At 42.1% G+C, this 288,358-nt stretch overlaps 2 protein-coding genes, 2 long non-coding RNA genes and 1 pseudogene across 5 annotated transcripts; 1 reads left to right on the top strand and 4 right to left on the bottom strand.

Moving 5' to 3' along the window:
- Positions 1-18,141: 18,141 nt before the first annotated feature.
- Positions 18,142-85,303, bottom strand: LOC132401071 (uncharacterized). The gene is made up of 3 exons (XR_009514470.1): positions 85,105-85,303; positions 84,188-84,257; positions 18,142-26,516 (listed from the first exon to the last, which is right to left on the bottom strand). It is a non-coding gene; the product is annotated as an uncharacterized LOC132401071 (long non-coding RNA).
- Positions 77,395-77,569, bottom strand: LOC132401417 (U2 spliceosomal RNA; annotated as a pseudogene).
- A 23,587-nt stretch (positions 85,304-108,890) lies between the features above and the next one.
- LOC132401064 (uncharacterized) lies at positions 108,891-138,402 on the bottom strand. The gene is made up of 4 exons (XR_009514469.1): positions 138,266-138,402; positions 131,164-131,226; positions 110,344-110,486; positions 108,891-109,047 (listed from the first exon to the last, which is right to left on the bottom strand). It is a non-coding gene; the product is annotated as an uncharacterized LOC132401064 (long non-coding RNA).
- Positions 138,403-138,954: 552 nt separating this feature from the next.
- LOC132401063 (regulator of microtubule dynamics protein 2) lies at positions 138,955-238,722 on the top strand. 2 transcript variants are annotated; one of them, XM_059982846.1, is made up of 10 exons: positions 138,958-139,596; positions 188,182-188,401; positions 193,583-193,685; positions 196,905-196,965; positions 214,677-214,752; positions 222,055-222,132; positions 230,165-230,263; positions 236,580-236,633; positions 236,767-236,844; positions 238,031-238,722. In XM_059982846.1, exons 1-10 carry the CDS (start codon positions 139,163-139,165, stop codon positions 238,082-238,084), a joined length of 1,257 nt encoding a protein of 418 aa, XP_059838829.1. In that variant the 5' UTR covers positions 138,958-139,162; the 3' UTR covers positions 238,085-238,722. The 2 variants fall into 2 exon arrangements, with proteins under 2 accessions (XP_059838830.1, XP_059838829.1); XM_059982847.1 differs by lacking the exon at positions 222,055-222,132 and having other exon boundaries at positions 138,955-139,596.
- A 40,416-nt stretch (positions 238,723-279,138) lies between these two features.
- LOC132401065 (cytochrome P450 1B1) lies at positions 279,139-281,469 on the bottom strand. Its single transcript, XM_059982848.1, has one exon. The coding sequence runs from the start codon at positions 281,201-281,203 to the stop codon at positions 279,569-279,571; it is 1,635 nt and encodes a 544-aa protein (XP_059838831.1). The 5' UTR covers positions 281,204-281,469; the 3' UTR covers positions 279,139-279,568.
- Positions 281,470-288,358: the final 6,889 nt, after the last annotated feature.

The following is a 288,358-nucleotide window of genomic DNA, read 5'->3' on the forward strand; positions in this document are numbered from 1 at the left end:
CCTGGGACACATTGCCAAAGGAGGTGATGGAAACAGATATGAAGGCAACATTTTAAGAAACATTTAGACAGGCAATGAACAGGCAGGAGATGGAGTGATACAGACCACATGGAGGCAGATGTGATTAGTTTATATTGGCATCGTGTACGGCATGACTTTGGAGAGGGTTCAAAGGAGGTTTACGAAAATGATTCCAGGATTGGAAGGGTTGCTGCACGAGGAGTGCTTGATGGTTCTGAGCCCACGCTCACTGAAATTCAGAAAAATAAGGGGTGACCTCATTGAAACCTATTGAATGTTCAAAGGCTCAGAGGCCTTTAGCCAGGGAGTGGTAAATCTGTGGAATTCGACGTCACAGGCGGCTGGGGAGGAAAAGACATTAGATATATTTAAGGCAGAGGTTGATAAATTCTTGATTAGTCAGGGCATGAAGGGACTCAGGGAGAAGGCAGGAGACTGGGGCTGAGAGGGAAAATAGATCAGCTATGATGAAATGGTGGAGCTGTCTCGATGGACTAAATGGCCTAAATCTGCTCCTATATCTTGTGGTCTTATGACACAGAGGGCTGAGATGCCTGTTTCTGCGTTGCACTGTTCTGTAAGCTTTTATTTCGTCCGATAACTTCTGATGTTATACCTCATCCGGACTTCGAACCTAGTCCGTCCACCAGTTCCTCTTTATACATAAGTCACGCTACATCTTCAGACTCTTGCAGGTGCACAACCATTGCTTCAGTAATGATCCCCCTGAACCAGCTGGGTGCCTGGGCAGCAAAGGTGACAGCTGCCCCAGTGATCTTACTAAGGGAAAGCCTGGAAAATAAAATGGGAAAGATGAAGACCAAAAAAAAACATGTTTCCCTTTTCTTAAAGGGAATAGTAGTTCAAGATCATCTGCTCATTGTCTCTATGAGAAGATTACTGTCTCTTGTCCTGTCTTCTGCAACCTTGAATGTACATACCACTTTGACCACAACTATTCATCTGACAGTGAGTCTCAGCTTCATAAGCAAAGCATTTCCGTTCTGTACAGAAACTCCAGCATTTAATTTTGCAACCTAGGATCGCATTCTAATATCTGTAATCAAAGTGGTGCAGTGACGTTCATCGGTTCCAAGATTTATTTTATCGTCAAAGTATGCAAGTACAACCCTGATATTCGTCTTCTCCAGACAGCCATGAAACACAGGAAAACCACGGGTATTGTTGAAAGAAAAGACATCAAACCACTCCCACCCCGCACAAAAAAGAAAAAGAAACAAAATTTGCAAACCCCAGACCTCCTGCCCACTCCCTCGCACAAAAAAACTAACACATCACACACACAGTAAATGGCAGCTGGATCATCAAACCACGAATCCACAAGCCCTTCCCTCGCACAAAGAAGAACTCTCACCTGACCTCTTCTCATTTCCACTCCATGCTCACCCTGTCACTGACAGGAATGATAATGATGAACCTCACTCACCCACTTCCCCTGGCAGCTTATTCCTCTTACTGAACAACCAACTGGTAAAAATATTCCCCTTCAGGCTGCAATCAAATCCCTTCTTTCTTACTTTAAACCTTTGCCCTCTAGTTCTTGATTCCCCAGCCCTTGAAAAGGATGAAGCCATACTGCCAGGGATGTGGCATATGGAAAGTGAAAGGCTGCACAGACTGGTAGTCCAGACCAGGATAGGTAGAAAGGCTGGAAAGTGGGAGAGCTGGAAATTATCCAGCTGGAGTTTGGTGCATTAACTGGGACAGTCAGGGTCATAAAGAACCGCCAACAAGAGAATGGGAATATTTTAGTGAACCAAGAGCTACCGTAGCTCAGCGGGGATGGGGCAATGTGATTTAGCACAGTTTCTGAAGAGTGGGAGATAAATGAGGGTTTAAGGAGAAAATGGGCTAATTAGTAGCAGATGTGAGTTATGCTCCAGATGAGCAAATAGGCCATCTTTGTGATGAAGTGTACACGGGAAAAGAAACTTGTGTCAAATATGATATCAAGGTGGAAACTAATTACTACTGAAAAGTCGAAGGAAGAATAAACACTGCAAGGAGTACACTATCCAGAGCTATGGAAAATTCGGTCGCAGGACACACATCAAAAGGAGGCCATTTACTCAGGCAGATTTGTGCTCGGTCTTTGAAGGTACTATCCTTCAAAGTCCTGGTCCCATTCTCCTTCGCAGAGTACTTCAGTTCACTCCAGTTACTGTGTTCTCTGTTTACAGAAGTGCTTTGTCAGTGGAAACGGCTTCTTAATCTGCTGCAATCCTTCCTGATTTTGAACGACTTCATAATTTCCTTTTCTCTCTCCTGCAGTACAAACCCATCTCCTTCAATCCCTTAAGGCAGACCTCATTCTAATAAATCTCCCCTGCACCATCTCCGAAGCCTTATTAAACTTTCTAAAATATGATGCCCATGTGAAGACCTTGCTAGTGATTAATAAAGTCAGCATTCCATTGCTTTTGTACTCTCCGCCTCTATAGATTATTAGAATATTTTAGCAGCTTGCTTTAGTGACTCACTAGAGAGTTGTACACACACACACACACACTTGCCTCCCTGTTCGAGTAACCTTAGAAATTTGTACCTTTTTGATTGTTGCAGAGCCTGAACTGCTTCTGTCAGGCTAAGTGGATGCTTCCAAGGTAGAATGGATATGTTTCATTCCACTGACATGAACTGAAATAAATCAGTGAAGCGAGATTGATGGGGCCTCATTTGGAATATTATGTTCAGTTTTGGTCACCCCACTATAGGAAAAATATCATTAAGCGGGAAGAGTTCTGAGGAGATTTATAAGGTTGTTGTTGGGACTTGAAGGACTGATTTTTATAGAGAGTGGTTGAGCAGGTTGGGATTTATTTCATTGGAGCGTAGGAGGTGTGGAGAATCATAGGCAGAGTAAATCCACACAGATTTTTCCAGGGCTGGTGTGTTGGAGGGGTCGTGACTGTCACGTGACAGCACTGCCCACTACCTGGTCGGAAGACACTCCAGCTGCCAATCAAGGTTTGACCCCTCCTCACCCATCAATGCACACCTCACCATTGGCCCCTTTAATTAGCCTTGTACTTGGCCTCGGGCAGTTGGGCTTTGTAATCAGTTTAACTCTGCTGGCACCGAGCCATTGGTCTTCCTATGAATGACCTGGGTGGGATCCTCCAGCCCCACTGCACTATAAAGGGCGCCGTGTGTGCTGGACCCTTGCTCTTTTTTTTCTGCAATATCTGAGGGACTACCCTGCTTCATTCCAAGCCAAGAACTGTAGTGGCACTGGAGAAACTGTTGGTGAGTTGTGCATTGAATAGGGCTGGGAGCGTTGATAATTGTCCCTAGTGGCATAAGAGCCGTGCCTGCACAAAGTCAGGGGAGTGGGTATCGTATTGATGTATTGACACTCTGTGTGTGTGTGTGTGTGTGTGTGTGTGTGTATACACTTTGTTCCCACGTAATTTCCCCATGTTCGTTAGTAATTGTCCGTGTGTGTATTATTGCCGATCCGACCACTGTAAGTTGTGCGTGTGTGCGTGTTGCCTCTGTTGCCATTTTCCCATGTTTGCCTTCTGTAAATAAAATCCTTTACTACCAAGGGTGTGTGTCCAGAATCCTCGTCCTTGAGACCTATCGAATTTGTTTCCTCCCTTACAACAGCTGGGTGATCAAGAACCAGAGGGCACAGTTTTAAAGTAAGAGGGAAAAGATTTAATAGCAACCTGAAGGGGAACAATTTTACCTGTTGGTCATTCAGTAAATGGAATAAGCTGCCAGGGGAAGTGATTGAGTGAGGTTCGTCACACCATTTAGAAAGTACCTGGGCAGGCACATCAGAAGCATTAGAAGATTTAGAAGCATATGGGCCATCCATGGAGAAACAGACTGAGACTGGGCGTTGTGGTCAATAAGAACTATTTGAGCTGAAGGATCGATTTCCTTGCTCTATCACCTGATGACTCTAAGAAACTGATTGTAAAGTGCTGCATGTAGTTTCTTTTATTTAGAGATGCAACATGGGAACAGGTTCTTCCCACCCAATGAGCCCATACCAGCGACTTCCACCCATTTGACCAATTAAACTACTAACCCAAATATCTTCAGAGTGTGTGAGGAAACAGAGGAAAATCACGTGGTCACGGGGACAACGCACAAGCTGCTTACAGGCTGTGGCGGAATGGAACCCGGGATGCTGGTGATGCCTCAGCCTTGTGCCAACTGATGTCTACGGTGCAGAACATCGACACAACCACATCAACCCCCCCCCCCACCCACACGACAGAGACACAACCCCCACACTACAGTGGAGTCACCACCCCACCCTGCAAAGTCACCCCCCTACACTACAATGTCAATCCCCCACACTACAGTGTAACCCCCTCACTGACTCTACAGTCACCACCCCACCCTGCACAGTCACCCCCCTACACTACAGTAACCCCCTCCCCGACTCTACAGTCACCACCCCACCCTGCACAGTCACCCCCCTACACTACAGTGTCAAACCCCCAAACTACATTGTAACCCTTTGCTGACTCTACAGTCACCACCCCACCCTGCATAGTCACCCCCCTACACTACAGTGTCAATCCCCCACACTACAGTGTAACCCTTTCCTGACTCTACAGTCACCCCCCACGCTGTAGTGGCACCCTCTACACCACATTGTCACCCCCACAATACAGTGTCACCCAGCTACACTACAGCATAAATCCCCCACACTACAGTGTCACCCCCTACACAACTGCTTCAACCCCATACAATACAGTGTCACCCTCTTCACTGCAGTGTAGCTCCCTGCACTGCAGTGTAACCCTCTACACAACTGCCTCAACCCCCATAAACTACAGTGTCACCCCCTACACGTCCATCTCACCCCCTACTCTACAGTCACATCCCCTAAACTGCAGTATCAACCCACTTTTACAGTGTCACCCCACTACACTACAATGTCAACACCCCTACACTACTGACTAAACCCCCTCTGTAACAGTGTCACCCCCTACACAACAATATCACCCCCAAACTATAGTGTCATCCTCTTCACAATCATCGCACCCTCCGCACTACAATATCACCCTCCGCACTACAATATCACCCTCTGCACTACAATATCACCCTCCACACTACAATATCACCCTCCGCCCTACAATATCACCCTTCCCACTACAATATCACCCTCCGCACTACAATATCACCCTTCCCACTACAATATCACCCTCTACATTACACTACCACACACCCTACACTACAGTGTCACGAGCTCCATTACTGCCTCATGCCCATGCACCACAGTATCACACCCCATACTAGTATAACCCCCCTACAATCCCTTGTCACCCCCCACTACACTATAGTGTAATCCTCCAACACCACAGTGTCACCCTCCACCACTACAGTGGTGGTAAGCTACCTCTATGACTGTCATCCAATAGTACTTACATACATTGTGATGAAGTGTTTTGAGAGGTTGGTGCTGAAACATATCAACTCCTGTCTCAGGGGTGACTCAGATCTGCTCCAATTTGCCTCCTGTAACAACAGGTCAACATCAGCGGTCATTTCATTGCCTTTCCACTCAGCTTTGCAACATCTGAACAGTGAAGATGCATCTATCGGGATGCTCTTCATTGATGACAGCTCTGCATTCAACGCTATCGTCCTCTCAAAGTCTATCAGTAAGCTCCAGGACCTTGGCCTCGATACCTCCTTGTGCATCTGGACCCTTGATTTCCTCACTTGCAGACCCCAGGCAGTCTGGATCGGTAACGACATCTTCACAATCACAATCAGCAGAGGTGCTCCACAAAGCTGCGTACTTAGCCCCCTACTCTACTCACACTACGCTCATGAGGCTGAGTACAGATCCAATGCCAAAGTTAAGTTCGCTGACAACACCATCGGTGGGCTGATACCACCAAGTTCAGGAGTAGTCATTACCTCGTTACCCCTCAACCATCAGGCTATTGAACCAAAGGGAATAACTTCACTCACCCCAAATGTTGAACTGATTCCACAACCTACTTTTAAGGACTCTACAACTTGTGTTCTCAATATTTATTGCTTACTTACTTATTTTTCCTTTTGTATTTGCACAGTTTGCTTTCAATTGTACGTTGATTATTCGTCTATCGTTTGTGGTTTTTCATTGACTCTGTTGTGTTTCTTTCTATTTAGTATGAATGCCTGCAAGAAAATGAATCTCGGAGCAGAATATGGTGATGCATATATACTATGATAATAAACTTGGGACTTTGAACTCGAAGCCTGATTACTGTGACCTAGCAAAGGGGAACATTTACCCAATTACTGCCAGGGGTCCCAGCAGTCACATTTCCACCGTACACCATACTTGTATTCCTAAATGCACACGGAAGACTCCTTCCCTACCTGTTAGGCTGCAGATCAAGTACCAATGGTGAGGCCGAGGGGCAAGGAAGATCAGTGAAGCCGGGTGAGCTTGGTTCGAGCAGAGCCAGGGGAAGGGACCGGGACTTCCTATTACCAGAGAAGGACAGGAATTTAATTTGTTAGCGATGAAGCAGAGGCAACTTCCATCCGGGTGTTGACTGGGACAGAGAATCAGAGCTGGGAGACCGAGCCAAGAGTGGTCCGGAACACAGTTAGGTACATCAGCGGCAAAGCACAAGGACGGGTGTGAGGGATCTCTGAGCAAAATGCTGCCGAGGCCCTAACTGCAAGTAGATCCTTGGCTCAGAGTCTGCTGACAGCTGACCGGGTAAAGTTGGTCCCATTAACTGACACGAGGCAGTCCTTGACTCTTTAATTAAAGCCTGCTTTTGTGTGAGTGGCCACCGCTGCTCAGAGAGATCAAGTGTCTTGCTCAAGTGAAGTCAAGATGTGCATTGCACGTTCTTTGATGTCACTGAGCGTATCTGTGGCCCCTGTATCACACACACAGGACCACTGAAATCCTTTGAGAGTTCTGTGACGTATGCTGAGTTTCAGAGACCATCCCCTGCTGCTGAACTTAAAAGCATTGTGCTGAGTGGAAGAATTTCTCTACTTTTTTTTTACCAAAAATTGTAATTGTCTCTGTTAAATTGCATCTTTAGTGAATCAGCAGATATCATCAATCAGCCTATTCCTAGCTACCCTACTGCTTTCTAATTTTACAAATTATCTATTGTACGAAAAATGACTGCAAAAAAATTGCAGAGATTTGCAAACAGCTTAGTCTATCAGAAAACCAGCCTCCTCTCTTTTACCTCGGTCTACACTTCTCACTGCCTTAAAAAAGCACCAAGATAATCAAGGGTCACTCTCCACACACCCTCCCCCGTCCGTTCCCTCCTTTCCCCCCTTCTAATGTAAAGGAGATACAAAAACGTGAGAACATCCACTATCAAGTTCAAGTATAGCTACATTCCTCAAATATTATAAGACTTATTATAAGACTCTTGAACGGACCTCTTCTGCAATAAAGATAAGACCATATGACCATAAAACATAGGAGCAGAATTAAGCCATATGTTCTGGTCTGCCATTTGATCATGGCAGATTTACTTTTCCTCTCAATCCCATTCTCTTGCTTCCTCCTTTAACCTTTGATGCCCTTACTAATCAATAATCTTTCAACTCCTACTTTAAATATACCCAATGACTTGGCTTCCAGAGCAGTCCATGGCAATGAATTCCACAGATTTAGCACCCCCTAGCTAAAGAAATACCTCCTCTAATGGGATGCCTTTTTATTCTGAGGCTGTACCTTTTGATCCTAGACTCTCCCACAATTGGAAACATCCACTCCATGTTCATTCCAGTTAGGCCTTTTGGTATTAGGTAGGTACCAATGAGATCTCCCCTCATTCTTCTAAACAGCAGCGAGTACAGGCCTAGAGCCATCAAACATTCCTCATACATTAACCCTTTCATTCATGGGATCATTCTTGTACACGTTCTCTGGACCTTTTCTAATGCCAGTACATCCTTTCCTAGATATGGGGTCCAAAGCTGTTTGCAACACTCTAAATGTGGTTTGACTGATGCTCTATAAAGCCTCAGCTATATATCGTTGCTTTCTAGTTCTCTTGAAATGAATGCTAGCATTGCATGTGTCTTCATTACCACCGACTCAACCTGCAAATCCCTTTGCACCTCTGACTTGTGAATTTGCTTACCATTTACCAAATACTCTGTGCCTTTCTTCATTCTACCAAAGTGCATAAGCAAACACTTTCCTACACTGCATTCCATCTGCCACTTCTTTGCTCCTTCTTCTAATCCATCCAAGTACTTTTGCAGACTCCCCGCTTCCGCAGCAGCTTCTGCCCCTAAACTTTGAATCATCCACAAATTTGGCCACAAAGCTGTCAATTCTGTCAGCTAGATCATTAACATATAACGTGAAAAGTAGCAGACCCGACACTGACCCCTGAAGAGCACCACTAGTCACTGGCAGCCACCCAGAAAAGCCCCCCTTTATTCTCTCTATTTGCCTTCTGGCAGCCAGCCAATCTTCTTTTCATGCCAATATCTTTACTGTAATACCATGCGTTCCTATCTTGTTTTGCAGTCTCATGTGTGGACTCTTGTCAAAGGCCTTCGGAAAATGCAAGCAAATAACACCTTTTGTCTATCCTGGTTGTTGCTTCCTCACAGAATTCCGATGGATTTTCCAGGCAAGATTTCCCCTTAAGGAAATCATGTTGACTTCGGCCTACTTTATCATGCACCTCCATATACCCTTGAACCTCATCCTTAATAATGGACTCTAACTTCTTCCCAACTCCTTTCTTTTTCCCTCCCTGCCTTCTTAAAGAGTGGGGTGACATTTACAATTTGCCAGCCCCCTGCAATCATTCCGGAATCTAGTCTGGTCCAGGTAACTTATTTACCTTCAGACCTTCCAGCTTCCTAAGCATCTTCACCTTAGAAATAAAGATAAAGATTAGTTTTATTTGTCATATGCACGTCAAAACTTACAGTGAACTTCGTTGATTGTGTCAACGACCCAACACGGTCCGAGGATGTGCTGGGGGCCAGCGTAGCAGGCCCACAACTTACGTACCCTAGCCCGTACATCTCCGGACTGTGGGAGGAAACGGGATCACCCAAAGCAAACCCACGTGGTCACAGGGAGAACGTACAAGCTCCTTACAGACAGCGGTGGGAACTGAGCCCCGATCAGTGATCACCGGCACTTGCTGCTCTGCCACCTTAATCTTGCCTGAACTCTCGATGAACATGACCTCTCGATCTATCTCATCGCGGGCCTTGCATCTTATTTGTCTCCTTGCACTGTGCTTTCCCTGGAACTGTAACGGTATATTCTGCATTCTGTTTTGCTTTTTCCATACTACCTCAATGAACTTATGCTTGGAATATAAAAAAAACAAAGCTTTTCACTTCATCCTCATGTAACAATAATAAACCTATTACTAAATAATAGCTTGCCTAATTGATATCGAAAGGAACAATGCTCCCTGGGAGATAACATTGCATTCCTTACATTCTAAACTGAACATTCTGAACATTCACAGCTCTTCTTCACTGACTGCACCCAGGCCAAATCTACAGCAAATGCCTCACTGCTTTATTTCCTAATAATAGAGCTTGTTCTTCTCCATGTCACACCAAAGAAAATCTCTGCTTTAAGGATGTGTTCATCTTTTTCTTGTTTTGAATAATGAACTCTTGCACAGGTGTTCTTGCTCAAGGAGCTGCGCCAATAGCCGCTGCCACGTTACAAGATAACGGCTGACTGCACGCAAAGACTGGCTGACCCGGTTGCTGGCAATGTCTATGGTTTGTGGTCAGCAACCTCCTTTGCTGTGTGTGGAGGACTTCCAAAGGGTTTCCATGACAGATGTTTTGTTTAAAACAACTGTCTCAGTAGTGCAGTCAGACAAATGGCCCTTTTCATTGTGGCGAGCACTGTTTGGAGACCGCGGTACAGATTCTACTTTTCTCTCGCCAGCTGCCATTTTGGCTGATGAAATAGAAGATGGTTACAATTTCTGTTTGATAATTAAACTTGCCTGACTTATTTCAGGGCTACTAGAGTGACTAAGTTCTCGAAAGAGAAATTGGGGAAGGGTGGAGCAGGGAAGCGGGGTTGTGTTTCCGTTATAAGTTGTCCGATGTCCTCTGGCTGGGTTCCCTCCGGAAACTCCTAATAGGCTGGGGTTCATCACACAGTTCATATTTTCAACAACCAAGGAAATAATGGAGCATATGACAGCCCCCATCACCCCCCCACCCCCACCATGCCCTTCCCAAATTAAGCCTCCTAAATATCTCCCAAAAGGTACAATTCTTTGGTCTTTCAGGATGAGAAGGCTGTGTAAAGGTCAGGCACTGAAGGGCTGAATTGACTCATAGGAGACTCAAATTGACCAAATCTGATTACTTTGTAAATGCCTATTTTTCATTCAGTTTGAACAGTATTTTTCTTAGATAAGCAGTACTTAGTGCAACAGGAAAATGCCATTAAGCTGGAAAAAATATGAGGATATTGCTGGGACTGAGTTACCGAGTGGAGTGAGTAGGCTGGCCCAGGAGAACGAGGGATGACGTAGTGTGTACCAGACTCATGAGGGACACAGATGTAGAGATTGCACACAGTCTTTCCTCCAGGGCTGGGGAATCAAGAACCAGAAGGCATAATTTATTTATTTGTTTATTGCGATAAATCATGGAACAGACCCTTCCAGCCCTTCGAGTTATGCCACACAGCAACCTTTGATTTAATCCTGGTGCAATCACTGGACAATTTACAGTGACCACTTAACCTATCAACTGGTACATCTTTGGACTGTGGGAGGAAACCGGAGCACCCGCAGGAAACCCACGCAGTCACAGGGAGAACGTGCAAGCTCCTTACAGGCAGTGGAGAGAATTGAACCTGGGTCACTTGTACTGTAAAATGCTGTGTTGAGCACTACACTAGGTTTAAAGTGAGGGAGGGGAGACCTAAAGGAAATGTTTCACCGAGAGGATAGAGAGTACATGGAACAAGCTGCCAGAAGAAGTGGTTGAGGCAGGTGCGTTAGCAACATTTCAAAAGTACTTGGGCAGGATTAGAAAGGTTTAGAGAGATATGGGACTAGCTTAGATGGGTATTTGGTCAGTATGACATGGGCAATCATGGTTTTTCTGTGACAATGATTGTTCTTGACAAATTTTTCTAAGAAGTGGTTTGCCATTGCCTTCTTCTGGGCAGTGTCTTTACAAGAATCCAACGTTTATCAACTCTTCAGAGATTGCCTGCCTGGCGTCAGTGGTCACATAACCAGAACTTGTGATATGCACCAGCTGCTGATAAGACCATCCGCCACCTGCTCCCATGGCTTCACACGACCCTGATCGGGGGGGCTAAGCAGATGGTACATTTTGCCCAAGGGTGACCTGCAGGCTAATGGAAGGAAGGAGGACCTTACACCTCCTTTGGTAGAAACATATCCCCACCCCACCAGCCACACTTCACAGCACCACATATTAGGAAAATAATACATTGATCCTGCTTTCTACTAAAAACAAATGAAGTCTTTGCTTACTACCTCCCATCAACAGATGAATTAATAAGAAAATAATGTGTCATATTTCTGGAGAATATATCTCCACCCCGCCACACAAGAGCATGGAGCAGTTGGCCAAAAGGGCTGTTTCCATGTTGTGTGACTCTATTAAATTTATCACCCTAATGTCAAATGTCCTTGACTACAGAACAGAAGAGACCAAGGGTACTTTCCAAAGGCGGCAAAGTACTTTGAGATTTCCCAAGATATTGACAGATGTAACACACACACAATGCTGGAGGAACAGCATCTATGAAAATGAATAAACAGCTGCATTTTTGGGCTGAGACCCTTCTTCAGAACTGAGGACAGCAGAAATCACTGAGGAGGAGCAGAGAGAGAAGTTTTCACTGAACCCCTATTGAAGAGAAGATTTAAACTTCTTCAGGGCAGCCATCCCTCAAAGAGACTTCGCAGAGGAGCAGTAAATCATAAACACGAGAAAGCCTGCAGATGCTGGAAATCCAGAGCAACACACACGGAATGCTGGAGGAACTCAGCAGGTCAGGCAGCGTCTGTGGAGATGAATAAACGGTTGACGTTTAGGGCCGAGACCCTCCATCGGGTCTGATGTACTTCTTTTAGCGCTCTGTTATTTTCTTGGCAAGCATGTAGAAAGTAGGAGTTGGAATCAGGACAGTAAGCTAGAGCAGTCTGCACGGATGAGGCAAACAAAAAGTGGGGATATCAGAAAGGGCTTTCAAAGTAATGGAGGTTGTGCAAATGTCCTGCAGCCAGAGAGGTATCTCTTGGAGTGCAGGAACTAATGAAGGGAGATTTGCCACTCTCAGACATGAAATAGATGTTTGTTTCAGTAATGTTGAGGCCAGGCTGGTGGAGTTAGATCGCTTGTGCCCAACCATTGGATCACTTTGTGACAGCGATTTGCACAGTGCAGTTGCAGTCAGTATGTGGAGGCAATGTGGAGCCCTCTGCAGGTATATCTGTTGGCATCAGGATGTTGGGTTCAGGCTGTTGGCATCAGGATGTTGGGTTCAGGCTGTTGGCATCAGGATGTTGGGTTCAGGATGTTGGGTTCAGGCTGCTGGGAGTCACTTTGTTCGAGCCAGACCGTGGCAGACAACCTGTTTTAGTTAAGCTGTTAGAGTCAGGCTACTTGTACCACGTTTGCATTAAGCTGTTAGAGTCAGACAGCACGTGGAGGCCAGAAGGTTTGTGTTAGACTTTGCAAGTCAGGTTTTGATGTCAAGATGTTAGTGCCACACTGATGATTGCTTGCCCACCTATAACTCTTCATGGATTGTTGTTCCACCACCATGTGCTTTACTGAATGATATGTGCTCAATGGCCACCCCATGAGCTACCTCCTGTACTTACTGAAGTCGTCACTGAGCGTCAGTTCACGATCTTCTGCTGCTGTAGCCCATGCACTTCAAGGTTCGATGTGTCGTGCATTCAGAGATGCTCTTCTGCGCACCACTGTGGTAGTGTGTGCTTATTTGAGTTACTGTCCCCTTCCTGTCACTTTGAACCAGTCTGGCCATTTTCCTCTGACCTCTGTCATTAACCACAGAACTGCCACTCACTGGATGTTTTCGCTTTTCACCCAATTCTGCGTGTGTGTGTGTTGTGTGCAACACTGTTATATGTGAAAACCCCAGTTTCTGAGATACTCAAGTCCCACTGTCAGACACCAACAATCAAAGTCACTTCCTCATTCTGATCTTTGGTCTGAACAGCAACTGAAGCTCTTGACCTTGTGTCCACGCTTTTGATGCATGGTATTGCTGCAACATGATTCGTTGATTGGATATTTGCAGCTGGTTTCAAGTGTACCTAACAAAGTGGCCACTGAGTCTATTCGCGACAATGTTTTTTTGTTACTGTGATGAAATGTGAGTTTACTGTTTTCATGAAGGTCCCGCAGATCGCCCATTTGCAGTGATCTGAAAGTGAAACAACCATAGGATCCAAGGCAATTGGCAAGTTGGACCCAAAACACATGAAGTGTTCTGATGAAGTGTCTGCAACTCAAAACGTTAACTCTGCTTCTCTTTGCCCAAGTAAAAATAAATAGACAGACACACAGATAGATGATATAAAATTAAAAGGTGCTGCTCAACCTGCTCAGTGTTTCCAGCAATTTTCATGAGCAAAATGGTTCTGTGCACAAGTTGCTGTAATGTGGTGGGGTTCCGCAGGGTCCGTGCCAGCTTCCTTGACGCTTGTGGTATTTATCATGACTATAGATTCATACGGTATAGAAATTGGCCTGTTAGCAGTGTACACAGTAGCCATCAAGTACACATCTATCGTTTGTTTGTTGTGTGCCGTGTCGTATGATAAGGGTGATCATAGTCTTTCCATGAGCATGATTGTTTTTGACAAATTTTTCTACTGGAGTGGTTCGCCACTGGCTTCTTTTGAGCAGTGTCCTTACAAGACAGCTGACCCCAACCATGATCAACACTCTTCAGAGATTGTCTGCATGGTGTCATGGTTGCATAACCAGGACTTGTGATGTGCACCAGCCGCTCATACGACCATCCACCCCCTTCTCTCGTGGTTTCACGTGACCCTGATCAGGGGCTAAGCTGGTCCTACACATCTTGCCCACGGGTGACCTGCATCTAGTGGAGGGAAGGAGCACCAAAGTCTCCTTTGGTAGAGACTTATCTCCACCTTGCCACTGCTTTCTCCTATCTACCCCAGGGTTCCTCAACAGGGGTTCCATGAGAGATCATGATTGGAAAAAAAAACATTGTTTTTTTGAACTTCACATGATGCGCAATGATAGCACTGGTGATAGTGGGCAGTGACTGATCAGCCCCATTATCAATCTCATTAAGGGTCTCTCAGCCCTGTATGGCAGTGTTGAGTACAACTGTGTTTATTTGATTGAGTCCTTTCCCTCCCAAATTACCTTCCCCAAATTCCCTTTAAGCACTGCTGAATGACTTTTGGGTGTAAGCAAACTCTACTGGTGTAGTTGAAAATTGGAGGGAAATTTTCATTCTAAAGATGGTCCAGTGTCCTATTGTCCTGTTGTCCTATTCCATTTACATAGTGTTGGTGCGTGCCCTAGTGGGCAAGGCATCAGACTAGTAACCTGAAGGTCACTGGTTCGAGCCTCAGCTGAGGCAGCGTGTTTGTGTCCTTGAGCAAGGCACTTAACAACACCGGTGCCAAGCTGCATGGGTCCTCGTGCCCTTCCCTTGGACAACATCGGTGGCGTGGAGAGGGGAAGGCCTGCAGCTTGGGCAACTGCTGGTCTCCCATACAACTCTGCCCAGGCCTGCGCCCTGGAAACTCCAGGCACAGATCCATGGTCTCTCGAGACCGACAGATGCCACCACTTATTCCATTGTGCCCAGTCTGTGGCAGACAACCTACAAATACGCAATGGCTCCACCAAATTTGAAAAGACACTTAACTACAAATCATAGCTATATGACACGTAAAAGTGCTGATTATTTTAAATGGCTATTGGAATCAAGTCAAGTCAAGTGAAGCCACTTTTTATTATCATTTCGACCATAACTGCTGGTACAGTACACAATAAAAACAAGACAACGTTATTCAGGACCATGGTGCTACATGAAACAGTACAAAAACTACACTGAACTACATAAAAACAACACAGAGAAAAAACTACACTAGACTACAGATCTATCCAGGACTGCATAAAGTGCACAAAACAGTGCAGGCATTACAATAAATAATAAACAAGACACTAGGCACAGTAGAGGTCAGTAAGTTGGTGTCAGTCCAGGCTCTGGGTATTGAGAAGTCTGATGGCTTGGGGAAGAAACTGTTACACAGTCTGGTCGTGAGAGCCTGAATGCTTCGGAGCCTTTCCTAGGTGGCAGGAGGGAGAAGAGTTTGTATGAGGGGTGTGTGGAGTCCTTTATAATGCTGTTTGCTTTGAGGATGCAGCGTGTAGTGTAAATGTCTGTAATAGCAGGAAAAGAGGCCCCGATGATCTTCTCAGCTGACCTTCTCAGCTGCAGGGTCTTGCGATCCAAGACGGTGCAATTCCAGAACCAGGCAGTGATGCAGCTGCTCAGGATGCTCTCATTACAACCCCTGTAGAATGTGATGAGGATGGAATCTCAAAATAAAGAGTAAAGCTTTTGTTAATAAAGTAACAGTCATTAAAAAGATTCAGGAAGCAAGTTATTTCATAGCAGAACTTATTACCCAGCAAAGAAAAAGTCACACAGTTGGCAAGAACCTAATAGTGCCAGCATGTAAAATTGTAGTGGGAAAAATGCTAGGACAAGATGCAGTACGAGAAATTGAAAATGTTTCACTCTTGAACAGTATGATAAGTCCACGTATTGATGACAAGGCACATGATGCTGAAGAGGTTTTGTGTGATTAGCAGAAAAACAACAGCTATTCTATCCAGATTGATGAGTCAACAGATTTCACCAATGAATGTCATATTGCAGCATAATGGTGACATTTTAAAAAAACTTTTTTTCTGTTGTGAACAGCTACCAGAAGCAAGCAGAAGACCAAGATATATTTAATGTTTTGCCTTCATATCTGGAAACAAAAGGTCTGTCTTGGAGGATCTGTGTTGGCATCTGTACTGATGGTGCCCCATCGATGATTGGCTCCATGAGTGGTTTTGTTTCTCTTGTTAAAGAATATCCTAAGGTTGTCACATCACACTGCTTTCTTCGCAGAGAGCTACTAATACCAAAAACTCTTGGAGATGAAATTAAAAAAACTCTGGATGATGCTACAAAAATGGTTAACTTTATTAAACAAAGACCAGTTCACTCAAAAACATTTTAAAAACTGTGTGAAAACCTGGACAAAGAGCACACCAATCTCTTGTTACATATAGAAATCCAACGGCTTAGCAGAGGAAGAGTTTTTGAGCAGAAAGGTGAATTGCAAAAGTACTTACAAGAAAATAGTAGGCCAGATTTTGCTGTGTGCTTTGAAGACAAAGAATGGCTGTGGAAACTAGCTGACTTAGCAGACATTTTTCATTATCTGAACCAGTTGAACAAGTCTCTGCAAGGCTCTGGAGAAAAGGTTTTGACTTAAAGTGACAAGATTCTTGGATTTAAAAGGAAACTGAATCTTTGGAAAAATCATTTTGCAAGAGGAAATCTTGAAATGTTTCCACAGCTGCTTGGGCTTGAGAGTGAGGAAGGATATCAGAAAGTCTCGAGTCTTATTGAAAACCATCTGGAAGAACTGCACAACAAAACTGAACAGTATTTTTCCTCCCTTTAACAGGAGTGTATGACTGGATGAGGGACACCTTCTCTGAATCTTCCACTCAGCCTGAGAACTTGAATTTGAGAGATGAGGAAGAACTTCATGAGCTGCACTCTGATCGTGCATTCAAGTTGAGATTTATTGACCTGCACTGGACAAGTTCTGGATTTCCGTGAGAGAAGAGTATCCTGCCATTCATAGGAAAGCAATGAACACTTTTCTGCAAGTTTCAACTTGTACCTGTGTGATTAAATCTTGCTTTGTTTAACAAACATGAAGAGAAAGGATAGAAATTGTCTCATTTCAGTTGAAGGTGAAATCTGTTTGTGCTTATCTCAAGTTCTACCCAGAACTGGGTCTTTGTGCAGCAAAAAGCATGCATAGGTTTCACATGCTAGGCCTATATTTGAGCCTGATCATGTCACTTAGTAAGAAAATGTTTTTTCAAAGTCTCGTATAAAATTTTGTCTTAGGCTATATTTTTATTCATATTGCTTTGGCTTATGTTTTAGTAACTTTGCTATTCAACATTGACAATAAATTTTCATGTTGTAAACAGCATTAATTGAAATCAATTTACAACCTTTACTTAAATTAAATCTACCAAGCCTTCCTTTAGAAAATTAAATCCCATTTTGGCTTAAGCCAGTTATTTAACAGAAATTTATTATGTTTGCCTTATGAGTTTTTTTTATAATTTATGAAAGGGAAAGAAAGATTAATTTCAAGAAAGGTAAGCTAAGCTTAACCACCTGTTGTTTTTTCAAGAAAGGTTGGCTAAGAATTCATTCTCTACTCAAAAGAGCATTAACAATTATGTTTGAATTATTATATCTACAACTAGGAGCTGTAGATATAACAATTTTTATGCAGAGGTTTCCTGAGACCTGCAAATGACGTTAAGGGTTCATAAAGGGTAAAAAGGTTGAGAAGGGCTGATCTACCTTATTTGTGCCTCCTGTAATGGTGAATACCTCAATCAGGTCATCTCTCAGACTTCTCCACTTCAATGGAACCAAACCCAACCCATCAAGTTTGCCTCATAACTGAAATTCCGCAACCCAGGTAACATCCCCATGAATCTTCTTTAAAGCCCCACATGCAATCACGTCCTTCCTTATAATGACCAACATTGCATATGGTACACTACTTACGTATATTTGTACCACAGCCTCTCTGCTTTTTATGTTCTGTGTCCCAGCTAATGAAGTTGGGTCCCTGGACCTTCCTAACAACCTTGTCTAACTGTGCTGCTTCCTTCATGGATCTTCAGACATGTGCACCTACACCATCATGTTCCTCATTTCTTCCTGTGATTCTACTATTCATAGTCAAGTCAAAAATTTCAAACTGTCAAAGTTCAAAGTAAATTTATTATTTAAGTACATGGATGTCACCATATACAGCTCTGAGATTCATTTCTTCCAGGCATACTCAATGAATCTATAGAATAATAACCATAACAGAATCAGTGAAAGACCGCCCAACTAGGGTATTCATCCAGAATGCAGAAGACAACAAACTCTGCAAATACCAGAAGAAATGAATAATAATAATAATAATATACATAAGCAATAAGCATTGAGAATATGAGATGAAGAGTCCTTGAATGTGTGTCCATTGGTAGTGGGAACATTTCAATGATGGGCTAAGTGGAGTTATACGTTTTGGTTCAAGAGCTTGATGGTTGAGGTTTGACAAGCTTGTTGTCGTGTGCACAAATACAATGTGGTACAGATGCTATGAAAAAGTTACCTGTGGCAGCAGCAGAGACGAATGGGTATCAACAGCATATAGAGTATAAATAATATAAGACAGTGGGGGGGGGGGGGGAGAGAGAGGGGGAGAGGGAAAAAAGTCGGCATAAAAGATCTCACTGTGAAAAAAAAATAAAGCCTAGACAAGAGATACTGCAGATGCTGGAAATCTTAATCAAAATTGCTGAAGTAACTCAACAAATCAGGCAACCTATGTAGGAGAACTTTCCTCTATAGATGCTGCCTGACCTGTTGAGTTCCTCCAGCATTTTGTGTGTGTCAATTGGATAAATCTGTCTGTATCATTGTTAGTCCCACCAAAATGTAACATCTTATATTTTTCAACATTACATTCCATCTGCCATTTTTCTTACCAACTCACCAAGCTGAGCACTACACTGTGGACAACACCAGTGATTGTTATTTCACCTGTCAACTTATTAATCATGACTCTTGTTTTCATATCTGGATTGTCAGTGTATGGATCCTGGATCAATGAGGAATTGTTAGTTCAAAGTTTTGTTTGTTTATATACTATATTCAACCTTGAGATTCATCTCCTTGCAGGCAACTAGAAAGCAAAGAAACCCTGTAGCCTGCGTCATGTACCCAATAGTGTAGAATCATGTGTAAAGACTTTTAAGGTGAACCAAAGTAGGAGTGTGGATAATAGAGAGGAAGAAAGTTGCAGGTGGCAGAAAGTTAGTAACACATTGGTTATGTGAATACAAACTTTGAAGAAGGAGTTTGTTCCAGAGAAGAGTGAAGTAATGCATTTGGGAAGGCTTGCAAAGTGAAGGAAAGCCCAATACTGAGAAGTACAGATAGATAAAGGCGTCAAGACAGGTAGATAAAGAGATTAAGAAGGCATTTGGGGTACTTGCCTTGATTTACTGAGAGACAGAACATATGAGCTGGAAAATTATTGTGAACCAGTTTAAAATGGTATTTGTACCAGAGCCAGAACACAGATCTAATAACCACATTATTGGAAGTATATGTTGACATTCAAGACTCTGCACAGAAGATCTACAGGAACATCAGTTAGAATGCAAATAACTTGACCTGAGTGGATACAGATGAGATGGATTTGTTTCTTTTGGAATATAAGTTGCCAAAATGAGATTATTCCATCATCTGCAATTAGATGTTAAATTCCATAGCCGAAAGGCCAAGACCTGGGAACAGGGGTTCATGGTCATGGCAGAAGAACTGGAGAGAAGAGAAAGCAAATATGGAAGTCCTGAATCAGGGAGAATGGAGGCAGATTTTTTGTCACATTTTTTAAAAAAAACCTAGATGAACAATTAAAGTTCTGTAGCCTAAAAGACTATTAAGGAGCAGGAGCTGGGAGTGTGATTAATCTCTGTAGTTCCTCTTGAGTTGGCATGAGATGATGGGCCAAATGGTCTAATTGTTTATCATGTACTGTAGATGTTTGAGTGATTGATCTCGACTCTCTGGAATCAGGAACTGAGATGCAAGACTGACATACTGTGTAGCCAGCCCTTTGGGATGGCACCAGATCTCCATTTAAACATATTCATTTCTTCTGATTAAAGAGATAAGAATTTGAGGAGAAAGGAAGGGCTTGATCAAGTCTCGAGATCTGAAGCTACGTGTCCAAATGGAGTTTGCAGCTTCAGCGGCCCTATTTGTATTCCAGTCGCAGCTCCAAAGGTATGTTATGGCTGAAGAAAAATGAATATGATTATTGAACATACAAAATTGTGGGTGGGGTGCATTTCTTTGAAGGGAAAATTAAAGCATGGCAACTCAAGGAGGAGTGAGTTTTTTACTGACGCGGGTGGGCAGAACAAGCCTGAGCAAGCACTATTTTAGAAAAGCTGCTTTTATAACTAACCCACAGACTACTGGAAGGATTCCACTTGCACAGAGCAAAATAAGGTTTTGTTTCATTGAAATAAAGTTGTCCTTGCCAGACTACAGCCCCTCAGAGTCAGCACACGCCTGAGCTGTTGCAGAAAATCCAGAGGCTCAGGATCGACATGAAACTGGACGTCAGACAAATTGCAGAAGATGGAAAGATCTTCCCTCCTCTTAAAGGAGCAGCATCTTAAAGGCTGAAGTTCCAGCCCCCAGCTAGAGAGATGGAGGAGCTGTGAGGTGTAGTGCAGGTGACACAATGTAAATCCAGCTGTGAGCTTTGAGCACAACACCAAAGTTGTCAGCCCACCTCAATGCTGAGGCTCCATCTTCCCTCATAATATGGGAGAAGTTCTCCCCCTCCATCCTTGTGAAAAAACACCCCAGACAACATCAGTTTGTGGGAGGAGTTCTCCCCTTCCATTTTTGTGAAATTATATACCCCAAACAGCATCAGTTTATATATTAAAAACATTATCAGGCCAGTTTTTCTTGTCAGAGCTTGATCTGTGCAAATAGCAACCATGTTTCCTGCGTTTCAACAGTATTCGCATGGCAAAAATGCTTCATTGGCTGCAAAGTGATATCAGACCATTGAGGTTATGAAAAATGCTTTAGAAAAACAATGCATTACTCTCTTATTAATTCATCTGTTGACAGGAGGTAGAGAACAAAAACCTCATTTGTTTTAAGTAGTAGAAAGCAAGATTAATATATTGTTTTCCTAATGCGTGCTGTTGTGAAGTGTGGCTGGTGGGGTGGGGATATGTCTCTAGCAAACGAGGCTCTTTTCTTCCACTAGCCTGCAGGTCACCCTTGTGCAAGGCATAGCTTTTGCTTAGCCCCCCCAATCAAGGCCACATAAAGCTACGGTAGCATGTGGTGGATGACCTTATGAGCAGCTGGTGCACATCACAAGTCCTGATTGTGTGACCATGGATGCCTGGAAGAATATTGAAAATGGTTGGGTTCACCCATCTTGTGAAGACACTGCCCAGAAGAAGTCAATGGCAAACCATTTCTGTAGAAGAATTTGTCAAGAATAATCACAGTCAAAGGCCTTGATTGACCACATCATATGGCACCATATAACCATATAACAATTGCAGCACAGAAACAGGCCATCTTGGCCCTTCTAGACAGTGCCAACGCTTACACTCACCTAGTCCCACTGGCCCGCACTCAGCCTATAACCCTCCATTCCTTTCCTGACCATATACCTATCCAATTTTACTTTAAATGATAATACCAAACCTGCCTCTACCACTTCTACTGGAAGCTCATTCCACACAGCTACCACTCTCTGAGTAAAGAAATTCCCTCTCGTGTAACCCTTAAACTTTTGCCCTCTAACTCTCAAATCATATCCTCTTGTTTGAATCTCCCCTACTCTCAATGGAAAAAGCCTATCCATGTCAACTCGATCTATCCTCCTCATTATTTTAAATACCTCTATCAAGTCCCCCTCAACCTTCCACGCTCCAAAGAATAAAGACACGGCGCATACTGACAATGATGATGTGAAGATTCATCAATAATCGAGTAGCTGAAGATTTTAGTTAAGTGGCAGCATTTCCACAAGAAATTTCAAAGATTTGTGAATGCAGTTCAGTCCATCAAAAAACGTGGCCTCCCCTTCATTGACGCTGTCCATACTTCCCACTGCCTTGGTAAAGAGGCTAACACAATAAAGACCCTTCCTGCACAGGTCATTCTTGCTTCTCCCCTCCCCTGTTGGGTAGAAGATACAAAAGCGTGATAGTACATACTACTAGAGTCAAAGACAGCTTCTACCCTGCTGTTATCAAACACCTGAGCAGACCACTTGTGTGTTAAAGATGAACTCTTGCTCTTCCAATTTACCCCATTGTGGCTCTTGCATTTTTTTAAACTTTCTCTGTAGTGCAATACCATATTATGTATTCTGTTTTATTTTTACCAACCTAATGTACTTATGTATGGAACAGTTTGTTTGGAAGCCATGCAAATAAAGCTTGTCATTGTATCTCAGTATATGTTGTGATGGACAAGATGAGGGAGTGAAACAAGAATGGGGAATAGTGAAGGGGGGGGGGGTGCAATTACCAGAAGTTCAAGAAATTGGTGTTCATACCGTTAGGTTGGAGGCTACCTTGTTTGCCCCCACCTTCTCCTTCGCCATTCCCCATTCCTGTTTCCCTCTCTCTCTCTCTCTCCTTATCTCCTTACCTGCCCATCACCTCCTTCTGGTTCTCCTCCCCCTTCCCTTTCTTCCATGGTCTTCTGTCCTCTCTTATCAGATTCCCCCTTCTCCAGCCCTTCATCTCTTTCACCAATCAACTTCCCAACTCTTTACTTCACCCCCTCCCCCTCTCCCGGTTTCATCTATCACCTGCCACCTTGTTCTTCCACCCCTCCCCTGACCTTCTTAGTCTGCCTTCTTCCTCCTTCCTTTCCAGTCCTGATGAAGGGCATCAGCCTGAAACGTTGACTGTTTATTCATTTCCATAGATGCTGCCCGGCCTGCTGAGTTCCTCCAGCATTTTGCGTGTGTTGCTTTGAATTTCCAGCATCTGCAGATTTTCTTGTGCTTGTAATAGCCTTAGTTTAGCTTCTTGTCATAAGCAGAGCCAGGCTTCGGTTCTCAATGTGTAAAGGGCAAGCTGCAATCAGTTTAAAATTAAAAAGGCAGCTTTGTAAAAAGATGCACTGTCTATATAGTGGGGCCACATACTTTCTGGCCCCACAGCCCCTGGGCTTATTGCTCATGAGAAGCAGTGTAAAACAATGGGTTATTTAATTTGGCTTGTTTCAAACTAACCAATGCTGGTTACGTTACTTAGAACAAAGAAGCTTGCAGACCAGACTGATCTTATGACTTAGCATAAACATACGGTAGCTGTCTTGTTAATAGTCAGCTTCACAACATGTATTGTGGGGACCTGGGATCTCTGTCTTTTAGACCATTTGTTGTTCGAAGGTATCTGGAAAAAAATATCACATGTGAAGTCATCCATGTGGCAGAGAAACAGTATAAATCAAGACAGCATTTGGGCGTTTTAGGAATGACTAAGGAAGATCATGCAGAATGACAGAAAGGTAGAATGAAATTGAAACAATTTGTCTGCCATTGATTGCTGCAATGAACGACTGGTTCATCTGTGGCTCATTGGTGTGCCTTGTTAGCTTATAGGAATTGTACCTATGCTTTGGAAATCCTTTGTAATTTGGAAACCTTTTATAAGATAGAAATCCTCTGTGAGCTTTAACTTGTGATTTAAGAATGCTGTTAGAATTTAAATGTATATCAGTGAAAATAAATGAACGGTGTTTAAACTGCTTTGTTAGCTGGAAGTATCTCCTCTTTCCTCAAATAATGGGTATTGCCAGCTGAGCACGCCTGTGGAGGATAAACTTGGAAGTGAATTAGTCTTTGAAGATTAGATAGTTACAGTATAGCCTCCTTTTAGTGAGTGTACCCTTAGCTATCTATATCAGATAGGGTTTAAGGTCTTTGTTTGGGTTTAGAACTTTGCAGTCAGCTATCCCAATACTGTATATCACAGTTGGCACCTGACGTGGTCACATTATACCAAAAGTATTATTTCTGAAAGAGTTATTATTTAGCAGTAATCCCACTCAGAGCGCACTCGACAAATGCTATGCACTCCACCAAATAGCATAAAATGGCCGACATCCTGGTTTCCAGCAGTTATGCAGGTAAATATCACAGATGTGTTAATAGTATAGCAGAAATAAGGGATAGTACCCTCATTGTTCCTCAGATTGAGCATGATGAATATTTTATTCTTTGAGTTGGAGACCTAGAATAATAAAGAGACAGAACATGGAGCAGGATGCAGATTATACAGACCAAACTCCACTGTACAACCCTGCCATTTGGTACAGGTGCACACAGTTTATAATGCTAAAATCTGATATTATTCAAAGCAATAAACTGGAGGAGCCAACAGGGAAAATTAAAATTACATGGAATTACAAACATGGACATAAGGTACAGTGCCCAGTTTATAAAGTTCCCATATGGATATATTGGATGAAACAAACAATAGCAGTTTTAGTATAAGTTTTAACACCAGCTTGCCCCAGAGTGTCATAAACTAGCACTTCTAATAGGAACACCGGATGCTTACTGTTGGATTTGTACTATAATCAAACCAACAGCCAATACAACTGCACCGGATGAACAAGACATAAATATTCTGAAACAAGACTATCATCAGGATAAAACAATCAGAGCGAAACTGTAACATATTTTGTACAAATATTATGACTACTACCTACAAAAACATCTTAACCACTGTGGTATGGTTGATATTGAACCGACTGAATTAGTGTTGAATCCTGTTCCATGCCAGAAACAGCAGCATATTCCTAACTATAGAGGAAAGAAATCCTTACAGGAAACTGTAGATTTGCTTTAAAAACAAGGTGTTTTGATAAAAGAACCTTCTTAATTTAACTTACCAACATTCAGCACAGCAAAGCCTGATGGACAATGGCAATTGATGACTGACTGCATCATCCTGAATAAACTGTGATGCATTGGGATTGCTGATCATGAGGCTCTACACTTAAACAAAGACCTTAAGCACTATCTGATATAGATAGCCATGAATACCCTCACCCAAGGGAGACTACATTGTAACTACTCAATCTTCAAAAGCTAGCTCATTTCCCTGTTTTTCTCCCAATACCCACTATTCAAGGAGTGGGGCCCCTCACCCTACCATGGAGAAGATACTTCAGCTAACAACGTAGTTTAAATACAGTTCAGCTATTTTACTGTTACATATTGAAGTTCAAGCAACACTCTTAAAATACACTTAAAACCCAGAGGAGATCTATCTTAAACATTTCCAAATTACAAATCATCTCTAAAACATGAAACATTGCCAAAGCACAAAGCACAAAGCATCAAGGATAAAGGATTTTATAGATACAATTCTATAAACTAAAAACGCATATCAACAAATTGCAGACAAAATGTCATCTGTCACAGAAAGCAAAGGTGGAGGAGTGGATTCTAGTTTATCTGTGTTTCTTTAATGTTTCCTCTTGATGTTCCTAACATTCCTGATAAGCCTGAACAGCGGTCTAGATTTATACCTTTTTTCCCTCACTTGACTGACTTCTCAAGCATATGTATTTCCTCAGATCTCCTTCTAACACAAATAGTATAAAAGCATTTTTGGAGACATAATACTGAGTTATCCACTATTAATGTTTTAAATGCTGTGAAGCTAACTTCTCTGAATAGATAAAACCTTTCCAACTAAAAACACATCAATTATTGATACACTAAATTATATTATCCATCTGTTCTGCAAACTTCCTTGAATTAAGCAATGTAAGAGTCAGGTTTTCTGTGTTGAAACAACCCAAATACATTGCCTTATACTCTACTTTTGAGCAATAATTAAGTGGGAGTAGTGAGAGAGAGCATCAGCAAAATACAGAACTTGTTTGCAAAGCTTATAGACAATACTTGCTTTAACTTCGAACTGATTACTGCTTGCCACTTGCATTTTAAGAACTGAAGGCATTTATGACCAGAAATTAAACAAAGTACATACATTAGCCAGAAGTTTACTTACATCCGTTTGTGGTCTCTCAAGTGGCAGCTGCTTATGTTTAGAAAGCAAGCTTAGCAAACATTTTTAACTCAGATCCTTCCTACAGACATCAGCTTTGAGACCAGGACTCCTCCCAAGACACTTCTTTGGAACAGACCATTACTCCTCCAATCAATCCAGTAGCTTACCGATGCTAGAAAAGGCTCTCCTCACTCTGATGCTCAAAGCACTCATTGAATACTTCCCAATAAAGGGGTTTCTGTGTGATTTTATCTTTAGAATATTCACTTCGATAACCTGAGCAGCGCAGGTTTCCCAAATCTCAAAAGAATATCACCATTATAATTTTCCATAAACATGCAACAACAACACATCAGTGTCCACATTAATCCATCTTTCACATCTTCTTCCCCACAACCAGTTCTTGTCACTTCTTTGATGCAGGTTTAATCACCGCCTCTGTCACCATCAATCAGATCAGCAGGTCAGCTGAAGATGGCTCATCTCTTTCACAAGGGTATTCGCATTGCTTGTGATGAGGTGTGTGACTTTACCCAGGTTTCCTGAAAGCAAGTTTTGTAAATAAGTTACAGATTGTGTCTCCTTTTCCCTAAAACCTCACATTTTAGTTGTAGAAAATCATATTCATCAGTTACATGATTTCACAATAAAATAATGTACATAAAATATCTATGCATATATTAATATATATAACATACTCAGAGGGTGCAGCAAAGTTAAGATGGTGATAAATGGCGACTCCCGTGCTTCCATCTTTGGAAACAGCTCTATTTATATCTGTGATATCTCCTTTTTTCCTTTTCAAGGTTCTTTTGAAGACCCTGACCTGGAGTTGAACTCTGACTTTGGTTCTTCGTGGGGATTGGGCCCACTCTCAGGGACTCATGACCACCTGCCTGGAAGACTAGTGTGCCTTCAGGGTGCAAGATTTTCATGGCTCTGGAGATGGGCTGATTCAAGGCCGGCGCCCCTGACTGAGGCGTTACGGGAGAACACGGAACTTCAGGGGGCAGCAGGCTAGCTGCCGTGGACTGTGTGTCCGCAGACCTGAGCCCTGGGGCCGACTCTCTGGGCACAGAGCTTGGTAAAAGCAATGCAACAGACTTTTGATATCATAAATCAGCGAGTTACTTATTATGTCTCCCCTGTCACTGTGAAACGGGGTCACCTCTTTTTCCCTTATTAGGGAGAGAGCGAGCCTGAGGTATGTCAAGTTACCGGGTGAACGAGTAGTCTTTGGGATACTGCAGGTCTGTGTCTCTGTTGATGCTTTGCTGCAGGCTTGAGTACTTGGTGGAGGGTGCCGATGATTTTTTTTTCTGGTGGGGGGTGAGGGTTGTTGTTTTGCTGGGAGGGGGGAGCTGGGGGGAAGTTTGGGGTTCTAACGTTTAGCTGTCATTCGTTCTTTGGGGCACTCTGCTTTTGTGGAAGTTTGTGAAGAAAAAGAATTTCAGGATGTATATGGTATACATTTCTCTGACATTAAATGTACCTATTGAACCTAAAAAATGAAACACTTACAAGAATGTTGTGAAATTCTGTCTGTACCTTTAATTCTAGGCTCCCAGAGGGAAAAAAATGACAAAAAGTAGGGATTGGTCATGCCCCTCCCATGGCAGTGAACTCCCAGTGTGAGATGCTTTAACTTAGCTATTTATTTACTTGTTGATTTATTTAGGGATACAGTACCGAGTAAGCCCTTGCAACCCTTTGAGGTACGGCACCCCAGCATTTCCCTATTCAACCCTAGCCTAATGACAGGACAATTTACATTGACCAATCAACCTACCAACCGGTACATCTTTTGGACTGTGGGAGGAAGCCAGAGCACCCAGAGGAAACTCACACATTCCACAGGCAGATACGCAGACTCCTTACAGATGGTATCAGAAGTGAACTCTGACCTCCAAAGGCCCGAACTGTAATAGCGTCATGCTGTTACGTCACTGTGGCGGTATTTAATACCACTCATACCATCCGTGTGTTTTAAAATGCAAAGGTGCAAACCATGATAGGATAATGCCATCATTAGTAATGAACAACTCAGTTACAAAGTACATTATATAAAATCTTGAAGAAATGTGTGTGTGTGTGTTTGTGTGTGTGTGTGTGCGTGTGTGTGTGTGTGTGTTTGTGTGTGTGTGTGTTTGTGTGTGTGTGTGCGTGTGTTTGTGTGTGTGTGCGTGTGTGTGTATGTTTGTGTGTGTGTGCGTGTGTGTGTGTGTGTATGTTACCCATGTTAAGAAAATAATATGCAACATTCAAATTGGTAAGTAAGATTAATAAGCACAAGAAATTCTGTAGGTGCTGGAAATCCAAAGCAACACACACAAAATGGTGGAGGAACTCATCAGGTCAGGCAGCATCTATGGAAATGAATAAACAGTTGATATTTCAGGCTGAGATTCTTCTTCAGGACTGGAAAGGAAGAGAGAAGATGCCAGAAAAAAGGTGGGGGGTGGGAAGGGAAGGAGGATAGCTAGAAGGTGATAGGTGAAGCTAGGTGGGTGGGAAAGGAGAAGGGCTGGACAGACAGGAAGCTGATAGGAGCGGAGACTGGGTCGTTGTAGAGACGAAAGGAGGAAGAGCACTGGGGGTTAAAGGGCAGATGAGAAGTGGTATGAAGCCAGAATGGGAAATCCAGAAAGAGGGGAGAGGAAGAGCATTTTTTAACAGAAGGAGATATTGATATATATGCCATCAGGTTGGCCTCATCTTGGCACATTAGTCCCATCAGTAAAATTAATGTTTGTCAAACTCACCTTTCCGTGGGATTGTGTTATTAGACCAATTACTTGCAACAGGCCGACCGCCACCAAGATGAGAAACATGACATACCCTACACAATGTTAGTGATCAGGACTAGGAAAAGGAGAGGAGCAAGGATCACATGATCAAGGCAGCCCCTGCTCTTCACTCTTCCAGGGCTGAGGATGAACCAGAGGAACAGGTGAAGAGGTGAGTACAAGGCAGTGTATAGCAAAGCAGAGTCATCTGAGGGTTAACTCATAGAAGTGGAGGTCAGATACTGGAATTAACAGAGTCTTGGGAGCGGAACCTCTGTACAAAAAGCAGAAGTCACCATACTTCCATCCTTGCAGAATTCAACATTTCAATATAAAGCACTCTAAGAACAATAATTCTAAAGGCTGAAGGAATTGTCCATTGGAAAACTGCTTAAAAAAATTAAAGTTGTGCCAATCCACCCAGAAACCTTATTCGTTGCTGCAGAGAGGATATTTGCAACAACTGGAAAGGTCTTGGTTAGTGTTTCAGCTAGAGTGAGGATTCGCAACCTGTTTTATGCCATGGAAAAATGCCATTAAGCAAGGGGTCCATGGCCACCAGGGTGGGATCCCCTGAGATAGAGCTTTAATCGGTCAAGGGCCTAGAATGAATATGCCAAAGTGCCTTGTTTGTCTGTCCAAAAGAGGGAAGCACTGATTCAAGGTTTGGGTGCGCCCCCCTTAAAAAAAACCCATAATATGCAAATACATCCTGCTCACAAGCAGGAAGCACCGATTCCAAGAGGCCCACAAAGGAATCAGACACAATCATTGTGATGGACAAGCAACTCATGTGAAATTACCAATGTTAATTTTGTAGCCTTGCATGTTGAATGATTTGTTGCAAGCAGTAAAGAATATCTGGCCTATAATAAAAGAACAGTCCCAAGGTCACCTACTATAAGACGAACAAAACCAACTGCACCAATGGAGCTGTGGAAAATTGATTATATAGGCCTATCCTGATATAGGCCAAATATTCTTTACTGTTTGCAACAAATCACTTACAATCATTCAGCATGAAATTGAGCAGTGTGATTCTCTAAAGGATGCACTTGCAACTCTTGTGTTTCAAATGTAGTTCCTGGGGAAAAAAAAACTTTTATAAACAGGAACAGGGATTATAATTGAGCGAACCCATCTTACCGAATTCTTATTGCTGATCCGTCGTAATGTCATGTTTGAAAAAGTACTCTAAAGGATATTGCGCATCATTGGATGGTTCTGCATCCTCCATGTCATGTAAGGATTCTAAGGAATGTATTCCCATTTTAAGGAGTCATCTTGTCAAAGTGCTGGCCATTTGTCACATCTATTTATATATCTAGAGGTATCTAGATATATATCATTAGTTGGTGATTTGCTATCACTTTTCAATAGATCAATAATTCCATTTAATATCAGAGAACGTATACAATACTCAACCTGAAATTCTTGTTCTTCACAGACATCCATGAAAACAGAAGAGTGCCCCAAAGAATGAGTAACAGTAAAAACTTTAGAAACACAAAGCCTCCCCCACTCCCCCTCCCACACACAAGCAGCAGCAAAGCAATGACCATTCCCTCCCCCACTTACTTCATCAGCACCCTCCACCCACCAAGCATGCGAAGACCCCAGTAAAGACTATGATCTGCAGTACAACAGAATCTAATCATCCAGCTGACAATTCAACCTAGCACAGGCTCTCTCTGTCCCAAGTAAAGGCATAGAGAGATGTCACCCTTTCACAGTGAGAGGGTATAAGCAAAACAACTCGCTGACTTATGATGTTAGTCTATCGCGTCACTTATTTTCTTAGTTCTCCAACTAAGCAAAAAATCTCCCTCCCCAGCAAGAGAAAGAGAGAGAGCGTGTGGTTCACAGAGGACAGAGCCCTCAACAGTCGATCTGCTGTTCTCAATGCTTCGTTTTCTCCTGTGACACTTCCATCAGCAGCACTGGCTTGGAATCAGCCCTTCCCCGGGGCCGCAAAGCCTCAGAACCATGAGGGCTCACTCAACTTCCAGGCCGCATCCTTGGAATATCGAAAAGCGGACGGTCATGAGCCGCTGGGGCTCGAACCACCACCGCAAAGAACCAAAGTCTGAGTGTAACTCTAGGTCAGGGTCTCCAACAGAACCCCATCCACCTTGAAAAGGAAAGAGAAAGACATTAAAGGTAGAAATTAAGGCGTTTCTGCAGATGAGCTCAAAGGAGTCGCTGTCAAGTGCCATCGTAGATTTGCCCACATTCACAAATTTGGAAACTCTTTATATAATAATTGGCTCGTCCCCTTGCTGTGGTCTTATTGCAAAAGTCTATAGCATTACATAGTAATTCGTCGTTCTACGGTAGTAAATGTTCTGTTGTGGTGAAATTACACGAAGCATCGTGCCTGGGGGATTGTGTTTCTTCTCCCTCATTATAGCAGATGTCTACGGTAGTTTTTGGAGAAACATGAATTTGAAGAACAAGAGCTTTTGTTAGGTTTCTTGTCCAGAGGTCTATTGCTTGCTTAACTACATTCATCAAATTTTCTACTGCTTCATAATCTTCTGTGGTAAAAACTAAAGGTTTTTCATTTTTCAGTTCACATCTGTTGTATCATGGTTTTGACAACTGAGTACAGTTAGGTGTGAAAGCTCCAGCATAATTCAATAGACCAAGGGTTGGTTGTAAGGCTTTTAGGGTCTTTCAATATCTTACTAAAGCGACTTTCCATCTAAATTCAGGGATTAAACCACATCCCTGACTGTCATACTTGGGAAATCTACCTTTGTACAACAGAGCTGAGACTCCTTAATGCTAATTACATTGCCTCTGACTGTCAACTTTTTAGTGACAATCTCAATATGTGTTAATTCATCACCAGGACATCGGCTGTGCTCTGTACATCAACATACACTCAAATGTCTGGTATTCCTTGTACAGTCTGAATGACTACTGCACAAAATACTTGTGCACAATTCAAAGAACCTTGTGGGAGTCAGGTCCACTGATATTGTGAGCCATTGTGTCACTTTCAAGAAATGAGTGTGACCAGAAGCCATTGGCCAGATCCGCGCAAGATTTATACTTCTTACGAATCAATCCTTGCAGCATTTGTTGGAAGCACTGTAGCTGGGCTAGATTAGTTTCTGTGTGTTTTCTTAGTGAGTATTCAATGTCCTACGACAGAAGATCTCATGTTTGCTAAGCTTGCATCCTAAACACTAGCAGCTACCATTTCAATGATCACAAAGAGATAAAAATAAACCCTAGAATTATATCTGGAACAACTAAATACAATAGAAACAGTCAGGATGGACCTTACTACGATAAGGGAGGCCCGGGTTTTGGTAGTAACTAAGCAACAAATCAAAAATAACCAGGATAACGTTTTAGGAATTCTAGACCCAATTCCAAAGGATCTGCAACACAGTACAAATATGAAGCTGATGGCGAAGGTAAGGTTTGGGTATGCTGCCCTAAAATAAGGATAAGAAGCAAATACTTCCCACGCACAAACAGGAAACACTGTTTCAAGAAGCACACCAAGTAATCAGACACAGTCATGGTGATGGATAGGACACTCATGCGAAATTGCCTACATTATACTGGTGGTCTTACATTTGAGTGACTCGAAGCAGTTTGCTGTAAAACTGTAAAGGATGTCTGGCTTATAACAAAAGAGCAGTCACAAGACCACCTCCTATAAGAGAAGCAAAATCAACTGCCCAGTGCAGGTGTGGTAAGATGATTACATAAACCCATTTCGGCATCCCAAGACAACCCACCTTAGCAGAAACATAATGTGATATGGGATATTGATCTCTGTTTGGGATATATGAGGTTAGTCTCTACGACTTCTTGTAGTGAGGCCACAACTGGCACGGCGCTCCAAAACTCCATATTCCCACACACTGACTGAGGGTCTTCCTTCACTGGTAAAGACCTTCAAGCCATATGTGAGCAAACAGACATACAAGTGGAGGATAACACTCCATTCCACCCACAGCTGAGTGACTTGATGGGGCAAAAGAATTAAGAGATTAAAAAGGCCTGGAAAAAATGGTCTACTCCAGAGGCAACGTAGACTACACTTGTCCTCAAAGTGCAACTGCCCATAAACAAAGTGCCAGTTGTGAAAATAGGAGTTCACAAGATTGTTACACCTTATTTCTTAATGCATAATGTGAAACCTAAATACACCATTGATCACCAAACATCGCTGCACCAGTTACAACTTTCGTCAAGGAATTGAGAGAATTAATGGGAAATTAAGATAAAGCAAAAGAACATGACAAATAAATTTGAACTCCACAAAAAGGATGTTGTATCCAAGATATCAAAAAAAAACACTGACTCGAGTTTCCGCCCTAGATGGAAACCTCCTTGTCTCATTACCCAGGTTATCAATGATGGCACTGTGGTAATCGAGAGTGGGAGGGGAAACAAGACTTTAGGTAAAACTCTCTCCATAGATAACATCAAAGCTGACCCAGCAAGTTTTATTCCTTCAGAATAAGTGGAACCCTTATGTTAGACCAGTACATGGATGCACTATAGAAACGCCACACCCCAACGGAAGGAGGGGTGTGAGATGTATTGAAAAGATAAAACATTTGTTTAGATCTAAAAAGAAACATAAAAATTCCTGTTCACTTGAGGAAGATCTCATAGATACACTGCCCAAGGATAACACACCCAAAATGTGTTGTTGTTTTCAGAGTAAGGAAGGCACAAACTCCAGTATTGTTCTTGCAATATTTTATTTTAATATTTCTTCTTATAACTAATATTATTCAGTAATGTCTTATTTGTTTGCTTTTTAGCAGAAGTCATATTTACTATGGAAATGGTCTCATCGGTCTCAGACACCTTAAACTTAATGACTCAGAAAACACTAGATTAAGAATCTCTGTGAGCAATGATGATTCCAAAACTGATCTTCCTACAGAATTGCTACAAGGCAATCAATCGGGCCCTTGAAGGAGCCAATGGAAAAACCAGGAAACCTAACAACAAAGAGGAACATGTTGCTACCACCTGTCCTCCCTATATTTCCATGGTTTCTGAAAGGATTGTCAGGATCCTGAAGGAATACCGGATCAATACTATCCACAAACCCATAAGGAGGCTCAGATCACAGCTTATTCAGTTCAAAGATGCCCTGGGATTCAGGATGGCTGGAGTTTACAGGGTTCCCCGTGAATGCAGAGCAGCGCATATTGGCCAGATGATGATGGTAACCTGCATCATCGAGCACAGGAGGTGTATCTGTTTGGGTTACCCCAAGAAATCTCTAGTGGCAGAACATTGCATATGCAATGGCTACAGGGAAGACTTTGTCAGCATAAACCTACTGTGCCATGTTAATGGGTATTGGGACTGCCTGGTGAAGGTAGCCAGTAAAATGAGACTAGAGATTAAGAATTGTAACAAAGATGAAGATCTCATTGTAAGTAAGAACCGGAATATGATTGTAAACAACAGAAACCTGACTGGTTGAGGATTATTCAATCAGGAGGGATGGTTGACAGGAGTTCAGTATACATATATATATATATTTACACCTCCAGACTTGACGTGTTGTCACATCATCCCTGATGAAGATGGCAAAGTTTGTCATCAAGGCATTGGCTAACATTGACACTTGCACCCAGCTGGAAGCTCGAGAGACGTTAATGCATCATATATGTCGGGAAAGCACTAGATCCTTTATTAATGGTGATTCCATTTAAAAATAATGAATGACCCCTACCCCTATGTGGACCAATACACTTAAATCTTGCCTCAGGCAAAGTGATTGTTCTTGCCCACTTAAGCATTCACTCTGACTTCATTGCAGATGGAATGAGCATAGATACATGGGAAGGCAAAGAATCAATTGTAGAAATGATCAGTAGCACCCTAACAAAACTGAGATTACAACCCAGTCATAAGCACAAGAGATTCTGCAAATTCTGGCAATCCAGATCAACACATTCAGAATCCTGGACGAACTCAGCTGCTCAGGCAGCATCTATGGAAAGGAATAAACAGTTGATATCTTGGGCAGAGACCCTTCTTCAGGATTCCAGCCCAAATTCTGAAGGTAAATTAATAGAAGAATTCCTTGACATGAATCCGTCTATGCTTGAAGAGAAGTATAGACACTGTTAAGTCATTGAATGGCCCCACTCATGGAAACATGACATTAAAACTGTTAGTCTAGAACATTGTGGAAAAAAACATATTTAATGAAGACTTCTACATTAGGCAGATATCCCATTGTACTTTCCCTTTATGGCCAACAAATACTTACTACAAAGACTTTAGATGTTTCCATTTATCCAACTATGGCCACTATTCCACTCCATTGTTAAATGTCAAAGGTAACATGATAATTATCTGCATTGCTGGTTTATATTTTAAATGGTCCAGTGAAGCCCTTGATCTGGTCTTTCCATGAGAAGATAAGGTGGAAAGATGAACTGGAGCAGAAGCTAAGATAAAACTAAAATGTTTTCCTCCCTGGTCACCTGAAATTGATGCATGCAATAAGCTTTTTAGAGACTGTTATATCTACCCGGAATTTCTATTTGCCCTTTATCAAATAATCATGAATAGTTTGTGTCGCGGTGTATTACCTTACAAAAAAACTTAGTTCTGAATTATTAAGAATGTAATTATATTTACTTTGACTACAAGTTGAAAGTGGGGTAAATAAGCCTTTGACAAAGCTTACCATTGGAGACCAATTGATTTTGCTAAACTTGGCTTGCACTGATAACATCACTCACTAAGCAGACAAGCTTTCAATTATTGTTGTGTATTCAGTTGGATTGAATTGTCATCAATGGGGAAAAAAAACAATTCAGCCTTTTGCAATTTTTCATGATACTTTAGAAAATGTTAGACTAAAACTGCCTGTACAGCCATGTCTTGACAGTACTTGCTCACTCTCCTGATAGCACTGATGTGACCCTTTGGACCGCTTGGGAGGTAAATATTGCTGATGACAAAAGTTGTTCAGGCATACTGCCATTAGAAGATCACCCACGTTTAATATTTATAGACTCTTTGAGTAACCTGATCAGTCAATCTATGTTGTGTATCTCAAGACAGAAACACCAAGTCCAGTTTGAAGGAATGATAGAATGATAGATGCAACAAAGAATATTCTAGAAGGGCTTGATGTTCATCAACAATGTCTAGAGAAACTCAGTCAAATTGAAGGAATATTTCTCAACACACTACTAGAGTAACTCAACTGACACAATCAAATGTGCGAAGTATCTCCTTTCACGTTTCCTGTTTTGCAGACCCAAACTGAGCCCCTGACTGGTTAACAGTCAAGCTAAAACAATAGCTAAGACCCTTCTAGCTGTTGCTAACTTAGTTGCAGCAGTGAATATAGTCTCCAAATGGATTGGCACTACTCGGCACTCCAGATGGGTTATAGATTTTTTTTGCAGTTTTCCAATGGACACTGGCCATTGGAATTATTATTTTAGTGGTGTCATTTTGGTTAAAACATAAAAGCCTGCAAGTATAGAAGTTGGGTGACTTCTGTTTTTGTATAATGGCTCAATGTGCTGCCTTGCTGTCTGCAAGGAGAAAATTGGCAAGCTTCAGATTCAATAATGATGTAGTTGTTTAACATTGTTCTCAAAGTGTTATTTGGACTCTGGACAAACCTTCCCTCCAATCCATTTATAGCTGGGTGGTGCGGTGCAGATATCTTATTCCATTCATTTGCAGGAATGACTGAAACTGTTCCACAGCAGACTGTGCTTCATTGTCACTGACTAAATGTTCTGGAACTCCGGTCTTTGAAAAGAGGCTTTTCAACACATCAACAGTGTGCGTGGCTGTAGTGGAGGCTATTGGGAACACTTCTGGCCACTTTGTAGCTGCACCCACTACCAACAAGAAATTTATGCCAGGGCAATGCAGTCCATTCCTAGGGATGGAGAGGCACTGCTCCTGGCATCCACTGGATGTGTTGGTATTGCAAACAGTGCAAGGAAAATTGCTCAATCTGTTGGTCTATCCCAGGCCACCAGACAAAGCTTTGAGCCAATGCTTTAATGTTGATCATGCCTAGAAGACCAGCAAGTAGCTCCTCCAACATTTTAGAGATTGTATGACAATTCTCAATCCCCACATAAAGCAACCTCCATCAAGGGCAAGTTCATATCGGTGCTGGTAAAAAATGTGGAAGCTGGGATTGCTGCCGCAGAATCCAATCATTTTGGGTGGCCGAGTAGACCTGCGACAGCGTGGAGTCTTTTCCAGTTTCCCTTTGGATCATCTCTGCTGTAATAGGGAGACTTTCAATTTGCATTAGTGAGAGTACATCAAGAAGAGTATCTCTTTAGGTAAATTTTTCAGATACTTTCTTTTCCAAGAGTAAACAGCACCATCCATCAGCATTTCCATGATTAGATGTCCTCTTGAATTCATTCTTGTAATTATGTCCTCCAAGAAACAGACCCCCTCTCTGCATTCATTCTGCTACTGTTAATGGAACACCCTTCTGTGGATTGAAAATGGACACTAGTGGTTGGTGATCAGTAAGAGGGTAAACTCTCTCCCATACAAGTACTGGTTGAAACGTTTAACACCCCAAACCAGACTCAAGTCCTCTCTATCAATCTATGCATAATTGTTCTCTGCAGTGGTAAGGAAACATGCAGCAAAGGCTATGGGATATTCACTTCCATCACTCATAATGACACCATTACATGTAAACCATAAGGCAAGATGGTCACAGGCAAGCGTCAACAAGCTTCAATGGATGATATGGATCATAATGTGTGAGCACAGTGAACTATGTCACCAGTTTCTTTGCCTTTTGAAAAGCCACCTCATATTGCTTTATCCTTTGCCATTTCTTCCCAATCTGTAGCAATGGGTTCAAGGGCTGAAGCACATTCACCATGTTTGGCAGAAACCTGTTATTATAATTGACAAATTCTAAAAAAAGGACCACAGGTATGATATGACCTTTGGTCTTGGGGCATCAAGCACTGCTTGAATTTTCTCAGGAGACTTGTGTAATCCTTGTGCATCAGTAGTATGACCACAGTAGGTGATGCATAGTTTAAAGTATTCACACTGTCTCATTGTCCTCTGAGCCCATAATCTTCTAGTCTTTTTAACATTATCTTGAGGTTTTGGAGATGTTCCTTGTCAACCTCACTGATAAGAATGATTTCATCCAGGTAACACTGAATGCCTGGGCAGCCTTGTTGCCCCTGGTCGATAGCTCTCTGCCAGTGTGCAGGTGCAGATACTACTCCAAATGTAAACCTATATAAACCTGTGATAAAGCCATTTGTGAGTGCTTATGGTGAGAAACGCATTGGACTCTTCTTCCATCTCCATCTATAGGTAGGCCTTAGCTAAGTCCATTTTGCTGAAGTGTTTCACTCCAGAAAGGTTTGCAAAGGTATTCTGTATCCTAGGCAGAGGACATTAATCTAATTTTAGAAATGAGTTGATGGTGACTTTAAAATCATTACGGATGTTGACAGACCCACTCTTCTTGGGTATTGGGACCACTGGCATTGCCCGTGTACTACAATCAATCTTCAGCTGAATTCTTTCAGCGTCCATGCCATCTAGCTCACTGGCATGGAATGGCATAAGGAACCAGACAGGTTTTGCAAAACTTGGGTGTGGCATTTTCATTTAACATTATTTTATACTCGGTATGTTTGAGTTTTCCAATGACACCCAGTACCTTTCTTAATTCGCTCTCAGTTGACTCTGTTGCAAGTGATGTGGCATGCAAATGGTAAATGGATCTCCAATCAAATTGCAGTTGTCTCAGCCACTCTCAACCTCACAATGCTGGCCCTCTTGTTTTTAGCACATACAAGCCTAATGTGGCTTGTTGGTTGGTGTATTTCACTGCTACGAATGTCTTTCCTTCAGGAATTATCTTCTCTCCAGTATGAGCACTTAGTTGTATATCTTCAGTTCAGTATCTTTGATATGTCACTCAAACTCCTTTTGTGGAATGGCTGAAACAACCGATGCTTGTAGCATTACGGCTCGTCTCATGTTCGTTTTCATACTGTAAACCTTAAGACTGCTCAGTCCTTTGTCACTCCCATTATTATCAGAATTTTTATCAACATCATGCAGATTAGTGCCCTTTTAGGAACTGCAACTTGAATTTTTATCTTTTTTCTCTTCCCTGTGCAGTTCATTTATTGTTGCCTGCCTGACATATAACCATATAACAATTACAGCACAGAAACAGGCCACCTCGGCCCTTCTAGTCCGTGCCAAACACTTACTCTCACCTAGTCCCAACTACCTGCACTCAGCCCATAACCCTCCATTCCTTTCCTGTCCATATACCTATCCAATTTTTTTTTAAATGACAAAATCGAACCTGCCTCTACTGGAAGCTCGTTCCACACAGCTACCACTCTCTGAATAAAGGAATTCCCCCTCATGTTACCCCTAAATTTTTGCCCTTTAACTCTCAACTCATGTCCTCTTGTTTGATTCTCCCCTACTCTCAATGGAAAAAACCTATCCACATCAACTCTATCTATCCCCCTCATAATTTTAAATACCTCTGTCAAGTCCCCCCTCAACCTTCTATGCTCCAAAGAATAAAGACCTAACTTGTTCAACCTTTCTCTGTAACTTAGGTGCTGAAACCCAGGTAACATTCTAGTAAATCTCCTCTGTACTCTAGCAACGCACACAAAATGCTGGTGGAACGCAGCAGGTCAGGCAGCATCTATAGGAAGAAGCGCTGTTGACGTTTCAGGCCGAGACCCTTCCTCAGTACTCTCTCTATTTTGTTGACATCTTTCCTATAATTCGGTGACCAGAACTGTACACAATACTCCAAATTTGGCCTCACCAATGCCTTGTACAATTTTAACATTACATCCCAACTGCTATACTCAATGCTTCGATTCATAAAGACCACCATACCAAAAGCTTTCTTCACCACCCTATCCACATGAGATTCCACCTTCAGGAAACTATGCATCATTATTCCTAGATCACTCTGTTCTACTGCATTCCTCATTGCCCTACCATTTACCATGTATGTCCTATTTTGATTAGTCCTACCAAACAGTAGCACCTCACACTTATCAGCATTAAACTCCATCTGACATCTTTCAACCCACTCTTCTAAATGGCCTAAATCTCTCTGCAAGCTTTGAAAACCTACTTCATTATCCACAATGCCATCTATCTTAGTATCATCTGCATACTTACTAATCCAATTTACCACCCCATCATCCAGATCATTAATGTATATGACAAACAACATTGGACCCAGTACAGATCCCTGAGGCACACCACTAGTCACCGGCCTCCAACCTGACAAACAGTTATCCATCACTACTCTGTGGCATCTCCCATCTAGCAACTGTTGAATCCATTTTACTACTTCAATATTAATACCTAACATGCTCTTAGTATGTGTCCTACTTTGCTGCAAGTTTTGCCTTTAAGCCTGCTGGTCTGGTGTATGTGAGCCCCTGCCACAACAGTAATACAATTTGTTCTGCCAGGCAGGTGGCTGTATAGATGTTGCAAATTTGTTCCGGTTCACTTTCATTTCTGCCCGCAGCTCAATTGCATCTCTGTCTGCTGTTTCCATTGATACAACTATTTCAACTGCTGTTTCAAATGTGAGTTCAGGCAAAAACAATTTTTGAATGCTTTCTTGTAAGATTCCGCAACTAAACAATCTCTCAGTGCACCATTAAGCCCATAACTAAACTGACAATGCTCAAACAACTTCTTCATTTCAGCCACATAAGGTGAAATAAACTCCCATTCATTTTGATTCCATTATGAAACCTAAAGTATTCTGGAATCAACAATTGTTTCAGATCTAAATGCTCCTGCATGACTTTCACAATATCAGCAAGCTCATTTCGGGTGGTTTGGTTGGAGAAGTCAAACTTCTAATCAAACTGTATGCTCTTCCAGATATTACACTTAGCAAAACTATCACTTGTTTCTAATCAGCTATTCGATTTGCTTTAAAATACTGCTCAATTTGTTCAGTATACATTAGTTAGTTATCTTTTGTGCAGTCAAACACATCTATCTTTCTGATGTAACCAGCCATTTCTGTTTATTTTTTATTTATGATTATTATCAACCAATACTCACTGTTCATCAGCCCATGAATTCATCTGTTTTCTGTTTTTTTTTTAAACTTGTACATCTCACTGCACTTCAACAGGTAGATAGTTGTATTGGGTTTGTTTAAACCTCCCTCATTGCCACTGTTATGTTTTGTAACTCCAAAACATAAAACTAATTGAAAGGAAACATGGAGCCAGTAATGTATGCCTTAGTTTAATTTTGTTCTTTAGTGAGCTGTGCGTATGTGATGTGGGGGCATAGTAACGTATGCCATTCATGTACTTTTACATATAACCCGTAATGAATAATTTAATCAAACAAGAATTCTTAATCAAACAATATATTTACAATATTACTCAAATACTACTGAAGTATTAAATAAACAACAGGAAGATGTGTCAACTTCTCAGTTAGTTCCAATCCTTAACAAAGTAAGGGTGGGGGGGGAAGACCTGGACAACTAGACAGAATCCAGAATCACCTAACAGGGAAGAAACTTATGCAGATGTTAGGGCTGGCATCAATATGCTAAGCTACAGCACACCACTGGGTGTTCGCTCCCATGGGAGGGACATAACCAACCCCTATGTTCTGACATCTTTTTCCGGGAATGATTCGGAACCCTCAACAGGAGAACTGAACTATTCCTTACCTCATTACATACTATACAGAGGCAGCTTATCTTTATAAATGTTTCACTTTTTATGTATTGTGAAATCATATCAATGATGATAGAATTTTCAATAACTAAAATGTCAGCTTACTAAACTTTAGACAAAAGAAGATAGCAATGTGCAATCAGTAACTTGTTTATAAGACTCCCATTCAGAAAATCTGAGTTGAAAGAAATGCAACACCCCTATGAATGAAATCAACTATCTTCAGCTTAGTGAAAGACAGTCCCAGGTGACCTGATCAACTAATGGCAACAAAGACTGTGGTCCACACTTACATCAAGGAAACAGAAAGAACGCTTGTGAAAAGAAATGATTGAAGATGGACTAATAGGTCACGTGTTTATAAAAGTTATAATCGTAATAATCCTTTGGGGTTTCAGAAGTGTGTGCAGCTGAGATGAAGGAAGTGAATATTTTAAAGAGAAATTCACACAGAAACCCCTACATTGAGAAATACTGAAGGAGTTCCCTGAGCATCAGATCAAGAAGAGCTCTTCTAGCACTGGTAACTTACTGGAATGGTTGTTAGAGTAATAGTTTTCTCCCAGGAGGAGTATGATTTTGAAACTGATATCTGTAACAAGAAGATGGGTTAGAAACTTAGCAAGATGTGGTTATGATGGATATTCACTGTTCAGCAGGCCTTTTCTTTTTTTTTGGCCAAGCTCAACTTTCTAAACGTAACAGCTACAAGTCTAAATATCAAAGTGTTTTTGTTAAAGTTAACCATCCTACAAGTTTAGATTTGTGTTGTAAATGGGAGCCAGTCTTCGGGTCTTAATATAAATGAAAAGTGCTAATCAGTTTGTTGTTAAAAAGACAGTGCTTTGGCAAACAGGAGCACAGTCTACAGAGCCACAGACTTGCTGGCTCCACAGCACCTGGGCTTATTGCTTAAGAGGTGTAGTGCAAGGCAGTGGGTTATTTAATTTGGCTTGTTTCAAAACAGACAGCACTGTCTCCAGAAGCTTTTAGACAAGTTGTACTAAAAAATATCACGTGTGAAGTCACCAGTGTGGCAGAGAAACTGTATAAATCAAGAGAGCAGTTCAGGCTTTTTAGGAATGGCTAAGGAACATCAAGAAGAATGACCGAAAGCTGGGGTGAAATAGGACCCAATCGTCTGCCTTGGATTTCTGCAGCAGATGACTGGTTCATCTATGGCTTGTTTGCGTATAGGAGCTGCACCTGTGTTTTGGACATCCTCTGCATTTTAGAAACTGTTTGCAATTTTGGAAACTTTTATAAGACAGAAAACCTCTGAGTTTTAAATGTGATTTAAGAATGTTGCTTCAGTTGAACTCTGCCTTTTTCTGTGTATTCCCCCTAGCCATCATTCTGTGTTTTTTATTGCCATGTGTTCTTGTTTGTTTTCATGCCCCATGTGCTGCTGACCCCGCTCCTGCTCTGCTCCTGCCCCTGTATTACTGAGTACTCGGCCTCTCACCTGTTTCCCACTTTTACCTGTATTTCTGCCACCTGCGTCTCATTGTGCTCCACCTATCATCTGCCTCTCTGTTTATTGCTCAGTGTATTCCAGTCCTTTTCAGTCCTGTGTTTTCACCTGTTTGTTGCCAGATTGTGCTAGTGAATATTCCTAAGCCTTTCCAGCATTCATATCTAAACTCTGCCCTTCTGAGTATCGACCCTGCCAGTTTGCTGACCCTGATTTTGCCTGTTTATCTTAATTGTTCTGGTTTTTCACTCTGCCTGTTTCCTGATTCTGAATTTTGGATTTCTCTGGATTTTTTGATCTCTGCCTGAACTTTGATGCTGCCTTTGTTGCCTCTCTGGATGTGTAACTCAATAAATATCACAGTGTGCACAGTACTTGGTCTGCAATTGGGTTCCTTCTCCAGCACCCTGACAAAACTGTGCTTTTAAACTGCATTTTTAGCTGGATATATCCATCTTTGTTCAGATAGTGGGTAATGCAGTCGAACACACCATGGAGGATAAACAGGGAAGTGAACTTGTCTTTGAAGATTGAGTAGTTGCAGTATAACCTCCCTTTATTCAGGGTACCCGTAGCTGTCTCTATCAGACAGGGCTTAAGGTCTTCATTTGAATTTAGAACTTGGTGCTCAGCAAACCCAATAACTTACCCAATTATATTATTGATATATTATCATCACAATGTGACAATAATATATCAATAAGTACACCAGTACCATCTTATAATTTTCATTCATTACATTCTACTTCTCAGATGTTTTTGATTTCAAAATTGCTATAAAACATGGGCTATAACCAAAAAAAAGAATGGTTGGAGTTGCTTAGCACTATAGTGCAAGGGTGTTTATTAAGTACGTCAAAAATTAGCAAAAATAACAAAGAGAAAACTGCCAATATTTACAAAAAGATACCTGCCGGAAAACACCATTATAGCTACATACTACCTTGTCCACTGTGAACTTCTGACAGCTTCGATCTCTCTCTCTCTCTCTCTCTCTCTCTCTCTCTCTCTCTCTCTCCAAGAACGATCTGCCCAATTTTTTAGGGAGTGGGACATAACATTTTTAATTAGCCACAAAGTTAGTGAATCAGAATATGATGCACCGCCCAATATAGTTACATTCATATTACAAAATAAAAAGAAGAATCTACCTTAACTACAGTATACATATCAGTTACACATCCCCATTACTAAAGAAATGACAGGAAAGGCATCATAAAGCCAAACGCTTTAGAACCCATTGGAGGAATATACCGGGGGAAGACATTGTATTGCGCACACTCAGCACCCCAACAACAGAATGACATTGCAGTGTGTGTGTGTGTGTACGGATTGCAGTGACCGAGTGCTCTTCGTCACTAAAATTAATGTGTACTCCTTTGTTAAACTACCTTTCTTCCTCCTCATTCTAGCTGCATGTTCCAAAATTATACCCTCATGGAAAAAGTCTCCAAGCTTGTTGAATTTGGGTCACATCACCAGTGAGTACAGATGTCAAGAGCAAGGGGGAAGTGGAGGGGATACGAGATACCGCAAGGGAGTGAGCACTACAAAAGAGAAGCCTCTTTGTTGTCTTGTTGCTATGTGGTGTGGCTATTTGCATGGCAAGATAGGCTGTCTAGTGGCCACACCTATCGAGCCGATCTCTGCTCTGTCAGACTCGATCACAGGAACTACCATGGATATATGGAAACTGCTTTCCATGACCAGGAATTTGTTCTTAACCCTCTTCTTTCCACACCACTGACCAACAGCCTCAACCTCCATCCACTCCACAGAAAACTTGCAGCAGTATGAACCAGGAAACATTTATATTGGTGTAGGTAGCATGATTTTTAAAAGAATCACTTCTGAACAAGTACTATAAATATTAATAATTCTTTCTGCTAACCTCTCTTGGCTTAGAGAGAGAAAAATCAAAATAACAGTGTAAAGTAACAGAGTACTTTCCAAAATGGAATGATTCATGAACAGAGCACTCATAAACCAAACAAATGTGGTCTTTAAAAAACAATTTTAGCCTTCAGCAGAGTTCTGAGGGGATGATCTTCAACTGAATGACATTGTTGTACTCTACATGTAATACATTTCTCTATTAGTAACTTGGCTATTGCTAATCTAGTGTACTGGCATGTGAAAAATCACATTTAAGACAAATTCAGAGGGAAACATTTAGTTCTTTTAATGAGATCTTGAATACCAGACCCTGTCAATTCATGCAGGATAAGCTTGCCAGCTGTGACTTAATATATTCCTGGAAATTTGGTCACATGATGAATGATTACATAGCAACCGACCATGACACTTTCCTGCATTTTGAAAATGTTATTGCATTAATATATTTATCAATAACTGCTTGAAATCAAAGATTAATGATAATATTAACAAGATTAGAATAGTTAGTCAATTAAGTGCTAAAAATCTGGTGAACAGATGGGCAACTCTCTCAAATGCCACCAAATAAATTTTGTTTTGCAAGCAGACTAGTGGTTAGTAGTAACATGTCATCCTTGTCATGTCCCACAGTTCATCGTCCTTCATCATTTCCCCAGTTTTGCCATGTCCCACAGCTTATCGTCCTTCATCATTTCCCCAGTTTTGCCATGTCCCACAGCTTATCGCCCTTCACCATTTCCCCCAGTTTTGCCATGTCCCACAGCTTATCGTCCTTCACCATTTCCCCCAGTTTTGCCATGTCCCACAGCTTATCGTCCTTCACCATTTCCCCCAGCTTTGTTATGTCCCACAGCTTATCGTCCTTCATCATTTCCCCCAGCTTTGCCATGTCCCACAGCTCATCGTCCTTCATCATTTCCCCCAGCTTTGTCATGTCCCACAGCTTATCGTCCTTCACCATTTCCCCCAGCTTTGTTATGTCCCACAGCTCATCGTCCTTCATCATTTTTGCCAGCCACCACCTTACACCTTCCGCTCATCTGGTCCACTCATCTCTCCCTACCTAATACCCACACCTCCCTGACTTTACCCTTCCCTCACAGTAGAGTTTTTCTTCTTTAGTCCGGCCAGCTCATCTCTCCACTCCCAGATGTGTTACAGGATTTCAACTGAAAACTTCAACATTTTCTTTACTCCCACTCATGCTGCCTGACCCATTAGTTACTCCAGTAGATTGTTTGTTGCTCCAGATTTCAGCAGATGCTGTCTTTTGTGTCTCCACAACAGTGGCTTCTTTGATTCCATTCACCAACTGTGTTCATTGTCCAATGTACCCACACCTAGAGAATAGCAGAACTGATAGTGGTGTTTAAAAGGCATTCCGACAGACACGTGAATCTGGAGGGAATGAAGGGATGTGGCTTACATATAAGCAGATACATTTTAGTTTAATTTGGCATTATAGGTGGCACACTCGAAAACTTGTACTGATGTACCATGGTGAAGATTCTGACAGGCTGCATCACCATCTGTTATGGGGTGGGGGGCACTACTGCACAAGATGGAAAGAAGCCACAGAAAGTTGTAAATTTTGTCAGCTCCATCATGGTTAGTAGTCTCCGTAGTATCCAAGACATCTTCAAGGAGCGGTGGCATCCCTCATTAAGGACACCTATCATCTAGGGCATGCTGTCTTCTCGTTGTTACCATCAGGAAGGAGATACAGAAGCCTAAAGGTACACACTCAGCGATTCAGGAACAGCTTCTTCCCCTCTGCCATGAGATTTCTAAATGGACTTTGAACCTGAGAAAACTACCTCATGTTTTTTTTATTATTCCTGTTTTTGCAATACTATTTGTAATTTAACTATTTAATATACATATATACTTACTGTAATTCATTTATTTTCTTTTCCTATATTTCAAAAAATCATTGTTTCCACAATATGACCGCATATTTCTACAGCTAATAGATCCGAATCAGAATCAGTTTTAATATCATTGTCATATGTCATGAAATTTGTTGTCTTTTCAGCGGCAGTACAATGCAATACATAATAATTTTTAAAATATGAATTACAGTAAATTAATAAATAAATATAAATTTGTTAAATTAAATAAGCTGTGCAAAAATAGAAATAAAAATAGTGAGATAGTGTTCATGGGTTCAATGCCCATTTGGAAATCAGGTGGCAGAGGGGTTGAAGCTGTTCCTGAATCATTGAGGGAGTGTCTTCAGGCTTGCGTGCCTCCTCTCCGATGGTAGCAACAAGGTTGATGAGGGTCCTTGTTGATGGATGCCGCATTTTTGAGGCATTGCTCCTTGAAGATACGGACACCATGGAAGCTAGTGCTCCTGATGGAGTTGACCAAGTTTACAACTTCCTGCAGCTTATCTCAATCCTGTGTGGCAGACCCCTTCTCTCCAAACCAGACAGTGATGCAGGCAGTTAGAATAGTCTCCATGGTACATATGTAGAAGATTGCAAGTGTCTTTGCTGATATACCAAATTTCCTCAAACTCCTAATGAAATATAGTCACTGCAGTGGCTTCTTTGTAGCTGCATTGATCTGTTAGATCCAGGATAGATCCTTAGAGATATTGACACCCAGGAACATGAAATTGCTCACTCATTCCATTTCTGATCCCTCTATGAGGACAAGTGTGTGTTCCCTCATCTTACCCTTTCTGAAGTCCACAATCTTACTGACTCTGAGTGCAGGGTTATTGATGCAACACCACTCAACTAGCTGGTATATCTCGCTCCTGTACGCCCTCTCATCACCATCAGAGATTCCACCTACAATGGTTACATCATCAGCAAATTTATGGACAGCACTTGAGCTGTGCCCAGCCACACAGTCATGGGTATAGAGAGAGTAGAGCAGTGGAAGAGAGAGTAGAGCAGTGGACTAAGCACACACCCCTGAAGTGCGCCGATGTTAATTGTCAGCAAAGTAGAGATATTATTTCCAATCCACACAGATTGCAGTTTTCCAGTTAGGAAGTCGAGAATCCAGTTGCAGAGGGAGGTACAGAGGCCCACGTTCAGAACCGTGGAATGAGGGTGTTAAATGCTGAACTGTAGACAATACACAGCATCCTGACATAAATACTTGTATAGTCCAGGTGAACCAAGGCCACACGAAGAGCCAATGAGATCACGACCACCATTGTGGCAATAGGTAAATTGCAGTAGGTCCAGGTCCTTGCTGAGGCAGGAGCTGATTCTAGTCATAACCAACCTCTCAAAGCACTTCATCTCTGTAGATGTGAGTGCTACTGGACGATAGTCATTAAGGCAGCTCACACTACTCAACTTGGATGCTGGTATAATTGTTGTCCTTTCGAAGCAGGTGGGAACTTCCAAGTGTAGCAGTGAGGGACTGAAAATGTCTTTGAACACCCCCGCCAGTTGGCTGGCACAGGTTTTTAGAACCCACCAGGTACTCCATCAGGGTCTGTCACTTAGTGAGGGTTCACCCTCTTGATGGACAGCCTGATTTTGGCCTCTGAGACAGAGATCACAGGGTCCCTGGGTGCTGCAGGGATTCTCACAGTTGTAGTCTTATCCTCCCTTTCAAGGTGAGCATAAAAGGCATTGTGCTCATCTGGGAGTGAAGTATCACTGCCATTCATGATGTTGGATTTCGCGTTAAAGGACTTAATGGGCTGCAAACCCTGCCAGAGCTGACGTGCATCCGATGTCACCATCAACCTCGCTCGGAATTGTTTCTTTGCTCTTGAAAGTCATACCTGGTTTTCCTGTACAGACCTGGGTCACCAGACAAATGCCACAGATCTAGCCCTCAGCAGACGACGAACCTCCAGGTTCATCCACGGTTTTTGATTTGGGTATGTACAGTAGGTTCTTGTAGGCACACACTTCATCCACCCAGGCTTTAATGAAGTCGGTGACAGCTGTGGAGTACTCATTCACACTCGAAGATGAATCCCTGAATGCAGTCCTGTCCACTGACTCAAAGTAGTCCTATATGTGCTTCTGTGCCTCCCTTATCCATACCTTCTTGGTGGTGCAGTCTTCAGTCTCTGCCTATATCGGGGCACGGAAGTACAGCCAGGTGATCAGACTTTCCAAAGTATAAGCGTGGGTGAGCCCAGTAAATGTTCTTGATGGTGGTGTAACAATGGTCCAGTGCGTTGTTTCCTCTGGGACTACAAGAGATTTGTTGGTGATAATTATTTAGGTTTTTTTTTCAAGCTGGCCTGGTTAAAATCCCCAAAATTATGGGGAAGGTATCACGATATGCTCTTTCATGGCTGTTGATTACATCGCTCAGTTTGTCTGGAGCCTGTTTTTCACTAGCCATATGTGGAATGTATACCACCAACGAAACGATCAGTGAAATCTCTTGTGACGGGTGAAGTGGATGACACCTGATCACGAGGTGTTCCATGTAAGTGAACGGGACTGGGACAACACCACCATGTCAGTACACCACGAGGGGTTGATCATGAGGCACCCTCTGCCTCCTCTACCTTTGAAAGACTCGGCAGCCCTATCTTGGCGGAACAGAGTGAATGCGCCAAACTGAAATGCTGCGTCTGGAACGGAAGGGGTTAACCAAGATTCCCTGAGACAAAATATGCAAGTGGTCTTCATGCCCCTCTGGCGCAGCAACCTAGCTCTGAGATCTTCCATTTTATTTGCCAGACACTGTGCGTTTGCCAGCGAGATGGTCGGTATTAGGAGCCGAAAGCCACACTTCTTTGATCGAACTAATAGTCCAGCTTGGCATCCCCTCTTCCGCCATTTTGAAGGGGAAGCACGTCAGAGTCCATTGGAGTTCCATCGATTTTAAGTACAATAGATTTTTTTTAGTTGCATGAAAACAATGTTCTGAACAATGCAGACCTTAGATGTCGTTGTGGTTTCCAGCTGCAGCAGACTGAAATGGGAGTATTTGATGGTTTACGTTGGAGGTGTTCGCTTGAGTCGTCCTTCTTGGTAGCTCCATGGAAGTTAATGGAATTAGCAATACACAGTTATCAGCACACGCCCTCACTACCTGCTGAATGACGGGAGTGCGATTATCAATGAAACAGTGGCTGAAGATGCTTAGCTCTGAGAAATACCTGCAGCAAGATCCTGGGGCAGAGATGGTTGATAACCCAACAATCACAACAAGGCATCCCTCTACAAGTTAAGAGTTTTTGCTTCCATTGCCCATTGGCTTAATTTTCCCCAGTGTTCTTTAGTGCCACAACCAGTCAAATGCTGCCTTGTTGTCAAGGGCAGTCACTCCCACCTCATCCCTGAATTGTACCAAGGCCTTGATAAGTTCTGCAGTCTAACACAAGCAGACCACTTTATTATTATGGGTGATTTAGTGTGTAAGTGCTGTTCAGAGTAAGATATCCGTTTCTCAGGCCAGCAAGCAGCTATTAAGAGATGTGTCAGATCAAAATTTTGAATGGATTTTAGTGTTTCTGAGTCATTCGTCAGAATTTCTAACACCCGAAAGAAAGGGCGAGGATGGGGCAAATGGTTAGGCAATAGACTTCTCATTCCACGATGGCTGAGGAAACACTGACCAAGGGAACCTGGGCACCCCAGTTCTGTTCTCAGCCAGTGCTCGTGCATCCATCAGTCTTATGTCCAACACTTTCAGCTGCAATATTACTTAAGAAGCAGTCACTTTGTAACCGCCTTCCACCCAGGGAAATGACCAGCTGTTTCATACTGGGATCACAAGACTGCAAGTGCTGGGGTGTGCAACAAACAGTCTGCGGAGGCAGCATCTGTGCGAAGAAAGGAATTGCCAATATTTCACATCGATACCCTGTTCCAGGGTTCCCAACCCTTTTCTTTTTTTCTTTTTTTTCAATCTTTTTATTAGGTTTCATATATATAAAAAAAAACATAACATAATAATGAATAGGTTATGAATACAATAGACTTGAAATTACATTGGTAATAAGATAATAATATCCTATTAAAACATCAACAGAAACAAGTATATTAATCAACCCCTTTTCTATACTATGGATGCCAACCATCAATCTTCACTTATACCAATCCTGATGCAAGGATTGAACCCTGAAACATTGATAGTCACTTTACGCCTGCTAATTGATTCTTGTTTGGTATTGCGGAGTACTGGATGCAGCAAAGGCTATAGGACCAACTGTATCCTCGCATGGAAGAGCAGTCAAAACAGTAATAACATAGTAATCTACCTGACAACATGAAAATTTGCCCTTCTATGTCTTGTTAACACAAAGCAGGGCAAATCCAGCCCAATGTTGCCCAGTCATTATAATCTCAATCATCAATAAAGTAATAGAAGGTGTCAGTGGCAGAGCTGTCAAGTGACACATGCTTTCTGGTAACCTGCCCACTGACATCCTGTTTGGGTTTTACTTGGACCGCCTTATCGCAGCCTTGGGGCAAATGTAAACCAAAGAGCTGGATTACAGAGGAAGGGGAGAATAACAGCCCCTGACATCATTTGGCTGACCATGACAGCAAGGTGCCCTGGTTGACACTGAGCTCAGTGGGTGTTGGTGGAAAGTACTCCAATGGTTAGAGTCAGAGGTCATTCAAAGTTTGGTTGTTGGCGATCAGTCACCCCCAACCCACTGCAAGCGTTCATCAGTCCTAACCATCCTCAGTTGCATCCTCAATGACCAGCCTTCCATCTTTGGAGATGTTTACTGATCTGTGTACAATACCTAATTCCGTTTGCATCTCGTCAGCAGATGAAGCAAGCCCCAGACAACATTCAGGCACAGGCTAATAAGTGGTGAGTGACCAATTTGCTACTGATTATCTTCAACAAGAACCATTTACATTCAATGACATTCATTCGTTCATTATGTGCCGGGTCATAAGGCATGGGTGATCATGGTCTTTCCATGACCATGATTGTTCTGGCAAATTTTTCTACAGAAGTGGTTTGCCATTGCCTTCTTCTGGGCAGTGTCTTTACAAGACAGGTGACCCCAGCCGTTATCATTACTCTTCACAGACTGTCCACCTGGTGTCAGTGATCACATAACCAGGACTTGTGATATGCTCCAGCTGCTCATACAACCACTCACCACCTGCTCCAATTGCTTCACGTGGCCCAGATCAGGGGGCTAAGCAGGTGTTACGCCTTGCTCAAGGGTGATCTGCAGACTAGCGGAGGGAAGGAGCGCCTTACATCTCCTTTGGTAGAGTTATTCAGTGGCTCCAGCCTGCCGCCCAATAACATTACCTTACCTGTTTTCCCCACTACCACAACCCAGGAGGTCACCATTGTTTGGAAACTTACCCGGGCTAGCCATATATATGCTGCAGCCAGAAGAGTGGGTCAAAGGCTGGATATCCTGTAGCGACTGACTCACCTGCTGAGATCCAAATTACTTTCCAACATCTATAGGACAATCGTCAGGATCAAGATTAATGCTCTCCACTCGCCAGGGTGATGCAGCTTCAGTGATTCCTAGGAGGTTCAATACTATCCAGAACAAATTGGCCTGCTTGATTGGCACCCCATGAAATCCCACCTTAACCTAAGTTGATGCCCAATGGCGGTAGAGTGCACTATTTATTGAATGTACTGCAGTTACAGTACTTGCTCAGAGTACTCTGACAGGGCCTCCCAAGCCCATGAGCTCCACCACAAAAGGATAAATGCAGCACGTGCATGGGGACACCATCACTTGTAAGTTCCTTTCCAAGTTGCATATCACCCTGATTTGCAAATATGTTGGTAGGCCTTGATCGTTGATTGAATCCTGCACTAGATCCTCCCTAATCACAATGTAGGAGAAACTTCAGCAAAAGAACTGCAGTGGTTCAAGAAGGAGGCTCACCATCACCTTCTCAAAAACAACGTCCTGCCAAAAGTCCTTGGCCAGATTTTCCAATTCTCTACTTTTCCTGCTCATTGGCAGATGTTATCCTTTTTTTCTGTTTTATTAAAGATTCAAGTAAAGGCGAGAAGCTGTTGTCTCGAAAATTACATAAGAACATAAGAAATAGGAGCAGGAGTAGGCCATCAGACCCATCGAGCCTGTCCCACCATTCAATAAGAATCATGGCAGCTCCATCTACCTGCCTTTTCCCCATAACCCTTAATTCCCTTACTATGTAGAAATCTATCTAACTGTATCTTAAATATATTTAGTGAGGAAGCCTCAACTGTTTCCCTGGACAAAGAATTCTACAGATTCACTACTCTCTGGGAAAAACAGTTTCTCCTCATCTCCATCCTAAATCTTCTCCCCTGAATCTTGAGGCAATGTCCCCTAGTTCTAGTCTCACCTACCAATGGAAACAGCTTTCCTACTTCTATCTTTATCTATCCCTTTCAAAATGTTGTATGTTTCTATAAGATCCCCTCTCATTCTTCTGAACTCCAGACAGTATAGTCCCAGGCGACTCAATCTCTCCTCAAAGGTTAACCCCTTCATCCCTGGAATCAACCTGGTGAACTTCTTCTGCACTGCCTCCAAAGCCAGTATATCCTTCCTCAAGCATGGAGACCAGAACTGCACACAGCACTCCAGGTGCGACCTCACCAGTACCCTGTATAGTTGCAGCGTGATCTCACTGCTCTTGAACTCAATCCCTCTAGCAATGAAGGTCAACATTCCATTTGGCTTCTTAATAACCTGTTGTACCTGCAAGCCAACTTTTTGCAATTCATTAACAAGCACTCCCAAGTCCCTCTGCACAACAGCATGCTGCAATCTTTCACCATTTAAATAAGCATCTGCTCTTCTATGATTCCTTCCAAAGTGGATGATCTCACCTTTACCAACGTTGTATTCCATCTGCCGGAGCTTGGTCCACTCACTTAACCTATCTATATCCCTCTGCAGACTCTCCACATCCTCTGTACAATTTGCTTTTCCACTCAGCTTAGCGTCATCAGTAAATTTTGCTACGCTACACTCAGTCCCCTCTTCCAAATCATCAACGTAAATGGTAAAAAGCTGCGGGCCCAGCACTGACCCCTGCGGCATCCCACTCACCACTGACTGCCAACCAGAGAAACATCCATTTATACCAACTCTGTGCCTTACATTGGTTAACCAATCCATTATCCATGCCAATACACTTCCCCTGACTCCATGCATCGGTATCTTATTTATAAGTCTCTCGTGCGGCATCTTATCGAATGCCTTCTGGAAATCCAAGTGTGTGACATCCACCTGTTCCCCTCTATCCACTGCACTCATTATGTCCTCAAAGAACTCCAGTAAGTTTGTCAAACAGGACCTGCCCTTTCTGAATCTATTGTCTATTGTCTATTGAATCCATGCTGCATCTGTCTAATGGAATCACTCCTTTCTAAATGTTTCACTATTTCTTCCTTAATGACAGCTTCAAGCATTTTCCTGACTACAGATGTGAAGCTAACTGGCCTATAGTTGCCTGTCGTTTGCCTACATACTTTATAAACAAATGGCGTGACAATTGCTGTCTTCCAATCCACCGGGACCTGCCCAGAATCTAGAGAGTTTTGATAAGTGATTACCAACGCATCTGCTATATCCTCCGCCAATTCCTTTAGCACCCTGGCATGCATCCCATCAGGACCAGGGGACTTATCAACCTTCAGGTCCTCTAGTTTGCTCATCACTATCTCTTTAGTGACAGTGATTTTATCGAGGTCCTCACCTCCCATTTTGTCCATAACATTCTTCTTTGACATATTAGACTTGTCCTCCACCGTGAAGACCAACACAAAATAGTCATTCAATGCCTCAGCCATTTCCTTATCATGCAATATCAATGTCCCCTTCTCGTCTTCCAAGGGACCTATGTTGACTTTAGCCACCCTATTCCGCTTTATATATTAATAAAAACTTCTGCTATCTACTTTTATATCTTGTGCTAATTTACTTTCTATCTTACCTTTCCTTATTTCTTGTTTAGTTGTTCTCTGTTGCTTTTTAAAGTTTTCCCAACCCTCCAGTCTCCCACTACTCTTTGTGACTTTGTACACATGCGCTTTTAATTTGATACTATCTTTTATTTCCTTAGTTATCCAAGGCTAGTTCTCTCCACACTTACTGTCCTTACTTTTGACTGGAATACACATTTGTTGAGCGCTGTGAAAAATCTCTTTGAAAGTATTCCACTAGATCTAAGATTGCATTTTCCCTTGTAGGTTCACCAACATGCTGCTCAAGAAAGCCATCACGGATGCATTCTATGAACTTCTCCTCAAGATTTCCTTGATCAACCTGATTCACCCAATCTATGTGGAAGTTAAAATCCCCCATGACAACTGCCGTTCTGTTCTCATAAGCCTCAGTTATTTCTTGGTTATTCGCCTCTGCCACTGCAATATTTTTATTAGGTGGCCTATAGACAACTCCCACCAGTGATTTTTTCCCTTTACTATTCCTATCTCTACCCAGATGGACTCAGCATTCTGCTCCGTAGATCTTATATCATCTCTCCCAATCGTCCTGATCTCATCCCTAATCAAGAGCACCACCCCACCTCCTCTGCCTTCCTGCCTCTCTTTCCGTATTACCCGATGCCCTTGGATATTTAATCCCCAGTCATCTCCACCTTGCAACCAGGTTTCTGTAATGGCCACTAAATCATATGCCTTGGTACTGATCTGTGCCACAAGTTCACTAACCTTGTTTCTAATACGGGAATTTAGATAAAGTGCCCTTATACTCATTGTCCTTTTAGAATCTATGACCTAGGTGATTTTTGCTTTTTACTTTTATACACTCTACTCTTACCTTTTTCTTCACTTACTCTAGCTTTGGTCTCTGCATCACTTCCCTCTTCTTTTCTGTGTGGGTTCCCATTCCCCTGCCATGTTAGTTTAAAGTCTCCCCAACAGCACAAGCAAACAATCTCCCTAGGACATTGACCAACTGTTGAATTAGCTATTCAGACAACTATGTGGTTTGCTTAAAGCAAACAGCCTGCCCCATGTTCTGCAACTGATTAGTCTATCTGGTCGTGATCTGGAACTGTATAGAGAGTTCCAGGCAAGGACTTATGTTGGGAAACTCTATGGGCCTTTGTGTCACCGTGGCACAGGGAAGATCACCTTAGGCCTTTGTGAAGCACCCTAACCCATATCAGTAGCAACAGCTTGCAGACTGAGCAGGCTGACCTAATGAGTGATCTATTTCCACTCTGAAGACATGGTTCCACGAGAAAGTCAGTAACAGCTTATCCTTTCTGGTGTTGACAACACAAGCAAACAAGAATGCAATCATACTATTTTATCTGTTTCATTCTATTCTATCACTATTTTATGAAACCAATGAATTTTGCCTCTCGACTGTAACGTAAAGCAGCACTGTTGAGCTAAAGACAAACTATGTAGAAGGGCTGTGATGAAATGTCAAATAGTGGTGAATTATGGAACTGCAGCAAAGCAGACTTCACAAGAATAACCCAGTGTTGTGCTGAAGCCAATTCTGAAGTAGGAAAATATAAAATTTTCTGTGATAGAAGGAAGCTTCCAGGATTAGGAGCACCAGCGATTCAGGAACAGCTTCTTCCCCTCTGCCATCCGATTCCTAAATGGACTTTGAATCTTTGGACACTACCTCACTTTTTTTTAATATACAGTATTTCTGTTTTTGCATGTTTTTAATATATTCAATATGCAGTAATTGATTTATTTATTATTTTTAAATTTTATTTGTCATTATTATTATTTTCTCTCCTGCTAGATTATGTATTGCATTGAACTGCTGCTGCTAAGTTAATAAATTTCACATCACGTGCCGGTGATAATAAACCTGATTCTGATTCTGATGTGCAATATTCTCAGTGACAACAATACCAACTGTTTAGCCTGAAATCACAAGGACAAACTGTACTGGAGCAGTCCTGGTCCAAACCTACACAAAAATGTCAAAGATCCCGAAGACCAACACATGATCACAGCAGACTTATGCTCTCGTCCTTAAACAAAGACGATAATAAGCTCACCAGATTTAGTCAGTCATAAAACCATTTGTGGGCAGCAGCGTTGAATCTGTGCCAGTTCCTACTGCAGCAACCGCCTTTGTCCCATCTTCTTCCTTTTTCCCAAAGCCAAGCAAATCAGTTCCTCCTGAAAACCTCTACTATTCCCTTCTGAATGCTCAGTTTCCCACCCCAATGGATGTGAGAGATTCCATTGCATACTGTTTTCCAGTACATAACTTCTCCCCTGGTTTCTGGCCAATATCTACCTCTTTATCAACATCATGAAAACAATCAAAGTTCTTGAGCCATTAGAGCATTTTCTGGGAACTTGCAGAGTGAAAATTGGCTGATATATTACCTATGTTACAACAATGCTGCCTTTTCAAAGGTACTTCATTTGCTGTGAATTGGATCGAAGGCAGTGGGTATGTGATGTAAACATAGGTAGTTCTTACCTCCTTCACTTATAGGGAAAGGTTGAATAGATTTGGACTTTATTCTCTGGAGTACAGGAGAATGAGGAAAGATCTTATAGAGGTATACAAAATTATGAGGGGTATGATGGGTCTCTTGTGTCTTGTACCCATGAACTAACCAGACCTGGCCCTGCCTTGCTTCTGCATTCATCAAATAGATCCCATCCAGCACCGACAGGCTCATCAGCAGAAAGGTAGTGGAGGAAAAACCTATAGAGGGACTTAAAACAGTACTTGCCAGGAAACAGAATTTTGGTTTAATTCAATTTAGTAATAAGATCAAGGCATAAAAGTTTGGGAGGAGTGTATAGTTTGAATAGACTGATGTGATACTTATGAAAACTTTTCAAGTGAAGTTACTATATTTACAAATGCTATAACACTATAAGAGGATGAGGTGGTTATAAAATAAAAGAGACTTATCATAGTGTATTATTAAGTTCACTTCTTATAACCCTAACTCTCATGAAATACATACTCATTAGCAAATTCAGCTAATCAGTCGATTACACTTTTCAATCATCAGCAGAGATGCTCTAATATTCCATTAGCACTTCATAGAATGAATAAGATTCAAATATTAGACATCTTATAAATAGCCTCTCCCAATGGGTGGTGAAGCATGTAGGCCTATGATTATTTACATTTCCTCAGATGTGATTACCATGAAGTTTATTCTGTAAGTGATCTCAGCAGTGCATACACTGAATGTGGGCATAGAAACATAGAAAACCTACAGCACAATACAGGCCCTTCAGCCCACAATGCCATGCTGAAAATGTACTTACTTTAGAAATTACCTAGGGTTACCCATACCCTCTATTTTTCTAAGCTCCATGTACCTGTCCAGGAGTCTCTTAAAAGACGCTGTCGTTTCAGCCTCCACCACCACCGCCGGTAGCCCATTCCACGCATTCACCACTCTCTGTGTAAAAAAACTTACCCCTGACATCTCCTCTGTACCTATTTCCAAGCACCTTAAAATTGTGCCGTCTCGTGCTAACCATTTCAGCCCTGGGAAAAAGCCTCTGAATATCCACATGACCAATGCCTCTCATCATCTTGTACACCTCTATCAGATCAGCTCTCATCCCCTGTCGCTCCAAGGAGAAAAGGCCGAGTTCACTCAACGTAGTATGTATTAAACATAGATCGACATACTAATTTACCTCATTTGTTCATATTTGTCTGTTAACCTAGTTCTGTTGTCCTCTCCTGAGGCATGGCCTGTTTGTCGGGCACAGGGGACCCATCAGATGCATTGTCAAGATAATACACATTCCTGGTGAGGAAGCTTTGACAGGAATTCCCTGCAGACTACTTTAAGGCAGGAGGGGAGAGTAAATCTCCAGTTGATTTAGTACATAGTGGTCACAGGGAGGAGCCTAATGCCTAATCTAATTCTGTCTCTTTAATTCAGATGCACATAATGTCACAGCCCTCTGGATCATCACTTCTATATGTCTCACCTCGTGGTCAAAAGAAGGATCTGCAGTAAAGAAAAGTACAACTTAAAATAAGAAATAATAAACACAAGAAAGCCTGCCAATGCTGGAAATCCAAAGCAACACACACAAAGTGCTGAAGGAACTCAGCAGGTCAGTCAGCATCCATGGAAATGAACAGTCGACGTTTTAGGCTGAGGCTCTTCTTCAGAATTGAGAAGGAAGGGGGAAGATACCAGAATAAAAAGGCGGGGTGGGGGAAGGGGAAAGAGACTAGCTGGAAGGTGATAGGTGAAGCCAGGTGGGTGGGAAAGGTCCAGGGCTGGAGAAGAAGGAATCTGATAGGAGCGGAGAGTGGACCATAGGAGAAAGGGAAGGAGGAGAGGACCCGGGGGAAGTAATAGGCAGGTGAAAAGGTGAAAGGTCAGAGTGGGGAATATAGGAGGGGGTGGGATTTTTTTACTGGAAGGAGAAATAGATATTCATGCCATCAGATTGGAGGCATTTGCAATCTACATAAAATGGCTTTACAATGTTCAAAAAGAAGAGAAGCAAGATCTTCCTTGAATTAAAAAGAGCTGCTTCTCTCAGAGTTTTAAAGGAAACACCAACATTTCATATTTTATCGTACCTATTGCATTTAATGAATTGATCAAATGGCAGTTACCTTAAGAACTCAAAATTACTCTAAGAATGAATTCATCATAACCTATATAATTCCATAGATTGTGTCATTAGCTGTTTGCCTTTATAGCTACTGTTCCTAGATCTTAAATTCATAAAGTTGTTCAGCACTGAAACTGGTTCTACAGTCAGCATTAATAAATAAAAGTTGAAATCTATGCTAGCTTTTATTTATTTATGCATTAAGAGATACGACACAGTATCCAACTGAACAAACCTGCACTGCCTAATTCTAGCCATGTAACCAATTAACGGACTAACCCATTAACATACAGTACTTTGAAATATGCACTTTTTCTTCATCATCTAAATATGGGAACACCCTACCCAAGGACGTACCTTCACTAGAAGAATTGTTCACTAAAAGATCACTTAAATAAGATAGCCCGCTGCTGTGTATTCAATATTTAAGTAATATTTGAGTAATCTTGTGTGTGTATATATATATATAGTTTGATTAAGCATTCTTGTTCATTTCAATAATTCATTCTGGATTATATGTATAAATTAGCGAATTGTATATGTCATCACACTACCAGGTTATAGTGCATGCCTCATTTAAAGTAAAGATGAAGTTAGACCCACATTCCCAGATTCCCATGTCTTCCTTTGAATTAGTTTAATGTTTTGAAGTTACAAAGTATAACACCAACCACCCATTTAGGGATGTGCACTAAACACTGACTTTGCCAGCAACACACAGATAGTTAAAAAGCGAATTCCTTTGCACATTCCTTGTGTGCCAAAATAGAAATCACTGTAAGACAGCTAGATCTTGTGGACATACCATTTCAAAGTTGTGGTGCTTTGCAATAGGACATAATGTATTTTATAGAGCATCATTAACGGCTGCTCAGAAATGTTTGCTCCTTTGATCCAATGGATCCGTTTGTGATGGGGTAATGCCAATGACAGTACAATTAGACTTTTCTCAGGCAGTGAAATACCGAGCTGGTATTACAAGTGAAAGGCCTGTCTTTGAGATTACTGTGTGTTTGATTGCCTGCTTCAGAAATAACAATGAACTTAGAATGAAAAAGACATGAGTATTTTTGAGGAACCTTATAATTAGGTGTATCCATCACACTTCCTGGGCAGACCATTCAAATTCTGCAAGTAGCATTGATGCAGCACACTAAATTCTATGCAAGTTAAATTTGCTGAGTAAATGTGAATCCCCTAGCAAATGGTCTAATGTTAGCAATATCTTACATTAGCTAGGCTAACAATCAGCATTGTCAAGTACTGAATCTCTGGACAAATCATCTCAGTGGTAGCTCGATCAGCTCTTGAGTCAGAGCAACAATCTCTACTGCCCGTTATGCCGTCGGCATTTAAGGCAACAATGAAGGTCTTCCATCGCTGGTGGTGCTCAGGGGTTCCTTTATCATGTCAGTAGATGCCTCTCGGTTCTCACTACTGTTAGTCATGCAAGTCCCGGGTGGAGACTCCGGAATACCGTCACACTCAGATGAAGAAGGATTCTTCATTGCTGTTTCCATAACTATTTTATTTTACCTGTCAGGAGTGTTAGCCCTGAGCTGAATCCTCAAACCTGGAGGACCAGTGGACCACTTTTAGTCTACCCGCTACCCTTTGACCTGTTTAGCATGGGTGACCCTACCAAGAGCTAAAGCATAAAGCCCTGACTCCAGCCAACATATCTCTGCAAGAAAATGGTGACACAACATATATATTTTTTTTGATAATAAATTTACTTTGAATTTTGAACTTTGAGAATCTAGGAGGCATGATTAGTAGGTCTGCAGAATTGCAGCAAAATTGGTCGTGCGGTGGAGAGCGAAGATGGTTGTCTAATGTTGCAACAGGATCCAAGTGTGTTGTGCAACAGGGAGACCTAGGAGCACGAGTACATAGCTCCTTGAAAGCGGCAACGTAGGTCAAGAAGGTGGTCAAGAAGGCATATGGTATGCTTACCTTCATCGAACTAGACACTGAGTGCTAGATTTGCAACATCACATTACAACTGTATATGAACGTAAGATATTGGAGAGAATTAGGCAATTTGGCCCATCACTGATAGTGAGACCACACCTGGAATATTATATGGTCAACATCCTTAGGAAGGGTGTGATTAGCTACAGAGGTTTAAAAAAAAATATTCGCAAAGTCATTGTCAGGACTGGAGGGCTTGAGTTATAAGGAGCGATTGTAGAGGCTGGAACTGTCTCCTCTGTTGTGAAGGAGGCTGGTCAATGGAGTGAGGCTTATAAAATCATGATAGCTATAAGTAAAATAAAGGAATCTAAAACTAGAGATCATGGGTTTAAGGTGAGATGGTGAATATTTAATAGGGACCTGTGGTGATTATCCAGTGTATCTGATGATGACAGTCCACAAAAGGACCCGTGTGGAGAGTTTTTAAAGTGGAAGCTCATTGCACTGGGGCAGTTTCACTCTCTTGACCTAAGAGGTCCAGTTCCAGTGGTTCAAGTAGGCATCACAACTGGGGTCTTCCTTGGTTGCAATGGAAGAACATGTTCTGTGTCTAATGCCCTTCAGTCTCCACAAAGCATTACAGACCCACCTTCCTGGCTCTTGGATTTGCTGTTGATCTCATCCACACAGTCCACTGGAGTTGCCTTCACATGATAGGGGAGGTATTCCCCTATCCCACTGGGGTATGAGGCCTGCTGGCTACCCCCATCTGGTTTGGCCCGCCTGTCAAAGTGATGTACTGGGGCTGTGGCCGCTGTCATGTGCAAACAATTACTTAGAGTCACAGGTGAGAGCTGAGCATCAGGGGTGGACCAAAAATGAGTGAGCTGCCCAGAAGGACATGACAAGCCCCATCAGCGGAGGAGCTACCGCTCCCTGGTCACCTGGGTTTTCACACAGAGTGTAACGTATGTATGAAAGAAAGTGGTAGAAAAAAGAACAATGACAATGCTTTAACGAAGAAATCTGCAGATGCTGGAAAGTCAAGCAACACACACAAAATGCTGGTGGAACACAGCAGGCCAGGCAGCATCTATAGGAAGAAGCTCTGTCGATGTTTCGGGCCGAGACCCTTCTTCAGGACTAACTAAAATAAAAGATAGTAAGAGATTTTAAAGTAGGAGGGGGAGGGGGAAGTGAGAAATGATAGGAGAAGACCGGAGTGGGTGGGGTGAAGCTGAGAGCTGGAATGGTGATTGGCAAAAGGGATACAGAGCTGGAGAAGGGAAAGGATCATGGGACGGGAGGCCTCAGGAGAAAGAAAGGGGGAGGGGAGCACCAGAGTGAGATGGAGAACAGGCAGAGTGATGGGCAGAGAGAGAGAGAAAAAGGGGGGTGGAAATAAATAAATCAGGGATAGGGTAAGAAGGGGAGGAGGGGCATTAATGGAAGTTAGAGAAGTCAATTTTCATGTCATCAGGTTGGAGGCTACCCAAACGATATATAAGGTGTTGTTCCTTCAACCTGAGTGTGGCTACATTTTGACAATAAAGGAGGCCATGGATAGACATATCAGAATGGGAATGGGACGTGGAATTAAAATGTGTGGCCTCTGGGAGATCCTGCTTTCTCTGGTGGACAGAGCGTAGGTGTTCAGCAAAACAGTCTCCCAGTTTGCGTCGGGTCTCACCAATATATAAACGGCTGCACCAGGAGCACTGGACACAGTATACCACACCAGCCAACTCACAGGTGTCTGGGGCCCTGAATGGTGGTGAGGGAGGAAGTGTAAGGGTAGGTGTAGCACTTGTTCCACTTACAAGGATAAGTGCCAGGAGGGAGATCGGTGGGAAGGGATGGGGGGGGGGGGGGATCGAATGGACAAGAGAGACACGTAGGGAGCTAGTAACAATGCTTTAAAGACTTTTGGACAGGTTTAGAGAGATATGGATCAAATGCTGGCCAATGGGATTACCTCAGGAAGACACCTTTATCAGCATGGCTAAGTTGGGATGAAGGGCCTGTCTCTTATAATTCTATGGCTTTATGTTAAAGAATAAATATAAAATGATATGCTTTGTCTTTCTTGGGTCTAAGTACAGGCGTTCCTGTCTCATCAATATCTTACCACATGAACTACAGCAATCACAGGCAGAAATAAATGCCAGTGACATTGACATCTCATGAACAAGCTAAAGTATGTAGTCTGCAGACAACAAGCAAAAACAACACAGAAGACAATGTTAAATTCTTCACTGAAGCAAACTATACTTGCCTTTGGGTTATTAACAAACCTTTGAAGCTGTGTGATTTGCATTGTGGAAAATGGATATCCGTGGTATAATGAACAATACATATGATGGGTAACGGAGGTAAGCAAGAAAAGAGCAGTTTCTGAATGCTTGGTTTTAGAATTTGCCCAAGCAGTTATTGGGCACCTAAAAAATTCCAAGGAAGGAAAATGCTGGGAGTAATATACTGCATGCCACTTAGTACTGAAATTGAATTAAATGCAATGTTCGCATTTGTTTTAAACGGACTTGCATATAAAAGCAAGGATGTAATACTGAGGCTTTATAAGGCATTGGTCAGACCACATTTGGAGTATTGTGAGGAGTTTTGGGTCCCTTATCTAAGAAAAGATCTGCTGGCATTGGAGAGGGTCCAGAGGAGGTTCACGAGAATTAATCCAGGAATGAAAGGGTTAACATATTAGGAGCGTTTGATAGATAGATAGATACTTTATTCATCCCCAAGGGGAAATTCAACTTTTTTCCAGTGTCCCATACACTTATTGTAGCAAAACTAATTACATACAGTATTTAACTCAGTATAAATATGATATGCATCTAAAATCACCCTCCCAAAAAGCATTAATAAATAGCTTTTAAAAAGTTCTTAAATAGTTTACTAAAGTGCATTGAGTGGTAACAGTGATAGCTCTGAAATTTAGAAAAATGAGGGGGGAGATTTTGTTAAAACCTCTCGAACATTGAGAGGCTTAGATTGAGTGGATGTGGAGAGGATGTTTCCTATAGTGTGGGTGTTTAGGACCAGAGGGCACAGTCTCAGAATAGAAGAATGTGTCTTGACAACAGAGATGAGGTGAAATTACTTTAGCCAGAGGAAAATTGGCCTGTTGAATTCAATGCCACAGATGGCTGTGAAGGCCAAGTCATTGGATACATTTAAAGCGGAGACTGATAGCTCCTTGATTAGTAAGGGTCAAATGTTAAGGGAAGAAGACAGGAGAATGGGTTTGAGAGGGATAATAAATCAGCCATGGTGGAATGGTGGGGCAGACTTGATGGGCCAAATGGCCTGATTCTGCTCCTATGTCTTATGGGTTTGTAGTCTATCAAAATAAAACCTGTTAACTTCTCAGGTGGGTCTAGAAACACAAATCCTAATCCCTGAGGTCTGTGCACCAAATTAATAAACAAGTGCCATGTTCCAGGGCTATGGTGATACAAACTGCTATGCTAGTGCTGAGAACCACGAAAAGCAAATTCCCTGTTCAGGAAGAGCAGTCCATATTTCCATGGGCCCATGCCACAGCTAGAACAAGGGCCTGCTGTCTCCTCATGCCAACACCTGCACTGTGTGAACTTCTTTCACTGGGCTTCATGTGTGGTTGAAGCAGTCAGATTATTTTTGCTTGTGCACTAGAGTGAGACAGAGCCCAACTTTGATGCATTCAGTACATTTCATTGAAGGCCTCCAGTAAGGAACAGACGAAGAAGGAATTTATATTTATTTGCATTCAACCTTTTTATGTTTCTCGAAAGATCCCAAAGTGTTTTGCATACAGTTGTTTACTTTGAAGTTTGCTCATTGCTGTTCTGTGAACAAACTCATTAGCTCTGCCTGGCTCAGCAAACAGCTCTGAAATGTAAGATCAGTTTATCTGTTCTTGGTTGAGGGAGAAGCCTTTATTTGACTTTCAGGGCCATTTTACGGCCAGCAAAATACTGTATGGAGTAAAGTACTGTGGAAATTTAGGAAACGTGACAGCCAATGTGAAAATGGCAAGCTCTCACAAAAAGCATTGTAATAATGGCCAGATCACATCGAAAGAACTTTCTGCTGCTCTTCACGTCACGGAGTCCACTCAGTAGACAGATATCACGCACAAAACGTTGCAGGAACTCATCTATGGAAAAGGGTATTGTCAACGTTTCGGGACGAAACCCTCCTTCCAAAACACCGACAATACTCTTTTCCATAGATGCTGCCTGGCCTGAGTCCATCCAGCACCTGCAGATTTCCTCTTGGTTGCAATATACAGATATTTTATTAATGCTCAGTCTCTGTTTGAAAAAATACTGTACGTACAATTGATGAGCAGAGGTTGTTGAAAGGAAGGTATTGGTATGTGGTGCCTTCTACACCATTTGAATAGCACAAATGTTTATACAGATAGTGCAGGAGACAAACACTTAAAATGGCTGTGATATTACAAGCTATTTTTGTTTAGTAATGTTAGTAGTGGAATATTTATTAACTAAGGTCAAGAATTAACACCCTTTCTCCTCTTTGACACAATCCAATGGATGATGAGAGACCATACAGGTCCTAAGATTAGAAGGTCACTCAAAATGCAGGGCTGCAGACAGAGCTGTATTCCCTCACTGCTGCATTGCAGCACCAGACCAGAAGTCTTCTTGTGCTCTCGTAACAGAAGTGGAGTGAACTCACAACAATCTGACTTGGAAGCAGGAGTGCAGGTAGCAGAGAATCCATCCAAAACTAGAAAAGGTGTAACTACTGAGAAACTTTACAAATACTAAAAGGACATCTTTTCATGAAAAAACAGACATCATTCAGGAGCTGACACAAGTGCATCCTGAATCAAAAATATGCTGAAAGTCCAGGTGAGACAACAGACACTGGAGCTGCTGGGATATGATGCAGCAAACAATCTGCTGGAGCAACTCAGGGGGGGTCGAGAATCATCTGAGGGGCAACAGAATTGTCGATGTTTCAGGTTAAAACCCTGCATTAGTACCCAAGATGCTGATAGCTCCTTTCCTCTCACAGATGCTTCTTGACCTGCTGAGTTCCTGCAGTAAATAGTTTGTTTACAAGAGGTTAATTCCTAGGATCTGCTCCAAACCCTTTATTCCTACTCTTTTCCTCCTGCCAGTCAGCTAATCTAATCAAGCTAGTATCTTTCCAGTAATACCATGGGCTCTTATCTTGTTTATCAGCCTCATGTGCAGCACCTTGTCAAAGACCTTCTGAAGATCCAAGTACACATCATCCCCTGACTCCCCTTCGTCGGTCTCATCTGTCATTTCCACAAATAATTCCAACAGAATTGTCAGGCAAGATTTCCCATGATGACCTCAGCCTACCTTATCACGTGCCTCTAAGTACCCCAAAATTTCATCTTTAATAATGAATTCTAACACCTTGCCAATCACTGAAGTCAGGGTAACTGCCCTATAATGTCCTATCTCTTGTCTCCCTCCCTTCTTAGAGAGTGGTGTGACACCTTGTGTGTTGCTCCAGTATTCTATTATCTGCATTCTCTTGTGTCTCCACAACTAAACTAAGTTCCTTCACACTTTTGCACAGCAAATGTTCCACCACGCATCTTCTGAGGAATGGCAAGCTGGGGCAGGGAGCAACAACCAACATTCTACACTAGCTGTCAGTAGTGTGTACAGGCAGTCTCCAGATGATGACAGGCTTGTGTCCCCGAGAACTATTGGTAAGAAGGAAATGAACAGTGTGTGCTGTTCTGGTCACCTAACTATAGGAAAGATATCAGTAAGATTGAAAGAGTGCAGAGAAGATTTACTAGGATGTTGCCGGGTCTTCAGGAGTTGAGCTACAGGGAAAGATTGAACAGGTTAGGACTTTATTCCTTGGAGCGTAGAAGAATGAGGGGGGGATTTGATAGAGGTTTGCAAAATTATGAGGGGTATAGGCGGAGTAAATACAAGTAGGCTCTTTCCACTTAGATTAGGAACAGTAAATACACGAGGACATGGCTTTACAGTGGAAGGGGAAAGGTTTACAGGGAACATTAGGGGTAACTTCTTCACTGGGAGTGTGGAACAAGCTGCCACCTGGCGTGGTAAATGCGGACTAACTCTTAAGTTTTAATAACAAATTGGATAGATACATGGATGGGAGAGGTCTGGAGGGTTATGGACTGGGTGCAGGTCAATAGGACTAGCGGAATAAAGTTTTGGCACAGACTAGAAGGGCCGAATGTCCTGTTTTTTGTGCTGTAGTGTTCTATGGTTCTAACAGAAACAAGTGTGATGGGAGGATGAGCAGGTGCCAGCAAACCTCTCTGTTTGAGTGAGTAAGCGAATTAATTGGCACAAGGCTCATAGCTCTGCTCAATTTCACCTGCCCCCACCTGCCAGATTGTTCTGACTCTGTGGGGGGGGGGGGGGGAAGATATGCAGAAATATCCATTCCCATTCAGCAGAAAATGTCTGCTGCTCTTCAGCTTCTGGCAAATCCACTCTCAAATGCTCAGTCATATGTATATTAGGTCCATAAGTCAGGTGTTCGTAACGTGGGGAGGACTGGTATAGCATACAGATATCTGGAAAGAATGGAGTGCATCACCTCAGTCATTCATTATGTGCCTTATCCTATGATGTGGGTGATCATGGTCTTGACCGTGACTGTACATAGCAAATTTTATGACAGAAGCACTATGCCTTTGGTTTCTTCTGGGCAGTGTCTTTACAAGATGGGTGACCCCACCCATTATCAATACTCTTCAGAGATTGTCTGCCTGGCGCCAGTGGTCACATAACCAGCATTGTGATATGCACCAGCTGCTCGTACGACCATCTATCACCTGCTCCCAAGGTTTCACGTGACCCTGATCGGGGGTTCCTAGCACATGCTACACCTTCCCCCAGGGTGACCTGCAGGTTAGCAGAGGGAAGGAGCACCTTACACCTCCGCTGGTGCAGGTGTATCTCCCTCCAACACCCAATCATATTAAACTTTATTCGTGATAAAAATCTATATAAAAAAGAATAAACTCTTTACTATTTTTATTGTCATTGGATCAGTGACAAATGGCACCAGGTTGTATTATCCCAAATATTTACCTAGTGCAACTGACACTTATATGCACTGGGATGTCTAAAGGGCCTCCCCACTCAAGTCAGCCTCACAATGTCCAGGAGCTCAAGAACTGTGGCCCTTTCCCAATGAGCCCTTGCACTGCCTCACTGTAACACCAGCCGCAGCTGTTGAGATTCGCTAGGATGCTCTGTAGCTAGCTCTGTTTGCTAGTTTAGGCAGCCAAGAGCCTACCATTAAGCCACTGAAAAAAACTGAAGCAATAAACAGCTTTCATGGGGTATGAGCAGAAAGAATGTTCGATTGAAGTAAAGCATAATAATAACTAACCAGCTGCTGGTAGATTTAACCGGCCAATCTGGAAGTTGTGTACAGTGAGAAAAATCTAGGCATTTCTCTTAAGCACCATTAATAAATCAGACTCTGGGTCAAAAGAGTCAAAAAGAACGCATAGGTATAAAGTGAAGAGCGAGAAACTTTAAAGGGGACCTGGGGATTAAGTTCTATACAGAGATATCTGTAATTTACTGTGAGAGGAGTTGCTGGAACTAGGTACAATTATTGTTTAAGAGACAGTTAGAATTATAGAGTGGGACAGCCTGGAAAAAGGCTTTTCAGCCCAACTGATCAATGTCGACATGGTGCATTCCTGAGCTCATCCCCTTTGCCCACATTTGGCCTATTTCCTCCTAAATATTCCTATCCATTGACCAGGCCAAATGTCTTTTAATGTTATGATTGTCCCCACTGCTTCTGGCAGCTCATTCCATTTACCCAACACTTTTCAGGATGGCGCTGGAGAAACACCATGGCATTTTGCAGGCAGCAGACAAAACGACTAATTATTCTATTCAATATACTTATTCCAGACAATGATCACTGCAATCCACAGCCTGGAATTTCCCTTTTGGAGTTGAGCTATTGAACTGTCTGTATAAACTGCCTGGTGTTTTTAAAGTATGCTGAAGGATTCGGTGAACTCGACTCTCGAAAATGCAAATGCAGCCATTGCTGGAGTGGTCTGCAGGCCAGATAGAAACTTCAGGCTGGGTTGATGCAGTGGGGCCTGGTCCCATGAGCAGAAAATAAACCAACATTTAGCTAATTTAAGTACTGAACCAGATTGAACAAATTAAAGCGTCAAGGTCGAGGGTGAAGGACGAACCAGTGATCACCTCACTACTCCATGAGGTTTTATTTGACACCGTGCTGAAATAATTCTACAGCTGTGGCTTGTGGCCATCAGCACTCACAGCACTAAAATGGCTCCATGGCTGTGGACTCACTTTCAGAGACTTTGAGGTTCATGTTCCGTAGGTTATTTTTTTCACTTTTTTATTGCTCGCATGTTTTTTTCACGCAGTGGATGTTTGACAGCCTTTGCAGGGTGGATTTAATTCATGGATTTGATTGTGTTTCTTTGTTTTGTGGCTCCCTGCAAGAAGATTAACCTCGAGGTTGTATATGGCATACATACTTCGATAATAAATGTATTTCTGTATGAAAAACTTGCCCCTCGGGCTCTTTTTTAATCCGTTCCCCTCTCCGATTAAACCCATGCCCTCTAGCTTTAGGCTGAGAAAAAGACTCTGATCATCAACCTTATCTATGCACCTTACCATGATTTTATGAACATTTATCAGGTCACCACGCAGTTTCCTTCACTCCAGGGAAAATGGCCTCACCCTATCCAGTCTCTCCTAATAACACAAGTTCCCCTGCCCCACAATCTCTTCATCCTCCCAGCTTATCACATCCCTCCTAAGTAAGGTGACCAGAACTGCACACAACATTCCAGATACTGTCTCACCAGTACCGCTGTGTAACATGACGTCCCCACTTCTGTACTCAGCCGCCCATCCACTTAGGACAAGTGTGCCACATGCCTTTTTCACTGTCTGATTTACCCCTGTCGGCATTCTCAGGCAACTACAGAGCTGTACCACTCAGTTCCACCAAACTCCGCAGGCCCTGTCGTTGACAGTGTATGCCCTCCCATTGTCTGAGTTAAGTTTCATCTACATTCCTTAGCCCAATCTTCCCAGTTTATATATTTAATTTAACAATACAGCATGGAGTCAGCCCTTTGAGCAGAGCTGCCCCAGCAGCCCCTGACTATCCTGACTTAACCCTTACCTAATCACGGGACAATTACAAAGTACAACTAACCTACCCAGTAGGTATTTGGACTGTGGGAGGAAACTGGAGCACCCGGGGAAAACGCACGCATTCCATGGGGAGGACATACAGACTCCCTAAAGAGCAAACAGGGATTGAACTCTGAACTCTGACCCCCTGAGCTGTAACCACCAGGCCACCGTGGCACCCTCGATCCTATTGTAGCTTTCAACAACCTTCTTCGCTGGCCACAACTCCACCGATTTTGGTGCCACCTGCATACTTACCAGTCACGTCAGCTGCATTCTCATCCAGCTCAGTAATACACAGCGTTTTGATAGGCACAAAGGTTACAGACCTAATGTGGGCAAATGGGATTTGAGCAGGCTGTGGGAGTAAAAGGGCCTGAGTGAATTTCCGACTATATGGATATGGCTATGAAAATTTGACTTGTGCTTTTCTCACAAATGGATGTTCATATGGGCTAAGCCCACTTTGTTTCTTCAGGAGGCAGCACATTTTATATAGAATAGCTGTATTAAATGTTCTGCCTACTCCATTAATGTTTTCCCTTCTCTTTCTGGGACTCCCCACTTCTAGACATTTAAGTCCCATTTAAGCACACAAAATACATTTCTGTGGGTCTCTCTCATCACCAACCACCTTCTCTACATTCAAACCCACCTCTCTGTTATGTAAAGCCCCTTTTAATTCAATAATGATCTTCTGGGAAGGGTATCTTGCTCTTACGCAGTGTGGCCTGGGTATGGCTGTTAATTGGCTACAATAAATGGCAGCATTTCTAATGATAGAGTCATAGTGTCATAGAAAGTACAACACAGAAGCAGGCCATTTGGCCCATCTAGTATGTACCAAACTATTTAAACAGTCTTACTACTATCCAGCTACACCTGAACCATAGCCCTCCATAGCCCTGCCATCCATGTACATATCCAAACTTCTCTTGAACATTGAAATGGAGCTCACATGCAACATTTGTACTGGCTAATTCCACAGTCGCTCAACCCTCTGAGTGAAGAAGTTTCCCCTCATGTTCCCCTTAAACCTTTCACCTTTCACCCTTAACATTTTCACCTTTCATCCTTAACCCATGACCTCTAGTTGTAGTCCCACCCAATGTCAGAGGGAAAAGACTGCCTACATTTACCCTATTGATGCACCATCAATAACTCTCTGAGACGTGAGGCGAGATATCGGCTTTTATTGATTGGAAGAAATAACAAACAGTAGTTGACCACCATACTACATCCTGGAGACTGAGGGCAGGGCTCAGGCCTCAATATACCGGGGTCTGTGGGAGGAGCCACAGTCAGTGGGAGGGGCCACAGGAGCAGTTAGCAGGGGAGCGTGTCCAGACAGGTATATGTAGTTCACCACCTTCATCCCCCCCCCCTTTGTTTTAAAAGAGAGTCCCCATGGGGCGAAGTTTCTTACAAGTATATTTACAGGTTAAGTCTATCAGGTGGTCAAATCTGTCACTGTGATCTACGTAGCACCGGCTGTGATTTCACAGGTGCCGGTGGTGATTGCACCGGAGACAGGGGTCGTGCTGGTTCCGGCCTGTCTGGAGGTGTCAGCCCACTAGGCGTCAGTGATCCCTCATGCGTGTGCGAGACGCCCAGTATAGGAGTGTGGTGAGGAGTCCGTCTAGGGCTCGGTGTGCGCGGTGTCACCTCAGGTACAGGGTTCATAGTTACCATGGAGTGTTCGGGGTAGTGGTCTGCTGCTCCTGCGGGCGCCAGGTCGCAGATGGAGACCGTGTCCTCCCGCCCATCAGGTAAGACCACGTAAGCATACTGGGGGTTCGCATGTAGAAGGTGAACCCTCTTGACCGTCAGGGAGTATTTATTGCTCCTCACATGTTTCCGGAGCAGCACTGGCCCTGGGGACATCAGCCAAGCTGGTAGGGTGGTCCCAGTGACAGACTTCCTGGGAAAAGAGAATAGGCGCTCGTGAGGGGTGGCATTGGTGGACGTACATAACAGGGAGCGGATAGAGTGGAGTGCCTCGGGGAGGACCTCCTGCCATTGAGAGACCGGCAACCCTTTTGACTTAAGGGCTAAAAGTGTGGCCTTCCACATGGTAGCATTCTCCATCTCCACCTGTCCATTTCCCCAGGGATTATAATTCGTGGTCCAACTAGTAGCAATGCCCCTAGCTAGCAGGTACTGGCTCAGCTTGTCACTCATAAAGGAGGACCCTCTATCACTGTGGATATAGCAGGGATATCTGAACAGAGTGAAGAGCTGGCGCAGGGCTTTTATGATGGACGTGGTAGTGGTGTCGGTGCAGGGGATGGCAAAGGGGAACCGCGAGTACTCGTCGATAATATTGAGAAAATAGACATTGCGGTCGGTGGAGGGAAGGGGGCCCTTAAATTCAACACTCAGTTGCTCAAAGGGGCGGGTGGCCTTGATAAGTTGTGCTTTTTCAGGACGGTAGAAGTGCGGTTTGCACTCAGCGCAGACTTGGCAGTCCCTGGTCATCATCCTGATGTCCTCAAGGGAGTACGGCAGATTCCGGGCTTTCACGAAATGGTAAAATCAGGTGACCCCCGGGTGGCAAAGATGTGCATGGAGGGCGTATAACTGGTCGAGCTGTGCGCTGACACACGCTCCCCGGAAGAGGGCATCAGGGGGCTCATTGAGCCTTCCAGGCCAGTACAGGATATCATAGTTGTAGGTGGAGAGTTTTATTCTCCACCGCAAAATTTTATCATTTTTGATTTTGCTCCGCTGTTGGTTGCTGAACAGGAACGCAACCGAGCGCTGGTCGGTCAGCAAGGTGAACCTTTTGCCGGCGAGATAGTGCCTCCAGTGCCTAATAGCTTCCACTATGGCCTGGGCTTCTTTCTCCACTGCAGAGTGCCGAATTTCAGAGCCTTGAAGGGTACGAGAAAAGAATGCTACTGGCCTGCCTTCCTGATTGAGGGTAGCAGCCAGCGTGAAGTCGGAGGCGTCACTCTCTACTTGGAAAGGAATGGTCTCGTCCACCGCATGCATCGTTGCTTTGGCAATGTCCCCTTTAATGCAGCTGAAGGCCGCGCAGGCCTCAGCAGAGAGGGGAAAAGTGGTAGACTTGACTAGGGGGCGAGCCTTGTCTGCGTAATGGGGGACCCATTGGGTGTAATAGGAAAAAAACCCCAGGCACCGTCTGAGGGCTTTGAGGGTGGTGGGAAGAGGGAGTTCTAACAGGGGGCGCATACGGTCGGGATCAGGGCCAGTGATCCCGTTTTCCATGACATACCCAAGGATAGCGAGTCGGGTGGTTCCGAACACACACTTGTCCCTATTATAAGTAAGGTTCAGGGCTTTGGCCACTTGGAAAAATCGTTGGAGGTTGGTGTTGTGATCTGACTAGTCATGTCCACAGATGGTGATGTTATCCAGATAGGGAAATGTGGCCTTCAGTTGGTACTGGTCCACCATCCGGTCCATCTCCCTCAGGAAGATAGAGACACCATTTGTGACACCGAAGGGGACGTGCAGAAAGTGATAGAGCCTGCCGCCCACCTCGAAGGCGGTGTAGGGGCGGTCCTCTGGGCAGATGGGGAGCTGGTGATAAGCGGATTTCAGATCAATTATCGAGTACACCTTGTACTGAGCTATCTGGTTGACCATATCTGCGATGCAGGGTAGGGGGTACACGTCAAGCTGCGTGAACCTATTGATGGTCTGACTATAGTCCACGACCATCCTATTTTTCTGCCCAGTCCGAACAACAACCACCTGGGCCCTCCAAGGGCTTGTGCTTGGCTCAATGATCCCCTCCCTGAGCAGCCGCTGCACCTCCGACTGAATGAAGGCCCTGTCCCCCGCGCTGTACCTCCTGCTTTTAGTTGCCACAGGTTTACAGTCGGGGGTCAGGTTAGTGAACAGCGGTGGGGGAGGGATCTTGAGGGTGGAGAGGCTGCAAGTGGTTTCAGTAGTGCAGCTATCGGCATGGTGCTGGGTGGGACGTGTGGGTAGGTGTGTGTGTGTGGTCAGTAGCGGGGTATATGGCGAAGTCCCACAAAACTGAGGATTCCTGACAGTGAGTGGTGGGAGGGGCCCGTCATATGCCATAGTCACACTTTCGAGGTGGCTCTGGAAGTCCAGCCCCAATAGCACAGGTGCTCACAGTTGAGGCATGACCAGTAGCGCAAAGTTCCGATATTCTGTGCCCTGCACCACCAATGTCACTACACGACCCACCCAGATGTCTGTGGAATACGACCCAGAAGCCAAGGTGACCCTCTGGCTTACCAGCCATGTCACGAGTCCGCAGCGTTGCACTGTGTCCTTGCAAGCTGGTGTGGGGCACTTTGGTCGAGGGTTACGGAGGCCAGAGTTGAACTGCCATTTTGGTGCCCGGTAAGCACCGGTGGGTAGGGGGCGGGGCATGTTGGCGCTGACAAAGATGGCCGCCCCCATCCAGGCATGCAAGATGGCGGCCCCCCATACGTCGCACGAGGCAGGCAGGCAAGATGGCGGCAACCAAGATGGCGGTCGCCATGCCTCATATGCAGCGCTGCCCAACCCCGCTCGTGGTTCAGACTTACAGACCTTGGCGAAAAGACCCTTCTTCCCACAGCTGGAACAGGTCGCTTCTCGGGCCTGGCAGCATTTTCGGGGGTGCTTTTCGAGTCTGCAGAAGTAACACTGCACGGGCTTGCGACTGGCAGCAGCTGTGGTCGGGTTCAGGGAGTTTGCGGAATCGTGACTGGCAGCGGCGTTGGCGAATTTGCTAGCGGGAACCGGCGGCGGCGGGGTCTGAGGTGTCCACGGAACCAGTGGGGGATCATGCGGCTGGACAGCGTCAGCGTTGTGCAGAGCAGCCTCCAGCGTGTCGGCCCTCTCGATCACCGAGTGTAAGGTAAGATCGACATTTTCCAGCAGCCACTGGCGCACGTACACTGACCTGATCCCTGTAACAAAGGCGTCTCGTACAAGGAGCTCCGCATGCTGTTCTGCCATGAGAGTTTTGCAGTCGCAAGCTCACACGAGTGTCTGTAGGGCTTGGAGAAACTCGGTGCTCGACTCTGCAGGCTGCTGTCGTCGCGTAGCTAAGCGATGCCTTGCGTAGACGGTGTTCACTGGCCGCAGGTACTGTCTTTTGAGGGCATCCAGTGCCCCTTGGTAGGTCGGCAGGACCCTGATAAGTGAGTAAACTTTCCGGGTGACCCACGAGAGGAGAATTCTGTGCATAACAGCAGGTTCAGTCGCATTAACCTCCTCCAAGTATGATTGGAAGCATGCAAGCCAGAGTTCAAAGGCAAGAGCTGCTTCAGGGGCTTGGGGGTCCAAATCCAATTTTTCCGGACGTAAAATACTCTCCATGTTTTAAAACTTCCAGTCAATAAAATTGATGCACCATCAATAATTCTCTGAGATGTGAGGCGAGATATCGGTTTTTATTGACTGGAAGAAAGAACAAGCAGTAGTTGACCACCATACTACATCCTGGAGACTGAGGGCAGGGCTCAGGCCTCAATCACCTTTATATCGGGGTCTGTGGGAGGAGCCACAGGAGCAGTCAGCAGGGGGCGTGTCCAGACAGGTATATGTAGTTCACCATACCTGTCTATACCCCTCATAATTTTGTATGCCACTATCAATCTCCCCTCAATATGTAATGACCACAGGATTGACTTTGATGGCACAAAACTACTGTGCCGTGCCAATGGCTTTTGAGACTGCAAGGTGCAGGAAGCCATTGAAATAAGACTGGAGAATAAGAATGTCGACAAGGATGAAGGTCTCACTCTAAGTAAGAACTGGAATACGATACTAACCAAGGTGGGAGAGCAGAGACAAGATAGGCTGAGGATTTCTCATCTACACCTTGGTTAAAATCGACAGCTGGATCTGGCTGGAAGCCCGAGAAGAGTTTATGTGTCATCTACGCCAGGAGAACACTGGATCCTTTTTCACTCCCCTCAATGTTCTACATTCCAAAGAATAAATTCCCAACTTATTCAATATTTCCTTATAACTCAGGTCCTTCAATCCCAGCAACATGCTCTTAAATTTTCTCTGTACCCTTTCAACCTTATTTACACCTATCCTGCAGGTAGGTGACCAAACCTGCACACAATACTCCAAATTAGGCTTCACCAACATCTTATACAACTTTCTACATAACATCCCATCTCCTGTACTCAGTACTTTGATTTATGAAAGCCGAAGTGCCAAAAGCTCTGTTTACGACCAATCAACCTGGGATACCACTTTCAATGAATTATGGACCTATGTTTCCAGTTGCCTTTGTTCTACCACACTCCTCAGTGCCCTATCATTCACTGTGTAGAACCTACCCTGGTTGGTCCTACTGCAGGCGTAACACCTTGCACCTGGCTGCATTAAATTCCATCTGCCATTTTGTGGCCTATTTCTCCAGCTGGTCCAGATCCCTCTGCAAGCTCCGATGGACACTGCACTCCCAGTCTTGGTGTCATCCAGAAATTTGCTGATCCAATTAACCACATTATCATCCAGATCATTGATATAGATGACAAGCAAGAATAAACTCAGCCCTGATCCCTATGGCACACCACTAGTCACAGGCCTGCAGTCAGAGAGGCAACCATCTACTACCACTCTCTGGCTTATCCCAAAAAGCCAATGTCTAATCCAATTTCAAACAACAGAAAATCTGCAGATGTTGGAAATGTGAGCAACATACACAAAATTCTGGAGGAACTTGGCAGGCCAGGCAGCATCTATGGAAAAGACCACTGTCACCGTTTCAGGCTAAGACCCTTTATCAGGACTGGAAAAAGTCTAATCCAATTTACTACCTCATCTTGAACGTCAAACCTTTGAACCTTCTTGGCAAATCTCCCATGCAGGATCTGTCAACCGCCTTGGTAAAATCCATGTCAACAATATCCACTGCCTTGTCTTCATTAACATTCCTGGTAACTTGCTTGAAAAACTCTATAAAATTGGTTAGACATGATCTACAACATGCAAAGCTATGCTGGCTGTACCTAATCAGTCCATGTTTATCAAAATACTCATTTAACTAGTCCCATATTAAACTGATAAGAGGAGATACTACACTTGATCTTAGCCAAAAGGCTGAGAAGCAATATCCCTTAGAATATCTTCCAATAATTTTCCCATTACTGTTGTCAGGCTCACTGGCCTATAATTCTCTGGAGACTTTCCTAAACAATGGAACAACATTAGCTACCTATAATCCTCTGGTACTTCACCTGTAGCTAACGATAATTTAAATATCTCTGCCACAGCCCTGCACTTTCTGTGCTTACCTCCTACAAGTCTGAGGAAACACCTCAGGCCATGGGGAGTTAACTACACTAATTTGCCTCAAGAGAGCAAACACCTCCTCCTCTGTCATCTGTTATAGGGTCTATTACCTTGCTGTTACTTTGCCTCTCTTCTATAGACTCTGTGTAATCTCCTGAGTAATTACAGATGCAAAAAAAATCCATTTGTGATCTCCCCCATCTCTTTTGGCTCCACTCATAGATTACCATTCTGATCTTCCAGAGGACCAATTTTGTCCCAAGCAATCCTTTTGCTCTTAACACATCGGTAGAATCCCCTTCACCTTGTCTGCCAGGGCAACCTCTTGCCTTCTTTTAGCCCTCCTGATTTCTTTCTTAAGTGTTCTCTTGCATTTCTTATACTCCGTAAGTACCTCATTTGTTCCTACTTGCCTCTACCTGCTATGCACCTCCTTTTTCTCTTAACCAGGGTCTCAATATCTCTTGAAAACCAGGGCTCCCTAAACCTGTTATCTTTACCTTTTATTCTGACAGGCACATACAAGCTTTGCATCCTCAAAATTTCAAAATTTTGCTTTTGAAGGCCTCCCACTTACCAAGTACACCATTGCCAGAAAACAGCTTATCCCAATCCACACTTGCCATTTCCTTCCTTTTAGCATCAAAACTGGCCTTTCTCCAATTTAGAATCTCAACCAGACCTATCCGTTTCCGTATTTAACAAAACTAATGGCATTATAATCACTAGATGCAAAGTGTTCCCCTACACAAATTACCGTCATCTGCTCTGTCTCAGTCCCTGAGAGTAGACCATGTATCACACACTCTCGTTGGGACTTCTACGCACTGAATAAGGAAACTTTCCTGAACATATTTGGAAAACTCTATCCCATATAATGTGGAAAGTTAAAATCACCTACTATGGCAAGCTTATGTTTCTTGCAACAGTCTGTGATTTTGCTATGAATTTGTTCCTCTAAATCCCGTGGACTGGTACTGGTCAATAATATAGCCCCATTAATGTGGTCATACCTGTTTTGTTCCTCAGTTTCACCCTTAAAGCCTGACCAGGTGAGCTGTCTAGTCTGTCCTGACTGAGCACCACCGTGACATTTTCCTTGACTCATAACGCCACCCCTCACCCCTATAGTCCCTCCTGCATGTCATGTCTAAAACACCAGATCCCCAGAATACTGAGCTGCCAGTCCTGCCCTCCTGCAACCAAGTCTCACTAACAGCTACAATGTAATTCCATGTGTTGATCCATGCCCTGAGCTCATCTGCCTTTCCTACAATCATTCTCCATCATATCCTACGAATAAATTTAAGATAAAAAAAAATCTACACTCTTCCTCTTAATCAGACAATCTGCTTCCAATAATTCAGACTCAACTGTTGAAGCAAACCTCAAGACAGATGGAGGACCCACATTGACTCACCAAATTGTTTCGACTGATCCGGTGCACGCTTTAAAAAAAGATTGAGCAATCTACATGCTTCTTCTTAATCAAGTAATCTGCTACAAGAAATTCAGACTCTACCACTGATACAACCACATGACAGATGGAGAACTTACTTTGGTTCATCAGATTATTGGATTCCAACAGCTGTATCTGGAACTTGTAGGGGTATATGGAAAGTAAAATGTTTTAGAGTTTAATAATAGGCACCCAAAGCAGATGGCTGCCTAAAAGAATTTATTGGCTTGCGCTACAGAAAAACAATCTCCCTCTCCACTGGTAAAGCAAGAATTTGATGAGCATTGCAAGCTTCAGAGATAGCAAGACAGCTGAGATGTGCAGGCTTTGCCCACAAGCACATACTACTAATGCCCCTGGAGAAGCCTGTCATTAAACTGGCTAGCTGACATTCCAGTGACAATATCAGAAACTAGAAGGGTGGTCAGCATATGATAGTTAGGGCTCATTGATGTCACCTCCACCACATTCCCTGATCTCAGAGTTGTCAACCATTTCTTCTCATGTGACAGGAAGGCAGAGATGCAATTTTCTATTTAGCACTTCACATAGTAATCAAGTATATTAATAAAGGGTTAAATTCTCTGTAGGGCAAATTTCCTGTCTGGAAATATTTACACAATGACGGGCTGACTAGAGGAAACACCGCTTTGGATCTAATATGAAGCAATGAAGCTGGTCAGATGACAGATCTTTGGGTGGGTGAGCATTTCAGAGACAGTGACCGCAACTCCCTGACCTTTACCATGGCCTTGGAGAGGGAGAGGAGCAGACAGTGTGGAAAAGCATTTAATTGGAGAAGGGCGAATTATGATGCTATTAGGCAGGAACTTGGGAGCGGGTATTGGGAATATATGTACTCAGGGAAATGCACAACAGAAGTGTGGAGTTTGTTTAGAGAGCACTTGCATGGGGTTCTGGATGGGTTTCTCCCATTGAGGAAGGAAAAGGATGGTTGACTGAAGGAATCATGATTGACAAGAAGCGTGGAACATCTAGTCAGGAGGAAAAAAGATTACTTAAGGTTTAAGAAGCAAGGATTAGACCAGACCCTCGAGAGTTATAAGGTTTCCAGAAAAGAGCTTAAGAAGGGACTTATGGGAGCTAAAAGGGAACATTAGAAGGCCTTGATGAGCAGGGTTAAAGAAAATATGCTACATTTTTGTGAAAAACAGGAGGATGACTAGAATGTGGGAAAGACTAATCAGCGATAAAAAAGAGAGTAGGTATGAGAGGTCCTTAATGAATATATTGTTTCAGTTTTCATCAATGAGAGGAGCTTTGACAAATGTGAGGTCAGCATAAAACTGGATAATATTCTGGAGCCTGTCAACATGAAGAAGGGGAATGTGATGGAACTTTGTAAAATATTAGAATAGATAAGTTCCAGGTTACTACAGGAAGTTCAGAATGAGATTGCTGCAACTTTGGCGATGACCTTTGTGTCCTCACTGGGCACAGGATAAATGCCAGAAGGTTGGAAGATGCCAAGTGTTATCCCCTTGTTCTAGAAAAGTAAAGGAATAATCCTGGGCATTATGGTCCAGTGAATCTTGCATCACTGGTGGGCAAATTATTGAAGAGGATTTTTTGAGACAGGATTTACAAGCATTAGAGAAACATAGTAAGATTAGGGAATGTCTGTATGACTTTGTGAGGGGCAGATCATGCGTCACAAGCCTGACTAACTTCATTGAGGAAGGGACAAAAAAATAGATGAAGTTTGAACAGTGAATGTGATGTACAGCATTCAACAAGGATCCCCATGGTAGAATCATTCAGAAAGATAGGAGGCATGGGATCCAGGGAAACTTGGTTGCATCAATTCAGAATCATCTTGGCTGCAGAAAGCAGAGAATGGTTCTGCCTGGGGATCAGCGACCAGTGGTGTTCTGATGGATCTTCTGGGAGCCCTGGTCTTTGTAAAGTTTATAAATGACTTGGACAAGGTAGTGGAAGAATGGGGTAGCAAGCCTGCAGATGACTTGACGGTTGGTGATGTTGTGCACAGTGTAAAAGTTTGACATTGGTTACAATAGGATTTTGATAGGGTGCAGAGCTAGACTGAGAAGTAGCAGATAGGGTTCAATCCAAAAAAGTATGAAGTAATACATTTTAAAAGACCAAATTTGAAGGCAAAGTGCAGGGTTAATGGCAGGATTCTTAACAGTACGGGAAAATAGAGGGACCTTGGGGTCTATGTCCATAAATCCCTCGAAGTTGTCACGCTAATTGATTGGGTGATGGAAAAGGTGCAAGGTGTGTTGGCTTTTATTAGTTGGGGGACTGCCTTCAATATTACTACAAGGTAATGCTGCAGCTCTATAAAAGTCAGGTTAGACTACACTTGGAGTATTGTGTTCAGTTCTAGTCACTTCAATTTGGAAGGATGTGGAAGCTTTAAAGAGGATGCAGAGGAGAGGAAAGTTTAAATGAATTAAGGAAAATGAGGGGTGGCTTGATAGAGGTGTACAAAATGATAAGAGGCATTGATAATGTGGATAGCACTTGTCTTTTCCCCTGGGTGGAAATGGCTAATATGAGAGCACATAATTTTAAGATGATTGGAGGATTATTAAGGACCTCCAGCACCCAGGGCATACCCTTCTGTCACTGTTACCATCAGGTAGGAGATACAGAAGCCTGAAGGCACACACTCAGCGATTCAGGAACAGCTTCTTCCCCTCGGCCATCCAATTCCTAAATGGACATTGAAGCTTTGGACACTACCTCAATCTTTTTAAATACACAGTATTTCTGTTTTTGCACATTTTTAATAATCTATTCAATATACATAATTGATTTACTTGTTTATTTATTATTATGTTTTATTTTATTTATTATTATTTTCTCTCTTTGCTGGATTATGTATTGCATTGAACTGCTGCTGCTAAGTTAACAAATTTCATGTCACATGCCAGTGATAATAAACCTGATTCTGAATGTATGGGCGGATGTCAGAGGTAGGTTTCTTTAACACAGAATGTGATAAAGTGCATAGAATGCACAGCCAGGGTTAGTCGTGGAAGTAGATACATTAGGGGCATTTAAGATACTTATAGATAGGCACATAGATAAAAAGCAAATGTGGGAGGGAAGTGTTAGGTTGATCATGGAATGGGTTAAAAGGTTGACACAACACTGTGGGATGAAGGGCTGTCCTGGATTCTAATGTGCATGGTTTCACACTGTAGATGACTAAGAAAACCAGTTTATTCTTCTGAAGATTTGGAAGTCCCTTAGGTTTACAGGATTCTTTACTGCATGCATATAACTTTTTGTGCTCCAAAGGGAGATTTCTAGTTTTGCCCGAACTGCAAAGGCTGTTTTCTACATGTGCGGCTCATTTGCGATGACAGGTGCAATGGAGAGTGAATTCACATGTCAAAAGCTGTAATTATGTTGCTATGTTTTCAGCATCCCCTTGCTTCAGTTACAGAGCCAAGAGTCAAAGGAATGGGGTCGCTCTTTCTCCCATGACATGCTGGATTTCAGCCTAGGAATGTTGGAGGAGGTCGTCACATCTTTGCAAAGATACTGCTATGAGGAGAGGCTGAAGAATGGAGTAAGATGTTAAAGTGCCCTGGGTAACTCCAGCACTGGCTTCTAATGCCTGGTAAAGTGCATTGGCAGTTACGCGCTTTGACATTCACAATCAGGAAACCAAGAGTCACTGGATATCTCCAAGGCTACCAGACTACTGACATTAACACTACTGATGCTATAGGCCTGGTGCGGTAGTTGTGGTGTTAGACACCAGAGAGAACAACTCATTTTTGTGTACCCCAGCGGGAGAACTAGCATTATCAGCAAAGACCTCTCGCCAAACCCTCCCTGCTTGTAACTAGATAGAAGTTTGTTTTTTATTACACCAGTCACTACTTCATAATATTGCACAATGCTTATCAACATCTGAAGCAATTTTGATTAGTGTTCAATGTATGACAGAGGACTCATCCCCTACCTCAATCGTTCTATGTTCCTGTGCATACATCTAATGGCCTGCTGGCACCCCTTTCACCAAAGCAAGACTGCCGAGATCATTGTCCTTCCACTCAGCATCACTCAACCTCCTTCCACCTCCACGTCCATCATTCAGCTGTGCTGCCACACTTATCCTATGCCTGCTGCTCATTGACACGAGCCGTAATCCTTGAGTGGGTGTCTCTGAGGAGAGTCTGATACCTGCGGCCAGGTAAGTGAATGGTCTTCAGTGTTCCCAGAGGTAGAAGGAGACAGCTGGTGTTACTCTGGGGCTTTGGGATGCTTGTATAACATTGCTGGAATTGGTTTACTAATGTCACGTGTATCAAGATACAGTGAAAAAACTTGTCTTGCATACTGCTCACACAGATCAAATCATTACACGGTGCATTGAGGCAGAACAAGGTAATACAATAACAGAACACAAGAGTAAAGTGTTCCAGCTGCAGAAAAAGTGCAGTACAGGTAAACAATAAGTTTCTTGTACAATCACCTGTCATAAATTTATTAGGAGTGTGTCAGCTGCTAAAAAGATAGAATCCGTTTAAAAGTGCTTTGTCAAATAGACTGCTCAAGTTAAAAACCAGCTTCTTAAATGTTGATGGAAAATACATTTATTTATATAATTCCAACATTAATATTTAGAAAAGGTATCCTCTTCGTTACCACAGGGACATCTTTGTTACCGCAGAGATAAAGGTTTCCATTTCTCCTTAGATAAACAGCAGTCCTCCTCCGCCCCTTTGCACATGCAGCATGGATTTGTGCACTTAACCGATTCTCAGATGCACAACAGCCTCCATTAATTGCATCTTATGATTAACTGAACTTTGGTAACCTGGCATTACGATTAGCAAGGAAGAAGTCACAGAATATCTCTGAGGTTCATCCCTCTTAACCAGTTCACAGCTAAATCATACAAACGTAAATTTCCTGACAAACTCTTTTATGCCAGGAAATAAATTGCACACTCTTTTTGCACTAACGTTACTTACCACTTCAGAGGGGGTGTCGCACTCTGGCGTGCACTGTGAAAGGAGCTCCACCTGCAGATGGCAAGTATTTCTGTGTAAAAAGTGCAGGAGAGTCAGCAAAGCAGAGAAGTGGCCAGAGTTTCAAAGCATAAAAAACAACTCAAAAGCTCAAATGCCCTTGGAACTTAACTGGCCAAAGGAATCGTTAAGCTAACTTGTAGAGACTAATTTCTTCTAAAGGCAGAGAGTATTTTCTATACGGGGAGCAAATTCAGTTCCCCTCCCCCCCCCCCCCCCCCCACACCCTTTCAGTCCCAATTTCTTGTACTCGGCCCTTACCAATCCACACAGAGGGATCAAAAGTGGAGAGACTGAGCAATTTCAAGTTCCTGGGTGTCAAGATCTCTGAGGACCTAACCTGGTCCCAACATATCAATGCAGCTATAAAGGAGACAAGACAGCGACTATACTTCAATAAGAGTTTAAAGAGATTTGGTATGTCAACAAGTACACTCAAAAACTTCTATGCGGGGGAGCATTCTGACAGGCTGCATCATTGTCTGGTATGGGGGGGAGGCTACTGCATAGCACCAAAAGAAACTCCAGAGAGTTGTAAATTCAGTCAACTCTATCTTCGGTACTAGCCTACAAAGTACCCAGGACATCTTTAGGAAGCGGTGTCTCAGAAAGGCAGCGTGCATTATTAAAGGATCCCCAGCACCCAGGGCATGCCCTTTTCTCACTGTTACCATCAGGTAGGAGGTACAGAAGCCTGAAGGCACACACTCAGCGATTCAGGAACAGCTTCTTCCCCTCTGCCATCCTATTCCTAAATGGACATTGAACCCATGAACACTATTTCAATATTTTAATATTTAATATTTTTACTTCTGTTTTTGCACGATTTTTAATCTGTATACTGTAATTGATTTACTTACTTATTTTTTTTCCCTCTTCTTCTACATTAGGTATTGCATTGAATTGCTGCTGCTAAGTTAACAAATTTCACGAGATATGCCGGTGATAATAAACCTGATTCTGATTGCCTCCACACCCTGCTGCTTCATGTAGCTGAACAAACACATCTTGGATGATACTATTGCGTCAACCACTTCCTCTGGCAGCTCATTCCGTATACACGCCGCCCTCTGTTTGTAACAGTTTCCCCTCAGGTCCGCTTTCAATCTTTCCCTTCTCACCCTAAACCTCTGCCCCCGAGTTTTGGATTCCCCCACCACGGAGAAAAGATTATTACACATGCACTCACCTATGCCTCGGATAATTACGTAACCTCTACAACACCATCACTCATTCTTCTACACTCCACGGAATGAAAACCTAGCCTGGCCAATGTAACTCAAGCTCTCTCGACCTGGCACCACCCTCATTAATCTTTTCTGAACTCTTACAAACAAGAGAAAATATGCAAGTGCTGGAAATCCAAGCAATGCACACAAAATGCTGGAGAAACTCTGCAGGTCAGGCAGCGTCTAGGAAAAGAGTACAGTCGATATTTCAAGCTGAAATCCTTTGGCAGGACTGAAGAGAAAAGCTGAGGTTTAAAAGGTGGGGGGAGGAGGTGAGTGAGAAACACAAGGTGACAGGTGAAATCTGGAGGGAGAAGGACTATACCTACAGCTACTTGTAAAAACATCATCCTCTTCTCACAGTTCCTCCATTTCTGCCGCATCAATTCTCGGGATGAGGCTTTTTATTCCTGAATGAAGGAGATGTCCTCCCTTTTCAAAGAAAGGGGCTTCCCTTCCTCCACCGTCAACATTGCACTCAACCACATCTCTTCCATTTCACGCACGTCTGCTCTTACCCCATCCTCCTGCCATCCTACCAAGGATAGGGTTCCTCTTGTCCTCACCTACCACCCCACCAGTCTCCACGTCCAGAACATAATTCTCCAAAACTTCCGCCACCTCCAACAGGATCTCACCACTAAGCACATCTCCCCCCCCCCAACTTTCTGTTTTCCACGGGAATTGCTCCCTACCCGACTCACTTGCCCATTCATCCCTCCCCACACTTATCCTTGCAAGCAGAACAAATGCTACACCTGCCCCTACAACTCCTCCCTCACCACCATTCAGGGCCCCAAAAAGTCTTTCCAGGTGAGGCGACACTTCACCTGCGGGTCTGTTGGGGTGATATACTGTGTCCAGTATTCCCGGTATGGCCTCCTGTGTATTGGTAGGACCCAACATAGATTGGGAGATCGCTTCGCCGAGCATCTACGATCCATCTGTCAGAACAAGCGGGATCTCCCAGTGGCCACCCATTTTAATTCCACTTCTCATTCGAATTCCGATATATCTAATCATGGCCTCCTCCTCTGTGATGAAGACAATCAGGAGGCCACACTTAGGTCAGAGGAACAACATCTTAAATTCCATTTGGTTAGCCTCCAACCTGATGGCATGAACATTGATTTCTCCAACTTCCAGCAATGCCCCCACACCCTCCCTCCACTACTCCCCATCCCCCTTTCCCTTTCTCACCTTATCTCCTTGCCTGCCCATTGTCTCCCTCAGGTGCTCCTCCCCACCTTTTCTTTCTTCCATGGCCTTCTGTCTCTTTCACCAACCAACTTCCCAGCTTTTTACTTCGTCCCTCACCCTCCAGATTTCACCTATCACCTTTTGTTTCTCTCTCCCCTCCCCTCACCTCTTAAATCTCCTCCTCAGCTTTTTTCTCCGGTCCTGTGAAAGGGTTTTGGCCCAAAATGTCGACTGTGCTTTTTTCCTTGATGCTGCCTGGCCTGCTGAGTTCGTCCAGCATTTTGTGTGTGTCTCTCTGAACTCTTTTCAGTTTAGCCTCAGTGACCAAAACCGTGCACAGTACTCCAAGCGTGGCCTCGCAAATAACTTGTACAACTTCAACTTCCTGTCCCAGCTCCTACTCTCGATGCCTTGACTAATGAAGGCCAATGTGCTAAATGCCTTTTTCACCACCCTGTTCACCTGTGATGCCACTTTCAATGAACCATGCAAATATACTTCTAGCTCCTATGTCGAATGGCGCTCCCTAGTGCCCTACCATTCATAGTATAATTCCTACACTGGTTTGTTTTCCAATATACATCACCTCACACTTATCTGCATAGAAATCTATTTGCTACCCTTCGATCCGCTTTCCTAACTAACCAAGATCCCCTATCACCTATGACAACCTTCTTCACTATCGACAATACCTACTGTGTTAACTGCAAACTTACTGATGCAGCCTTGTGCATTTGCAACCAAACCATTTATATAAATAACAAATAACAAGGGACCCAACATTGACTCTGCTGCACACCAATCAACCTCCATTCCAAGAAATAACCTCCAAACTTTACCCTCTGCTTTCAACCGCTGGGCCAATTTTGAATCACCTAACTATCTCCCCCTGGATTCCATGGGACCTACCCTTTCAGACCTGATTACCCTATGGGACCTCAACAAAGGTTTTGCTAAAGTCCAAATACGCAACATCTACTGCCCTTTCTTTGTCTACCTTACTGGTTACCTCTTCCAAATAACTGTAAAAGCTTTATTATGCACAAAAGACATACTGACACTTTCTAATCAGACTCGGTCAATCTAAATGCTAATAGATCCTGTCACTCCATTAATTTCCATACTACTGATATCAGCCTAACTACCCTGTAGATCTCTGTTCACACAGGGGTGGCGGTGTGGAGATACGTTTGTAGGTCACCCTTGGGCAAGGTGGAGCACCTGCTTAGCCCACTGATCAGGGTCACATGAAGCATGGGAGCAGGTGGTGGATGGTAGTTTGAGCAGCTGGCACATATCACAAATACTAATTATGTGACCACTGGCGCCAGCCATACAATCACTTAAGTGTGTTGATAGTGGCTGGGGTCACCCATCTTGTAAAGACATTTTCAAGTCAAGTCACTTTTTATTGTCATTTCAACCATAAACTGCTGGTACAGTACACAGTAAAAACAAAACAACATTCGCCAGGACCATGGTGCTGCATGAAATAACACAAAACTACACTAGACTATGTGAGACAACTCAAGGCTACACTAGACTACATAAAACAACACAAAAACTACACTAGACTACAGATCTATACAGGACTACACAAAGTGCACAAAACAGTGCAGGGCAGTACAATAATTAATTAACAAATAAACAAGACAATAGGCACAGTAGAGGACAAATTTCAATATAATAATAAATGATGTAGATGTCACTCTAGACTCTGGGTATTGAGGAGTCTGATAGCGTGGGGGAAGAAACTGTTACACAGTCTGGTTGTGAGAGCACAAGTGCTTCGGTGCCTTTTCCCAGATGGCAGGAGGGAGAAGAGATTGTATGAGGGGTGCGTGGGGTCCTTCATAATGCTGTTTCCTTTGCGGATGCAGCATGTAGTGTAAATGCCTATGATGGCAGGAAGAGAGACCCCGATGATCTTCTCAGCTGACCTCACTATCCGCTGCAGGGTCTTGCAATCCGAGATGGTGCAATTCCCGAACCAGGCAGTGATGCAGCTGCTCAGGATGCTCTCGATACATCCTCTGTAGAATGTGGTGAGGATGAGGGGGGTGGGAGATGGACTTTTCTGCACCTCCCCTCTGTAAGCTGACTCGTCGTTCTTGCTGATGAGACCCACCACAGTCGTGTCATCGGCGAACTTGACGATGTGATTCAAGCTGTGTGTTGCAGCACAGTCGTGGGTCAGCAGAGTGAACACCAGTGGACTGAGCACGCAACCCTGGGGAGCCCCCGTGCTCAGTGTGATGGTGTTGGAGATGCTGCTCCCGATCCGGACTGACTGAGCTCTCCCAGTCAGGGAGAAGGCAATGGAAAACCACTTCTCAAGAAAAATTTGCTAAGGACAACCATGGTCATGGAAAGACCATGACTGCCCATGTCATGCGACACAGGACAGAATGAACGAATCAGACATACAGTGCTGCTTCCACTCATACGGTATCCATTGCATTAATACTTTCCATTGTTGATTTGACACACCAAGTTCCTAATGTACGGTAGATTATTTTGCATTCATTGTAAAATGTTGATTCTCCACCTCACTATAAATGGATGTTGATGTTAACCATGCCTATGAAATCAGCATTCTAGTCTAGTTGAGACGATAGCAAACACAAACTGTTCTGCAGTTGACCTTCTGTCACTCCAAAATGCAAATGCATGTCATGTTTCATGTAACAGAATAATTTGGATGAAATGATGTCAGTTAAATGCTGCTGTTGTGGTAGTCACAAACACAGATTTAGACAACAAAAATTGTTTTTCTCAGCCCTTTTCCCAATTCTCTATTATTTGATTTAAACAAAATGGTTTAAAGGAGGAATGTGAAAACCCTGTGTAGATGCAGAAGCAGTTTCTGACAGTTTTTGCGGTCTCTAACAATTTTTAGTGCTGAACAAAACATAATCACCCCTCTGGATAAGAGGGGTACTGTAGTCATCTGGCATACTGACCTCTACCTTGCTGAGGCCCAGCGACAACTCCTCTTAGTCACCCGTCGAACAGGACCCTACCAAGGAGTACCAGACCATTGTCTCCCACACCATCACCGACCTTATTAGCTCTGGGGATCTCCCATCCACTACCACCAACCTCATGGTTCCCACACCCCGCACTTCCTGTTTCTACCTCCTACCCAAGATTCACAAAACCACTTGTCCAGGTAGACCCATTGTTTCAGATTGTTCCTGCCCCACTGAACTCGATTCTGTTTTATTCCCTGCCTAGTTCAGTCCCTTCCTACCTACATCCATGACACTTCACATGTTCTGGATCTTTTCTAGGATTTCAGGTTCCCTGGCCACCATCATCTTATTTTCACTATGGATGTCCAGTCCCTATACACCTCCATCCCCCACCAGGAAGGACTCAAAGTTCTCTGTTTCCTTCTGGACACCAGACCCATTCAGTTCCCCTCTACCGCCACTCTCCTCCATCTAGAGGAACTTGTCCTCATTCTTAATAATTTCTCCTTTGGCCCCTCCCACTTCCTTCAAACAAAAGATGTAGTCTTTGGCACTCACAGGGGGTCACAGCTATGCCTGCCTTTTTGTCGGCTACGTGGAACGGTCTATGTTCCAAGCCAACACTGATGGCCATCCCCATTTTTCCTGCGCTACATCGACGACTGCATTGGAACAGCTTCCTGCACCCATGCAGAGCCTGTCAACTTCATCAACTTTGCCTCCAACTTCCACCCTGCCCTAAAATTTAGCTGGTCCATTTCCGACACATCCCTCCACTTTCTCAATCTCACTGTCTCTATCTCTGGAGACAGCTTATCTACTGATAACTATTATAAACCCACAGACTCTCACAGCTACCTGGACTATACCTCCTCCCACCCTGTTACTTGTAAAAACACCATCCCCTTCTCTTAATTCCTCCGACTCCACCACATCTGCTTCCAGGATGGGGCTTTTAATTCTAGAATGAAGATGTCCTCCTTCTTCAAAGAAAGGGGTTTCTCTACCTCTACCATCAATACTGCCCTCAAATGCATCACTTCCATTTCACACACGTCTGCTCTCACCCCCATTCTCCTGTCACTTACCAGGGATAGAGTTCCTCTTGTCCTCACCTACCACTCCACCAGCCTCTGCGTCCAGTACATAATTCTCCACCATCTCCAACGGGATCTCACCACCAAGCACACCTTTCCCTCCACCCCACCCCCCCCCCCCCCACTTTCTATGCGACTCCTTTGTCCATTCGTCCCTCCCCACTGATCTCCCTCCTGGCAAATGCTACTCCTGCCCCTACACCTCCTCCCTCACTGCCATTCAGGGCCCCAAACAGTACTTCCTGGTGAGGTGACACTTCACCTGTTGGGGTCATACTCTGTGTCTGGTGCCCCTGGTGTGGCCTTCTGTATATCAGTGAGACCCGACTTAGATTGGGAGACCACTTTGCCGAGCACCTACACTCCATCTGCCAGAAAATGTGGGGTCTCCTAGTGCCACCCGTTTTAATTCCACGTCCCATTCCCATTCGATTATGTCTATCCACAGCCTCCTCTACTGTTGCGATGAGGCCACACCCTGGTTGGAAGAACAACACCTTATATTCCATTTGGGTAGCCTCCAACATGATGGCATGAACATCGATTTCTTGAACTTCTAGTAATATCCCCCCTCCCCCTTCACCATTCCCCATCTCCTATTCTCTCTCACCTTATCTCCTTGCCTGCCATTGCCTCCCTCTGGTGCTCCTTCCCCATTTTCTTTCTTCCATGGCCTTCTGTCCTCTCTTATTATGCTTCCCCTACTCCAGCCCTGTATCTCTTTCACCAATCAACTTCCCAGGTTCCCAAGTTCTTTACATCATCCCTTTCCCTCCAAGTTTCACCTATCACCTTGTGCTTCTCCCTCCTCTCCCCCCACCTATGAACTCGACTCCTCATCTTCTTTTCTCCAGTCTTGCTGAAGGGTCTCGGCCCAAAACGTCAACTGCGCTCTCTTCCGCAGATGCTGACTGGCCTGCTGTGTTCCACCAGCATTTTGTATGTGTTGTTTGAATTTCCAGCATCTGCAGATTTTCTCTTGTCTGTCACTTAATTTAAGTCAGTATATCAGAAGTGGCATTCATATTTTATATTGCCTCATTATTATGACTAGGTGACAAAACCTAGAGATCTTTACCACAGCCATAGTTAACTCTCCCATGGAGACTGGTGCTCTGGTGCAGATTCTGCCTATCATTATTAATGTTTTCCTTGCTTCCTTCAGAGTATAATTGCTGTTGATAATTAAACCAAAACACTGCCTCGTGTTGATGACATGGAGCAAGATTTGCCATAATGTTAGCCTGTGTAACCACCACTTTCACCTATGTCAAGAAAACTGAATGGTTATCTTAGCTTTGTTTATCACATAAATTCAAAATTGTCTGCACGTGGAGCCAGGTGAAAGGAGGGCTGAAACACAGACCGAAGTTTTGCCTCAACTCATAGGATGACAGTGCAGGTGTTCAGCTGCCAGCCCCCTCTACAAACTCTTGCTAGTGCCATACAGCCAGGCTACCTCAGCCTATTCTGACCTGTTGCTAAAGTTCCAAACATACAGACTCCCACCATGAAATGTCAACCTTCATTCTCCCAGGAAAGAACTGAGGAGTGAATGGGCATGCTAACTTGGAAGACAGACATTAACAGATTGCAGGAGGGAAAGTTGAAGAGGTTGTTAGATAAATTGATTTTACCTTGGTGTGGCTTCAGTGTGTGTGTTTACAACTGGAATGAACAGTAGTTTGAACAGTCACAATCACATCTCTGAGTTGGAAGAATGTGAGATGAATTCCATGCTGAAGAACAAAGTCCCAGACATGAGATGGTGTTGCACTGTTTGAGGTAACATAATAAATAGAGGTAGGTCATTCATTAACTCATGACCCACTCGTCATTCAGTAAGATCATGACTGACTTTCTATATTGTGGTATTTTCCCATACTACTCCCATATCCTTCGATGCACTTACCATCCAAAAATCTACTGACCTTACTTGAACTTACCCAGTGACTTCGCCTCTAGAACCCCTTGGATAGAAATTTCTCAAGATTCACTGATGTTAGTTTGAAGAAATTTCTTCCTTAATGCTGATGACAGTCCTTATTTTAAGACTGATTTCAATCTTGCATTAATAATAGCTGTAAACATTTGTGTGTTTTAATGAGATTACCTCTCATTCCTCTAAATTCACGAGATGATAAGCCCAGACTTCTTAAACTCGCCTGACTGGACAACCATCCACTCTATCCCAGGACAGAGTCCAGTGAACATTTGTTGCACTCCCAGTGTTGCAAATATATCCTTCTATAGGTGAGGAGACCAGACCTATATAATTACCCAGATGCAGACACGGAACCCAATATCATTTCAGCACTATGCTTTTATTAATAGACAATAGACAATGGGTGCAGGAGTAGATCATTCAGCCCTTCTAGCCAGCACCGCCATTCAATGTGATCATGGCTGATCATCCACAAAAAGTACCCCGATCCTGCCCTCTCCCCATATCCCTTGACCCCACTATCTATAAGAGCTCTATCTAACTCTCTCTTGAATGCATCCAGAGACTTGGCCTCCACTGCCTTCTGGGGCAGAGCATTCCACATATCCACCACTCTCTGGGTGAAAAAGTTTTCCCGCATCTCTGTTCTAAATGGCCTACCCCTTATTCTTAGACTGTGGCCTCTAGTTCTGGACTCACCCATCAGCGGGAACATGCTTCCTGCCTCCAGTGTGTCCAATCCTTTAATAATCTTATGTGTTTCAATCTTGTGCTCAAATCATTCTGCAATAAATACAACATACAATTTGACTTTTTAATTGTTTGTTGTATCTATAAGTTAACTTCCTGTGACTTCTGTTCACCCAAGTCTCTCTGAACACCAACACTTTTCAGTTTGTCAGTGCTTAACCAGCTCAGCGCATCTCAGAAACAAGCTGCCCCCCGCCTCCCCCCCCCATGTCTATACTTCTCACTGCCTTAGCCAAGGAGCCACCATAATCACCAGGCAGAAGATACAGCCTGAAAGCATCTACCACCAGGGTCAAAGACAGCTTCTATCCTGCTGTAGCAACACACTGAATGGTCTCCTGGTACGATAAAGTGGATGCTCCACCGCACAATCTACCTCCCTACTGTCTTGCATCTTATTATCTAACTGCATTGCACTTTCTCCATAACTGTAACACTTTATTCAGCATTCGGTTATTTGTTTTCCCTCGTACCAGTTCAATGCACTGACTGATGAATGGCCTGCGTTGGTGGCTTGCAAAGCAAAGTTTTGACAATAATAAACAAAAGCTGTGATAATAAGAAACCAATTTACCAAATTAGAAAATACTCTGCCTCTCTAAGTTTTATAGATGATCACATTTTTCACGTAATATTAATTTATAAATAAATTGGGGAATATTCCAGTCCTGAAGAAGGGTCTCAGCCCATAAAGCCAACTATTTATTCACTTCTGTGGATGCTGCCTGACTTGCCAAGTTCCTCCAGCATTTTACGTCTGTTCCTCTGGATTTCCAGCATCTGCAGAATTTCTCGTGTTTATGATATTCCATCTATTATATCCTTGCTATTCATTTCCCTGAGGTTCCTCTGTTCATCTTACTCATCACTCCCAGATTTCTATCATCAACAATTACTATTAAATTATACTTCATCCATTCCAGATCACTGATAACAACCGAACAGCTGGAGCAACAATCCATACAGATCTGACTAATTACAACCTCCCAACCCAAAGGTCTATTTATTCCTATTCTGCGATCTGGAAATTATCCAACTATCAATCCACACAGCATATTAACCTCTACGCTATCTATTCTAGTTTTATTTCGATTGTTGACAGACTTTAGTTCCCCATGTTCTTTCTCCTTCCATTCTTAAGCAATGCATTCTCCAGAGTGACTTGTTTCAAGCCCATGTGAGGTACATCTTTAGGCCGTGATGATTTATTGGCTTTCATTCCAATACATTTCACTGATATTATTCTTTAAATTAATGCTAATCTCCTGCAGTGCCACATTCTTTCTGGATCTTTTTCTCTTTTGTCTTTTGTCATGAGGTTTTATTTTTCTGCCATTTCCTCATTTTCCAATATAATATCTCCTATCTCAGTCTGCTAGGACCACCTCTAAACTATCTTTTCCTTGTTCAATCTCTATTTTAAAAAAATCATTTACAGCCTGTTTTTATCAAGTTATTCTACTTACACGTTTCATATCCAGTTTTGGACGCCCTTTGGTGAATTCTGAATTCTTCCAAACTACTGTTCATTTTTGCAACTTCTTTTTGATAAGCAGCCATCTGCTTGCTCAGGAAAAAAAATGTAAAGGGCTTTGAACTACTTTGAAGATTAGGGCAGCTGCTTCTGGTGTCTTGGTATTCACAGAATACCTGCTCATTAGCATGTTGTTTTCATGAGAGCTTCTTCTCTGTACAACGGCTGCTTCACTTCCAATGTAACAAAATAGGAAGATGACAAGAACACTTGGCCTCTCAAACGACTTCACTATTCTACTGTACATGATCGTGGATAATCACATATCTTCTTCGGTGCCATTTCCATATCATCATCAGTGTTATGTACTGGTCATATGATGTGAGTGATCACAGTCTTTGACCATATTTACTCTTGGCATTGTCCTACAGAAGTGGTTTGTCATTGCCTTCTTCTGGGCAGTGTCTTTACACTGATGGGTGACCCCAGCCATTATCGATGCTTTTCAGAGATTGTCTGCCTGACGTTAGTGGTCGCATAACCAGGACTTGTGGTGTGCACCGGCTGCTCGTGCGACCATCCATCGCTTGCTCCCATGGCTTCATATGCCCCTGACTGGGGTGGCTAAGCAGGTGCTACACCTTGCCCAAGGGTGAGCTGCAGGCTGGCTGAGGGAAGGGGTGCTTTACACCTCCTTTGGTGGAGACATATCTTCACCCCGCCACCCTTGAGCTGGCCAAAAGCCCCGTTTCCATGTTGTGTGTCTCTATTATAATTATCACTCTAGTAGTGATTGCTTGCACAAAGATGCCAAATATCCTGGAGTACAGTACAAAAGAGGTCGCACTTCCCAAGCCTGTAAAGTATCTCAAGATATTGACAGATGTGACACACACACACACAATGATGGAGGAACATAGCAGGTCGAGCAGTATGTATGAAAATGAGTAAAGTGCACTTGGGGAAGAGCAAGGATTGGAAGGTTCAGAGGGATGTGGGCCAAACACGGACAAGTGGAAGGAGTTCGGATTGGCAACTTGGTTGACGCAGACCAGATCGACCAAGAGACCTGTTTCTATGCAGTATGACTCTGAATCCAATACTGTGGACTGGTGGAGAAGGTTGCTTGTTTCCACTCCAGTTTCTGTGTGCTCTGAGATGGCAGATGAAGCCAGTTTGGCTACAACACACCCTGCCACAGTGAGAGCGGATAGAGGTTGGAGATACGCCTGGTACTAATGTTGGGTTTCTACGTGCTGCCGAAATGCTCAAGGGCCTTATGCATTCAGAATGTTCCTTCAGTATTTGGAACAAATGTGGATCAAGGATTCAGAAAGTCAGTGAAAACATTACACTTTATTTTGTCAAGGAAGCTTTGAAAATGTTGTTTAACTATTTCCTCAGTCTCCCTGTAAGTTTTTGTCACATCCGACCTCAGAACACTCTTCTGTGAGTCATTCAGTCTACTAGGCCTTGAAACAGGCGGTCAATGCTGCATGTCCTCTCTATCTCACCGCTTGCTGGGGCCAAATTAATAACCATTTCTGAAGAGGCCAGTGCCACATACAGCCACAAATCTCAGCATTCACTCACGATGCTGCTCTGCTGTCCTTTTAGACAGTAAAGTCCAGATCTCTCTTCCCTCTGGATGATAGTTCCCTCACCTCCTCTCTAATACTTCTAACAATTTTACCTTAATTCTAAGCCCCTTGGTTTCTGACTCCTTAAGAGGTATTTAGATTTTATTTAGAGATACAATGGCCTTCCAGCCCAGTAAGCCACACTGCCCAGAGCCCACCTATTTAACCCTAGCCTAATCACAGGACCAATTACAATGACCAATCAGCCTACTAATCAGTACATCTTTAGCATATGGGAGGAAACCTGAAGGAAATCCATGTGCTCATGGGAAGGATGTATGAACTCCTTGCGGACTGCATTGGATTTGAACTCTGAACTCCAAAGGCCTGAGCCGCATTAACCACCATGTTACCATGGCACTCCTCCCTTCTAGTTGCTCCATCTAGGCCCCTCATAATTTTACACACCTCAGTCACATCTCCAAAGAAAACAACCCGAGCTAATGCATAACCTCTTTGAGTATGAAGCTGGACACATGCACACTCTATAATTCCTTCAAATAATGCAAAGGCCTATGTTCTAAGAAGGCGCCTATCAAATGTGCTTTTGCACTTGAATTCAAAAATATACTAATCTTCTTCTAGTTAGAAAACTGCTGCTGAAGATCACAACAGAATAGATTTCTGTTTCACAAGAACATTATAAATTGGAACAGGAACTGCATTTCATTCAATAAGATCACAGTCATTCATGTACTTCAGGCTCCCTTGCTCTGCACAGAGACCTCAGCTGTTGCAAATCGGCATTGTGATGGTTGTCAAAGGAGCTCTGCAAACCTCCGTGCTTGGCCGATCTTGCTGTCAGACAGGTACTTTACAATCCCATTACAGAAGGGTGAGTCAGAATTAAGTTGGTGGTCTGATTCCTATTTTACAGAATGAGGTTCTTTGGCAAACGGCGACACCTAAACTTCCAACTGCAGTGGCTTCTACGGGGTCGACCAAAGGAATTACTGTCCTTTTTAAATGCATTTTTTTTTATGATCACAAGAGCCGGCTGAATATTAAGAAATTAAAGCATCACAGGTCTGCCCCATCAGTGGATTGCTCGTTGGCGGTGAGAGTGAAGGAGCAGGACTTAGCGCGGATCGCGCTGCTGCGTACGGCAGAGGAGCATCGGAGGTGTTGGTGTACAAAAGCGGCGTGCACTCTGATAGTGAGTGATCACCTCAGTCGCTCTTCTTGTCACCACAAGACCCTGTCGGACACTGTTCATGTGGAAGGCTGCAAGTCCGACTCACTGAGCTATTGGCGGACAGCGGGGGAGCTGTGTGGCCTCGGTCGTAGTGAGGATTAGGGTTCAAGCCGTGGTGTTGCCTGTTTACTGCTGCCCGGGAGAGAGGCATCAGAGTCATTTCACTCCACCAACAGTGATGTGGCACAGTCAGAACTGGGGTTGGTGCTGACCCCTAGTGCTCGCTCAGCAGAAGACAAGCTGTGATTGTGTTTGATTACAGACTTCTAAAACATTCATGACTCAGGGTTTTGGGCTATATATTTTTGTAGGACTGTATTTTACTGATATCTTGTATAGGCTTGCTACCTTATATGTGCCTTTTACTGTATGTGACTGCTGGTACTGTGTTTTGCATCTTGGCCCCGGAGTAACGCTGTTTCGTTTAGCTGTATTTATGGGTATTCATGACAATTAAACTTGAACTTTGAGATTAAATAGTAGTCTTTTTGGCTCTTTCCATCTCAAGTTCTACCCACTGCGGAGTCATTCTGTCCTGGGATGAATTTATTCATTTAACACTGTCACATGAAGTTATAATTACAAATGCTGTATTCCTCTGCCTTGCCTCATTACCAGTCCTGAAGAGGCTTAAAATGCATTCCAGGTCCCATCTTTCTAATTAAAGCAAGTCATTAAAGTTCCATTTCCAACGGTTTTATCTCCTGATTTATTATGTACTCCTTGTAACTGCTTCCCTGTTGCAAAACGTAGAAACTCAAATGAATTAAGCAAATCTTAAACTGGGTCAATGCTGAAGAATCACCATCTCCTTAGAAATATAAGTGACAGATGAAGGTCATTTAGAAGCTGAGCTTGTTATGTCCGTCAATTATAATGTGACTGGCAATAATTAGCTATAACTGAATGCTCTCTGCTTCTGCCTTACCTGAGCTGACTTTTGGACTCTCTGAACAGGCGCTTCCTTCAACTTTGTATTAAACAGAGTAAAACCAATTTTTACGTCTCCTCGACAAACCGTTCCTTTGCAAACAAGTGCACCCTTTCCATGACAACACCTAAACCTGATTCACAAACCCCTGGGTCATATATGCCCCAATGGAAACTATATCAAAGTTATCACCAATAAAATTGATCACTAAGGTAAGAAAATCACAAACAAGAGAAAGTCTGTAGATGCTGGAAATCTGAGCAACACACACAAAATGCTGGAGGAATTCAGCAGGCCAGGCAGCATCCGTGGAACAGAGTACAGTTGACATTTCAGGACTGGAGAAAAAAAGCTGAGGAGTAGATTTGAAAGGTGGAAGAGGAAAGAGAAACGCCAGGCGATAAGTGAAATTTGGAGGGGGAGGGATGAAGTAAAGAACTAGGAAGTTGATCAGTGAATGAGACAGAAGGCCATGGAGGAAAGGAAAAGGGGGCTGGAGTACCAGAGGGAGGTGATGGGTGGGCAAGAAGAAAACATGAGAGAGGGACAAAGGCTGGGAAATGGTGAAGGGGGGATGGAAGCATTACTGGAAGTTTGAGAAATCAATGTTCATGTCATCAGGTTGGAGACGGAATATAAGGTGTTATTCCTCTAAGCTAAGTGTGGCCTTATGCCGACTAAGGTAAGAATCTGTCCTGATAAAGGGTCTCAACTGGGACATTAACTGTCCATTTCCCTCCACAGATGCAGTCAGTTTTCTCTCTCTCTCTCCCTCACCCTCTCCATTCCCCCCACCCCCATAATCCCCTCTGGACCGGAGCCACATATTCCTCCACTGGGCAGACACCATAGCGATACTCTGGTAACGCTATTGGCTGCAGGAATTTTATTGCCCACTGGGAGCTGACCCAGCCAGGTGATAATGTGTATGAACTGGCTTACGTAGTGAATCTCCTATACAGACCCCCACTCAGCCTGTTCAATTCTCCACAGGAACAAGGTTCCTCCACAACCCAGTCATTGAGTTCAATAACAAATTGACAAAATTTAATTTTCCAGTATGGGGTCAGGACGCTGCCAATCAACTCGTACACCTGCACAAGGTAGAGGGACAATGAGGGATGATGCAGTAAAATTCCACATGCTTGCGGTCACTCAACGAGAGGTCACTCATCACTGCCTTCCAGTGGGGACTGAGCAGAGTGGTCCTGCGTGAGGTCACAGTGTGTGATAAGCAGGACAGCCTGGCCACTTGAGCTGACAACCGGCCAACTAAGCGACACAGAGAAAGAAAGGCCCAAGCTACCTACTCCTTAGAATACCGTTTGCCTGCACCCTCTCTCACATCAACCAGTACACAGTCCACTGAGGAGCCTATGTAGGTAGGGCGCATGAACCCGTCACAGTAGGAATGAGACCAGTGCAGGATAATAGGTTCCTGCCTCTAATTGAGGCAATCCAGAACACTTCTGGGCTTCATGTCCCAAGTGCCCAGTCAAAGAGGGTACCTGTCTGCAGGAAGGGGCATTCTGATGGGTCAACTCTCCCATCAAGCATCTTTCCCTACTTGTGTAATGCTCCCAGCTTCCTTGTAGTGGGGATATTGGACCCATGAGCTTCAAGCATCTTTTTTTATACTTCAGGGCAGCCAGGAACCTCATGGACATCTCTCTGGCTCAAAATGGAAAGTTCAGACTCAACAATTGAGAGAAAGTATCAGCATCAAAGGCCTGGATGGCTGGCCACTGGACACTAGCAAAATCCACCTTTCCACAGAACCCTCCAACCTGTGCTCGAAAGCAAACATAGGGAACAGTAACACACACAAAATGCTGGTGGAACACAGCAGGCCAGGCAGCATCTATAGGTAGAAGCGCTGTCGACGTTTCGAGCCGAGACCCTTCGTCAGGAACAGTTCTCCCTCGATCTGTTTGACTTGCCTGAACTGCCGTTGGTGCTCAGACTTCGCTGTTTGTCTCAACACAACCCGTGGATTGATTGGTCCCTAATGGAGTTCCAAGTGTGGGGAATGTCATACCCATCTGCATTTCTGGGTCCAGCTAAAGCTCTGTCTGTGAATCCCTTTAGTATCAACTGCTAGCTTGGGCCTGTCTGGTATTCCAGCTGAATATGCCGAGGTTGTGCAGTTAAAAGAAGGCCTCCTCCCTGCCTCCCACACTGCACCATTGACCTCTTACCCAATACCAGTCCTCCCCAGGCTGCTTCTCTTCCCTCCCTCATCCGGAAATGGTGGTAAAGGAAGAATAGGTCAAGGAGGCATTGGCCTTAGGGTTTATCCGTCCATCAACCCCACCGCTAGCTTCATCCTTGCATTGATTATCGGCCCCTCAACAACATCACATTGAAGGACTGCTACCCTCTTCCCCTGCCTACCCCTACTTTCGAACATCTCCAGGGAGCAATCATATTTTCCTAGACCTGTGCAACGTGTAAAACCGGTGTCATATCCAGGAAGGGGATGAGTGGAAGACAGCCTTCAAGACCTGCATTGGCCACTATGAGAACTTTGTGATTCCCTTTGGTTTGGCCAACCCCACCGCTGTTTTTCAGGTCCTGGTCAAAGATGCACTCGAGAACATGTTGAATCAGTTTGTTTTTGTGTGTTTGAATGACATTCTGATCTATTCCTGCTCTCACCAGGAGCCATATTGGGTTCTCGTATGGCTCCTCGAGAATAACCTTCATGTCAAGCCAGGGAAGTGTGAGTCCCACAAGGAATGCGGCGTCTCTGAGCTATTTCATCACACTTCCTACTGTTCAAATGGACAAATGTTCAAGCAATCTCAGAGTGGTCCAGTCAAACAGGAGCAGCACTTCATGAGTTTTGCAAATGTTTATCGCCGTTTCCTCAAGAAACTTCAGTTCAAGTCAAGACAACTTTTATTGTCATTTCGACCATAAAAGGGTGAAGAGTTTGGATGTTCACCGCGGCCCCCATAAATGCACTCACCAAGAAGATCTCTGCCAGATTGTTTTGGACAAGTGAAACAGATCAAGCTTTCTCAGAACTAAAGTGACACTTCACCACTGCCCCGCTGTCACAACACGCAGACCCATTCCACCCATTCATCATCAAGATGGATGCATCAGATTTTGGACCTGTACTCTCCCGGTGCTCTCTTGCAGATAACCAGCTGCACCCCTGTGCCTTTTCTTCCCACTGCTTGACTCCTTCCAAATGTAACTACGATGTTGGGAACTGAGAACTTCCAGCTCTCAAGGAAATCATAGAAGCATGGTGGCACAAGAACCTCTCCTGAATTCACTACTTATTCACTATTTATTCACGTGTGCACAAGGAGAACAAGCATTGCCCCTGTCAGCACATGCTGTGGAGACTGAACAAAGAAGTGCCATTTTTGCACAGAATCGACTGGTTGGATACAGATACTGACCAACTGGTAACTTTATGGATGCCAAAATTGATTATGACTCTACTAAATACAAGTATTATTAAAACCAGTCGCTTTGGGCAGATGCGGCTTGACAGCTCATCCGATCTCAGACCTCCGCTGCCTTGAGGCTATATCCACTCGTGGGGAAGGCTTCGGGAGTAAACCCCGAAGGAAAATTCTGGAGCAGGAGTCCTTAAGTTAGCCCTATGTTGAGTTCAATTAACACCGGCAACTCCCACGACGCTGCTGGTACCAAACCGATCGGTCTCTGCTGTTCCTCTGGGTTCATCAGATGCGCGGAGAGGGGGAGCTTGCTACGTGCTCTCCACATCGATCTGCTCTGGCTCGCATAGCTGGGCAGTTAAGCCACCTCATCCATGGTTGACCCTGACAAACAGGGGCCTCGAGTACAGGTATTAATAGCCAATGGGGTCTCTACATTACAGGCCAATAATACTTCAGAATTAGTAAAGTAACTGAACAATCTTATGTGTCATCTTTTGTTTGCATCCTTGTTTTGCCTTGGTGTGCCAAGTGGCTCCAGTCCCTGCTGGGTATGTCCCTCCAAGTCCTCACCTGCCTGGGCTGTCTGTGCATGATCAATAACCTATCCTTGCCTGGACATTATCTTAACCCTTTCATTGATACAACTTCCTCTCTGTCAGCCTCCACTTTATGGCGTACCTGTACAGAAACTGCAGTGTGCCCCAAGGAGTGGCCGAAAAGGCATTAAGGTGGTGGGGAATGCAAGCGTATGGGTTATTGTCAGGCCTTGGTTGCAGGTTAGAGAGAATCGGTTGAAAAGGTGCTGTCCATCTTCCTCCCTAAAAGCTAGCACAGGAGGTCAGTCAGAGGCCCAATTAAACATGGCCAGGCTGCGGGACTGGGAGCTTAATAGCATTCTAGCATTGTCTTCTTGTAAAATTCCAATAATCCAGCGAGCTTGAGACTTTGATATCTGTACAGGTAGATTTTCCAGACAACTGGATGTTATTCACATTTATACTTGAACACACTTTAATCCCTTTTTTAATATAAATGCACAGTATTACAATAACATTTTCAGTCAACTCATTAAATTCAGAACAGAAAGTGTGCCCTGGGTAGTTTAAAGGGAATGCAGGAACCAAGGCCAGTGAGTTTCAAAAGAGGGTGAGGATCGAGGCTTTGAGTTTCAGGAGATTGCAGGAACTGCAGTCCTTGGAGACTTTCAAGGGAAGTTGGGAATTAGGGCCCTTGTGGGTATTAGAGCAGCATGGGGACTGGGTCCCTGGTTAATTTTAGGAGAGTGGAGGAATAGTCAACTGTGATTCTGAGATTTTTGAATAGTTGAGTAGTGAATTATCATGGTTATACTGTATTAGCAGGAGGAGGGAGACACCTCTTGTACATACAGGGGAGAGGAATAACCCAGAGATAAGGCAGTTTGAGTTTGGAGAGAAACTGTTCCCTATAGTCAGAAGGGAAGGAAGTTAGGAGAGAGCTATAGTGGTTGGAAGTTCGGAATTAGGGAGGGTGATCTATTGCAGCATCTGAAAGGCAGCGAGTGGTAGGCCTGAAGTTAGGAGGTGGAAGGGAGATTGTTCCTCTTAGAATCCCAAAAGTGTGGAATTTCTTTCCTCCTCCACCCTCTTTCTTTTCATTCTTCCGTCACTTTCAGTCTCTTGGTTTTCAGGTGTTTCAGTTTTTAACATTTATTGCCAAAAAAGCGCAGGTATTGTTGGCGCAATGTAAAGGGATGTCTATCAGCAGTTTCCCACAAAGGTGGCTCCTGATGTCAGCTGGGTTAACGACAAAGGTTCTTACATTCATTCTAATAACATGGGTATCAAGTGCTTGTTCCTGGTTGGCCCAGAGCTAAGTATCATTACAAAGGGCAGTTAAGGGTCTTATTGCAGTGGGGTTTAATCAGACTGGATGTTGGTTAGATATCTGGGTCTGGGGTTTGATCAAAGTGGATGTTGGCTAGACATTTAGGAACGGTAGATTGACTTTCCCTGTGTGGTATTGTTTAAAGATATGTGGTCACCTATTTAAGCCAAAGATAAGACAAAATTGTTCCTCCTTGGGAGGCATAAATATTAGGAACTTTCTTCTTCAAATGATGATGGGAGAAATCCTTGAAGACTGAGAGAGATAAACTTTGATATTTTTGAGATGAATGGTTACAGGGAGTAAGCAAGAATGAAGAGCTGGAGTTAAAATCAGATCATCTTATTAAATGGTGGTGCAGGCTTGAGGGACTGTTCCTGTTTCTAACTCCTAATTTCAATTAGAAAGCCGTTCTTATTTTTCTGACGATCCGTGTTTCACTGTTACAAGTAATTTTAATCTATGTTTCTTTATTTAATTATCTGGATTTAAATTCCTTGGCTTCTTTGAAATTAGAACTTGTGTCTTCTGATCATTGTGGGAAGCTGCTGGATTGCTAATCCATAACATAAACCACTCTGACTGTAAATGAAGGCACAGGGGAGGCAAATTTAATCCCCCAGCAGAAAGCAAGGGCCGGTGAGGATGAACTGAATTTGGTGGCTCTCAAGCACCCCCTAGTGACTTTTGGGAGAAAGACACTTGAGAAGGCCTGGGTCAGAACTGATTACAAGGTCTGCCTGCCCTGTGAATTGGAAATTGCTATTGGTTAAGAGGAGGGGAAAAGAACATAGTTCAATGCCATAAAGAAGAAATTGCAATGGGAAATATAAGATTATACTTAAAACTAATGAGCTTTCCCATTAATGCCCTTTAGTCGGTTGAGCCAAAGTTGACAATGCCAGAATTTTCCTGATGACATAGTTGACATATATAAACAGATAAAAGGATTATATAACCTCTCAATAAATATAGGTTGTTTAATATATTACAGACCTCAACGTTTTTTCTAGCACCGCATTTGAACTTTGAAGAACTGCCTTTGCATGTGGCGATTTTTGTACCCTCAAAGCCCATTTTTAGTAAAAAAAAATTTTAAAGTGCAAGCAAGATTGCAGAAAGATACCTAGAAGCTGTGCTGGAAAATGAAGTATTAAGGATTTTAACTTCCTGCAAACATGATCACATTTTGAGAATATGGCATGTCTCATTATTGCTTATTCCTGACTCTTAGCTAGAAGTTGGTAAAACTTTCCTGATATGCCTGTGTATCAGTATAGGGCATCTTTCAGGATCAACAGGTATAAAAGCAGGGGATGGAATTGAGAGGACAAGCAAATTTATTAGAAATAATCTTGAGTTCCTTGGAATAATTGAAATATTGAAACTGCAGCTGGCATACTTGGAAAATCTACAAGTCATAGGACAATGTGATAGGTGAAGGTGTGGAGTCAAAAGCCAGCAAGGAAGTGGCTGAATTATCAAGTCCACGCAGACATAAATACTTTTGCTTTAGAAGTCTTCATGTGTTCTCCATGTGATAATGGAGACCTGTAGAGAGTTTGAAGTTTGTGGTGTATTTAGTATATCAGTAATATTTGAATAATATTACACATGTATAGTTTGATTAAGCATTCTTTGTTTGTTTACATAATTCATTACAGGTTATATGTAAAAGTAAGTTAACGGCATAAGTCATTTTGCCACCACATTATTTGTGTGAGCCTTGCTAAAGGTGAAAATGAAATACACACGTTTATCCCTGGGCTCCCTGTACTTTTCTTTCAACTCGTTTTTGGAGTAACAAGGCATAACAAAGATGACAGAGGAAAGATACATCACAGCTCGGTGATGACAACAACACACACTTGGGTGCCTTTCACCTAACAAAAAAAAATCATTATTTGCCTCGTAAGAGATGATCATTCAAATTTAGCACTGAGCTGACCATGAAGTGACCAATGGCTATTTGAAAATACAAGTTAATAAAAACAAGAATTCAAGAAGAGAGTAATAAAAATTCAAAAAGCCATAGAAACTAAGAATCTGAAATGAAATCAGCAATGCTGGAAACACTCAGCAAATCAGGAATGATCTGTGGAAAGAGAAACTGAGTTAATATTTCAGACTTGACCTCTCTTCCATCTGAGGTGCTAACTCTATTTTTCTCTTTATACTTGCAATGCTGTTTCCAACATTTTCTCTTTCAGTTCAATGTAGAAGCTATGCATCTGTTTCTATCTGCATTGTATTCTGTGTTAAGCATTTATAATGATTATTATGGTAACTAGACGTGTGGGTGGGGGCGTGGCAAAAGTGAAGGGTTAAATTACATATTTATGCTTTGTTCTGGCAGTTTATCAGGTCATCGGGCGTTATATGTTTTGTTGACCACTTAACTTTGCTTAATTACATTTGAAATCACTTAACTGCGCTTAACTTTGCTTAAGTCCACTTAGGTACATTTAACATCGCCCGTTTTAGGTCCTTAAGTTTCATCACTTCAAGATTGTATGGTTTACTAGTTGCTAATAAAGGACCAAATACATTTCTTCGACTTCTGGAACATTATTATTAGATTGAGCAGAGGGCACGTCACACGAGATAACCGTGTGGTCGCCAGCAGTGCCATTGATTTGCTTGTGTTGCCGCTACAGGTCAATAAGTGAGCAGATTGGGTCTGTACTCACAGGAGCTCAGAAAAATGACAGGAAGATGTAGTGAAAGGAAAGTGCAGTGAGGTGACCACGCTAGATACTGCCCGTATCTAGAAAGAGTAAAGGAGAGGAGCCACCCAAGAAAGGCCACAAGAAATACATCAGCTGGTTTGTAATGCGCATAAATGTGTCATTATTGTCAGTGAGCTGCAAGTGTAGCTAGTCGTGTGGGACTATGATAAAGTTATAGTTTGAATCATGAATCAAGAACGGACTGAATAAAGCACTTGGCAGGGACGGGAAAGAAAGGTAGATCTCAGTAGTAATGAAGGAAGATCTTAGAATGCTTCAGAAAGAGTATGTGAGAAATCATGCATCAAATTGATTTGGTTGGAGCTGAGAAGCCAGACAGCAGAGCATATGGAAAAACAAACAGAGATAACATTTCAGGTTAAAGAGACGTCAAGGTCAATGAAGGGTCTGCAAGCTGAAATGTTAGTTCTGTTTCTCCCTCCTCAGATTCTGTCAAGTGTTCCCAGCATTTTCTGTTTTTAATCTCAGGTTTTCAGCACCTGCACTTTTGTACTCCTGTGTCATTTTCATGTCCTCAAACGGATGGTTAGTAAAATTTAGGCCAATGGAATTAAAATGTAACTTTAGCACGAATAGTGAATTTAGCTTAAAAGCAGTCAGCAGATTGACTATTATTTTTCAGATTGGGGGATTGGAGGGGCTGTTGCTCCCTCAGGTTAGTGTTGGTACCAATGCTTTCCATACTAGTTTTATGGTAAAGATGAATATCACACAGAAAGTGGCTACAAGAGAAGATCAAAGACTAGGGTTCCTGTGGTGGGTAATTCACCTCCTAACCTCCTCAGTGTCTGTGCACCCTCTACAATGCTCAAGTCAAGATTGTGATAGAAGATTCTCTACTTGCTTGGGCCATATGCAGGTCCAACAATAGTCAAGAAGCTCAACAGGACCTAGCTGCCTCTTGATTGACACTGCATCCACAACCAATCACTCAATCCATCGCTGACCACAGTGGCAGCAGGCTGGACCATCGACTCGATGCACTGCAGCAACTCACCAAGCCTCCTCAGCCAACACCTTCCAAACCCATGTGGACGCAAAAATTCTTTCTAAGATAATGTCTAACCATTTGGAAAATATTTTAACTAAAATCATCTCTATGGATCAAGCAGGCTTTATTAAAGGCCGTTACTCTTTCTCCAATGTTCGGAGATTGATGAACATTATATATTCATCACTATCTAAGATACCCCAATGTGTTATTTCTCTTGACGCAGAAAAGACATTTGATAGAGTTGAATGAACATACCTGTTTAAGGTACTAGAAAAATTTGGCTTTGGTAATAATTTCAATAGGTAGATTCAAATGATCTAGAAGGGCGCCCTTTCAAAGCAGAGATGCAGAGAAATTTCTTTAGCGAAAGGGTGGTGAATTTGTGGAATTTGTTGCCATATGCAGCTGTGGAGGCCAGGTCATTGTGTGTATTTAAGGCAGAGATTGATAAGTTCTTGATTGGACATGGCATCAAAGGCCAGAAACTGGGGTTGAGGAGGAGAAGAAAAAAGGATCAGCCATGATTGAATGGTGGAGCAGACTTGATGGGCCAGATGGCCTCATTCTGCTCTTATGCCTTATTGTCTTATGGTCAACTACAGAGACTGAAAAGCTCTGGGGGAATTTACCTCCAAAGTTTCCATTTAATCCCAAACAGTTTTCAACTGATAGAATTGTAAAATGTAGACATTCAACAGGACTCCGCCTTCCGGTTACAGACATGTAAGACACAGTCACTTCTTGTCTGCCTTTAATCTCTCCCTTTTCCGAATTAAACTTTGAAATTTCAACTTTATTCAGTTGGATCTGTAGAATAACAGTTATAATTATGGCTACTCTCAGAAGCACCAAAAGAAATCCGGACCCTGGCAATGGAAAGCCCAAAAAAGCTGATGAATTCTCGGAGGAACCCCCCTTGGGTAAAGAGACTGGAATCTCAAATCAGCAATATCAGCATTGAGATAACTCAACTAGAAGAGAAATTCGAAGGAAAAGTTGACTCTTTGAGCCTTGATCTTAACCTTGAAGTTAATCAAAATGCTGCTGACCTTTCTTCTCGTTTGGAAAAAGCCCAACAACGGATTGTTGATCTCGAAGCTCAATCACATCAGGATAATATTTGAATTGTAGGATTAAAAGAGAAATCAGAATCAGCCGACACACTGGATTATTTCGCAAAAATGTTTCAGTCTTTATTTCCGGAGGTTTGTTTACAGCCTTCAGATATCAAAATGGCTCACAGAATTGGCACTTTAAAATTTTTAGATCAAGGTAAAAACAGACGTATTGCTGTGCGTTTTCTCCATTTCAGAGACAATGACCATATTATTAAGCCTGCGAGAAAAAAAAGAATTTTTCAGCATCAGAATTCAGATTTTCGCTTTTTTGAAGATTTTCCACACGAAATTGTTAAGAAGCGTGCTGGATTTGCATCGGTTATGCAATCAGCGTATGAAAAAAAGCTCTTCCCACTGTTATGAGTGATGAACAGACTTGATGGACAATGGGGTGGAGAGTTAACCATCCCCCTCTGAGAAACACGAACTATTACTGTTGCTACGCTGACCATGAGAGAGAGACAAAGCCCAGGCAAGAACATTTGCTACAGATAAGAGGGGGAGAGAGACTGTTGAGGTTACTGTATTACGACTTCTGCAAGGGTTATTTATCTTATACTATTTTGCCCATAAACATTCCTCAGTGTACTGAAGGAGTGGCCTTATTTGATGGACACGGTCATTCAGGAGTGATGGATAGCTGAGTCCCCGTGAGTAGGGATAAAAGACAGGTCTGGAGAGACACCCTCCAGACACGCCGTGGACACTGATTGAGTGTTGGAACCCACAAGAAAGGTGGGGGCTTAGGAGACCGAATCAGGAGATCGGTCAGTAAAGCTCACAGTGTTAAAGCAGGGCCAGTGGGGACTTGTGTGCGTGTCCACTCATACCAGAGTGACGAGTCCACCACAGAAGATCGGTCTAGCAGAAGGACGGAGAGGTCATAACTGAATGACCACACTGATACGACGGATTAAGAAAGCAAAGGAAGGTTTGCCTGATTGTAGCTGTTACATCTCGCTCATTCTCATTCTCTCTCTCTCTCTCTCTCTCTCTCATGATTACAAAACAACAACCATAACTATATCAGCACTTATGAACTGAACTGAACTTTATACTTTTCTATGACAGTTTATTTACCCCTAGACATCAATAGAGCTTGTTTATTATTAATTATTATTATTCCTACACTTTTAGGTTTATTACTGCTAACTTGTTTTATATGTATATTTGCATTATTGATATGGCTTTTGCTTATTTTTATTAATAAACACCTTTAGTTTGGTACCACCAGACTCCAACGAATTCTTCTTTCTCTGCTGGTTAGACACCCAGTTACAGGGAACATAACACCACTACTTCAGTATCCAGTGAAATTAAGGCTTTTTGTCAAAAAGTCTGGCTTTCATATTTTTGATGATCCTGTCAAAGCATTGAGTTGTATTAATTAGTTATCCGACACATCCGATGGTGAGTCTGAAGCCTGAAGCTTGAATGATTTATAATGGCTTGATTGTCTCGCGGTGCAAGGAGTGATGAGATTGGATGATCTGATGGTTACAGAAGTCCTTACCTTAAAATACATTTTTATCTCTGAAAAAAACTGGTTTGGATGGCTTCCATTTCAGAAGACATGGAGGGAGAACTGTTGATAGACTGTGATGCACCATCGATATAACTCTCGGAGACGTGAGGCGAGATATAGGCTTTTATTGGCTGGAAGAAAGAACAAGCAGCAAGTGACCACCACACAGTATCCTGGAGACTGAGGAAGGGGCTGTGCCTCCAATCGCCTTTATACCGGGGTCTGTGGGAGGAGCCACAGGAGCAGTCAGCAGGGTGGGGGAGTGTCCAGACAGGTATATGTAGTTCACCATAGACTGTAATAAGTTTGAACCATTTAGAATTTTTTTTCTGCAGCATTTAAATGAATTAATTGTTTTTTTTGTTTCGTATGCTTTTGTAAAGAATTTTTAAAGTAATTATTTGGATTTCGTTATGTTTTAAAGATAGACCGGACAATTTAAAGATGGCGATTGTTTTTCTTCTGTGCAAATATTTCAAGAATTATTCTGGATGTGTTTTTCTTCCTTACCTAATGTTATGAAGGTTACTTTCAATTGAAGGTCATTTTGTTTTACAAAAAAAACACTTTCCTTCCAAGTTAATTATATTGAGATACATGTCGACTGTAATGAGTTTTATGTTCGGTGGAGGGAGACAGATTTTTTTTCTTTCTCTTTTTTTTACTTAAATAGGCAGAGTTTGCATTTGCATCTATGGTTTTCTTGGGGCTTGTGTCGATTGATATCAACCTGTTTCTGGGCTTTGTAGTTTGGGTGGGATTTTTTTTTTCTTTTTTTCCCCCATTATGGAATCACGGAGCATAAGCCAATTATTTTTATTGTTGTTCATCTCCGCCATTTTCGACTACCCTATCCTGACATGCGTCTAACTATTCTTTTTAGATGCAAAGTTCCATGATGATATCTAAACAGTTAAATGTTTTAACTAGGAATGTTCACAGTTGGAATCATCCTATTAAGCGTAAAAAAAAACATTTAAAGTTATTAACCGATTTCAACCTGATATAATCTTTGCTCAAGAGACGCATATCAGGTTATGTGATAAAAATCAATTTTTTAAATTTTGGAAGGATCCTCAGTTTCATGCAAACTCCCAGAGTAAAACTAGAGGTGTCTCTATTTTTATTGATTCCAATATCCCCTTTAATCAGGAAGATATTATAGCTGATATTAATGGTAGATTTTTGATTGTTAAAGGAATAATTTGTAATAGAAAAATGGTTTTGGTTCATATTTATGGACCAAATGTTAATGATCCCTCATTTTTAAAACTGTTTTTACTCTATTACCTGATTTAAATGAATATATGTTATTAATGGGTAGTGTTTTTAATCCTTGTCTAAATCCTTTAATGGATAAGTCATTATCCAAATATCAACTCCCTAATCGTTCTGCATCACTTATTAATTCCTTTTTAATTGATTATGGTTTAATTGAGATCTGGAGGCATATGCCCCCTAGTGATAGAGAATACTCTTTTTTCTCACATGTTCATAATAAATATTCAAGAATCGACAATTTTCTAGTTGACACTTGACTTTTATTCAATGTTCAGAAATGTGAGTATGATGCGATCGCTATCTCTGATCATGCTCCTTTAAACTTAATAATTGAACTGAAAGATGTAGTTTTTAACCAGACCACTTTGGCGTTTTCCAGAACGTTTATTACAAAGTTCAGAATTTGTTGAGTTTATTGAAGCTCAGATAAAAGAGTTTTTTTCTCTTTAATAATATAGGAAACGTCTCTAAGTTAGTAACTTGGGATACATTAAAAGCTTATTTACGCAGTCAAATTATTTCATTTATAGCTAAACTGAAGAAACAAACAAGAATGGAATTAGATAAAATTTCTAAAATAATTAAAGAATTAGATAACATCAATGCAACCTCTCCAAATGTTGTTTCATTTAAAAGAAAAGTAGAGTTACAATCACAAACAAATTATTAATAACATATCCTATTGAAGGATATTTGCTTAAATTGAAAAGTCAATTTTATATTTTGGGGAATGAAAATAATAAGTTCTTAGCTTCTCATTTAAGAGCAGATAGAGCTAAAAGACAAATCTTAAAAGATTCATAAAAATAATGGAGATATAGCAAGTAATCATGAGGACATTAATAATACTTGTCAAGATTTTTACTCTGATCTTTATAGATCTCAATTTCCTGCAGATTCCTCCAAAATGAAGGCTTTTTTACATAAGATTAAATTTCCACAAATTTCTGTTGAAGATCAACAGATGCTTGATGCTCCAATTACCAAGCATGAAATTCAGAAAGCTATTTTATCAATGCCATCTGGTAAAGCTCCTGGACTTGATGGTTATTCAGTGGGATTTTACAAAAAATTTGAAAGATTACTTTCTCCGTATCTTTCGGAAATATTTCATGAATCCTTTGAGAAGGGTAATTTACCTTCTTTTTATGAAGCATCTATTTCCTTAATTCTTAAAAAAGATAAAGATCCTGTTGAATGTTCATCATATAGACCTATTTTGCTCTTAAATGTGGATGCAAAAATTCTCTCTAAAATAATGGTTAATTGCTTGGAAAATATTTTTACTAAAATCATTTCTATGGATCAAACGGGTTTTATTAAAGGCCGTTATTCTTTCTCTAATGTTCAGAGATTGATTATATATTCATCATTGTCTAAGCAACCTCAATGTGTTATCTCTCTCGAATGCAGAAAAGGCATTTGATAGAGTTGAGTGGCTATATTTGTTTAAACTATTAGAAAAATGTGGTTTTGGTAATAATTTCAATAGATGGATTCAAATGATTTATAAGAATCCTATTGCCATGATCATTACTAATAACTGCAGGTCTTCTTTTTTCTCACTTTCTTGTGGTACTAGACAAGGATGTCCATTAAGTCCTTTATTATTTAATCTTGTACTGGAGCCATTAGCTATAACACTACGTGAAGCTAAAAATATTCATGGTATCTCTATGAATGGAACCATACATAAGATTTCTCTTTATGCAGATGATCTTTTGGTTTTTATTTCAAATCTTGAGGAATCAATTCCTAATCTTTTGGAAACACTTAAAGATTTTGGTAAATATTCAGGATATAAACTTAATTTCAATAAAAGTGAATTGTTTCCATTAAATGTCCCTGTTAGTATATATAATGATATTCCTTTTAGAATTGTTAATACATTTAGATATTTAGGTATTAGAATTACTAAAAAATATAACGATCTCTATAAAGTGAATATAGTTCCTTTAATGGACTCCATGAAACAACTATTTTCTAGATGGAATCCACTTACTCTTTCTTTAATAGGTCATATTCATGCTGTGAAAATGATGACTTTACCTAGATTTTTATATATTTTCCAAAATATATCTATCTTTTTAACTAAAATAATTTTCGACCAAATTGACTCTCTTATTTCTTCCCTTATTTGGAACAATAAGAGACCAAGAATTAATGAGTATCATTTACAAAAATCTAAAAAAGATGGTGAACTTATATTCCCTAATTTATGACTATTATTGGGCTGTGAATATTAGACAATTATCTTTTGGTTATATTGGCTTGATAAGAACCAAAAACCATTATGGGTTGATTTGGAATTAAAATCTGTTAAACAATTTCATTTAACTTCAATTTTAGGAGCTCCTTTACCTTTACAGCTTTCTAAAATTCCGAATTTAAATCTCTATCTGGTTATTAAACAATCCCTACAGATTTGGGTTCAGTTTCATAATTTTTTTTTAATTTTAAACAATTTAAGTTGTCTAGTTTTTTTATATCGAAACTTTTCATTTAAACCTTCAACAACTGACCCCATTTTTCTTCTATGGAAAAATAAAGGAATCCATTCTTTTACAGATTTATTTTGTGAAGGTCAATTGATGACTTTTGAAGAATTAATTAATAAATTTTCTCTTGCTCATACACATTTTTGCAATACTTTCAGGCTAGACATTTTTTATAACAATATTTACCCAAGTTTCCATATTTACAAGAAACTGATTTGTTGGTTTCCATTTTGAAATTGAATCCATTAGTGAAAGGTTCCATTAGCAGAATTTATAACTTATTTTTGTTACAGAAAGAGAACCTATCACTAAAGATTAAACAAGATTGGGAGAGAGAACTTAATATAACCTTTATTAATGAAGATTGGCTTCGAGTTTTGAAAAACGTAAATTCTTCTCCTGTATGTGCCAACCATTGTTTAATTCAATTTAAAATTGTTCACTGTTATTATTTAACAAAGGAGAGACTATCTAAAATATTTCCTAGTATAGACAACTACTGCAATAGATGTAAAACTGAAGTAGCTACTTTGTCACGTATGTTCTGGTCATGTTCTTCATTAAAATCATTTTGGAAATCTTTATTTTCAACAATTTCTAAAGCTCTGAAAATTAATTTACAAACGAATAGATTGAATGTTCTATTTGGAATTGTTCCGCATCATATTCAGGGTATCTCATCTTCAGATCAATATGTAATTGCATTTGTTACACTACTGGCAAGAAGGGCTATTTAATTAAAATTGAAAGATATTTCTTCCCCTACATTAATTGAATGGTTTTCTCAAGTAATGTTGTTATGTGGCGGCTCATTTCCTAGCGTATGCAAACCGACTCACAATTAGACAGCCTACGGGGGTTTGCGAGCACAGAGCTTTGGAGCCTCTTCGCCATGGGGGGCCGGTTGACAGAGGCTTAAAAGTGAGGCTGAAGTTTTCGAATAAAGTTTTTCCTTCGACTGCAGTTACCGACTCCGTGTCGTAATTTTAGCACTGCTTGTAGCACACCGCTACAATGTCTTAGTTTGGGAAAAAATTAGTAGAACTTTTGATCCTCGATTCGATTTTGAGAGAAGATGGGATTCTTTTGCCAAATATTATTATTTAATTTGAATTAAGCTATATGGTTTCCTTCCAATTTTATTTTTTTAATAAATATGAAATGGCAGTTGATGACCTTTTTTTATATTTAGATGATGGTCAAACGTATTGCTCCGGGGGGGGGGGGGTGTTGATTCCTAATGGTCTTTTTTTCTTTTCCTTTCCCTTTTTTTGTAATTAGTGGGGGGGGGGGTTTCTAGTTAGATGGGAGTTTTTTTTCCTTCTTTTTCCTATATATTAAATTTTTTTCCCATTTTTATATTTTACGATCAGCATTTTTTCTTCAGCTTTATTAATTGTATACATATTAATCTGTTGAAGTTTTGTATCATTTTATAGCTGTAGAAGATTATGTACCAATAAAAAGATTCTAAAAATGAAAAATGAAAATGACATTCAACATGCCTCGCAGCATACAGAAAAATTCTCTACTTCAAAACCTTTCAGCATCTGTGGACATTTTTTCTGTCACATTTAAATAAATAATGGAGCTTAAACCTACATGAATCTGAGGCAAAAGCACTTTAACCTGAGCTGAAATGGCATTCGGAAAAATAAAACATCAATACTGGATCGCAGCTTCGCTGAGCAATTGCCCCTTAGCAGCTATGCGGCAAATCAGCTGGTCAATAGGCAACAGAAGTGCAAATTTGCTGTGCGATAGTGATGAGGGGCAAACAGAAGCAGGCCTGCACAATGTGTACAGCTACTATAGGGCATAGGTAATTATTATATAGGATTAGAAAAGACATTTGCAAACTCTGCTTTGATGTGTAAAATATCATTATCATCATGTGCCATGTCATATGATGTGGACAATCATGGTCTTCCATCTGTTTTTAACCTGAAAAATTCTAATAAGCTCATCAAAACTTTTGCTTGTCCATCCCTTGATGTAAGACATGAATGTCACGCACTGTCAACAACAACTTTTTCTTCCGAAAAAATTATACTGTGTAATAAAGATGGCTTAAAATGGTGCTGGTTAATCTCAGCGATTTCTGCCTGATGGGCAATGACACAGAGAAAACAATTAAATATTCTGTTAATCACTCTTTTTCTGGTAAGCAATCATCGCAAACAATAGCCTGTAACGTCCCTATGGATTTAGAGGCAATTCAGCATTTGTAGAACAGAGGCGAGGTGAGGCAGCTAGCCCATCACCAAGAGTGAAAGAGACCCAAGGTTTGATTAATTTAAGCACTGAGCCGAATCAAAAAGATTAGCAAATCATGGAGCATGGTCCATGCTCCAGAGTGTATCGACGGGACTGAATCCAATGTTTGGGTGATTTCAGCACCAGGCCAGATTGAAAAGGTCAGGGTGTCAGGACCCAAAGGGGAGGGAGGGGCCTGTTCTGTTTGCTGCTCTGCTCTGTGCTGAACTAAGGGTCTACGGACGGGTCTGTCTTTGTGAACTTCAGTTCAGAACACTACTAGCTTACATTTATTGTCTGCATGATTGGCGAAAGTGATACAGAGCTGGAGAAGGGAAAGGATCATGGGACAGGAGGGCTCAGGATTTGTTTGCCTGTTCTCCATCTCCCTCTGGTGCTTCCTCCACCCCCCTCCTTTCTTTCTCCTAAGGCCTCCTGTCCCATGATCCTTCCCCTTCTCCAGCTTTGTATCACTTTCGCCAATCACCTTTCCAGCTCTTAGATCTCACAACCTAAGGACTCACTTTCAAGGACACTTCTTCTCACATTCTCAATATCTACTGCTTATTTATTTATCATTATTATTTCTTATTTTATTTGCACACTTTGTCATCTTTTGCACACTAGTTAAATGCCCAAGTTGGTGGGGGCTTTCATTGATTCTAATATGGTTATTATTTTATTATCTATTTATTGAGTATGCCTGCAAGAAAATGAATCTCAGGTTTGTACATGATGACATACATGTACTTTTATAATAGATTTACTGTACTTTGAACTTTTAAACAGTGACTCCTAGTTCTACATTCTCCCACAAGTAGTATCTTCTCTAAAGACACTTTCTTAAAGTCCTTTGTGATCTTGTGTTTCAAAATTTCTTCTCAGTTTTTCCAAACTCCAATGGATACAAATGTGTCCAAGCTTTCCTCTTAAGACAATAATTACTATTAACAACACACACAAAATGCTGGTGGAACACAGCAGACCAGGAAGCATCTATAGGAAGATACTTCTTCCTACCGATTCTGCCTGGCCTGCTGCGCTCCATCAGCATTTTGTGTGTGTTGCTTGAATTTCCAGCATCTGCAGATTTCTTCATTTGCTTTTTTAAATCTATAAGAGTTTTTTTTTAGCCAAAGATTGGTTGGTTGGTCGCCCTCTTTCCCGTTCCAACAATCAACTTGCTTGAAGCCTATGGCCATGCCCAGACCTTCCGCACCCCTCCCAGAAAACCTCTGAAGGATCTACAACTGCCTGATGCTGGACAAATTGCCTTCTCCTGATGGTCTGAATCATAGAACCAAACAGCTTAGAACTGGCTTTTCCACCAATTACATCCATTCCAGTCTATTTATGCTAGGGAATGCCAGCACCTAGTCTATGCTCTCTTCTCACTGCTGCCATCAGGAAGAAGGTACAGGAGCTTCAGGACATACTTTATCACATTCAGGAACAGTTTCTAGCCCTCAACCATCAGGCTCTTGAACCAAAGGGGATCACTTCATTCAACCTCACTTTCCCGTCACTCAACTGTTCCGACAACCCATGGACTCACTTTCAAGGGCTCTTCATCTCATGTTCTTGATACTTATTGCTTTGGCATTTGCACAGTTTGTTGTCTTTTGCACTTTGGTTGTTTGTCCACCCTTTTGGGTGGAGTCTTTTATTAATTCTATTGTGGTTCTTGGATTTACTGTGTATGCTTGCAAGAAAATGAATCTTATGGTTGTATATGGAGACATACTGTATGTCCTTTGATAATAAATTTACTTTGAACTTTGATGAAGTGCTTACAAAGCTCTGTTTTTAATTTTGAGGCGTTGTTCTGGAGACACACACACAAGGTAGTTTATCTGCTCCATCAGACCAACGATGAGCAAATTTTTCATTTTAAATCTTTGCAGAAAGCTTTTATATCTGCAAAGATTTTGTCAATACTAATAGGTGCTATATTAGTAATTGTCACAAGGTGGGGATGAGGGTGCTGGGAAAGGACCCACACGCAGGACACAAACACGTCTTTCTTAGGTACAATAAAATAGTGTTTATTACTCCCTACACAGAAGATCAGGAAATTGAGGACAAAGAGAAACACAAACCTTGGACTAGGGACTTGGATCGCCATGGACCTGGGACTTGGAAACAAGCAACTGGGACAGCCGCGGACCTTGGACTCGGTCCCTGGGTAGAAAGGGGGGAAGCCCCACCGGGCAGCAGCAGTCCGGCCGGACCTCCCCAATGAGGCAACGGGTAGGAACATCGAGTCAGGACTCCATCTTCCACTCAGGCACCGAGCTGGGACTTCTTCAAAGGGTAGACACAGACAAGGGGCATAACCGTCAAGTGAGGACTCTGCCTTTCACTCACCCCTGGTAGATTGGCCTTGCCCGGACCCACTCTGGCGATGGAAGGCAAATTGCTGGTACTCCGATGTGGGTCGAATCACTCTGGCTTGTCGTAGTGGCGGTGACTTGTGAAGGCTTCTTGACACTTTTGCCCTGAATGGCTAAAGCCAGGGGCTCAGGTCGAGGGTAGATTACCTTGATTGCCAAGCTCAAGAGACGTGTGAAACGGAATTAGAAGGGAACAAGGCGTCAATGGTCCGGATCACAACCTAACTAAATTTAAAGGGGAACCGATCCAGGTATGATTTTCCAGGTATGGATAAATGCATTTTCTGCAACTTCAGTAGCAGGTGAAGTTTTTGCACTGAAAACAATGTTCACACATTGAACCATGACATTAGGAGATGAAATTCCTTACAGATCTTGGATGGCATAGGTGCATATGAACAGCACACTTTACACCAGTAATACAGGTGGAATCACATGCCTTTTTGGGACATTTACAAAGACAGGTGTGTAAAAAGGGCCCAAAGGATCATTGAGACTTGAGTCACCCCAACCACAATCTGTTCTAGCTGCTACCATCCAGGAAATGGTACCACAGCATAAAAGCCAGGACCAACAGGCTCCAGGACAGCTTCAGACAGATTAATTCATGCTGATACATTTGTTTTTCTGTGTTATATTGACTGTTCTTCTGTACGTACTATTTATTATAAGTTACTTTAAATTGCACATTGAGATGGAGACGTAACATAAAGATTTTTACTCATTTATATGAGGGATGTAAGCAATGAAGTCAATTCAATTCAAAATTCTAAATTTAGAGCAGAAATGCTGAGAAATTACTTTAGGCAAAGGGGTGATAAATCTGTGGAATTTTTTACCAAGAATGGCTGTGGTGGCCAAGTCATTGGGTGCAATTAAACAGAGTTAGATAGGCTCTTGATTAGCCAGGGCATCAAAGGGTATGGGAGAAGGCAGGGAGTGAGGATGTCTGGAATTATTGGATCAGCCCATAATTGAATGGCAGAGCAGACTCGATGGGTCAAATGGCCTACTTCTGCTCCTATATCAAAGGTCTAATTTAATGCCTGAGAAATGTATACAATATACAGTACATCCTGAAATGCTTTCTCTTCGCAACCATCCATGAAAACAGAGGAGTGCCCCAAAGAATGAACGACAGTTAAATGTTAGAACGCCAAAGTTCCCCGCAACCCCTTCCCTCCCACACGTAAGCGGCAGCAAGCGACAATCCTCCCTCCCCACACCAGCAAAAAAATGCATCAGCACCCACCACCAAGTATTCAAGTATGAGCAAAGCAACAGCAAAGACACAGACTTGCAGTTACCCCAAAGACTTCACATTTCACCCAGTATACAACATGCCACAGGCTCTCTCTCTCTCTCTCTCTCTCTCAATAAAGGAGAAGGAGGTATCTCTGTTTTCCCAGCAAGCGGGGAGATCTAACAAACAACTCACTGGTTTATGATGTTAAGAGTCCATTACATCGCTTTTTTCGAGCTCTGTGCCTGAAGATCTCAAATATCTCGTGTCTCGGGGCACAAAGCCGTAGATATTTTGACTCCCCCACAACACACGGGTCTTTTGCTGTGACATTGACTCTCGATCCACCCGACTCCAGATCCCTGAGATCTTAGGCTTCTAAATCTGAGCCAGACTCTTAGGCCAAGCCCTTGGCGTGCCAAACAGCAGCCAGTTATGAAACCCCGAAAGCGAGTCCCATTCCCACAAAGAACTGAATTCAGCATGTGACTCCAGATCAGGGTCTTCAAAGGAGCCCTGAATGGGAAAAATAAAGATATTAAAGATGGAAATAGAGCTGTTTCCAAAGATGCAAGCAAAGGAGCCATCATTACTCCACTCGGCCTCTTGGTGGTCTAATTCAATTCAATGCTGTCATTTAAGTGCTGCTAGTGCAATTAACATCCTACACTAATTTTATTTCAAATGCAAATCATTTTCAGGTGTTTTCTCTCATCTGGTTAGTGACAGAGTTGGAAAAGGCAAAATGATCCCACTTCTAGGAAGTGAGTAATTCTACAATAGCTGTGCAGGAACAGAATTTTGATAGTAAATCATGATGCAACAGACTTTCAAATTAAGTTCTGCTATTAAAGTATGAACTTAAAAAATATCATCAATAATTAATTGGATAGGAAACAAATGAGTATAGAAATTACTTTTAATTCATATTTGAAAGGAGTCAAAAATTACGTTTAATATTTCTTACAGTCAATTGTCTGAAAAGAATTCCCTCCAGACATTTCGGGATAGTGAGAAAGTATTTTGGGATCAATGTGTATTTTATCATTATAGCACAATTTTGAAGCCTTATATGATGATGTGAGAATGCAGAGCAAAATTTTAAGGTGAACAAACTGGAGGATAGACATGTAGCTTTTGCTCTGCCTGCAATATAACCCCATGTACTAACATGTTTGTGCGGTGGAAGTGCCACATTAATGCTGGGGAAGATCAAGCAGATCTTGTTTCACATCTATCTTAATGCTTCAAGTCTAATGTTAAAGCTCTGGAACTAGGAACCACCAACACTTGCCTTTTTATAGTGATTGACAGGCATATTAGACCACCATCCTTCACCTGCACAATTAAACAAGTCAAAACTTACTAAATGATGCTATCGCTCAGAGTTCATCCATATCACTGTTATGTGCTTAGAAGCAAAGTACTTCAAGGAGGCTCACCCAGATGTTGTGTAAGATAAAGTGTTCACAAAGCATCATATGACATTGACCTACTGTGTGTTTGTTCATGGGTGAATGCCATCCTATTATCTCCTGTTATCCAATGCCAAACAACATCAAGGTTGCTGAGGTTCATAAATATATGTCCCATTTAAACTTAATGAATAGTGGATGGGGGTATTAAAAATAACCCTTTTTATACAAAGGCTCCAACAACGAAGTGTGAAGATTACGGTGATGTGCAAAATTGCACGTGCAGATGTTATGTATCCCTTCATTCAGCATAACCTTTTACAATTATCTGCTGCTGGTAGTAGCTAATTTAGTTTGCAGGGATGGTTTGAAGTAACTTTGCCAAGAGGGAACATATCATATTCATATCATATCCATATCATACTCATTATAGAAGAATGACAGGGGATCTCGTAGAAACATTTCGAACATTGAAAGGGCTGGACAGAGTAGATGTGGAAAGGCTGTTTCCCTTGGTGGGTGAGTCCAGGACAAGAGGTCACAGTCTCAGAATTAGAGGGTACCCATTTAAAACAGAGATGAGGAGAATTTTTTTTAGCCAGAGGGTCGTGGATTTATGGAATTCGTTGCCACATACAGCTGTGGAGGCCCAGTCATTGAGGGTTTTTAAGGAGGAGATTGACAGGTAACTGATTAGTCAGGGTATCAAGGGATATGGGGAAAAAGCCGGAAATTGGAACTAGACGGGAGAGTAGTTCAGGTCATGGTGGAGTGGCGGAGCAGACTCAATGAGCCGAATGGCCTACTTCTGCTCCTTTGTCTTGTGATCGTGTGATCCTAACATTATAATAATCTCAGCATTATTATGAAATAGCTTCCTCTAAAATGGTTACATCCAACTAACATTTTGAATTACTTGAATATGTAAGTGTCTTTAGCAGCCTTACTATTAGGCAATTTTATACTGTGATTTGTACATTCTTGTATTCAATTATAGTATCAGTTATATTGAAACATTTTGCCTTTGCCACTAAATTTATGGTCTAAATATTTGTAATAAAACATAAAACCTCCAAATTGTGCAATAAATTGATTAGTAGCTGTACTTAGATAGCTGAAGGTAGCTCATTGCAGAAAGTTAATCTAAACCATGTCAAGCACTCTTTTAATAATTTACTGTTAATTAATGATGGAATGGACCTTAACCCTATCGATCAGGTGAAAGGTTAATGACCAGGAGAAACAGTAACACTTGGAGGAAGACAAACTGGAGTAAACTGTCTGGGTTACAAACTTTGTCCTGCCCAATCTGGACATGGAAACTGATGCAAGTGTGATGCCTCAAACCCTCAGTCAAGTCCCCATCTGATCACACATATTCCATCTGGTATAGGCCATCATATCAACCCCTTGGCCACAATGCAAAAATAATAGGCAATCACCATTCCTTATCATTATGAGCTGTGTTGTATGACGTGGGCAATCTCAGTCTTTCCATGACCATGATTGTTCTTGGCAAATTTTATTACAGAAGTGGCTTGCCATTGCCTTCTTCTGGGCAGTGTCCTGACAAGACAGGTGACTCCAGCCATTATCAACGCTCTTCAGAGACTGTCTGCCTGGCATCAGTGGTCACATGACCAGAATTTGTGACATGCACCAGCAGCTCTTGACCATCCACCCCTGCTCCCATGGCTTCACGTGACCCCAATCTGGGGGTGGGGTGGGGGGGGTACTAAGCTGGTGCTACACTTTCCCAAAGGGTGACCTGCAAGCTAGCAGAGGGAAGGAACACCTTATTTTTTCCTTTGGTAGAGCCATTTGGTCATTTTTTCCTTTGGTCCACCCCACAGTGTGAAAGACCATTCACCCCATCATTTCCATGCAAGCTTGGTGTCAGAACAAATCACTTGTTTCGCCACTGCCCTCTTACAAATATCTCCTCATTGTAAATTTATTAAATTCCCTTTTAAAGCTACAGTGCAACCTGCCTCCACCACTTCGTGCATGCAGTGCATGCCAGATTTCAATCACATACTACAAAAGTGTTTTTCTTCATTCCAGTATTAATTATCTCCTTTATACAATTACCTCTAATCTTTGACTCTTCCATCAAACACTTTGGCTAATTTGGTATGGGCCACCAAATCCTAAGGACTTTCTACAGGGGCACAATTGAGAGCATCCTGACTGGCTGCATCACTGTCTGGTATGGGAGCTGTACTTCCCTCAATCACAGGACTCTGCAGAGAGTGGTGCAGACAGCCCAGTGCATCTGTAGTTGTGAACTTCCCATGATTCAGGACATTTACAAAGAAAGGTGTGTAAAAAGGACCCAGAGGATCATTAGAGACCTGAGTCACCCCAACCACAAACTGTTCCAGCTGCTACCATCCAGGAAACAGTACCGCAGCAAAAAAGCCAGGACCAACAGGCTATCAGACTGATTAATACATGCCGACACAATTGTATTTCTACATTATATTGACTGTCCTGTTGTACAGACTATTTATTATAAATTACTATAAATTGCACATTGCACAGTTAGACAGAGATATAATGTAAAGAGTTTTACTCCTCATGTATATGAAGGATGTAAGAAATAAATTCAATTCAATTCAAAATTTTATGTCTAATGGATCTTCCCTCAGCCTTCTCTTTAAAATGAAACAATCCCAGCCTCTCTATTAATAACTCACCCCAGGAGCCACTCTGATCATTTTTTTCAGAATGTTCTCTAATGCACGGTCTCCCTACACTGAACTATAACACTATATTCTCCACGTCGTTATTACTTACTTCAGTGTACCGATGTGGTGAAATGATCAGATGAAATGTGATTCAAAATAAAGCTTCTCACTGTACTTTGGCACAAGTGACAATAAACCTATTAAACCAACAACTTTGATAGTCCTGGAATAATATGTCATTGGTTCTTGGTGTAGATTTGGCCAGAAACCTTCTATAAGCTTATCATCCATTCATGCATCATGATAACCCCCCCCCCCCACCCCACCTAATCAGCACCTCCCTGGTCTCGCTGCTAACCTCATGATCACCTGCATCCATGTCTGTGATCTGTCATCCTCTGTCCCTCAGTTGCCCGGCACATTGAAACTTCTGGCCTCAGTCCATCCTTTTATAAATTGTTGGTCCCAATCCAGTACCTCAGCTGCCATTCCATATCCCTACACCAAATGTCCAGTTATAGCCTTTCTCCAATATGCACCCTCCTCCACTCCCCAATGTCTAACTTGCCGAGTTCAGATGTTTCATGACCCTCTCCAACCGGCTATATTTATATTTGTCACATGAAAATCGAAAAATCAAAGCATGCATTGAAATATGTTGTTTGCATCAGAGCAAATCAGTGAAGGTTGTGCAGGGGCCAGCCCGCAAGTGTCGCCATGCTTAGCATGCCCACAGCTTAGTAACCTTGACCCTAATTGTATGTCTTTGGAATGTGGCACACCCAGAGGAAACCCATGTGGTCATGGAGAGAAATGAACCTCTTACAGACAACTGCAAGGATTGAACCCCGATAGGTAATCGCTGGCGCTGTTGAGTGATTGTATGACGACTAATAAAAGAGTAAGTGAACAATAGGGCAAACAAGTGAGCTTTCTTACCCTTTCCCTTTCTTACTCTTACAAGAGTTCAACTTTACAATTTGCAGCACGGGCAATTAGGACCACTTGTTAATTTATCAATAATGTGTGTTATGCCTCCTGCAAATATTATCACACTTTTACCACTATTATACACCCCAACCTGCTTTTACTTAAAATTATTCAACTTGTGAGATCCAGAACTTCGATAAACATTGCTGTGCATGAGAGTTAATAAGATAGTCACCCTGTGGCCAAACGTAGTCTCTGAAGTCAACAGTCCCAACTGCTGCTCACCTGCTACTGATTACAACCGTACTGCCCACCGCAGCAGAATTGTCCTCAGTGTCCATGGCTGTTGATAGCTGGCCATTTTACTATTGGTATCCTCTTTGTTTGATTCCTGCACAGGCCGAGGCTGTTATCCTTGTGCAAAGGTCTGTATAGTGTAAATTTATGGGGTTGTGGCGACCCATTTCCTAGCGTATCCGAACCGACTCACAATTAGATAGTCTACGGGGGTTTGCGAGCACAGAGCTTTGGAGCCTCTGCGCCATGGGGGGCCGGTTGACAGAGGCTTAAAAGTGAGGCTGAAGTTTTCGAATAAAGTTTTTTCCTTCGACTGCAGTTACCGACTCCGTGTCGTAATTTTAGCGCTGCGTGTAGCACACCGCTACAATTGGTGACCCCGACGGTCCAAACGATTTTTGGACCAGAAATGACCGACGCCGCCTCTGTTCATGCGGTTTCGTTGAAACTGCCAGGTTTCTGGACACAGCGCCCGGACCTATGGTTCCAGCAAGCCGAAGCCCAATTCCACGTTCGCCAGATCACCTCAGAAGACACCCGCTACTACTACGTGGTGAGCTCCCTCGACCAGGACACAGCGGCCCAGGTCGCGGAGTTCGTACAGTCGCCCCCGGCAGACGGCAAGTACACGGAATTCAAAGCCCTGCTCCTCAGGACTTTCGGACTCTCACGGCGCGAGCGGGGTGCCCGTTTACTGCACCTGGATGGCTTGGGCGACAGACCTCCATCGGCTTTAATGAATGAGATATTGTCTCTGGCCGACGGACACACACATGCCTCATGTTTGAGCAGGCATTCCTGGAGCAGCTGCCCGAGGACATCCGCCTGCTGCTGTCCGACGCGGATTTCAGTGACCCCCGGAAGGTGGCAGCCCGGGCGGACTTGCTGTGGAACGCCAAAAAGGTGAGCGGGGCGTCCATCGCACAGATCACCCAGCCCCGCTCCCGGCAGCAAACCAGTCCAGGCCCAGCCGCAGAGCCCACTAACCCCCGGCCCAATGAACACTGGTGCTTCTACCACCAGCGGTGGGGCGCAGAAGCCTGCCGTTGTTGCCCGCCCTGCAAGTTCCCGGGAAACGCCAGGGCCAGCTGCCGCTGATGGCTACGGCGGCTGGCCATCGGGATAGCCTCCTGTATGTGTGGGATAGAAGGTCGGGACGCCGGTTTTTGGTCGATACTGGGGCTGAGATCAGCGTTTTACCTCCGACGAGTTACGACACCCGCAGCAGGGCACCGGGTCCCCCCCGAGGGGCCGTTTATGGTGCTCCGGAACAACGGGTCCACGTTCGTGCTGGACGTTGGGGGGAAGGAGGAGGTTTTCACGGTGGACCGCCTCAAACCTGCCCATGTGGACCTGGCGCAACCGGCCGAGTTTCCGGCGCCTCGGCGCAGAGGCCGACCTCCCAAGCAGGTTCTGGCCCAGACTGTGGACATTGGGGGGTGTATCGCCGGTTCTGGGGGGGAGTTATGTGGCGACCCATTTCCTAGCGTATCCGAACCGACTCACAATTAGATAGCCTACAGGGGTTTGCGAGCACAGAGCTTTGGAGCCTCTGCGCCATGGGGGGCCGGTTGACAGAGGCTTAAAAGTGAGGCTGAAGTTTTCGAATAAAGTTTTTTCCTTCGACTGCAGTTACCAACTCCGTGTCGTAATTTTAGCGCTGCGTGTAGCACACCGCTACAGTGTGTTGTTTATCAGTTTACTGTTCTCTTGTGTGTCATAAACTGTCCTTCACCAGTCCTAGGTTATAACACTGGGAAAAAATTCCAAGGTTCTCTGCCTATTAATTATCCTTCTTGCTGATAATTTTCATTTCTCCATTTGACTATTTGTACAGGAGGATAAATTACGGGTTTGTAAGTGGGAAGGGAAAAAAGTAAATGTGACAGAAGGTAAGGGATAAGCAACCTTCAAGGCAGATGGGGTAGAGAATAGGATTTTCACAGTGCGTACCAAACTCAACCTTCAGCATTTGTTTGCTTTTGTCACCAAAGCACTAATCCTCAATACTTTATCACCTGCTTAATGTGAGAGAATGGAGGAAAAAGAGAAAATCAAACCATAGTTAATGCCTTGAAGTTGAATAGCAAGTGAAAGAAAAAATCAGCTTGACAAAGACAGTAAGGACTTTAACTAAAGTGTCTCCTTTGTATGTGTGCAATGGCATAACACACTGACTACTATTAATGCCAACATGATTTTTTTGTATTTATTCATTCACAGAATGTGGACACTGCTGACCACTTCAACACTTTCTGTCTACCCCTCGTTTCTCCTGAAGGGAGGAGATGAAAAGTCAACTGGCTTGGTGCATTTGACACCACACGTAGACTACACTGTTCAAAGAACAATAAACTTCAATCCACGAATGACATTTGTTAACTAGATGGAATATTACAACTCTCCAGCAATTCTAAGTTTACGATTACTGAACCTACATTTTTCTCAATTCTAGATATACAGTATTTAATTACTTGACTTTCATTATTCCTACAATGATGAGTCAGAGTACAGAAAGGTGGCAGGTAACTTAGTGATGTGGTGTCCTGATAACAACCTACCCTCAATATCAACAAAAGAGCTGATCATTGACTTCAGAAGGTGGGTACAGGTGAAGCACACATTTTCTTGTGTATATCAATGGGTTTGAGGTTGAAACAGTTGAGAGATTCAAGTTCCCAGGTGTGAATGTCACCAATATCCTGTCCTGGTCCAACCACATTGATGTCATGGCCAGGAAAACTCACCAATGCCTCTACTTCTTCAGGAGCCTAAAGAAATTTGGCATGCTCCAGTCAATACTTAACAATTTTTATCAATGCACCATCTTATCCCAATGCATCATAACTTCATATGGCAATTGCTCTGCACATGACAGCAAGAGACTGCAGAGAGTTCTGGACACAGCTCAGAACTTCACAGGAACCAGCCTCCCCCCATGGACTCCATCTATACTTTTTGCTGCCTCGGAGAAGCAGCCAGCATAATGAAAAACCCTACCCACCAGAGACGTTCTCTCTTCTACTCTCTCCTATCAGGCAGAAGATACAAAAGCCTGAAAGCATGTATCACCAGGCTTAAGGACAGCTTCTATCCCACTGTTATCAGACACTTGAACAGACTTCTTGTATGATAAAATAGACTCTTGACCTCACATTTTATCTCATTATGATCTTGCACTTTTTCGGTAGGTTTTAAACTTTTTTCTGCATTGATGTTGCTTTACCTTGTTCTGCCTCAATGCAATGTGTAATGATCTGATCTGTATAAACAGTATGCAAGGCAAGCTTGCCGCTGTATCTTGGTACATGTGACAATAGCCAACCATCTGCCATGTGGGGATTCAAATTCCTGTTTTGGATTAGTGAATCATTGGTAGGTATTCTGGTGCTTGCTTGTGCATGAGAAAGCAAATTTAAAGGATTTCTTGATATTTTATGCCTTTCTTTGAAGTTCTATGCATTCTTGGCATTTTCTATTTTACAATATTAAGTGCTTCAGTTCTTTTTTCTCCCTAGACATTCCAATGGAAATTATCAAGTACTTCTTAGTCACAGTGTCTGTGAGCTGAAAGATGAAGGAATAGAAATCCATCCTCGATCTGTGCTTTTAACTTTTAGTTTCAATGGAACCGAATTTCAGAAATGGAGAACAGGGTACATTAAACAATGAATTAAGCAAGAACACATGTAAATGACATTGGCAACCCTAAAATTTACAATAAGATACCATTAGACCAATCATGACTGCATATCTATAGTACAGTGCAAAAGTCTTAGGCCCATACATATAAATATGAGTCACCAGAAAAGGTCATTTGATTACATATAATTGACCTATTGATCACTACAGAACGTCTACTTGGTGTTTCCCATTCCCTCCCCTCTCCCTGCCCCATTCCTGCTCTCAGTCCACAGTAGAGACCCATATCAGAATAAGGTTTATCATCACTCACATATGCCTTGATATTTGTTTTTTTTCCACAGTGGCAGTACAGTACAATACATAAAATTACTGCAGTACCATACAAACGAATTAGGTGCTCTGACCAAATACGTGTGCCTAAGACTTTTGTACAGTACCGTGTTTGGATGGAACTCCAACTTAAATATTTAGCTATGAGAAGAACAATCCTAAAATAAACATTTTACTTCTAATTTTCCCCAAGACAAATACTGTACCACTTCAGTCTTTTGATCACCAATTAATCTAAGACTTTATTTATCAATCTGATTTAGGGTCACTTCATGTACCACATTGTTTAGGTTAGCAACACCATCTCACTTCATGAAGGAGGTTATAATCTTAATCATTATTTCTTTAAAATTTTTTCTGTTGGCAAGATAATATCATCAGTCTTGTGAAATGCACTGCTATCTTCTTACTATTTATTTAATATCCATAAACCTTCTGAAATATAATCCATTAAAATTCAAAGCTAACAATTTTGTGAAGTTTTTTGTGCATTTGTGTAAATGTTTATAGGAAGGAAAAGGCCAGCTTCTCAGAAGGCCAAGTCATTCATCTGCATGAGAAAAAAAGATAATAATAATATTGATGATTTTAGCATTTAGCGATCTCTTCATTACTTTATTTTATAAGCTTGCCAAGTTCTCTACCTTTCTGTCCACCGTTAAATGTTTCTGTGACAGCCTACCAAGACTCTTGTCCTTGCCTGCCACCCCATGAGCCTCCACATCCAACACATCATTCTTTGCAACTTTCGCCGTCTCCAAAGGGATCCTACCACCAAACACATCCTTATCTTATCCAACCCTCCCCCCAACCCGCTTTCCTCAGGGATCACTCCCTCTGCGATTCCCTTGTCCATTCATCCTTCCTCTCTAATCTCCCTCCCGGCATTATCCCTGCAAGCAGCTGAAGTGCTACACCTGCCCATACACCTCCTCCCTCACCTCCATCCAGGGCTCCAAACATTCCTTGCAGGTGAGGCAACACTTCGCCTGCAAATCTGCATAACTTGTATGTACAGGGGAAGAGTTTATTGTGTCCAGTGCTCCCAATGCAGCCTCCTCTACCTTGGTGAGACCCATCGTAAATTGGGAGACCGCTCCTTCAGGCACTTCCACTCCATCCACCAAAAGCAAAACTTCCCGGAGACCGAATATTTTAATTCTGCTTCCCATTCCCGTTCCGACACGTCAGTCCATGGCTTCCTCTTGTGCAATGATGAGGCCACTCTCAGGGTGGAGAAGCAACATCTTATATTCCGTCTGGGCAGCCTCCAACCTGACGGCATGAAAATCGATTTCTCCTTCTGGTAAAAAAAAATCTCTCTGCTTCCCATCTTCTCTTATTCCCCACTTTGGCCTCTTACATCTTCTCACCTCCCCCTCAGTTTCCTTCCTCTTGTGGCCCACTCTCCTCTCCTATCAGATTCCTTCCTCTCCAGCCCTTTACCTTTCCCACCCACCGGGCTTCATCTATCACCTTCTAGCTATCCTTCTTTCCCTCCCTCCACCTTTTTATACTGTCATCTTTCCCCCTTCCTTTCCAGTCCTGAAGAAGTGTCTCGGCACGAGATATCAACTGTTCATTCATTTCCAGAGACGCTGCCTGACCTGCTGAGTTCCTCCAGCATTTTGTGTGTGCATGCTATGAATTGCCTTTTGACGATTTTCTCCCCTTTTCTCCAGCCTGACCATTAAATCACAAGATTGTTTATTTAACTGTGCAAAATAAAAGAACGGTGTGAAAAGCTAACCTGTATAATCCATGGATAAAACTTGAATAATTATTTTAATACTGAGTGCACAGTTTTGCTGTAATTTAAAACACTTTTACCTTTTTGAGTTTCTGTGCAGAGTTTGTCTCACTTCGAAACTTCTTATCGCAGATATGCATTACCTAGTCAGAATCAGAATCAAGTTCATTGTCACTGACAAATGCCATGAAATTTGTCATTTTGTGACAGCAGTACAGAGCAAGACGGAAGTAATTGCTAAAAGTTACAACAGAAGAGTTACTATAAGTTACAAATACTGTTACATGATAATGACAATGATAATGATGGATAAGGAGGAATCGATTTATAGATGGAGATTTAATTCAACTCTATTAAAACATCAAGATTTTTGTGATTTTATGAAAAAACAAATTCAATTTTTTTTGGATGCAAATCTACAGTTGAGGATAAAATTGTATTATGGGAAGCGATGAAAGCATATTGAAGGGGTCAAATTATAAGTTATACTTCTAAAATTAAAAAGGAATATGCAGCTGAAATAGATCAATTGGAAAAAGATATCATAAAGTTAGAAAAAGAATCTCAAAGATATATGACAGAAGAAAAACGAAGACAACTTGTTAATAAAAAACTACAATATAATACACTCCAGACATATCGTACAGAAAAAGTAATTATGAGAACTAAACAGAAATATTACGAATTAGGTGAAAGATCGCATAAAATTCTTGCTTGGCAGTTGAAAACAGAACAGGTTTCTAAAACAATAAATGCAATTAGAACAAGTGTAAATAAGGTTACTTATAAGCCTTTAGAAATTAATGAAAGTTTCAAAAATTTTTATACTGAACTATATAAATCAGAATCGCAAAATAAGACTGCTGAGATAGATAAATTTTTATCACAAATAACCCTTCCAAAATTAAATTTGGAAGAACGGAAAGGATTAGATATGACCTTTACATTAAAAGAGGTTGAAGAAGCTTTAGGATCACTTCAGAGTAATAAATCCCCAGGAGATGGTTTTCCTCCTGAGTTTTATAAAAAATTTAAAGATTTATTAATTCCTCCTTTTATGGAATTAATATACCAAGTGGAAAGAATGCATAAACTTCCGCAATCTTTTTTAACAGCGATCATAACTGTATTACCAAAAAAAGATAGAGACCCTTTAAAACCAACATCATACAGGCCTATTTCTTTGTTGAATACAGATTATAAAAGACTAGCAAAAATTTTGTCTAATAGAATATCTAAATATTTACCAAAATTAATACATATGGATCAAACAGGTTTTATTAAAAATAGACAATCAATGAATAATGTAACTCGGTTACTTAGTATTATTCATCTGGCACAAAAAAGAGAGGAAATAAGTGTGGCAGTTGCTTTAGACGCAGAGAAAGCATTTGATAGATTGGAATGGGATTTTTTATTTAAGGTATTGGAAAAATATGAGTTAGGAAAATCTTTTATACAATGGATTAAAACTTTAAATACTAATCCTCAAGCTAAAGTAGTTACAAATGGTCAGATTTCAACACCATTTTGCTGAACGAGGTCAACTAGACACGGCTGCCCATTATCACCTGCTTTATTTGTATTGACAATAGAACCATTAGCAGAATTAATTAGAACAGATTCAGATATTGGGGGCTTTAAAGTTAATCAAGAAGCATATAAGATTAATTTATTTGCTGATGATATTTTGATTTATTTAACAAACCCATTGCAATCATTGCAAAGATTATCTTTTAGATTGGAAGAATATGGGAAAGTGTCAGGCTATAAAGTAAATTGGGATAAAAGTGAAATTTTACCCCCCACCAAAGGAAATTACAATCAATGTCAATTAGCAACTCAATTTAGATGGTCAATGAATGGGATAAAATATTTAGGTATTAGAGTTGATAATGATGTAAAAAATTTATATAAACAAAATTATTTGCCATTATTAAAAAAAATAAGAGGATCTTGATAAATGGATGATGTTACCAATAACATTAATAGGTAGAGTTAATGCTGTAAAAATGAATATATTTCCTAGATTGCAATACTTATTTCAAAATTTACCAATACAATTACCTCAGAAGTTTTTTCAAGAACTGAATAAATATGTAAGGAAATTTCTTTGGAAAGGTAAGATGTCAAGAATATCATTGGAACAATTGACATGTAAATTTGATCTAGGAGGGTTACAACTTCCAAATTTTAAGAATTATTATAAAGCAAATCAACTTAGATTTATTGCGTCTTTTTTTGATGAAGAAAAATCGGCATGGATTAAAATAGAATTGGATAAGATAGGAGAAAATATACCAGAAGATTTTATATATAAATGGGAATCCAAATGGATACGGGAAAAAAAAAGAATCTCCTATATTAAGACACTTGGATTGATTTATGGACTAAGGTAAATATAGATGATGAGATAAAGAAATCTTTATTAGCAAAAAGAACTTTAATCCAAAATAGGCTTATTCCTTTTACAATGGACAATAAACTTTTACATAATTGGTTCCAAAAGGGGATTAAATATATAGGTGATTGTTTCGAAGGAGGTATATTGATGTCATTTGATCAATTAAAAAATAAATATAAAATATCAAATAACACTCTTTTCTGTTATTTTCAATTAAGAGCCTATTTACGAGAAAAGCCGGGACAAACAATGTTGATGCCAAAACCTAGTGAAATAGAAATATTGATTCAGAAAGGAACAATTAAAAAATTTACATCTTGTATGTATAATTTGATTCAAAAGCAAATAATTAAATTAGGAATTCATAAATCAAGACAAAAATGGGAATCTGATTTGAATGTTAAAATTGCTGGGAAAAATTGGTCAAGATTATGTTTTGATAGTATGAGAAATACAATAAATGCTCGACTTAGATTAATACAATATAATTTTTTACATCAATTATATATAACACCACAGAAAATAAATAGATTAAATTCAAATATGTCTGACCAATGTTTTCGATGTAATCAAGAAATTGGTACCTTTTTACCTTCTACTTGGTCTTGTTTTAAAATTCAACCATTTTGGATAAATTTAAGACTTTTATTGGAACAAATTACTGGAGTACAACTTCCACATAGTCCACTATTATTTTTATTAGGAGACATTGAAGGGACAATACCAAAACTTAAATTGAACAAGTATCAGAAAAAAATTATAAAAATTGCATTGGCAGTAGCCAAAAAAGTTATCGCAGTTAGTTGGAAATCTGATTTATATTTAACTATGGATCATTGGAATAATGAAATACATAGTTGTATTCCATTTGAAAAAATACATATAATTTAAGAAATGAAAATATTTTTGAAAATTTGGCTCCCATATTTACAAAAGATAGGATTAAATACATAGGTCCTTTGAAGATAAAATTATAGTAATTGGGGAAAGTAAAAAAAAATATCAAAATTATTTTGAACTCCATGGAGCATGTGGGGACCCTCAGATATCCAGGCAATCTTTCTTTCTTTCTTTTTTCTTTCTTTAGATAAGGGTTAAGGGGGGAGGGTTGAGAGGGGGAGGGTTAATATTATCTTTCTTACTATTTTACTATTACATTTATTCTTTATAATTTCTAAAATTTAATAAATAAATATATTTCTTTTTAAATACTATGTTACAATGAAGTAAAAAGTGTGATAGAAATCTGATGGCAGAGGGGGAGAAGATGTTCCTGAAATGTTGTGTGTACCAGTTCCCTGATGCTAGTAGTGAGAAGAGGGCATGTTCTGGATAGTGAGGGATACTGCCTTCCAGAGGCACCAACTTTTGAAGAAGTCTTGGATTATGGAGAGGCTTGTGCCTGTGATGGAGCTGGCCTAATCTGCAACTCTCTGCAGGCTTTTTTAGATCTTGGGCACTGGAGCTTCCATTCCAGATGGTGATGCAAGCAGTCAAAATGCCCTCTCTCCTCGAACACCTTTAGGTTGTTCACCAAGAACAATAAATGGGGCCTTTAAGAAGGGTGAAGTCTTTATTCTCCAGGGTTCATAGGATACCAGAAGAAGAAAGATAAAAATGGAACCATATCCTTCTTTTACAGTGTGTGGGGGAGGACCACAGAATCAGTGGTGATGGGAGATTGAGGAAAAGCTGCCATCAATGAGTGATTGAGTGTGTCTGCTGGGCACTGCCAGCTCTGCCTGACCCCTCGCACACTCCACTGCTGTGTCTTGGCTGGTGTGGAATGCGGGGTGGTGGAGTGGTGGAATAGTGGAGAAAAGGCATGTGGAAATGCCCTGCTTCCAGCTGGCAGAAGATGTCTGCAGCCTAGAGCCAACACCAAATCCTTCGCCATCCACCTCACTGGTCTCCCAAAGCTCATTTGTATCTAGAAGGTATCCATATATCAGGTATTTGTAACCTGGGGAGGTATTGTACACAGTACTTCAGGTGTAATCACACTAAAGTCTTGTGCAGACTTCCTTAAATTTCCACTCCAAACCCCTTGAAGTAAAAACTTATACACCTTCTTAATTCTTTGATCTATTCCATACTAATTTTCATCTTCAGTCAAACTCTCATCTTGTGACTGGTTTTTGAAGAGACACATGTATCCTGACATTCATTTGTTGCTTTTAAATTAAAAAATTAGTTTGTCAAATGTTACTAGTTTGACTTTATGACCTAAGCATACTATGTGGTATGACTTTTGATTCATCATTATGTTATGTTTTTGTTAACGGCGAGTTGACTCTTCGATTTTTTTGATAGCACTTCCTCCATTGTTGGCCTTTGCAACTGCACAAGAGAGCTTACAGACATCACAGAGAAAGTGAGTTTGTGTATTTGCCACTCAGAGGTGTAGCAGGGCAATAGTGTAGTGTGAAATTAATGGAGAATGGCTTTGAGAGGCACTGATGGTGGATAGTGGATCTGTTGGACCATGTTGGCTTAGCTTAGGACTTTACTCAGCTAGTGGCCTTGCAGTGAGTGGATGATTTGATTGAGGTTTGGGGGACAATGTATAATGGAGCCATATAAGAAAATAGATTTATTGCTGGGCTAGACTTTGGCCTTTTTAACCATGAGAGTGAGGTTTCTTACAAGGACAATGTAAAAACCTTGGAGACGTTTCAGTCCAGCAGCTTTTTAGACAGTTGCAGTTTTGGCATGTGAAACCAGTAGAGGCATTAGGCAAAACAGATCAACAGTTAACTCTTTCTGCACAGATGCTTTCCAGCATGAAGAGTGTTTCCAGAGTTCTTAGGTCTTATTATGACAAATTTATGGTCAGTGTAGGAGCCAAGCATCTGTTTTCTATCTGCATTGTATTCTGTACCACGTGTTTATTATGGTAACCAGTCACCTGGGTGTGTTAAAAGCAAAGGGAATAAGTCACATATTCGTGCTTTGTTAATCACAATTTGTAGTAGCTTGGGGGTGATGGATGTCATATCTTTTGCTGACCACCCAATTACACTTAGCTTACACTTGGGTATGCTTAAGTTTCATTGCTTCATGATTGTATGTTTGCTAATTGCACATAAAGGATCGAATACATATTCTCAACTTTTGGAGCAATAATTACAGGAGTGAGGGCACATCATGCAAGTATAACAAATCAGTAGGGTGGCAGGAAGCGGCAATTATTTTGGTTTGGTTTGGCCGCTGCAGTCAGGTTAAAGGCATTGGCAAGCAGTATATTTTCGAGATACCTTATATGAGGCACTGTGCTGAAATTTAATACAGTATCTCAGCTGGCAATGATGGGATTAAGACAAAAGTTTTTGAGGTAATGACCTGACACTTAATAGAGTTGGCAGAATATCAATTAACGTGGAGATGACATCATTCAAGGCACTACTCAAAGGCAGAGCAGTGAGTACAGTAATTCAGATATAGGAATGACTGTGTCTTCTTTCTCATGGCCAGATCATGTGGGCACAGTTCAACGGGAGAACAACTGGAAGGCTGTAAGTCGCAACTGTGAAAAACACAGGAGGCTTGGCATTGGATGTTATGGGGACCGCCTGAATACCCTAAACCAAAGATTCTTTAACTGTTAGCAAAGGTGGGTTTCCTATTTGCTGAGGTTGCAAAGGAGCACAGGTGTGAAACACACCAGGTGAGGTGCAATAGACATAGTGGAATCAGTTCATGGAATAGAAATGGGAATTTTGAATAGCATTTACTACTCTCCAAAAGTGGATGACATGAACTGTTGAGGGATCTTTACTGCTTGAGAGAGAAAAATAAGCACGTGCATTGACACTACTGTCAATTTGTTGCAGGCCAGGATATGTATTTGAAATAACAACTTCTTTATTTTAAGGTACAGCAAAATTATGTTCAAAGTACAACATTCAAAGTAACTTTATTATCAAAATACATATATGTCACCATATACAACCTTGAGATTCATTTTAATGCAGGCATTCACAGTAAATACAAGAAACACAATCAGATCAATGAAAGACCAACCCCCAAGAAGATGGGCAACCAACCAATGTGCAAAAAAAAGACAAACTGTACAAATACAAAATAAATATTTAATAATTAAGTAATAAATATTGAAAAGTGAGCTGAAGAGTCTTTGAAAGTGAGCCCATAAGTTGTGGGAACCATTCAGTGATGGGGTGAGTGATAATGAGTGAAGTTATCCCTTCTCCTCTGGTTCAAGACCCTGATCTTGAGGGTAAACAGTTGGGCACAAATGCAGAAAGGTCACCCCAAATCATAAAGGAACAAAAAGAACTGTTGGGTTGCTATTTGTGGACAGATGGGTCTGGCTGTTCATTGAAGTCTGTAGCTAGCATACATCATCAATCATGGGCATACCTTGGATTGAGTCACTCAGAATGGCATTGCAACCATGGGAAGAGCAGAGATGCAACAGAAACACATGTTTAGCACTGCACTGATCCTCCATAAATAATCAATGGAGGGACCACTGTCAGATGAGAGTCACCATCATCAAAATTATGAGCAATCATGACCACCATCTAGTTGGTGTAAACGCAGCATTCATACAGAGCAGGCCGCAGGGGTGCAGCAACACATGAGGCATAATCAAAGTTTGTGCATTAATCAAAATGATCAAAATTACACACAGCTTAACTCTTTTTATCCAGATAGTGAGGAAATACAATATCGTGGCAGTAAACTTCCACAGTAGAGAATATTTTATAACAGAGAGAACTAGGAGTAGAAGTACAGTTTTCTTAAAGTGGAATCACCTGGAGACAAGGTGGTGAAGAAGGCACTTGAGACACTGCCTTCGTCAGTCAGAGCACGTGAGTATCTCTTCTCTTCCATTGTCCATCAGAATCCGATGACGACATCCACTCCTTTAACGGTGAGATCTTTGGTGACTATACAGTCCTACCCTGGACCCACAAGTTCTATTGTGGACATGAGTATAGGAGTTATGACATCATGCTGTGTATATGGTGAAATGACACTTGGAGCATTGTCTGCAGTTCTGGTCACACAGCTATGGGAAGGATACAATTAAGCTAGAAAGAGTGCAGAAAAGATTCATGAGGATTTGAAGAGGAGAGCTTGACTGGATAGACTGGAACCTTTTTTGGAGCATATAAGGCTGTGTGGTGATCTTATAGGGCTTATAAAATTATAAAGGGTATTGACAGGTGGTTGGTCATGGTCTTTTTTTTCCCTGGGTACAGTCATCTGAAACTAAAGGACACAGGTTTAAATGTGATGGTTTTTCCACATAAGGGTGGTGGGTATGTGGAGCCAGGAGGTGGGTACAATTACAATGGTTAAAGGGCAGTTGGACAGTTAGATGAACAGGAAGGATTTAAATACAGAAATATTGACTAACACAGGCCAGTTCGGGAAGGCATTACGATCAGCATGGATGGGTTGGGCCGAATGGTCTGCCGCCGTGCGGTTAAACAAATGATCTTCGATGGAGGTCCTGGATCAGAAGAGAGTGTGTTATCCGCACCCGGGGCTAATCTGAGGAGGGAGGATCCCGATCTGAGAGCGGAGTAAGAAGTAAGCGATCAGGTTGCGACGAGTGACGGAGCTGAGAGGCGGCCGCTACGGCCGTCCATTAGCTTTGAATTCGCGGCAGCCGTTCGCACTCGAGCGCCGACCCGCTCGACGTAATGGCGCCGACGGCCGAGGGTAAGGCCGTGGTCCTGGGCCTGTTAGCCGGGATCGGGGCGGCCGGTCTGACGCTGGCCGCGGTGGCGTGGTACCACCGAAGGAGGGAGAGGGAAGGCGGCAGAGGCTGGGCCGAGGCGGTCGGCTACTCGAGGGGGCTGCGGCAGGCGGACATCGTGGACAAGTTGGACGGGCTGATCCGCGGCCTGGAGGAGCTGAAGAGAGAGGTGAAGAGCCTGAAGGAGACGGTGCCGCGCCTGGAGAAGCGAGTCTGCAGAGAGCTCGGTCAGGCCGGTCCCCAAAAGAGAAACAGCCCCGCACACACAGCGTCCAGGAAGAGGAAGAAGACCGCACGGAGCTCGGACGAAGGCGGCGCGGATGTTGAAGCGGCTGGACAAGGTTCCCTGAGCTCCGAGGAAGTGGAGAGTGAAAAGGGGTGAGACATCTGCCTGCTGTTTATTTTACACACACACTGGAGTTTTCTTTATCGGGATGTATTAGCTGGCGAATTTCCAGTGGCTGCTGTACTTTCAAACTAGGTTTGTCTTGCAATGTAATTATACTGGGACAAACCTTGCAGCCACTTAAGTGTTAAGTGTTCCCTCTAGTATTAAAGGTTGCTTAAAATGTTGAAACAATTGATGCAGATTTATTTAAGGGAAAGGTAGATGAACCCATTTAGAAATGGATATGTTTTATAGGGTCCGTTAGGGAGTGGGACGGCGGAAGACAGACAGTGTTGGTGATGCGCTAATTAGAATTTCTCGAGCTAATGTCATGGTTCTCTGCTTTCTTGTATTTCATTCATATGATACTCAAGTTTAAAGATTGTTTAATGTTATTTCCTGTACACACGTGTAAAGGAGAATGAAATAAGTTATTCTGGATCCGCACAAAAAAGCAATAAGATAAAAAACACAATATTAATAATACAATAGTTATAACCACAAGAAGTAGCTTATGTACATTGTATGCCCATAAAGTGATGCTAGGCATTTGTCTGGGAAAATGAAAGAATAAAGGACGCACAGATGGGAGAATGAATAGAGTATAGAGGGATATATTTTCCATTATTAACCTAGGTGGCATAGAGGATAGGGCATAACAGTTTGTTGTCCCCTGCACTCTGGTTGATCTTTCATTAATCCTGTTATAGTTACTATTCTATAGACTTGCTGAGTGTGCCCATGAGAAAATGAATCTCAGCTTTCTTTATGGTGACATATATGTACTTTGATAATAAAATTTACTTTGAACTTAGATATTGCAGAAATCATGCATTATCACCATACTGCACAACTGCACCTAGGCTGGAATGCAGTTTTGGTTGCAGATGTGTAATTTTGACTCTCCCTTTCCACTGATGCTGCCTGACCTGAGTTTTTCCAGTGCTTTCTGGGTTTAATTACCCGATCTGGTAACATCTGCAAAGTGAGGAATCTATTATGTTTGAGTTGTCGATCTTTTGTCAGATCTAGTCATTATTCAGGAAGTGGTGGTTGGTTTGGTCTCCTTAAGGAGAACTATATTTCTACTTGAAATAGGTCAAGGAATATTCACTGGTTGATTACAGCTTAGGTGTTACCATATAAGGATTAACAGGCTGGGCCAGTACTGTTCGGAATTTAGAAGAATAATATCTGTTAATATTCCGACAAATGGCTATAAAAATTGAGAGGATGTTTCCCTTCAGAATAAGGGGATGCCCTTTGAAGTCAACTGCTCTTATCTTGTACATCTCCTATTCCTGTCATTCTTTGTCCATTTTAGGGACAGAACTGGAGAATATCACAAATATGAGCTATAATTTTGAAATATACAGTGTAAACATTAATATTTTTGGCTCAACTGGTCTACAATGTAACTTATGCATTAACATTGTCATGTTCTACTTTGATCCTTATAAACATATTTTTCCTTTTCCCTTGCAGATTATCTAGCAGTCCCTTGAGTATATTTATGTTGTAGACTTAAACCAGTCTTGATGGTAGTAAGCCACTATCTAAATCAATAAGTTTTTATTAGTGACTTGTTATGGTTCATGTTTTTAGATAACAAGTTTCAACATTCTTTCTATATCTACCTATTAACAATAATTTGCACAAATAAGAGAGTAAAGCACCCTGAGGATCTTCATTGCAGTATTTCCACATTAAACACATGACGTCAACTTTGTAGCAGATTGTAATCTTGAACAGTTGGATTTTGAGGAGAACTTTGGAGATGTGAACAGTTAGACCAGTTTAGGATCAGAACTGCCCAAAAGTTAGGTTAAAGCTGCTGAATACATGTTGGGTGATGTCAGGAAACTAGGCTATTCGAGAATAGGAGAAGCCTATTTCTAGGTTAGTCATAATGGCAGTTTTAAGCATGAGGCAGTTTTATGGCAGTTTTAAGCCGAGTGCCATTTGTACAATTTGGTCTTTGGACCATAAATTATTTTAAAATGAACAATTGCTTAAGAAAATAAAAAATATAGAATGTACTTTATAGGAAATGAGCAAATTCTCTGATTAACCACCTGCATTTGGGGCAGTTTAAAGCAGCCAGTTGACTTACCAATCAGCATGTGCTCACAATGCTGGCGCATCTAGGGAAATACATGTGTCACAGGGAGAAGGTGTAAACTTTATACAGACCATACTGGAGGTCAAGATTGAACCTCACTCACTAGACCTTTGTGACAGGTGTACTACTTGCAGTGCCAATTTGCTACCCTCAATACATTAGGAAACCGAAGTATTAAACATTTATCATGATGTCTACTGCATTGCATTAAAGTACTTGTATGAAAGGTAGACACAACTAGAAATGTCCAGGGGCCATTCTGCAATGTAGACAACCTGAACGACGATTAAGGAGAAATAGGATGGATTAGAACATTGTCATGTGAAATATCAATCTTATCATGTACTGTACATATATTTTATTCAATTATGAGTGAGCAGGTAGAAATGATATAACCATATAACAATTACAGCACGGAAACAGGCCATCTCGGCCCTTCTAGTCCGTGCTGAACGCTGACTCTCACCTAGTCCCACTGACCCGCACTCGGCCCATATCCCTCCATTCCTTTCCTGTCCATATACCTATCCAATTTTACTTTAAATGACAATAACGAACCTGCCTCTACCACTTCTACTGGAAGCTTGTTCCACACATCTACCACTCTCTGAGTAAAGAAATTCCCCCTCGTGTTACCCTTAAATTTTTGCGCCCTAACTCTCAACTCATGTCCTCTCTTTTGAATCTCTCCTACTCTCAATGGAAAAAGCCTATCCACGTCAACTCTATCTATCCCCCTCATAATCTTAAATACCTCTATCAAGTCCCCCCTCAAACTTCTATGTTCCAAAGAATAAAGACCTAACTTGTTCAATCTTTCCCTGTAACTTAGGTGCTGAAACCCAGGTAACATTCTAGTAAATCTTCTCTGTACTCTCTTTATTTTGTTGACATCTTTCCTTTAATACGGTGACCAGAACTGTACACAATACTCCAAATTCGGCCTTACCAATGCCTTGTACAATTTTAACATTACATCCCAACTCTTATACTCAATGCTCTGATTTATAAAGGCCAACATACCAAAAGCTTTCTTCACCACCCTATCCACATGAGATTCCACCTTCAGGAAACTATGCACCATTATTCCTAGATCACTCTGTTCTACTGCATTCTTCAATGCCCTACCATTTACCATGTATGTCCTATTTGGATTATTCCTATCAAAATGTAGCACCTCACACTTCAGCATTAAACTCCATCTGCCATCATTCAGCCCACTCTTCTAACTGGCCTAAATCTCTCTGCAAACTTTGAAAACCTACTTCACTATCCACAACACCACCTAACTTAGTATCATCTGCATACTTACTAATCCAATTTACCACCCCATCATCCAGATCATTAATGTATATGACAAACAACACTGGACCCAGTACAGATCCCTGAGGCACACCACTAGTCACCAGCCTCCAACCTGACAAACAGTTATCCATCACTACTCTGTGGCATCTCCCATCTAGCCACTGTTGAATCCATTTACTACTTCAATATTAATACCTAACGATTGAACCTTCCTAACTAACTTTCCGTGCGGAATCTTGTCAAAGGCCTTACTGAAGTCCATATAGACAACATCCACTGCTTTACCCTCGTCGACTTTCTTCGTAACCTCTTCAAAAAATTCAATAAGATTTGTCAAACATGACCTTCCACACACAAATCCAAACTGACCGTTCCTAATCAGACCCCGTCTATCCAGATAATTATACCATCTCTAAGAATACTTTCCATTAATTTACCCACCACTGACGTCCAACTGACAGGCCTATAATTGGAAGGTTTACTCTTAAAACCCTTTTTAAACAATGGAACCACATGAGCAATATGCTAATCCTCCGCTACCATCCCCGTTTCTAATGACATTTGAAATATTTCAGAGCCCCTGCTATTTCTACACTAATTCCCTCAAGGTCCTAGGGAATATCCTGTCAGGATCCGGAGATTTATCCACTTTTATATTACTTAAAAGCGCCAGTACTTGCTCCTCTTTAATCGTCATAGTTTCCATAACTTCACTACTTGTTTCCCTTACCTTACACAATTCAATATCCTTCTCCTTAGTGAATACCAAAGAAAAGAAATTGTTCAAAATCTCTCCCATCTCCTTCAGCTCCACACATAGCTGTCCACTGTGATTCTCTAAGGGACCAATTTTATCCCTCACTATCCTTTTGCTATTAATATAATTGTAGAAACCCTTCAGATTTATTTTCACCTTACTTGCCAAAGCAACCTCATATCTTCTTTCAGCTTTTCTAATTTCTTTCTTAAGATTCTTCTTACATTCTTTATATTCCTCGAGCACCTCATTTACTCCATGCTGCCTATATTTATTGTAGATATCTCTCTTTTTCCTAACCAAGTTCCCAATTTCCCTTGAAAACCATGGTTCTCTCAAACTTTTAACCTTTCCTTTCAACCTAACAGGAACATAAAGATTCTGTACCCTCAAAATTTCACCTTTAGATAACCGCCATTTCTCTATTTCATCCTTTCTATAAAACAAATTGTTCCAATCCACTCCTTCTAAATCCTTTCGCATCTCCTCAGTTAGCCTTTCTCCAATCAAAAATCTCAACCCTGGATCCAGTCCTATCCTTCTCTATAATTATATCGAAACTAATGGCATTGTGATCACTGGACCCAAAGTGCTCCCCAACACATACCTCCATCACCTGACCTATTTCATTCCCTAACAGAAGATCCAACACTGCTCTTTCTCTAGTTGGTACTTCTATGTATTGCTGCAAAAAACTATCCTGCACACATTTTACAAACTCCAAACCATCCATCCCTTTTACAGTATGGGCTTCCCAGTCTATGTGTGGAAAATTAAAATCATAAAATCATAGCCCTGTGCTTACTACAAGTATCTGCTATCTCCTTGCAAATTTGCTCCTCCAATTCTTGTTCCCCATTAGGTGGTCTATAATACACCCCTATAAGTGTTACTACACCTTTCCCATTCCTCAATTCCACCCAAATAGTCTCCCTAGACGAGCCCTTTAATCTATCCTGCCAGAGCATCGCTGTAATATTTTCTCTGACAAGCAATGCAACACCTCCCCCTCTTGTCCGTCTGATTCTATCAAACCTGAAGCAACGAAATCCAGGAATACTTAGTTGCCAATCACACCCCTCCTGCAACCATGTTTCACTAATAGCTATAAAATCATATTTCCAGGTATCAATCCATGCTGTAAGCTCATCCACCTTTCTTACAGTGCTCCTAGCATTAAAATAAATGCATTTAAGAAATTCTCCACCTCTTCCTGTTTATCTCTAACAGTATAAAGAATTTTACTGTCTTCTTTTTCTTCCTTCTCCCATACATCTGTTCCTACACTCTGGTTTCCCTCCCCCCCCCCCCCCCCGTATCTAGTTTAAATCCACTGGAGCCTCTCTAGCAAACCTACCCGCAAGAATATTCGTCCCCCTCCAGTTCAGATGTAAACCGTCCCACTGGAACAGGTCCCACCGTCCCTGGAAAACTGCCCAATTATCTATAAATCTGAAGCCCTCCCTCCTGCACCATGTCTTCAGCCACGTGTTGATCTGCACTATCTTACTATTTCTAAACCCACCTGCACGTGGCACTGGTAGCAATCCTGAGATTGCTATCCTGGAGGTCCTGTCCTTTAACTTGGCGCCTAGCTCCGTAAATTCACCTTTCAGGACCTCCTCACTCTTTCTACCCACGTCATTGGTCCCTACATGGACCACGACCTCCGGCTGCTCACCCTCCCTCTTGAGAATATTGAGAACTGAATCCAAGTGATCGCGGACCCTGGCACCGGGGAGGCAACAGACCATCCAGGATTCTCGATCTCTTCCACAGAACCTCCTATCTGTCCCCCTAACTATCGAATCCCCTATCACTACTGCTCTCCTCTTTTTCCTCCTTCCCTTCTGAGCTGAGGGTCCAGTCTCAGTGCCAGAGATGCAACCACTGCAGCTTGTCCCTGGTAGGTTGTCCCCACCAACAGTATCCAAACCAGTATACTTATTATTGATGGGAACGGCTCCAGCTCTCATTCCCTAACACGGTTTGTCAGGAGCTGCAGCTGGATGCATCTTTCGCAGGTGTAGTCATCAAGGACAGCTGTGCTCACCCTGACTTCCCACATACTGCAAACGGAGCACTCAACTGCCCTAACTGCTGCCTCCATTACCTACTTCTAAGCTAATTAGGTTAATTAAAGGAGCTTACCCGGCTTTACCTCACCTGGAGTGAAACGCATACTCAGCCTCTGCTCGCTTTTTAAATTCACCCGCTGATCTCAGAGGCCGACTTTCACGCGCTTGCGCAGTCGTGCCCCGTTCAACCCCCACCTCCGCCTGTTCTCGCCAAAGCCTGATTGAGCCAAAGCCGTCCCACTCTGCCTCAGTCCACTCCGACGATGGCCGCTGTATATGGCGGACTTTCTTTTTAAACCTTTGGCGCGCTACGTCACGCGCCTGCACAGTCTAGCCTCTTTGCCGCGATCAGTTAAAAAAAAACTTCTCTCTGAGCTTCTTTTACCTCTTCCCTCTCCACCTCTTGCTGAGATTTAAATAACCGTTGAAATGATGTGTCTGTCTGATTAAAGACTTAACAAGTATGGGTACACAAATATTTATAAAAATATTTTTTATATCAAATTATTTTTTTCAAAATGAGAGTACTCCTGTAAGAGAATATAATTAATTGGAGAAATTGCACTTCTTTATGACAGGCTTCTCTTGCATAATTACTAAAAGTTTAATTAGTGTGAAATTTAGAAATGAAGATATAAGTGATAACTTTTGGCAAAATGCTGAAGTGCCAAATTCATATTGATGTAATTTAACTTCTACAAGAATGTCAAAGTCCTTTGTACTTAGGAACGATGTTTTAAAGGATGTCTGTATATTTATAGTGACAAATTAAAAATACCTTTCATTCATTCGTTTGTTATGTGCCGTGGGCGATTATAGTCTTTCCATGACCGTGATTGTTCTTGGCAAATTCTTGTATAGAAGTGGTTTGCCATTGCCTCCTTCTGGGCAATTTGTAAAGGTGTTTGGTGACAGACAGAATCTCCTCACACTTCAAATGAAGTAGAGTCACTGGTGTGTTCTTCTTGTATTGGGCTCAGTATTGGCTCTCTGATATGTTGATGTCCAGGGACTTGAAGCTGCTCACTCTTTCCAATGCTGACCACTTTCCCCCCACCCCACCCCATGAGGACTGGTGTGTTCTTTCCTGACTTCCCCATCCTAAAGTCCACAAACAATTTCTTGGTCCTGCTGATATCTATTGATGACGTTTGTGATTGTAAATTTAATTTGGCTAGATAACAACTGGTTTTTAAACCACAAATTTTAGATTGCATTAACAGGAGACGGTTTAAGAATTAGAATCAGGTCTATTATCAGTGACTTGCGTTGTGAAAATTTGTTGTTTTTGTGACAGCATTACAGTGCTAGACGTAAAAATGCTGTAAATTGCAAAAATTGAATAGTGCAAAGAAGAATTAGTGAGGAAGTGTTCATGGGTTTATGAATTGTTCAAATCTAGTGGTGGAGGGGAAAAAGCTGTTCCTAAGACACTGAACATGAGTCTTCAGGCTTCTGTACCCCCTCCCTGATGGAAGTAATAAAAAGAGGGCATGTCCTGGATGGTTAGGGTGCTTCATGATGGATGGGTGCCACCTTTTTCAAAATAAATCTGAAGCTGTCCTTGATGGTGGGAAAGGTTGTGCCTATGAAGGAGCTGGTTGAGTTCCCTGTACATTGGAACCTCCGTTTCAGGATGTGAAGCAGCCAGTCAGAATAACTCTCCATCGTAAACCTGTCGAAATTTGTAGACTCTTTAGTGACGTACCATATCTCTTCAAACTACCAATAAAGTATAGCTGCCAGTATCCCTTCTTCATGATAGCATCTGTGGGTTGCACCCAGGATAGATCCATTGAGGTTGATGTCCAGCAGCTCGAAGCTGCTCACTCTTTCCACTGCTGGCCCCTCAATGAGGATTAGTGTGTGTTCTCCCAATTTTTTTTCCCTTCCCTTAAATCTACAATCAATTGTTTGGGTTTGCTGATGTTAGGTGCAAGGTTGTTGTTTGAGCAGCCTGTGCTTTTAATTGCAATTTACTGCTTGCAATTTACGAAAAAAAACTGAAAGGCTATTTGCAAGCTTCTCAAACTTATTTGCATTTACAATAAGAAATGTAAATACGCCTGGTTCCTGTTTGAATTAATATCTGCTATATTTACATGACTCCAAAACACTCCCTAACATTCTCCTCTTGGCCCCAGACAGAAATTTGTCCCAAGAAGGCCAAACTTTAAGGAGGATCTGATTAAGTAGGGCAGCAAAAACACCCTTCACTTCAGATCCCTTCCTCAATTACTAACCTGCGTGTACCTGCATGTACATTTATTGGATATAATTTTATAATAAAGTATATTTTGTTTAATAAAAAAATACAACAACTTCTTGGCCCTTTGGCTAAGATCAAGTGTAGTACCCTTGGGACACGCAACGATCGGAAGGCGGAGAAGGTTTTGTGCTGACGCAGGGGTGGATCCTAATGCTGATTAGCTCCCAATCTATACCCCTTTCCAGCGAGACAACAGAGGTGAACAGGATGGCTGAAGATAACAGCGCATCGGCCCGAGGCCCGGGCATCAGGAACGCTGTCCGGCTGACAGTGCGACGCCAGAGCAAGGGCAACGGCTTCACGAGAGTGACCTTCATCCAGAAGGTCCTGATGGACTGCTGTGGATTTATAATCGACAACATCTACTGCGTCCAGGACTTTGCTGGGTTCTTCGACGTCACCTTCCGACGACCCGCAGGGTGGCAGAAGTTGCTCCAACAATTCCAGGAGAAGGGGAGAGAGACGCCGCTGTTGCAGCTACAAGCACAGCCCCTCTTTGCTGCCGCCCAGCAGGAATGGACTGCCACCGTGCACATGTTCAACCCATACGTGCCGGTGGCCGACGTCCTTACATTCCTCGCTCGATACATGGAGAGCTTAGGAGCTTGACTGGACGTGAAGGACAGCCTGGGGTGCTGGACGAGCAAACGGCAGGTCAAGGTGAAGCTGAAGGTCGACTCCAACGGCTGCGTCGTCCACCTGCCTTCGGTCTTCGCCATCGGAGGGAACCGAGGCTAAGTGATTTACACCAGGCAACCCAGAGGGTGCCGCAATTCTGGCAAGGCGGGGCACGTCGCAGCCCAGTGCAGGGCGGTCATCTGCAGGAACTGTAAGATGGAGGGCCGCCTCACCAAAGACTGCATGCAGCCCAAGTCCTGCAATCTGTGCGGACAGGGCGGCCACCTGTACGGGGCCTGTCCGAAACATGCCGGCACCTATGCACAGGCGACCGGGGAGGTGCTGGCACTGGAAGGGCCCCGGCAGGATCGGATGTACCCGCCATCCCTGCAGAGGCAGCGCCCGAAGCGAGGGAAGACGCCAGCAGAGGAGAAGGCGCAGCCATCCCAGGGCCCCCACCCCCTCGCAGACCCTCCAGGACCCGCCACAGGAAAAGGAGGAGGAGTCCATGGAGGAGGGGAGAGCCAAGGGGGAGGAAGGCAAGAACAATGTGGGCAAACAAAAGAAGGCCCAAAAAGCTCTGGCCAAATGACAGAGAGCAGAACGGAAGGAGCGCGTGAAGAGAAGGGCAGGGGACCACGTAACCTGTACACTTCAGACGAGGAAGGAGTTGGGGGAGGCCAGCAGCAGTCCCGGCAGAGGAAGCAGTGGACAAAGCCAGCGGAGAGGAGGAGAGACAGCGGGGAAAGTCTGCTGGCCACCCCCCAAGCACAAGCACAGGAGGCGGAGACCACCAGAGACCCCCAGCTCCGGGAACCCGGGAGCAGAGCCACGTATGGCGCCTCGCAGCCTGAAGAGGCAGCAGTCCTGGGAGACACCAAGCCCCCAGGCACAGAACAGGACCTGCCACACCCAGGGGTGAATAACCTGCAGTTCCTGAGCCCACAGAAAGTGAAGGACTTCACAAAGGCCGTGGGCATGAAGGCTCAGGACTGCGAAGGTACGGACAGTGTCCTGCTGAAATAAAGAACTTTAACGGCGGACATTTCACTGGCATCTCTTAATGTGTGCAGTTTGAAGAGTACCGGGTGATGCGTCAGCACGCTCCAGTACTTGGACTCGGTAAAGGCCGACGTGACCTTCCTCTGGGAGTGTGGACTGCCACACCTCGGCAACTACCGGAGGTGGTCCCGTTGGTGGACCCGGGGTTTGTCGGTGAGGTCGGGGGGCAACGACTGTCGTGCTTCCGGCCTGGGGATTCTGCTACGGGGAGGCAACTTCTCAATCACCCAAGTCAAAGAGGTGGTTGCGGGGCGCCCCTTGGTAACAGACGTCAAATACTGGGGCACTCCGCTCCAGCTGATCAACGTGTACGCCTCCCCTGTGCGGAGGAGCGGCTCCCACCGCTGCTGGCAACATCCCGGCCGGTCGTTCTGGCTGGAGACTTCAACTGCACCATTGATGCGGCTGGACGATCTGGCAGCGCCGACGGCAGGCTGGACAGTACCTCCAGACTCCTGATGGATACGGTAAAGACAGCCAAGCTGTGCGACGCCTTTGGCACCCCCAGGGGTGGAGCTCAGCCGTCAAGCCACCTGGACATGATGGGACGGCTCAGCCTGTTCCCGGATTGACTTCTTCGTCCTGTCAGAGCCCCTCATGGTCAGAACCACCGACATCACGCCGGTGTTCTTCACTGACCACTGCCTCCTGCGAGACACCTGTCACCTGCGGGAGGACCGGAAGGCAGGGAGGGGGACATGGAAGCTGAACGTCAAGCTGCTGACCCCAGAGAACATCGGGGAACTAGAGAAGGAGTACACAGGTTGGAGAACCTTGAAAGCCCTCTTTGATTCCCCGGTTCACTGGTGGGAAGCCACCAAGGAGAACATCAAAGAGGTTCTTCATCCACAAGGGTATCTAGAAAGCAAGGCAGGGGCAGAGGGAACTGCGTAAACTCCAGAGTTGCAGCAACTCCTCCTTCTGCAGTCGAGGGAGTGGATGTCAGGGAGGAACTGCGGGAGGTGAAGGGCCAGCAGGCCCAACACTTTGCCACCGAATCCTCCAAGATCATCTTCCGATCAAGGGTCTGAACCATGGAGCAGGACGAGAGGTGCTCACAATTCTTCTTCCAAAAGGTGCACAGGGGGAACTCTGTGATCCACAGCCTTAAGGAAGAGGGTGGCTCAGTTGCGTCCTCGCAGACAGACATACTGAGGATCTGCAGGTCCTTCTATGCCAGTCTGTACAGAGAAAAGGCCACAGTCTCAACGGCCTCCCGCAACTTCCTGTCGTCTATCACGCAGGCCTTAGACGACGGCAAGCGGGAGAGTCTGGAGCAGTCACTGACCCTGGACGAGCTGACGGGCTCCACCCGTTCCTTTGAGTCGGGTAGGACTCCCGGAAGCGACGGGAGAGTCTGGAGCAGCCGCTGACCCTGGACGAGCCGACTGGCTCCACCCATTCCTTTGAGTCGGGTAGGACTCCCAGAAGCGACGGGAGATTCTGGAGCAGTCACTGACCCTGGACGAGCTGACTGGCTCCGTCCGTTCCTTTGAGTCGGGTAGGACTCCCGGAAGCGACGGGAGAGTCTGGAGCAGTCACTGACCCTGGACGAGCTGACTGGCTCCGTCCGTTCCTTTGAGTCGGGTAGGACTCCCGGAAGCGACGGGAGAGTCTGGAGCAGTCACTGACCCTGGACGAGCTGACTGGCTCCACCCGTTCCTTTGAGTTGGGTAGGACTCCCGGAAGCGACGGGAGAGTCTGGAGCAGTCACTGACCCTGGACGAGCTGACTGGCTCCGTCCGTTCCTTTGAGTCGGGTAGGACTCCCGGAAGCAACGGGAGAGTCTGGAGCAGTCACTGACCCTGGACGAGCTGACGGGCTCCACCCGTTCCTTTGAGTCGGGTAGGACTCCCGGAAGCGACGGGAGAGTCTGGAGCAGTCACTGACCCTGGCCGAGCTGACTGGCTCCGTCCGTTCCTTTGAGTCGGGTAGGACTCCCGGAAGCAACGGGAGAGTCTAGAGCAGTCACTGACCCTGGACGAGCTGACTGGCTCCGTCCGTTCCTTTGAGTCGGGTAGGACTCCCGGAAGCGACAGGAGAGTCTGGAGCAGTCACTGACCCTGGACGAGCTGACTGGCTCCACCCGTTCCTTTGAGTCGGGTAGGACTCCCGGAAGCGACGGGAGAGTCTGGAGCAGTCACTGACCCTGGACGAGCCGACTGGCTCCACCCGTTCCTTTGAGTCGGGTAGGACTCCCGGAAGCGACGGGAGAGTCTGGAGCAGTCACTGACCCTGGACGAGCTGACTGGCTCCGTCCGTTCCTTTGAGTCGGGTAGGACTCCCGGAAGCGACAGGAGAGTCTGGAGCAGTCACTGACCCTGGACAAGCCGACTGACTCCACCCGTTCCTTTGAGTTGGGTAGGACTCCCGGAAGCGACGGGAGAGTCTGGAGCAGCCGCTGACCCTGGACGAGCTGACTGGCTCCGTCCGTTCTTTTGAGTCGGGTAGGACTCCCGGAAGCGACGGGAGAGTCTGGAGCAGTCACTGACCCTGGACGAGCTGACTGGCTCCGTCCGTTCTTTTGAGTCGGGTAGGACTCCCGGAAGCGACGGGAGAGTCTGGAGCAGTCACTGACCCTGGACGAGCTGACTGGCTCCGTCCGTTCCTTTGAGTCGGGTAGGACTCCCGGAAACGATGACTTACTGGTCGAGTTGTATTCAGCTCTGTGGAACCAGGTGGGCCTCGACCTGCTGGAAGTTTACAATGCTATGCTCCTGGCAGGCAGCATGTAAGAATCCATAAGGAAGGGCATCATCACCCTCATCTACAAGCAGAAGGGGGAGAGGAAAGACGTTAGAAATTGGAGGCCCATCTCACTCCTGAATGTGGACTACAAGATCCTGTCCAGGGCTATCGCCAACAGGGTCAAGTCTGCACTGGAGCAGGTGATCCATCCGGACCAATCCTGTGCTGTACCGAGCAGGAAGATCTCAGACAGCCTCGCTTTGCTGAGGGACACCATTGCCTACGTGCAGAACAGGGGGGTGGATGCCTGCCTGGTCAGCTTGGACCAGGAGAAAGCCTTCGACAGGATATCGCACAATTACATGGCGGATGTACTCTCCAAAATGGGATTTGGGAAGGGAATCTGGAATTGGATCAAACTGCTCTACACGGACATCTGTAGCGCAGTCCAGGTCAACGGATGGGAAACAGACAGCTTCCCCATCGGGTCTGGAGTCAGGCAGGGCTGCCCTCTCTCTCCTGTCTTGTTTGTGTGCTGCATAGAACCCTTTGCTGAAGCCATCAGGAGGGATGAGGGCATAAGAGGGGTGATGCTGCCAGGCAGTGGAGGGACCCAAGTCAAAACCTCCCTGTACATGGACGACGTCACAGTCTTCTGCTCTGATCCGAGATCAGTTCGCAGGCTGATCATCTGCGAACAGTTCGAGCAGGCGTTGGGGGCCAGGGTCAACCGCATGAAGAGCGAAGCCATGCTCTTCAGCAACTAGCCCGACCGATCCAGCATCCCCTTCACCATCAGGTCTGATCACATGAAGGTGTTGGGGATCTGGTTCGGAGGGGCTGAGGCGTGCAACAGGAACTGGCAGGAGTGGACTGCCAAGGTCAAAAAGAAACTGGGACAGTGGGGAGGGCGCTCCCTATCGATAGCGGGCAAGAACCTGGTCATCAGGTGTGAGGTGCTCTCAGGGCTGCTGTACTTGGCGCAGGCGTGGCCAGTCCCCCGTTCCTTCAGCTCGGAAATCACCCGAGCCATCTTCAGATTCGTCTGGAGATCCAAGATAGAGCGGGTCAGACAGACCACCATGCACAAGTCCCTGGACAACGAGGGCAAAAACGTCCCCAATGTCGCCCTCACCCTGATGACCAGCTTCGTGTGTGGCTGCATCAGGTTGTGTGTGGATCCCAGGTACGTGGGCACCAAGTACCACTATGTGCCCAGGTTCTACCTGTCGCCCTGGCTATGAAGGATGGGTCTAGCCCAGGGGTCAGCAACCTTTACCACTGAAAGAGCCACTTGGACCCGTTTCCCACAGAAAAGAAAACACTGGGAGCCGCAAAACCCGTTTGACATTTAAAATGAAATAACACTGCATACAACGTTTTTTTTGCCTTTATGCTATGTATAAACAAACTATAATGTGTTGCATTTATGAAATTGATGAACTCCTGCAGAGAAAACGAAATTACATTTCTGCATGCAACAAAAACATTTTGAACTCCGAAAAAAAGACGTTGGGTTGAAAGTTACTTTTAAGTAAAATACTCAATGTCTATTTGAGTCCTTCTTGTATTTATGAAAAACGCCGAACTTAAATTTTCCGCCAGCAGCAAACCAAAAATAACATCAGCCAGCTGTCAGCCTGAAAAATAAAAGGACTATTTCACTGAACAATGAAAAAATATGAATATACATAAAATAATAGGCAATTAAAATATTTATCATACTTGGTTAATGGGATTTCTGCTCCTGGACCTCAGCGCACAGCGTCTGCACATCAGGGCTGTATGACGTCACCTTCATCTTTACACAGGATCGCAAGCTGTCATCTGTGAAGCATGCGCGATGTTTGTTTTTAATAAAGTTCATGTTGGAGAACACCTGCTCACATACATATGTGGATCCAAAGATCGACAGGACTCCAAGCGCATACTTTTTCATGTTTACATAAATGTCGGGCACAGCATTCCATGTTTCAAACACAAGTTGGTCCGGATTTGGAAGGTTTTCAATATCACTCCATTTGTGATTCTGAGCAAGAACGGCGTTCTGACGGGCAACATCTTCAAGGTCTGCTGTCAAGCGTCTAAACTTGGACACCCATATGTCTTTGTCGGCTATGTCGGCCAGTTCCATCTCAAGATCAGGTTGACTCACACCTGCCAATGCAGTCGTATTCAGTAGGGAAGGATCGATGCTTAAGGGAGTGACCGGGAAGGATAATGTTTTTTTCCTCTCTGAACTCACAGAAGCGTTTCCCAAACGATGTTTGCATTGCGATGATTGCAGAATGTAAATACTCCGAAATTATCATGTCGTGACCTTGTTTGAACTCTCTCAAATTGGGGAAGTGAGACGAAGTGCCTTTCTGTAAATCTCTGGCAAGCACTGTCAACTTGCGCTCGAATGCCAAGACATCCTCCAACATGTGCAGGGCTGTGCGTCCTTTCCCCTGAAGAGCTGTGTTCAGCGTGTTCAGGTGCGCTGTCATGTCTACCATGAAGTGTAGCTTTTCCAGCCACTCTGGCTGTTCCAGCTCAGGAAAGTTGAGCCCTTTGCTGCCCAGGAAAGTTTTCACTTCTTCCAGACACGCGACAAAGCTTTTCAGCACCTCCCCTTTGGACAGCCACCGGACTTTGTTGTGCAGCAGGAGATCAGAATATGCGCTTTCCATCTCGTCCAGTAACAAACGGAATTGACGGTGATTTAAACTTTTTGCCATTATTTTATTGACAATCTGAATGACAACATCCATTACTTCTGTGCATTCCGGAGGAAATGTTTGAGCGCACAGTGCCTCTTGGTGCAAGATGCAGTGAAAAGTCAGCAGCTTTCTGTCCAGCGACTTCTGCAGTAAAGCCACAAATCCCTTGTGCGTTCCCGTCATATTCGGAGCCCCATCAGTAGCTACTGACACCAGATGGGTGGTCTTTATTCCTTTGGCTCTTAAACAATTCAAGACAGCCTCACAGATGTCCTCCCCCCGTGTTTGGTCTTTTAGAGGTATCAACTCAATCAGTTCTTCCTGTGGCCCGGCAGAGTTTACATACCGGCAGAACAACGCTATTTGTTCAATATCGCCTTTGTCTTTAGACTCGTCACAGGCAATCGAGTAGGCCACAGCTGAATTGATGTCTTTAATTTGCTGTCTTGTGATGTCTTCTGCCATTTTTATGGTTCTGTCTTTGACAGTCTTTGCAGAGAGGGGCATATCCCTGATTTTCTGCACAATTTCACTCTTGTTTTTAAAGTCCGTGAATAGATGTTCTGAAATCTTAATGAAAGATTCTTTTATATATTCACCATCTGTAAACTGCATCCCGTGCCTGACTATTTCCTGAGCGGCAATATAACTGGCGTATGTCGTTGATTTTCCTGACTTCATCCATTTCTGGAAATGATTTTTGCTCAGATCAACCTTCCGCATCAGTTCCGAAACGGCTTTTTTTCTCTCATCTCCATCCGGATATTTTTGAGCAAAGGCTGCGTGTTTACTCTGGAAATGCCTTGCGACATTTGACTTTTTGTTGTTTGCTAGTTTCTCATTGCATATTAAGCATACCGGTAAACCAGTCTCGTCAACAGTGAAAGCAAATGAATCTGTCCACGTATCATTAAACGTTCTGTTTTCTTTAGTCACTTTTCTTTTTTTAGAATTCTCCATAGTTGGCTTACCTTGGATCGAAAAATTAAAGAAATCGCGCACTGGCGGGTGTCAGGTATTGGCAGTGGTGACGTATATTAATAGCGATAAAAACACGTTGCAGCGGTGTGCTCACGCAGTCAGTAAACTGCAGTCGAATAACTTTATTCGAACTAAACAGCCTTGCTTCTAAGCCTCCCTCAACCCAGCCCCCATGGACGCAGATGCTGCAAAAGACACGTACTCACAAACCCCCGTAGGCAATCTCCCTTAGCCGGAATGCTGGCTAATTGAGAGCCGTTTCGGATGTGTCAGAAAATGTGTCGCCACACTTACATTGTACAAGATCACCATAATCTTCAAATTTAGAATTACATTTCAAAAGCTAACAAACTAACATAAAATACATTTTAATTAAATACTGACCAATTATTTCCCAAAGCCACAGGGAGCCGCAGCACAGAGGTGAAAGAGCCACAAATGGCTCGGGAGCCGCAGGTTGCCGACCCCCGGTCTAGCCCTTTTACCACGCCACACCCCTGTCAGCTGGTCGTTGCTGCCATACCTGTCCTTTGTAGAGAAGTTCTTTCAGGTCAACGCCTTTGACCACAGGGCCATCAGGCAGTGGTCAGCACGTAAGGTCCTGCGGGCACTGCAGGAGAAGGACGTGATGGACACAGTGGGGTGGTTCCTGAGCAGACCGTCCAGTTCATCTGGCAAAATGCCTCATCGCCAGACCTCACCAGAGGGGCCCTCCCAGTCCAATCCCTCCTGTACACCCGGAATGTCGTCTCCACACCCCTCTGTCCATGGGAGGACTGCAGTGAGAAGGAGTCGGTCACCCACCTCTTTGCACACTGTGGGTTTGCAGAGAAGGTTTGGAAGAGGATGGAAGGGGCAGTGTCAAGGTTCATCCCCAGCAGCCCATCAGACTCTCTGATTTACAGGCTGTTCCTGGGGATGCACGCAGACACCAACATCCAGGGCTGTTGGCAGATCATCAACTCAGTTGAAGATGCTCTTTGGTGGGCCCGAAACTTGATGGTCTACCAGCTCACGGAGATGTCCGTGGGGGTATGCTGCCGACTGGCACATTCTCGGCTACAGGAGTACGTGCTGAGGGACGCACTCAAACTTGGTGCAGCCACTGCAAGGGCCCGGTGGGGAAGGACCACAGTCTAGGGTTCTTCTCCCGTGGGAGTTGAGGGGTGAGGGGTATACGCCTGAACAAGTGTATGCAAATGTGGAATTACAGAGTGCCACGTGGGTGGCAAAAGTGTGGGAATGTAAAGACAGCAATGGAAACAGTTGTAAAGGGTTGAAAGTCATTGAATGGTTTATTGTATATAATTTTATTCTTGAATAAAGTATATCTTGTTTAATAAAAAAATACGACAACTGTTACCCGACTGCTTCACCAGTGACAGCTTTATGGAAGAGTGAAAAAGAGAAAGCCACCATTGGGGAAAAAAAACTCACATGAAATCTCAGCTAGAGGAGACTCTGAAGTCAGCTGGAAGAAGGTTCTGTGGTCTGATGAAACCAAATTTGAGCTTTTTGGCCATCAGACTAAACACTATGTCATAAACCATACACCACACATCACCAAAAATTCACCATCCCTACCGTGAAGCAAGGTGGTGGCTGCATCACGCTGTGGGGATGCTTCACTGCAGCAGGCCCTGGAAGGCTTGTGAAGCTAGAAGGTGAAATACAGGGAAATCTTGGAGGAAAACCTGATGCAGTCTGTAAGAGAACAAATGCAACTTGGGAGAAGATTGTCCAGCAAGACAATAACCCAAGCATAAAGCCAAAGCTACACAGGAATGGTTTAAAAACAACAAAATTTATGTCCTGGAATGGCCAAATCGGAGTCCAGACCTCAATCCAATGGAGAATTTGTGGCTGGAAAAGGGCTATTCACTCACAATCCCCATGCAATCTGACAGCGCTTGAGCATTTTGTAAAGAATGGGGGAAATTGCAGTGTCCAGATGTGCAAAGGTGAATAATTATTTTGGGTTTAATAATTGTAATAAATCTAGACCAATTTGTATTTTCACTTGACACAGAAAGGTCTTTTCTATTGATCAATGTCAAAAAGCCAAATTAAATCCACTGTGAGTCAATGTTGTAAAACTACAAAATATGAAAACTTCCAAGGGGGAATACTTTTTATACGCACTATATCTGGGTGTAAACTCTCCCTCAAATATCTCCACACTATTTCCTATACTATGCAAAATATAATGGGTGGATAGAAATGAAGCAGAACTTACTCAAAACCCAGTGAGTGTACTCTGCATCCTTTCACCACTGACGGCCCTGTTTCACCAAGCCGAGCAAACTGTCTGATAGCTGGTCCCATACATAACACACATGCCACACCACATTTTTGTATCTGCCATGGTCCTTGATACTTCGTGATTCTTCGTCATTGACCTAAGTGTGGGTGCTTTTGTTAAAGACTCAGTTGATCATGAACATCTCCCTGATGAGCTCTCAAATGTTGTGACTGTGATCAAATTCACTGGAGAGACACTGAAGCTGGTGATATACAAGTCTTTATCTGGCACAAAGAGGAGGGTTCCAAAGGCACGTCACGTTTTTATACCCTTAAGATCAAAAGTAACAGTAGGGGATGTCAATAGTTACGACATTGTTTACTTCTATGGGTTGATGAATGGTTCCTTTGATATACATAGTGAAAGTACATTGTAACAGATAAGATGCCTCTGAAGGTCCAAACGCCTTTGAGCGAAACTAATTAACACAAACACTTAAGCACTTTAGACAACAGAGAGCTAGAGACCCAAACTTAATGTTGTTTCTGAATACAGAAATTTGGGAAGTACACAGAAACTACTGATTGCCAATACTTGTGATCATATTTGATATGCTAAGTGACAACATCTGTCTGGATGCCAGTCACAATGGTGCAAATAATTTAGCCATGTTGCCTGGTTTGATGCAATCCAATTAATACAACTCCCATTGTTTTAAAGTTTGGCTCATGCATATGCAACCTCTTGATCTGTGGAGCAGCCTTTTAATTTAAATTTACCACTTGCAATTTACAAAAAAACTGAAGACTAATTGAAAGTTTATAATCCAGTTGACTCCTTGGATATTCATCCTTGATTTACCCCCATAACAAACCATGCATAATGTTAGCGATAAATGGCAATTGAAGTCCTAGGTGACTGGACATCTGCCTGACTGAGTGGAGTTGAATGGTGGTTGTGGGAAAGATGTAAGATTGATAGAAGATATAGCTAGACTAGGGAGAAGGAGAAAAAAGGCAGTTGGAATGAGGATAGATGGAGAGGGTAAGAGACAAAGTGTGTGTGCAAGTGAAAGAGAGAGAGAGACGTCTTGTATGTTTTATTTGGTGTCTAGATGGAAAGGTAAATTTGTTACAATATTGTATATAATTTTTATCCTGTTTTAAGATTTGATTGAACTATTGTATACAGTTATATAATGTACATATTTTTGACTAAGATTCTTGAGCTCTAGAATACAAACTGAATTTTTAAATTGAAACTTATAGGAAATGCTGTATCATAAATTTGAGTTAATTAATTGCTTACAGAATGCAAGGGCTTTGTATGGTATCTAGAATAAATATGTTGTTGCACTTTCAACTTGTGCCCCTATTATCACATGTTCAGACTAAATAGTTTTAACCATCTTTCTTTCCTTAATTCCCAGTTGGCTCCATTACCTGTGTTGTATAATTCAACATATTTAATCATTCATGATTTAATTTAGAAAACTGCTGTGAACGATATATCACCTGGAGGTGAATTCTGATTAGTACTACATGTAACTATAAGCTTTCTCAGTTGCGAATGATTTGTCTTATGAAAATATTACTTTTCTCAAATTCTCCCATGCATTTTCAATTGTTCAATAATACCATTTATGATCAGAGAATGTATGAGAGAATTTTTGAAGCATTTTCGAGCTGGTAATAATTGTAAAATTTTCATGGTATTCATTAATGACTACATGGAGTATATGTTCAGTTAGTTTAATGATGGTTAATGCTTGGGTGAGTGACTATGCAATGAATTATCATAAATGTATCACAAGTTGAGTGAAATGATATGGGTTACTTTAGAAAATAAATGCTTCTGACTTAGGGAGAAATTGGTTTTTAGTCAGTTATCTGGAATGGGACTTTTGAGTAACTCGAGGACTGCCTGTATATGCTCTCTACCATTTGGCTTGCTGTTTACCAGTAATATTTGGTAAAGCTCCATACTGGATTTGGGGATGATGTCATCATTCATTAAATGTGTACAATATTCATTAAAGTTGCTTAAGTGGTTCATATTTCGGTTTCAGGGTGCAGTTCAGAGAATTCATGATCCAGTTGAGGATCTGATCATGCCTATCAATGTAGTGGATAAAATTTAATATATTAATTTTAGTAAAACATGAAAGAGCTTTTGTAAAAATGTGAAAATTTAATACTTCTGTTATCCCAAGTGTTAATACATATTGATTTGGGGTTATCAATTCAAATGAAACATTTGTTCCAATGAAAGGCATTGCAGCCTCTACTAGAGCGATTGAGGTTCTTGCAAGACATTGAGTTCTGAATATTTTTCTTTGTGGTTTTTTTTTACTAATAACCCCAGTGAATACCCTTTGGATTATGACAGGGGTGGCAAAAAAAAACCCTGATTACATTCATGGATAGATTTTTATTTTAGCTGAATAGGCAGTGTACAGGGAGGCATGGTGGTGCAGCATTAATTATTGCTACCTTACTGCTCCAGTGGCTTAGTTCCATCCTGGCTTCATGCTTTCTGTGGTATTTGCAAACTCTTCCTGTGACCACGTGGGTTTCCCATTGGTGTTCCGGTTTCCACAGAATGTACTGGCAGATCAGTTGGCTGTTGTAAATAACCCCTAGTGTAAGCAAAAGAATCAAAGTGAAACTGAGAGTACGTCACTGAGAGACTGTTTTGTGGGGCTACGGTGAAATACGTAGTGGAAGAATCCGACTGATAAGATTGTTCAACTGGGAACCGATATATATTAGCAACTATATCCAATTGGTGTGAACCATAAACATTTAAGAATTTTATCATTTAATTTTTCTACGTGATTTTTTGTTCACTTTCTTTACTGTTTATTTGCAGTGGATCAAATGACCAGTTTCTGTGCTATAAATTAATATGATTCTATATGTTTTGATCAATGACCGTGCATGTTTCCTCCCACAATCCAAAGACACGTCGGTTGGTGGGTTAATTGGTCATTGTAAGTTGTCCCCTCTTCAGGTGGTGTGCCTGGGCGGTGTGGCTCTAAGGGCCAGAAGGGCCAATTCCGCGCTGTATCTCAATAAATCATTATATAAATCAGATTGGTGTGAGTACTATCGCACAACAAGATGTATATAAAACAAATGCTAGTTAGTCATGCTTTAAGCAGAAGGGAGCAGTTCAAAGTAAAATCAGAAATGGAAAAAAGATTTAGCAGAGGTTTTTATGGAAAGGGAAAAGGGCCAATAGATCTTTTAACTTAGTGATAGGGTAAAAAATGAATGGTATTGGAAACAAAGTTGTGTTGAATGAACTTGAATTTCTTCAAGGAGGGCATCCTGGGAAGTTCCTTTCATTTGTAACTTTTTGGGGTTATAGACAACACTGCCAAGGCCAGTGTTTTATGCAAACTGCCTGCCATTTTCTTCTAATGAAGGTACTTGCAGAAAGTTGCTGAATAGTGAATTCCAGGATTTAGGAACAGTGATCTTTTTCCAAGCTGAGTTATATTCCCATTTCCCTGCTGTCCTACAGGACTGCATTTGGGCTGAGCTATGTAGCAGCCAAAGTAAGTAATTGCAGTGTATTATATAGATATTATATAGGGTCTCCACTAAGTGGGTGATCTGGTCTTTGATTATATAGTATTCAGTTATCTGACTATGTTGGGAGAAGACTCTGCTAACATGATCATGATTTGCCCCTCTGCATGAGAATATTATGGTAATTATTAGTCAGATAACAATATTCCACTGTTTGCTTTGTAGTGAAATAAATTGTAAAAGAATTTTTTTTTTAATGAAAAGGTTAGGGGTAATAATAAAATAAAAACAATGATGTTTCAGCAATAAAATACAACAAAGGGAAACATCAATTCTACTAATTCAACAAAATTATCAGAACTATAAACAAGGGCTACATTAAGTTTTGAAACTCTAGCCCAATGCTGTAAACCTAAAAATATAGTGCCATGCCTTGCATATAAACTCAAGTCAATTAAGTTCATAGAGAAAGCTTTAGGAAGGTGCCTTAGGAAGACAGCATCCATCATTAAGGACCCCCACCAACCAGGATATGTCCTCTCCTCACTGTTACCATTAGGTAGGAGTTACAGAAGCCTGAAGGCACGCACAGCGATTCAGGAACAGCTTCTTCCCCTCTGCCATTCAATTTCTAAATGGTCTTTGAATCCATGAACACTACCTCATTATTTTTTTTTAATTTCTGTTTTTTTTGCAGCTTATTTAACAACTATTCAATATACATAATGTAATTCAGTTTTTTTCCTCCATTCTAATTTATCATGCATTTCATTGCACTGCTGCCGTAGCATATACAAATTTCATGACATGCCATTGATATTAAACCTGGTTCTGATCCTGATTCATGTACTTTTTCTTCTGGGTTTTCAAAAACAGAGACTCTTTGTCCAGTTTTGCAGTTTGGAGTACGACAGAGGGTTAACAATTCCAGATTGGTTAACGTAAACATGCAAAGGAGAATATTTCAGATCTTGCAACTTGTCAGAAGGGTTGAAAGATGTACAGTATTAAAAAAAAGAATTATTTTTACCTTCTCATTACATTATCTTTCTGAATTATCCATGCATTTGTGGGAAATCATTTTAGATGAATATTAACAACATTGTAAGTACACTAGTAATGACTTCAAAGATAAAAGCAAAGTTAATTATTTACACAAGTGATTCTGCAGATGCTGGAAATTCAGAGCAACACACACAAAATGCTAGAGGAACTCAGCAGGTCAGGCAGCATCTATGGAGATGATTAAATAGATGATGTTTCGGGCCGAGACCCTTCTTCAAGACTAGAAAGGAAGAGCGATGATGCCAGAATAAGAAGGTGAAGGGAGGGGAGGGAGGAAAGCTAGAAGGTAATAGGTGAAACCAGGTGGATGGGGTAGGGGAATTAAGTAAGAAGCTGGGAGGTGATAAATGTAAAGGGCTAAGGGCTGGGGAAGAAAGAATCTTCCAGGGGAGGAGAGTGGATCATGGGAGAAAGGGAAAGAGGATGGCCATCAAGGGAGGCGAGAAGCAGGTGAGGAGAAAAGGTAAGAGGCCAAAGTGGGGAAATAGAGAAAAGGAAAGAGGGAGGAGAAAAAATTGCTGGATGTTGGAGTAATGGATGTTCATACCATCAGGTTGGGGGCTATCCAGATGAAATATGAGGTGTTGTTCCTCCGCCCTTGGAGTGGCCGTATCATGGCAGATGAGGATTGCACAGACCGACATGTCAGAATGTGAATGGGGACAGGGATTGAAATGGTTGGCCACCAGGTAGTACTGCTTTTTGCAGATGGAGCCGAGGTGCAGTGTAGAGGAGGATGAGTGCGACACAGTTGACGACCCCAACAGGTTCATAGGTGAAGTGCTGCCCTACCTGGAAGCAGTTTGGGTCCCTGAATGGAGGTGAATGGACAGGTAGCTTGGCGCTTGCCGGGATAGGTGCCAGGAAGGAGATTAGTGTGTTAATAAACTTCTTTCGATCTACCCGATGCAAAGACACCACGTACTTCGGTGAAAGTAACTTTAACTCTTTATTAGCAAGTTACTCGAGAGAACCCTCCTTAAGCATTCTCTCTGGGAGGCTGCTTCGAGGGTCTCTGCCTCCTGAAGCAAATACAGTTCTTTTTATATCATGCAGTCACGTACACAGATACATGTGGGTTCACCTTTAGTTTCTCTACAGATGAGTATTGTTAATGTTATCAGTCATAAATTGTTGTGTAACAGTTTTAATTGCTACTATGTCTGGATACAGACATGTACAAGCCCACCACCCAAAGTCTGCTGCCCTTGTAAATAGTAACTCCCTCTACTTGCTTATCTTGCACGTGCCATAAGAAACCAAGGCACAATATATTTCTCTCACCAAGGCTATTGTCACCTGCTCAGCTTATCTTATAGGAAAGCATTTGTACATTTATACTTTTTTCGCAAGCTCAGCTTGTCTCATGAGAAAGCATTTGTGCATTTATACTCTTTTTCTCAAGCTATGACCTTTAAAAAATAGCCAGGGTCACAAACAGCCTGGGAGATGCTAACTTCTTAATATTACAAGCGGACAAATGGACGAGGGGATCATGGAGGGACAAATCCCTGTGGAAAGCGAAGATGGGGGGAAGTAAAGATATATTTGGTTGTAGGGTCCCATTGAAGATGGTGGAAGTTGCAGAGAATGATGTGTTGGACGCAGAGGCTCATGGGAGCTAAGTGAGGTCAAGAGGAACTCTATCCCTGTTAAGGTGGTGGGAATATGGTGTGAGTGCAGAAGTCATAGAAATGGAGCAGATGCATGTGAGAGCAGCATCAGTGGGAGGAAGTGGAATCCTGTTCTTCAAAGAAGAAGGAGATCCTTTCACTGGAAAGGAAAGCCTCATCCTGGTACTCGATGCGGTACAGAAAAAGGTACTGGGAAAAGGGAGAGACAGGATGGGAAGAGGTGTAGTCAAGATATCGGTGAGAATCAGTGGGTTTATAAAAGATATCGGCAGACAGTTTGCTCCACTGATGGAAACTGAGAGATCAAAAAAAAAGGGAAAGAGGTGTCAGAAGTGGATCAAGATAATTTATTGATGGTTGTCTGGAAATGTACTGTTAGTGTAGATATTTGTTACTTGAACATTGTTTTGTTTGGCACTAAATTTAATGACACATTTTGTACTTACTGTAATAATTTATATTCTATATTTATCTCACTCCACCCACATTCCTTGTAGGTGTTATGTCCTCTTCAAATACACTCCCCATATTGATGTGTTAGTTGAGCTTGACCATTGCAAGTCCATCTCACTTAATAGCTCAACAACATCACTGAATTTAACACACAAAGTACAAATCAAGAGGCCAGAGGTAGTGCCCAAACTGTTGTCCAATGTGGATTAATGCATGTAGACTGAGCAGTATCTCTTCATAGTGTCAATGGCACTATCAGCAACTTACCACAAAAAAGATGAAAGTAATCTACTACATTACGGCTGTTTTACGTGCAGTTAAATTTCAATATGTAAAAGTTACTTTGACCTGTTAATGGTGTCTAGAAGAAATTTTGCTTTGTCTAGAAGTAGGTTTGGACTTAAGAAAAGATAATGGTATGTTATAGTTGATGTATTACAATAGCATTAAGAATATTAAACTAGAAAAATTATTCTCTGGATAGAATGCGAAAAGGCAGAATTAGTCACCAATTAATTTTGATACTGTTAGGATTAAGACAAAAAACTGCAAATGGATGTAATTATATTTGTGCAATTAGTATTATGCAAGCTCGTTCAAGGCCTTTTCCTGTTTTGTACACAGAAGTTTTAAAGAGACCATTGATTGCATTTAGTTTGACAGAATGACTTGGAAAACTGCCTGACAGTAAACTTATCAAAGCAAGCTATTGCCATTTCTAGCCAAGTTAGATTGAAATCCCTTGCGGGTACATACCAGCAACTCCCTCTGAACATTCACAAAACAGACCAATCCTTTGAAGGCTTGGGGATGAAACACACCTGCTCCTTGATTTTAAGCATACAGGGAAAAAAAGATTAAGGGCATCACAAACCCAAGTGTGTCGTGAACTAATAAGTATGTTCCGAGGTTGTCAGTGAGAGGAAGGGCTTGGATTACAGTAAATATTAATAAATAACAACAGTGCCTCACAATTTCTGAGTAGTACTATTAGAGCACAGCAAGTTAAGATGTGCAGTAAGTGTTAGATTGGCCAGTAAAGGTAGATCACATGGGATCCAGGGTGAGCCTGCCAACTCAATACAAATTTGGATTGGCAGAAAGACTCAGAGAGAGTAGTTGTGGAGGATCATTATTCAGATTGGAGGCCTATGATCAGTGGGGTGCATGGGGATTACTTCTAGATCCACTGTTGTATGTCAGCTATATTAATGATTTATTTATTGAGATACACCATTGAATGCTGCCCAGCAATCTGCTGATTTAATCCTCACCTATTGGACAATTTACAATGAATCAATTAACCTACCTACTGGTAAACCATTGGACTGTGAGAGGAAACCAGAGCTCCTGGAGAAATGTGCAGACTCCTTATAGGCAGTGATGGGGATTGAACCCGGCTTGTCTGTACTGCAAAGCATTGTGCAAACCATTATGCAACCATGCTACCAATGACACTGCATAGTTGGTCTGCAGATGACACCAAAATTGGTTGTGTAGTGGACAGTGAGAGTTATCTAAGATTACAACACGATCTAGACAAACTGGGAAGTCAGCCAAGAAATGACAGGTAGAATTTAACTCAGGCAAGTGCAAGCAGTTGTATTTTGGTAAGTTAAATCAAGGTAGGGCTTACACAGTAAGTGATAGAACCCTGAAGAATATTGTAGAACAACAAGACCTCGGGATATAGGAGTTATAAGGAGAGATTGGTGAAGCTAGGAGTTTTTTCCCCTGAGAGCGACCTTGTAGAATCATGAGGGGTGTAGTTGAGACAGGTGGACACTGTTGTTTTAGGAGAGTCTAAAACTAAAGGAGCTACTGTAGATTTAAGGTAAGAGACAAGAGATTTAATGGGGTCCTGTTGCAGAATTTTCACTTGGATCATCGATATAAACGTATGTGTCAGAAACACACTGAGTCTCAGCAATTTGCAGAACGGTAAACTTTATTTTTCGAGTCTGCAGAGTCGGACCCAACCAGCTCCTGCTAGATTGAGTGCCGAATTACACTTTGCACAGTTTTTTATACCCTACTTGTTTACAATTTTGTGAGTTGCACCCATGTGAGGTGCAGACATTCTTCCTTAATCTCATTACAAAATTACAAATGTGACTACCCTTTGGCCCACTTATCAGCCTCAGCGCATTAACACCGTTATTGTTCAATCGTTAAGCATGTCTTCCCGTTACCTGTATCGCTTCTTTAATCAGCAAGCTATTGTTTCATCCTGATTTTGCAAATTGGTTTATACGTTGCCCTGCAAGTTGCTTTGCACGTTCTTTCTGTGTCAGCACATTCTAAATGGACTCCTTAAGAATCATTTCTCTCAATCCACCCTTTTTCTTTTTAGAATGTGCTATCAGTTGGGCTTTTGCCACGGGTTTACATAGGCTTCTTCCTCTAGCTCTATTTCCCTTTGTAGGAGTACCTGAACAGGATCAGCTGGGGCCCCTGGTTGCATGACTTGTCTTGCCACCCTAGCTACTAGCTCCCGCAAGCAGGGGATCAGACATGGTAGCAGAAGGAGGACCATCAATCCCCCTCCTATAACCCCTAAAGCGGTTCGCCACCAGCCTCCTTTCAACCATCCGTCCAGCCAGTCCCAATACCCCAGCGGCTTCCAGGTCTGTACCGGCACGTGGGCCAGTTTCCTTATTTTATCTGATATTTTTTTGAACCACCTTTCCGTTGTCATCTATCTTTAAGCAGCAGTTGGTTAGATTAAACTTTCCACATACTCCTTTTTGTTGTAGTCATAACATTTCTCGTTTACATGCGAGTGTGATACAAAGGACCCTGGAAAAACCGTCATGCCCACCCTTACCGTCGTCCTGCACTTATCACATCCCCCTTCAGCGCTTCTCAACAATAGCAGTATATACATTACAGTCCCAAAGTTCATTCTGTCCGTCTTTTGAGCTTTAGCACCATCGGGTCTTCTCCCTGGATGCAAGTCCATTCTGCACCTTCTTCGGGCTTTACGGGTCCCTTGATTCTCGCTGCGTGGGTCCACCCTTTTTCTTTTGTCCTTACTGCGGCTTCGGTGGTCAGTAGCACCTGGAATGGGCCTTCCCACTGCGGCTGTAACTTCTCTGGCTTCCAAGTCTTAATCAGGACCCAGTCACCGGGCTGAGTTCGGTGGAGTGCGAAGTCCAGAGGTGGGGTTTGTGCGAGTAACCCCTTCCTGCGCAATTCTGCAAAAGAACGAGACAGTGCCTGTAAATAGTCCCTTACAAAGACATCTCCCCCTTGCAGGGAAGGATAGCCCTCCACCTTGTTCCAATATGGAAGGCCAAACAACATTTCATAAGGGGATACTCCTATATCTTTTCGAGGAGCCGTGCGGATTCTTAGTAGGGCCAGGGGTAGACACTTGGTCCAGGGTAGCTTGGTTTCCATCATTAGTTTTGTCAATTAGGGGAACTTCTTGTAGATCTTCCCTACTTTTTGTCTGAAGGTCTGTTAGCTCCACGCAGTTATGCTCGGTTTCCTCCCCTGTTGATTCCCCGTATAAGAACTGTGCCGGGTTACAACTATTGTTACTTTTCAAAGCTTAAATCATCCCCGACCATCAGAATGGTTTCGTATTTCAGTATGCGAGAGTCCGTCAACCACCGCTGAGCTTTTTGGGCTAAGAGGGTGCTAACAGAGTGCGGGGTATACACCGTCATTCTTCCCCCAAAGGTTAATTTCCGTGCTTCTTCTACTAGTACGGCTGCTGCCGCTACGGCTTGTATGCACGTCGGCCATCCCCGGGATACCGGGTCTAACATTTTTGATAAAAAGGCCACAGGTTGCCGCTTTCCTCCTTTTTCTTGGGTTAGTACTCCTAACGCAGTTCCTTCATTGTTTGTTGCATACAGCTGAAAGGGCTTTTCCAGTGCTGGCAGTGTTAATACCGGGGCCCGAATTAGTTGCCCTTTTATTTTCCTGAACTTCTGTTCTTCTTCTTCGGTCCAGCTGATTATTCCCCGGTCTTCCTTTGCCAATTTGTCGTACATAAACTTCACCAGGGAGGTATAATTCTCTATCCAAATCCGGCAATAGCCCACTAAGCCCAGAAATTGTCTTATTTCCTTCTTTGTCCTGGGAAGCGGTATTTTAGTTATTCCCGCTATTCTTTCTGGGGTTATTTGGCGGTGCCCTTTACTGACTCTGTGTCCGAGATATGTTATTTCCTTCTCGACAAATTGCAGTTTCTTCTTGGACACCCGCAATCCTTTTTCTCCTAGGTAATTCAGGAGTCTTATAGTATCGTCTCGCACTACCTCCTCTGCTGGTCCCGATAGTAGTAGGTCATCGACATACTGTAATAGTTGGTTCTTTTCGGTACAATGGAATCCAGCCAATACTTGCTCCAGTACCTGTTCGAATAGGTTTGGGGACTCCGTGAACCCTTGGGGCAAGACGGTCCACCGGAGTTGCTTCTTCCGCCCAGTGAATGGATTTTCCCATTCAAATGCGAACATATCTCGGCTACCTTCCTGCAACGGGCAACTCCAAAAGGCATCTTTTAGATCTATCACACTGAACCATTCATGTTCAGGAGGTATTTTGCTCATTAATGTATAGGGGTTAGGCACTACCGGGTATCGTGTTTGGACTACCGCATTTAAGCCTCTCAGATCTTGAACCATTCGATACGTGCCGTCGGGCTTTCGGACCGGTAGGATGGGGGTATTAAAGGGTGACATACATTCTTCCAGGAGTCCATCTGATACTAATGTCTCAATTACAGGTTGTAATCCCCTCCTCCCTTCCATGGCAATGGGATATTGCCGTCTTCTCACCGGGCGGCTGTTTGGCAACAGGGTGATTTTCAGTGGGGTGATGTCCAGGCCGCCCCGATTACCTTCTTGATACCAGACACTGGCCTTTATTTCCTGATCATCCTTTTCAGTCATTACGAACAGTTTCACCTGAATTTCACCTTGATATGGCACCGTCCCGATCCCTAGCAGTGCCTGCAAATCTCTTCCCAATAAGTTGAATCCGGCTGACGGAAGTAATAACACATCCTGGATACCTTCCCGGTCGTCGCATTTTATCTGTACATCTTCTATTATTGGGACCTGCATAGTTTTTCCTCCTATTCCGGAAACCCCAATGGTTTTGGTCCCAATCTTGGTTCCCGGAGGGGCTTGGATTATACTAGTTCTTTCAGCTCCTGAGTCGACCATAAAGGTTACTTCTGACCCTTGAGGACCTAATTTTAAATTTACCAGGGGTTCCTGCTTGTATCTCGTCCCCAAGGGTTGGGACCCCTGACACCCCTATTCTTCTTCCATGAGGGCATAAGCTCGGACTTCTTTTCGATATCTTGGGCACTCCCTCTTAAAGTGGCCTTCCTCATTGCAGTAAAAACATCGTGCCGCCCTCCTCATCCTCCTTCCCTCAGTACAGCCGCTTCTCTCTGGCATTGCTTCCCTTTTCTCTTTGTTCTCTGAGTTTACTTGGCGGATGGTTTGAACCATTACTTTCGCTGCCTTTTTCTGATTTTCCTCATCTCTCTGGACATAGACCTTTTGGGCCTGTCTCAGTAATTCACTCAGTGGTTTTTCGTTCCAATCTTCCTGTTTCTCAAGCTTCTTCCGGATGTCTTGCCATGCTTTTGATACAAATTCAATTCGTATGAATTGTTCCCCTACTGCCGAATTAGGGTCCACCCCCGCATACTGTTGCACATTTTTCCGCACCCTATCGAGGAAGTCGGTTGGGCTCTCATCTTTCCCTTGGTAGTTTCCAAACGCCTTGGCAAAGTTGTGACCTTTTGGCACAGCCTCCCTTATTCCCTTAATGAGGTACTCTCGCCACTGTCGCATATTGCGTCTTCCCTCTTCTGCTTGTTTATCCCACTGTGGGTCGTTTGTTGGAAATTTCCGGTCCCCCGGTAACTCATTCGGCTGTTCCCTTCCCCAAATTGATATTGCAGCTTGTCGTATCATTTGCCTCTCTTGTGCAGAAAATAGCGTTCCCATAATCGCATGCATTTCTTCCCAAGTGTAAACATTAGGTCCTAAGAATTGATCCAACTGTTCTGCCAGTCCCATTGGATCTTCTAATAAAGTTTTCATATCTTTCTTAAATCCTCGTACTTCGGTACTTGTCAAAGGGACGTTTACAAATCCTGTTCCTCCCCGTTCTCCTCCCATTGGAACCTCTCGAAGGGGACACAGCTGTACCTCTTCCTTTTTTAATTCGTCTTTCTTTTTCTTATCTGCTCCTGTCACACTCCTTGTTTCGATCCTTGCTTTTGCTTTTTCCCTAACATCCCTCTCTTCCCTCTCCGGGTCTATTTCTTCTGTTTTTTCACTTTCTTCACGTTCTCCCTCTGCTCCCGCAAGGGGCGCAGAAGGCTGGACATAGGGAGGGGGTAAATGATCGAGTGGGTCCCACTTCCGCTCCCCTTTAATGCCCAATTTAAAACTCTTTGTTGTTACTCCTGGCCAGGGAGCCCAACAAAAAGCATAAGCAATTTCTTCCGGTTTTACATTTGGTTTTGAATTAACGTAAATGTTTAAGGCTTGTCGTACCCAATCCTCCTCAGACCCAAGCCGCGGCCACCAGACCGCAGGTTTTTCTATCGGCTGTTTCGACCAAATTAAACAGTACTGTATCATTTTTTTCTTTTGTTTCCCTTTTAGTCTTCCACATCCCCAATTCTCAAACATTCTACCGAGGGGGCTATCAGGAGGAACCCCCGGGTATGGTCCCGGTCTCTCCGTTTCCTCTTTCTTTTTAGAGCCACCCCTCCCATCTTATTCCGCTCTTACTTAATCAGGAGGACCCCCGGGTAGCGATCCCGGTCTTCTCCGTCCTTACTTATTCCCGCACCTTTCTACTATAATAGTAGGCACTTACCCGGTGCGTCCTGGGGACTTCCAGTACCAGGTACTGTCCCCTTCTCCCCGTTTACCGCTCTGCGCTGTCCGGATATCACTCGCTCAAGCCGCGTTGGAGCGACGAGCAAGGAGTCAGGGACCGCCAAACTCGGCGGGGTGCACCGTCTCCGATGTCCTTCCTCGTGTCCACCGCGGCCGGAGTGTGGATCCCGGACGAGCCCCCACGTTGTCAGAAACACACTGAGTCTCAGCAATTTGCAGAACGGTAAACTTTATTTTTCGAGTCTGCAGAGTCGGACCCAACCAGCTCCTGCTAGATTGAGTGCCGAATTACACTTTGCACAGTTTTTTATACCCTACTTGTTTACAATTTTGTGAGTTGCACCCATGTGAGGTGCAGACATTCTTCCTTAATCTCATTACAAAATTACAAATGTGACTACCCTTTGGCCCACTTATCAGCCTCAGCGCATTAACACCGTTATTGTTCAATCGTTAAGCATGTCTTCCCGTTACCTGTATCGCTTCTTTAATCAGCAAGCTATTGTTTCATCCTGATTTTGCAAATTGGTTTATACGTTGCCCTGCAAGTTGCTTTGCACGTTCTTTCTGTGTCAGCACATTCTAAATGGACTCCTTAAGAATCATTTCTCTCAGTATGGTTAAGATGGCGCTACCAAACGAGTGTGACAGCTTCTGGTAGTCAAAAAGATAAGACACCTGACTAAAAACATCTTTAAAAATACCTTCTCTGTGGTAAATTGTGTTAAATTATCGCTGCAAACAGTGAAGGGGAGCACTGCGAGGCGAGTTCAGGGGATGAGCCGAGATGATGTGTTGCATAGTTGTTTCAATTAGAGTTCCAATGCTCGTTCAACTGGCCGGAGTGCGAGGTTGGATCACTCTGGGGACCAAGCTGATATGAAGAGCTTGAGAGCAGCATCGCGCTGGGTGGTGAAATCTGGGCCTGGAGCAAGTTGCTGAGCAGTGTGGTCTAGGCCTGGAGCCTTTTGCAGCAGTGATGCCTGGTGTGAGGTAGGATATGCCATTTAGACGATTTAAATGCCAGCCCAGACCAGAAGCAAGAGTCGATTTTGCTCTCTTTCTGCAATCTTCACTTCTCTCTCCAGGGCGCCAGAGCCTTTCACTGTGCCATTGTTGGGTCAATGTAAACGCCAGCCAAGGTAGACTGAAAAGACAGGGTGTCGGTCTGGACAAGAGCTGATTTTGCTTGTTCCCTGTGATGGTCATCTCCATAGCAATGAGTCTATGAAGATTGCCCCAGCTGCTGTGCTCCCTGCCTGCCAATATGATGAACTGATATGCAAGTCTTTGGGCCTACTCCGGGCTGCTTCATGGTTCAGATCTGGGGACTCAATTTTTTTTCTTTAATTGAGTTCTTTTGGGTTTCCTGCTTTGTGGCAATCTGTGAGCAAGCAGATCTCCAGGTTGTATAATTTACACATTCTTTGATAATAAATGAATTTTGACAGTTCCTTTCCTCCAATAAATCTGCTGAATTCCTTCAACGGATTATTTGTTGCTACAGATTCTAGTTGCAGAATCTACATTCCAGCGTCTGTAGTCTCCAAGATTTAAAAGGGACCTCCAAGGCAAGTTTTTCCACACAAATAGTGTTTGTTATATAGTATGAGCTGTAGAAGCAGGTAGAACTACAATGCTTAACATTTAGACAGGATGATTGATAGGAAAAGCTTGGAGAGATAGGGCCAAACTCAGGCAAATGGGACTAACTCAGATAAACCTCTTGGATGACATGATGAGTTGGGCAGAAGGGCCTCATTCCTGCTGTATGCTGTATAACCTCCAATATGCACTGCAATTTAATTCAATGCTGAAGTGCTGTGGATACTTTAACTGTTTTCAGCATTTTCTAATGTTAAATTGGAGGAAGAAATAGAGTAAACCTTTTATGTTAAATAAACTTCTATTGGGAAAAGTCATTTAACAGTATTCAACTTTTCATTTTTTTTATGCTTGAAGATTTAGCCCCACAGCATGCTTTGCAACCATGACTCATAGTTTGCATAAACCAACAATTTTTCAATCATCAAGTCCCATCATTCAAGCATGATGCTTGATACTTGCTGATACATTTTCCTGTTTCAGATAACAAGATTACAAGAGAAGAACAAGAGTGCTTGCTTATTTAACTGTGCATGGAGAAAGTTGAGATATCTGTTGTGGGAAAGAGCGTAATTGATATTGAGATCTTTGGCAAAAGTTCTACAGACCTAATCTGTCACAGAACTAACCTGGAACATTGGCCCCGTAGAGAATGAAGCTGGGGATTGTACCTATGAGGAACGAGGAAATGGTAGAGGAGTTGAACAGAATATGACCCTCAATCAAGATTTCCTCAAGATCAAGATCAAAATCAAGATGTCCTCAAGATAAAGCTATGACTGCCGTTGAGGTTGCAGTTTGGCATTAGTTTTTTTTTAGTGTTTTCTTTAGTTTGTGGGGATGGATTTGGGGACAGAGAGGGTCAAATGAGGGTTTAGGGACAGTGGTGTGGGAGAGTTAGAGTACAGGTCAGAGTCTTGCTTCACTTTCGAAGGCGACCCACACAGACGTAGGACTTCCACAGAATGATCTGCAATGTCAGGCCAGAAGACCAACATCAATTAAGTTTGATGCCTCCCCCCCACAATGTCCAAGCCAGAAATCTGTGCGAGCAGGAGGACCCCTAATTTCGAGAATGGGTGAGACTGGAGTTCAAAGGCCGGTGTTCAAGGTCCCGTCACTGGAGATTCCAGAGTTCGAGGCTTTGTGTCTGCTGATCGGCGCGTCCTGGGATCAATGTAGAGGTCCACCGAGGGTCAATTTGAAAGTCCAGAAGTCAAGGCCTATTGATTTGCCCCGGGTCTACGAACCTCTGCGTGTCTGCCAAGATGGTCAATGGCCCAATATCTGCACGTCTGAGTCCAGGTCTGCGTCCGCTGGAGGTTGGAGGCTGAAGAAGACTGCCTGTGTTGGGGACTATGTGCATGGGCAGGAAGGAGAAGTGGACTTGTTTTGTTGCTTGTTGTATTCTGTGTTGTTCTGCCAGGCGCTGTGGGCAGACTATGTTGGTGCCGGGATGTGTGGCAGCATTTGTGGTCTGCTCCCAGTATGTCAGTGGTTAATGCATATGAAACATTTCATGCTATTTTTCAATGTACATGTGATAAATAATCTTGAATATTGAGATTTATCATAATTTTTCACAGAAAATGCTAGGTTTATCCCATTAATAATGAATAATGCTAGGGTGCAGTTAAATACCATCGCCATCATTGAAGAATTTGGATTTGACTAAAGGGTGATAAATGCCCTCGCCCGAATGGCTTGTGCCCCAGGATGCTTACAAAGTGAATCCACAGTTTGTGGAGCTATTGCTTGCGTTATAAAGGGGATGTCATGTCTGATAAACTTATTAGTGTTTCCTGAGGACATCTCAGAGTGGATAGAAGGGAACTGGCAGATGTATCTAAACTTCCAGAAAGTATTCACCAAGGTGCCTCACAATAGATTATGTCACAGGGTAAAAACCCACTGTATTGGATGTAACATTTGTCAAGAATAGAGAATTGGCTAATAGGAAAGAGTGATTAGGAATAATGAGCTCATTTCAGGTTGATATATCACTGTTGGGATTGCAATATATATTGATGAGGGAGAATAAAGAAAAGGTCAGACATGTATTTTCTAGATTAAAAGGCTCAGCCCAAAATGTTGACTATCCGTTTCCCTCCGTAGATGCTACCTGACCCACTGAATTCCTCCAGCATTTGTGTGTTGGTAGAGAAATGCATTATGGGAAAAGGGAAAGAAAGCACATACAGGCATGTTGGATTAGCCACATCTCTCATGGGACAGGAGAGCACATTTGAGTTGCAAATAGTCAATTCCTGTTCCTTCTTCATACAGACTTTGTCCCATTTTTCATTTAGCTACCAAGAACTGAGGGAAGAGGATGAAAACCTGAGATGCATTGTACTCAATATTATACTTGCAGTATTTGGTTGTCACATAGGGACATGCCCCTTTCTAGTCTTATCTTCATCCTTATCTTCTTCTCTGGTGAATATTGATGGAAAGATAACTGTATCAGACGGAAATGAGGGATCGCTGCATTCACTGAGTCATGGCTCACCTCTCACTTTTCATGTCAGCGGGCAGCGGCATCAGGAAAAGGCAAAGGTGGCAGCATCTGATTCATGATAAGTTCATTGTAGTGCTCGGAAGTAGTGGTCTCAACTCCCAGCCTGTAACACCTGATGATTAAGTGTCAACTATTCTATTCACCAAGAGAGTTTTCCACTCTGATCCTGACAAAGACCGATGTCAAGCTAGCACGAGATATATTGAGTGACATGATTAACAAACAAGAAACTACCTGGCTTTCACATCCATGCTGGTATCTTCAAGCAGGCTAGCTTGAAGAAATATCTACCCAACTACCACTAGCACGTCACCTGCAGGACCAGAGGACCCAATGCACTATCACACTACCATCAAAATGCCTACTGTTCCATCCCTCAACTGCATTTTGGGAAATCTGACCATCCTCCTACATGCATATGGCAGAGATTAAAGAGAGAGGCGCCAGAAGAAAGAATAACAAAGGGGTGGTCACAGGAAGCAGAGGAACAACTATGGAACTGCTTCCAGTTGGTGGACTGGGCCATCTTTAAGAACTCATCGTGTTGTTACGTACTTTATAAAAACAGAATCTTCCCCAACAAGAAGTCCGGAAAGAATCTAGGGATTGGCAATCTGCTGTGGGTTAGATTGGTGGTGTGTAGGACTGGTGATCTGGGAAACATATAACCTCTGGAAGGCCATTCACATGCAAAGTGTCAATTCTGGACCAAACTTGAAGCACAAGCATATGCTTGACAATGATAGAAGAGCTTGAATGCCATCGCTTCCTACAAAGTAAAAATAAAAGGCAACGAGGCTTTGCTTCCAGTTGAGCTCAATAGCTTTTATGATCGCTGTGACTGAGAGAACATGGAGGCACCTTCACGAACCCCCACAGTCCCCAGTGACCCTGTGATCTCCGTCTCTGAGGCCAACATAAGAGCATCTTATGAGGGTGAATGCACAGAGAGTATGTGACCCAAACAGCGTACCTGATAAGTAGTAAAGACCTGTGCTGATCAACTGACTGGACTGTTTACAGACATCTTCAATGTCTCATTTTGGCACTCTGAGATGCCCAACTGCTTCAAGCAGACAACAGTCATACTGGTGCTCAAGAAGAACGTGGTAACCTGTCTCAATGACTAGAGTTTAATAGAACATGCATCTACCATGATGATGTGTGTCAAGAGATTATCATGAATCATATCAATTCTTGCCTGATGTGTGACTTAGATCCATTCCAAGTTGCCTTTGTTACAACAGGTCAACAGCAGGTGCTATTTCATTGGCTCTTCACTCAGCTCTGGGACACCTGGACAATGAAGTTGCTTCAAGATGCTCTTCATTGACTACAGCACAGTGTTCAGCACTATTATCCACTCAAAATTCATCATTAAGCTCCAAGACTTAGGCCTTGATACCTCCCTGTTCACTTGCAGATCCCAGTCTGCTTGGACTGGCAATAACATCTCCAAATCTCCATCAACACAAGTGCATCACAAGGCTGTGTGCTTAGCCCCCTGCTCAATTCGCTTTGTAGTTGTGATTGTGTCACTCAGTAGAATTCCAATGGCATATTTAAGTTTGCTGATGTCACCAGTGTTGGCCAAATTAAAAGAGTCAGTGGATTGGCATATAAGAGGGAGAGTGAAATTCTGGTTGCGTGGTGCCGCAATAACAACCTCTTATTCAACATCAGCAAAACCGAAGAGTTGATTATCAATGACAGGAAGAAGAAACAGGAGGTCCATGCGGGGGAGGAGAAGGGGGTCAGTAGCTTTAAGTTCCTTGTCGTTATCATATCAGAGGATCTGTCCTGACACCAGCACACAGGTGTCATCACAAAGAAATAATGACAACAGTTGTACTTTCTTAGAAGTCTGCATAGATTTGCCATGTTACCAAAAACTTTAACTAACTTCTACAGATGCACACTGGAGAGTATCCTAACTGGTTGCACCATGGCCTGGTATGGAAACACCAATGCCCAGGAATGGAAAAGACTGCAGAAAGTGGTGGATACAGCCCAGACTATCACAGTCAAAGCCCTCCCCACCATTGAATATATTTATTTGGAGTACTGTCCCAAGAAAGTAGCGTCCATCATCAAAACCCCCACCGTCCGAGCTATCCCTCTTCTCAATACCACTATCAGGCATCGGGTACAGGTTCAGGAACAGTTATTACCTGCCTACCATCATGACCTAGAGCTAGCATGAATAACCCAGCTCTGAACTGATTCTACAACTTTCTTCTTCTTTTCCTTAAGCCTGTCACCCCAACTTGCCAGAGTCCTCTGTCCTGGGCCGGTCTTTCTATTTGTTCTCAGGTGTTGCCCATCTTCAAAAACTCTTCCCAGGGAAGTTTTTGGAACTTCTGTTGGCATTTCTGAAACACTGGGTTTTTACAGGATGGGGTTGATAGCCCAATGGCCAACCCTCTCCTTTTGCAGCCAGGCTTGAGACCGTCAATGGTGGAGTTGATTCCACAACCTACACACCCACTTTCAAGAACTCTGTACAACTCATGACCTCAGTATTATTTTTGTTTGCATGATCTGTCTTTTGCACATTGGTTGTTCGTCAGATTTTATTTTGTGTATAGTTTTAATTTCTGACATTCTATTGTATTTCATTTTGTTTTTTTTGTAAGAGCCTGTAAGAAAATAAATCTCAAGGTAGTATATGGTAACATATAGTATACGTACTTTGATAATAAATTTACTTTGAAAGTACATATTAATGTCTTCCTACTTCCTCTGGATCCATGCATTAGTTCCTTTCTTTGTCCTTGAGTGGATCTACCCTTCCCCTTGCTATCCTCTTATTCCTATTGTGTGTTTAGATTGCATTGGGATTTTCCTTAATGCTACTTGCAAAGGTCATTTCATGACCCCTTTTAGCCATCTTAAATCTTTGTTTAAGTTCTTTCCTGCTTCCTTTATATTCCTCAAGGGTTTGTCTGATGTCAACTTTCTAAACCTTGCATCCACATCCTTTTTTTCTTTTTGTTTGAATTTTTCATCTTAGAATCTAGTTTCATTTAAGTTTCCCAAACCTTGTCACCCTTCCTCCTATCAGAAACATGCTGGTCCTGAACTAATTAGCTGGCCTTTAAAAGACTCTCACATGTCAGATGTAGATTTGTCCCTAAACATTCCTTCCCAATTCACTTTCCTTAGTTCCTACCTGATACTGTAATGATTAGCCTTAGCCATGTTTAGCACTTTCACTTATCCATAACTATATTTAAACTGTTTCCAAAGTTCTCCCTGCTGAAATTTGGATCACCCATTCCCCAGTATAAGACGTAGATGCTCTTTGTGGGTATAAATCACAAAAAGTTAGCATGCAAGTGCAACAAATGGCTAGGAAGGCAAAGGACCTTTATTGCAAGGCTTGTTGTTATGAAACAAGGAATTGTTATTACAATTGCATGGGGTACTTCTGAGACTATACCCGGAGTACCATGGGCAGTTTTTGCTTTAATTAAGAAAGGATATATTGAGATTGGAGGCAGTCACAAAGCAGTTCAATCGACTAACTTGGGAAGGTTGTTCCATCATGATCAGCTATTTTTGTGAATTGAGAAGAATGAGGGGGTAATCTTACTGAAACACCCAAGATCCTTAATTGGCATGATAGGGTAGATGTCAGGATTTTCCACCAATGGCAGAATATTGAGCAAGAGGATATAACTGCAAGATTAGATGATGTTCATATAAAGCTGAGGTTTACAGAAACATCTCATAGAGTGTGATAAGTCTCGGGAATTTCTATATCATGGGGGGTTGTAGAGACTGGATTATTGTAGGAGCTTTGCGATCAAAGCTACGCAAAGTATTCCAGGTGCATCCTCACCAATGTTTTATAAAGCTGTACCCTACTTTCCGTGCTCTTTTATTCTACACTAAGTGCATAAATAAAGAACTGGAAAGTTGATTGGTGAAAGAGATGCAGGGCTCTTTTTCACCAATCAACTTCCCAGCTCTTTACTACCCCCTCCCAGTTTCACCTATCACCTTTAACTTCATCTCCCCTCTCCCCACCTTCTTACTCTGACTCTTCATCTTCTTTTCTCCAGACCTTATGAAGGGTCTCGGCCCGTTATGTTGACTATACTGTTTTTAATTCATTGTGATTCCTTTAACAAGTATGCATGGGGTAAGGGAAATGTGTTGCCTGTGGCAGAGCAAAAGTGGTCCTTTATACTTTGCAGTTAATCATCAGCTGTGTGTGGTTTGTATTGGCATGGAAATAGAATTCAAGATTGGCAACATTGTTATCTGATTGGCATTGCACACACGTTTTTGATAGATGGTTTCTGCTCTTCAAGCTGCCTGTGGACATACGGGGTGTGCACAGATTCTGCATAACTAAGATGGTGTATTCTGCATGTCATTTTAATAGTTCCTTATTAGTCTGTGAACTGTTGCTGAGCACAGGTATGGTGCACAGCCCAACCTAGCATGTTTGCAAATCTTCAGCTGTGATTCATTTCATTTACTCTACTTTTCTGACTGCTTATTGGTGAGAAAAATCTCTACAATAATTGATACATGCATATACAGTTTTAATCCCATTATAACTACAGCATTGGACTTAACTATAATGAAAGTTCAAAGTAAATTTAAAGTACCTATACACTCAATGGCCACTTTATTAGGTATCCTGTACCATAATAAACTATGCCATGGAATGTATGTTCATTGTCTGCTGCAGCTCATCCACTTCAAGGTTCGATGTGTTGTGCGTTTCGAAGTGATCCTCTGCACACTATTGTTTTAATGTGTGGTTAATTGAGTCAACTTGAACCAGTCTAAACATTCTCCTCTGACCTCGCTCATTAACAAGGCGTTTTTGCCCACAAAACTGCCATTTACTGGGTGTTTTTTGTTCCATTCTCTGTAAAGTATTCTTTCAGGGTAGCTTCCAACCTGATGGCATGAACATTGATTCCTCAATCTTCCGGTAATGCCCCCCGCCCTTCACCATTTCCCATCCCCCTTTCCCCCTCACCTTATCTCCTTGCCTGCCCAACACCTTCCTCTGGCACTCCTCTTCCCTCCCCCCCCCCCCGTTTTTTCTTTCTTCCATGTCCTTCTGTTCACTCCTATCAGACTCTCCCTTCTCCAGCCCTGTATCTCTTTCACCAATCAACTTTGCAGCTCTTTACTTCACCCCTCTCCCCTTCTGGTTTCACCTATTATCACCTTGTGTTTCTCTCTCTCCTCCCCCACTTTTAAATCTACTCTCCTTTTTTTTTCCCCAGTTCTGCAGAAAGGTCTTGGCCTGAAACATCAACTGTACTCTTTTCCATAGATGCAGCCTGGCCTGCTGAGTTCCTCCAGCATTTTATGTGAGTTGCTTGGATTTCCAGCATCAGCAGATTTTCTCTTGTTTGTGAACCTCATGTCTGCATGTTTTTATGCATTGAGTTGTTGCCACATGATTGGCTATTTAGTGAGATACCTAATAAACTGGCCTCTGAATGTATGTTACCATATGATACCCTGAGATTCATTTTCTTGTGGGTATTCACAGTAGAACAAAAAAATACAATAGAATCAATGAAAAAAATACCTACATACACTGACAAACAATGTCCAAAAGAAGGCAAAACTGGGCAAATACAAAATAAAACTAATAGTAATATATAAATAAATAATACTGAGAACATGAGTTGTAGAGTCCATGAAAGATAGTCTATAAGTTGTGGAATCAGTTTAGTGTTGAAGTGAGTGAAGTTGTGTGCACTGGTTCAGGATCCTGATGGTTGAGGGGTAATAATTGTTCCTGAACCTGGCAGTGTGGGACCCAAGGCTCTTGTACCAGTGAGAAGAGAGCATGACCTGGCGTAGGAGGGTTTAACTAAAGCTTCTCACAAACTTTTATGACATTTGAATTGTAGCTAGATTGGGTCAGGAAAAGAACAACAATGAACTTCTTTTTGGAGCTGATCCTGAGAACTTATGCTTCTGCCAAATATACTGAACCAAATTCATTTATGCTTTTTTTTGCACCGTTGTCTCTTAACACAATCTCTTTCTGTAAAATGTTTTTATCGCTGCAAATACAAATCTCCGAAACAGTTTGTTATACATTTGGCTGATCCTTCATACACGAGTTGCATGGAGCTGCAATTCTTTCATGCTCTTACTCAAATGTTTTAGGTGGTTGGTGTTGTATTCCACAGTAAGAGTAGTTTCTGGTTAGATCAGAATCAGGTATTGTATCTGATACAGCACTTGCCTTTTGTCCACTGTGGTCTTTGCCAACTGACCTACTGCTTTTTAAAGGATCTCCTACAATTTCTTATGGTCCTCAATATTGCCTCTTTTCACATCTCCCAGTGGACTTAGTATATCAGCCATTAATTTAAAAGTGCTTTTGGTTCCAAAGGCTAAATTGTGAACAGCAGCAGTCTGTGTACTGATTCTTTTAGAACATCCCTGTCCACCTCTGTCTCTATGAATAGGTACCCTTTATTCTGCCTTGAAGCTGACTAGAAATCTATTCCCGTACTTACCCTGACTCTGCCTTCTTTGACATGCTTTAGTCTAGGAAGAGATACCTGTTTCGAAATTCTTGATGATATATGAAAAACTGATACAACACACAGAAGAAAATACTGTCTTAAACAATTTAATAATGTTAGTCAAGCAAGATTTCTCTTCGAACTTTTTTCTGCTGATATTTTATTACTGTGTGTTTCCCATGCTTTTAGCTTCCTGCCAGGAATTCCTTATATTTTTTCCCCACACCCCCGGTTAAACTAACTATTTTATCATTTCCTGAATGTTCTAGCTCCCCTTTTTAAATAAAGATAGGTTAGCTATCCACCAGGACTCTGGCACAAAAAATGTGTGTATCAATGCCTCTTCTGTCTCTTGCATAGATTCCTTTAAAATGTATTGCTGCTGTCTATCCTTCCTGTGGATTTGTCCTTCTTGATTTTGAGGTAATTCATAACATAATTTTAAATGCACTCATTTACTCATTGTAGCTTCCATGCTATGCCTACTGTTTTTTAAACTGGTAAATGCCAAAACAAAATTGGTTTATTATTTCTGCCATATCTCATTGGTATTCTACTTTTGATATTGTTTTGCCTTTCCCTTAATAGCCTTATACCTTTTTAATTGATGGTTCTGTCAAATATTTAATTTTGTTTATTGAAAAATTACCTTCATAGTTCTCTTTGTGCCTTTATATGTATTTTTCCATTTTCTATTCTCCTAATATTCTCTTTAATTATTTACTAATAACTTTTCTATATTTCTTTTTCGTTACACTTAATTGTTACTTATGCATCCTTATTTATCCATGGAGTATTATGTGTGTTTGGTGATTCTTTCCATGTAGTTGAACATGCCTGTCCGCATTTTGAATATAGTTTCAGACATTCCTATTCTTGTTTATATTATTGTCTCCCAATATTTTTACCAATTTTATCTCTCAAAATGTTATCTTCAATCTCTTAAAAGTTAACTTTTCACCATTTTAGTAATCAAATTTATGTTACACTTGCTTTGTTGAGTGTTGTCTTAAAGTATATTATTTTATGACCACGATTCTTCAATTTTCCCCTCTGTCTCTTCTCTGCTTTGATTCATTCCCCATTAATACATCAGATGAGTCTTGCTGAGGTTTTTACATAAGTTAGATTGGAGTCCTGCATTTATTTTAGGAACCTTATTCCCATGATTTTTGTCCAAATAATATCCAGCTAGTAGAAAACCCTCATGCTGTTTGTTTGTTGACTCATTTCCACCTCCTTCCACCATTAGATGGTCTATAGACTGTGTCTTTTAGTGTGAATAATCCTTCATCACCTTTTATGCCAAACTACATGAATTCTGTATTTGCCTTCCTTTTAACCGTATGTTTTCTTCTTTTGCTGTTGTTCTACTCCGCGCCTTGTGGCGCGTTGGGCGGCAACCGTGCCGTTTCTTTAGCAATTCTCTGCTATTGACGAGGCTGAGTTGTTAACTCCACACTCAATCCAGCACAGATAGAAAACGTGCAAGGAGCTGGCTGGATTCGAACCTGGCACCGCTCGCCTTGAAGTCCAATGTGGATGCCACTACACCACCGGCCAGCTTTCTTTTCTTTTTACTGAAAATATATTATTGTTAACAAATATTGCTGTTAACTTCTTCCTTTTTCTCTAATTTATTTAAATATGTTATTCTTGCAATATTACTTTCTAAGATGTATCAGTGGCCACTTTATTAAGTACATCTGTACACTTCAATATTGCTGATATCTTATCAGCCAATCATGTGGCAGCAACCCAATGCATAAAGGCATCCAGGCATGGTCAAGAGGTTCAGTTGTTGTTCAGATCAAACATCAGAACAGGGAAGAAATATAATCCAAATGACTTTGACCATAGAATGATTGTTGGTGTTAGACACAGTAGTTTAAGTATCCAAGAAATTGCTGATCACCTGGGATTTTCATGCACAACAGTCTCTAGAGTTTACAGAGAATGGTGCGAAAAACAAAAAAATTTCTAGTGAGCAGCGGTTCTGTGGGCAAAAATGCCTTGTTAATGAGAGAAGTCAGAGGAGAATGGCCAGACTGGTTCAAGCTGACAGGAAAGCGACAGTAACTCAAGCAACTGCACGTTACAGCAGTGGTGTGCAGAAGAGCATCCCTGAGTGCGCAATGCGTCGAGCCCTGAAGTGGATGGGTTACAGGAGCTGAGCACCACGAATGTACCCTTAGTAACCACTTTATTAGGTACAGGCAGTGCCTAATAAAGGGAGCACTGAGTGTATAATCTAGACAAAAAAGTTTCTGTGTTCTAATATGCTCTTAAAAATGCTTCCGGCACAGCCTGCGAATTTTCCTTTATGTGTTCCAACACTATGTGGGTGCATGCCCACTGTACCTACAGCAATTTTGCAACAATCTGTGAAGGGCAGGAAATGAAAAACTATGCCTTGGAATTGGATTAGAAAAGTAATGGCAGGTTTTGAAAAGACTTAGGACGTTTTAGTAAAACTGGAGTATCCCAGTAAATGTAGGCTTTTGCTTTGCAATGCAAAGAAATGCACTAGTTTTAGTAGCTTTTAGATTTTCACCAGTTATCAAGTGACCCCCTCAATATCATCTTCAAAATGGATAAGCTACAAAAACTGTCAGTGAATGTAATGCCTTATTTCTCCTCTTCTGGACCTTCTTCTTTCTGATCATGACTAAAATTAAAATCAGCTTTATATACATTTATCATCTTAAATGATTTGATAGATCCTTCCAAACCACAAATTTTCTTACTTCCATAATTATTGTTTTTTAATGAGCTTTTCCTGAAATCAATTTGCCCTCTTAGCTGGTGCCTGACTATTTGGGTGATTATAGAAATAAGCCATCAAAACTGACATGCTCCTCAGGTTTGGAATCCCTAAAGCATTTGTGATGCAGCGGTGTGCTGGGCCTGTTGCCGCTTGGCACTGCATTCCCTTGATGAAGACAGCAAAACAACGTGAACACAGTGTTGGATTTGCAACCCTGAACTTTATATTTCAGTTATACAGTTTTGAGCCAATGGTTGACAAATTAGCCCAATTTAAAATGGGTATAAATTCTAAAGGTTCTGCAGTCGCTGATCCAAATGAGATACTTCTGCCTAATGAACTCCAGGAATTGTAATATGTGAGTTACTGTATCAGCTTCTGTAAAGAGGCAGTCTCTACTGTTAATTGAAGATGCAACTTTTTTGTTATTGGTTTAATGGGTTAATGTGGGATGAAACATGGGAACAGTGTGCGGACCTACTTACTACTTCATGCTCCTCTGCCAAAATTCTCCTCTCAACGCATCACCATTCATATCTGCAAAGGAGCAGTTGCACATGGATACCGTCACATTGTAATGTCACAACTGTGGTTTCTGTCGTCCTTTTTAACATGTGGATATTAGCATTTATTGATTGCTACCTACGTAAACTAATTAGATTGCTATGATCGCACTTCTTCCGAACTGGCAATAACCTTGCAGCAATTCATGAAGTTTCTTTACTGGACTGTTCTCTCGGTCGTTATGGAAGGTGTGCATTGGAGGTGGTGGCTGTCCATCGTGTCCAACGATGACAGGAAACCTGCGCAGGAGAGTTTTTAAAGTGGAAAAGCCATTGCATTGGGGCAGCCCCTCTCCTTCGACCTCAGGAGTAGCCAGTGGTACGAATGAGCATCTCAAACTGGGGTCTTTCTTGGTTGCAATGGATGACCGTGACATCCTCTGTGCCTTGTCATGCCCTTTGCTCTCCATGAGGCATTGCAGTACCGCCTTCCTAGCTGTTGGATCTCACATGTCCAAACCGCTGGAGCTGACTTTGCATGTCAGGGCAGGGATGTCCCTACTTCACCGGGGCATGAGGGCGCTGGCTTCCCTCACCTGGTTTAGCCAGCCTGTCAAAGCAGGGTACTAGGGTGTGACTGCTGTCACGTGCAAACTGCTATTTGGAGCTAGGGGTGAAAGCTGAGTGTCCAGTGGGGGCCAAAGGTGAGTGATCTGCCCCGGAATGGACATGACAAGCCTCTTCACCAGAGATGCTACCCCTCCCTGGACACCCCATACACCCGGCATTGGAGGACAGCTAATAATTTGTATATTATCTGCTGTCCAATTATGGTTTTTTTTCATCAAAAGCCTCCAGAATCCAGCATCTATGTCCGGCTAAGCAAACTTAAAGAAGAACAGGTTCTTAGATGTTGACTCTTCATAACTGCTTCTTCCACCACTCTCCACTCAAGCTAACTTATAACCTGTGTGTTAACAGCTGAACACATTTAGTCATAATGAAGCCCAGAGGTTTTTGTATCTGCCTGATATTTGGTTGCCATATATCTATTTTGAGAAAGTATTAAGCCCTCAGAGAAATCATTGGCCCAAAGAGCCTTGTGGTCTGTGTGATGATATCAGATGATCAAGAGCTAATGAAGTGTCCAGAAAGGTTGCTATTTAGCAACATTAGTATGATTATAATTTCCTTTGATTCTGAGTTTAAGAAAGCGTAAGTCAAGCTAGTTTCAGTTATTTAATTCTTGTCACCATCCAGTTGTGGAGTTGTTTTCTATTTTTGATAGTCAAGGCTACAGATGTACTGATAATCTCCTCAGCTGCCTCATTTGTAGATGTTAGATGAACTACCTGTAGTGGGCTTTGAGGAAAGATATGTCATGGATGTGGGAAGCTGCATTACAGAAAATAAGTGATTCTACAATGCCTTTGCCTGATAAATTATTAAAGCACTGCTCCTGCAGTTGGTCAGTATATGCAGTGCTATTTGGGTTTTCGTTAATCCAAAAGCTATTGCTAAAAAGCATAAAATAAACAAATGCTGGAAATCTGAAGTGAAAAAAAAAGACGAAGTGCTGGAATAGTAAGCAGGCCTGCAGTGTTCCGCCACACACAATTGCAGCATGTCCTTTTGCTTTTCTCCCTCTCCAGTTGTCCTCATGACTACATGGCTCCAAAAACATTATGCCACCAGGAGAACTTTGGTCTCCGTGTTATCATAGACACGCCTTTTAGTTCCACATTTATTGTTTGACCTCAGTCTTTCCAACATTTCATTGTGATGTCTTTGACCTGTTCTCTCCTTCTCTGCAGCTTTAAACGAACTCATTTCCTCACTTCTGTGGTTCTGACAAAGGACTATTAACCTGAAATACTATCTGTGGTTTTCTGTGTACAAAGTGCTGCCTAACCAGCTTATTTTTCTAGCACTTTAATTATCCCAGCTACAGCTGTTGTGTAATACATAATAGAGTTTTGTTTTGCTTTTAAAGAATAACTTGCTGATGGTTGCCATAGAATTTAGCAGTGACTTTATAGTGTATGCAAAATAAAGTAAAGCATTAAAAAAATTTAAAGACTTGTGTCTATTTATCGAGCAAAGTCACTTAGACATCTCACCCTTGACTCATATTGGGCACAGCAGTGGTTTAAACGGTCAGGGTCATGCCAGTTAATTTCATCATGTTTTTTCAATGATGCTTGCTCTGGTGTCAATAGCACACTCGGTAGAATAAAACTATAAACTTTTAATTTGCAGTTACATAACTGCGCACACAGATACAGAAGACGAATCTGAAGAGGACAGATTGAAACATTGCACTGAGAATTCCATACTTGGAGCTTCACTGAAAGATGCACGTGAGGACAATGACACCAGTGAATTTGATGCGCTGATGCAGAAAGCAGATCAACTGCATGCCAGTCTCATGGTAAAGAAAAAAGAAGGATTCCAGTTACTGCTTGAGAAAAAGGACCAGGTAGGCGCAAACGACTGGGTACTCAGTTATATTTTGTGTTAAATGGTAAAACCCGACTAGCATTTGGTCAAGGAAAATGTGCTAATTATCCTAAAATACAAAATTATCAAATACAAACACTCTGCTTAGAGCAGAGTAATCAATGTTGTTCAATTGTGCACTGAAAGCCGGAATCCAGATTCATAAAGTAGTTGCAACATGAAGGCCAATCATCCCCTCAAGCCCAATATCACACCCTGCAAAAGCAATCTAGTCTGTTCACTTTTCCAAATCTGTCCGTGAAGGCTTTCTGAACATTTGGAGTATTTTACCATACATAACAATTAAAGAACTCATTTAAAGTGACGTGCAAAAGTTTGGTCAAAATTTCTGTTACTGTGAATGGTTAAGGGAGTAGAAGATGAACCAATCTCCAAAAGTCATAAAGTTAAAGCTGAAACATTCTTTTCAACATTTTAAGCAAGGTTAGTGTATTATTTTTGTTTTGTACAATTTTAGAGTGGAAAAAAAAGGAAAGGAGCAGCATGCAAAAATTTGGGCACCCCAAGAGATTTGAGCTCTCAGATAACTTTTACCAAGGTCTCAGACCTTAATTAGTTTTCTAGGGCTGTGGCTTGTTCACAATCATCATTAGGAAAGGCCAGGTGATGCAAATTTCAAAGCTTTATAAATACCCTGACTCCTCAAACCTTATCCCAACAATCAGCAGCCATGGACTCCTCTAAGCAGCTGCCTAGTAATCTGAAAATTAAAATAAATGATGCCCACAAAGCAGGGGAAGGCTATAAGAAGATAACAAAGCATTTTCAGGTAGCCATTTCCTCAGTTCGTAATGTAATTAAGAAATGGCAGTTAACAGGAACAGTGGAGGTCAAGTTGAGGTCTGGAAGACCAAGAAAACTTTCCATGAGAACTGCTCATAGGATTGCTAGAAAGGCAAATCAAAACCCCCGTTTGACTGCAAAAGGCCTTCAGGAAGATTTAGCAGACTCTGGAGTGGTGGTGCACTGTTCTACTGTGCAGCAACACCTGCACAAATATGACCTTCATGGAAGAGTCATCAGAAGAAAACCTTCCCTGCGTCCTCACCACAAAACTCAGCATTAGACGTTTGCAATGGAACATCCAAACAAGCCTGATGCATTTTGGACACAAGTCCTGTGGACTGATGAAGTTAAAGTAGAACTTTTTGGCTGCAATGAGCAAAGGTATGTTTGGAGAAAAAAGGGTGCAGAATTTCATGAAAAGAACACCTCTCCAACTGTAAAGCACGGGGGTGGATCGATCATGCTTTGTGCTTGTGTTGCAGCCAGTGGCACAGGGAAAATTTCACTGGTAGAGGGAAGAATGAATTCAGTTACATACCAGCAAATTCTGGAAGCAAACATCACACCGTCTGTAAAAAAAGCTGAAGATGAAAAGAGGATGGCTTCTACAACAGGATAATGATCCTAAACACACCTCAAAATCCATAAGGGTCTACCTCAAGAGGCGCAAACTGAAGTTTTTGTCATGGCCCTCACAGTCCCTCGACCTAAACATCATCAAAAATCTTGGACAGACCACAAAAGAGCAGTGCATGCAAAATGGCCCAAGAATCTCACAGAACTAGAAGCCTTTTGCAAGGGAGAATGGGCAAAAATCCCCAAACAAGAATTGGAAGACTCTTAGCTTGCTACAGAATGCGTTTACAAGCTGTGATACTTGCCAAAGGGGGTGTTACTAAGTACTGACCATGCAGGGTGCCCAAACTTTTGCTTCGGGCCCTTTTCCTTTTTTGTTATTTTGAAACTGTAAACGATGGAAATAAAAAGTAATCTTGCTTAAAATATTAAAGAAATGTATCATCTTTAACTTTATGCCTTTTGGAAATCAGGTCATCTTTTACTCGCTTTGCTATTCACAGTAACAGCAATGTTGACCAGGGTGCCCAAACTTTTGCATGCCTCTGTATTTCCTGTGAAAATTAGAAACATTTCAACATTTAAAGAAAATGAAGCAAATGACTAAAACCAGTAAGATGTTTAATGTCTCAAGGTAAACATCAGGAACATTAAAATTCCAAATTGTCTGCTTACATAGTTGCACATTGGCATGTGATCTATGTGGCCTTCTATGATTAATGTAAATTGAGTACTTTTAAATTATATATAAGAACATAAGAAATAGGAGCAGTTGTAATGCATCTAGCTTATCAAGCTTGCTCTGCCTTCAATGATCTGGTTGTGGTCTCAGCCCCACTAACCTGCCTTTTCCCCATAACCCTTAACTCCTGCTCTGCAAAACTCTAACTGTGTCTTAAATATATTTAATGAGTTAACCTCTTTCCTGGGCAGAGAATTTTCCCCCTCTCTCTCTGGGAATAGCAGTTTTTCCTTATCTCCATTGTAAATTTATTTTCCCAAATGTTGAGGGTATGGCTCTAGTTATAGTCTCATTTACCAGTGGAAACAACTTGCCTGCTACTATCTTATCTAACTTATACCTTTCATAATTGTATATGTTTCTATAAAATCCCTTTGTGTTTTTCTGAAATCCACTAAGTGTTCGCAATGTGGCCTCCCCTACATTGAAGAAACTAGACACAGATTAGGTGATCCTAAATTGCATACCTCGCTAATTCTCAATCCTGTTCCCTTTCCAACCTATCAGTCTGCAGTCTCCTCCTTTGCCTAATGTTAACTAGGAAGCAGCATCTTACTTTATGAACTTCTGAAATGAACAACTTCAAGTACACTACTCTGTAGTGGTCCCCATTATGTCCCTTTCTCATCATATTTCTTGTTAATGGTCAGTTTTAAATTCATAGTTATATAGCATGGGAATACCTCTGTGGACCTACTTACACATGTGGACCAAGATGTTTATCTACGATAATTACATCTGTCTTATGCATGTACCTATCCGAATTTTTGATTAAACTTTGTAATTATACCTGCCTGTACCACATCCTCTAGCAGCTCATTACATATCACTGCCAACTTCTATGTAAAGGCTTGTCCCTCAGATCCTGTTTAAACCTTTAGCCTCTCATCTTAAATACATACCTTCTGATTTTAGACACTCTTACCTGGGATAAAGACTTATTATCTACCCTCTTCCCTTTCATAATTTTATAAACCTCAATAAAGTCACAAATCCACAAAAACACAGTCTCATCTGATCCAATCTCTCTGTAGAGGAAGCCCTCCAGTACAGTCAACATCCTTATGAAAATTAACTGGCTTAATCTCATCCTCTAGCTCCTTATCACTTGATCTGTCTTAATCTGTCTCCATATAATCAATATCTAATTGTGTTATCACATTTTTGGGTACAATTGCCTTGGGCCCCAAGATTACTATGTATATCAACACTCCTAATGTTCCTGCCATTTATAGTATAGTATAGTATAGTTTCCTTAGGCACTTCCAAAACTTCACCAGCTCACACATGTCCAGACTAAACTCCACCTACCAATTTTCTGCCCAAATTTACAGTACTCTGCAAAAGTCTCAGGTATGTGTGTGTGTGTGTAAATAAAACTTACAGTATCTAAGACTTTTGCACAGTACTGTATTAATTTTATGTACTGTGCTGTACTGCTGCAAAAAAAAACTAATCTCATGACATATATAAGTGATGATAAGTCTGATTCTGAAATGAGTTTCTATTGTGGACTGAAAGTGGGAAGGGGGGCAGGGAGAGGGGAATCATAGTTGGGAAGAGGGGAAGGGAGAGGAGAGTGAGCAGGAAGCACCACAGAGACATTCAGTAATGATCAATAAGCCATTTCTTTGGAATCAAATGACCTTGCCTGGTATCTCGGGGCTGGGTATGGCTGCACTCATGCCAGCCCCTGCCCCAGCACTCCTCTGCCACCTGTCCCACAGCTTTCCCACGGTGCTCTACCTTCGCCATTTTTGGCATCCTTTGCGCCCGGCAGATTTGCAACTCTTTCTCCACTCGACGTTGACCGATACAGTGCAGTGGTGTGTAAAAGTCTTAGACACCAATTGCTATCAAATAATATATTCCACCATTTTGTGTCATCTGCAAATTGCAGACCACTTGCATGTTCATCCAGATCATTAATATATATGTTATAAATAATAGTGGTTCCACAATTAATCCTTGAGGAACACCACTAGTCACTGTTTTCCATCAGAAAAAGTCAAGTCAAGTCACTTTTATTGTCATTTTGACCATAACTGCTGGTACAGTACATAGTAAAAATGAGACAGCATTTTTCAGGACCATGGTGTTACATGACACAGTACAAAAACTAGACTGAACTACACAAAAAAAAACAACACAGAGAAAGCTACACTAGACTACAGACCTACACTGGACTTCATAAAGTGCACAAAAACAGTGCCGGCATTACAATAAATAATAAACAGGACAGTAGGGCAGTAAGGTGTCAGTCCAGGCTCTGGGTATTGAGGAGTCTGATAGCTTGGGGGAAGAAACTGTTACATAGTCTGGTTGTGAGAGTCCGAATGCTCTCTTGTATCCTTAACTTTAATGTGACCAGCCTATCATGAGGAACATTGACAAATGGTTTACTGAAGTCCCTATCTACTGCTCTATCTTCATTAATAATCTTTGTCAATTCCTCAATAAACATCAATCAAATTTATGAGACAGGACCTCTCCCACACAAAGATATACTGACTATCACTAATAAGTCCATGCTTTTCCAAATTAGAGTAAATCCTGCCCTAAGAACTTTCTGAAGTAATTTCCCTTTCATTGATGTAAGGCTAACTGGCCTGTAATTTCCCGGTTTGCCCCTGTTATTGCCTCCCTTCATATCCTGAGAAAGATCCCATCAAGTCCTGAAGGCCTATCCACCAAAAATGTTTTTCAAGACGGCCAATGTCACCTTCTCCTTGATATTGACATGCCCTAGAATATAAACATACCTTTCCTAATCGCACCATCAACCACATCCTTCTCCTTGATGATGCAAAGTGCTCTCTCAACCTGTTCTTCTCTACCCCTTAACATACAACCTTCCTTAGTTCTGTTTGTCCCTTCTTCCTTCTCTGCAGCTTTAAGATGAATTTACACTCTAACTTTTCCCATTTCTGAAGACAGGTCATCAATCAGGATCATTTAAGTATTTTTCCCCAGAAATGCTGCTGAACATTTCCTGCATTTTTAGATTTTATTTATGATAAATATTTGTTTTTCAAGTTCTGGGACAAAGTGGAATTTCTGTGGCGACTAGCAAGGGCATACAGCGATATGCATGACATTGCATCGGATGTAGAAGAGAAAAAAAACTATGCTATGATTGGTAAGGCATGTAACTAAAGTTTTTCTTTGTGTTCTTTAATTTGAACAATTAGAGCTTGTTGAATTTTGTTATTTTTTGAGAGTTTTTTAGATGATCAAATGTGTCTTTGAGCTTGAAGAATGTCCATAGCTTTTAAGACGCAGTTATAAAGTAGAATGCTCAGAACAGAGTCTTACATTTTCAATTTAATCTTGCTAGCATTTATGCATATCAAATATCCCAAGCAAGGCTGACAGTTGTTTTGCCTGTATCCCTTGACGATGCATCAAGAAATAATTTGCTTGTGATAACAGATGGGTGGAAGGCTAACATGCAAAAACAGTTACAAACCCCCAAATACTTTCCCAATAGAAATAGTTACCGGTAATAAATTTCACGACCTATGCCAGTGATACTAAACCTGATTCTAAAATAAAGTCCAAATTTTTTCCCCATCTTTTATGTATTTGGGAGAAATACTTCTAATTTATCAGTCACCTCTCATCTCAAAGCTTGTATTGCTGTCTTTTCAGGAAGATCTATGCTCCTTTTTATTAATTTCCTTTTAACAGGGTTATAAAGTCATTGAATGACATACTTTAGTCTGTTTTTCACCTTGCAGTACAATATTGATACAGCAAGGCAAAGCACACAAAATGCTGGAGGAACTCAGCAGGTCAGGCAGCATTTGTGGAAATGAATAAACAGCTGATGTTTCAGGCTGCATCCTTCATCAGAACCCTTCCTGAGTTCTGAAGATGGGTGTCGGCCCAAAATGTTGACTGTTTATTCATCTCCATAGATGCTGCCTGATCTGCTGAGTTCCTCCGGTATTTTGTGTGCTTTGCCTTGGATTTCCAGCATTCTGCAGATTTTCTTGTGTTTGTGATACAGCAAGGAGTTTATTTGCAGATAAAAAAAATTCTCCTTTGGAGACAACGGAGGTTCTCTGAGCTGATTTCACTCAGGCAAGAGATGGATTTAATTGCAATATTGAATGAGTACAGTGCTTCTGGTTTGTAGGTATTCCTGCATCAACATCTGAATCTATAAAGATTTAATTAGATGTAGGAATAGACCACTTATCCCATGAGTCTGTTTTGTCATTTGGTATCAAGTGTGTCCAACTGCACCCTTAACTCCATATTCATTTCTATGTCTGGTAACCTTTTACTCCTTTGCCTATGAAGAATAAGTCTACCACTGCCTTGGGAATACTGATTGTCTCTGCTTCCACTGTTCTTTGGTAAAGTGAGTTTCCAAACAAACTTAACAATTGAAAGAGGGGGGGGGGGGAAATCTGCTTTGTCTCAATCTTAAATGGGACAACCCTTATTTCTGAACAATTGCCTTAACATTCTGGGCTCTACCGCTAGCAATACCCTCTCCACATTCAGCTGTCAGTTTCCCTTGGGATCTTCTATCATTTAATCATCTCCTCTCACTCTTGACTGCAGTGAATATAAGACTAGCCTGCTTAGACTTCCCTTTTAAGAAAATCTGCCATTTCAGGTATTAATCTATTAAACCAACTCTTACCTACTTCCTATCCTGAAATGGCAGTAGTCTGTCTTAAACAGCAGCCCGAGCTGCCTTTTCATAGCTGCAGCAACCTAGGTTCAATACTGACCTCTGGTGTGGAGTTTTCACATTCTCTCTGCGTCTCTGGGTGCTCTAGTTTCCTCCTACGTACATCCCAAAAATGTGCAGATTGGCAGGTTCGTTAGACAATGCTGTGTGGCTGCGTAATGGAACCTGGGGTGGAGAGGCTGATTGGGAGGTGGGGAAAGTGGGATTAGTGTAAAAAGGAGTGTTTGATGGTCAAGGTGGACTGCAGGGCTTGGTTCAGTACTGTGTTGCTCTGTCACTCTTTGACTTTGAAAGGGGAAAGCAGTACCATACATACTACTTGAAATGTGGCTTCACCAAAGCCTCATGTACACTTCAATTTGCAGAGTGACATTCTGCCAGCTTTCTACTTACTTGTTGAATCTGCAGTGAATTATAGTTAACCAGTTATAAATCATACACTGGATAACCAGATCCTCTGTATCAGAGCTCTACAACTTACACCATTCAGATAAATTATCCATTAGTAAATTAAAAACATTCTCATTTTGTCTCATGGTGTATTTGCCTGATCTTTGCCCCCCCCCCCCCCCGCCATCTTATCTACTATATTATCATTTTTGTGGCTGGTATATGCAATTGCAGTCAATCCTTTCATTACTCTTTCATACATACAGGTACAAAAATCTTGATTTATAATTTTCCTTTCTCTACCCTTTGTGATTTTTATCCTTGTTATACTCTGTTTACTCAAGAAGCTTTTATCCCCTAATTGCTATCTAATTTTAGGTGCATTCATTATAAAGTTCAAAGGAAATTTATTATCAAAGTACATACATGAGATTATATCTACAAAATGAGATTTATTTTCTTGTGGGCATACTCAATAAATCCATATTAGAATAATAACCATAATAGAATCAATTAAATACCGCACCAACTTGGGTGTTCAACCAGTGTGCAAAAGACAAACTGCAAATACTAAAAGAATAATAAAAATTAAATAAGCAATAAGTATTGAGAACTTGAGAAGAAGAGTCCTTGAACGAGAGTCAAGGGAGCATTTTAATGATGGGGCAAATGAAGCCCTTTGGTTCAAGAGCCTGATGGTTGAGAGGTAGTAACTGTCCCTGAGCCTGGTGGTGTGAATCCTGAGGCCCCTGTATCATCTTCCTGATGGCAGCAACAAGAAGAGAGAGAGCATGTCCTAAGTGGTGGGGGTTCCTGATGATGGATGCTGCTTTCCGTCGTCAGTATTTCATGTCAATCAGCTCAGTGGTGAGGAGGGCATTACTTGGGATGGACTGGGCTAGATCGATTACCTTTTGTAGAATTTCCCATTCAACAGTATTGGTGTTTCCATACCAGGCCGGGATGCAGCCTATCAATATACTCTCTACTACACATCTATAAGAAGAATTTCAAAGTTTTAGTTGCCATGCCGATTACCTTAAATTAAATTAGATTAAATTGAGCAAAACGTGACATTTGTGCCCAACTGAAAGTCTTCCTGTATCTCAATTTGAAATATGTTGTGTTCAAATAACTAAAAAACATGTCTATTGTTTTTTTCTGGTTTTGTTTCATTTCTGTTAACATAAATCCTCAAAGTTACATCTGTAGTAAATTCTGTACATGGTGTAATTTATGTTTTCATAATATTCTCTTCAGGTAAAGAGTTTGCTTTGAATGCTGTTAATCTTGGACCAGAGTGTGCTGATAGCCACATGTGGTAAGTGTGACTCACTCCATAGTCATTATTGGATAAGAATGACATAAATACCAAAATTAATGTAAAACTGTAAAGTTGTGGACAGTTTTTGTGCATGGGAAATTCTAAGTTGTGTTATAACACTGTGCACTTCACACAAGCAAGGCATCCTAGTACAGGTACGTGACGGTAAACTCATCCGAATCTGATCTGAATTGAAGAAACTACTTGTACCTAATTTTCATTTTAACTCGTACCTTATACTTCTTGCCACCTTTCTAGCAAGGTCAATGTTATTGGGAGCATTGCTAGAGAATTCTGTCAGTAATTGTTTGTACAAATATCAGGTTCTGATGAAGGTTCTCTAAACTGAAATGTTGACTATTTCACTTCTCATGTTTGTGGCCTGGTGAATATTTCAAGCACTTATCATATAAGTGTTTTTATTTTAAATTGAAAACTCGAGAATGCTTTTAAGACTTTGAAATAAGCTTATCTAAGGAACTGATATACGAGCATTGGAGTGCTGCTACATTTTAGTACATTGAACAGCTATTTATATGGATGGGAGTGCCACAGCATTGGGTTATATACTGTAATGAATATGTATTTCAGCAGATATTAACAGAGAGAAGCGAGTAACAGATGGAAGTTATAGAATGAGTTGAACTAAGGGTTTTTGATGCTTGTGGAGCATGAATACCAGACTAAGAGCTCTGGGGTTCTGTGGTCATTTCTATTCATCAGTCAGAGGATAGTGAATCTTTGAAAGTCATTGCCCTTAAGTTTGGAATTCACTGTCCTTAGGGTGGTGGAGGACAGATCACTAGATGGATAAATATTTTAAAGACTGAGAAACTAAAGACACAAAAATAGAGCCAAGGCTATTGTCGTGTTGAATGGGGGGGATAAACTTAAGGGGCTCGTGGCCTGTGTCTACACCTATTTTCTTGCATCTTGTGAATGAACTGTTTCTGTCCAGTAACTGTTATGTAATTTCCTAAAAATCATTTCTAAAACCTATATTTTCTAATTTTTAATTTAATTAAAACTAAATTTCATTTTAATTAAAATATTTGGTGGTTAACATATTTGCTTAATTAGATTTAGGGAGATCTTTGGTTCCTTTAAAGAAAAATACTAGTATTTTAGAAGTAATACTGATAGAATTTTAAATGTTCATTAGGTATTAATCCTGATTACTTTCATTAACCTGGTTTATTTTATATTAGTGTGTGCTCCTGAATGCTTTTGAACACTTAATTATTGCTGAAATGTATATTAGTAGGAGCATTTTCAAAATATTGCATTTTAGAATTTTATAGACGATAGACAATAGGTGCAGAAGTAGACCATTCGGCCCTTCGAGCCTGCACCGCCATTTTGAGATCATGGCTGATCAACTACTATCAATTTTACATGTTAGCATGTGTATTTATGCTGTAGAATCACAAATAATTCAATAATTAATGGAATTTCGAACACTAAAACAAATGAATGACATGTGGGTCTGTCTATCTCATTATTATATTCTGCATGTGAATTTTCTCACTACACCACCGGAACTCCAAATATTAATATAATCATGTACCCATAATGAAATAGGGAGTTCAGGGAGTTGGGTGCGAAGCTGAAGAGCAGGACCTCCAGGGTAACAATCTCAGGATTGCTACCTGTGCCTCATGCGAGTGAGGCAAGGAACAGTAAGATTATAAAGATTAATACATGGCTGAGAGGATGGTGCAGGAGGGAGGCAGGTTTGTAGATAATTGGGCTTTGTTCCAGGGAAGGTGGGATCTGTTCCGAAGGGACGGTTTACACCTGAACTGGAGTGGTACTAACATTCTTGCAGGGAAGTTTGCTAGTGCTTCTTGGGGGGGGGGGGTTTAAACTAAATTTGCAGGGGGTGGGGATCCAGAATGTGAGAGAGGATAGCGAGAGGAAGAATAAAGGACAGGTGGGGACTACACGGTTCCGGAATATTAAGTGTGTAGTAGAGAAAGGTGAGGCGGAACAAGTGATGAGGAGGACACATGTACAGAGGGATGGTCTGAAGGAACATGGAGTTAAATGTGTTGAAAGAATAAGTAAATTTAGGAAGGACAACAAATTTCTAGGGCCGTATAGCCCAATGGGAGTTCAGGGAGCTGGGTTAAGCACAATAGGCAGCGATTCAAACAGAGAGAGGAGAAATGGGCTAAAAATTCTATATCTGAATGCACGAAGTGTCAGAAATAAGGCGGATGAGCTTGAAGCTCAGGTGCGAATGGGTAACTGTGATGTTGTTGGTATAACGGAGACATGGCTGCAGTGAGATCAGACCTGGGAAATGAATGTACAAGGGTATACGTGCTATCGTAGGGACAGAAATGTGGGCAGAGGGGGTGGGGTGGCAGAGGGGGAGATTCTGTCCTTTGTAAGGGAGGACATAGGATCAGGAGAAGTAGAGTCTGTGTGGATAGAACTGAGGAACAGTAAGGGCAAAAGGACCCTAATGGGTGTTGTATACAGGCCCCCAAACAGTAGCATAGATATTGGGTGCAAGTTGAATAGGGAGTTAACATTGGCATGTGGCAAAGGTAATGTCGCAGTAGTTATGGGGGATTTCAACATGCAGGTGAACTGGGAGAATCAGGTTGGTGCTGGACCACAGGCTAGGGAGTTTGTAGAGTGCCTACGGGATGCATTCTTGGAACAGCTTGTACGAGAGTCGACCAGAGACAAGACTATTCTGGATTTAGTCTTGTGTAATGAACAGGATTTGATAAGCGATCTTGAAGTAAAGGAGCCATTAGGAGGTAGTGTCCATAATATGATAAGTTGTTATCTGCAATTTGAGAAGGATAAGAGCAGATCGGAGCTGTCAGTGTTGCAGTTGAACAAAGGAGATTATGGAGCCATGAGGGAGGAGCTGGCCAAAGTTAACTGGACGGATATCCTAGCAGAAAAAGACAGTGGAACAGCAATGGCAGGTATTCTTGGGAATAATGCACAAGGTGTAAAATCAGTTCATCCCCCAGAGAAGGAAGGATTCAAAGGGGAGAAAGGGGCCATAGTGGTTGACAAAGGAAGTCAGAGATGGCATAGCATTTTAAAAAAAAGTAAGTATGACAAAGCTAAGGTGAGTGGGAGGACAGATGATTGGGAAATTTTTAAGGAACAACAGAACTTAACTAAAAAGGCAATACAGGGAGAAAAAATGAGGTATGAACGCAAGCTAGCCAGGAATATAAAGGAGGATAGCAAAAGTTTTTTTTTAGGTATGTGAAGAGAAAGAAGATAGTTAAGAACAATGCTGGGCCCTTGAAGAATGAATTGGGTGAAATTGTTATGGGAAACAGTGAAATGGCAGAAGAATTTAATGAGTACTTTAGATCTGTTTTCACTAAGGAAGACACAAGCAATCTCCCAGATGTATGGATGGGCCAAGGACATAGGGTAACAGAGGAAATGAAACAGATTGACATTAGGAAGGAAACGGTGATGAGTAGACTGATGGGACTGAAGGCTGACAAATCCCCAGGTCCAGATGGTCTGCACCCTAGGGTACTAAAGGAGGTGGCCCTGGAAATTACAGATGCATTGGTAATCATCTTCCAATGTTCCTTAGATTCAGGATCAGTTCCTGAGGATTGGAGAATGGCTAATGTTATCCCACTTTTTAAGAAAGGAGGGAGGGAGAAAACCGAAAACTATCGACCTGTCAGCCTGACATCGGTGGTGGGGAAGATGCTAGAGTCCATTATTAAGGATGAAACAGTGGCATATCTAGATAGCAGTGATAGGATTGGGCTGAGCCAGCATGGATTTACCAAGGGTAAATCATGCTTGACTAATCTGTTGGAGTTTTTCGAGGATGTAACCAGGAAGTTAGACGGGGGAGATCCAGTGGATGTAGTGTACCTCGATTTTCAGAAAGCATTTGATAAGGTCCCACATAGGAGATTGGTGGGTAAAATTAAAGCTCAGAGCATCGGGGGGAAGACATTGACATGGATAGAAAACTGGTTGGCAGATAGAAAGCAAAGGGTAGCGGTGAATAGGTGTTTCTCGGAATGGCAGGTGGTGACTAGTGGGGTGCCACAGGGCTCGGTATAGGGACCACAGCTATTTACAATTTATGTCAACGATTTAGATGAAAGTATTGAGAATAACATCTGCAAATTTGCTGATGATACTAAGCTGGGTGGCAGTGTGACATGTGATGAGGATGTTAGGAGAATTCAGGGTGACTTGGATAGGCTGGGTGAGTGGGCAGATACTTGGCAGATGACGTTTAATGTGAATAAGTGTGAGGTTATCCACTTTGGGAGTAAGAACAGGAAGGCAGATTATTATCTGAACTGTGTAGAGTTAGGTAAGGGAGAAATACAAAGAGATCTAGGAGTCCTTGTTCATCAGTCACTGAAGGTGAATGAGCAAGTGCAGCAGGCAGTGAAGAAGGCTAATGGAATGTTGGCCTTTATTACAAAGGGAATTGAGTACAAGAGCAAGGAAATCCTCTTGCTTTTGTACAGAGCCCTGGTGAGACCTAGAGTATTGTGTACAGTTTTGGTCTCCAGGGTTAAGGAAGGACATCCTGGCTGTAGAGGAAGTGCAGCGTAGATTCACAAGGTTAATTCCTGGGATGTCTGGACTGTCTTACGCAGAGAGGTTAGAGAGACTGGGCTTGTACACGCTGGAATTAAGGAGATTGAGAAGGGATCTGATTGAAACATATAAGATTATTAAGGGATTGGACAAGATAGAAGCAGGAAATATGTTCCAGATGCTGGGAGAGTCCAGTACCAGAGGGCATGGTTTGAGAATAAGGGGTAGGTCATTTAGGACAGAGTTAAGGAAAAACTTCTTCTCCCAGAGAGTTGTGGGTGTCTGGAATGCACTGCCTCGGAAGGTAGTGGAGGCCAATTCTCTGGATGCTTTCAAGAAGGAGCTAGATAGGTATCTTATGGATAGGGGAATCAAGGGATATGGGGACAAGGCAGGACAGGGTATTGATAGTAGATGATCAGCCATGATCTCAGAATGGCAGTGCAGGCTTGAAGGGCCAAATGGTCTACTTCTGCACCTATTGTCTATTGAATTGATCCACTTGACCCAAAACAGGAGTGTGTGGGCCATGGCATCCAAGTTCAAACTAGGCACAGCACCTGATGATGATGACGACCCGTAATAAATATCTGTAATGATATGCTTCAGAAAGAGTCAGACAAATAATCCCTTCACACTCTCTCACATGTCCGTGTTGCCATTGTATCTATTTACACTGATCCCATTTACAGGCTTTGTACAAATTATTGTAATTTAGACATCAACATTGCTTTGAAAACCATGATGAAAATGTAATTCTAAATTCCTTTAAGCACTTTGGCGCGTGGCCAAGTGGTTAAGGCGTTTGTCTAGTTATCTAAAGGTCGCTAGTTCGAACCTTGACTGAGGTTGAACCTTGGCTTGTGTGTGTGTCCTTGAGCAAGGCACTTAACCACGCATTGCTCTGCGACGACACCGGTGCCAAGCTGTATGGGTCCTAATGCCCTTCCCTTGGACATTGGTGGTGTGGAGAGATGAGACTTGCAGCTTGGGCAACTGCTGGTCTTCCATTAAAAAAAAACCTTGCCCAGGCTTGCGCCCTGGAAACTTACCAAGGTGCAAATCCATGGTCTATCGAGACTAACGGAGGCCTACTACCACAAGCACTTTGATTAATTTCTCTGTAAAAACAAAGAAATATTATGTCATATCTGGATATGACATATTTCAGATGCTTCACTTTCTCTGTGTGCGTCAGAAATGACCGTTTCTACTCTAGGTCACGATATGTGATGTTGTCTGCATTATTCTGTCCCCTTAGCACAACTTGACTTGCTGGATAGAACTCTGCAATTTGCAAATTTTACACTTTGTATTCTGGTGCTGATAATTGCTGATTATTGGTATGACATAAGATCTAAGAAGACATGAATAGGTCAGAAAAGATTGCAGAGGATGGAGCTGGCTTCTGTAAGAAGGAGAAGTCTGAAGATTATCCTGATACTGCTCTCTAAAATAGTGAATATTTTTTACATTGGACTTGAAGAAGCACTTCCACATGAGAATTTGTGAAACTAGTTGAAGAAAGGAACTGGAAAATAAAATACAAGGGGTGGCTGATAAGTTCGTGGCCTAAGGTAGACGGAGATGAGTTATACAGCTCTCGTTACATGCACATGCAGTTCAGCTCTTTGAATGAGTATGCAGAAAGTTTGAAGTTAATAACTCGTCCAGGGTGATTGTTAAGTTTGTGGCCTAGAGTAGAAGGAGATGAGTTATTAACTTCAAACTTTCTGCATACTCACTCAAAGAGTTGACCTGCATGTGCATGTAACAAGAGTTGTATAACTCATCCCCTTCTACCTTAGGCCACGAACTTATCTATCACCCATCTGTGGACACTTTCTGGAGGTCCAAGATCCGTATGCTCCACGACCGCTGGACTAAGTGTGTAAATGTAGGAGGCGACTATGTTGAAAGGTAAATGTGCTAGGTTTTGGAAAATTGACTCCTTCTACCTTGGGCCCTGAACTTATTAATCACCCCTCATACAAGAGTTCAGAAGAAACTCTTCATACAAACAGTTGTAAGAACATATAAATTTCTTGTTATTTTTCAGGATGTGGTGTCGCTTCCAAGGTCCATGTTTATTTCTTATCCCAAATTGCCTCGAAGATGGTGGTCAGCTGCCATTTGAACTAGTGTGGTCATTCTGGGGAAAGTACTTGCACAATGATGCTGGGAAGAGAGTTCTAGGATTTTCAGCTAGCAAAGTTGAAGGAACTGTAATATAATTCCAACTCAGTATTGAGGGCAACCTGAGGAAAACTTTGGTCAAAATCATGGGTTTTCCAGGAGGCAAATAGAATAATGAGCTATGCAGAGGCTAAGTTATCAAATGAGGGAAGAATGAATAGAAAACTATGGTTCAGAATCAGGTTTATTATCACCAGCATGTGACGTGAAATTTGTTAACTTAGCAGCAGCAAATCAATGCAATACATAATATAGAAGAGTAAAAAAAATTAAAATAATGCAGTAATAATAATTAAACAAGTAAATCAATTACATATATTGAATGGATTTTTAAAAAGTGCAAAAACAGAAATACTGTATATTTTTTTAAAAAGTGAGGTAGTGAGGTTATGGTTGCAGTGTTGGAATTGAAACCCTTTAAAGGATCTGTACAACACTGACCTCTGCTGCATTAGCTGAAAAATGACAGTGCGTGAAGCAAAGGGGAAGAGCTGCCCACGTCATTGCTGGAGACTGGTATTTCCATGAAGGAAATCCACAAAAGGAGAGTGCCTTTATGTAGGTATCCTGTAGCATGGAACAGTGCATATTGACTTATCATAATCTCTCCAGACTTGCAAAGGTGGGCATTCTTCACTCTACACATGCTATTTTTGTGTCAATGCTATAATCGTTCAGAGGCACTGACTGCCTATGGTTAGTTATTAAATCTTTAGAAGCAGGTTGAAGCTTGACGATGTATCATACAGCTCATTTGCAGAGCCCCCTTGCATTGTACATGATGTTTTACTGACATCACATCAGTGAATCATCCAACACATAGGTTTCACTCCCAAAGACATATCCTTGAGATCTTCTCAGAAAATGTTTAGACACTTAAATGTCCCTCCACGTATAATGTATGTAATGATAGAATACCTTTTAAATACCATGGTTACTAGGTTCTACTTTCATTTCCTTTGCTGATTTGTAGAATGATTCTTCTGTAATTTTAGCAGGGAGAATTGACAGAGGGGAATTGACAGAGAGGAAGTCTAAACATATTTAGACTTGCAAAAGGTATCTGAGAAGATGCCACATAATAGGATGGTGCATAAATTAAAGACCCAGACTATTTGAGAAAGTGTGTCGGCATGGATTTAAAACTAATGCCACAGAAAAAAAAGTTGGACCAAATGGATTTTTCAGGCTGGAAGGATGAAATGCCAGGGATTGGTATTTGTTCCCTCAATTATTTACTAACATTAATGACCTGGAGGCATTACCTCTATCATCAATGTCATCCTTCCATAGCTACCATCAGGCAGGAGGTACAGATTCAAGAACATCACCACATCACCAGGCTCAAGAATGGCTTCTTCTCTTCAATCACTCATTGCAATTGTCCATGTGACAATAAACACAACTTTGACTTTTCCACGTTGAAGGAATGAACAGTATGCAAGGTTTGTAAATTTGCTGATGAGATGAAAATAGACATGCTGTGATGAGGGCATGGTGTTTCAGCAACAGGATAGAGTGACTGGGCAAAAGGTGCTTAAAAGTCAAGCACTTCAATGAGAGGAATATACAAACTGATTATTATCTAAATAGCGATAGATTACAAATGAGTGCAGTTCAGAGGGATCTAGATGGTTCAGTTCATGAATCACAAAATATTAGTTTGTTAAGAAGGCAATTAGCATGTTGCCTTTTTTCATGGAGAGTTTGGAGTTGAAGAATGGGAGGTTTTGTTATAGTTGTACAGGGTATCGGTAAGGTCATATCTGGAATAAGTGCATAGTTTTGGTTTCCTTACCTATAAAAGGACACAGCAGAACTGAAGGCAGTCCAAAGAAAATTCACCAGGCTAATTCCTATGATGAGAGAATGTTCTGTCAAGATAGACCAGACAGCATGAGTCTCTATTCCTTGGAGTTTAGAAGGAAGAGGAGTGATCTTATTAAAACATAAGGATCCTAAGGGGATGTGGCAGGATAGATGTTGAGATGTTTCCACCAGAGGGAGAACCACAAACAAGCAGACATGGCTATGAAATGAAAGCCAGCATTTAACACTAAGGTGCATAAAAATGTCTTTTCTCAGAAGACAAGTGAATCTCTGGAATTCCCTGCCTCCAGATGTGCTGGAGATCAGATCATTAGATAGATTTAAGGTGGAGAAGAGACCAGAATAGATCAGCCATCATTATAATGAATGGCGGACAAGCTTGAAAGATCTGGTAGCCTATTCTTGCTTCTTGTGATTGTGATATATTTCCAAGTCAGAACAGTGTGAGAGTCAGAGGGAAGCCTTTCAGGGTGTGTTCGCAATTATCTACTGCCCTTTTCCATCTCAGTGTTGCAGTTCAGAGACATCAAAGGTGCTACTGGAGTAACCTGGTTGTGTAACCACAGTGCACAGTGCATGCTACACCCACCACGTTTGGAGTTGGAGGGAATGTTTAGGATGGAAATGAAAAAAAAAATGGTGTGATTGTTTAGGAACCAATCAAGTAATCTGATTTGTCCTGTTTGGTGTTGATCTTCTTGAAGATTGCTGGCACCGTACTCATCTATACGAGTAAGGAGTCTTCCATTGGGCTGTTTTAGATGTGGAAAGCCTCGTAGAGTGGTCTCAGGAAATGACAAATTTGTGGCAGGATACCCAGCCCCCGAACTACTTCTGTAGTCATAATATTTATGTGACTAATTCAGCTGCTTCTTTGGTCCGGGATGTTACAACTGAGATATGTGGAGAGATTAGAGGATAGTTTAGAGTATTGTGAGGTGACCTCATTGGGACATACAGAATAGGTTTTGACAGCGAGGATATTTCCCTTAATTTTGAAGAGTCGAAGGGATGTGGTCAAGAAAAGAGGTCAGGCATTTAGGAGTAAAATGAGGAAAATGTTGTTGTTTGGGGGGGGGGTGATGAACCTTTAGAATTCTCTACTCGAGAGCTATGGAGTCTCAGACACTCACTAATTGCTGGAGGAACTCAGCAGGTCAGGCAACATCTATGGAGGGGAATAAACAGTCAACGTTTCAGGTTGAGACCCTTCACTGGGCCTGGAAAGTGAGTGGGCACAAGCCAGAATGAGAAGATGGGGTGAGGGGGAGGAGCACAAGGTGAGGGGTAAGGTGGTTGGGTGGCAGAGGGCTTTCGCGCTGCCACAGAAAGCAAGATTTCCTGGTAGCCATCCATTTCATTTAGAGTTACCATTTCCATACCATCAGGTCTGTCCATGGCCTCGTCTGCCACATGAGGCCACATTCAGGTTGGAAGAGCAATACCTCATATTCTGTCTGTGTAGTCCCCATCCTGTTGTTAAGAACATCAGTTTCTTTAACTACCAGTAATTACATCTCCCCTCCCTCCCAGCCTTCTCTCTTTTTCTACTCCTCATTCTAGTTACCCTCTCACCCCCTCTCATCCCTTATCACCTCTCTCTGGTTCCCCTCCTCCTTCCCTTTATTCCATGGTCCACTGTCCTCTCCTATTAAATTCCAACTCAGTTCCGTTATCTCTTCCACCTGTCACCTCCCAGCTTATTGCATCATTCCCCCTTCCCCACCCACCCACCTTCTCCTTCACCTGGTCTCGCCTATCACCTCCTCCTCCTGAAAGCTGGTCTTTAAAGAGCATGGTAATAGTTAAACCTCCCTGTAGCAAGGGTACCTGCAGAAACCAGATAGGCCTTAAAATCTCCTGAGTTAAAGGCTTTGTAGATTGTGAACCAAAAAGCAAGTGACGGGTGAGACATAACAGAAGCCTTTGTTGATCATAAATTATAATTTGAGTAGCGCATGACTTAAAATCTTCTAAGCTGTTTGGCCAGATTTTTCTGCTGTTGGCTTTAGGTACGGCCTCATCTTGTTCATATATGCAATATGTATTCAAAGTCTACTACAGTGATGAGTTAAATATATTTAATATATTAAATATAAAGTTAAATATATTTAATAATGTTCAGTGCTACAAACTAAATTTATTACTAATGTATTTGTAAGAACATACTGAGCATTAATGGTGGAAATATTTAATTTACGATCCAACTAAAACACTGTACTTTTATGTCTTAGGTTTCTTGGACATTAACTTGGCTGCATTGTAAATATATTGGCCAAGAAATTGAATTTTGCTGCTTTCCCACCCCTCCCCAGAGCCAAACAGCTGAAAATTTATTCATTCCCACATCTATGTTAAACTGTACCAGTCCAGATAATTAATTGAGAAATTTCAATTGTTGCTCATTCCAGTGCAGATAGTGTGATTTCCAGTTCTTTTGCTCTCAGGTTGATAATCATTGGAAAGTTGTCAGGGAAGTTATTACATCATTTCCCAAGAAGTAACCATCTTTAGCACACATGGAACACGTTTCAATAATGGTTCTTCTGACTGGGTTTTTCACTCATGACAGAATTCTTAATATTACAAAATATGTAGAAAACCAGTAAGAATTTTATACTTTTAAAAATGTAGCAGTGATGGGAGTAGGCTGTTTGTTTTAAATGGTTTGGCATGGTCTAGATGGGCCAAAGGGCCTGTTTCTGTGTTGTTCTTTTCTCTGACTCTATGATATTCTAGTTGTATTTTTAAATCAAGCAGGATAAACCTGCTTTAGTATCACAAATTCCTTATTTTATTGTAACTAAATCTTGAAGGCCCCCAGTAGAAATTTTTTTAACTAATTTTTCATTAAATCATCAAAGCAAACTATTGCAAGAGAAACATGATTAGCAAATGTAAACAAAAGATGGATTGAATCACAACAGGAATTGTCTCTTCCAGATTTTTAACAAGAAATTGGCACAGGCATCAGATCAAACTTCTGCTGACTGAGGATTCCATTCAAGATCTGCAAACTCTAGCACAGCTGGGATGCTGTTCTTCATGTAGATAGAGCAAGCAAAATATTTAATTTTTCCTCCATGGCATGTTTGTGGCTTCCATTGCTGAATGTTGAAGAGACTTGAGATGCTTGTACTTTATGGATGGTCCTTTATTTTGACCAGTCGCAAACCAGGATTTCCCATGAATTGGTGAGGATTCTATTCAGGGAATACCTTGGAGCATTTTCTGTGAATTCCTTGAATCTCATGCTCCATCATGCTGGTTGAATGTTGTGGGGGTGTTGATGCCAGGGACATTGAGCTTGGAGAGAATCCTGACTTGATCAGTGTTTAGGATGTTGTTCTTTCGATGATCACCTTTCAAGTGGGAGCTTTACTAGAGTCCTGATATATCTTTGCAGCAAGGAGGGAAGGAATGGTGTGATGGCACAGCCATGCTTGACCCAACTCCAGCATGGAATTGGAATTGTTCATTATACCACAGTTTACATTCTTTCATTTTGAAGATTAAGACTGGTAATGGATAGAAAGCCAGACATGTATACTCTCTCACTGCCCATCAACACATCCCCTTCCCTGATTCTCCTGCCCCCAAAAAAACCCTTGTCCACACTGAAGATATTTTATGTTAACCAATTAGCCTCTTAAGCACCACATTTTTGGGATGGGAGATCTGAAAACTGAATGCAAGCATGGTGACTTTCACAGAAGTAAGGCAACATGATGCCAATCTGAAATTCAGGCAATAACCAACTCTGAGAAAGTGAATCCCAGGGTTGTATATGGTGACATTAATTTACTTTGATAATAAAGTTACCTTGAACATGATTCTTTGTCAATGGCCATACATCAACTGGATGTTGAGTGACTAGAATAATTCAGTTCATGAACAGGACTGACTTAACGTGTAGCACCTGCAGAATGATATTGTAGGCACTCACTGACACGCTGACAGATACATTCAGTACTAGTGAAGCTGAATGCTTTATTTGTCTGCTATTCTCAGAAAATCAAAATTAACATCTTTTATGCAGTAGTACATATATTTACAGGAAGCAGGTAGGTAGATTTTCTATTTTTAACCAAAATCAAAGCCTAGCAGAAAATCACAGCAGAATTAATAGTGATTAATATTGATAATTCCAGATGGTGAGCTTCAAAATTCAAGGGAAGTTTATTATCAGAGTATATATGTGTCACCAAATACAACCATGAGATTTATTTTCTTGTAAGCATACTGAATAAATCTATAAAATAATAACCATAACAGAATCAATGAAAGACCACCCAATCTGGGTGTTCATCCACTGTGCAGAAGACAGCAGACTGTGCATATACAAAATGAAAGAAATAATAATAAATAAATAAGCAATAAATATTGAGAATATGAGATGAAGAGTCCTTAAACGTGAGTCCATTGGTTGCGGGAACATTTCAATGATTGGACAAGGTATCCCCGCTGGTTCAAGAGCCTGTTGTTTGAGGGGTAGTAACTGTTCTGGAACCTGGTGGTATAAATCCTGAGGCTCCTGTAGCTCTTTCCTGATAGAAGGGTGGGGGTCTCCGATGATGGATGCTGCTTTCATGTAAATGTGCTCAGTGGCTGGCTCTACCTGTGATATGCACTACTTTTTGTAGGGTTTTCCGTTCAAGGACGTTGGTGTTTCCCTAGCAGGCTCCGATGCAGTCTGTCAATATACTCTCCACTACACATTTAAAGAAGTTTGTCAAAAGTTTTAGATTTCATTCCAATTCTCTGCTAACTCATAGGGAAGTAGAGGGGCTGCTGTGCTTTCTTTATAATGCGCTTGCATGCTGGGTTCCAGACAGATCCTCTGAAATAATAACACCAAGGAATTTAAAGTTGCTGATCCTTTCCACCCCTGAACCCCAGATGAGGACTGGCTCATGGATGTCCAGTTTCCTCTTCCTGAAGTCAATAATCAGCTCCTTGGTCTTGCTGACACTGAGAAAGAGATTGTTGTTATGGCACCACTCAGCCAGATTTCCAACCTCCTTCTGACATGATGATTCAATACCACCTTTGATTTGGCCTATGACAGTGGTATTGTCAGCAAACTTGACTATGGCATTGGAGATGACCACACAGTTGTAAGTGTAAAGCAGGTGCTATGCACCTGTCTGATGGAGATCATGGAGGAGATGTTGCCAATCGAAACTGACTGACATCTGCAAGTGAGGAAATGAAATAAGAATCAGAATCCGGTTTAATCTCACCGACATATGTTGTGAAATTCGCTAGCTTAGTGGCAGCAGTACAATGTAATACGTGATAATACAGAAAAATAAATAATTAAATCAATTACATTAAGTATATATATGTATATTAAATGGTTACATTGAAACAGTAGGAATACAGAAGTATTGGAAATTGGATGGCGGAAGGGAAGAAGCCGTTCCTGAATCACTGAGTTTGTGCCTTCAGGCTTCTGTAACTCCTACCTGATGGTAACAGTGAGAAGAGGGCATGCCCTGGGTGATTGTGGGTGGGGATTCTTAATAATGGACACTCTGAGGCAAGGATCCAATTGCACAAGGCGTTTTTGAGGCCAAGGTCTTGGAGTTTATTGATTAGTTTTGAGAGGTTAATGGTATTGAATGCTGAGCTGTAGTCAATAAAGAACATCCTGATGATCTTTGATGTCCAGTTGTTCCAGGGTTGAGTGAAGATCCAGTGAGATGGCATCTGCTAGGACTGACTGCTCTTGTAGGCAAATTGGAGTGGATCTAAGTCACTTCGCAGGCAGGAGATGATAAACACCAACCTCTGTGGATGTAAGTGCTACTGAGCGTTAGTCATTGAGGCAGGTCACCAGGCTCTTACTGGGCACCAGTATAATTGAAGCCTGCGTGAAGCATGTGGGTACCGCACACTGTTGAAGCGAGAGGTTAGAGAACTCATTGAACACCCCAGCCTGTTGATCAGCATGGGTCTTTAGTCCTTGGCTGGATGTTTTTCGTGGGTTCACCCTCCTGAAGGCCGCTTGCACATCGGCCTCAGACAAATAGCTAACGATTATTTCATCTAATCGTTTGTTGTTTAGATCCAGAAAAAGAGTGCTCTTCCCATTAAAGTAGTCATGTGCAGGGTGTAAGAGGACATGAATATCTAGTATTATTGAAGAAGGGATGTGTGGTACAATTGAACTTTTTTTCTCTTAGTTCTTATGCAGATAATGGAGAGTAGACCTTATATAGGCAGAAATGTCTCATTTAGTTGCGTGTTTCATCACTAGTTTAGTTAGTTGAGAACAATATTGTGGGCCATGGGGTCTTTTCCTGTGCTGCACTGTTCCATGTCTGTATGTGATTCTGTCCTTTAATTGAAAAGTAATCTGCCCACCTTTGACCATAGTGGAAAGGAGTACGCAGATGAACTCCTAACACTATGACCCAATAAAAGATAAGAATTTTGGGTGACTTCACTCCCTTAATGTTTAATTTTTCATATATAACACCATTCCAAAGGGTCCAGCTTATAACTGAAGAGCTTCCACTTGCACAACGTAATGCATGAATCATTGGAGTAGATGTTGACTTTGGAAAATGTGCTTTGGAAAAGCTGCTCTTTTAAGAGAAAGAAAATTAATTTTAAGGAGCTTCAGTACAGGGATTGTCGAGAAATAATTTATGTTCCATGCAGGATCCATTTTCATTTTTGACGTACGCCCACAATTCAGTGAAGTGCTGTACTTCCTCACTAAGATATGATGTTAATGAATGTCTCCTTCCTTATGCTATTTTAAGGCATTTTTCTGTACTTGCAGGTTACTTTCAGGTTTACAATTTGAGGTTACTGTGGGCATCTAAGAGGATATTTTTCACACTCAGTCTAACAAAGTCTAATTAGATTGTATGTAAGTTTTTGCGGCTCTTTCACTGTTGCTGCTGTTTTTTTGAGTGGGGAATTAACTACCAGAAAAGGAGGAGAGCATTTCCACAGAGCTGCATCATGTAGTCCTTCTGCTTATTGAGAAGCAATGCTGTTACTTTACCAAGGATACTAGCAAAAGCTTATGCTCACTGTTCTAGCCAGAAATCAAGACTGGAGTAATATTAACACAGGCAGTTCTGCGGATGTTGGAAATCTGAAGCAAGTCACATAAAATGCTGGAAGAACTCCGCAGGTCAGGTAGTATCCATGGAAATGAACAAAGAGCCTACATTTCAGGGTGAGACTCTTTTTCAGGACTGGAAAGAAAGGAGGAATTCATCGGGATAAAAAGGTGGGGGAAGGAGGATAGCCAGAAGGTGATGGGTGAAGCCAGGCAGGTGAGAAAGTTAAAGGACTGAAGAGGAAGGAATCTGTTTGGAGAGGAGAGTGGAGTATAAGAGAAAGGGAAGGAGGAGGGGCACCAGGGGGAGGTGATAGGCAGCTGAGAAGAAGTAAGAGGCCAGCGTGGGAAGGGGGAGAAAATTACAGGAAGGAGAAATTGATTTCATGTCATCAGGTTGGATGCTATCCAGACAGACTATATACAAGATGTTGCTCCTCCACCCTGAGGGTGGCCTCAAGAGACAAGAAGAGGCCATGGACCAACATGTCAGAATGTGGTTGAACACTATGTTCAGACAGAGATCTACAGGCCAAATCGAGGCTTTGAAGTTCAGCTTATCCAAGTGGCATCTATCGTCGTTCGGATAGAGAGTTAAGGTTCTGATCGCTGTTTGAAGCAGCAGAACCTAACGTTCAGATGGAGAGTTAAACACTGGGCCTGACTCTAAAGGTCACGGTACTGGAGCCCTGAGGCCAGGTGCGGGTGGGCTCAGATTGCTACTCTATGATCTTTGCTCACCTCTGCGCTGAACTATAGGACCTTCTTGGCAAACTTTAGTTCAGAAACACTATTTGATTGTGGTTACTGTTTGCATGATTTGTTTTTCATTGCACATTGCGCATTCAACGGTCTTTTTTTATGGGCATGATGTGGTTTTCATTCTCTGCACCTTCTCTACATTCAAAATATATATATAATCTATATCTACATAGCTTTTTTTTGGGGGGTGTCTTTGTTTCACAGCTGCCTGTCAGGAGATGAATCTCAAGATTGTATAATGTATACATTGATGATAAATGTACTTTGAACTTAAAATGGTTGTCAGGAAGTTCTGCTTTAGGTGGTTGGAGTGGAGTTGCTCAACAAAATGGTCCCCCAATTGATGCTGGGTCTCACCAGTGTAGAGAAGGTCATATCGCGAGCATTGGATGCAATAGCTAACCCCAGAAGATTCGCAGGTGAAGTGTTGCCTCACCTGGAAGGACAATTTGGGGACCTGAATGGAGGTGAAGGACGAGGTGAATAGGCATGCAACTTGCAGGGATAAGTGCTTGGAGAGAGATTAGTGGGGAGGGACAAGTGGACGAGGGATCCAACAACACTTAAAATAGTTTCACCATTTAGGACAAGGCAGTACATACCTGTGGCATTACAATCCCAGCTGGCTCTCTGAAATCATTGAAGTACAGTGGATGATGAATTCCTGAACTATAAAATACCTAGTCAAAATATAGCTTTGTTAGAATGTGTGAGAGGCCAAAGGCCTTGCAGTCAGAATGGAAATTGGATGAAGAATTAAAATAACAGACAAATGTGTCATTTTTGCAAACTGAATTGGAGATATTTTTGTCAATCGCCCAGTCTTTCTTAGAGGAGATGACTTTGTGAGCATTTAATCAGAATCAGATTTTTTTTAAAAAGTACGGAGGAATTGCTGCTCCACTTGGAAGGAATGTTTTGGTCCTCAGAATGCAGGAAAGGAGAACTGAAAGGGTAAATCTTCTGCAGATGCTTGGGAAAGTTCTGACAGAGTGAGAGCAGCCCCTTAGAAATACTGAAAGGGGTGGGAAGAAGTGCATGTTGTAAATGGCTTTACCTTTATACAGAATTAGAAATTATTTATGTTGCCTTAAATGAGCCAGCTGGAGAAGTTTTTTCCTTGCGTTCTGATAACTAAAATATTATTGTTTGCGATTTGTATTAATTTATGTATTTATGATTTTTTTCCTGTTATTTTTCTTGCAGTTAGACTGTCAAAATATTTATAAATTTTATACTTCAGTTCAATGATTGAGATTTTTAATATTTACAGGCTTGCAATTACTTGCGGCCATCTTTCGGGCTATGGAAGTGTGCAGACAAAAATAAAGGATGGTTTTTTATTCAAGGTAAGTGAGTCAAAGAGATTGGAAAACTATTCAGTTAATTAGCATTGTTTTTTAAGATTGGCCTTGTAGTTAACTTTAAAGTGGTTCAACATTGCCAGAAGTGTGATGTCTTGAAATAGCTATAAGCTGGAATGCTCGGTTTGTTTGGAACAGAATTCTGAAGACAACATTTGAATTTTAAAGTAGTGTTTTAACAAAAGGGATCTGTTTTCAATATATCATATGTAAAGGTAGTTACACTATCTCTCAGGCATCACCCTTGGCAGTCTTTTGGGTCTACTCCTGTTCTTTGAGCTCAGCAGCCACAACAAAACCTACTGTAAGATGGGCAGATTCAGCCACTGCTGGGACATGAGGTGTTCGAATGGAGAGTGAGATTGGGTAGTTTTAGGAGATGTGCATTCTATCCGCTATTTTTGCATCAGGTGATGCTGCAGAGCCATTCTAAATGCTGCCACTTCATTTTGATTGGCCGTGCGGCAGGACTTCCATTGGGTCAGCGTTACCATTTGTTAGAGAGACTTTGAGGACCCCTTTGAAGTATTTCCTCTAAACTTCATGTCATCTTTTGCCATAATGGGCTCAGAATAAAGTGTCTGTTATAGGAGTCTGATGTTGGGCATGTGAACAATATGGCTTATTACAGTTAGCTCTGAGCATTTGGAGCCTTAGCGCTGGGAATGTCTTGGGAGCAGAAATTTACTTTGGTTTGTTTATTCTCCTGGAGAATGTGGAAGAGATAATCAGCATCATGTGCTGAGTTGTATGGCATAAGCGATCTTTGTCTCGTGACCATCATTATTCTTGGCAAACTTTTCTACAGAAGTGGTTTGCCATTGTCTTCAGGGCAGTGTATTTACAAGGCAGGTGACCCCAGTCATTATTAATACTCCTCATAGATTGCTTGGCGCCAGTGTTCGCATATCCAAAACTTGTGATATGCATCAACTGCTCATACAACCTGCTCCCATGGCTTCACATGACCCTGACTGGGGGGGCTAAGCAGGTGCTACACCTTGCCCAAGGGTAACCTGCAGGCTAGTGGAGAGAAGGAGCGCCTTATACCTCCTTTGGTAAAGACATATCTCCATCCCACACCCAGGGAAGAATCTATGATGCCCTGCTGTTTGATAGACTATAAGCATTGTGTTGGGGTTTGAGATCTTGAACTTCAAACAGCCTTCTCTGAATAGCCAAAAGCTATCTTTGTGCACTGGAAGTAGAGTGAATTTCATCATCAAACTTTGCTTTTGCTGAGACACGGGTATTGAGAGATGGAAAATAATCCATATATCTTGCGGTCGTGTCTGGATCTTTATTGTTGGAACAATGGAGGCAGCGAGTAGAGAGGTTTTGCTCCACGCATGTTCAGTGTAAGCCTTTTTCTCTGATATAATTCATTGAACATACCAACAGTGACATGGACCTGGTCTCTGTAAGCATATGTGATTGTCATCTTTGTACCCTGTTTCAAAGACAGGCTGGTTCTGGAGCACAAGTGATAGAGATTTAACAATTTCTGTTTTGTTCCATGGAATAGTTCCACACCAGCAAGAAACTGGTTGGAGAAGAGTACAATATTGTGGCAAGGAAGATTGGGTAAGAGGTTGAGTGATTGAGGTCAAACACAGCTGTATCGGTCTACATTCTTATTGAGTCTATGCCAGATCATTTTCTTAAAATCATGGATTGCAAACCATAATGTAGCATAATAGAATAATGATGAATTTCTCAACCACACTTGCTTGACAGAGTTAAATGCCTTTGCAGAATAATTAAAGGTCATATACAATAGTCGTGGGCAGAGGCTGAGGATTTAATTTCTTATCGGCTGTCATCAACCAAAGCTTGATCAGATTTATACCTTGCATGCAATGAGTTATCACTAAATCTTTGTTGGAAGCCACTTTAAAAATATAGGTTGCACATCGAAGAAGATGCAAAGAAAAGATCAATGACGAACAAAATTTACCTAAGGACATAACTTCCATTGGCAGTTTTCTTCACAGTCTGATTGTCTGCGTATCTTCAGTAGAGTGGGAACTTTTCAAGTTTTCATCAAAAAGCTTTTCTCATCAAAGCAACTGTTATTTCATGATACTAATTCACTAATTGCACTGATTGGGTGAATGTACATAAGCTTATCAGGAATAAACTGAGTATGGAAGGGACTCTCACACAGGGAAAGATTTGCAACAGCTATTGTCATGGATGTGGTTCTTGATTGCTGTGTTCATCAGAGTTACAGCTCTCTAGAAGGGAGTTAAAGCTACAGGTTTTATAACTGTGTTTCAGCGGTACATGGTACTTTCTATGTAAACTTAACAAAATAGGAGCAGGAATTGACCATTCAGCTTGTTGAACCTATTTAGTATGATCACGATTGATTCTCCAAATAAAGTGCTGTGTACCTGCTTTCACTACATGTAGCCTTGAACCTCTTAGCCCTAAGAACTATAGTATATCTAACTGCCATTGAATCTATTTAACTGTTTGCCCTAATGTAGTAATGAATTCCACAACAGGCTTGCACCCCTCTGGGTAAAGAAATTTCTTTTCATCTCAGTTCTGTGTGGCTTACCCCTTGTCTGCAGACTGTGACTTAGAGTTCCCTAATCTATATATGGATTAATCACCCGTAGATACAACTGTATCCAAATTGCATGCATCTCTTATTTCTATCTCAAATATTATTCCCTACACCACCACTGTGTTTGTTGGCTCTCTAAGCAGCTTCCCCAGTGTTTTCTGTCCCTGATGTTTATTACCTTCATCCATTTTTTTTATTATTGGACGTAGTCATTCTGGTGCCTGTGAGCTGTACTTTCCTCTTTGGGGCATATTGAAATTTCTCATCTAAGAACTCCTTGCATTTATGGCTAATTAGCTCCGGTTCCTTCAGTCACTGTCATCAAAACAACCCAGGCGCTATGGTCACACTAAGCAGGTATCCTCAGTAACATTTAACTACTGATAAGTTAACATTGGTCAAAAGTTGACAGAAGGTCCTATCCCAAAATGCCAAAAGAGAATCATTATCATTATGTGCAGTTTTGTATGATGTGGGTGATCATGGTCCACTACCATGATTGTTCTTGGCAAACTTTTCCACAAAAGTCTTTTGCCACCATCTTCTTCTAAGCAGAGTCTTTGCAAGACAGGTGACCCCAGCCATTATCAATACTCTTCAGAGATTGTCTTCCTGGAGTAGTCACATAATCAGAACTTGTATTTGCACCAGCGGCTCATACGACCATCCACCACCTGCCCCCATGGCTTCACACGACCCTGATGCAGGTGCTACACTTTGCCCAAGAGTGACCTGCAGGCTGGCAGAGGGAAGGAGCACCTGACACCTCCTTTGATAGAGTTGTATTTCCACCCCACCACCCAGTATGAGAGATTATGGAACATTTTAAAACACTTTAAAATAATCAAAGTGGAAGCTGAAGACTAACACAAGGGCATTTTACATCATCAGTTCTTTTCACTGACACTGCAGTTTGTTGGCAGAATTTCCCCTTGAGTAAAAGCAACTTTCCGAGGAATTAATAAGCTCAGAGTTCTTCCCCATCGCAGCATTTTGGTGAAAATTGGTGACAAAGACTAACTGGATTAAAATTGATGAATTTGAAAGGAGTAAAGTGGGCATGCAAACAAGAATCATCAAGGAAAGGATTTGTGTTACTTAGTTGTCATTCTTTCATGTTGTAAGGAGAATAGTTTCAATTATTGGACCACGTTGATTTAAAAAAGCTTTGAACCAGTCAAATTAATCAGTATTGAAGGAGACAACTGCTTTGTTTCATTTGCAGAATGAGTTGTGTTCTTAATCAGCATTAGAGACAATTGCATTGCAGTAAGGAACTCAAAGATGGGTAAAATCAAAGGTTACAAAAATGTAGTTTGTAATATTTTCTATCGTGTCATCCAATAACATTCTTTTATAGTTTTTGTAACATGTCCTAGTATTTGTAGTTCTCAATAAACTTTCAGAATGTTTTACATAGTGACGCTCTGTGAGTCTCAGCCAGCTTTTTAAGATTGGCTCAGCTCCTTTTGGTTGGGAGTTGTTTGGTTGCTGTCTCAGTGGAGCTCTCTGTTCTGCCATTATTTTGGGGCCAAACTGATGGAGATAATCCAAAAGATTAGGCAATGGTCAGCACAGCAGTTCTCAGTAAGTCATAGCTCAAATAATAAGGACATATTTGTGGTTTCTTGCTTGGATAATGCTGTAATCTAAAATGTGCCAGTACCTATATTAAAATCATGCTTGAGTTGAATTATCATTCAACCATACACTAATACAGCAAAACAAGGTGTTCCTCTGCAAAACACAATACCAATAGTCATACACATCACAAAGCACATATCAGTAAACATACAGTCACATAAAAATATAATATAGCCCAAGTCCCTGAGTGTCATGGCCTATAGACCGATGGTGCATTGATATTGTTGACAAGAATGAGTCCACAGACAAACGCAGTCCAGCTTGTCTTCCACTGAGTGAATGCTGGTGGGAGGGGACAGCCCCCAATCCAGCATGGACACCACACCGCTCTGCCTCCGGCATCTCCTCTCCTGGATGTCTGCAACAGGCAACCCCGTGGCGAGTCCGAGCCTGCATTACACCGAGGCCATGCACCTCCCTCACTACTGGTCTTGCAATATTCTACATTACCAATGTCCGACAGGGTCTTGCGATCACGAGAAAAACAGTCAAGAGAATCACTCACTGTTAGACTGCACACCGCCCTGACGCCTTTCTGTAGCAGGCAGCAGCATGTTCCACACCAAGTCCAGCTCCTTCCTTTGATGGAGTACTTGAAGTTCTTAATATCCAATACCTGCTCTTATTATATTAAGTTTACATAAAAAGTACCATGTACTGCTGTAACACAGTTTATAAAAACTGTAGCTTTAAATCCCTTCTAGTGAACTGTAGCATTGATGAACACAATACTCAAGAATCACATACACAAATTTTTTTTAAAACAGTAACACCCTTGGTTGGACCTGAAGATGCCTCTGCATCTTAAAAGATGCACGTGCTGCTATCTTAAAAGAAGGTATTGCCATGAGGTTTTAAGCTTGTCTCTCTAGCAAAAATGGTATTAGTTACGAGAGCGTCATGTTCTAGGAAGTTTTCCAGAAGGAGAAATTCACTGCGGTTAGTTTTCCATACACATGGAGGGCGATTTGAAGGGGAAGTTGCTTCCTTACCAATCCTGGCATTGAATTGCCCTGGAGGACCAGTTTTATCAAGGTTGTAATGAAAATCGTGCTCTACCTTGTTCCCGAGGTTCTTCATTTACTGAACCAAACACCATGAGTGAGTTCTTCTATCATTGAATCATTGGGAGGCTAGCTTGATTTTATTCTTGACAGTAAAACCCTCTCCATAAAGATGGTGTGCCTCTTCCTGTTTGTCCTTTCAGAAGAAATTGTTGTACTCCCCATATTTTTCTATGAGCTGCCCATCTTACTGTGTTTCTTTCAGGGAGGTGATAACGCCAGAGCAGATGAGTTTTTGAGCTTTGTTAACAGTGAGCTATGTAGGTGTTGTTGCTGGAGTTGTCAATGAGAGGCCAGATACTGCATGTTTTGAATTTCAGATCGAGGAGGGACAGTAGGGGTTAAGTACAGAGTGAAGTGCCCTCAAAACTGTCCCATCACACACTCCCAGGGCAGGGACAGAAGGGGTTACATACAGAGTGAAGCTCCCTCAAAAGTGTCCAATCGCACACTCACATTGAATCATATACAAAACAATCCCCTAATGTAGGGACAAAATGGGTTAGATATGGTAAAGCTCACTCCATACTCTGCCAGGAAACTAATCAAAATGGGATGTAAAAAAGATGTCTGATTTCTTTTATATATTGTAGTTTATCTGATTTGAGAGCCTCTTGAGTGTCCTTAGCATTTTCCCAGGTGGGGGCTTGTGGTGAAGAATCTGCCTGATCAAGAGGGCAATAGCCTCTTTCACAGCTTTTAGCTAGGTGCCTGGGGACACCACTCGTTCTGGGTGAGGTCAGAGTCGGGCACGTGCAGAAAATTAGAAACAACAAGCCACACCATCAGAATAGAATGACGTCTCTTTAGAACAGAGATGATTTAGGCAGAGGGTGGTGAATCTGTGGAATTCATTGTCACAGATGGCTGTGGAGGCCAAGTCATTGGGTATATTTAAAGTGATGACTGATAGTTCTTGATCAGTAAGGGCATCAAAAGTTACAGGGAGATGGCAGGAATAGGGGGTTGAGAGGGATAATAAATCAGCCATGATCAAATGGGGAGGAGACTTAATGGGCCGAAATGTCTTAATTCTGTTGCTGTGTTTTATGCTCTTACTCACGGTCCATGTGAATAGTTTTACTGAGAGACTAAATGTCATACTTCCAAGCTTATCAGGCAGGATGCAAAAAAGGATCTTTCCCCTTGATGAGGTCTAGAATCAGGGGCTCAATTTCAGAACTAGGGGTGAGTCATTTAGGACTATGTGAACAAGAACTATCTTCGTGCAAAGGGTAGAGAACCTTAGGGGTTTTTACTGTGTGGCACTGTGGAGGCTCAGCTGTGTTCATTGAAAACAGATTGATAGATGCCTAACATAAGACCATAAGACATAGGAGCAGAATTAGGCCACCTGGCCCATTGGGTCTGCTCCACCATTCAATCATGATCCATTTTTTTAAATCTCCTTCTCAACCCCAGTTCCCGGCCCCCTCCCTGTAACCTTTGATGCCTTCTTCAATCAAGAACCTATCAATCTCTGCCTTAAGTACACCCAATGACCTGACCTCCACAGCTGTATGTGGCAACAAATTCCACAAATTCACCACCCTCTGACTGAAGAAATTTCTCCAAATCTCTGTTTGAAAAGGGCGCCCCTCTATCCTGAGGCTGTGCCCTCTTGTCCTAGACTCTTCCACCATGGGAAACATCCTTTCCACATCTACTCTGACTAGGCCTATCAACATTCGAAATGTTTCAATGAGATCCCCTCTCATTCAGGATATTAATCAAAGAATATAGGAAAAGTCTAGAAGATGGTGCTAGGGTAGATGAATCAATATGATAAATAGTGGGAAAGGCCCAAAGAACCAGATGGTGTCCTCCAGCTTTTTCATGTAATGAAGGCCAGAAAATTACAGAAAAGAGTTTAGATTGAGAATATGGAATTATTTTATTTGATTTGGTTTTTTTTTCTAAATATTTTGAAATGGTTTACATTTTAGGCAATATTGACACATTGATATTCTGCACTAACTAGTTGCTTCCTTTTTTTTTAAATAGGAACATATCGATAAAGCAATTCAACTGAGGCCACAAGATCCCATTTTGCACTATCTTCTAGGAAGATGGTGCTATTCTGTAAGTTGGCAAACTTTGTAATCTACCTTTGGGATAATATGTAGCTCAGTGAGGCAGAGGTGCAATAGTCTTTCACTCTGTCTTAGTACTTTTCACTTTCTGCATTCCTTTACCAATAATATTTTATTATTTGGAGGAACTTCTCTTGTGAACTCACGTATAGGCCTCTTCAGAAACTACAAGTAATGTACTGTGTGCGGTTTAGATCTCTTCATTTAACGATGAATATATTTAGCTTAGACACTATAAGACCATAAGACATAGGAGCAGAATTAGGCCATTCAGCCCATCGAGTCTGCTGTGCCATTCCATCATGGCTGATCCCGGATCTGCTCAACCCTATACCCCTGCCTTCTCGGCATATCCTTTGATGCCCTGACCAATCAGGAACCGATCAATTGCCACCAGAAATACACCCATGGATTTGGCCTCCACCGCAGTCTGTGGCAGAGCATTCCACAGATTCTCTACTTTCTGGCTAAAAAAAAATCCTCCTTACCTCTGTTCTAAAAAGTCACCCCTGTATTTTGAGGCTGTGTCCTTTAGTTCTGGGTACCCCCACCATAGGAAACATCTTCTCCACATCCACCCTATCTAGTCCTTTCAACATTCTGTAGATTTCAATGACATCTCCCACACATTCTTCTAAACTCCAGTCAGTACAAGCCCAAAGCTGCCAAACACTCCTCATATGTTAACCCCTTCATTCCTGGAATCATCCTCATGAGCCTCGTCTGGACTCACTCCAAAAACAATACATCCTTTCTGAGATATGAGGCCCAAAACCGTTGATAATACTCCAATTACGGCTTGACTAGTGTCTTATAAAGGCTCAGAAATTATCTCCTTATTTTTATATTCTACTCCCCTTGAAATAAATGTCAACATTGCATTTGTTTTCTTTACCACAAACTCAACCCGTAAATTCACCTTCTGGGAGTCTTGCACAAGGACTCCAAAGGCCCTCTGCACCTCTGATGTTTGAACCTTCTCCCCATTTAGATAATAGTGCATTCTATCGTTCCTTTTAACAAAATGCTTATCATACTTTTCCCAACACTATTCCATCTGCTACTTTATTCACCCATTCTTACAACTTGTCTAAGTCCTGCTGCAATTCCATTGCTTCTTCAGCACTACCTATCCCTCCACCCATCTTCATGTAATCTGTAAACTTTGCCACAAAAGCCATCATTTTCATTATCCAAATCACTGACAAATAATCTGAAAAGTAGCTGCCCCAACACCGACTCCTGAGGAAAACCACTAGTCATTGGCAGACAACTAGAAAAGGCCCCTTTTATTCCCACTCGCTGCCTCCTGTCCGTCAGCCATTCCTCTAACCATGCCAGTATCTTTCCTGTAACACCATAGAATTTTATTTTCTTAAGCAGCTTCATGTGTAGCACCTTGCCTTCTGAAATGCCAAATGCCTTCTGAAAATCCAAGTAAATGCCATCCACTGCCTCTCCTCTGTCCACCCTGCTTGTTACTTCCTCGAAGAAGTTTAATAGATTTGTCAGGCAAGATTTCCCTTCACAGAAACCATGCTGACTTTAACTATTGATGATCAGACTCCAAGTATTCCAAAATCTCATCCTCAATAATAGGCTCCAACACTTTCCCAACCACTGAGGTTAGGCTAACTGCCCTATAATTTCCTTCCTCCCTTATTCAAGAGCAGAGTGACATTTGCAATCTTACCATCCTCTGGGACCATTGCCAGAGTCAAGTGATTCATGAAAGATCACGACCAATGCATCTGTTACCTTTACAGCAACCTCTCTCAGGACTCTGGGATGTAGTCCAGGTGACTTATCCACCTTAAGAACTTTGAGTTTGTCTAGCACTTTTTCCTTTGTAATAGGAATGGCACTCACTCCTGCACCCTGACACTCACGGACCTCTGGCACACTGCTAGTGTCTTCCACAGTGAAGACTGATGCAAAGTATCCATTAAGTTCATCTGCCATTTCTTTGACCCCCATTACTACATTACCAGAAACATTTTCCAATGGTCCAATATCAACTTTCACCTCCTTTATACTCATTACATAACTGAAAAAAGACTTTTAGTATCCTGCTTTATATTATTGGCTACTCTGCCCTCGTATATCATCTTTTCCCTTACAGCTTTCTTAGTTGCCTTTTGTTGGATTTTAAAATCTTCCCAATTATCCACCTTCCCATTACCTTATATGCCCTTTCATTGGCTTATGCAGACCTTAACTTCCCTTGTCAGCCACAATTGCCTACCCTTGCCATTTGAGAACTTTTTCCTCTGTTGGGCATATCTATCCTGTGCCTTGCGAACTATTCCCAGGAATTTCAGCCATTTCCACTCTGCCATCATCCCTGCCAGTATCCTCCTTCAATCTACCTGGACAAGCTCCTCTCTCATGCCTCTGTAATTCCCTTTATTCCATTAACGGTACTGATACATGTGACTTGTGCTTCTCCCTCTCAAATTGTAGTATGAATTCAATCGTTATGACCATTGCCTTCTAAGGCTTCCTTTACATTAAGCTCCCTAAAAAGAAATGGGTTATTACATCACACCCACTCTAAGATAGCCTTTCCCCATGTAGGCTCAAGTATAAGCTGCTCTAAAAACCCATCTCGTAGACATTCAACAAATTCCCTCTCTTGTGATCTGACACCAACTTGATTTTTCCAATCCCCATGCATATTGAAGTCCCCATTACAGTTGTGTCATTACCCTTATTACATGCCTTTTCCAGCTTTCTTTGCAATCTCAACCTCACATCTTGGCTACTATTTGGAGGCCTATATATGATTCCCATATGTTTTTTTTTGCCCTCTCAGTTTCTTAACTCCATCCACAAAGATTCAAAATTCTCTGACCCTATGTCACTTCTTTCTAAAGATGTAATTCCGTCTCTTACCAACAGAGCCACACCACGGCCTATGCTGAAATCTGAATCCCTGCCCCTGCTCCAATTCTTCAGCCATGCATTTATCTACCACCTTACTCTATTCCTATCCTCACTATCACATGGCATGACAGGAATCCTGAGATTACTACTTTTGAGGTCCTGCTTCTCTGCTTCCTTCCTAACCCCCTATATTCTTTTTTCAGGACCTCCTCCCTTTTTCTACCAAGTCGTTGGTACCAGTATCTAACACGACTTCTGACTGCTCATCCTCCCTTTTCAGGATATTATGGACGCATTCAGAAACGTCCCAGACCCTGGGACCTGGGAGGCAAACTACCATCTGTGTTTCTTTTTTGCATCTACGGAATCGCCTATCTGTCCCCCTGACTATAGAGTCCCTTATAACTGTTGCCATCCTCTTCAGTTCCCTACCCTTCTGAGCTACAGAACCAGATCTCAGAGCCAGAGGCACGACCTCTGTTGCTTCCCCCAGGTAGGTCATTCCCCTCCCCAACAGTACTCAAAATGGAGTACTTATTGTTTATGGGAACTGCCACAGGGGTGCTCTCTATTATCTGACGTTCTCCCTTCCCTCTCTGAAGTCATCCATTTATCTGTCTATTTTAGCCTTTGAGGGTTATAGGGACCTAGCACTTGAGTCAGTGATAACTATCTAAACAAATATTTGAACTGCTAAGGCATAAAAGGATAGGAACTATGTGAAGGTAAATGGGATTAGTATGAATACTCATGGACAGAAGAGGAGGGGGTGCAAAAGTATCAGTCAATGATGCTTAATGAGAGGCAATCCCATTGAAACACACAGAATAGCAGTAACCATGAGGATGATAATTCCTCCAAATGGAGTGCCCAGAACCTAGATTCTTAACTTCAAAATGAGTGGGCCAGTCAGGACAGTGGTATACAATCCATGCCATTCCCTTAGCCCAAACCCAATGCATAGAAAATTCACTAGGACAGGCTGCGGAGGGTATGATGGTCTTTTAGATACGTTGAAGTCAAGGGTGAATGATCTAGTACAAAGGTTTGTTTTAGCATTGTACTGCCAGCTACATCCCAAACACAAAGCTGAATTCGTTCATTCTTATAAGCAGAAAATGTCAGCATTAGCCTTTGTGATCACATCAGCTTCACATCACCGGGAGGGAGAACTGAAAGAGGTTCAGGAGTCTGATAACAGTGGGGATGAAACTTGTTGAGCGGGAACAGAAGTGGGAGCCACACTCATTATGAAATGATGAGGGGAATTTTTTTAAAAAGAGAAAGCAGAAAGAGCATGAAAACAGTAAAAGAGAATACAAAAAAATATTTTTAGATATTCAGTTACCCTGTGAACTGGGAGAGAACTGTACGACCGAAGATTCAAACTAAATTTATTAAAGTATGGATGCAGTATACAACCCTGAGATTCATCTTCCCACACACAGCCTCAAAACAAATAACACCATAGAATCCATTCAAAGAAAATGGCAAGCACCCTACATGCAAACATATCGCATAAATTGCAAAAAATCATTGAAAAACACAGAATAGAAAACTTCAAGCCACAGTTCAGTTCAATTTAGCGCTGTGTCATTCATTGACTGCAGGCCGCGGAGCCAGTCCTCCCTGATCAAAAGAGCAATTTTTAAAAAAAAACAGAAACACGTCATAACATAAACTACAGAATCCAATCCACATCGATTCAACTTTCCCCAAATTCCAAGGTTCCAGCAGCATCAAGTGAGAGGAGGAGAGACCAATCAAACACAGGCACCTTCCTCTGGCAGTAGCTCTCCAGTAATCACACCCTGCTCCAAACCCCACTGAACTCCCTCGGAGACAGCAAAGAGCCAGATTTGCTAAACGCACCATCAAAATGTAAATCACAGGTTCAACCAGTAGTAGAATTATATTTTAAAAAAGAAGATATAAAAGAAGTAGTATTGTCAACTGTCTAAAGACGCCACTATTGGTAGTGTTGATTGTTAGCACGATCTCCTTTTGTCAGGTAAAAGGCCTTTGTTGGAAGGTTTTAGAATTTAAAAACTGAGAGGTCTTGTTACAGTTGTAGAAGCGATGCTTGGGCCATGGATGGAAAACTGTACACGGTTTTGGTTCCCCTAACTGAAGATGGACTTTGAATTTGGAGGCAATCCAAAGTAAATTTAGAAGAATGAATAATGACCTTATTCAAATATATAAAATCTCAAAGGGGATCAATAGCATAGATGTTGAAATGTTTTTACCATAACATAGATGTTGAAAGTCATAAACTAGGAGACATAATTACAAACTAAGTGGCTGCTCAATTTGAGGTGCATAAAGATTTCTTCTCTGAGTGTAGAGATGCTCTGGAATTCTCTGCCCCCAGCCCCACCAGGGTAGTGGAGACCACATCATTTGAATCATTTAAAATGGAAATTAAAGTGGTCAAGGAGTTGAGGGTTTTGGGGAATCAACAAGGTAGAGGAGTTACACACACAAAATGCTGGTGGAACGCAGCAGGCCAGGCAGCATCTATAGGAAGAAGCACTGTCGACGTTTTGGGGCCGAGACACTTCGTCAATGCTTCTTCCTATAGATGCTGCCTGGCTTGCTGTGTTCCACCAGCATTTTGTGTGTGTTGCTTGAAATTCCAGCATCTGCAGATTTCCTCAGATAGAGGAGTTGAGGCCAACATAGATCAACCATGATGTTTTAGAATGTTGAGGCAGACTTAAGGTGCCTGGTGACATACTACTCCTAATTACGTATGTTCTTATCCAATGCCCAAAAACACAAAATTATTGGCTCTGTATCATATTGATGGGGGAACACAAGTGGTGTCTCGTGACATTTTATTTTAAGTTGCACTGAAAGTGAGTATCTCTAAATTGTAATGGAAATGCACGACCCTGCATTATGCAGTCTGTTTTAGGCCATCCTAATAGTAGCTCTAAGGGTATGATAGTAAAACTATCAATTATAATTGTTGACATATTCTTATACCTCAATTGTGTTCCCTTGCACAACTTTGAAATTGACAATGAAGTCATTCATCATACTGGCTGTATCAGCTCCTCCTTTGGCAGACTCACACAAAGCCTCTTATAGATAAATTATTTTCCCAGGAATGGTTTCTTTTCATTATTCTCTTAAACATCCACATCATGGATATGCTCTGAAAGTCATATCAGCAATTTAAACATTTCACTTGTTATTGGCACTAAGTAGCAGATCAGTGTGTACAATGTTTGAAAACTCAAAGTAAATTTATTATCTAACTGTGTATATGTCACCAGAGGCAACCTTGAGATTAATTTTCTTGCAGATGTTTACAGGAAAATAAAGAAATACTACTTATTTTGTGGAAAACTGTACACAAAGACTGGCAAAACAACTATTGTGCATATGAAGGCAAATTGCGCACATAAATAATAATGAGAACATGAGATGTAGAATCCTTGAAAGTGATTCTGTAGGTTGTGGAATCAGTTCAGAGTTGAGGTGAACGAAGTTATCCACAGTTCAGGAACCTGATAGTGGTAGGGTACTAATTGTTTCTGGTTGTGTGGGACCTAAGGCTTCTATACCTCCAGACTAATGGTAGTAGCAAGAAGAGAGCATGGCCTAGGTGTGAGAATCCTTGATGATGGATGTTGTGAGAAAGCCAAGAGTCTTTATACGAAGAATTAAAGGCAATTAGTATAAACATAAAAAGTACTAGAAAAATTAATGATGCAGAAAGCCATAGGGCCTGATAATCTCCACCCTAAAGATAGCCTTGGAAATAGTGGATAAATTTGCTGACATTGTTCCAAAATGCTGGAGTTTATGGAACAGTTTCTTCAGTTTGGAAAGTGGCTAAGGTGACCCATAATTATAGCACACTGTAGATCACACACCCATTTTACTCTCCATAAGTCTACGATCATCCAATAGACTGTTACCTGTGTTATTATTTGCACCAGGTCCATTACCCGTGCTCACTTATAAATGTTCTTTTGTTTTTTTGTTTTCAAATCTTCCAATAGATTAATTTACTACTCCAGTAATACAACTCTGCCAGATATCTTGACTTGCAATTCGAATAATATCACAGAGTGCTGAACTATTATGCCTAGTCCCATTGACGTGCACCACACCCCCCCCCATTTACGTATCTATCCAAACTTTTCTTAAATGTTGCAATTGAACCTGCATTCACCACTTCAGTGGCAGTTCGTTCCGTACTCGCGCCACCCTTAAAGTGAAGAAGTTCCTCCTCAGTTTCCTCTTAAATATCTCACCTTTCACCCTAAACCAAGGACCTCTAGTTCTGGTCTCACCCAACCTGAGAGGAAAAAGTCTATGCACCTCATAATAACTATACTCATAATTTTGTATACCTCTATCAAATCTCCCCTCATTCTCCTATGCTCCCAGGAATAAATCCTAATCTTTCCCTATAACTCAGGTCCTCAAGTCCCAAAACATTATTGTCGATTTTCTCAGTACTCTTTCAGTCTTATTTACATCTTTCTTGTAGGTAGGTAATCAGAACTGTACACAAAGTACTCCAATTAATTCAGCCTCACAAACCTCTTATGCAACTTCAACATAACATTCCAAGTCCTGTACTCAGTACTCCAATTCATGAAGGCCAACATGCCAAAGGCTCTTTTTACAATGCTATCTACCTGTGATGCCACTTTCAAGGAATTGTGCATCCGTATTCCCAGATCTTTGTTCCACCACGGTCCTCAGTGTCCTGCTGTTCACTGTGCAAGACATACCATGCAGCTCCCAAAGTACAACACCTCACACTTGTCCCCTAACAGATCTGATTTATTGCTCCACTCTTGCCCAGCATTTGTTTGGTTGGCAAGACATTAAGCTGTAGAGTTACCTATGACTTTGTTAGCCTCTAGGCTTCCGTTTCTCAAAGACGTACCACGAAAAGTGCCTCCTTGACCAAGCTTTTTGTCAGTCAGCATAACATCTGTCTGGATATTGGTATGGTCTCATGTTTTGCTTCTGTATAATGAATTTTAAAAGGTTTTCTCTGTCAAGGGTTCGATATAAATAGAGTTGTTGTAAGCTGATTCCAAAATTCATATTAATATTTGATTTCAATGCTTGTCTTTATAAGAGTTGAGTTGCTTGGTTTGCAGGCTTCTCAGTTGACATGGATTGAAAGAAAAGTAGCTACGGCCTTGTTTGGAGAGCCACCAAATTCAACAGTACAAGATGCTTTGCAATGTTTTCTCAAGGTAATAAACCAACGAGTTACTCAATTTTCAGTACCCTACGAGCATTTTGGGTTGCTCATTTATACTGGAGAATGTATTACTTGTATTAGTCAATGATGAAGACTGGGATTGATTGATAGAGACAACAAGATAAATTGAAATGCCTATGCTTTGTGTATCAATATCTGCAATTTTAGTTTTGAGCTTTTATTGTCCCTGACCCAGTCCCCAAATGCACATTCCAACAAGAGCTACAGGACTTTGTTCAGTTGTTCTAAATGTAACAGTACAAGGCAAAAAATGGGCATTTAACAAAAGATTTTTGTCAACTATTGGACTCACAAGCTCATTATTTCAACATTCTACATTTCAACATTCAACATTTTTAACATTCTGTGTGGCTGATGGTTCCAGCCATTAGTGAAATTATGTTCTTCATATAGTTACTTGTATTTGCTTGTACCAATGCTTTCTGACAGTAGTGTCATTGTTGTGCAAGTTACTTATCATTTATGTTAATTTATGATTGTCCTCATCTTGTGTGCTGCTTTTGCAAAAGGCTAATTTTTAGGCATCTATGCAACTGTATATGTGCCTTGTCAACAGTAAACTTGAACTTGATAATTGGTTTCACTTACTCTGAAACCATAGTTTTATAGTTAACGGTCTATATAATTCAAGCTGACATCATTTGCAGATATTCATCAAAACTAATAGAATATACCATATTTAAATATTGAAGATATTACATAAAGTCATAGAGCCCTACAGTACAGAAATAGACCCTTCAGTCTACCTAGTATGTACTGAACCATTAAAATGCCTAGTCCCATCTAACTGTACCTAGACCATAGCCATCCATACCCCTCTCATCCATGTACCTATCCAAACTTCTCTTAAATGTTGAAATCGACTTCACATCCACCATTTGTACTGGCAATTTGTTCCACACTCTCACTGCCCTCTTAAGTGAAGAAGTTTCCCCTCATGTTTCCCTTAAACATTTTGCCTTTTACCCTAAATCCATGGTCTCTAGTTGTAATACACACAAAATGCTGGAGGAACTTGGCAGGCCAGGCAAACAAAATGGCAGATGAACTTAATGGGTATTTTATATCAGTCTTCACTGTGGAGGACACTAGCAGTGTACCAGAGGTCCACAAGTGTTAGGGAGCAGGATTGAGTGCCATTGCTACTACAAAGGAAAAGTGCTAGGCACACTCAAAGGTTGTAAGGTGGATAAGTCATTTGGACCAGATGGACTATATCCCAGAGTCCTGAGAGAGGTTGCAGAAGAGATAACGGATGTGTTGGTCATGATCTTTCAAGAATCACTTGATTCTGGCATGGTTCCGGAGGACTGAAAGATTGCAGAATTCACTCTTTAAGAAGGGAGGAAGGCAAAAGAAAGGAAATTATAGGCCAGTTACCCTAACCTCAGTGGTTGGGAAAGTGTTGGGGTCTATTATTAAGAATGAGGTTTAGGCTTTCTTGGAGACTAATGATAAAATAAGTCAAATTCAGCATAGTTTCTGTGAAGGGAAATCTTGCCTGACAAATCTGTTATAGTTCTTCAAGGAAGTAACAAGCAGAGTGGACAAAGGAGAGTCAGTAGATGTCATTTATTTGGATTTTCAGAAGGCGTTTGATAAGGTGCCACACATGAGGCTACCTAACAAGATAAGATCCTATAGCATTACAGGAAAGACAGTAGCATGGATAGAGGAATGGCTGTCAGGCAGGAGGTAGCGAGTGGGAATAAAGGGGACCTGTTCTGGTTGGCTGCCAGTAACTAGTGGTGTTCCTGAGGTGTCAGTATTGGGACCACTACTTTTCACATTGTTTCAAAATGATTTAGATAATGGAAGTGATGGCTTTGTGACAAAGTTTCTAGATGATACGAAGATGAAGGAGTTGGAGGTAGTCCTGAAGAAGCAATGCGACTACAGCAGGACTTGGACAAATTGGAAGAATGGGCAAAAAGTGACAGATGGCATACAGTGTTGGGAAATGTATGATATTGCAACTTGGTAAAAGGAGCAACCAGAACAGACTATTACCTAAATGGGGAAAAGGTTCAAACATCAGAGGTGCAGACGGATTTAGGAGTCCTCGTGCAAGACTCCCAAAAGGTTAAGAAGGCAAATGCAATGTTAGCATTTATTTCAAGGATGGTGTAAGGGCAGACATGCACAAAATGGAAAAAAACGTGGGTCAGGGCACAATAGATGGTGAAGGAAGGGAAGCTTCTTTCTTTGAAGGAGGAGGACATCTCATTCATTCTGAAATGAAAAGCCTCATCCTGAGAGCAGATGTGGTGAAGACAGAGGAATTGAGAGGAGTTAGCATTTTTACAATTGCCAGGGTGGGAAGAGGTATAGTCCAGGTAGCAGTGAGAATCCGTGGGCTTGTAAAAGATATCAGTAAATAAGCTATCTCCAGAGATAGAGACAGGAAAATCAAGAAAGGGGAGAGAGATATTGGAAATGGAGCAGGTAAGTTTGAGGGCAGGGTGGACATTGGAGGCAAAGTTGATGGAGTTGACAAGTTCAGCATGGGTGCAGGAAGCAGCACCAGTGCAGTTGTTGATGTAGCGTAGTCCCACTCAGCCTCGGTGGGGAGAAAAACCTGCTTGCATTCCCCTATCTATACCCCTCATAACTTAGGAAACCTCTGTAAAATCCATCCTCAGTTTTCTACTTTCTAGGGATTAAAGTTCTAACCTATCCAACCTTTCCTTATAACTCAGGTCCTCAAGTCCTGGCAACATCCTTCTGTATTTTCTCTGCACTCTTTCAATCATATTTACATCTTTCTTGTAGGTAAGTGACCAAAACTGCTCATAGTACTCCAAATTAGGCCTCACCAATGTCTTATACAACATCAACATAACATCCCAACTCCTGTACTCAGTACATTGATCTATGAAGGACAATGTGCCAAATGCTTTCTTTATGACCCTATCTACCTGTGATGCCACTTACAGTGAATTATGGACCTGTATTCCCAGATCCCTATGTTCTACTCTACTCCTCAGTGCCCTACCACTCAAAGTATAAGTTATGCCCTGGTTGGTCCTTACAAAGTGCAACACCTCACACTTCCCTGCATTGAATTCCATTTGCTATTTTTCAGCCCATTTTTCCAGCTGGTCGAGATCCTGCTGCAAGTTTTGATGGCCTTCCTTGCTGTCCACTACACCCCTAATCTTTGCTGATGCAGTTTGCCACATTATTCATCCAGATTGTTGATATAGATGACAAACAACAATGGACCCAACACCAATCCCTGCAGCACAGCACTAATCACAGGCCTCCGCTCAGAGAGCCAGTTATCTACTACCACTCTCTGCCTTTTCTGTGAAGCCAATGTCTGATCCAGTTTACAAACTCCTCTTGAAAGCCAAGCGACTGAACCTTCTTGACCAACCTCCCATGCAGGACCTTGTCAAAGTCCTCGCTAATATTCATGAAAACAACCTCCACTGCCTGGCCTTCATCAACATTCTAAGTAATTTCCAGGAAAAACTCAAATTGTTTAGACATGATGTACTTTGCACAAAGCCATGTTGACTATTCCTAATCAGTCCTTGTCTTTCCAAATATTTAATGTCCAGTCCCTTAGAGTACCTTCCAATAACTTTCCCACTGCTGGTGTCAGGCTCAATCGTCTCTAATTTCCTAGCTTATTCTTAGAGCTTTTCCTAAACAACCATACTCCGGCACCTCACTATTGCTAAGGATGTTTTAAATATCTCTGCTGGGACCCGTACAATTTCTTTTCCAGCTTCCCACAGGGTCCAAGAGAGTATATTGTCAGACCCCGGGGACTTATCCACCCTAATTTGCCTCAAGACAGCAAACATGTCCTCCTCAGTAGGCTGACTGTGGTCCATTACCTCACTGCTACATTGCCTCAGGTCTATAAACTCTGCATCCATCTCTGGAATAAAAACTGATGCAAAAATCCTTTTAAGAACCCCCCAGTCTCTTTTGACTCTACATATAGATTACCATTCTGATGATCTAGAGGACCATTTAGTCCATTGCTCTCATTTTGCTCTTAACATAAACCCTTGGTGTTCTCCTTCGCCTTGTCTGCTAGGGCAACCTTATGTCTTCATTTATCCTTCCAGATTTCTTCCTCTAGTATCCTCTTGCATTTCTCACACTCCTCAAATAACTTATTCGTTACAACCTGCTGTGCATCACCTCCTTTTTCGTAGCCAGGTTCTCAATATCTCTTAAAAATCAAGTTTCCCTAAAACTTGTAACCTTGCCTTTTATTGTGACAGGAACATACACACTCCAATTTAGAACCTTGAAACTAATGACATTATGATCACGGGATGCAAAATGATCCCCCGCACAAACTTCTGTCACTTGCCCTCATTCCTTAATAGGAGATCTGGTACCAAACTCTCTGTGGTTGGGATTCTATGTACTGATTAAGGATATTTCCTGAACACATTTGACAAACTCTTTCCCATCCAGTTCTATTACAATATGGGAGTCCCAATTAATATGTAGAAAGTTAAAATCAGCTACGATCACAACCTGAGACGTACAAACAAGCTGGATGAACTCAGCAGGTCGGGCAGCATCCGTTGAAAGGAGCAGTCAACGTTTCAGGCCGAGACCCTTCGTCAGGACTGAAGGAGGAGGGGGCAGGGGCCCTATAAAGAAGGTGGGGGGAGGGTGAAAGAGATGATAGGCAACTAGAAAAGGAGGCAGAGTGAAAGTGGGATGGTGGAAGGGAGAGGGAGGGAATTACCGGAAGTTGGAGAATTCGATGTTCATACCAAGGGGCTAGAGGCTACCCTGACGGTGTATGAGGTGTCACTCCTCCAATTCATACCAAGGGGCTAGAGGCTACCCTGATGGTATATGAGGTGTCACTCCTCCAATTCATACCAAGGGGCTAGAGGCTACCCAGACGGTATATGAGGTGTCACTCCTCCAATTCATACCAAGGGGCTGGAGACTACTCAGACAGTATATGAGGTGTCACTCCTCCAATTCATACCAAGGGGCTAGAGGCTACCCTGACGGTATATGATGGTCTGGGTACCCTCCACCTCTTTAATGACTCTGCCTTCTTCTACTACCCATAGTGCTTTCCCCTTTCATTCCTACTTCACCTCTCCGGCCTATCCCCTCCCCACTTCCCCTTCCCTGCCCCTTGATCTTTCCTCTGATTGGTTTTTCACCTGGCTCCTTCCACCCTCCCCCCCACCTTTTTATAGGGCCCCTGCCCCCTTCTCCTTCAGTCCTGATGAAGGGTCTTGGCCCGAAACATTGACTGCTCCTTTCAACGGATGCTGCCCGACCTGCTGAGTTCATCCAGCTTGTTTGTGCATCTTGATTTGACCACTGCATCTGCAGTGTACTTTGTGTTTGCTGTCACAACCTTATGTTTCTTACAACAGTCTGCGATCTTGCTTCAAATTTGCTCCTCTAAATCCCATGGACTATTGAGTGGTCTATGATATAATCCTATGAACATGGCCATACCTCTCTTAGTCCTCAGTTCTACCTATAAATTCTCACTAGACAAGATCTTCAGTCTGTCCTGACTGAGCACTGTTGTGACATTTTTCCTGACTAGTAATACCACCCATCCCCTTTTAATGCCCCCTATCATGTCTAAAGCCACAGATCCCCAGAACATTGAGAGGCCTGTCATGCCCCTCCTGTAGCCAAGTCTCACTAGTGCTACAATATCATAATTTCACCAGCAGATCCATGCCCTAAGCTCATCCGCCTTTCCAACAATAGTGCTTGCATGAAGTATATGCAGCTCAGGATATTAGTCCCACCATGCTCGATCTTTCGATTTCTTACTTTGTATATAGGCTTAACAACATCTTGCTCCACAACCACTCTACTATCTGGTCTGGTGCTCTGGTTCCTATCCCTTTGCAACTCTAGTTTAAACTCTTACCCATCCCTCCCAACCATTCAGCGCTAGCAACATTACAAAGCTGTTCATAGAGAAGTCATCAAACAAAAAATTAACCCACGTAAGTTATCATTAAGACAATCCACGACATCTGTAATTGAGGAAAAGGGGTGATTGAAAGAAGGAAGAGAGGTAATGACAGAGATTTTGAAAGAGATAAAGCCTAGGCAGCTGAAAGCATAGCTGCCATTAATGAGATAATAGAAGTCTGTACTGCATACAACCCAGCTATCTCTGATACATAGGCATCAGTATGAGATATCTGCTGGTCAATTTATTAGTCTTTCTAGTGGATTCTCATTGTTCATTTTTCAAATTAACTATTCCCTTTTCAGTTTAAATTTTATGTAAATGTGTTTGGTCTTGAATTTTCTAGGTAGAGGAAATACACCCAAGATATTCCAAAGCTAACTGTATTTATTTGACAAAGGTAGGTGCTAAATTTTCCTTATTTCATCAAAGTATAATTATAGATCTGTTTAAAATTTCCCAACTATGTGTGTGTTCTGATGGCCAATGCTGCTTGTGATCCATTGCACATCCTCCCTGTGTTTTACTTTCAGTGTTACAAAGAACTCGGACAGAACACTAATGCACAAACGTGGTGTGACATGGCTGCTACCTTTCCTGACACTGTAGAGGTACTAGATATTAAAAATTAATGCCGTTAAAATAAGCAGTTTAATCTTTTCCTGTATATACATGAAGCATTGTAAGAATACATGAACTGACTCTAATTATATTTTGCAAGCCAAAGTTGATCTGAGGTTGTTTATGGTGTGCTTTGTGACACAGATGATCCTTACTAATCAAGAACTGATTAATTCTTGGGCAACACGAGTGAATCTGCAGATGCTGGAAATAAGTAAAAACACAAAATGCTGGCAGAACTCAGCTGGCCATGCAGCATCTATGGGAGGAGGTAGTGACGACATTTTGGGCTGAAACCCTTCACCGGGAGTGAAGTAACATGGGGTGGTCAAGGGGGGATAAGAAGTGGGAGGAGGGATAAAGTAGAGAGCTAGGAAGTGATAGGTTGGAGTCAAATGGGCTAGGAGGAATGTGGAGAATTATGGGAAATAAAACAGAAAAAAAAGGTAGGGCTGGGGGGAGATTATAGTGAGGGCGGAAAAAAGAGAGAGAAAGAGAACCAGACTGTCCAAAAGTTTCAGAGTCGAGGAAATAGTAGGTTGGGAGCAGAGAGAGAGACTCTTGCTGAACTCCATTGTTTTCATGCCTTGAAAATTTCCCCTTTGTCATCAACAGAAAAATTTGATGAAAGCAGTGTTCAATTTTAATGTGGCAGCTTCTAATTATTTAAAGTATAATTTTTATTGATCAGTATAACTAAGCATTTAGTTCACATTGTTTACTAAGGCCTTAATAAAACCCCTAGCTACTCATTCACAATGCATAGCAAGTGTATGGTATTAAGTGTTCCTTCCAATATATATTTCCAAAACCTCTGCAGAAATTTGGAAGCTTTTGAACTTATGTTAATGATGTATGTAATTTGATGCTCAGTGCTTTTTATTAGCTTTCCATATCATACCTCAACATACTCTCAGTTCCCTAGACTCTTGAAAATAACTCTACTTTCAGCTTCTATTTCAGATAATTTTCTTTGAATTATAACTCCTTAAGACCTTTCAGCATGCTCCCTCTCTTACTTACCACAATATTGCTTCAATTCCACTCCTTAAATTCCTAACATGTAAGGGTGATTGGCAAAATTTAATATTAGGAGAAGCAGGTATAAAAGTACCAGTTGACAGAAAGTGGAATTTCTAGAATATCCTCATGCGTATTTCCTTTCCTTCTCCTCAGGAACAAGAACTTCAAGAAGAATTTGAAAGCCTTCTCTCTGTCCTCAAGCAATGAATTTTATTCCTTTGAATACAATTCTGAAAATGGTTTAAATGTTTGAATGATATAACTGCACTATAATTTTTCTTTGAGGAAAGGGACATAATTGTCACATTCGAAAACCAGCACTGAGGATCACTACTTTTGACTGGCACTGAATTTTGCTTTATAGATTTATTTATTGAATCATACTAAATTTGTTGATCCTAACCTTAATCTGTTAAGGCACAAAAGTGTAAGTATCCTTGGTATAACAGTTTAAAAAAAATTTAAAAATTATGCACTATATTTTAAAATAATTTTAATTGTATTTACTGTATAATTTCCATAATTACTCTAATATATCTATAATATCTTTAACATCTGTGAGATTTTTTAATAATTTGCAGATGCCATTACTTGCCTTTTTCTATAAATGTTACTAGAGGTCCAACGTAAGAAAAAGTCTAAATATCAGCTTGCTTTTTTATTTTGATTGAAAGAACATAAATATGAAATTATATAATTGATTTCAAAAGAATTACTTTGATTTGCAATAGTGTCTTAAAGTGTATAAATATTTAATCAATTTTTACAAAAATTAATAAAGATTTCACTGGTTCCAAAATTTCTGTTTTCCATATTACAAACAATAAAACTGTGTGTACAGCAGAGAGACTTTGAAGGTTTCTTTACTACACAATTCAAATTCAAGTTTAATATCACAAGTTAATTTTCACATCTCCTGCTTAAAATAATTATAACCATATAATAATTACAACGGAAACAGGCCATCTCGGCCCTTCTAGTCCGTGCTGACGCTTACACTCACCTAGTCCCACTGGCCCGCACTCAGCAATGATAAGAAATGATAAAGTGTATTGTTTGTGGGAAGTCAAATTCACGAGAGTGCACTCATCACCATGGCTGACTTGGTTTTGATTTTTTTGTGTACGTCTCTGATACATGCTTCAAAAGTGAATACATGTTAAACAAAAGCTAAATAATCCTTATTTTATTGTCTCCAACCTTTTAGAGAAAAACTACATCAAAATATTTCTTACTTCCTCTGCTGACTTCTTAGCAGCTAAGCTGTAAGTGACCATGCTCTTAGAATAATTGTCTTGTTGAAATCCTGGGATAAAAACCATATTTCCTATTGTGATTTATAGTTTTCTTTTATTATCTTTTGCACTGTACTGCAGCAAACAACAAATTCCAAGACATACTGTATGCCAGTGACATTAATTCTGATTTGTATTACAATATCTCACTAAAGAATGCACCTTATTATTTTCCTGTTAAAGCTGAGCACCTTGAAAGTTGATAACTATGTTTTGTATTTGGCTTTAATTTATATTATAGAATTTGAATAAGGATATTAACCACGATGACTCTAGAATGCAGTTACACAGAATTATGTAAAGTGTATAAAACAAATGATCCATTCTGCCCATTCAAACTATGCCAACATTTCTGCTTCATTAGAGCTTCTTCTCATCACTCCTTCTCTAACTGCTTCTGTTTAACCCTCTTTTCTGCTTGTGCAGTTTTCTGGAAAATCACTCATACTAATTTGCTTCACCCACATTCTCAAACACTCTGGGCCATGTTTGTTCCAGACTCAGTACAATCTTCTGATGATCATTGTAGATGTGTGGCCTCTTGTCATGCTTTTTCCTCAGCACAACATTCCGTATTGTCTCAATCAAAACCATTTACGTTTTAAGCTCTATTATTTGTTCACCTTTCAGCCTTTCCCCAAGAGAATATCACCTTGACTGTATATCATTTTTTAGATATGTATAACTATGTTTATGATGCAATCCTTGTAAATATCCCCTGCATCTTCTTCATTAACCTTCACCCTTTTCAGAACCATATGTATTACTCCATGTTGTCTAACTAAAGCTTGATATATCTTTGGCATAGTCACATCTGCATAATTCAACCCATCTAGAACTAAAAGCTAATGCTTGGTTTGATTATGTTTAGTGCCTATGACACAACTTTCAATGACTGATACATTTAGACTACACACTTTGTTCCTATACCTCACCTGGATTCTCATCTTTAGGGTGACATGGTCTTCCTGTTCCTCTTACCTTTATGTATTACCTCACAATTATCTATGACAAATCTAGCTATCATTGGCCCTTTCTGTAAATTTATGTCCTCCTTATAAGTTCAAAGTAAATGTATTATCAAAGTAGTTGCATGTTACCATATACTACCTTGAGATTCATTTTCTTGCAGGCATTCACAATAGAACAAAGAAATACAATAGAAGCAACAAAAAACCACACACAATGTGCAAAGGAAGTCAAACTGCAAATACAACAAAAAAAATCTCAAATGAATAATACCAAGAACATGAGTTTTAGACTCCTTGAAAATGAGTCCTTAGGTTGTGGTCAGTGATCAGTTGGGTGCTCAGGTGAGTGAAGTTATCCACACTGGTTCAGGGCCTGATTGTTGAAGAGTAATAACTGTTCCTGAACCTGGGGGTGTGGCACCCAAGGCTACCGTATCTCCTTCCCAATGGTGGCAGTGAGAAGAGAGCACGGCCTAGGTGGTGGGGAGCTCTTGATGGTTGATTCTGCTTTCTCGTGTCAATGTGCTCAATGGTGAAGAGTGTTTTTCCTGTGATAGACTGAGCCACTACTTTTTGTAGGCTTTTCCATACTTAGACCTTGGTGTTTCTATACCAGGCCTTGTTGTCAGGATGCTCTCCACTGTGCATCTATAAAAGTTTGCCAGAGTTCTAAATGACATGCCGGAACTCCACAGTGTCTTTAAAAAAAAAACAGAGGCATTGCCAAGCCTTCTTTAAAATGGCACTTGCATGCTGGTCCTAGGACAAATCATCTACTATGATAACAGTAAGGAATTTAAAGTTACTGACCTCACCACCTCTAATCCTCTGATAGAACTGGCTCATGGACCTCTGGTGTCCTCCTCTTGTAGCTGTTTGGTTTTGCTGACGTTGAGTGAGTGGTTCTTATCGTGGCACCATTCAGCCAGATTTTCAATCTCTCTCCTATATGCTAATTCGTCACCACCTTGTCATCTGCTAACTTAAATGTTGCCAATCCATACTGACTGAGGTCAGAAACTGAGGAAATAGAGGATCCATTTGCATAAAGAGTTACCGAGGCTTAGCTGTTGGAGCTTATTGATTGCTTTTGAGAGAATGGTGGTGTTGAATGCAGAGCTATAGTAAATGAAGGACTTCATGATGTTTACATCTTCACAGTCCAGATGTTCCAGAGTGGGGTGAAGGGTCAGTAAATTGGCATCTGCTGTTTGAGCTATTGTGACAGTAGGCAAACTGGAGCAGATCCAAGTCACTCCTGATACATGAGTTAATGTTTCATGACCAACTTCTGAAAAGCACTTCATCACCGTGGATGTAGGTGCTACTGGATGATAGTCATTGAGGCAGGTTACCACGTTCTTCTTGGGCATTGTTGTAGGACACAAGTTGTTGCAGTGCTAACTATTCCGCCCACTGACTTCCTCTCAATTTTAAGAGTTATGTTCTTCTTCCAAATGATTATGATTAGCTATAGTCCCATGACGAAAATGCTTTTAGAAACTCTCAGCAAGTTACATTTTGATGGATAATTTGGAAAAGTGATCGTTCTGAAATTCCAGTAGTTCGGCATTGATCTAGAGTGTGAGGAAGGATCACGGCGGAGGAAATCGTGCAACCAAAGCCAGAGTTAGGGTGAGGAAAATTTAAGGCAATTTGAAGCTTACAGGCAGTAACTCATCAGATTCAATGTCCTCTTCCCTTTAAACCCACTGAGTTCACTGAAAAAAAGAATTACACAGTTAAATTTTTTAAAAGTGAGATAGAAGTATGTCTGCATGTTAGCAGGAGTTACATGCAACGGTCTGGAAAGTTGACCTGTCTGACAACACCAAAGAGCCAAAGGTTCAGTATTATTGGGGTTTTATTTATACCCTCCTCAAAAAAAAAATTAATTAAGGTTATCCAAGTAAGATTTTTGTTTTGAAATCCATGCTGACTATTTTTCATCATACCTTTCATTTTTAGATGTTACTTTCTACTACGATTTCCTTAGATTTTCCATCAGCAGGTTAAGTTGACCGGTTCATAGTTCTCTAGACGTCGTCTATTCCCCTCTGTAAATAGAAACATTACTTCAGCTATTGGCAAGTTCTCTGGCAATAATTTTTATTAATTCCTGGGAAATGTTTCATAATGTCTGGAAAAGCTGTATTACATTATAAAAAGTATTAGTATATTTACCTACCTATTAACCTCTTATCTGAAAGCATTTCTGAATCTGATGCAAGTACTTCATACCTCTATTCCTTTTTAACTTTTCTGGTTCAATTAATATCAGGATAGTTGAATAATTGTATTATTATTATTATTATTATTATTATTACCTGATTGTCCTGTAATTATTCCTACAACTCTCTAACAAAAGAACAAATGAAATAAGCAAGAGTATGCTATTTGCCCTTTTAGAGCCTCCTCCCCATTTATCAAGATCACAACTCTTAAACAATGATGCTCAGTTTTGAAAAGTCAAACTCCCAAAATCATGACTACTCCTCTTTCAGCAGATGTTGCTCAACTTGCCTGTTTTTTTCCAGCTTTCACTGTTATAGATGATCCATCTGAAAGCCATTTTCCTGAAATATCCTCTCATTCCTTGAATATCTGGAGACCTATTAATCTCTGTTTATAAATAAAGTCCCTGACTTAAGTCTCCATAGCCCTTCAGGATAGATAATTCTAAAGATTCACATCCTTTGAAGAATTTTTTCTTCATCCTAGACTTAAACAGCCTGCCACTTATTCAGAGACCAGGGGTTTAATATCTTATCTAATCTTAATATCTAATCTTCCCTTCCTGGGCAAGGTTCTTGAATTAGTCATTTTCAACCAACTCAACAACTTTCTGAATGAGAACAATATTCTAGAAAAGTTTCAGTCAGGTTTTAGAGCAAACCACAGAAAGGAATTGGCCCTTATCAAAATTGTCAGCGATCTTAGGCCAACAGGGTGCCAGTTCTAACTCTCCGAGATCTAAGTGCCGCCTTTGACATATTTGACTGCAACGTTTTTCTAGATCGCCTTGAGAACTGGGTTGGTCTCTTTGGTAGTGCCTATTTTGTTTCACATATTTAGTGCACCTTAGAGAGAATTTTTTAAAATCTGTCTTGGAGACCAATATTTCTAAAAAATACAGTATACCTTTTGGTATTGCTGAGGGAAGCTGTCTTGGTTACCTGCTCTTCTCCTTATACTCATCTCTGATTAGGAGACATCATTAGAGAGTATAAATTTGAATTTCAGTTATATGTATATCTCAGTTGAACTTGATGACAATAGCACCCTATCTTCTGATTTCTGGTATGGCTGCAATAAACAAATAGATGAGCAATTATTTCCTAAAACTAAATGAAGATAAAACTGAAATACGTTTAGTTCGTCCCCAAGCCAAAAGAGATAAACTTCTTGATAGACTTCAGAACTTGGCTCCTCTTGTAAAGTCTGAAGGAACAAGCTTGGCTGGTATCCTTGAATCAGATTTGAATTTCAAATCCCAAATAAAGAAAGTGACTAGATATTTCAAAGGTGTGTTCATTTCCGTAATGTATTGATGCTAGGAAACTATTCACATCTTTATATCAAATCGCCTAGATTACTGCAAAGCACTTTTTACTGGCCTTCCAAAGCAATCTATTGACAAACTTCAGCTCATTCCGAATACCGCTGCTAGACTTAACTAAAACCAGGATGCGAAAGTATATCACTCCCATCCAGACTACTCTGCAGTGGCTTCTGTTTCTTTCAGAATTGATTTTAAAGCTCTTTTTTGAAGCTCTTTAGACTGGAGTACGTCACAGAATCACTTTTGTTTTATAATCCTGTTCAAGCTCTTAGATCGTCTTCAGTCAGTCTCTTAAATTTAAGACCAGTCTCCCTCAAAAGGTAATTGCCAGGTCAGCTTTTTAGAACTGTGCTCCTAAATTGTGCAACTCAATACCTGAAACTATAAGGGATGCAGGCTCGGTTCACACTTTTAAACACCACCTCTAAACCTATTTAGCCTTGTTTTTAACTAACATCTTTTGTACTTTTATTTTCATGTTTTCACTTATTGTAAAATACCTTGAAAAGTGCTCTATAAATAAGCTGCTGTTATATATTTATTGTAATTTACTTTTTCTCAGCTCAGGCTGGTAAAAGCTGAGGTATGGGTATACCCAAGCACACACATTTGTCAATTGCTAAAAGCTTTTGGGCTATTCTAGTGGTGTTTAGTTTTGTGGCTTTCTGAAGATTTACATAGATATTACCGTGCAGCCCTAATTGTTTCATGCCATTGCGTAGTGCCTTTGAGATGATACCGGTTGCAGATATTACTATCAGGATATTATTATTACTACTACTCACTGGGACTAATATTCACAGTAAATATCCTTACCACTTTCATCCTGTCAAACCTGATAACAGTTTGGAAAATTTCAATGAGGTCGTCCCTCATTCTTCGAACTTAACCAAGTGGCTTGTAAACTATGCCTTTTAGTGTCTTTGATTTGTTACTATTTTTTACCTCTATCTATCTGAATTCTAATTTTTGGTCTTACTTATAACTGCATTTTTTTGTAGTATTGTTGTATGATCACTGATAACTACTACAACTCTCTTTGTTTTCTCTTCATAACTTTTTATGATACATTATACTGTAAAATGTTTTATTCTTTGCCCTGTTTTTTTTTCTAAAATCTCACTAAGTCCCTCTTTTGTCTGATTTTTATGACTGAGTATGATCCTAGCTTTTAAATGGATATTGTGCAAGCTGAATGGACAGTTTAACTTTGACCCAGTAATTAGTAAGATCTTTTGACACAATGATAAACCATTTTTAAACTCCGGCTACTCTACGCTTGCTCCTGTTCTTGCCTCCCTTATTATTCATTCACATGTTCTGTTTTCCTCTTTTGTTTCCCGTCAACCTGCTACTGGCATCATACAGCATGAAAACAGACCCTTCAGCCCAACTGGTCCATGCTACCCACAGCATCCTCACTGCTAGTGCCAGTTGTCAATGTGTCGTCCATAACCTCTCCTCCATGTACCTATCCAAATGCCTTCATAAATGTTGCAATCGTGCCCTCCTTCATACTCTGTGTAAATAAATTACCTCTCAGATCTCTTTTAATCTCTCCTGTCTTATCTGTGTCCTCTAGTTTTGGACTCCCCAACTCTGTGGAACAGATTATGACAATCTACCTTGTCTATATACCCCTCATAATTTCATAAACTTCTATGAGGTCATCCTTCACTCTCCTGCACTCCAGGAATAAAGATCCAACATGGCCAACCTCTCCCTATAATCCAGGCTTGTAGTCCAGGAAGTATCCTTGTGACTCTCTTCTGCAGCTTGACAATGTATTTCCTAAAAGAGTGTAGCAAAACCTGTACACAACACTCCAAACATGGACTCATTTACAACTCGTATAACTGCAGGATAATGCCTCTACACCTTAGTTCAGTGTACTGACTAATAAAGGCCAGCATGCTAACTGCCTTCTTCATCACCTTGTCTGCTTATGCAACTCCTTTCAGTGAGCTATGCACCTGTATTCCAAGGTCCCTCACTGCCCAGCTCTCATCAATGCCCCGCCATTCATCATACAAGCTGATTTGATTGTCCAAAATGCATGGCTTCAAACTTAAGTTAAAAATCATTTTCTATTACTGAGCCCATCTTCCAGATCAGCCTGCCATGTGGGACCTTGTCAAGGGCCTCATTAAAGTCGATATAGACAACATCCACTGCCCCAGCTTCATTATTCACTAAGTGAACTCTTTTAAAAAAAAAAATAGCAAAGGTCCCTCAGACTTGACTTCCCCTACACCAAACCATGCGGACTATCCCTGACTATCCAAATGATGGTTAGATTTTGTCCTTCAGATTTCCTTACAATAACTTACCTACAACTGAATTCAGGTTCACTGGCCCATAGTTCCCTGGCCTGTACTTGCTACCCACTTAAACAATTGAGCAATATTAGCTACTCTCCAGTCTTCTGGAAGTTTACCCGAGGCTAACGACAAAGCAAATGTTTATTTATTGAAATACAGCACAAAATAGGCCCTTCTGGCTCTTAACCACCTGATTTAACCCTGGCCTAATATTGGAGCAATTTACAATGACCAATTAACCTACTAACTGGTACGTCTTTGGACTGTGGGAGGAAACTGGAGCACCTGGAGGAAACTCAAGGAATCCACTGGGCACACATACTGTATAGACTCATTACAGATGACAGCAGAATTGAACTCTGAACTCCGACATTCTGACCTATAATAGCAAGATGTTAACCATTACACTGCTGTGATGCCCAAATATCTCTCCGAGGGCCTCTGCAATTTCTTCTGTGGCCTCCCAAGAGGTTCAGAGGTACACTTAGTCAGACCCTGATGATTTGCCCGTCTTAATGCATCTCAGGACTGCAAGTACCTTCTTTCTCATAATTTGCCAACAATCCAAGTCCTCACTGCCTATTACTATCATTTCCTTTGGCATTCATGATACTTTCCTTAGTAATCACCGAGGAGAAGTAGACATTAAAATTTCAGCCATCTCCTGCAGCTCCACACGTAGGCAGCCCAGATGGTCTTTAAAAGGACCCAGGCACCCTTTTACTCTTAATGTAACTGAAGAACCCTGCCTGCCAAATGCATCCAGTGCCCTCTTTATGCCCTCCTGATTTCCCTCTTATGCCTGGTCTTTTAAGATTCCTACTGCCTCTCCCCTTCACTAGCTTGAAGCTTTATCCTGCATTCATCAGGCGTTTTGCTTGGTGTTTTGTATGTACTGAAAATGATTCTCTTAAAAAAATAATAATAGGCAGTTTTAATGCTCTGATTTTCCCTTGCTCAAAGCATCTTTGTATGTTTGGGGCCTCAAAATCAGTCCTTCTGTTAAATTCCAATTCATGGACTACCATTCAACTTTCACTGTCAGACTAGCAAACCATTTATAACAGGAATTCCACCGACCCCTCGGTAAATGGCAGGGGTCCATGGCATCAAAAAGGATGGAGCCCCTGATTTATAATATCCTTAGAGCAACAATGTTACCCTATACTTCAAGAATGGTAGCAATACTTCAGCCTAGTAATTTGTGGTTATCAGTTACTAATCTGTAGCTACTAGGTTGCTGAGACACAGCTATGGCTATCTGAAAAAGAGCATCTGAAGATCAGGACCTTAGACACAGCACAAAACCTACTTCGAGCTAAGCAGCTGTGATCCCCATCCCTCCTAAATACTTCCTGATCATTTTCAATTACTAGTTGCTGTAAGTCTTATTTTCCATAGTATGCTGGAAAATATATTCTATATACCATTTCATCAGAGCCTTATATAATTTGACCTGTACTGTTTCTTTAATAACAGATTTCAATATTTTCCTTGCAACTGATGTTTGGTTAAATTGTCTATAATTCCCTACTTTCTTTAACAGTGGTGTGACATTTACCACATTCTGAATGCTGCTCACTGGTACTGTAATTTCATTGTGCTAACTGGTACATTACTGTGCCACCCCATGTATAATTTAACCTTCTAGACTAGCCTACCAGTCAGGGTCTTGTCTACAAAAGCAAGGACTTTGACATCATCATCCACCTGGCCCATACCAATCCCTTTGGTCAAATCCTGAAAAAAATTAATATTTGTGAACCATGATCTCCCAAAAGTTAAGCTGTGCTGACAATCCTAAATCTGTTCTTTTGAATTGACTTTATTTCTTACATCCTTCACATACATGAGGAGTAAAAATCTCTTTACGTTATGTCTCCATCTGAATGTGCAATGTTCAATTGTAGTAATTTATGATAAACAGAACAGTCAATGTAATATAGAATACACTCAAATCAGCTTGAGTTCATCAGTCTGATGGCCTGGTGGAAGGAGCTGTCCCGGAGCCTGTTGGTCCTGGATTTTATGTTGTGGTACCGCTTCCCAGATGGTAGCAGCTGGAACAGTTTGTGGTTGGGATGACTTGGGTCCTGTACAAGTAAATATTGTTCCTCAGATTCCCTTCCAGATACTTTCTCACTACCCAGCTTTTAGTTCCCTGGATTCTCCCTGTAGCTCTTCCTAGTAATAATATGAATAATTAACAGTTCCCTTCTGCACTGAGGCTAACTGATCCAAACATTTCAAGCATGGTTTCTCCTTAAATTAATTTTAGTTGCCAAAATATCAAAAGAGTTGCAAGGCAGGAACTAAAACGTTTGCTTATGTTACATAGGTTTGTGATGCAGACCTGCGAGTGTGCCAAGTGATTACATTAAGTGCTATCACTACAACACATTGTGCTCAAACCAGATTTGCTCGCGGTAACAGGAGAAGCTGAGATTGTGTTCTCCTTCCATTGTTTAAATCCTTAGGAACTCGAAACAAAAGCCTAAAGTATATTTTCACACGTCTTCTCTCTAAAAGTATGAACAGTAATATGAACAATGTACTGCTAAGAAGCTAGTTATTGCTTAATATTCAGTTGAAGATAAAATTATCATCTAAGTACATATTTGCCATATACAACCCTGATCTTTATTTTCTTGCAGCATACTCAGTAAATCTATGGAATAATAACCATAACAGAGTCAATGAAAGACCACACCAACTTGGGTATTCAACCAATGTGCAAAAGACTACAAATTGTGCAAATACAAAAAAAATGGTAATAACAAATAAGCAATAAATATCGAGAACATGAGATGAAGAATCTTTGAAAGGGAGTCCATAGGTTGTGGGAACATTTCAATGAAGGGGCAAGTTAAGTTGAGTGAAGTTATTCCCCTTAGTTCATGAGTCTGATGGCTGAGGGGTGGTAACTGTTCTTGAACCTAATGGTGTGAGTCCTGAGGCTCCTGGACCTTTGTCCTGGTGGCAGCAGTGAGAAGAGAGCATGGCCTGGATGGTGAAGGTGGGGTCCCTGATGATATATGCTGCTTTTCTGCAACAACGTTTCATGTAGATGCACTCAATGGTGGGAAAGGATTTGCTCATGATGCACTGGGCTGTATCCACTACTTTTTGTAAGATTTGCCATTCAAGAACATTGGCGTTTCCATACTAGACTTTGGTGCAACCAGTCAATATTCCTCATGCTAAATCACTCCAAGCTTCTAAGGAAGTAGAGCCACTGCCGTGCTTTCTTCATAATTGCACTAGGACAGGGCCTTCAAAATAATAACTGAGGAATTTAAAGTTACTGGCCCTCTCCACCTCTAATCCTCCAATGAGGACTGCCTCATGGACCTCTGGTTTCCCCCACCTGAAGTCAATCATCAGCTCCTTAGTCTTGCTGGCATTGAGTGAGAGGTTGTTGTCGTGGCAGCACTCAGCCAGATTTTCAACCTCCGTCCTTTCTGCTGATTCGTCACCACTTCGATCAGCCTACAACAATGGCGTCATCAGCAAACTTGAAAATGGCACTGGAGTAGTGCTTGGCTATATAGTCCCAGGTGTAAACTGAGTAGTGCTTTACACTTATGGCTGAATATTGCTAATGCCATAAAGAATAAAAAAAATCTGTTGTCGGCTTTAGCTATTTTAAAGTATTCAGTTCTATTTAATGTTGATAGTGCACTGTTTTGTTGAAGGGCAATTGAAACTGCATGTAGAATACATTTCAGTTCATCCAGCACCAATTAAGATACCGACATTTTAATCTCTGGGAAAGTAATGCTAAACAGTGTCCATTGAACCTTTGATTACTGTGGAACAAATGAAAGTGGTTGAAGTGTAAAGTCAGAAGAGAAAATGCTGGAAATGCTCAAGTAAAGCAGCAACTAAGGTGAGAAATGGAAGTAACATTTCAGCTCAGTGGCCTTTCTCTTGGTCTACATTATTGCACTCTCACTTTGAATAATCTCCCCATGTTATCATTTAATCTCATGCTATCCAACATATCACAGATGAGCTCGTCTGCTCTCTTCATTCACCTTTTTGTGCCGCCAATTTATAATCTTGACTCAGTCTAAATGAAAGGGCAACTTTTTAAATGTTAACAGATGTCTAGGCAGCATGGTAGCGTAGCAGTTATCGTAATGTCTTACTGCATTCACAGCCTGGGTTCATCTCCTACCACTCGTCTGTAAGGAGCCTGTACGTTTTCCCCATGACCTGGTTGTCTCCTTCAGGTGCTGTGGTTTCCTCCCACATTCCAAAGATGTACTGGTTCGTAAATTAAGTAGCGTCACGGGTATAATTGGGGGGCGCGGGCTCATTGGGCTGGAAGGGCGTTACTGTGCTGTATCTCTAAACACTTTCTCTCAGCACATACTGTATGCTATTGGACCTCCTGAGTGTTGCTATTGACATTATTGTGAACTGTGATGTGTCTGCTTACAACGTAATCACATCAGGTGTTGAGTGAATAGATCATATCTTGTCATGGTGTAATTTCCGATCACAATCATAGTGAGATGATGAGCCTCAGAGTTGCCCTGCCCTGCAATAGTCAAACTCGGGGCAAAATTAAATCTCAATTACATACTTTACAAGTCAGATCCCAAGCTTCCTCCAAAAGAACATGTGATACATGATGCAACTTGTCCGCACAGAAACTGTGCAGCACTGTGCCAGTTTAGGGGCGGAGCCAATAAATCATGAGCACACATAAATCAATGCAAATGAGGTAGATTTATTTCTCAATATTTTATACAAATGCTCAGATTTTTTTTTTTTTTTTAAATAATTTTTTATTGCATTTTTAAATGATTACAAAGTATGAAAAAAACAATGTATATAACCCATACCCCCTCCCCTTAACCCCTCCCCCCTAACTGCCCCTTAGAAAAAAAAGAAAAGAAAGAAAGAAAGAAAGAAAGAATGCCTGGTGGTTGGAAGATCTCCACATGCTTTTTATCAGTCTAATCCTATAAGCATTGTCAATTTCACCCTGCCGAACTTTTCATCGTTTCGTCTTTATACCAAAACTCAGATTTTAGTCAAACTAATCTAATAAGCACTGTTGATCTGACCCTGTCAACTCAATTGATGTCAAATGCATTTAAATTCTAATTTAATTTTTGCCTAGCTCAAATCTACCCTGTCCCCCATGTGCTGGTTATGTTACATTAAGGAATTTATTTTGTGCTGCCTGTCACTTATCCTGTGTAAAGAATCATAGAGTTCACTTACAAACAAGAGAAAATCTGCAGATGCCGGAAATCAAAGCAACGCACACAAAATGCTGGAGGAACTCAGCGGGTCGGGCAGCATCTACGGAAAAGAGTACAGTCGACATTTCGGGCCGAGACCCTTCATCAGTATTTTTTTTCCATAGATACCTGGCCTGCCGAGTTCCCTCAGCATTTTGTGAGTGTTGCATAAAGTTCACTTGTATGGAGACCATGTAACATCAGGCACAACTATGAATTTGTAAACTAATCCTGACTCTGTAACAGGAGATCCCCAATGACCGTGGTTATTCAGAGGTGCCAAGAGCAACGTGTGACTTCAGTGAAAGAGGCTAGACAGTTAAGTCATGAAACAATTAGATTTAGGGGAGACATTAAATAGCCAATAAAAATCTTAGCTAACACATTAGAAAAACAATTAAAATAATCATTCTCATATTCACCGGGAGTTATGGCAATTTGTTCTTACTCAAGTTCTGAAGCTTTTTCTGTTTATTTAGGGATGATTAAAGCAGATTTATTCCCTCCATATCTCTCTTACAGTTCTACAGACTGAATTCTCATCGCATGTCTCCACATTTAGGAAATGTTACAGCTTGCTGTGCAATTAAATGTCTTTGTGTTAACCAAAAATTATTTTAAACAACTATTGTGCCAAAGCAAATACTGTGCTTATCAACATAATTTATCATGGGATAAAGTAAATAAGATAACCACAAAGGTCAGGGCTTAGCTATTTGTATTTAACATCAATATTGTTGCTAGCAACCCAAAAGAAATATATGCAAGTTGTCTAAGAAAGCAAACTTTGAGGAGGATACAAGGGGCTGCAGGGGATTCAGATATATTCCCTCGGTAGACATGTGGCAGGCAATGTAAGATGATGAGAGGCATTGAACCTGTGGATAGTCAGAGGCTTTTTCTCAGGGCTGAAATGGCTAACACAAGGGGGCATAGTTTTAAACAAAATGTACACTGCAGATGCTGTGGTCAAATCAAGACGTACAAAAAGGCTGGATGAGCTCAGCAGGTTGGGCAGCATCCGTTGAAAGAAGCAGTCAACGTTTCGGGTCGAGACCCTTCGTCAGGACTCACAAAATCCTAACTCATGAGTCCTGACAAAGGGTCTCAACCTGAAACGTTGACTGCTTCTTTTAATGGATGCTGCCCGACCGGCATAGTTTTAAGGTGCTTGGAAGTTCGTACAAGAGGTATTTTCACAGAGAATGGAGGGTGCGTGGAATGCACTGCCAGCAACAGTGGTAGAGGCGGATACCATAGAAAAATAGAAGGAGCTCAGAAAAATAGAGGGCTATGCAGTAGGGTGCTTCTAGGCAGTTTCTAGAGTAGGTTACACGGTCAGCACCACATTGTGGGCCAAAGGGCCTCTAATGTGCTGTAGATTTTTATGATTCTATGATTAAGTTCCTATGATTTATCAGATTTTGCAGAAAAATTCATAAAGAATAAAAAGCTGAGAGATCTGCAAATGTTTTTTGCAGGAACTTATATGCGTGATTTTCAGGATTTTAAACACTCAACTAAAGACAGCACAATGACTTCCTCTGACTCGTTCATTCAAACCTTTGGTCATCACTTCTGACAAACTACATGCCTGGGAGGAGAGCGCAGTGTCTTTATCTTGTGTAGTGTAAGACATCAGAGTGGATCGGAAATACAGATTGTAAGTAAAGGGACGCCTCCGTCTCAAGTGCTTACGTTCTTTGCAGAGAACAATGAACAGGTCAGTAAAATGGATAACAGGAGCGCTAAGGGAATCAGAAAAGCAATTTGGATCAACACCGCAGGCCCGGACTCGGTCTGCTGACCCTCTAACGACAAGAACAAGAACATCCGAAAGAAGGCAGAAAAAATATCGTAAGAGGAAACGGAACTTAAAGGGGCCCATTGGTTCCCTGAGGTCATCTGCGGACAAGGTTTGGTTGAAAATGGTACTATCTAGGCATCTCTGTGGGGATTGGCTTTATAGCGGATTCTTTTATCTCAAAAAGGTTCAGAATTGGCAAAATGAAACAAAAGCTGGGGACTGAGATCCTCATTGGGATGATGCGTTCTTTTGACAATTGGGAAGAGGTGGCTAGAGGAAACCAGCTTCCAAAGGTTAAACCCAAAAAAGATGAAGAACAAATTACTCAAGTGGCTGAAGTGCCCCATCAGGACCCTCTTCTCGACTTTGGGTTGCTTTGGCAACATTGGGGGTTCACTTCGTCCACGGGTTAAACCCATCAAGCAGGGTATCTCACTAAAACCCTGCTACATGCAGAGCAGTTGCCTGAACAAATTGCTGTCATTAAGTGCGAAGCTCACACTCATGCCTCTGACCCCATACCTAAATGTGGCTGTTGGAAAAGCTGCTGGAGTGTATACAGGTACAACGCATCCCTGTAACCCCTACCTCAAATCTGAGAGATTTAATTATCGCCCAAGACGACACCGCAGAAAGGGAGAAGGGAGCATGGAAGGTAAAGCAGAGTTTTAGGGACTTTGAGGCGGTGTGGAGGCATCCAGAATATCGTTGTGTGTCCCAGGAATCTCCTACGTGCCCTTGTTCAACTAGTACATGGGAAAGGACATGTAGGAAAGGGGGGGTATTATTCATCAAATACAACAACGATGGTTTGTACCTGGGTTACAGTTGTGCAAAGCTGTGAGATTTGCCGGTGAGAGTCGCCTGCTAGACCATTTGCCACCCACAGAGGCACCATTTGCTAAATTACGGATAGACTTTGTGCACACACTTGCCGGTGGGGGTTATAAATACCTGTCAGTAATAGTGGACATGTTCTCCAAATGAGTGGAGGTGTTTCCCCACTAGAAAAATTGATAGTAAAACTGTGGTTAAGACATTAATGAAGGAAATTATTCCCAGATTTGGGGTTCCATACACATTTAACAGTGATAGAGGGACACATTTTACAGGTAAAGTAATTAAGGAATTGGGTCAGACATTAGGATTTACTTGAGAATATCACCTTCTGTATCAGCCACAGTCCTCAGGACTAGTAGAAAGAATGAATGGAGTATGAAAAGATACATTGGCGAAGATCTGTCGGGAAACTGGATTGGAATGGCCAATGGCTCTTCCTATGGCATTATACACTCTCAATCAGGTGAGCTGGACAACTAAACTGACTCCCTTGGAGGTGTTAATGGGACGGTCAATGTTGGCAGGGTCTTGGCCCCCTTTGACTAGTGCACAAACGTCCCTGGTCTGGACTGGTGAGAAAACCACAGAACTTGTTAAAGCCCTAGGCTAAGCAGCAAGAGCAAACCAAGGAGAGAGGTAGCTGCTACATTATCTCAGCCAGGGGAATAAAACACTCAGCCCTTTAAACCCAGAGACACTTAAGATTCTCTTTCTCCTGGGTGGAAGGAACCCTATCAGGTGATCCTGGTAACAAGGACAGTTGTGAATGTCCAGGGAAAGTCTGAGTGGATTCACAGAACCAAGTGCAAGTTATCTTCTCCTGAAGAAGAGGAATTGGAAAACTGAATTGGGAAGAAATTGCTTCTGTTGTGTGGACTAATGGGGTTTATTATGCTAGGGAGAACTTACAAGAATTATTTGGGCTTAGCTCATGATTGTGCCACACGGACTAACGTAGTTAGTTGTTGGGTGTGTATGGGAATTCCTATGCATGGAGCGAGAGGTGTACCCTTATGGCCAATTCCCTTCAGTGAGAAGCAGCGAGAATGCTTCAATAAAATAACCAACAGGTTTAAAAGCTATTACTGGCCAGCCAAAGGGAAGGAATGGATAGAGGAGGGAGTAGGTATAATCAACAGAAGAACAAGGCTACGTGGCTGTCAATGGGATCAGTATTCTTTAAGGGATGTTGCTTTGAGGGACGATATATGCCTAACTATAATTTAGCAAATCATAATGTGCCTAGATTGCAAGTAGCTACTCAAACAGCTGAAAAGTACTGGTGCTGGGAAAACAAGACGGGTCAGTTAATGGGAAGGAGTAGGAGAGAAAAGACTGATTTATCGTGGGGTAGCCACAGCACTTCTGAAATGTCCCCGCGATTATTAAATGGCACATACTGGATACCTGGGGATCCAAATTATCCCTGGTTACCTCTTAACTGGACCAAAAACTGCCCTTTTTCCTCTAAACATAGTTGTGTGCATTTCTGCCAAAAAGTTCAACTTTTGTTTCAACTGTCCACAGAACATTTTCCCCAGAAGTATTGTCAAACATCCAGGTGGTATTTTGCAAAATTGAGAAGTGCAGGAATGTTTTTTGGAGAGCAGTTGTTTCTTTTGTGGTGTCCAGCTATGAACACCATTCTTGTTCAGTGCTTTTCTTGTAGTAGACACATGGGACACATGAACAAAGATACTAGCAAGTTCTAGAGATTTCTGCAGGTCTTTTGCTGTTATCATTGGTTTCTTTTTCACATCCTTCAGCTTTGCATCTTGTGCTCTTGGTGTGATCTTTGCAGGATGCCCACCTGGAGAGAGTAGCAACAGTACTGAGTTTCCTCCATTTGTAGACAATTTCTCTTGCTGTGGACTGATGAGCACTTGGGCCTTTTGTAATGCTTTTGTAGCTTTTTCCAGCTTCATGCATCTCTACAATTCTTCTTCTATGGTCCTTTGAAGGTTGTTTTGATCGAGGCAGGGTGCACATAAACTTAGCTTGCTTGAGAAGAGCAGGCTCTGTCAGTAACTTGACTTTGTGTCTTTTTTCAAAAAATAGGGCAGGGGTTCCTGTACAACCCACACCTCTAATCTCATCTCATTGAATGGAACACCCAACTCCAAATAGCTTTTGTAGAAGGCATTACCCCAGAGCTTCACATACTTTAACAGATACATGTAATATTGGATCATTTTTCTCAATAAATAAATGAACAAGTATAATGTTTTGTGTTTATTTAATTTGGTTTTCTTTCTCTAGTTTTAGGACTTGCGTGAAGATCTGATCACATTTTAGATCATATTTATGCAGAAAGAAAATTCTATAGGGTTCACAAACTTTCTTGCATCACTGTATATTCCTAATGAGTCAAAGAACATAACTAATCTGACAGACCCCATTACAGAGAAACTGGAAAAGATAATGGTAGGAGAAGAATTTCATGATTATAATTCCCCAGGGTCTTGGTGGTCACTATGGAATATTTTTGGAGGGTGGTGGGGAACTATCACATATTATGGGCTGATATTGGTGTTAATTGTAGTACTGGTACTGGTAATCCAATTTACTTACACCTTAGTCCCAAGGTTGCAACCCAGACCCATGGGGATGTTTCCTAAAATGAAACCAGAATTACTTGATCCTGAGTATTATGAAGACACTCACTTAAGCATGTGGCCTCTGCCCCAGCTTATGGAGCCCCATATCCGGGAGAGGGGAGGTGTGGGGTTGATCTGCTGATCAAAAAGCAAGGGATTGTGGAGGAAAGGGGTTAAGTTTGGGGACTGGGGGTTGGCAGAATCATGGGGAGACCATGATTTAAAACAAAACAGAACAGGTCTATCTTCCTTGTACTAATTAACAATAGATCATGTCATCAATGAGGAACTGATTGTATATGTGCTAATGTGTAAATTGCAGAAACAGTGTCCTAGTAGACACACCAGCAGACCTAGTGTGATCAGATTACAGTATAAATTTGAATTGTAACTTGTGTTCCATTGTGTGGAACAGCTGCCCGTGAATTCACAAAATAAAGGCAGTAACCAGCTTTGAGGTCTTTCCCTACTTTGTGTTTGATCAGTACTAAACTCTCTAACAATCTGGAAGGTCCAGCTGCTGGTGAGTCAGTAACCTGACAAGAACTGCATTATGATGACAAGATAACACTCCCAAGCAACTCCGTAAAAAGGTTATTGAAAAGCACAAGTCAGGAGATGGACACAGGAAAATTTCCGTGTCACCGAATAAAGTTCAGAGTACACTTAAGTAAACCATCAGGAAATGGAAAGAATATGGCTCGGAAGGAAATCTACCCAGAGCAGGCCATTCTCAAAAACTGAGTGACTTTACAAGAAGGGGTCCAGTGAGGGAGGCCGCGAGGAAACCTACGACAACTCTGGAGGAGTTACAAGCTTCGGTGACTGAGATGGGAGAGACTGCACATGCACCAACTGTTGCCCAGGTGCTTCACCAGTTGCAGCTTTATGGGAGAGTGGCAAAGAGAAAGCCACTGTTGGTGAGGGGAGAAAATTCTTGAGTTCTCATCTACAGTTTGCCAGAAAGCATGTGAGAGACTGAATTCAACTGGAAGAAGGGTCTATGGTCTCATGAAAGCAAAATTGATCTTTTTGGCCATCAGACCAAATGCTATGTTTGGCATAAGCCAAACACCGCACATCATCAAAAACTCACCATCCCTACCGTGAAGCATGGTGGTGGCTGCATCATGCTGTGGGGATGCTTCACTGCAGCAGGCCCTGGAAGGCTTGTGAAGGTAGAGGGTAAAATGAATCCCGCAAAATACAGGGAGGAAAGCCTGATGCAGTGTGCAAGAGAACTGTGACTTGGGAGAAGATTTGTTTTCCAGTAAGACAATGACCCCAAGCATAAAGCCAAAGCTATACAGGAATGGTTTAACTCACAATCCCCATGCACTCTGGCAGAGCTTGAGAAATTTTGTAATGAAAAATGGGGGGAAATTTGCAGGTGTGCAAAGCTGATAGAGACCTATACACACAGACTCTAGGCTGTAATTGCTACCAAAGGTGCATCTACTAAATACTGACTTGAAGGTGGTAAAAACATGTGCAATAAATTAATTATGAATATAAAACACAAAGTAATTTGGATCACTTTGTAGAGATCTGTTTTCACTTTAACACACGAGTCTTTTTCTGTTGATCAGTGTCAAAAATAAAGCCAAATTAAATTCAATATTGTAAAACAATAAAGCTTGGAAACTTCCAAGGGGTTGAATTTTTTTTTTGGGCACTGTACCTCCTTCCTGGTTGTAGCAATGAGAAGAGGGCATGACCAAGATGATGGGGATCCTTAACGACGGATGCCACCTTTTTGAGGCATCACTCCTTGAAGATGTCCTGGATACTACAGTGTCTACTGCCCATGATGGAGCTGATTTAAGTTACTTGGTTGACCAAAAACATAGTCAAAGAGGGAGGTGCAGTTGATGTGCTACGTATGGACTTCCAAATCATATCCACGTGGAGATCGTCAATGTCAATTCCTGTAGATGATAACTGTCCATTGCAGCATACGTAGAAAATTTGCCAAGTAAAATCAAAAAGTGAGACCCCTCATCCTTCTTGACAAAGGTCTCTGGCGTGAAACATTGGAAGTCCTCCTCCTCCTATAGTTGCTGCTTGACATGCTGAATAGTTCTAGCATCTTCTGGTTCATTTTAGATTTACTTTGAGTTCCAAAAAGAAAGAGGATGTCATAATGTGTGATTGTCTGGACTAGAGTTGCCAAGAGTTAGTCACTGCTTTTCTTTATGTGTATTAATGACTTAGACTTCCTTGGTTGCACAACAGTTTCCAAAATTGCAAAACTATTTCAATGCACTCCTGACAGGTAAAGCTAATCTTATCTGTATCAATTCAACTGCTGGTACGCTGACATCAAACTCTGTCCAAAGTTCTGCTGATCCAGTTTTGAATGCTATTGAGGAGCTGGACTTCTCATTTCCTTTCAGATTTCCCTCATAGCCCTGACCTCTGACTAAATCATGCGGCAACATTGTGACGTCCTGTATGCACCATGCCACCAGGATTCAGTGCTGAGGACCATGAAGTGACCTGGATCCTATTGACGGAATAAATCAGGCCTTGTCTTTTCCAAAAGGACAAAGCTCTCATATTAACATCAAATGCACCTGGTACTGATGAATTATGGAATAACAAATAACAACTTGTGTTTACATAGCAGCTTTAACGGAACAAAGTGTCCTCAGGTGTTTTACAAACTTTGTTGAAGTGATTGATACATTTTAATCACCTCCTTTTAAGTAAAAACAATGACAGGGAGATGGAAACATTCATCAAGAATTTGCCAAGAGGCAGAAGGTATGACCGTCATTGTTGGAATGTTTAAAACCGGGATGTGTGTGATCCCAGAAAGGAGGGGGAAAAGGCTGTGGAGAGAGGTGAACATGGGGAAAAGGGCTTTAAAATCCAGAGGCCAGTCTATGTCTAATGCATGAATAATGAGACTTGGAGAGGGTTTACAATGCACAGCAGAATATTGACTGGATGATAAGATGCACTGGAATTCAGGAGGTTTCTCGCAACATTTGACCTGACGGCAGCCTGGAGTCAGACAACGTCACTAAGGTGGAATAGGCCCTCTTCTTGAAGGAGTCGAGAAATGGAAGGAATCTATATTGGGATGACCAGAACTGTGTACAATATTCCAGATGTGACCTAATTTGTCTTATTTTGCATATTGGTTGTTTGTCAGCCTTTGTGTGTGGTTTTTCATTGATTCTATTGTATTTCATTGTTCTACTGTGAATACCTGCAAGAAAATGAATCTCAGGGTAGTATGTAGTGGCAATAATAAATTTACTTTGAACCACTCGTGTAAAAAGTGTGGTCCCTCAAATTCCTATTAAGTTTCCTTTCATCTTAAGCCTATGCCCTCTAGATCTTGTTTCCCCAACCTTAGGGAAAACACTGAATGCGTTCATCTTCATTATCTTATACACTTCTACAAGATCAAGCCCTCCGTTTCTTATACTCCCAGGAACGACCTATTAGCCTGTCCAAACTCTCCCAGGCAACATCCTTGTGAATTTTTTCTCCACTCTTTCCAGTTTAATAACTAACTTCCTATAGTCGGGTGACCCCAACAGGACATGATACTTGAGGTTTTAAAGAGAATTTGAATTGAAATTGGTTTATTATTGTGACATGCACTGAGATACTGCTTGCCGCTCATACAAATCACATCATTGCACTGTGCTTTGAGGTGGCACAATGCCATTGCAGAATAAAGTGCAACAGATATAGGGCGAGTATGGTGCAGTGAAACAATGAGATGCAAGATCATACTAGGGAACAATTCTGCAGTACTAAAACTGTGAGAGAGAAGTGGTCCTTGAGCATGTTGGTATGTACTTCCAGGTTTTTTAATCTCCTGTCCAACGGGAGAGGGGAGAAGTGGGAATGTCTTGGTGAGTGGGATCTGCCTGTTTTACCAAGGCAGTGACAAGCATAGACAGAGTCTGTGGAGGGGGAGGCTACTTCCCATGATTTGTCCACATCTCTCTGCATTTCCTTGCAGTCACGTGCAGAGCAGTTGCCATATCACCTGCAATGCATCCAGATAGAAACATAGAAAACCTACAGCACAAGACAGGCCCTTCGGCCCACAAAGCTGTGCCAAACATGTCCTCACTTTAGAAATAACCTAGCGTTACCCATAGCCCTCTATCATGGGTACAGTACCCATGTACCTGTCCAGGAGTCTCTTAAAAGACCCTATTGTATCCGCCTCCACTGCCATTGCCAGCAGCCCATTCCACGCGCTCACTAGTCTCTGCATTAAAAAAAAACTTACCCCTGATATCTCCTCTGTACCTACACCCAAGCACCTTAAAACTGTGCCTTCTCATGCTAGCCATTTCAGCGCTGGGAAAAAGCCTCTGACTATCCACACGATCAATGCCTCTCATCTTATACACCTCTATCAAGTCACCTCTCATCATCTGATTGGATGTTTTCCGTGTTACATTGATCAAAATTGGTAAAGGTTGACAGGGACATGCCTGTCAATTTCATGCCTGTTAATTTCATTAACCTCCTGAGGAATTAGAGGTTTTGTGAGCTTGGCGAGCTCTCTTGACCATGGCGTCTGTCTGGTTGGACTAAGACAGCCTATTGGCGCTGTTTACTCCTAGGAACTTGAAGCTCTTGACTCTTAACCTCAACATAATATAGACAGGAAGATGTGGCCCAGACTCCCTTCCTGAAGTCAATGACCAGCTCTTTTGTTTTGATCACATTGAGGATTGATTTGATTTGGGAAGATTTGAAATTTAATTTCCCAATCTTTTGCGACATTTTAATCAGACCTGTCTTTGACCCAATATCAGCCTTCCCATGCTCATTGACCTTCTGTAGGCTGCCCCTTTTGAAGTCTTCATCCATCTACACTGGGACAACCTTTCCTACCTGTAATCCATTCGTGGCCAGGGTCTCACCATATGCAGAATCCTATCTTCAGGATGCTCTCCAAATTCACTATTGTGTCTACCAGCATTGAATCAGTGAATGAGAGACAGATGGTGTGCTTTCAGATTTCAGAATCAGGTCCAACGTACCTTGAAACATACAGTGAAATGTGTCATTTGCATTAACAGCCAACACACTCAAGGTTGTGTTGGGGGCAGCACTAAAGTATCACCACACATTTCGGTACCATTATAGCATGCCCACAATGCTTGGCAGGACAACACAGAACATACCAATCAACAAGGCAAAAACAAGACCTCCTTACCCCAGGCTGTAATTCTACAGCCTTCATCGGACTCATGGATTTGCAGACCCTGGACCTCAGCCTCTCCAGCGGACCTGCAGAGATTTGTAGAATCAGCCTGGACTTCTAGACTTCCGATCAACCTTTGGGCTTCAATCTGGACCTTTCATCGACCTTCAATCTTTGGTATCAATGCAGAACTTGTAGATGATGATGTATGAGGACCCTTAATGAACTCCAGGCATCAAACAGCAGACTCACAAATGATGGGACCCCCCAAACCTCCTCATTGGTCTATGAGCCCAACATCCAACCATGCCTTCAAACACAGAGTGGAGGCTTAGACTCCAATACCCAACATCTCCAACCCTAAATCTTTACCTGACCCCTGATCTCAAACAATCCCTACGAACCACACACCCACAACAAAAATCTAAGTCTGAGCTGCAGACTCAATGGGGACTGCAGCTCAGCCCCGTCTTCAAAAAGAAATGTTCTGTACAAAAATGTTCTCACTAAAACCCTGTTTCTTGTCCAAGAAGGAGAAAGGTACAAGGTTAGGGATGTGCTGAAGGAGGGGAGGAGAAGTAAGATGTGTACTGTCATCAGCTATGGCTTGCAGGTTAGAAGTCAGTATTGATGTAGGGAATGTGGGAGGTGAGGAAATGGATTAGAATGTGCATGCAATCATCTTCACTAGTATCTATGCTGCCGCTGTCTACAGACTTGGATGATTACTCCAATGATGGCTAGTATTTTCTTCTCCAGCAGGATAAGCTTTGAACCCATCCTTGTCCTCTGCTAGCTCGCTGGTGCTGAAATTTTGCTCTATATTCTTCTGAAAGAAGGATGCAACCCTCATAGAATTTAAGTGATCTGGTCAAGTGGAAGGGGTGAGTTATGAGTTAAGTACTGAGTTTAGGAAAGTAAAAGAATTAGTATATTGGATATGGGACTTGATTATTAGTGGATAAGAAGGTGACCTGACAGACGTACATGTACAAAGTTCTGAGATGCAGAGTTGGGTTAGATCATCTAATACTTTTTTTTAAAATGGTAGAGTGTCAAAAACAAGAGGGAATAGTTATAAGGTGAGTTTTAAAGGGAGCCTGATGAATAGGATTTTTACCCAATGAGTGGTTGATATCTGGAACACACTGCGAGAGGAGATGAAATTGGCTGCCTTTACTACATTTAAGAGACACTTAAACAATTGTATTTACTTCATTAAAGAGGATGGATAAAAAGGTTGCCATTAGAGCTCTAAAACTCAGTGACTCTATGAGTGGTGGCATTCTATTGAACAAAACACAAAAAAAAATTGGTGCACCTGATAATAGACAGGATTTTCACCTTCATCTTCACCAACCCAAGATTCCTGAGTGCACATTAACATTCCTACGATATATGGCCCATGTCCTTAAGACTTTACTCCTGATCTTGACTTTGAAGATTGTCACCTTCCCTTGCTGCTTGGCTATGTATCTGCAGAGGTGACACCTGTCCATCTACGGCCAGAGCCTTGTAATCAGCTAAAGGGCTCTCGTCTCGCACGTACTCCATTATGGCTTCCAAGTAACTATAGTGTCATCCAGAATAATTTCTGGTATCAGGGAGGAGTGGTCTTGCTTCTATCAACTTGTTAGCTTGAACTAGTGCTAACCACTCATAAAACTGCCCCTCCACCTTCGGAACTCTTGGTTACATACTAAGGCATATACCAGTGTATTGATCATTGGCTGATCACTGAAATCATCAGTCATTGAGAGAATAGATTTTGTGTACATCACATCACAGCAGACATTTTGAAAACTTTACTGATTCTCTTCCACTCTTTAATCTTGCACAAGTATAGTTTAAAATAACATTAAATCTAGGATTCAAATAAGTAACCATATTGCTACTGGGACTGTTCTTGAAATGTGATTGAAATCTTGAAATCCAGCTAAATATTGGAGCAACGTTCACCTTGGCTTGCTCCAGCTGCAAATAAACATGCCAGTAAACATTTCCCGATACTACTCGAGTTTCCATATTCTACAGCTACATTCAGCAGTCACATTGCTAAAGGTCCAATAAATGTTTGCAAATTAATTGACTTTGTGCAAACAGACTGTTCTATGCCTCTGTTATTTGTAGCATTTGAAGTACATGATAACTTTTACAGCCCCTGGTTCTTTTCACAACGGCTGCGTAAGCCAAAACCTTTTTAAAAGCTTATCGGTATTTGCACATATTTCATGTTGTCACGCAATGGCAGTCTGAAGGTTGACTTATAAAGTTCAGGATGTACTAACGGAAAAGATATACTCAGCATGAGCAAACTTATCTTAAACATTTCCTATTTTGTTGCTGTGCCATTTGGAAAGCCTACCTAACCTTGCCTCTGCTTGGCACACTCACTCTACATAGCTCTGTTGGAAGAGTTGTGGGTTGGCTGTTGGCATTAGGAAAATTAAAGTGCAATAGAGAAGTGGAACGTTGGAAAAGAGCCTTTATTGTTGGTGGGTAGACAAGTGACCTGATAGACGTATTTAAGATTACGAAAATCCATTTTTTCATGGTAGGGATATCAAAAAAAAAGAGGAAATAGTTTTAGGAAAAGAAGTACTTATTTAGTTAACATTACAGCACAGAGTAGGACCTTCGCTCTTTGAACCATACCACCCCAGCCATCCCAAACCCCAATTAACCCTAATCTAATTATGAGACAATTTACAATGTCCAATGAACCTATCCAGTACGTCTTTAGACTGTGGGAGAAAACCAGAGCACTCGGGGAAAAAGCCATGTATTCCATGTGGAGGACTTTACAGATGGCACCGGAATTGATCTACAAACTCCAGAACAGACCGAGCTGTAATAGCATTGTGCTAACTGCTGCTCTACTCCTAGACTCTCACTGTCAGAACCATATCCACTCTGTCCAGGCCTTTCAGTATTCGATTGATTACACTGAGAGCCCCCACCCCTCATTCTTCTAAAGTTCAGCAAGTACAGGCCCAAAGCCATCAAACGCTCCTCATACGTTAACCCTTTCATTCCCGGGATTATCCTTGTAAACGTTTGAACACTCTCCGATGCCAGTACAAACCGCTCACAGTATTCCAACTGTGTTCCGACCGATGTGTACAAAGCCTCAGCATTACATCCCTGCTTTTATATTCTAGTCCTCTCAAAATGAATGCTAACATTGTAATTTCCCTTCTTACCGCTGACTCAACCTGCCAGTTAACCTTTAGCAAACCTTGCACGAGGACTCCAAAGTCCCTTTGCAATTCTGATTTCTGAGTTTAGTTCCAAGTCCAAAAAACAGGCGATGCTTTTATTCCTTAATACACTTTGGAAGGTTGAGTTTAAAGGCAGGATATGTGGTTAATGGCAGAATTTCTTAGTGATGTGGAGGAACAGAGGGATCTCTCAAAGATGCTGCACAAGTTGATTGGTTGGTTAAGAAGGCATTTGATGTGTTAGCCCTCAGTCAGGGGACTAAGTTCAAGAGCAATGAGATAATATTACAACTATATAAAACTCTGGTTTTCCCACACTTGCAGTTTTGTGTTCATCTCAGCTCATCTCATTATAGGGAGGAAGTGGAAGCTTTAGGGAGGGTGCAGAGGAGATTGAACAGAATGGATTGGAGAAAATTCCTTATGAAGAAAGGTTGAGCAAGCTAGGGCTTTTCTATTTGGGAGCAAAGCTGGATAAGTTAACCAAATGGGTTCATTCCCCAGTTTTGATGAAGGGTCCCAGATTTGAAAAGCTCATTGCTTGTCTTTGCACAGATGTTGTCTGAGCCAAGCTTTCCAGCAATCTGTTTCATAACAGAACGTTCATGTGCAATCAATGTGTGGCCCTGGCCATTGGTAGCACTAAATGTGCTACGTAGCAGCATCAGTGAGATGAACTCTATCATTCTTATGCTTAAAAAAACATGCATTGTGCTATAAAATGTCTGCACCACTAACTTTTTTTTAGCATTTTCTCATTTGTGGTGGCTACAAAGACTTTCAGGTGTGGAGATGACATGACAAAGAAAACCAATTGCTTTGGTGAGAGGGTGCTTTATTTTGAGATTACTTCTTTGTTGACATAATGAACCACAACTAGGGCTATAATTGGATTTCAGAAAGTATTAGGTAAACTTCCACAATAGAAGGAATCAAAAGAATTAAACCTACCTACAATTGCTGCCAGATTGGCCAGCTGCATTAAAATATCATTGAGAACACAAGATTATATAAAATAGATGTTTTTTTCCTGAAGGGAGAATTAAACTACAGAGTCTACTTGGAAAACTTACTTGTCATTTTAGTGTTCATTTTATTTCTAACAGCAAGTGGAGAAGTTGCCGCATTATAAATTGATCTTAGGTTATGCCAAGAATCTCTATGTCTAACGTGAAGATTGACGTGATTTAATGAGACGGCAATATTTGCAGGAAGGCGCAAGATTGTGGCTTTGATTGATGTGCGGTAATGGTAAATACAAAAAAACATTAATGGCTGTCTGTTAGAATGAATGGAAAATTTAAAACACTTACATATCTACGTTGTTAAACAGTTCTTGAATTTGTTTATTAATGATATGCTTACAATTCATTGGTAGTCTAATAGGCATCCATTAGTCTCGAGAGACCATGAACTTGCGCCTTGGAAAGTGTCCAGGGCTCGGGCCTGAGCAGGGTTGTATGGGAGACCGGCAGTTGCCCAAACTGCAAGTCTCCCCTCTCCACACCACCGATGTTGTCCAAGGGAAGGGCGCTAGGACCCATACAGCTTGGCACCGGTGTTGTCGCAGAGCAATATGTGGTTAAGTGCCTTGCTCAAGGACACAACACGCTGCCTTAGTGGAGGCTCGAACTAGCGACCTTCAGATCACTAGACCAACGCCTTAACCACTTGGCCAACACAGTCTAATATTCAAAATATTATTATCATACCTGTTTGATTATTGTATGTGACACTGCATTAAGAGACAATGTGTTACAAATGTACTGGTGCTTTCAAAAGGCATTCAGGAACATAACACTACAGCTCTCACCTTCAATGGCAAACTCAGAAAATCAACATCAAAGCACAGCAGAATCAGGATGTCAGTTTTATGGTCCCTTATCCTTTTGAAGGCTCCTTTCTGTACTTTTGACAGAAATGTTATGTTCTAAAATAGATCGTGTAACAACCTTTTGTGAGTATAAAGAATCCGCTGGAGGAACTCAGAGGTTCATGGAGTCATGCAGCACAGAGTCAGGCCCTTTGACCCAAATCCCCTGTGCCAACTGTGTTTGACCCATACCCATCCAAACATCTTCTATTCAAGTACTTATCTAGCTGGCTTTTAAATATTGCCAGCTCCTGCCACTGTTTCTGGCAGCTCATTCCAAATGCACACCACCCTTTGCGTGATTTTTCATTTAAATCTCTGATTTTAAACTTATCGAGCACTATAACAAACTTCTACAGATGTACTGCTGGAGGAGCAGAGGGATCTGGAGGTACATGTCCACAGATCCCAGAGTTGCCTCACAGGTAGATAGGGTAGTTAAGAAAGCTTATGGGGTGTTAGCTTTCATAAGTCGAGGGATAGAGTTTAAGAGTCCCTACAATCAGCAATATCTACAGGAGGTGCTACCTCAAGAAGGCAATATCTGTCATCAACTGGACTATGCCTCCTTTTTTTGCAGCTGCTATTGGGAAGGAGAGGCAGAAGCCTGATGTCCTACTCCAATGTGTTCAACAGCCACTTCCCTTCAGCCATTCAGTTCTTGAGCCAAGCGGCAAAACCCTTATCACTACAGTTTAGCACTGCTGAGACCCACTTTGACCAGCTTGCACTAAAATCAACTGTATTATTTTCATTCTAATTATATTTTCTTGAAAAGAGTGTTTATAATTTATGTTTTTCTTGTCAATGCTGCTAATGTGATGCTGCTCCAAGTACATTTTTCATTGTACCCGTGCATCCTGTATATGTACAGCACTTGCGCATACGACAATAAACTCAATTTAAACTTTGACATATGCATTCCTATTTTTAGCACCCCTTCCTTGGGGGGAGAAAAAGACTACGTGCTTTCTCCTTGTCTGTGTTCCTCATGATCTTGTATACCTCTAATGTAGGAAACAGATCCTTGGGGGGGCAGGTGGGTGGGAAAAAGATTGTCGACATTTCAGATCAAACTCCAATCCGTGCTACAGGGTTTCAACCACAACTCCCACATTCATACCTCTCCACTGGTGCCTCAGAAGAAGCTATGACTTGTAAAACATTATCTTCCTTTCAAACAACCACACTGACTGTAAGAGTCCAGTAGCTACCTTCACAATAATAGGTTTAGGCATTTTCCAAAATCATGAGATTATGTAGTCAATAGTTCCCTAAATTCTCACCCTTTCCTTCCTTAAACAGCAGTGATACATTTGCTTTCCATCAATCCTGTGGGACCTATACAGAGACATTGTAATAGTGCAGGATTATCACCAATGAGTCTATTGTCTCCGTAGTAACCCCAATTACATCAGTGTGACTGAGTAGTCAGAGGCATTTTTTTTTAAACTATTAAGAGTACTGTGGTGAACTATGTGCCTGTCTGGACACGCCCCCTGCTGAATGCTCCTGTGGCTCCTCCCACAGGCCCCCGTATAAAGGCGATCTGAGCCCTGACGCTCGGCCTCAGTCTCCAGGACATAGTATGATGGACACTCACTCCTGGTTCCTTCTTCCAGTCAATAAAAGCCGATATTTCGCTTTACGTCTCAGTGTGAGTTATTGATGGTGCATCAAGTACTAAATAACAGAACTTCCCACAGAAGGCAAACAATGGTTGTAGATGGGTCATATTCTGCATGGAGGTTGGCGACCAGTGGGGTGCCTCAAGGATCTGTTCTGGGAGCTGTACTCTTCATGATTTTTATAAATGACCTGGATGAGGAAGTGGAGGAATGGGTTAATAAATTTGATGATGATACAAAGATTGGACGTGTTGTGGATAGTGTGGAGGGCTGTCAGAGGTTGCAGCGGACACTGATAGGTTGCAAAACTGGGCTGAGATTTGGCAGATGGAGTTCAACCCAGATAAGTGTGAGGTTGTTCATTTTGGTAGGTCAAATATGATGGCTAAGACTCCTGGCAGTGTGGAGGATCAGAGGGATCTTGGGGTCTGACTCCATAGGACACTCAAAGCTGCTGCACGGGTTGACTCTGTGGTTAAGAAGGCATACGGTGTATTGGCCTTCATCAATCGTGAGACTGTGTTTAAGAGCCGAGAGGTAATGTTGCAGCTATATAGGTCCCTGGTCAGTCCCCACTTGGAGTACTGTGCTCAATTCTCTGGTCGCCTCACTACATGCGGAAACCATAGATGTCATCTATTATTTCCGCCCTAAATGCCAGTGGTGTAAGGGAAGTGCATAAGTAGTTGACCTGGTAACCAGCACAGATTTAGGACCTGGGAGCAAACAAACACCCAAAGGAAACCCACATGTCACAGGAAGAATTTGCAAACTCCAAGTTCAGGAGAGAAACCTGTGTCTTTGACAATGTGAGGCACCTGCTCTACTAGCTGCACCTTTATTGTAATGCAAATATACTGCAAGGTTTGCTGTCACATAATTGAATATCCCAGGCCTTGTGTTATAACCAACCTTCACCCTGAGGCAGAAACCTTGTTCTTTGCAAAGGCCTCACTTAATGTTTCAGAACGAAGATCTTTCTTATTACATTCAACAGATCAGGAAGTACCTTTCCCCACAGATGCTGACCGACTTGCTCAAGGCTTGTATCGAAATTTCAGATTTCCAGAATATGCAGTTGTTTTTAAATTTTAATTTACTCTTTAAAATATTTTTCCTGTCATTCTATGGCTTCCGTTTTTTAATTCCTAATGATTCATCCTCACTCTTCCTTGCCTTTTGAATGAGCATCATTCTTGAGTTCCCTCCAAATATAACCAGCCTCACACTCCAAATAGCATCTGCTGCCAGTCTTCATTTTGTGTAAATTGGCTCCTTATTTTCTCATTGCCTTTGGTGATGACGTATGCAGAGCAATAATTGGTGGATGTGCCCAGATGGAATGGTGTTTAAGAGTTTTGAAACTCAAGATTCAGTTCTCAGCATTGTTTATTATTATTCCCCAGTACAGTAATGGACAATGAATTGATGTTACTCTGGATTTGATGCAGAATAAAAAACACACTGAGCATAAAGAACATTATAAAAGCACAATGAATATATGTAAGTATAAAAGCAATCCTATAAAACACAATGCACAACTTATTTACAGTGTGTGTATAAATACACACACTGTATACTGTGGCCAAGTGGTTAAGGCGTTCGTCTAGTGATCTGAAGGTCACTAGTTTGAGCCTTGGCTGAGGTTGCGTGTGCCCTTGAGCAAGGTGCTTAACCACACATTGCTCTGCGATGACACCGGTGCTAAGCTATATGGGTCCTAATACCCTTCCATGGTCTATTGAGACTACAGAGGCCACACACACGCCCCCCACTTTACAAATGTTTACTTTACACCATTTTGCTTTTAGAAAAGACCTACATCAGTATCCTGTTTTCACATCACAAGGAGAATTTTTGCTTTTACAAAAAATTTTCCCATATAAATTAACGGTTCTTCATTTTACACCATTTCAGCTTAAGGTTTCATCAGAATGCTACCTTTGTAAAAGGTATTTAATACATGTATATATACATACACACACAGACTGATTGTATGTACACAACATGATGCTAGGTGATGTGCATGTAGTTAATCAGCCTGCTGGCTTGGGATAAGTAACTGTTTGAGTCTAGTGGTCCTGGTGTGGATACTGTGAAGCCTCTTCCCTGATGGGAGTGGAACAAACACTGCATATGCAGTGGTGAGATCCTTCATGATACTGCTGGCATTTTTCCAGCAGCTTTCTGTATTTATGTCCTTGCTGGTGGGTAGACTGGTGCCGATGATCACTTGACAGATTTAACTACCCGTTGAAGAGCCCTTCTGTCTGCTGCAGTGTAGTTTCTGTACCACAGTGTGATGGAGCATGTCAGGATGCTCCTAACCACACATCTGTAAAAGGTCGAGAGTATTGTTGTACATAGCCCAGCTCCCTTCAGCCTCTTCAGAAAGAGGAGGCATTGCTGAACTTCTTGACTGTGGAAGAAGTGACCTGGGACAAACAACGAGAGGCTGAGCGAGATGTGCCCGCCCAGGAATTTGAAACTACTCAGCTTCCACTGCTGTGAGGAGGGGTTTGAGTGGTGCAGGTTTTCCTGAAATCAATAACCATCTCCTTTGTCCTGTTCACACTGAGCAAGAGGCTGTTTGCCTGGAACAAGGTCACAATTTGTAAGTTAGCTGCTCTTGCTTATGTCTTTGGATGAAAAATTTATCATGGAGTGTGAAATGTTTTCCAATCCATTCTTTTCTATCATCACATTTTCATTTTGCTTTATGCATTAACTTCCTGACACTTGCAGGAAAATGCTTGAGATGGTTGCACCGCATCCTTTTGTCCACTGTCTTACAGGAGGGGATAAACCAGCGCATCCAAACTCAATGATTTTACATTAGCTAATGGCATCTATCAATTTCTAAGCCAATATTTACTGAATGCAACTATGAATTTGTACAGATTGAATACTTCCAGCACGTAGGATCAGGTGATGAGCACCTGAATTGCCAAGGCATAGAAGGCCATGGTCCAAGTGCTGGAAAGTGAGGATAGTACTGACATGTAATTGATGTCATGGATACCCTAAGCTGAGCGGCCTGTTTCTATTCTTGGTGACATGCCCTCTTTCATACTCTCGTATTGAGAGCCTTCAGTAGTTCCAGGTCGTTTAATCTACTGACCCTCCAATCTGTGGGTCTTTCCTGCATCCTGTCCATTTCTAATTTAATGCCATGCTTCCTCCAGCTGAGCTACCAGAATTGCACAGTGTTGCAAACACAGCCCAACCAATGACTTCTACAACTGGTCTAATTTACCAAAGTGCAACCCCTTCCACCTGCCCAGTTTAAATTTAATTTGCCTTCGTTGGCCCACTTCATCCTGTTGGAATCCAAGAACTCTCTAGAGTCAGGGACCAGAGTTACAGAATAAAGGTTAGGCATTTCAGGCCACTTCAGAGGGAGTTTCCTCCACATGGCTGCGTAATTATGAAATCCTCAACCTCAAAGACATCTGGAGGAAAAATTATTGAATATATTCAAGACCGAGCTTGACAGAGGGAGTGGGGAAAGTTGAGTTGGAGCCAAGACTGGATCAGCCATGCTCTTAATGAATAGTGGATATGGTGGAGGAACAATAACTTTTAAATATATGTTCTTATGCTCTGCATTTGATGCTTGTAACCACAGAATGCATTGCTTATTAAACTTTAATAGCACATCTCAGAGCACGCTACAGGGCTATAATCAAACAAACTTTGATGTTAAATGGATCCTTGGCCACAAGAGCAGGTCAAAGGTTGAGTATTCTGTGGGATGTGATTCACTTGTTTTCAACACAATGCTTTCCCACCACCCATGCAAAATGCAGTGGAACACTCCCTGCTCATCTGGATGAGTTTGACCAAACCAAACCTCCAGAAACTCTACACCTAGACTGCAGTTCCTTGTCTTTGGCTACACTGACACCTTTTTGCCAAATCCACCAGAAAAAATCAATGGCCACAATCGGTACACCATCTTGTCCAAGTCACATACCTAATTTTAAAAAAAATTGTTGCCTTTCCTTCAAGGGGCATAAATTCTGCAATCTTTCCCAACAGTACAGAGGAAGTACACTATCCTCACCAGAGGGGCTGCAAGTTTCAAGGTGGCTCACCACACCAGAATATTAGGGGTTGATAATAAATGCAGGTCTTGATGCTTACATTTATAAAAAAATAAGTTTAACACATTACCCATCATGAATTGATGATGAGGAGCAGGAGTGCTAAGCAGCAAAAGTTTTAATGAGGCAAGTGCAAATGTTTGTGTCTTGACTGCTAAAATAAACTTTAAATTATAGAATGCTGGAGCAACCAAAATTGAAGTCACTTGAGGGCAGCAAATTTGTTAGATTACAGGGAAAGGATGGGAGAAGCCTTGATGGAATCTGGAAGTAAATGTGCAAAACTGACATTTGGAACAGTAGCAAGTGTGGATGATCATGCAAAAGGTAGCAGTGGATAGAATGTGTCAGAGACAGAAATGGATGCATCAAACCTTGTCCATGCTGATCTTTGTCTATCTGGATGAGATGGTTCCAATCTTTTTATGCCATGAACCAATACCATTAGGCAGGGGGTCTACAGACACCAGGCTGTGAACCCCCATCTGTCCACACTAGATTTGTATCCTATAATTTGCCTATTTTAGTATCAATAATATAAATATATCATAAATGTAGCAATTGTATCCAATTCCACCAACTCCTTTGGCAGCCAGTTTCAGGTCTCAACCACTGTGTAATAAACCTTCTCAAATCCCCTTTAAAACCCTTCCCTCTCACCCTAAATTGATGTCCTCATTTTTGATACCATTGTCACTGTAAAATGATTCTAGCTATCTACTCTATTAATGCCTCTTGTAATCTTACATACCTCCATTTAGTCACATGCTGACTTCCTTCACTCCAGAGAGAATAAACTCAGCCAATTTAATCACTCCCCATAAGTAACCCTCATAAATGCAGACAACATCCTGATGAATCTTGTTTGCCCTCTCTCCAGGCCAACCATACCCTTCCCATAATACCACAACCAGAAATGCACACAATACTTCATTCCCAACACAAGGTAGCAGCAAGCAGCAAGACCTACCTAGCAAAGGCATGGCCACAGAGACTATTCCAAACAACAATAGACAGCTCCTTATCTCAGCACAGCTAGGCTCCAGTCTTGCTCCAGCAGTAGAACTTGACAGCAATACAGGCCCAGCTTGAAGGGAACAATCCAGCAAATAAAGCAGAACCCAGGAGCTATTTATGTAGCCAGCCTAAAATGAGTATCAGGTGCCTCAATTAGAGCACCCAATAGAACAAGGGGAAACCAGAAAACCTGGAATAAGGAGTGCTGGACTGGACTGTGAACCAGAATGCAGACTTTACGGACCGGACCATGATGCTTGCACTTTATTATCTACCTGCACTCCACTTTCTCCTTAACTGTAACACTCTGTTGTTTTATCTTGTACTAATACAATGCACTGTCATATTGAATTGACCTGTATGAATAAATGTATTTATTGTGTGTAGTTTTGGTCACCGAATTACAGGAAGGATATTAATAAGGTTGAAAGAGTGCAGAGAAGGTTTACAAGGATGTTGCTGGGACTTGAGAAACTGAGTTACAGAGAAGGGTTGTATAGGTTAGGACTTTATTCCCTGGAGCGTAGAAGAATGAGGGAGACTTGATAGAGGTGTATAAAATTATGATGGGTATAGATAGAGTGAATGCAAGCAGACTTTTTCCACTGAGGTTAGGGGAGAAAAAAACCAGAGGACATGGGTTAAGGGTGAAGGGGGAAAAGTTTAAAGGGAAAATTGGTGGGGGGGGGAGCTTCTTCAAACAGAGTGGTGGAGTGTGGAATGAGCTGCCAGATGAAGTGGTAAATGTGGGCTCACTTTTAACTTGGACAGGTACATGGATGAGAGGCATATGGAAGGCTATGGTCCAGGTGCAGGTCAGTGGGACTAGGCAGAAAAATGGTTTGGCACAGCCAAGAAGGGCTGAAGGGCCTGTTTCTGTGCTGTACTGTTCTATGGTTCTATGGTTCTAAATTGGCAAATCAAGTTTTTCAGTGTCCTTTGATACGTGATATATGAAAGCTATTTCTGAATTCAATTTTATTTACTAATCTGACCAGAGAGGAATCTGGAATAGAGCCAAGAGAGTTTGGATTGAGCTCAAATTTATAGAGGCTGGAATCTGAAAGCTAGGCAGGGATGTGTTGAAATAGTCAACCTAAAGGTAAGAAGAGTGTTTCAGCAGCTGTTAAGCTAAGGAGTGGAACTGGACAATGTTATAGAAGTGAAATAATTGGTCATAAAGTGTGGTTAAAATGCCATCAGATTACTAGACACGTTCTTGTATGCAGCAATGGTGCTGAGGTTCAGAGGACTGAGAAATTCCAGTTGCTGGGAGTGAACATCACCAATAGCCTGTTCTGGTTCAACCATGTAGATGCCATGGCTAAGAAAGCGCAGCAGCACTTCTACTTCCTTAGGAGGCTAAAGAAATTTTGCATGTCCTCTTTGGCCCTCGGTAGAGAAGCACCATAGAAAGCCTCCCATGTGGATGCGTTACAGCTTGGAATGGCAAATGCTCTGCCTGAGACCGCAGAGAGCTGCGAACGCAGCTGAGCCCATTAACAAAACCAGCCTCCCCTCCATCGACTCTGTCTACTCTTCTCACTGCCTCAGTAGAGCAGCCAGCAAAATTAAGGACCCTACCCACCCCAGACATTCTCTGCTCTCCCCCTCCCATCAAGCAGAAGATACAAAAGCGTGAAAGCACATACCATCAGGGCTCAAGTACAGTCCCTATTCTGCCATAATAAGATTACTGAATGATAGCATTGTATGATAAAATGGACTTTTGACTTCACAATATACCTTGTCTTGGCCTTATACTTTATTGTCTGCCTGTAGTGTATTTTTCTGTAATTTTAACACTTTATTCTGCATTCTTTATTTGTTTTTCCCTTCTACTGCATCTAAGAACCGATGTGATAAAATTATCCACGTGGATGACACAGAAGGTGAAGCTGGTCAGCATACAGTACCTTGGTCAATGTAATAATATTAGATATAATGTATCAATTTACATGAGAATAATCAAGCGGGGTGATGTTGAGTTAGAGGGGTCAGTAAAAATGTTCAGTCTGACATGGTTCTGGATGTTGTCACCAAAAGCAATATTGCATGGAACCTGACCAGTACAGCACCCAACCTAATGTTGTAACACTGCCCGACCTGCTGAGCCTTTTGTGTAGATACTAAGAGATCTCTTTACTGAATCAGTTTGATGGCATAAAACAATGTTAAATGATGTTTCATTGTTTGATTATAACTTTCTTTTTATCATTTTAATGTCAAGAAACACAAACCATTGAACAGATTTCAGTACTGATTTGCTACTTTAATCACAACATGTTCAAAGTGCACTAGTCTGATTTTTCAAAATACACAACTTAACAGTGATACCAAGTCATAATTTGCAGGCATACCGAATGCATTTGAAATATGCAGTTAATAAATTGGTTAAACTTTAAAGTAGGGATAGGAAAGTTTCAATTTATAAAATTCTTTATCATTAACAATATTTTTAACAATCACAGGCTTTAATTACAATAGGTATTTTATGATATACACGTATAATCAGGGGAGAAAAATGCTGATAATGCCAGTTAAATTGTTGATATTGAAAATAAAAGAAATAGCAGCATGTGTTAAAGCTTATAAGACAATATGAAAATACATATCTTAAACATGATTTATTATATGTGTTTTTAATACATAAATATATAATTATATTTCCTATTTTGTCTTAAAGATCAATCAGATTTAAAATCAGTAGGGACAAAAGAATGGACTATAAACTTGTTTTGGTCAACACGTATGTAAGAAAATAACTTATCCCTAACTGACATCAATTCACAGACATAGACGAAGTGTGAGGAGTCCACAGAAATGGCAAACACTGGAGATTTCTGTATGTTCAGGGAAATAACAATACTCATCTTCAGGGTATCGTTGTCAGCAGTGTGGTTTGACAGGCAGTCATGGTTTGAAAGGTTCTGAAAGGTCATTTGGCAAGAATTGTAATCAAACCATGTGCTTCCCCTGAGCTGCCTGTGCACACATTGCACAATCTCTCATGAACTGCCTAGTGATCTCTAGTTTCCCAAAGATAAATTTATCATTTTAATAACTCCTATTTGACATACAGAAGACTTGTTACGACAGATATCATAATTACACATTTGCAAGTAGCTATGTTGCTGCTGCTTTAATGTGCAAATACTCTGAAATTATGAGAATAATCAATTAGAAAAGGTTGCTCCATAACTGCAGGGACCACATAGCAATCACTTGACAATCTACCTGATTTTTAAAACTTCAAAAGTAATATTTACTAATTCAACCTTAATATTATTTTCATTTTCTGTTTTACTTATGCCAATAAATATAGCATCTGCAAATATGTTATTGAGGGGTGCAGCAAACTAACAATAATCTGTAATTATTGATCCTTCCAATATTGTAAGTGCAAGTGGTGACTTGTGAGGCACACATCTGGACATGAAGGAACAGAGCTTTAGGTGATAGGGAAAGGCATGTAAAAAAAAGACACTGTCAAAATTCACTTATAAAGTTTAATCTGAAACTAGATCTAGCTTCTTGGAGCTAAGCCATTTCCCTCAGAACAGAAATTAATGTGCATAAAAGGTGCATTAATTAAACAAGGTACATGGGGAGAGTTTGCTTACACAATGTGTGCATGATATAGTGTTTCCTAAAAGTGGATTATTTTACTGCATGGAACTTATTTAATTGCAATCTGAAAATGTTGATGGGAAAAGGTTTGCAATTTGTTTTTCCTCTAAGCATCATTAACATGGATTCTGACACACTAACCAGGGCCCTTCTTACACAAGTACAATCAGTCCAGAAACCCACCCCTTTCCTTTTTTTCTTCCAAATGCACTGACTGTTGGAGGTTAATGAATTCATATGTGAAGAATTGCTTCATGGTAGGTGGCACAAATTTACCCTTTCTTGTCTTTGAGGATCACAGCTAATTTGGGATTTTCAGTCATTCGGATTGGTGTGGTGGGTGGTGGGGGGATAGGGAGGACATGGTAGGCAATCTTCCCCCCAACATCATCTAAAATCCACGTGCATGTACTTTCTGATAAGTCAATAGATTCTAATCAGCACTGAATATTTCCCCGTCCCACTGCCTCCATCAAAATTAGGTGCATCTCTACGGTTTGTCTGTCAGGACAACAGACAACTTGGTCTTTCTCTCATTTTCGCAGATCAGACAGACAGAAAAAGAGAGAGGGAGTGGGAGAGGGAGAGGGAGACAGAGAGGGAAGGTGTTGTACTGTACCTTGACTGTGCCAGCAAATTTATTCCATTTTAATATGACTACATTTCAGATAGCATACAGTATTAAGTTTGAATTGGCCAAAGATCTTTGTTGATTCTAATCAACCAAACAGGCTTCTAGTTGGCCAAATAAAATAAAGTTTGTAGTTTTGACCTCAGCTATTCTGATGTAATTTTACTTTAAGTAATGATTTTGTTTCATGAAGTTCCGGATGCTGCCATTATTGCTTCCAATTTCCTAACTGACAATTGACATCTTACTAACATATACAAAATGACATAATAAAAAATATTGATTAAAAACTATTTGTATTAGTTGTCATGAATTCCGGATACCTGAGATGACATCAATCAGCAATTCTGTGAAGATAGCATGTGGTATTTATTTAACACTAATCCAAGGCCACAGGTTGTGCTTAATTGTTGAATTTATAACAATATGAATTGGGTTAAATACAGAAAGACAGAGACAGACAGAAAACAAAACATGGATAAAAGACAGAGACAGAGAGAGAGAGAGAGAGAGAGAGAGAGAGAGACAGACAGACACACACACACACACACACACACAGAAAGAGACAGAGAGAGAGAGCGAGAGAGAGTGATGCCTTAAGAAGTATGTTTTGGTCAGATTATTGACCATTTAAAGCCTGTGTGTTTCAAATGAATTATAACTTAGAGGCAAGTTCTCCGCTAAAACTTTACACTGATTTCGAACGATTAGAGCTTACAGTTCTATAGAAGATCAACGCTGAGTTCCCTTTTCCAGCGACAGTATAAATGCTTGTAGCCAGAGAGACTGCGTGACAGGTTTCCGCAGAACCACCAGCCACTTCTTCCTGCCCTTTTGTCTCTGCCGTTACAGGCTCATAGAACAGGATTAATCACATACTTTCGAGACTAAATATAGCGATGTATAGGAATCACTGCTTAACATATCGAAAACCCAATCTTTTAACCCCCAGATAAAGTGCAGAACTTCTGGAAAGTGACGACAGGCTACTCTCAGGCCAGTTGCTGTTAAGGCCAGTGCTAGGTAATGGCTTCGTCTCAGCACAAACGCGGGACGTCCCCGAGGCACTAATTAACCCAATCACAGCGCCAGATATAATGCCAGCGACGAGCTCCTCTGCTGTTTACAGTACAGCACACGGGAGCGATGTAATTGGGTTAGACCGGCTGTGGGTAACGAAGGAAGGCGAAATGTTCCGGTTCTAGCTGTGCAGATTGCTCTCCACGAATATTTGTAGTAACCACTCCATCTGTCATATTGTTCCCCCCCCCACCCCGAAAAAAAGACCCAGTTACCTGTCAACACAGGTACCTCAGTACGTTTCCCCTGCACAATCATTTGCCGAGTCCAGTGCCCGTCTGTCATCATCCGGCCGAGTCTCAAATACTGCCGTCTGAACGTTCAGAGCCTTTTTTTTTACAAATTAATGCCTCCGGAGAAGGCAAGCCAATATCGCTGAAACCCGGTTAGGCTGGGGAAGAGTTTATTGTCAGTCGGATTGAGTGACATATACACTTATCAAAACTAATTTCTACATAATTTCAATTTTTAAACCTGCACTCAGAGCGCTTCTGTCAGTTCCGTCGTACAAATAACTGAATTTCAGCCTAATCTCCGCCACGGGTTGGATTCGCTCCAGCACCCGCAACCAGCGACCAGAAGAGTTGTCAAGTGCCGCGGACCAGATCTCTTTCTTTAGAATCGCGTTTATGTTTTCAAAGTAAAGGGTTGATGGTGGCTTGCTGCTCATTGCTTGTCCTCCGCTTGCTCCATTCTCTGCGCGGCCGCCTGTAAATGCTCCATGGAGTCCCGCAGGGTCACGTTGATGGTGTAGGGCTTGGACTTCAAGGTTAAGCCGTATGTGAAGTCCAGCGTCAGCTTCTCGTTGGGGTTGGCCCTGAAGGTGCACTGATGGGTCAGCAGGGCAATGCAGAGGAAGAGGTTCATCTTCGACAGCTCCTCGCCGATGCACCTTCTCTTCCCCAGGGAGAAGATCATCACCCGGTTTGTCAGGTCCTTGTTCACGCTCCCGTCCTCGTTCAGGAACCTGTTGGGGTCGAAGAGCTCAGGCTTCGGCCACTTCTCGGGGTCATGGTTGGCGGACCACTGGTTGACGAAAACTACCGTGTCCTTGGGGATGTGGTATCCGTGGAGCAGCGTGTCCTTGGTGGTGGAGTGAGGGATGGTGAGCGCCACGAAGCTGCTGAAGCGCATGGACTCGTAAAGAAAAGCCACCAGGTAGGGCAGATGTGGTTCGTCCTGGAAGGTGGGGAGACGCTGCCTCCCCACCACGCGGTCCACCTCCTCCTGGATCTTCCTCTGCAGCTCGGGCTTCCAGATCATGTGCAGGATCAGCCAGTGCAGAGCTGTGGACAGGGTGTCCTGACTGGCCCCGAAGATGTCGGTCAGACTGGCCTCTACGTAGTGGGGACTGAGCCCAGCGCCCTGCTGGTATTCGATCGACCGTATTAAGGCGTCCAGCATGTCGCGGATCCGTTGCGGGCGGAAGGTGAGGCGGTGCTGTTTCGCCTTCTCCTGGATGAAGTCGTAGAACTCCCGGTTGATCTGCTTGAAGTCGTTGAAGATGGTGCGGATGGGATTGGGGAAGTACTGGAGCCAGGGCATGACATCTACCAGGCTGCCCGCTCCTACCGTTCTCCCGAAGCGGTCGTTGTTGGACAGCAACGCCAGGAACTCAGCGTCGCTGTGACTGTACCTCTTGCCGAAGCAAACGGCGCTCATGATATTGGCCACGGTCACGATCAAGTTGTTCCACGGGTTAAAGAAAGCTCCCTCTCGGCTCTTGTTCAGGAAAAGGCGGATCAGCTGGTGCATCTCGCACACCACGTGTTCCTCGAAAATCTTCTTGGCGTTTACGTTGAAGGTAGAGAAAGCCCTGACGGTGGAGTGTGCGACCTTGCGCTGCAACTTCCATATCTGGCCTTTGCTTTTGAAAGCTAAACTCCGGCCGCCACTCACCACATCGAAGGAGGTAAAATCGGGACGCCCCGCGAAGTCGGCGCCTTGCCGGATCAAAGCCTGGCGGATGACCTCCTCGCCGTTCAGCATCACCACCGTGCAGCTGCCCAGCTTCAGGCGGAAGATGTTACCGTACCTCCGGGCCATCCTGCAGAATGCGATGTGGGGTAGGTCGCCGAGCTGAGCCGCGTTGCCGATCACGGGCCAGGGGAAAGGGCCAGGAAGGCTCGGGCGGTCCCATTCCCGGAGCTGGTGCTGCAGCCACTTCCAAACCTGCAGTCCGAGCAGCACGGACAGTGCCAGGGCCAACACCAGTTGCACTCCCGGCTTGGTCAGCTCCTTCACAGCCAACACCTCCTTCTCGAGCACCCGTCCCAGCGTGAAAGTCCGGTTAGAAATCATACCTTTTTTTTCGGGTTTTGGGTCAACAGGAAAAGTTCACAGCGTGTAAAAGTTACCGAGTTGAAAAGTCTTCCTGCTCCACCTGCCTCCTAACACAGGTTAAACGAGGTACAAAATATATTCATGTTTATATGTAGAAAGTCCTGGTTCGGTCTTGTGAGAGTCAATCACTCACGGTGTTTAAATGAGACTAATTTGTCTCGCTCTCTGACACCGAGGAAAAACATAACATATATCCCGGCGAATGCACTTCATTAAAGTCGACTGTCTTATCGACCCTGCAGACAAAAAGGGTTTGTTGCGGACTGCTGGCACCTCAACCCGTATATATACATACAGAATATCTGTCCGCCTCCTGTCACATGGCGTAGCAGCCAAGGGATTTCTTAAAGGGTTTATTAAGTCATCAGTTGATAAGAGTAACTCATCGACGGGCAGAGAAAAGGATATGGAAGGTGCGCTTGTTTAAGTGCAACTGTTGAACAGCCCTTCTGAGATCATGTTGAATTCGCATGAGAAAGAGTGAAACCCGCTCTTAAAGGGAGGGCAGTTGAGTCTCCCTCAACTATGACCTATGAGGGTCTCGGACCACTCACTTAACACGTCCTGGTTTGCAGCCTGCTCCCTTGCATTTGCGTGCGGTGTGAAACTGCGTGTGGCGAGTTAAATATAATCCCAACTCAGAACAATGTGAGAAGCCGACACCAGCGGCGGAGTTTCTAACTGGCAAGCACTGGAGAGATCTGAGAACGATTCCGACACGAATCTTCCCCTCCCACACTTAGCATGCGCCTGTTTGATTATCGCACCGACTCCCATTTTTCTACATGCGATACTGTCTGAGCGTAACGTTCACCTCCGAGGTGGCAGTGGGGTAGGAAGTGAGCCGGCCTTTTTTTCAAATTTTAAAACTTCTCTTGCCAAACGCAATGAAGAGAGCGACCCGAAAAAAGAACGGGCGGGTACAGTTTAGGAAGATGTGTGGAGAGGGAAATAGACGGAGGAATCACGTTTCAGCGGCTGAGCCGTCGTCGGAACAAATTTGTTTAATGCTCGGGTTTATATTTTTCCGGCAACTGCTGGTCTAACCTGGGCACCGAGACAAGTTGTGGATAGGGATGGCATTCAATTGGAAGTGTGAATTGATTAGGGGGAAGCCAACATTGATAGATTGGTTAGTCAACTGTTCTAGCCAAGCTGCCCGGCCCCATCACACAAACCACTCTTCCCTCCATCGACTCCGTCCGCACTTAAGGACCCCTTCCACCCCAGACATCCCTTCTTCTGCTGTCTCCCTTCCGGCAGAGGATACTAAATCCTGATGGCACGCACCGACAGGCTCAAAGACCATTTCTATCCCGCTGTTATCAGACTCTTGAACGGATCTCCCAGACACTAAAGATAATTTCTCGAAACGACCTAACCACGGCCTCTGCACGTTCTGGTTCTTTCTCGATAGCTGCAACCGTTTCTATTTTACTACTTTAGGCATGGCATAATCTGCCAGAATGGCGCCGACCAACCCCATCACGTGAACGAGACAGAACTTCTGAAGAAGCGATCTGATGAGAGGAAGAGTTGATGAACGAAAAGCGGTCGTGGTACGGATTTCTGAATGGGGGGCGATAAAGTGCGGCGTAACAGGCATGTGATCAAGGTCGAAGCAAGTGGGATAAAAGAGCAACTTTTAAAAGTGACGGAGTTAAAGGAAACTGGGAGACGCGACCATCACTATACATTTAAAATGACATGTACTTAGGTATATAGGACACGTTTACCAAATGTGCAAATAACATGGAACTCGAAGGACATTAAAAGATATTAAGGAGATGTGGACAAGCTAATCGGACTGACAGATGACAGATGAAAATTAATATGCGAAGTATGAAGTGCGGCATTTTGGAAATTGGTAAATTGATAAATTCCAATTGGAATGTGCTGCTGGAAGTGGTAGCAGAGAAAGATATTTAAGAGGCTCTTAGACAGACACAGGAATATGCAGAGAATGAGGGGACACACACCATGCACAGGCAAAAGGGTTACTTTAATTAGCCACTGTTTGCTTAATTAGTTCACACAACTTTGTTGGTGGAGGACTGTTGAAGTTCTATCCACAAGGTAAATAAGCCAGTGAAGAGACAAACAGGAAATTGATCTTCAATAGCCAGGCTGTGGAATACACGAGCAGAGAGGTGATTGCATTAAACACAGGTTTAGCGACCAGCTGTAGAACTATGTGAAGTTCTGGTTACCATACTATTGGAGAGACACATTTGCACTGGAGAGTCTCAGGGGGTATCTGAGATGCAGCATTACCGTTATGGAGAGAGACATGATAGGCAGGATTTATTTTCCTTGGTAAACTGCTTTATGAGTTACAGCGAATGCGTTTGTTTTGCATGCCATCCATACGGATCATTTCATTGCAACGTTGCACCTAGGTAGCACAAGAGGAGACGATAACATAGTGCAGGTTAAAGCATAGCAGTGCAGCCAGACAATGGGGTGCAAAGCCATCATGAGCTAGCTTGGGAGGTTGAGAGTCCCCCTTATCATGTAAAAAATCCAAGGTGGTATAAGACCATAGGACACAGGAGCAGGTATGTTAGAGGAGAAAATACAATATGAGCTGCAGCTGAGAGCTCGGCCTTCTGCACTATTCAATATAATGGCAGAGACAATCTTAGCTTCAGCACTGCTTTCTTGCCATACAGGAACTGATAAATCGGAAGATATGTAGGTATAAAAAATTGAAAATCTGCAGATGCTGGAAACCCAAGCAACACACACAGCAACTGTATAGGCATAGTCTGTTGGAAGCACATTACTGTTAGAGGCTAGTGTAATGGTTTACAGTGCCAGCAAATCGGGCAATGGGGCACTTGTATGACGGGTTTGTTCATACTCTCTGTGACTCTGTGGGAGATCTCCTGGTCCCCCACTCCAAAGGTATACAGCTGAGTAAGGGTTAGTAAATTGTGGGCATTCTACATTGGTGCTGGAAGCACAGCGACTCTTGAGGGCTGCTCCCAGCACACCCTCAGACAGTGTTGAATGAAAAACACTGTATGTTTCGATGGTTCAATGTACATAGGACAAACGAAACCAGTCTAAAGTGGCAGGGAAAATTTACAAAGTTGTAATAAGGAATCTGGGATTGTGAACTAAACTGGGACAAACAAAAGCAAGGGAGTCATGGTGATTTTTTGTAATATAAAAGACTGGATCAGTTGGAACTGAAGGACTATTCCAGCTCTGGGCTCTACAGTTTAGTCAGGCTGTGAAGGATTTGGAGAGGGTGAAGACAAGATTCCCCATGGTGATTCCATGGATTAGGGACTTTGGTTAAGTGCATGGATGGGAGAAGCTTGGCATGTTCTCTTTGGAAGAGGGAGGAGATCTGATATATAAGATTAATAGAGTGAATGGAGAGGGAAAAAAATTTCCTTTGATTGAATGGTCTAGAACTAAGTGAGCAGAAGCTCTTGATGGAGTACCTGGTAAGGCTCTGAAAACCTGTCCCAACCAACTGGCGAGAGTAATCAAGGACATTTTCAACCTCTCACTGCTATGGGCATGATTTTAATATATTCAATATACAAATACTGTAATGTATTTATTTATTTTTCTTCTATATTATGTATTGCATTGAACTGCTGCTGCTAAATTAACAAAGTGCGCGACAGATGCCGGTGATAATAAACCTGATTCTGATATTATTATTATTATTATTATTATTATTATTGATTTTTTTGTTATTGTATTTGCAGCTTATTGTCCTTTGCACATTTTTGGCTTCTTATGTGTGTTTTTCATTGTGTTTCTTTGCATGCTATGAATGCCCGCAAGAAAATTGACCTCTGGGTTGTATATAGTGACACATATGTACTTTGATAATAATTGACTTTGAATTCTGAACTTTGAAATGGAGAAGAACTGCCATCGACAGAAAGAGAAGACATTTTCAACCAGTGAGAGGTTGGGTCTTAGAGGAAGCCGTGGAGATATATTTGACCGTAGCACTCAGAAAAGAGCTAGTTAAGTACCTTTCTGGAAAGATTTACAGAGCCACGCAGGAAGAGGCTGAATGGCATAGGGAGTGTGAGTAACACAAACTACTTTTACGCAGAAATCAAATTAGTCTTGCAAGTATTCATTAGATAAGGCAGCATCTTTCCACCAGTATTCCAGCATTTTTTTTGGTGGGGGGTTTTATTTCAGAATCTGCAGGGTTCTGGACAACAAACAAGATGCTGGGAGAGCTCCGAGGAGTATTCCAGTACCGCTTTTTGTCGCTTCAGATTCCACAATCTTCGCTCTCGTGTCTCCGTCCCGGAACCAGCACAAATGTTGTCTTGTGGTTGTGAACCAGTCTCCAAATTCCTGCATATCCCCCTCCTCGCCGTCTGCTCCATGGGTCACTGAATCCGGTGTCATGTTCCCCACTGGCGAGGGATCTTACATCGGAAATGTCCTCTCTCCACAGAAGACCAACTGAAGACTTGTTCTGGCGTGGGGCGGCGCCGTCGCGTAGCAGTTAGCGCAATCCGTTTATAGGGTCTGCGCTCACCGATAGGGCTCGATTCCCGCCGCTGTCCGTGCGCCGTCGCCGACACGGTCATACCCCGCTGTCCTCCCACAGTCCAAAGGAGGATGGTTGGGGTTAGTGAGTTGTGGGATGCCGGAAGCGTGCAACACCCGCCGACTGCCCCCAGCACAGTCCGGGACTGTGACATCGACGCAAAACGACACATTTACCGCACGTTCGGATGCAACATCTAATCAAACATATTACTTTACTAGCTCTCCTTGGTCCGCGGTGGCCAATGAGTTCCTTTCTCGTTCAATTACTGGAATTTGGACGTAGTTTAGAACACAGCACAGGAGCAGGCCTTTCGGTCCAAGTTAAATAAACTTATCTACCTGAATATAATATATACTCCTCCCTTCCTTGGATGTTTATGTGCCAATCTAAATGCCTCTTAAACATTACCATCTTATCCGCTTCCACCACCGCCCCCGGCATCCCGGGCATCTAAGTTAAAAATACACTTCCCAAAGCATCTCCTGTAAACAGCCCCCCCCCCCCCCACAAACACACACACACACACACTTCCCAAATACACTTCCCAAAGCATCTCCTGTAAACAGCCCCCCCACAAACACACACACACACACACACACACAAACACACACACACACACACACACACACACAAACACACACACACACACACACACACACACACAAACACACACACACACACACACACACACACACTTCCCAAAGCATCTCCTGTAAACAGCCCCCCCACAAACACACACACACACACATGCACAAACACACACACACACATGCACAAACACACACACACACACACATGCACAAACACACACACACAAACACACACACACACATGCACAAACACACACACACACACACATGCACAAACACACACACACAAACACACACACACACAAACACACACACACACACACACAGAGTAATGTGCATTAGTGACTGAGTATCTAGAATTGACACCGATCTTTCGTGCCGACACCTGGTCATCACAAGGAGGCGGTAAAGTTAAACCGTGTCACCTTCCAACTCGTGGCGTTCCACATCCCACTGTAAGTCGCCGAACCCTGGAGACCATGCAGTTCCTCGAAATCGTCAGGGAGTTGAAGTGTACCTTCGGAAGTAGCCCTCACGGCTGACGCGATTTGACTGAAGAAAATGAGCCTAGCGAAAATCAAATTACCTTCGAATAGGAATCTGCGTATATGTGTTTTCAGCAATGCTGGATATGCTCATAATGGAAGCGTTCTGAAGAAAGGTCACTGAGCTGAAATATTAACAGTTTCTCTCGTCATCAATTCTATCTGACCCGCTAAGTTGCTCCAGCATTTTATTTCAAATGTGACTGTAGATGTGTGTAAAAATTTAAGTGTAGATAGATAAGGGTGTGGATGGAATTATGCGTCGCTCTGCATCTGTATGCACCAGAAGTGTATAAGAAGGTAACAAAACCAGATTATTTCTCCACAATTCTGCTGCTGTCTCTTGGGGCTCGCTGTGCGCAAGATGGCCGTCGAGTCCCCGTCATTAACAGCGGCTGACAAGTACTTTCGGGACTGAAGACAACTTTGGCCGCACTTGGGTCTTTATAGAAGAGCAGCCCACGCAAAATGGCGGAGGACCCCCAGCCACTTCTGCGGGCTGGAGGAGACCGTGTACCACATGTACATGGAGTGTGTGAGGCTGCAGCCTCTTTTTGCATATTTGCGTGGGCTGCTTCTCGCCTTCTGGCTGCATTTTAGTCCCACCCTGTTTATATATGGTCATCCAGTAAGGAAGGGGGCATGGAGGGATGAGGATGTCCTAGTCAACTTGCTCCTGGGGCTGGCGAAATCCGCCATCCGAGGGTCTTGGAAACGGGTGGCGGGAGGATCTCCCCGGGCAGACTGCCTGGCAATGTTTAGGGGGTATGTTCGTGCTCGGGTAACTATTGAAAGGGAACACGCGCAGTCCACAGTGGCCTTGGAGGAGTTTCGAGACCGTTGGGCTCCGCGGGGTGTAAATGCCATCGTGGATAGAGATGGCAACATTCTGGTGTAATGTCTATTGTCTATTTGTAGTGCAATAATTGTGTTTGCCACTGTTTTGTATATATTGTATAGCACCGAAATTTGTAATAAAGGATTTTGTAATAAAAAAAGAAGGCCAGGCAGCATCCACGGAAAAGAGTGAACAGTCGAGGGTTGCGGCCGAGACCGTTCATCAGAACTGGAGAAAAAAAGATGGGAAGTCAGAGTGAGAAGTACAAGGTAGGTGGTAGGTGAAATCGGGAGGAGGAGGAGGGAGGGGTGAAGTACAGAGCTGGGAGGTCGCCTGGTGAAAGAGAAAGGTCTGGAGAAGGAGGGAGACGGAAGGCTATGGGAGAAAGGGAAAGGGGAGGAGCACCCGAGGGAGGTGATGGGCAGGCAAGAGGATAGGACGAGAGAGGGTAATGGGAATGGGGAATGGCAGGGGAGCGGACATTACCGAAAGTTCGAGAAATCGATGTTCATGCCATCGGCTTGGAGGCTACCCAGCCAGAATATAAGGCGTTGCTCCTCCAACCTGAGCGTGACCTCATCGCGGCAGCAGAGGAGT

This window comes from Hypanus sabinus, chromosome 10 (assembly GCF_030144855.1).
Source record: "Hypanus sabinus isolate sHypSab1 chromosome 10, sHypSab1.hap1, whole genome shotgun sequence".
Taxonomy (NCBI): Eukaryota; Metazoa; Chordata; class Chondrichthyes; order Myliobatiformes; family Dasyatidae; genus Hypanus; species Hypanus sabinus.

Bases quoted from the DNA above. Each gene is read 5' to 3' on its own strand.
- LOC132401065 (XM_059982848.1), bottom strand. From the start codon at position 281,203: ATGATTTCTAACCGGACTTTCACGCTGGGACGGGTGCTCGAGAAGGAG.
- LOC132401063 (XM_059982846.1), top strand. From the start codon at position 139,163: ATGGCGCCGACGGCCGAGGGTAAGGCCGTGGTCCTGGGCCTGTTAGCC. The intron at 193,686-196,904 runs GTAAGGCATGTA...TATTCTCTTCAG, and splicing joins AAAAAACTATGCTATGATTG to GTAAAGAGTTTGCTTTGAAT. The intron at 236,634-236,766 runs GTAGGTGCTAAA...TTTTACTTTCAG, and splicing joins ACTGTATTTATTTGACAAAG to TGTTACAAAGAACTCGGACA.